Below are 251,498 nucleotides of genomic sequence, written 5' to 3'. Positions count from 1 at the left end.
CTGGAGTGGTGCTCGGGGGCGCTACTGCAACCACTAGGCAGCAGGGATACCTATCCACGGTATCTGTGGCCGCGATTGCTGCTGGGCACCCGGGATCGCTGCCCGCTGAAAGAGAAGGACAGTCAGCTGTTGTAAACACAGCTGACCGTTCTCTCTGGAATGATCAGAGCGCCTGTGATCCTTCTATAAAAGATCCTTCTATGAAAGTTTCTGTGATCATTTCACAAGTCCCTCCCTCCACAGTTAGAAAACACTCCCCTAGGCTCACAATTAACCCTTTGATCACGCCTAGGTTAACCCCTTCCCTGCTAATGTCATTAATACAGTAACAGTTCTTATTTTTAGCACTGATTACTGTAGTAACCTCACTGGTCCCCCCAAAAGTGCCAAAAATGTCAGTTAGGAGACCGATCTGTCTGCCACAATGTCGCAGTCCCACTAAAAATCGTAGATAGCCGCCATTACTAATAAAAAAAAAAAATAATAAAAATGACATAAATCTTTCCCCTAGTTTGTAGATTTTTGCACAAACCAATCAAAATATTCTTATTGCGATTCTTTTTTTTTTACCAAAAATATGTAGCAGAATACAAATTGGCCTAAAAGGATGAAAATCTTTGCTTTTAAAATGCTTTGTTATTCAGAATTGTCGCTCTTTTTTTGTTTATAGCTAAAAAAAAAAACGAAATCGCACAGGTGATCAAAAGAGAGCTCTATTTTTTTTTTCATTACAGCGTTGCACGACCGCGCAATTGTCAGTTAAAATAATGCAGTGCCGAATCGCAAACAATGGCCTGGTCATTAAGGGGACAAATCCTTCCGGTCCAGAACTGGTTAATGACCAGGCCATTTTTTGCTATACAGCACTGCATTACTTTAACTGACAATTGCACGGTCGTGCGACACTGTACCCAAATAAAATTGATGTTCTTTTTTTCCCACAAATAGAGCTTTCTTTTGGGGTGTTTGATCACCTGTGCGATTTTTATTTATTGCACTATAAACAAAAAAATACTGACAATTCTGAAAAAAAATATATATATATATTTTTCACTTTCTGCTCTATACCATTCCCGATAAAATAAATATTAAAAATCAAATTTTTTCATAATTTTAGGCCAATTTGTATTCTGCCACATATTTTTGGTAAAAAAAATCCCAAAAAGCGTATATTGATTGGTTTGCGCATAAGTTATCACATCTACAAACTGGGGGAAAGATTTTTGTCATTTTTTATTCATTTATTTTTTTACTAGTAATGGAGGCGATCAGCGATTTTTAGCAGGACTGCGACATTGCGGCGGGCAGATCGGACACCTAACTGACATTTGTGACACTTTTGGGGGTGGTGCAGTGACATTACTACAGTAATCAGTGCTAAAAATATGCACTGTTACTGTACTAAGGACACTGGCAGGGAAGGGGTTAACACCAGGGGCAATCAAAGGGTTAAATGTGTCCCTAGGGGGTGCTTTATAACTGTGGGGGGGGTAGGCTTTCTGCATGAACACAGAAACCTGTGTTCCGAAATAAGAGGAACACAGTATCCCTGTGTTCATTACTGACAGAACAGCGGTCTGCCATTTGTACAATGGCAGACCACTGTTTTGTCTCCACGGGGAGAGATCGCGGGTGCTGGACCTGCTGCTCGGCTTCCCCCGTGGGGAATGGATGTGTGCGCGCACCCGCTAGCGGTCCCGTGAAGCTATGTACAGTTACGTTGTTTCGCAGGAGGTATGAGCAGACAGCTATGCTAAGAGTCTGCAGGAGCTAGAGTTTGCACCCGTGAACTTATCCTTTACGCTGAGTTGGCCAAAATTTGAGCTGTGGGTGGCAATGTCAGCACCGCATGACTCAATAAACTTTGATTGAAAGTTCGAAGGATCTAGGTGGAAAATTGTCAGGTGACACTGCATCCAATCAGATGATCAGGTATTCAGACAGCTACAAGTACTGTCTGTCTAAAAAGTACTACAAGTACTGGCTGCCTAAATACAATAGCCAGCCGGGGATATCCCTCCATCCATGCGGTTTAGCATGGATGGGGGAACCAATTGATTTCTCTCGTTCAACCTCTAGCAACTAATTAGCGAGCAGTAATTATGTGCTGTAACCTCTAGAAACGAATCAGTGAGCGGTAATGATGTGCTGTTACCTCTAGCAACCAGTCAGGGAGCGGTAATGATGTGCTGTAACCACTAGCAACTAATCAGTGAGCAGTAATTATGTGGTGTAACCTCAAGAAACGAATCAATGAGCGGTAATGATGTGCTGTAACCTCTAGCAACCAGTCAGTGAGTGGTAATGATGTGCTGTTACCTCTAGCAACCAGTCAGGGAGCGGTAATGATGTGCTGTAACCCCTAGCAACTAATCAGTAAGCAGTAATTATGTGGTGTAACCTCAAGAAACTAATCAATGAGCGGTAATGATGTGCTGTAACCTCTAGCAACCAGTCAGTGAGTGGTAATGATGTGCTGTAACCTCTAGCAACCAGTCAGGGAGCGGTAATGATGTGCTGTAACCTCTAGCAACCAGTCAGTGAGCGGTAATAATGTGCTGTAACCTCTAACAACCAGTCAGTGAGTGGTAATGTGCTGTACTTCCTAGTTTCCAGCGACCTAGGCAAATGATGTCATACATCCCAGGAGTCTTCCGGAAGGGGTTTGCTGAGCTAAGCACGTCCTCCTGCTTGTGTCCCATTTCTAAGATTTCCCATCACATCCTTTCCCAGAGCCAAACAGGAAGTGAGAGGAAATCCCTACAAATTAAGGGAATTCCCTGGGGACCCCCATGTCACAAGAACTAGTGTCCCGATTGGAGGAATAGCCCTCTATTACTTTTCTGGGTATAACCCAAAATTTGGGTTTTTCTTTTTCTTTCCCTTTCAGTGATAATGGTAAACAGGACAAATAGAGAGGGGGAATCTCCTCAACAGGGGCAAAGACAACAATAAAAACTGACAGGCGTTCTAACCCCTCAACACTCTATCCAAAACTAAAAGAAAAGTTTTGCCTTTAGTTATACTTTAAAACAAGCTCATGGCTTGTTTTGTTTTTGTGCAACACGCTCATTGCTTTTATGTAAAACTGAAACTTTTTGAAAATAAGCCTACCTAACATGTTGCAGACATTCTCAGCCACGGTTCAGTGGAATCCAGGGCTCCTCCAGAGGTTGCCAGGGGTTCCTTGAGCAATGAGCAGTTTCTACCTCTTAGATAAGTTGCCTGTCTCCCACTGACCACCAATGTAGAGGGAGATTCTTCCCAATGACCCCCAATGTAAGGAACATTTTTCCCACTGACCATCTTGCTAATGTACCATGAGCTGTAGATATAGTAATTTAAAATGGTTCTAAAGGCAGAAGGATTTTTAACCTAATGCATTTGATGCATTAAAGTAGAACTATAGGTCATCTGTGTCCCATTGCAGAGATTTCCCTTCACTTCCTGTCCCATAGCCAAACAGGAAGTGAGAGGAAAATCACTGCAAATTAAGGGAATCCCCAGGTCATCAGAACTAGCGTCCCCATTGGAAGATTTCCCCTCTATTACGTTTGTGGGCACAACCCAAAATTTGGGATTTTCTTTTACTTTTACTTTCAATGATATTGGTAAACAGGACAAAAAAAAAAAAACTTACAAGCATTCCAATCTCTCCCCACTCTAAAAGACTAAAAAAAAAAGAAAGGTTTTGTCTTTAGTAGTATTTTAAAATGATTGCAAAGTCTTGTTTTTTTTTTCTTTTAAATTTACAAACATATACTTACCTGCTCTGTGCAGTTGGTTTTGCACAGGGCAGCCCAGATCTCCTCTTCTCGGGTCCCTGGCTGGAGCTTCTGGCCCCTCCCTCCTGTTGAGTGCCCCCACAGCAAGCAGCTTGCTATGGGGGCACCCTAGCCAAGCCGCAGCTCCGTGTATCCATGCAGACACAGACCTGGCCTTTGGCCCCGCCCCCTCTTTCTCCTCATTGGCTAAGTTTGATTGAAAGCAGCGGGAGCCAATGGCACCACTGCTGAGTCTCAGCCAATCAGGAGGCCGAGGCATTCGTGGACATCGCTGGATGGAGAGGGGGCCCAGGTAAGTATTAGGGGGGCTGAGGGGAGCTGTTGCACACAGAAAGCTTTTTATCCTAATGCATAGAATGCATGAAAATTAAAAGACCTTCTGCCTTTACAACCACTTTAAGATGAAAAACCTTCTCTGTGCAGCTCTCCCTCCCAGCTCCACCTTATACTTATCTAAGCCCCAATCTTGATCCAGTGATGTGCATGTGAGCAGCAGCTCTCCCGGTTGTCTCTCTCCTCATTGATTCACACAGAAGCTCACAGCCAATGAGTCAATGAGGAGCATTTTTTTGGGCATTTTTTTGGGTTCTTTGGAGGCAGGCAAAACATCTGAACTTGTGTATACGGGTATATATACACACATACTTATATGTATATATACACCTAGACATATATAGGTGTGATAGTAGCAGAAATATATGCTTGCGCTAATGAAATCATTTACACTAATATGGCTCCGCTCCTATAACACCTATATATGTCTAAGTGTAAAATACATATAAGTATGTGTGTATATATACCACTATACACAAGTTCGGATGTTTTGCCTGCCTCCAAAAACCCCAAAAAAATGCCCAAAAAAACGCTAGCGCCAAAAAAAACGTCCAGGTGTGTTGTTGCAGGCATTTTTTTGGGCTCTTTGGAGGCAGGCAAAACATCTGAACTTGTGTATAGTGGTATATATACACACATACTTATATGTATTTTACACTTAGACATATATAGGTGTGATAGGAGTGTAACTATATTGGTGTTAATTATTTCATTAGCGCAAGTAGTGTTTTCTGCTCCTTTCACATCTATATATGTGCAGGTGTATATATACATACATGGGTGTGTATATATACCCCCTATACACATGTTCAGATGTCATGCCTGACTCCAAACATGTGCTCAAAAAATCCCTATAGATGCCTGCAGCCAAAAAGCAAGCTGACAGGGGCGAAGCCATATTACTGCAGCGAAAGTGACTTCAGAGAAACTAGCTTAGAAACTATAGCGGTCACCCTGATATGGAAGGGTTTGGTCACCCTGCCATAGCAGTCACTGTCAGTTCACCCTACACTACACTACGGTCACCCTGGCACTTAAAACTTTCCCTACAGAAACTAAATTTTTGCATCTAACTAAAGTGTAAAAGAGCACCCTAACTACACTAGATATCCCTTTCCTCACACTAATAAATGACACTTTGTAGCAGAAGTCACAGAACTGCTTCCACTCTCTTTCATGTCCCTGTATAACAATGCTAGGAATTTGGCGGGGGCTATCTTATATACTGGGGGGCGTATTCACTAATGATTGGCCTATGGAACACCCTAGTCACTCCAATCACATTCCTAGCATTCTCCTGCCCCCTCAATTGGCTTTTGCTAATGGTTCTGGTCCAATCATGGGCTTTTAAAGCCCATTTCCTGTCCCATTGCATTTTGGTCGGTTCTGGTTGCCGAATTCCGAACTTTTTGGGCAAAAAGTTCTAAATTCAGCCGAACCTCGAACAGCCAATGTTCGGGTCGAACCGATGGTCGACCCGAACCGTTCGATCATCCCTACTGTCTACACAAACAAGGTGGATGGAGGAATACCCCCACTGGAGCATTATATTCTGACAGCAGCACCCACCACACTTAAAATCAGAGAATAGGTCCTTCTTCTGAATCACCCCTTGTCTCTGCCTCCTACCCAGCTCCGTGAACTGTCCCTTGGTTCCACCCCTTACCCACCTTCTAGTTCCACCCCTTTTAGAGAATACAGAAACAAGAAATTTGCATGGAGTTTAACACTGATAACAAGAAAAGCAATAAAACAGACGCCCTGTAGCCAACAATAGACCTCTCCCATCAACAATAGCCCCCCTCTCATCAATAATAGACCCCCCAGCAACAATAGATCTGCCGAGGACAAATAGAGCCACCACAAAAAATTCCCCCACTCCAGCAACAATAGGCCCCTCCCTTAAAAGTAGATCCCTCGCAGCTACAATTAACCCCCTTTCAGCAACAACAGATCCTTTTGACAGCAACATTAACTCTCCGGCAACATTAGACCCCCCCCCCTACAACAATAGATCCCCCAGCATCAAAAGACCCTCCAGCACACTCTAGTACCCCTTGCCATTACATACAATCAGAGTTGGAGGTGCCAGAACTGCGTTCCCCCACGTTCCTGCTGAAAAAAAGCCCTGCTCAGAATACACTGGGCAATGGCTGCAGCTGATTGGCTGATTGATGGAAAATTTTCCAACAAGTCCCTTCAACAGAAATTGGTTAAACCATCAACTTCCGTCAAGTGGGGGGCCCACATACTGATCAAAATTCAGCAGAGATTAGTGTATGGTCAGCTTTAAACTGGAACCAAGGCAGGGATTAAAAGATAAAAAAGCGGTATACTCAGTAAGACGAGGTTCACACTAGCCGTGATATGCGTGGGCATGGCAGCCCATTCATTTATATGGGCTGGGGTGCCTACAGCATTTCAGAAATCGCTTCCGCACTGGGTGTTGCACTGCACTTGCAATGGTTGCGGCTGCTAGAAGGTGTGCAGACGTGCAGTGGGAATTAACCGCACAAGTGTTAACCCTAAAGAAGAGTTCCAGCCACCTGTAAAAAAAATAGTTTTTCTAGCTGCTGACTTTTAAAAAACAGTCACTCACCTGTCCCATGATCCAGAGGTACACTCAGCCCAGCCGTCTTCATCCTCTGTCCTCCCTCGGCGGGGGCCCCACTATGGGCCTCCGGCTGTGACAGCTTGTGTCTTCACAGCAGGGTGCCCACTGCGCATGCGTGAGTCGCACTGCGCATCGTGAATGGTGGATGCAGTCTTCTGGGACCTGTCAGAAGACTGCAGGGGTAGAGAGGAAGGAGTGCCATTGCAGAGCGCCGTTGCGGAGCGCCGTTGCGGAGCGCCGCTGCACTGGAAATGGAAGTGGGAGGCACGTACCTCTCAAAATCGGGTACCTGCTCCCCCCCACAACTCCTGAAAAGTGGCAATTGTGCAAGAGGAGCGGGGGACGAGTCCTTAAAGTGGAACTTCCCCTTTGGGTGGAGTTTCGCTTTAAGTGAAGTTCCTTCTGAGCCCTGTGCCGTGAATGGCGGCTCCCGCATACATGCACGTGAGTGACGTCATCACGGCTCCGGCCAGTCACAGAGCCGGCGTCAGCGAACCCGGAAGCAAGATGGGTGAAGATGGAGGCCCCTGCAGAGCTGACTTCTCGGCTTGGTCATTGTTTTTTAGGAAAGCAAGGGGACTAGCAGGATTTCACATAAAGGAGAACAGGAGATTTTCTCACCCAAGCAAATGGTACAACAGGCAAATATCAGGAATATGACATGTTGGGGTAACAAACGCTTTAAGCTTTGACAAAATAAAAAAACTGGAAGCTGATCAGTTTCTCTGCACAGCTGCACCAGACTTTGCACACTTCAGTTTTAGTAAATTAACCTCATAGTGTTGGTTCGCCTGCGGCACTATCATAGTCCCGGTATAAATTGCTGATTGCCGCCATTACTAGTATATAAAAAATAAAACAAAATTCCAGTATATAAACACACTATAGTTTGTAGACGCCTTAACTTTAAGGGAAAACCAATTACCATACACTTATTGGGATTTTTTTTAACCAAAATCATGTAGCAGAATACATTTTGGCCAAATGTTATGAAGACATTTTTTTTTTATTGGATATGTTTTATAGCAGAAATAGATTTGCAATATTTGTTCCGGAAACATGCTTGTAATCCAAGGTGCTTTTATATCAAAGCGAATTTCCCCATTAGAGATAATGGAAACTCAGATGATTCCTTCCACAACCATGTATTCATAAATCCTTCAATTTATAGTCCATATAAAGATTAGAGCAATGTGATAGGTTGTGTAACCATAAAATGTCCATCCACAAGGGGTTTAGAAGCAAAATCCAGCAGGAGCTACAGAGTATAAAAGAGAAGAGAGGCGCCTCTAAGTGTAGCAATATCGTCACATTTAATGAAGGTTTAACATTTAGAAACTCACATGGTTGATGATTTAAAGAGGCACATCTAAGTATGCAGGAATCGGGGGTAAAGCTGTCCACATAGACCATCCTCCACACCGCCGGCTCTGACCGATGTCAGTCTGCAATCGTGACCGGAAAGACTACCCTGCAGTAGAGTGATCTGAAAGCGAGGCTTGAAGCGCTCATGGAGCACAGTGTGGAAAGGATGATGTCGATGGCGGTGCGGAGGATGGTCTATGTGGACAGCTTTACCCCCGATTCCTGCATACTTAGATGTGCCTGTTTTATTATTAACCGTGTGAGTTGCTAAATGTGGTACCTTCATTAACCACTTGTCGACCGCCCAATATACTGCTGCAGGCTGGCTCGCCTGCGCTCCTGGGGAAGCGAGTGTGTTCTCTCCCCATCATGAAGCAGGGATGCCAATTTGCGGGGCCGGCGGCCGCGACTGCAGCCAGGCACCCTCTCCCGCTGAGAGAGAACGACGGTCTGCTGTTGTAAACACAGCTGACCGTTCTCTTTGGACTGGTCTCTGTGTTCATTTCACAAGTCCCTCCCTCATACAGTTAGAAAAAACTCCCCTAGGCTCATACTTAACCCTTTTTAATCACCCCCGGATTAACCCCTTCCCTGCCAATGTCATTATTACAGTAACAGTGCATATTTTTAGCACTGATTACTGTAGTAATGTGACTGATCCACCCAAAAGTGTCAAAAATGTCAGTTAGGGGTCTGATATGTCCACCACAATGTTGCAGTCCCGCTAAAAATCACAGATCGCTGCCATTACTAGTTAAAAACAAAGAAATGACATAAATCTTTTCCCTAGTTTGTAGATGTGATAACTTATGCGCAAACCAATCAAAATACGCTTTTTACCAAAAATAATTCAAATTGGCCTAAAAGAATGGAAAAAAAGTTTATTTATTTCTGATGTTATATAGCAGAAAGTGAAAATATTGTTTTTTGTTTTTTTCAGAATTGTTGCTAATTTTTTTGTTTATAGCGCAAAAATAAAAAGAGGAGATCAAATACCACCAAAAGAAAGCTCTGTTTGTAGGAAAATTTTTTTTTTTTTTTTAGGGTATAGCGTTGCACGACCGTGCAATTGTTCGTTAAAGTAACGCAGTTCCAAATCGCAAAAAATGGTCTGGTCATTCAGGGGCAAATCCTTCCGGTCCAGAACTGGTTAAATGTAACCATATTGCTACATTTAGAAGCACCTCTCTTCTCTTTTAGGCTATGTTCACATGTGGGCGTAGCGGATCGCGGGCAGAATCACCGCGATTCTGCCCGCGACCTGGAAATCATTGCAAATCGCGGGACGCCGTGCGATGCCCGTGATTTGCAATGGCACCCCAAACACTGTGCATGGGTTGCCGCGATTTCCAACTGCCGAATCGCGGTAACATCGCGCAAACAGAATCGCGGGATGCATGACGCACAAAAGAAGCTCTTGTACCTTTTTTGGGCATCATGCATCCCGCGATTCTGTTTGCGCGATGTTACCGCGATTCGGCAGGCGGAAATCGCGGCAACATCGCACAGCATTTGGGGTGCCATTGCAAATCACATCGCACAGGTGTCCCGCGATTTGCATTAATTTCCGGATCATTGCAATTCTGCCCACGATCCGCTACGCCCACACGTGAACATAGTATACTCTGTTGTGTCGTGACGCTACTTGCATATCAAGACCTTGCTTGTTTATCAAGTCAACATTTCTAAAAAAAATTTGCTTGTCTTGCAAGACGCTCTCAAACCAAGCTAGTGCCGGTTCACATTTGTGCGATGCGGGAACGCTGCGAATATGCGGCGTGATCCCGCATTGCATCCGCACCTCTGGCAGTTCACACTGCCATATGCAATACGCAGGGGGTGTCAATTAAAAGTTAACGACACCCTCAGTTGCGATCGCATATCGCAGTGCGATCTGCAAGTTTGCACAGAATCGGATCGCACTAGTGTGAACCACTATGCGATCCGATTCTGCTGCAGATTAAAAAAAAGCCTCGTGTGCGAGTTTATTGCGGATGCGGTGCAAATTCAGCCATATAAAGTGTAAATATATATATATAAATGACTGCACATGAGATCGCATGGAATTTAGGAGCAGTGCGCTCCGAATTACATGTGATCTCCGCAATCGCACTAATGTGAACCGGGGCTTACTCTCCGAAATCGCACAAATGTGAATCGGGGCTTACTCTCAATCCAAGGTTTCAGTCCCCGTTCACACTGGGGCGACCTGTGAGGCGACCTGGTCGCCTCACAGGTCCCCGTAGGTCGCCTTCCATAGGGAAGCTGTGGACCCGTTCTAATAGGAGCAACACAAGTCGATCCGACTTAGAAAAAGGGTCCGGAGCTTCTTTGGGGCGACCAGGAGGCGACCGCCATAGACTTCAATGTTATGAAGTCCGTGGAGGCCGCTCCGAGGTCGCGGCACGCTGCTCGCACCGCGACCTCAGAGGTCGCCTGGGGAAGTCAGATGGCCCCAGTGTGAACGGGGCCTTAGGCTCGGTTCACACTTATGCGATGCGGGAAGGCTGCGAATTTGCAGCCTGTTCCCGCATTGCAAACGCACCCCCGACAGTTCACACTGCCATATGATACGCTGGGGGTGTCAATGTAATCTTAACGACACCCCCAGTTTGATCGCATATCGCAGTGCGATCTTGCAGTTCGCACAGGATCGGATCGCACAAGTGTGAACCGCTGTGCGATCTGATCCTGATGCGGCTGCAAAAAAGGGTCCTGTGCGTGTTTGCTGCGGGTGTGGTGCGAATTTAGACATACAAAGTGTATGGCTAAACTCACACCGCACAGCCAATCGCATGTAATGAAAGAGCAGTGCGCTCCGATATTACATGCGATCGGCGCAGCCGCATCAGTGTGAACCGGGACTCAGGCCCCGTTCACATAGGGGCGACGCTACTTCGCACCGCGACCTCCGAGGTCGCGGTGCAAGCAGCGCGCCGCGACCTCGGAGCGGCCGCCACGGACTTCATAACATTGAAGTCTATGGCGGTCGCCTCCTGGTCGCCCCAAAGGAGAGACTTGTGTTGCTCCTATTAGAACGGGTCCGCAGCTTCCCTATGGGAGGCGACCTGCGGCGACCTGTGAGGCGACCAGGTCGCCCTAGTGTGAACCGGGACTAGTGTAGTTATTTATTTATTTATTTTCAAAATGTACTGCATGTTTTTTTTTTTGTTTATATAATAAAATATAAAAATAAACAAGTGGTGATCAAACACCACCAAAAGAAAGCTGTATTTGTGGGAACAATATAGTATAAATCGTATCTGTGTACACTGCACAATCACCAGTTAAACATGGTCAGGTCCTGAATCTTTTGGAGCCAAAGTGGTTAAAACACAATAAAAACCCAAAAAACAAACTGCAGTTGGTCCTGACTATGAGTTGAACATCAGAGGTTCCTAGAAGGGGGAAGTTATTTCAAGGGATCCTCCATTAGGAAAGGCAGTGGAGGTGGATTGATGAGATTGGAGTCCCCCCCCCAATCACCATCCTCCCTCCATTCACACAGTGTCTCCCTCCAGCTCCTCTCCCCCTCCTCCCTGTCCTGTGCCCCCCTCCCCCTCCTCCTGTAGCCCCTCCCCCTCCTCCTCTGTGCTGTGTCTGGCAGAGTGTGTGTACTCGGCAGGCTGCTCGTCTATGGGGTGTCAGCGCTCCTAGGACCCGGATCGTATGAGCGGCGTGTGCCCATGGATTGTCCGATCTCTGGATTGTAATGTGTGTCTGATGTTGTGGATCCCGAGAGATGGGGAAACTTTACTCCAAGCACGGTGAGCGATGTTCGGAGGGATGGCTGTGTGTGTATGTGCTGATCGGGTGGGGGGGATCGGTTGGTTGGTTGGAGACATCTAATGGTGCTTTTTTGTTCTCTTCTCTCCTCTGATCTTCACCCCGATCTCCGGACTGGCAGCTGCAGTCTGCAAACCCAGAGAAAGCCCTGAAGGTAGGAAATGTCATGTCCTCTCCTTGTCTTCTGGGGGCCCTATAGGTCAATGTATTGATTGGTCTGCTGCTGATCACACCTTGGCCATACATGTAACCATCCTTCACCGATCGGATAATATCCAGAATATGATCAATTCCCAGCTGATCTACTCAATGTGCTTCTGAAGGCAAAATCTGATCGCTGGAAAGTAAAGGCATTCGATATGATCGCTAGTGGTGGCCACACACACTTTGGTTTTATTATTCAATCTGTGTACAATTCCATCAAATCCACAAACCGTTAAATAGCCAGAACTTTTCATCCCATTTGATCAAACCACCGGGGCAGAAAACTATTGATTGTTTTGCGTTAATCACAAATCTGATGCATTTCGATTGAGCAGATTAGGACATTTTATCCCTGAGGGAATATGTGATTTATAAATTATTGAAACTATCGATGAAAACGACTTCCCCGTGTGTGGCTTGTGGATCAAAAGGTTTGTCAGCCATAGACGGATTATTCCTGTCCATCGGAAAAGTAATCAAAGTGTGTATGGCGCAGGAAACGATCTTCCGATTTGTATTTCCAATGTCATTGATCTATTCTCTACACTTGATTTTTAGTCTGGCCCAACTAACGAGCTTGGGTCGAATAAAACCACCACTATTTGTCAGCCATGCCATTTTTGGCTTGATTGATTTTGTCAAATCGGACGTTTATTAGTTTTATCATGGTGCGTACAGCCACTGTTACCTATCAACGCTACATTAGTTCCGTGTATGGCCACCATCACCTATTCTGACCAATCAGCATAGCCATTATAGATCATGCTCTTGCCTATTTATGCCTTATCATGTATTGTTTGATGTATATATTTGATCTATTGCTGGGAAAACAGATCCTTGTTTGGCATTTTATTTGTAAACAGTAAAACTTGGATAAAAGTTAGTAAATAAACTTTCCTTCTCATGGTCACGCTATGTTGTCCCTATGGTTGGACTATTATTTTTTATTTGTATATGTTGGTGATTGTGGTTTATTAGGCTGTTCTCAGATCTATTATTATACATATGAGTTCTTGGGTCCTCCTCTGCTTTTGATGGTGCAGTTAATGAATCCCTGGTTTCAGCCTCTTTCCAGCTCGGGTTTTGGAATGTTCCAGTGTTGTGGAGGTTTCTGCATTACATTCTAAGCTTGTAAAGTTCCTCTTAAGTCGTCCCTCCGAGTCCCGGTCCCATGCAGAGTATGCATTAGCTGCTCCTCTACATTGACTGCTCTTATGTGTGTGATTGAAGACTGGCCAGAAGCCTGTGCCATGTGTTTTCGTGAAGCCCGGGTCACATTATCCTCCTGAGGGTCCCGCCTTTTAAGATCTGATCACATAGCGTCGGGTTGTCACCCCCTGTGCGCTCTAAAGCTCTGCTTACCACTTTTATGTTGTCCTCCATGTGTTAAGTCTTTGTCAAAGTTTGTCACCTTTTTGTTTAGAGAATCTCCGGCCAGACCATCTCATGTGAGCAACAAAGTCTCAATCGCGCATTATCGCTTTTTCCAAACTCTGTTCACATATTCTGTGTGCCGCCATACATTTGCAGGGCCCATAGAGTAGTATTGCCTGGATGTCAACTTTAAAAGCAGATTGTCCTCTAATGTTTAACTGATTTGGCCAGCTGCAAAACATATGGTCTTGGTTAATACCAAGGCAAAGAGTCTTAAAGCTGAACTCCAGGAATGGATATTTTTCCATAGTTCCATTAGTTCAGCTTGGATCAGTGTAAGTATACATATCCCATACCTGGCTGATCACTGTGGAAGCGTAGAAGTATTGTAGTAGCCGCCATTATTACAGCGATACTCGCTGTCTTCTGAATCCTGTGCCTAGCAAGCTGCCCTGCTCCATCTTGAACATAGGGGGTTGTTCGCTCAGCACAGGTGCCGTTCAGAGAACGCTTTGCATTTTAACAAAAAATCGAATTGGATGAGGCAGAGAGGCGGGCGATGATGTCATGATTTCCAGCTCGTCCAATCGGAGAACGCCACATATTCACTGAGAAAAATACAAGACGCTATCTGAATGGTGTCCAAGGCAAGCGAACAATCCCACTATGGTTACTGCAACAGGGCATCCAATCAGCACAGGATCCGGAAGACAGAGAGGAGAACAGTAGTAGCGACAGCCACTATGCTGCTTCCTCACTTCCACAGGGATCGGCTAGATATGGAATTTGTACACTTAGGTCTGGTCTGGTTCACACCTATGTAGGTGGCACTTGCATATTCCAGGTGCTTTTTTCAATACAAGTTTTTGATCCATTGAAGTCTATGGAGCAAAAAACAGAACCTGCTGGTCCCTGGCCCTTTCCGTAAAATGCACAGATGTGAACAAGACCCATAGGAAACCATGTTAAATGGAATATAGTGTGTTTCTGAAAAACTGAAAACTTACTTACAAAATGCATAGGTTAAACCAGGCCTTACCTAGGTCCAAGGTGGATCAGTACTGGTAACTATGCATAAAATGTCCATACATGGAGTTCAGCTTTGAAGTGTACCTAAATTATACCTTTATTTATATGCAACCTCTACTTATTGGCCCTGTAATGTATTATGCATTAAATTCTTCATTGCCATGGTCATCTTCCTCCTTTATAACATCTTCAGTGATATCCCAAACCTTTACTTTTTCCCATCACTTCCATTTGTTTGGAACGGGCAGTGCAAGTTAGTTGTCATGTGTACTGCTCTTTGCATATTACACATCCCGTAGTCCCTAGTCCATCTCGGAGCAGGCAGGAGAGGGTGGCTTTGTTCCCAGTTACTGTGGGACCATTGAACGTGAACGTAGCCACTCTTTAACAGGAAGTCCGATCACAGCAGCTAAACAAGGAGGAATTTGGAGGAGGCTAAGAGCAATAGAAGGTAGAGTCTAGGTTAAAAATACATACTTGGAATAGTATTTCTTTTCTATCAGAATACGGTGTCACCTAAGCCTCAACCCATACAACGAATTATAATTTTGCTTTTGTCCGTTGGCCTAGTTGAAATCGCTAAATGGATGTTTCTTATTGGCTTTTGCTGGCTACTAATCATTTTCAGTCTTGTAAATATATCATTAACCACCAGGGTACTATTGAGTAAGAGATATAGAAATCAAAGAGTTGGCAGGACATCATAAGAAGCCGGAGAACATGAACAAGCAGAGAAACAATTGGAGAACTTTGTCTTAGTCAAGTGTTCATTTGGTAGCTTAGATTTTGTTTGTAGTATGTATGTCATATATATATAATATATCTCTAATGAAACAAATGAGTGCCTTATGAAGACAAAGTTCTGTTCTGTTCTGTTCTGTTCTGTTCTGTTCTGTTCTGTTCTGTTCTGTTCTGTTCTGTTCTGTTCTGTTCTATCTATCTATCTATCTATCTATCTATCTATCTATCTATCTATCTATCTATCTATCTATCTATCTATCTATCTATCTATCTATCTATCTATCTATCTATCTATCTATCTATCTATCTATCTATCTATCTATCTATCTATCTATCTATCTATCTATCTATCTATCTATCTATCTATCTATCTATCTATCTATCTATCTATCTATCTATCTATCTATCTATCTATCTATCTATCTATCGCAGGGCCCTCTAAATCCTCCTGTATTGAATTGTATTGTCTTCCCTTACATTGTAAAGTGCTGCGCAAACTGTCGGCGCGATATAAATCCTGTATAATAATAATATATATGTGATTAGATTCTATTGACTTCATAGTTTCGTGTTGAATCATCCTTTTTTTTTTTTTTTTTGTAAGTTTCTAAAACCAAACTAAGGACCGAAAGTATTTCATTGTTGTAAATATTTTCAATGTGTCTATGTTTGGATGTAGCTGGGCGTTGGTGATTTGACTTTGTTTGGTTTTGCTGATCTGCAAACAAACTGCCATTGGACTGATGATCTGCCTTGTGATTTGGCGTTTGGTTTAATAGATGGGGACCTGATTTACTTTGTTTCTGTAGCAGAGACAGCGCCTGAATGATGGACTTGTGTTTGTGTGAGAGTGTTTGATCTGTGACTCTGTTCCCTGTCTAATCCCTTCATGTGTCAGTGAACCTGTAAGCTGGTTTTTACCATTGCTTATAGCTGATCTTTGAAATGCAAGCATCCTGTGATCTAGTCTAATGCCCTGGAATGTCTTAGATCAGTGATATGGTCAAAGTGTTTCCTTGACTAAAAAGAAATTTGTGATTTTGTTTTAATTGCATTGTGTACAGTAAATTTTTCTTGATGACGTGCGGAGTAGCCCTTAAGCTTCGGTGTAATAAAGTGTTCACTGGGTCATGGTGACTTCAGGAGTGATCCTGGGAGTGGACGGTCTATGGCAGTCTATGCTTTTTATTATTTTTATCTATTATGTTTAAGTTCTTGCCATTGTTTGTAACTGTATATCGATTTCAAACATTGCTTGGTGGTTAGATGGTTACCAAGTATGAGGTCAGTTTGGGAGATTCTCTAGTTTGTATAGAAAAGAAAACCGATCTGTCACTGTGAGCCAAAGAGAAATGTACAATAAGCTGTAGTCGTGGTAGTACCTGCTTGTAGAACCAAGGGAAACTGCTTAAGGCAATCAGGGGAGCCTATGGGTGACTTTCGGTCTTCTCTACAGGCAGAGGAGGCAGTGGCATTTTTGGCAATAGTCCTGCCTTGAGGGGTTTGACACCTGCTGCAGCTTTGTCTTTGATTTATTGGTCATCCCTATTCCTTATGTAGGTACTTGGAGAGTTGTGGTACATTAGGGTGCAGTTGTTGAGGCTTTATGATGGCAATAGCCATGGCCATGGAGCTCAATGCTCCTGAAGTGAGGGGAGCAGGGCTAAAACACCGCCATCTAAGTTTGCGGCATGCATGCACCCCCATGGCAGCACCTGTTTAAGGGATTGTCTTTCACCAGTTTTAAAAATGGCCACATGCATTGGGAGAACCTATTATGTTTTCCAGGTGATTTGAGTCATCCTAAGGCCTCTTGCATACTGCTGCCCTAAAAAAAATCAATGTTTTTAGGTATACAGGCATTTTTTTTACGGTTTTAAATGCAGCCCATTGTTTTCTATGTGCTTGTACACACAGGTGTATACACATGTGCTGTGTATAGATAAGTGGGGGAAAAAAAAAGCAGAAATCTGGGTTGCAGGTCAGTATTTTGCATGCATATGCATGCAAAATATACATACATAAAATGTTAATTTGAAAAGGTAAAAATTCCATTCTGAGAAGTAAAGTTTATTTTACTCTTGTATGCACAAGATAAATGCAAAAAATGTACGCAAACATCAGTACCGTGAGCATGTACGCTGAAGGATTGGTTCACGAAATAGACGTTATTGCCCCAAATTGTCCTCCCAGCTATAACTAATCAAGCAGCTATAGAAAGGCAGACATCTCCACAAAAGCCATCAGGCAGTTGCTTGTTCTTGAACATCTCATGCACCTTTGGGACCATTGCGCTCATCTTCCCGATTAGTTTGATGATGGAGCCAGTGCATGCACAATAAAGGCTTTGTTCCATATACTCTACATAAAACAGGAAGATCATTTATCTGTCTTCGAGAGATTTTCAATATGATTACAATCACTTCTAGTGACTGAAAGCACTCAACACTGCACCTCTATCCAGGGATATTGTAACAAGTGACAGTTCAGTCCGTGGCATTTGGTTTTGCTTTGGTCGGACCATGTGTGGTCAGCCTCAGTGAATGGTTTTGACAAGATATGGTGCTAGATAATGTACACATTATGTCATGAGAAGGAACTAGGACAGAGGGCTGAAGTATTCTTTTTTTTTTTTCCCCTCACCTTTTCCATGAAAGCTCACCGCATTTCTGTCTTCCTGTAGGTGACAGTTTTGCAGTAAATGCTTGCTTGACTCGGAAAAGCATAGAAGATTGGATTGCCAAGCAGAAGACTACCGCAGCTCCCATTCACAAGCCTGGGTGCAAAAGGGTAAGTCATCACCCTTCATATTTATTTATATATCAATCTGTTTATTGGGTGTTTCAAATAAAGCATTTCCATCCAGTTATCAGGTGAACATTGCTCTATCTGCTGAAAGTGAACCTGGAATGACTGTAATGTCATGTGTTTAGATGTCCTGGAAAAATACGGTTTTGCTTTAAAATGTGATCCTGAAACTTTTGCCTGGAATGGTGTAAAAAAATGGCTACGTTGTTTAGATTCTTCTTCTTCTCTTTTTTTTTTTTTTTTTTTTTTTTAATTCAATCTCGCTTAAAGCAGACTTACGAAGATCAAAACCTAAATGGTGGGGCTAAAATAAATAGCTTTCCTGGAGAAAAATGCTACTGCAGACAGTTTTCATTTGCTAGCCATGTGACTCATAGAATAAGCAATTGGTCACATACTTTGTTTTAGGAAGGGTCAGAGGCTGATCCTCCTTTTCAGCAGAGATCACGTGACGAAGTGCCTAGGCTTTTTTCTGTATGTTCCAGTAAGATTGTCAACAGAGATTTCTAAACTTTTTATTTTATTCCAGAGGGACCCTTAAAAAAATGTTTTCAGATCCCAGGGAACCTCTGCTAAAAATGAATACATCCATAGCCTACAGTGCATCATTGGTAGATTGTAGATGTTCTAAATTAAAGAATGTGATATCCCTAGAGTATTTGACACTCAAGACTGAACATTTTTGGGGCTGTCCTTGCATTGTTGCCCAGTTGGAAGAAGAATGCCTCCTTGCGTAGGTGGTCACTTGAAAGACTATCATCCCTAGAGACTTTGAATAAGATCACGTGTTTCAGTTGTTACATATCTGAACGAAACGAGGAGAGGCTCCATTGGTGTCAGGTTACTGGATTTTTCCAGTGACATTGGCCCCAAAACAATGCAGGCACCATCAACCGCATTGCATTGTTGCCCAGTTGGAAGAAGAATGCCTCCTTGCGTAGGTGGTCACTTGGAAGACTATCATCCCTAGAGACTGTGAATAAGATCACGTGTTTCAGTTGTTGCATATCTGAACGAAACGAGGAGAGGCTCCATTGGTGCCAGGTTACTGGGTTTTTCCAGTGACATTGGCCCCAAAACTATGCAGGCACCATCAACCAGTCAATCCTCTGCTGCTTATTCCTCATGGAACCCCTAGCCATTTCTGAAGCTAGTCTTCCATGCAACCCTGGTTGGAAAAAGGTGCTTAAAAATAATTCTAAACCCAAGAACAAAAATGGATGGTACTGCAGCTTCCCACTGCTCATATGTGATGGCTGCATTTGTTGTCTTGGTTCAGTTTTTTACTTTTTTTATCTTGGTAGTGCTACCATTAACACACTTTTTTCCCCTGGGGTGACAACCATACTGAGCAGTCACTCTAAGGTGGGCCATACCATTTTTTTTTTTTTTTTATTCAATTTCCTTTAGATTTACCTTTAACTATGTAGTGCAAGGGTCTGCCTGATTGCATACAAATTGAAAGTGTTTTGTTTTGACCTCGTATTATTATATGGCTTTGGTAAATCTATGGAAAATTGTATAATGTATGGCCAGCCAAAGACAAGAAGTATGTTAGGACTACATAATACAGGGAGTTTTTATTTTTCTTTGTAGTCCAGTGATAGCCAGGAATAATGCTAACTGATAACAGTCCAGAAGCAAAGGGGTCATCAGCTCACAAGAGACCCCCCCCCCCCCCAACAGATATAATAAAAAGCTTTCTTTCAATGGTATATTTAACAGATAAAAAGGGAGTAATTAATAGAAATTTTTTAGTTTTCTTTACATTTAAAATATTATTTAAGCAATGGTCCAGCTTTTTTTTTTTTGTAACGGAGACTGATCTAATATAAAAGGAAAAGAATTCAGTAACTCAAAAGCAACCAAAATCAGATTTTATTTTTCATTTTTTTATAACCTCTGAAACTGTTCTGGTTACTATTGGTTGCTGCTGTTTTTTTTGTTTGAATTATAATGCTATATATAATAAAGACCTATGGATGTAATCATTTTTCTTGCCAGTGATGCGCCTTTCCTCGGGAAGTGATAATATTTTCTATACGTGTTAGTAATATTTGGAGACTAGCGGCCTCACAAGATGTGGGTTTTGGCATTAATTCCAATTTTTTGGCCCCACTCCGCCTTTTGTTAACCCTTCTCAGGCCAGACTGACCTTGGAGTGCAGCGCATACCTGTGTGAGCTAACAGCTTGCACAGATGTGTATCAGGCAAAACTTGGCATCCGTTTTTCTCTCTGTGAAAGATGAAATCCTGTTTTACTACTTTGTATCTGTTCTGAATACAACTATGTGTCAGTCTTGTGCGGGAATGTCACTTCAGCACATAAGCTGCTTCCATTTATCTGTTTGATTAATGACAGCTTTTTAAGCGCTTCAGAAACTGGAGAAAGCAAATAAGTTTATCTGAGGGCTGGAAAATAGATCAACCCCACAACAAAAGATTTCACGAACAGATCATAGAGGTAGAGAACTGTTTGAAAAATACTTGTCTGCTTTGTCTTCTAAAGAAGTAGGGGGGAAAAAAAAGGTGTCAGTTGTTTTATACAGAGATGAGCATGATAGTTTCACTTGGCTTGCGATAAGCACGGAATGTAGCCATTTTGGGAGTTTACAACTTCTTGTACGCATTCTTCTTTCTCCTTTTTTTAATTTTTAATTTTTTTTTCCTAATGTTTTGAAAACCAACCCCTTACCAGTTATGTACACCTGTAAGTAACTGCCAGTATAACTAAAGGTGCCCATAGTCACTAGTTAACTGCTGTCTGATTTTGACCATTTTGGCAGCATCTGGTGTTGACTGTGGTATTTATGACCAATTTTAGACTTTAGCAGACATGCCGAGCTAATACATTGTTGCCCAGGAAACGATCGGCAGGGAGTATCTTCTAAAATTCCCTTCCGATACCTGCTGGTTTTTATAGAATAATGCAGGCACTGGAAATGTTTGTTGATTGTATATGTATACTCATCCTGTGGAAGCTTGCATATTCATGAACTGATCTGAAGGCTGTATTCACACTTGTGTAGTCCGTGAACGCACGCAAAAGATGTGAGCCATGCTTGTGATGCTATTCAGTGTTAACGGTGCCCAAAACGCATCAAAAAATGCAAAGCTCAAGAAGGTGCCTGAGCTTCCTTGTAGTGTGTAGAACAGCATGTTAAAATGAGTAGACTACCCTACGTGTGAAGTACGACAATGTTCCAAAAAAAGTGCATATGCCCAACACTTGACATTGTGTGAATGGGGGCCACTTTTGAAGTCAAATAGATAACCCCACTATATGTTTGTGTTCCCACTCACACAGCCTACCTAAAGATAATTTTAAAAATACTGTATATATTTCCTTTCTAGGTGTTTGGAGCAGGCCTCGGGCAAGTCTGTAAGCTACTCTGAACAATGTGAAATGAGAGGAAATTCTATCTGTCCCCACTGACAAAGAGGGACACACTGAGTTTCCTCTCATTAACATATTATGCAGAAGGCATGTATGTTAGCCGCTCAGGCTGCAAGGATATATAGTCCTGTGCCTGCTGCTGTGAGTGCTGGAAAGGAGCCCACCCACTCTCCAGACAATGATGGATAAGAGCAGAAGATTCCGGGAGCCGCACATCAGAACAAGACCTGCTGTGCATAGACAAGTGACAGCCTCAGCCTGAACCCCCCCCCCAGGCCACGCCCCCAACGTGTTTCTGCCCTATGGAGCTTACTCATGGGGATGGAGTCTCCTGTAGAAGGGGGTTGTTTATATGCATCAACGGCCACTACTAAGTGGGTTATGAAGTGAATAAGTGTCTATGGACAAAGTAACTACAGAAATATAAAATACTTAAGCCCTTAATTTATGTAGAAGAATTTCATTGGGTATCGCTCCCTTTTTTTTACATTTTTTTTTTTTTTTAAGGAATTTGGCTTCAAAAATGGAAATACACTTTAAAGTAATTGGGGGTTGGGGTGTGTTGGTTTGGGGCGCTACCACCTTGCACTACACAATGTGTAAGATAAATAGTGTTTGTGGTCCCAAAAAAGGGCACTGTGCTCGCTTGATAGCGGAAGAGTGCAAGAGTTATATTACAACGTATAAGGTGCTGCGTGCTGTATATAATACTGAAATGTGCAATAAGTGCAAATAGATGGTACTTTCAACAGTGCGCTTTGCTGAGTGGATTGTACCGTCTATGTATCAATCGTCAGATTCAGATCGTGTTGTGACCTTCTGAACACTGTTCAGTGAAAGTGCCAGAGTGCAAATGAGTGAATAAACAATAAATTATAAAACTTTTTATTGTGACATCCCCTTGCGGGGGAACTTACATCCGTGATCACTAAAAACAATCTTAGTAAAATAAATAAAGTGGTGAGTGAGTTGCGCCCATATAGCACGTGCTGGGAGTGAAAGTGCTAATACCGGAGGTAAAGCACTTATCAGAGGCTCTCCCTTACTCCAAAGCCAGCCTGGTTGATCGTTTCTCCCCTTTGATGCCTGCAGGGCTCCTAGGTTGCGTATGATCGTTCACAAATATTGTTGCAAAAGCATCTAGGGAGTCGGTATACAAAAACCAAGAAGGCTTCCATTGCGTAGTATAGTAGTATATCGGGGGAAAGATTAGTATCAACTCACTGTTAGGAAGTTCACCATCAGCTTGTTTGGTGTGTTCCTGGCGTTCGGCCGTGCGGTGCTTCCGCGTTCCACCGGCCAGAACCACCTAACCGGAAGTGACGTATGACGCTGTGTTGCCGCTCTACACTTTAAAGTAAACCTGTGCTAATGTTATAAAATGCAAACGAACGCTGACAGTATATAGCAGGTACAACAAGCTACCTATTTTTACCCTAGCGAAGCCTCACTCCTCTCAATCCACTGTGGGAGGTTACATTCATTTACACTTCCCGCTGCCACCCACAGTGTAGTGCATTGTTTTGGGGTGGCCAGTTGCTAGGTGCAAAGTGTGTGACGTGGGGGTGGGCATAAAATGCTCAAAGTCTGTATTTTTTGGGGGCAACAGCAGGTCAGGGAAGAAGGGGGAAACACTATTGAGGTATGCGTTTTCCAATGTTCCTGCAATACCCTGTCAGTATGAGATTGAATATTATTATTATTAAGGTATATCCAAAACTTTAAAAAATGTTTGGCACATAGATCTAAGAGACATTTTTGCCTCACATTTCATTGCTTTTGGAAACCTGGTTGTACTGCTGCAGTGGAGATCAAGAGTTGGCTGTGCTAGTTGGCAAGGTGCATGGATTACAACATTGGAGGAGAATTGTGTTCAGATTTACTCTATGTATTTTAATATTGTTTAATCTCTTTTTTTTTTTTTTTTTTTTTTTTTTTTTTTAAATTTCAATCTTGTCTAAAGCAGACCTAACTGTCTTATTGGGATTGAAAAAAAAATTAAAATCAGGGCTAATATATGTACTTTTCATGGAGGAAAATGTTGCTGTAGGCTTTTTCTTTTACTGGCCATCTCAGAGACTGGACAATTGGTCACATTCATTCTGTTTTATGGAGAATTAGAGACTACTATTGGTCTAAATTTAGGTGTCTGTTTATGAAACAGAGATGAGCAGCGATCCCGATGATGGCAGCTCATCTCGGATCATTATCGGTTTATGAAACCGAGATGATCGGGGGAGAACACTGATCATCTCCACATACAGAATCTGTCATTGACTGACACAGAAATGGCCAGGTCGCTGGCGATCTGTGCCAGAATTCACACTCCCAGATTCACCAGCCCAGAGGTGGAGAATTGGGGAGAGAAGACAGAATCTCTAGAGAACTAAGGGGGAAGGAGGAAGATTTTTGACTTCCTCCTTCCTCGATCAGACCCCCCCCCCCAAGACAGTAAACGTACCCCTGCCATATTTGTGTGTAAAAAAAATAAAAATAAAGGAACACTTTTTAATTAGAATATAGCATCAGGTCAGTTAAACTCCTGGGGTATTGATCTGGTCCGTTAAGTAGTAGAGGGGGTTGTTAATCAGTTTCAGCTGCTTTGGTGGTCATGAAATTACCAACAGGTGTACTGAATGGGCAACAATGAGACAACCTCCAAAAGAGGAATGGTTTTGCAGGTGGAAGCAACTGACAATTTTTTCCCTACTCCTCTTTTCTGACTGTTTGTTCACTAATTTTGCATTTGGCTAGGGTCAGTGTCTCACTACTGGTAGCATGAGGCAATACATAGACCCTATAGAGGTAGCACTGGCAGTCCAACTCCTCTAGGATGGCACATCAATACGTGCCATTGCCAAAAGGTTTGCTGTGTCTCCTAGCAGTGTCTCAAGAGCATGGAAGAGATTCCAGGAGACAGACAGTTACTCTAGGAGAGCTGGACAGGGCCATAGAAGGTCCTTAATCCATCAGCAGGACTGGTATCTGCTTCTTCGTGTAAGGAGGAACAGGATGATCACTGCCAGAGGCCTACAAAATGACCTCCAGCAGGCCTCTGGTGTGAATGTCTCTGACCAAACAATCAGAAATAGACTTCATGAGGGTGGCCCGAAGGCCTGACATCCTCTAGTGGACCCTGTGCTCGCTGTCAGGCACTGTGGAGTTCGATTGGCATTTGCCATTGAACACCAGAATTTTCAGGTCTTCCATTGGCGCCCTCTGCTTTTCACAGATGAGAGCAGGTTCACTCTGAGCACATGTGACAGATGCTACAGGCAGCATAACGTTCTCCACTGCTTCTCCAGACCCTTTTACATCATTCGGCATGACCCGTTTGGTGGGTCAGTCATGGCCTGGGGAGGCCTATCCATGGAGGGACGCACATATCTCTACAGGCTAGACAATGGCACCCTGACTGCAATTGGGTATCGGGATGAAATCCTTGGACCTATTGTCAGACCCTACGCTGGTGCAGTGGGTCCTGGGTTCCTCTTGGTGCACGATAATGCCGGCCTCATGTGGCGAGAGTATGCAGCCAGTTCCTGGAGGAAGAAGGAATCAATACCATTTAATGGCCTCCACGCTCGTCTGGTTGCACCTCAGTCTGTTCAGAAGCTTAGTGATGCCCTGGTCCACATCTCAGAGGAATAACCCCAAGACACAATCTATCGTCTCATTAGGAGCATGCACCGACGTTGCATACAAGCACATGGGGGCCATACAAAGTACCGAGTACCATTTTGAGTTGCTGCAATGAAATTTCAACAAAATGGACTAGCCTGCTGCATTATTTTTTCACTTTGATTTTCTGGGTGTCTTTGAATTCAGCCCTCTGTAGGTTAATAATTTTACATGGATCTCGGCTGTTTTCAGAGGAAAAACTTCTCCTCCGTTCTCCCTCTGAGAACTGAACTTCTCTGCTTCATAAACAGGGTGCCAGAGGAGTTAATTTTCTGAGAACTGCCGAGAAGTGAACTGAGAAAAAAATTCTCAGATTCATAAACGCACACCTTAGATCTCCGCTTCTTACAGCTCAAGTTCAAACTCTCTAGATAATTGCTATGTGTTTGACCATCATAAAGCTATTTGGCCAATATAGAGTTCTATTCACCTTGAAAAGAACTCTACATAGTTACTGACTGACCAGGTCACCAAGTTCGCCTGCCAAAAAGGAAATATGAAGGTTGCCATTGCTAACCTCTCTTTAATTAATGCCAGTTTCCTGGCTGCCATGGTATGACGGGGCATTAATATTTTTTCAAGTTGCTATCTAAAAATAATCATATAGGGGGAGATTTACTAAAACTGGTGCAGCTATGCATTGCAACTAACCAGCTTCTTCTAGGTTTTATTGTCAAAGCTTAATTAAACAAGCTGAAGTTAGAAGCTGATTGGTTACTATGCACAGCTGCACCGCTGCACCAGATTCCATGTACACTAATTTTAGTAAATCCTGGCTTCTATGGCTTCATTTTAGTTTTAAGTCAGTGACTCGGGAATATTGATATATTTATAGTTGCATTCTCCCTGGTTTCTCACATCACGGCAGTAGGATTTAGTCTTTGTATGAATGGCTGATTTATTTATGTAATTTCGAATAGAATACTATAATTGGTTCAAATCCCAACCAGGACTCTACCTGCATGGAGTTTGCATGTTTTCCCTCTGCTTTTGTGGGTTTCTGGGTACTCCACTTTTCTTCCATACTCCAAAGACATGATGGTAGGTTATTTGGCCCCAGTTTTTGTATGTGACCTAGGGACCTTTAGAATATAAGCTTCTTGAGGAGAGGGACTGATGCAATAGTACGATATGCAAAAGGCTGCCTAAATGTTGGTGCTATATAAGTGCCTAAAAATAAATACAATAAGCCTTATTGCCATGCCTAGCAGAACACTGATATTGCCATCACATGACATCTCCTTTTATGGTGCAGTTGTTACATCTTCGTCTCACGTTTGGGTCAGTGTGAAAGAACAAATTCCTGGCAATTATCTCATCACCAGCTACCGGTATATCATCAATACAACGGGGCCTTTGTTCTTTTTACACTTTTGTCTCAGAAAACACAGAGCACTTAGTGTTTGGAATTTCTGACTGCAGAAGGATTATAATGCTTACATTATATTTGGAGCAACTGCTTTTTTCTGTCTAATGGAAGAAGCGTGTGGACAAGTCTTGCAGCAATTCATCTTTCTTTTGAAGTCCTTGCTTGAAGCATGTTTATATTTTCTAATAAAGGGACTTATTTTTCTTTTTCATTTAGTGAGGAAAATGATTAGTGGTGAAATTGTTCTCCCTATATACTTTAATCAGTGCGGGGGGAAAAAAAAGTTTCTCTAGAACAAAAACTTGCAGTGCTTGCATACTTATTTAAAAGAAAAGAATGGAAAAAAGATGATTTTAATCATGCTTGAGTTATGGGATTCGCAGCCCATGTAGCAACTGAACTACAGATAAAGTCTGCTTCGCGAACTAACATTTTCTAGTTTATGAACTTTGCTTGCTGGAGGATACTGGAAAGCTTTGATTGGAGTTGCTGGTGAGCCTCATTTTTTTTATTTTTTTTTGCTTTTATTGTTGCATTTCTTTGTAGCAGAAAATATAGTTTTGACTGCCTTTTGTTGTACACTGATTTTGTTTTGTCTGGAAGCATATCTTGCCATATGTTTTCTGCAGATTACTTTTTCTAATGCTCATGTGTTAACTCCATAATTCAATACTGCTCAGTCAATATGATTTGCTTTGGACTGGGTTACCTTGGAGAGCCACCAGAGGAACCAATAGTGAGGGACTACCCTTGACCAGGAGTCCAAGTCAAAGCGTGCCCAGCATAGTGACTTAATAGAAATGATTATGAGAACATAGATGTAAATTCATGGGGGTGGCTTAGGTCTTACCAAGCATGATCGAATACATACAGTTTTCGAGAACCCAGTTTTGATCCAAAAGCTTGTTGTTTTGCTTTCAGCTATATTGTGTATGACAATTCCTGAAGTGTACTATTGCTGCTGCGCCAAGAGACTGCTCACAAGACTGTCGGGTTTAGTGATCAATCAGGGATTGCCAACATGTCAGAAGAGATTGTTAATATTGCTTGTGCTGGTATAATTTTTTTATTTATTTTTTTTTTTTTTGGGGGGGGGGGGGGGGAGTTCTCTCTCCTATTACTAACAATCTGCATAGCACCAAGAGTAACTTGCACAGCGTCATTTTATAAAATACTCAACAATCGCACTAGCAATTGGGACACAATTGCATGTGCCCTGTTGGATATTCTGTTTCCTCTAATCAAAATGTCTACTTGTCCCGCAAAACCAATGGCCTACTTCCACTACATAGACATTTTGATTATCTGGACTGCAGTTACAGAGGATCTTTCCCAATTTCATAGGAACTTCAACAGTTTTTACCCCACTATTAAAAAAATCAAAAATTAAAATAAATAAACCTTCTGCACACTACAATATGTATTAAAGGAACAAGCTTGCATCTACAGAAAACTCAGACTGTCCCACATACCTCAGCTATGACCGATTCCATCCCAGACACACAAAAAAATCTGTCATCTTGAGTCGGGCTGCTAGATGCACTACAGACAAAAATGCCAAACAGGAAAACTTCAGGAAGAATATCTTGAAACAAGGATTTATAATCCATTGACAACCAAAGCACAGATAAGGAAAGCAACTAACACCCCCAAAACCAATATTTTACATTGTAAACAGACTGAATGGAATAACTAGGTTCCACTGGTGGTCACCTCAAACCTTATGCCTGACGTTTTAGGAAAAATCGCAGATGAACTTTAGACTCATCTTTACAAGTACAAAGACTTTGAGAGAGATCCCTGGAGCCACCTTTCCTAGCATATTAGCAACCACACAATTTAAAGCAACTTGAGGGAAGTTCTCCTAAATAGCCCAGCATTAGATGGAACAGCTTCCTGCATGCAGAAGAGTGGTGAAACCTCCACAACATCAATAGGGTACCGGTACTAGAATGACCGGTTGAGGACACTTTTAACAGATCCTCAAACTTGGTATAACTGATACCATGTGCAAAAATGCTCTACAGCACTCTGTTGGGGAGACAGGTAAAATCCTGTACCAATGAATGAACCTTCATATAATTAATGGCAAAAAAAACCCTGCTCCCTTCAGTGGCCCGTTTCTGCATCAGAGGCCACAGTATAAACAAGATTATGGTACTGATGGAGAATGTCAATGGCAATGCCAATTTCTACAGAAATTCAAAACTGTCTGTGGTCGAAATAGGGACAAGACTTTTATATGCCATTACAATTTTAGCTGAATTTCTGGCCTCTGACAAAAAAAGCCTGTTTCTCCTCAAGTCTTTGAGCAAGGTTATATGGACATTTTAAAATAACTTTATTCACCCTGACAAAGCACATGTGTCGGGACGTCTTAGTACTTTGTGAATTAGCCCAATAATGCTCTTAAATTCTAATTACTTACAATAACCATTACTATTCAAGGATGTCAAGAAAAAAGTTGTATTTAATGGTTGTATTTCATTGCTTCTCTGGTATAGGGACATTTCTAAAGAACCCTCATTTGAGATGAGGACTGGGCTTATTTCTTGAGTCATTTACCCCAATAACGCTTCCTAATCTCTATCTACATAGGTTTAATCCTTTTCAAAAGCCATTACTAAAGTGTGACTGGAAAAAAATACCTGTACTTTTTTTTTTTTTTTTCTTTCAATGTTTTGTTTCATTACTCATCCTTAGCACAGTAAGGCTTTTTGACCATCACCAGTGCAATGTGTGGAAACCAAAGCTTTTATGGAATAGGGTTTGGGCCCCAACAAGACAATATAAACCATGTGGGTTATGGTGAGAGGGGACTAAGGCCCCTTTCACATTATCTGTCCGTCGGACGGATTCCGTTTTTCTCAGCGGGGGATCGAGCCGCCGATCCCCCGCTGAGCAGCAGGAGGACAGCTGTGTCTCCGCGCTGTGTGCGGAGACACAGCTGTCAGTTCCCCATGCATCTCTATGGGGGAAATCGGATGGGAACGGACCGTCGGTCCATTCTCATCCGATCCCCTCCGCTGGACGGATGGAAAATAGGGTTTCCATCTATCCATATTTGACGGATCGGGTCGGATGTCAGTGGACATGTCTCCGCTGCCATCCGATGCCCCATAGGAATGCATGGGGGGACTGTTCAGATCCGCCAAAAAAACAGACAGGCGGATCTGAACGGTCCGCCTGTGTGAAAGGGGCCTGAAGGATAGAAAAAGCGAACTTTCAACTGAATCAGTGGATAGCACAGCAAAGTCTTAGACCAGAAGGTATTCACATTTCACAACCCATCACATATCTCAAAAATACTAGGATTATTGCTGATTTCAGGGCATTGGATGGGACCATGCAGATCAGTCCTTTAAGGCCCCATCAGCAACATGCACATCGAGAAAAGCTAATGTATAGTGCAGATATGGCCATGTGTTCCAAATTGAGTACTGCTGTTTCAGGCTTTTTGGCCATCATCAGTGCAGTGTATAGAAACCATTGCTCCCGTGAAGTAGGGTTTGAGACCCAGTGAAACAGTGTAACTATACAGGGATATAGTGTGAAGAGACTAAAGGCTCGTACACACGCACCGATTGTTGGCCGTGAATTTTCGGCCAACGTCCGATCGGCCGATTGTCAGCTTGTTAGTATTATGCTTCCGACAACCGACTCCGACTTTTCGGCCGAACAAAATCTGGTGTGCATGCTATAACATTTTTGTTGGCCGTCAACAGAACGGCCGATTGTTCGTCAGTCAGTACAGATTTCGGCAGACAAAAATCAGATGATCAAGACTGGGCATGCTCAGAGAAGAAAAAACACTTCTGAAGTTGGTTGTTGTTAGCCGAAAAAATTTGTGTGCAGTCTAGAGCACATTTCAACCAACACAACAACACTGGACAAAAGATGGCCGATCGGTCGGCCAACAATCGGTGCGTGTGTACGAGGCATTAGGAAGTCGAAACTCAAAAGGCACCCATAATCTAACCCCCGAACCTAGAACCCTTTTTCCTTCTCTCTAACCAAATCCTATGACCTATCAAATGCACAGTTACCTGCCCATAACTTAGCAATCTGACATTCAGAAGATCTCTGCAGGTGAATCTTCCAGGTCCATGTGTTCTAAATGAGTGATTAATTCTCCACCAGCGAATGTTTGGTGAAAATCATATTCATTGCTTTGTAAATGAACCCTTAGGTCAGGTTCACACCACAAAAAAAGACGCATTTCTGAATGCACATTTTTTTTTAAATGTTCTTTTGATGCGTCTCCAGGTGCATTCCAGATGCGTTTTTTTTTTTTTTTTCCTTTGTACTGGGGTCCTGTGCATTTTTGATGCATTCCGGTGCGTTTTTGATGGGTTTTTTTTACCACGTTCCACTGCAGAAAAAATGCAGCATGTTCTATTTTTTTTTCCTGTAACTGGAATGCCTTGGAACTGACCCACTGGTGTAAACTATGCCATTTGAAACCATTCCATACTTTCCATGTGTTTTTGATGCAGAAAAAAACACATTGGACTGCATGTGGTGTGAACTGGCCTTTAAAGTGTATGCAAGGGCAAAAAAACATTTAGTACATCTCTGAATATATGCACCTTTCCCTAGTTTTATCCTTTTAAACACACTGCATGTACAGTAAAGTAATAGTCAAAGGCAGCACTAGAAATATAATGTGCTCCGTTCTTCCTGTTTAGCTGACCACAGGGTGTCTTTTGAGGTCTGAATTCCTAAGTGTGAAGGTGGTGTCCATCCTGCCCACTTCATTTCTAATGAATTGGACATACCAACAGTGGGGAATGCATAATTAAATTATAGACATTTGATATTGGAAAATGATTGGAGGGAGGCAATGGGGATTGGTGGTGACAGTGGAATCAGCATGGGACAACAGGAGACACTGGGGATACCCTAATGTATTTTTTTCCAAACATGCCTTGACCAAATATAAGGAGTTTCACATTGTGGTAATATTTTCTGTGTAGTTGACTACAATCTTTTTGACCTAAGGTTAGCTAAAGATTTTTTTCATTTTTTATTCTCAAACCAAAAAATTGGCTGTATGTAAAACATAAGTAAAAAAATATATCTCTTACTCTAATGTGAATGCAGTTATAGTTTGTATAATATGAAAGAATATTCTAAGTTCTTCTTACAAAATCCTATTATGCTGTAGAGTTTTTGTGATTGCAAACTAAAAATGATAATCCTGAATATTTTGAGCACTATAAAAAAAGTTTAATTATCAAGAGTCTAGCAGGATGTTAATTAAAAAGGTATTTAAATAGAAATGTCAACAGTGTATGCAACAGAAGGCTCACAAAAAGAACCGGACTTGTGTTTCTGAGGACATGGTTCCAAAATAGACTTTGCTACTATTTATTTTCCAGATTAGTATAAAGCAAAGTCCTTGAATTTTTTTTTTTTTTTAAAGTACTACTTGACAGGGAAGGGTATTGAATTTATAGAAATGTCTCCCAGTAGACTGCTATGAAGTCTAAATTAGTACTAAGAATGTGAAAACACTTTGAATAGTTTTGGCATTACTGCTGTCCCAAATATTAGAGGTCAAAGATCACATATTTTGTGAAGGTTAGCGTTGAGTGTAGTACAACCTAGCACACTTAATGTGTTATCCATGCTTTGGCCTGCCTCTTATTTTCAGTTTTATAATATTGGTAGGACTGACGATACAAAGCGCCGTATTCAGCAATGATGTCATGTTTAGAACAAGCGATTGCCTGCAGTGCTTTCGCCATTAACAATAAACCCTTTGAAATGGATCATGTTGACTCTCCCCATTTTCATATGAGAGTTATGGTATAGATTTGTCATTTTAAAAAAAAAAACAAAACATGGAACAAACTGAAATAATTGAAATGCCAGTGATGTTTACTTGAGTTTGTTTCTTGTAGTGCACCCTAGGATCTTAAAAACATGGGATGCTCTATACTACAAATAGCTACAAGCTGCCATAATCACTAGCTCTTACCCAACTCTTCACTGGTAATGGGCATCCCATCACAATGATGGAGTAATAGTGAAGAGAGAACAATGATGGGCACTAGGGTGCAAAGTATTTCCAGTTCTTGGGGACCATAGTCCCTGCATAGTTTTTGCAATTTTTTAAAATTTATAGATGGGTATAAACTTCTGTAAGCCAAACGATTGCTCAAAATTCTGACTGTATAGGTGCTCAATAATAATAATTTGATATTCTGTTAAAAAATAGACATACACTTTAGCAGTTTTTTTGCTGTGTTGTTTTATATTTGCCTGTTTAATGGTCTCCGTGCATCAAGATTGGATAAAATATGTTCTATCTATGGCAAGCCTTACCAAGAAGCCTACTTATTTTTATCTATCTAGCTAGAGCTCACATGTTGATAGGGGAGCTCTTGGGTGCTGTGAATGTTCTTTGCTGCCCGTGAAGTGGTTAAGCATGTCAGTGTTTGCTTACCACTTGGTGGGAATACCCCTTTAAAGCAACTAAATGCTCTTGAGGCATAATGAAGGGATTAACCGCGCTGCCAGCAAAGTAACAACGCTGGATTCCAAAGAGTTTTCCCTGAGTGATACCAGTTGCTTCTATAGGTTCAGTTCAGCTTCACATAGAGAAAGCTTGGGATATGGAGCCCCCTTCTCATAAATTCATTATTTTGGGCAGTGATGTGAAGCAGATGCGTTGGTTGACAGTTTGTTCAGGAACCATCTGGATTTCCAGCTGCTGATGTCCAGCTTCTCAGAGTGCTGCCTACTCTGCAGAAGATTTTTTATTAGCACATACTGTGCACTGTCCACTATAGTATTTATCTCCTTCGTCACACTTCTTTTGTGAATTCCATGGATCCATGTACTTTAAATTCTTGATGTGCAGCACAGTATTCATTAACTTTAACTTTACTTGTAAAACATTTTCTGCATTCTACGGCTGAGATGAGCATTTACATCAGGGCTGTATGAATAATCGTTGCTTGTTTATGGCAATAGTCCATTTAAAGGAGAGTACACCTCCGAAGAAGGTTTTGTGTTAGGCCAATTAGTTATGTAAAGCTGTATACTATATTTCTTGGAGAGCAGAATTTTGGGAATCCAGAAAGGACAGAGATTTGTAAAAAAAAAAAAAAAAAAGATTCAAACAGTTACAGTACTGCAGAATATATTGCCGTAAATTTAGTAAAATGCATACGGTAACTTTTTGGGATGTATTTATACATATGATAATTTCATATATAGACCTAATCAATGGGATCTCTTCCTTTGCACATTGGGCCTATAGGTATCTTTTGTAGTAGGAATTACAGGCGGTCTCTGGGTTACAACCGACTGCTACTTACAAACGGAGGGAGACAACAGGAAGCGAGGAGAAATCTTCCCCCCTAGGAAGGAAAATTCACTTCTGTAGGTTTTCTCATGGGGAAAAAGGTGTCTCCACTGAAGATTCATCACCAATCCTTGTTTCCACAACAACCTAAAATTTTCAAAATCCAATTGTCATAGGGACAGAAAATGGGGTGAAATCTTCTAAACGGGTAGAGACAGCAAAACAAATGGTACAGGGGTGTCAACGCTTCCCTATGCTATCCAAAAAAACTAAAAATTATTCTTTTAGCTGGAGCTACACTTAAAAAAAAAAAAAAAATGTACTTGTTCCGACTTACAAACAAATTTGAGTTAGGAACAAACCTAGAGTCCTTATCTTGTTTGTAACCCAGGGACCGCCTGTAGTAGGAATTGTCTGTATTACTCCATAGCGGTTACTTGGATTCCCACCTGCCCTTGACATTGTAAGTTTGGAAGAAGTCAGAGCTGGCACCATACGTTGACCAGATTGGGACATTGTAACATGAAAGTATAACTAAAGACAAACCTTTTTAAAGTTTTGGATAGAGTGGAGAGGGATTTGAACACCTGTCAGGTTTTTATTGCTGTCTGTGTCCTCATTATGGAGATGCATGCTCTCCATTTTTATCCCATTTTTACTATTATCACTGAGAGTGAAAGTAAATGAAAATCCCAAATTTTGGGTTTTTCCAGAACATGCGATTTTGGTGACAGCCAGGGATTCCCTCACTTTGGAGGATTATCTCCCACTTACTTTTTTGGTTTTGACTATGGACAGGAAGCAAAGAGAAATCTTCCCAATAGGACACTGATGGCAAAAATACTCGACATGGGTTATAACCCTTCGTAACTCTACCCAAAATAAAATAAAAAAATTGGCTTAAGTTCTACTTTCCTGGAAGGGCACTTAGAAAATATCTGTATATAGGGCATGGTTCAGCATTATGTTTAAGTTACAAATGCAGTTAATAACTAGAGAGCATTTTAAAGTAAATCTCTCTAAAGTGCAGCACATCCTGCCCACTGCTGGATCCCGGCTCACTGTGGCATAATGCGGTTGCCCGGGTAAGGCATGGGGCACTAACAGTGAGAAGGGGGAGAAGATTGGGGATATCAAATCCCTGGACCACTGTACCTGCTGTGTGGGCACTGACAGCTCATTACCCACAGAGGTAAGGTAAAGGGTGATTAGAGGGATGAGGGAAGTGTAGGGTGTTCATCTTTTTTCTCTCCTGTTAAAAAGGTGAACCAACCTGTTAGAGGAGCTCTAGTCTGGGGCAAAAAAAAAAAAGTCAGCAGGTTTAAATACTGTAGCTGCTGACTTTTTTAATATAAGGACACATACCGGTCCAGGGATCTCACAATGTTGGCACCCCAAACTGATTCGTCAATCGGCTTCAGGTGCAGGCGCCGGCGTTGTAAGAAAGGAAACCCTACTACGAATGTGCGAGTCGTGCTGCGCTTTCTGAATTGGCCTGTCGTCTCGTGGGACCGGTGTAGGACCCAGAAGGCAGCGGGGAAAGGAAGGGGCCAGAAATGGCATAGATTGGCGATCTTACCTGGGAGTGGGCACCTGTCAAAATCAAATACCTGCTCCTCCCCCTCCAAAAAAAAGTGCTAAATGTGTAAGGGGGAGGGGAGAGCGAATAAGCGGAGCTTTCCCTTTTGGATGGAACTCTGCTTTAAATTACATTCGTGAGAAGTGCACCAAGCAATGACTATACTAATATTATTAGGGATGGGCCCAGGCATGTTCTGATCCTAGTCCCAAACCAGCTGAGCAATCCCACCAGGAAGCAGTCACTGCACACCGCCAATCATGAGCAGCCTAGTAAGGGAGTGTGTATGTGCAGCTTTGGGCTGGGAAATGCTTCACTGCCCTATGATTGGCGGTGTGCAGTGACGATTCCCTGACTGGATTGCTTTAGGGCACAGGTGTCAAACTGGCCCTCCAGGTATTGCAGAACTACAAGTCCCATAAGGCATTGCAAGGCTGACAGCTACAAGCATGACTCCCATAGGCAGAGGCATGATGGGACTTTTAGTTCTGCAACAGCTGGAGGGCCACCAGTTTGATGGGTTGGGACCACGATCTGAACATTTCTTGAGCCTGTCCCTAATAATAATTATTATTATTGTACAGGTTTTATATAGCGACAAAAAATTTGTGATGCGCTTTATAATATAAAGGAGATATCACTGGGATAAGGAGGACCCTGCTCCCGTGAGCTTACAATCTGAAATATAAACTGTTCTGTGAATACGTTTTATTTGTTGTAAGTTTTAAATGTCTCTAGTGGTGCTGCAACAAAATGATTTAAGCACATTTAAAGGCCATTTGCAGTCAATTGCAAAAAAAGCTAAATCTGGCAGCCCAGGGGTTAATTCTGCAGCTGAAACGCATAAACATACAGGGAAGGAAGTAGCTGAATAAATACATACTCCTTGGGTGCTTTGAGGTAGTAGCCAATAAAGACTTGGAGGAGGACTAAAGTGTGGCGGACAATCAGTCGTCTCTTCTAGGCACAGCCTTTCATGTGAGGTTGTTAGCAATTTTGGAGGGGGCCGGGCCTTCACCTCTGTGGTCTCCTTCATGTTAGAAAAATAACATCAGTGGCTCCTGGTGAAGCCTTTGCACTGTAAAAATAAATAGGGCACAATTTTTGTGTGTGTTTTTTAAGGTAATACCTGTCTTTTTTTTTTCTCTGACCCCCTCCTTGAGTTCCATGTTCTTCTTCTACTGAAACATTCTGGGCTGAATCAACATTAATGACGTACGGTGTGGAAACACCACGAACACTGCTGTTCAGGGAGGTGGAGATGTGAATGTGAGGAGAAAAGGATTCTGGGAAACTGGCATAGGATAGCTGTTTAATTCCTGAAAGACTTTGATGAGTTCCACATGTGCTTCAAACGTGGATTGTTGTGGTTCTAGAGAAGAAAATGAACACATCAGTAATAAAGGCTTAGTTCACATTTTAAGAAACAATGAAAAGGGGAATTATCACCCTACAGCACCCCCAGTCCCTGCTTTACTTGCCTCCATGTATATAAGTGGTTGGTGCCCACACAGCCAGAGCAGCAATCTGGGGATTCATAATCCTTGCTTTTCTCCCTCTCTATTCTGCAGCTCTTCTGGGACAGATCGGAGCGATTCTGACTGGCACAGAGCATTGCTGCTCTTCTCCTTTCTGCAGCTCTTCTGGGACAGATCAGAGCGATTCTGACTGGCACAGAACATTGCTGCTCTTCTCCTTTCTGCAGCTCTTCTGGGACAGATCAGAGTGATTCTGACTGGCACAGAGCATTGCTGCTCTTCTCCCTCTCTATTCTGCAGCTCTTCTGGGACAGATCAGAGCGATTCTGACTGGAACAGAGCATTGCTGCTCTTCTCCCTCTCTATTCCGCAGCTCTTCTGGGACAGATCAGAGCGATTCTGACTGGAACAGAGCATTGCTGCTCTTCTCCCTCTCTATTCCGCAGCTCTTCTGGGACAGATCAGAGCGATTCTGACTGGCACAGAGCATTGCTGCTCTTCTCCCTGTCCTTTCTGCAGCTCTTCTGGGACAGACCAGAGTGATCCTGACTGGCACAGAGCATTGTTGCTCTTCTCCCTCTCTATTCTGTAGCTCTTCTGGGACAGATCAGAGCGATTCTGACTGGCACAGAGCATTGCTGCTCTTCTCCCTCTCCTTTCTGCAGCTCTTCTGGGACAGATCAGAGTGATCCTGACTGGCACAGAGCATTGCTGCTCTTCTCCCTCTCTATTCTGTAGCTCTTCTGGGACAGATCAGAGCGATTCTGACTGGCACAGAGCATTGCTGCTCTTCTCCCTGTCCTTTCTGCAGCTCTTCTGGGACAGACCAGAGTGATCCTGACTGGCACAGAGCATTGCTGCTCTTCTCCCTCTCTATTCTGTAGCTCTTCTGGGACAGATCAGAGCGATTCTGACTGGCACAGAGCATTGCTGCTCTTCTCCCTCTCTATTCTGTAGCTCTTCTGGGACAGATCAGAGCGATTCTGACTGGCACAGAGCATTGCTGCTCATCTCCCTGTCCTTTCTGCAGCTCATCTGGGACAGATCAGAGCGATTCTGACTGGCACAGAGCATTGCTGCTCTTCTCCCTCTCTATTCTGCAGCTCTTCTGGGACAGATCAGAGTGATTCTGACTGGCACAGAGCATTGCTGCTCTTCTCCTTGTCCTTTCTGCAGCTCTTCTGGGACAGACCAGAGTGATCCTGACTGGCACAGAGCATTGCTGCTCTTCTCCCTCTCTATTCTGTAGCTCTTCTGGGACAGATCAGAATGATTCTTATTGGACTATGCCGGCACAGAGCATCCCTGCTCTTCTCCCTCCTCTATTCTGCAGCTCTTCTAGGACAGATCAGAGTGATGCTCTGTGCCGATTCTGACCAATCGGAATTGCTCTGATGCATCCCGGATGTCCTGTGGAAAGAAGGAAAGAGCAGGGATTACGAGAATACAAATCATCAGATCTCTGCTCTGCCTGTGTGGGCACTAACCACTTATCACCTATAGAGGTAAGTACAGCGGTGACGGGCCGGGGGGGGGGGGTTTATGCGGCGTGGCTGTAGAGCAGGGATCCTCAAACTATCGTTCTCCAGCTGTTGCGGAACTACACATCCCATGGTGCATTGTAAAACTCTGACATTCACAGACGTGACTAGACATGATGGGAATTGTAGTTCCTGAACAACTGGAGGGCCATAGTTTGAAGACCCCTGCTGTAGGGTGTTAGTTGACCTTTTAGTTTTTTCTTAAAGGTGAACTTGCAACTTAAGCCCCTGTTCATTGAGTGCAGCTTCACCTGAAATTGCACAATTTCAAAGTTGCATCTCATTGCCACTTGCGGCTTCATGCACAGATTTTTCAGCCATATGAGGATGTCATGTGTGACGAAATGCATCAGAATATTCTTTCCTGCTGTAATCATTCCATGCTACATATGCTGTTGACCTGCAGATCTCTGTAAGTGTTCTGTGCTTTCTAAATATTGTGTTTTAAATGTTTGCGACTATTTGGCTTAAACCTCGAGACACAGTTTACCTAAGCGGAGTCCATCTCAATCAGAAGTGTGCTGACATATTTTGGATATCTCGATTGAAGAAGATTCCTGTGCAATTGGGGTCTCTATATCATTGTTGACTATCCCTGCCTGTATGACCCATTTACTATATGGTACCTGGGTCCATAACCTCTGGTAAGCCCAATATCTTCATCCATGGTGGTGGGCTTGTCGCATTGGTGAGTACTGGCATCTGGACATCTTTTTTTCTTTGTTTCCATGTTAGTTTTTTCAGTATCTTCATGTGAGCACTTTGTTGGAATGTGGATTTTCCTGCTGTGATTTCTGTGGACTTTTTTTTTTTTTTTTTAACTTTATTATTTGTCACGAGTTTATATATGATCTGTGTGTGTGTGTGTGTGTGTGTATGTGTATATATATATATATAATATACACTGCACTTTTTTTTAAAGTTTCGATTGTAGTGCTAGCAGCTATTTTTTTAATTTTTTTTTTTTTTTCACACTGGTTCATTGGCGCGGTATTATTATTTTATTATTATAAATGTAAGTTTGGCTTGGTAGTTGGAATGTGATTGGTGAAATGTGGGGAAAGAGAAGCTGGGAGAGAAAAGGTTACAAGAACAGGGTCCCTCTGAGATGCTCTTTGGGTTCTGACCCCTTCACAGACAAGTCAAAATTGGCAGCTTCTGCATTTGTGTCCTAAAACTGAGCAAATTTCCTAACTTTATCACTGTTGCAGTGTTTGGATAGCATTAGTAAACTCAATGACTGCTTTTACTTGTTGCCTAGAATTTTTGTTTAAAGCCCAACTTCGGGAAATGTGAAGTGGGGATTTGTCCATGGTGCAAGCATTAGCGTTCATTTAGGTCTAGGGGAGAGTAAAAGAACTTTTGCTTACCTGATCCTCCGCTCCCTGGCAGATGTTGCTCCCCTGTGCTCCAGTGGCGGGCTGTCTCTTGGCGTTGTCATGTCCAGTGCTGTGGACCCTGCATCAGTCTTTATGATGTCAGGCGCTTAGACTGCTGGAGGATTGGGTAAGTCCAGCTACTTTTCCATACCCGCTAGATCTAAATGAGTAGTTAACTCTGGCAGTGCAGGTGCAGTTTCACTGCAAGAGAGAATTTTTAGGTTTCCTAGAGTTTAGCTTTGAATTTCCATATATATTAATTTTTTTAGATGAATCTTCTAGTGAATATCAGGATTGCATTGAGAACGTTATTGGAAACAGAATTAAAGGTTTAGGGCAGGCATGTCCAACCTGCGGCCCACTGCCCCCTGGCAATTTTTTATTTTTTTTGCTGGGGAGGAAGGAAGTCGAGTCGGGGGCAAGGCCACAGAGGCAGCCTCGGAGGGGATCATCCATTAGTTGTGTTAAACTAGTGCTGGGGGGGGCGCAGCAGCACGGGAAGGGTGCGGCGGTGTTTTATTACTAATATACCTTAACTAATAGTATATATTTTATATGCGGCCCGAGAAAATTTCTCTACACTCAAAGTGGCCCAGAGAAGCCAAAAGTTTGGACACCCATGGTTTAGGGGCTTCCTGTACTTATTTGTGTATGTAGCCTCTGTCAAGTTGAATATCTGGCCCTTGTTAAGCCTCATACACACAATGAAAATATCAGACGAATGTTTTTCCTTTTGCATGCTAGTCTCATATCGAAAATGAAGAGGTTACGAAAATTCAACTTCAGAAGCGATGTGAAGCATTGAATTTTATTATTTTATGAATACTGTGCTGATTAAATTGTTCGTTCTGGTACCATACAGGAAACATTTTCGTGGTTTGTCCCTTCAGATAATTTTACATGAACTGTCGTGATCGACTCTCAAAAGCTGTGTACTGATGATCAGATTATTGTATGATTGCTTCGAAAAGTGAGATTTTTTTTGTCTAATTTTCTGATTGTGTGTACTAGGTGTTACTCCCCGTATTTTATAATCACAAAATATATCTGTTTTTTTTTTTTTTTTATCTTGTACGTGGGTTGAACTCCGGCCAGTTGAGCAGGCCATTCCTTTTTATGAAAAGTCGATCTGTCGGTCATCTCACAAATGGGACTGCTGGAAATTTCAGTTTGATCAGCGCTGCAGACTGAGCCATGCATGGGCAACTTTAGAGTTCCCATTACTGTGAATAGCCATCCTGTAGTTGGAACTTTAGTATATGCACTACTGTATGTTAGCAAGTTATTGATTGCTTTATGAAAATTGATAACTGGGTTGGTATTGCAAAGCCTGTGACAAACAATGGTTCTGTAAACAGGTGTTTTTCTTTAGCACTGGATGGGCTTTGGTAAATAGGAAGTGGGAGTTTGGCTTCATTCACTCGATTGCGATTGTCATGCGACCTTGGACATCAAAGTCCCATGACACATGCACCTCTTTCTTTTTGATGGTACCCGCTCAAATCAGTGCGACTTAGTCACAGTGACTTTGAAAAGGCACCTGCGTGACTTTTGATGCATTGAATGTAAAGTCGGATCAAAGTCACCCTGGAAATTGGGCAACTTTGGAAGCTCACTAGTGTGAATAGAGCCTTTGACTACAGCTGGAAAAAGGGCTGTTTTTCATTTATATTTACACTTTTTTGTAGTCGAATTTGAGAATAAAAAACCCCACAATTTTTATAAATAAAAGTGCATATCCATTTGTCCAGTGAACATGCATCTACATGCATACGAATTCTGTGCAATTTGGGAAAGATCTGATGATGTTTAAGCTATTTTCTATTCGGATCAAATGTTTTTTTTTTTTTTTTTTTTTTTGTTTCCTTTGCTGTAGTGAAATGCTTATTAATAGCCACTAGATGGAGCCGAGGAGCATAGGAAATGCATACAGAGATTCAGTAAAACTTCTAGAGAATTCTACAAGTATTTAGCAAATAAATGTAACCATTATAAACATTAGTTACAATTATCTGCTATTTTCCAGAGTTCTTTAGAGTTGTTGCATAAGAAATACGTAACAAGAGATACAATGTAAGAATTCCAGAGATTGCTAAAGGTAATTAGCAGATAAATGTAACCAATGGTCACATTGGTTAAATTGTTTGGCTAATTTCTTCTAGCATTCTTTATAATTGCTGCATTTCCTTTGGCCCTCAGCTACATTTAGTCACCACAATGAGGTATTTTACTAGTGCAAAGAAAAAAAAAAAAAAAACATTCATTCATAAAAGAAAATTGCTAAAAAAAACTATTTGCCCATTACCATCCAATGTACCACCACTATTGTTAGGACAAAGAGTGTATGGGTCTAGTTTACAATGGATAATGAGTCCTGCCAACTAAGTACAGTCAGGATTACTTATGGGAAACCTAACTTCCCAACCCCCTCCTTAAAATTACATTGAAAGGAAAAGCTAAATAGGATTTTCAAACATGTAAAAAGGTAAGTGGCAACTTTTTAACAAGTAACTATTTTTGTTGAGAGAAAAAAAACAACACCCCCCCCCCCCCCGGGTGATTAATATACATTGCAGGGATTTTAACAAACAAACATTGTTGCAGATTCCAACCTTTTTGTTATTCTAAAGAATTAGCTGTGTGTCCATTTGCAGAGTGTATCTGTATGGGAGTGATTTTATCATTTTTAAGCAGCTGCTGCACCTGCAGGGCTCTAATCTGGAAAGTTACAAGGTCTGTGTCCCTTCTTAGATGTGATTTCTCTTTGAGTATCTCACCAAAAATTAAATTTTTGTTGCAAGGGATGCACAAAATCAGATTTGTAGCTGTGTAGACTTCTGGGAAAATCAGCAAGCCAATTGCACAAGCAGGTAATGACATTTCTGGGGGATGTTCTATATATACACCATTTGTACAGAACACCTCCAGGTAGCCATATTGCTTGCATTTTACAGAAAATTATTGAGCTCCAGATGGAAAAGTAAAGGTAATTTTTAATACCATTTATAATATGACTTGTGTGGCAATTGTATACACTATATTTTTTTATGTGCTAATTTCCCCCCCCCCCCCACAAAAGTGGAGGTACCCTTTAACCGTTTGCTGCCTGCGCTATAGCCTAAATACGGCTACTGTGCAGGCTTCCAATGCTGGGAGGGTGTCCATGGACATCCTACAACGAACGCGCTGCCCCCTTCGCCGCGCCGTGTGATCGCCGAGTCCTTCAGAATCAGCTGATCACAGATCGGGGTAAAGGGCCAACTACAGCGGCCTTTTACCATGTGATCAGCTCTCAGCCAATGACAGCTGTTTACAGGATGTAAACATAAACCTGATTATCAGTGTCATTGTTATCAGTGCATTTCAAACGGTGCCCACTAGTGCTGCCAATCAGTACCCACCAGTGCCACCTCATCCGTAACCATCAGTGCAGCCTATCGGTGCCCATCAGTGTGGCCTCATCAGCACATATTGGTGAAGAGAAAAATTACCTGTTTGCACACTTTTATAACAAACTAATATTTTTGGTCTTTTTTTCATTTTTTTAGGCTACATTCACATAAAGGCGTTTTGGATTGCAGGCAGAATTGCCGCAATTCTGCCTGCGATCCTGAACCATCGTAAGTCGCGGGACGCCCGTGCAATTGGTAATTGCACCCCAAACGCGGTGACAGGCATCCCGTGATTCTGTTTGTACGATTTTACCGGGATTCGTCGGGCGAAAATCGTGGCAAAATCGCGCCACATTTGGGGTGCCATTGCAAGTCAAAGGAATCGCGCGGGCATCCCGTGACTTGCAATGGTTTTTGATCGCATGCAAAATCTCTGCATTTCTGTCTGCGATCCGAAACGCCTATATGTGAATGGAGCCTAAGCAAAAAAAAAAAGAAAAACCCCAGTGTTGATTAAATACCACCAAAAGAAAGCTCTATTTGTGGGAAAAAAACTATAAAAATGTCATATGGGTACAGCGTTGCATGACCGCGCAATTGTTATCCAAAGTGTGACGGCACTGAAAGCTGAAAATTGGCCTGGGCAGGAAGGGGGTAAAAGTGCCCAGTAGGCAAGTGAGAAGTATACATTTTTTTTTAAGTTGGGCCATGTAAATGGAAAATGTAACAAAATATAAAGTAGATGTTACCCCTAATTTGGCTGCAGATGTAGAAATACACTTTTTAAATTAAGGAGTTTCACACTTTGGCTTAAGCTTCAACTTACGATTTGAAGTTTTTGTGAGGATCCCAGGTTCTGGTAAATTACCGTTTTCCTCTAGAATATACAAAAGTACCCCACTGTGTCATCAAAGGTATTTTGAGCTTTCTAAAGCTAACGTGCTGGCTTTCCTCTAGAATGCTGCCAAAAAAAGAAGGTCTTACAAAACTTTGCAAACACGGTAAAACTCTTTTTTACTACTTTTCTTTTTGTTGATGTTGTCCAGGGACAAATTTTGTTCTTCATCAATCTCCTTTTAATATTATTCTCCGTTTCCAATGAAAAAAACAAAAAAACAAATCATTGATCTTAGATGAACTTTGCTGAGAAATGCGAGTCTTGGGGACAAGCACATTTTTGCAGTCTTTTTATAATGTCACGGAGGGTCCAAAAGGATTTGAACTTCTTGTTCCTTAGATCTCTGCTAGAAATGTGGAAAGACTTTTGAAATCCTGGCATCGATCTCTGCCAAATTCTTCTGAGATCCACCGTGAATCCCAGCCATATAAAATACTTGTTTTCTTAGCCCGTCTCATTACGCAGACGTAAAAAAATGCAGAATCCTGGATGGAGATCCTTTTTATTCCCCTAGTTTATATGTGAGAGCTTTTCTTCTTTTTTTTTTTACTTCTTCTAAAAGTTCTCCCTTTGACGTCCATTGTGTTATAGGGAAAACATCCCAGCCACTCTTGCATAGACAAACCGCACCAACAAAGGCTGTTCTGTTAAACATCTTTTAAAGTTCATTTTGATGGAGTTGAGAACTTTTTGGCAGGCAGGCAAAGGAAGAGATCATAAACACAAAGTTATTTTGTAATCACTTAAAAGTGATTGTATCTGCACTGCTTCCTTGACAAGAAGCAAAATATATCTTTTGAGGCTATGTTTAATTATGTTACCATACTGGTTTTATACATTTTTAATGTCCAGGCTGCACATAGACAGACCGGCAGGTTATGAGTAGGTGAGAAAATATCTTGGGTTTCACAGTCTTTTACAGTGGCGTATGTATGACACTCTTCAGGGGCGTAACTACAGGGGTTGCAGGGGTTGCAATTGCAACCGGGCCCCCTCCAGGGGGCCTGTGCGACTCCCCTGTACACCTGTATTGGAGGGGTGGTGGAGACAACATGTAGAGAAATCACTGTCCTCCTTTTGGTTCCTCTGTATGCTGCCCCTGCCACTATTCCTATCCAGTTTACTTGTGTTCTGCTGTCTCTGGGCCCCTGTGTGCGCCCCTGCCCCACTCTGCTCCCTCCACTCTTCTGCCAGCTGCTGCAGGGGATGTGTCCCAATAGAGAACCAGGAAGGGGTCAGTAAATATGTAATTTACCAGCTCCTTCCTCTTCTGAATAGACGGAGTCATAGTCAGTGACATTGTAAAAAAATCAAATGAAAAAAAATAATACAATTAAAATATTTAAAAAAAATAAAAACTACTGACACCAGTGGGTGAATTTCCAGGATCACGAAGGTCACACTTGCGACCGGGCCCTGGCATTCCACCCCTATGGGGAGGCCCCAAAATGGCTGGAAGGGGGCTCACTGCAGAACTTGTGAAAGGGTCCCGATGCGGGACCGTAATAAAAGGCCCTGCAACGAGAGTAAAGGGCCCCAGGATCAGTGGGAAGAGCCCCAGGCTTGAAGGAAAATGCCCGGGCCAGGAGTCCAGGGGAGTCCTTCATGGTTTCTTGCACCAGAGCCCTGAAGGTTCTAGTTATGCCTCTGATACTCTACATCTTCTACATGTAAGAGTGAGTGATGAGGGCCCAAAGTGCCCTGACTGTACTTGCAGTTCAGAAATGATTCAGTCATCATAAGTGAGGTTAGAACAGAGGTTGGTGCTTGTAATTATGTATATTGTCTATGGCCATTATTTTACTGGTGGCATCAATTGAAGCTATTTTAAAGAGTAACTCCACTCTTTTTTTTTTTTTTTTTGAAAAAAATAAAATAACCCCCTCTGGGTAAATAAATGTACATTGCAAGGGTTTTAACAAACCTTGTTGCAGTCTCCTACCTGGTTCTGCTACAAAAGGAATAGTTTTTTCTTAGTTCATGTCTTGTGCTGGACGGATTCTGAATGGAAGTGACTTTTTCATTTTTGATCTGATGAGGAGAGTGGCAGGGTCTGAATTCATTTTAGACATGTTTAACCCCTTGGGAGCATCTTACCGAAACTGAAATTTGTGTTGGCAGGGAATGTCTAAAATCTGTGTTTTTATCTTAGTGCAGAAAATCAGTAAGCCAATTACACAAGCAGGAAATGACATCTGTGGGGGTGTTCGGTACACAAACTGTGTACAGAATGCTTCCAGGTTGCCATTTTAAATTCCTTCAACCATTTAATTTGTCTGCATGGACGAATCTGTTACTCTTTTTTCCTGTCAGCCAGATAGATGAACGAAAAAAAAAAAACTAGCTAGATCCTGCATACCTATTAACTGGAAAAAACAAACACCTCCAACAATAGAATGTTGGATACGTAAAGTAGAAGAAATAAATAAAATGGAAGACTTCGTACTGACAGCTCAACACAAACGAGGAAAATATATAGAAACATGGAATAATTTTCTATTAAGGAATCAGGGAAGAACCTTTCCAGAAGAGGATCTGATAGACCCGTAAATAATAAATTGGTTGGCTCGGCAGGAAAAGGAGGAGACATTCCCACCCCCCTTTTTTTTTTTTTTTCTTTTTTTGGGGTTGATTTTGTTTATAAAGATAGAGTATTAAGGCAAAGATGATGTTAAGGGAATAAGAAGAAAGTAAATCAAGAATAAGATGTGATTATAACAAATGTGGTTTGCTTTCTTGGATGTATGTTATTATTTGAAAAAAACTAATAAAAATATCTATAATTGACAACTTCTAGTGTATGGGCAGCTTAAATTGGTAGAATATTGTTCTGGCAGTCTAAATTGCTGTGGACAGAGTTAAGGTGGAGCTCCAACCAAAAGGGTAAGCTCTGCTTTATGCCTCCTCCTTCCCCCCCCCCTCCACTGCCACTTTTGGCACCTTTTGGCGGGGGGGGGGGGTACCCGGTTGTAACAGGTACCAGCTCACTTACTTCCGGCTGACTTTGCCACGGCAAACTCAGCCAGAAGTTCTGCCCCCTTTCCTCCTCCCCCCCCCCCCCCGCCGCCAGGCACGCACATACAAATTTATAAGCATATACTCATAGGTTTGACCTATTGCCTGGTTATGGAAAATCTAAAGGAAGATTGTATTGTGTATGGCCAGCCTAAGGCATGGCTGTTCACTGATGAGGTTATCAACAGTGCCAGCATCTAAGCAGCTGCATCAAGGGTACTGCAGTAACTTCTGCTTAATGAAGAGCATTGTCACCCCTAATCATTAGTGCCTTTTCAATAGTTCTACCGTCAGGACTAACGGGTATTCGCAAAATGTTTCATTGGGAACTTAGAAAAGAAGTCAGTCTTACTGGTTGGGGAAGACTACATCACATATAGGACTTTATTGTAACCAGTGGTGAGGTCGGTTTTGGTCACTTGGCTTCTTCTTTAGAGTGGGATTGTTGCTCAGGCAGAGCTGCTGATTGGCTTCCTTCTTTGTTAACTTTGCATAGTAGCAAGGTGACGTAAACCTAGCGGCTCCATGGACAGGTGCACAAACACAAGCTGCTAGCAGTTATGGAACTTTGTGCAAGGCATGCTTTGCCAAGGGCTACTCTAGGTTTAGGAGAGAGTTTGGTGCACATCCATGTAAGAGGCATGTACTAAAGATTCAATTAGTAATCTCTAGTTATAGTAAGGCTTGGAGTGTTAGGCATTTATGTGAAATTTGTAGCAACCAGTCGCCAGTTGTACAATTCAATTTTAATTGGGGATATGCGTTTTTAAGCAATGACCATAAGGGGGGGGGGGAATGTAGCAAGCTACTACAAGAAGAGAGAAGGGGCTGCAAGAAGTGGGAATAGAAGATAAAAAAAAAAAAAAAAGAGAAGAACCAAAGCAATCAAAGGGTCAGTAACTGAAAGGGGTACAGTGGACTCGGAAAGAGGAGTGTGAGTGGAAGAGGTGAAAAAGTGAATAAAATAATAAACCTTGACAGGAGTTGGATGAAGAAAGTAAAGCGAAGTTTAAAACACATGAAAAGTGAAATAGTAGTCAAAAGACATCAAAGGCAGGAGAGGGTGCTATTCCAGGTGAGATAGTTGAACACTGGCTGATGCTATACAGCCATAATATCTCCACTCCTACTTTACAAATGTAGACTTCCTTCAGTCAGTATAGTACTGGTTACAATTATACAATTAAAAAAAAATCTAGATATATGGAGATAGCATGCGTTATAGTTTGCTCAAAATAATTGTAGATATTAAACATTATACCTTTGAGGACTGCGGTGAAGACATTTTATCCATGCTGCATTTATGATGGTTGAGGGTAACCCGCGCATATTATTGTATTTAGATGTAGCCAGTCAAAATCCTCCCCCCTGAAGGTTATATGTGTTCAAATACTAATTTTTAGTGATTGGGCAGGATTCAAAAACCATAAGGGAACGATGAACGTTGCCTCTTGTTTTTAATACATTATAGGAATTATGAAGTTGGAAGTACAATAACCACTTACTTAAATGACAGGGCAAAAAATCGTTCAATTGTGTCAGAGGTTTCAGGCCAGTTGAATCAATAACATTGGTCATTAGTAAGTGGATTTTGGAGGCATCCAGAGAACGAGGAGGCTTTGATCGCAACCCTGGAGGCAATTCAGGATTGCCGGTGAGTGGCTTTAGTGGACTTATATAGGACGATAATAAAGGAATGTTAAGAAAGCGGTCCCAAATTTTAAGGGTTGATAGGACGTCTGAAGATCTAAAGTTTACCTGAGGATGTAAAGATGGCAAGATCCACGGTAATGACACGAGAGGGTGAGGCGATGGTGATTCCTCAATTTGTACCCATAGTTTCTTCGAAGGGTTATGGAACCAGTCGAATACTCAAGCTATGTAAACAATTTTTTTTTTCTTCTCCTAGACGCTGAAGCTAAGTAGCCTAAAGCAGTGTGCATGGACATATAGGATAACACTATTTCGTTATTTAGCTTCTAGGAGCAGAAAAAATGCTAATCCCAGCCTAAAGGAGCTTAAAAAATGCTAGTGTACATGGAGCCTTAGTTTTTTTCTAAGCATATTCACTCTAAAATTGCTATATTGACAAGGTTTTAAGCTCATGCATTAGGGCTGCAAAAGCCATGTTGGGGTTAGAGATGTACAGTAGTAGGTCATCAGCATATCTGCTTCATTTTATCTTTCTTTGGCTTATAGCCAGACCTTGAATAGAATGGTTAAATCTATTGGCATTTGCCAGAATATAAAGAGAAGGTAAAAGGGGGCCCCATTTACAAGTTCCGTTATGGATATAAATGGGGTCAGATAAGATGCTGTTGATTTGAACCATAGCCACGGGTGAGTCATATAGGGCCACGATTTTAGTTAGTAAGCTGGGGGGGACACTGACTTGTGCTAGACAGGCAAAATGAAGTCCCAAGATATGTGGTCAAACGCCTTCTTGGGGTCTACCGCTAGGAGGCAATGGGGAGATGTTTTATCCTTGCGTAACCAAGAGGGTAATCGTTTTGATAGGTGTTATCCCTTGCTTCTCTGATAGGGACAAACCCTACTTAATGCAAATAGACCAGAGAGGGGATAAAAGATTTAAGTCTATTGGTTATTATTTTTGTATATATTTTTAAATCGAAGATAATAAGAGAAATTGGTCTATAGCTACTACATGACGCTAGGTCTTTAATAGGCTTTTGTATAACCGTTATGAAAGCTTCTTGTGAATATCTTGGGGAGGGGCAAGTTTGGGAAATAGAGTTGAAGGCTCATTCGTGTAGATAAAAGTATTACCAATATTAAGTGGGAAGTTACCATTACATCAAAAGCATTCTATCACATTAAATGAACATGTGCTAAAGCATCATGGACACTGTTGTAGTAGCCTCCCTTTCACATCTATTGCTCAAATTATTGGACACTTGATTATGTGGCAGATCACCTAACAGAATATTATGGGCCCATGGTTCATTTTATGTACAATGCTCTTGTGTGCTCAGCCCTGATTAAGCACCACTTATTTTGTATTTTTTTTTACCAAATCATATGTCGTATTCAACCTGGCTAAACATGTAGGGTGCCAAAAGACAGGTGAAAATTTTAATGTTTGTGAACTACTTGTAGAAGCATGCCAGATGATGCTTCTCATAGTGATTTGTGCAGGTTAGAAAATTATTTTTAATCACCATTGTTTTCCACTAATAAACAGCACTATAAGGATCTGTAGTGTGCATATCCCTTTTCCCTCCATCTGCTAAATACAAATGGTTGCCCAGTGTGACCTATGTTTAGGGACCTGGTCTGTACATTTGACTGCCCTCTAGTGCCTATGGCCTTCTTTAACTAAATTTTAAAGTGGTCAAACTTGTGAAAGCCATTTCCATATTGGTTGCCCTAAAGTGATTGTTAACGACCACCTTGTAAAACAACCCATACCTTTTTGCCCCCATTTTTTTTTTTAGTGATCACATTACCTCTATCCTCAGCTGCATAGGAGCTGGGGAAAGAAAAGCAGCATTACACTGAGCTTCCCAGTGAATGGCTGTGTAGCGGGGGGCGTGTCAGGACAAGTCTGATCATTAGAGGAGAGTATACTGAGTTCCCAGCATAGCTAGAGAACTGGTGTGCTTTCCTGCTTAGTGTGATCAGTTTTTAATAGGAAAGCAAGGGGACTAGCAGGAACACCAGAGATTTCACATATAGGAAGCAATACCAAAAAAGGATACTTTCTCATACAAGTACATGGTACAGCAGGTACATATCATGAATATGATGTGTTGGGGTAACAAACACTTTTAGGTACTAGTTAAAATGGGTATTAGTAATGAGGAGCCACACCTAATATCTATCTATGCATATGAGGCAGTAGATCATTTTATGTGTTCCTCCCTTCCAAATTCTATTTCAATCTTTTTATTAAGCTTTTAAATAACACAAAAAAAAAAAAAACATTAACTAGTAATTTGGGTACAAAATAGAATGGTCATCATTGTCCATGTACAATAAAATAAATTGGCGACAATAATAGATGAAACTCCCATCCAAATTCAAGCAAAATATGTACAAGGGACTTGCACATCTTCAGTAATTTTCAGTTATAGATCTTCTTAACATTTGTAAAACCTTCACAAGCAAAAGCAACCAGACACTGACCTCGCATTACTCTCTTTCTTTGAAATTTGATAAAAACCTTATGTCCATTCATATATCAGGACTTGTACAGTGTTTTCTTTTGGGACCAAGGAAACTTTAAAGCTTTTAAAATACATGAATTGCAAGCCAGCCAGAAATAATGCATTGAATCTTAATTGTATTTGATGAGATGACATGAAGGTTAGGGCACACATCCACTAGATTTCGTTATTGTCTAGTGTGGTTGATTTCTGTAGTAGGCATAATTCGAACGGCTCATCTAGTTTTTTGCACATGCATCATACTTGGAGATTTTGTGACAGGAGGCAGGTGACAAACTGCTGCAGGTATATTAAATGCTGAAATCTAGATATGTGTGAATATTTCTTAAAGTGGGAGGAAACTCCTATGGACAATTTTTACCTATAGGTAAGCCGGCCTATCTCTAGGTACAGTAAATATCTCCTAAACGTGCTCTGTGAAGCCCCCGGTGACGTCACTGGCACATGTCATAGGCTCTTTACCATGTGACCAGCGGTGTCCAATCACAGCTGGTCACATAGTACACAGGAAGAGCCGTTGATCATCTTTCCTTAGTTTGTGCTTGAGCGGCACGAGTATAGGAGAGCCGATCTGCGGCTCTCCTGACAGGGGGGTCTGCACTGGTAATCAGAGCATTGATTACCAGTGCAGATCATTAGGGGGGTGCCACTAGACCCACCAGGGATGCCCACCCATGACCACCAGGGATGGCAATCAGGGCTCAGGGACCCCGCCAGTGCCCTCCTCATCAGTGCTGCCCGCCAGTGCCCTCCCCATCAGTGCCCCCCACCAGTGCCCATCATTGCCATTTATCAGTGCCCCCCACCAGTGCCCATCAGTGCCGCCTATCAGTGCTCATCAATGCCACTTATCAGTGCCCAGCAGTGCCACCTATCGGTGCCCACCAATGCCGCCTATCAGTGCCACCTATGAGTGCCACCCCATCAGTGACTCTTCATCGGTGCCTGTCAGTGCAGCCTCATCAGTGCAGGAAAAAACGTATCTATTTACAAATTTGTATAACATAAACAAAACTTTTTTTTTTTTTTCAAACTTTTCGGTCATTTTTTATTTGTTTAGCAAAAAAGAAAAAAACTTGCGGTGATCAAAAACCACCAAAAGAAAACTCTATTTGTGGGGAAAAAAAATGACATAAATTTGGTTTAGGTACAGTGTTGCATGACCGTGCAATTGTCATTCAAAATGCAACAGCGCTAAAAGCTGAAAATTGGCCTGGGCAGGAAGGGGGTGAAAGTGCCCTGTATTGAAGTGGTTAATGGCGGTTTACTACCGCATTAAGCAGCCTTCCAAATTTTCCTGTCACAGCCAAATGCTGGCAAAACTCTAGATGTTGGAGCTTGCTGCTATGTCCTTCCACCACATATTCTTATTGGCCCATCAGTATGGTTGGCAGCCCTTATGGCCAATATAATGTTCATATTGTAGTAAGGTTCAAGCATGCTTTAATATTATTAGGAAGTACCAAAGCCAGATCATCCTGGGAACTGCATGTGAAAAACCTGTAAAAGAAATTATAGGTCATGGTTTGGAAGAAACAAAAAGTGTTGTAAACTGCTGTAGTGGCTGCAGCCGAAAAAAACTCAATATTTTGTATGGGACTTCACCATTTGAATACCTACTAGGTTATCAATAGGGACATTTATGCAGAACAGTAAACTATATTGAAGAATGATTTGAGATTTTCCAACATACCCTATTGGCTTCTTGGCTGTGTTTAAATGTATCTTTCGCTGATCTCTGACAAAAAGAATATCACATTTTACAAATACATTAAACTGGCTTATATTAAAGATATCCCCTTCAAGTGCTTTTTTAAGCCTAAAGGAAAAACAAGTATTTTTATATGCTATGCTAGTAAAGTGGCCCGATGAGCTCCTATTTGCACTGGAGTATAGAAATGCATACTGGTATCCCGCTTGGTCTAGTACTTTCAGGCAGCAGATTGGCTGGGCAGATTTTTTAATTTGCATCAGAACCAATGTATCAGTATGTACAAGCTATTTTAGTTGATAGAATAATAAATATTGCAGGGTCGGATCAGCTGTAAGGGGAGAAACCTTGGTGATGAGGCTCTGTTAAGGTCTACTTTTTTCTGAGTGCATCCTCTAGTCATCTGTTTCTAGTTATACAGTGGCAAAGTATGTGAACCCCTTGAAATTAGCTGGTTTTCTGCAGTAGTTAGCCATCCTCACCTTTTAATCACAACAATAGACTAACACAATGTGCTTAAGATGATAAAACATGCATTCAATTAGAATTGTCCTTGTTTATTGAACCCAATAAACATTTATAGTGCTGGGGGAAAAAGTAGGTGAACCCTTGGAGGTAATAGCTGGTCAAACGTTGTTTAGCAGTAGTGACTTCAAGCCAATAATTTTGGTAGATGTAGGTCAGACCTGTAAAATGTTCAGGAGGAATTTTTGACAATTCCTTTTTACAAAACTGCTTTAGCTCGAACACATTTGTAGGATGTCTGGTGTGAATGGCTCTCTTGAGGTCATTCCACAGCATCTCTATGGAGTTGATGTCTGGGCTCTGGCTGGGCTACTCCAAAAGCTACGTTTTTCTTTTTCTAAAACCAGCCTGTGGTGGGTTTACTTTGACGCTTAGGTTCATTATCCGGCTGTATCACCCAACTTTTACAATGTTCTAAGCTTCAGCTGGTGGGCACCATTCCTGGCATAATCCTTTTTTGGATATTTTGGTAAACTTGAAATTCCTTTTCCCCTTGATGATGATGAGTGGTCTAGGCCCTGAGGCAGCGAAGCAAGGCCAAATCATGTTGTTCCCTCCACCAAATGCACAAGCTGTGTCCTTTTTTGTAAAATGCATAGTGCTGAGCATTCTTCCTGAACAATTTTAGGTTTTGTTTCCTCAGTCCACAAAAAAACATTTTCTCAGCAGAGCGGTGGTTTGCCAAGGTGCTCTTTTGGCAATCTTCTGGCATACAACCATTTATTTTTTTTTTTTTTTTTTGGAGAGCAGTGGCTTCCTCTATGGTGTAAGCTCTGCCTGTTAAAAGACTTTTGTATGAAAAGGGATTTTTTCCAGTTCCATTGATGTCTTCAAGCCTTTAGCTGTTACTCGTGGGTTCTTCTTTAACTCACTGAGGATTCTCCATTGTGCCTTGGGAGTCATCTTGGCTGGGCACCAACTTCTAGGAGGAATAGCCACAGCACTAAACTGTCTCCATTTATGGACAATTTGTCTATCTGTAGACTGATGGATGTGTAAAATACTTTGAGATTTCTTTGTATCCATTCATGCCTTTTGCAGATCAACTACTCTTTATTACCTTCATTATGCTTCATTATGGGCATGGTTTACATTAGCTGATGTTTCTTATGAACAGCAGTCTTATAATGTTTGAGTGTCTTGTATCAATCGAAGTGCCTGTGCACTTTTAAAAATCACTCTGAGTTTTATAAATACATACTTTGGTGAAAAAAAAAGATGATAATCAGGATTATGCTTTTGGCTTAGATGGAAAAACAGGTAACTAAAATGTATTTAGCACCCCTAATCGGGAAGAGCTGTCCTTGTAATATCCACACAATTCAACCCAGCTCCGGCTCTTTCTTTTCATTATTACTGTGTATATGTGCACTAAAAATAATTTTATTTTTGCCTATGTTTTCCTTTTTCCGTCTTTTCCTTCCCTCAGAACCGTTGTTTCTATGTACTTGAAAGAGTTTGGCTCATTAGGCAGTAGACTGGGTGTGTCACACAATTGTCACACAATCCGACAATACTCATGGCGTGCAATATGAGACTGGATATTGAAAGCTCTGTTTCAGACACTGGCATGTGATGAAAGAATGTCACTGTTTTTTTTTTTACTTTCTGCCCTAGTATTTTTCTTTCTAAGTTAATGTCTGATGAAATGGGCAAGTTCCATTTTAGGGCATCTCATAAGTTGACCAATTGTTCTTTAGACATGGAAATGCTGCAAGAATCATATGGCATGAAGCCTGTAGTTTTTTTTTCTTTTTTCTCAATAACCCTGGGTGTAGTGCATAGAACTTAATAAAAGTTTGTGTCAACCCAAGCAAAGAGTCATGTCAAATGTCATTCCTCCAGTCCAGGCTAGAAAATGTAATAAAGCATCTCTCTAATTACTATGACCAACGTTTACTGTTTTACAAGAGTGCCTCGTAACTCAATGCTCTCCCTGCCAGCATTGTAGCTGGCTGGTAATGATTTCATTTTCCTGGCTTATCTTTCCTTTTTTCCTGGTAATGGGCCAATGTTGCCCAGTGCATACACATGCAGACCCACTCAACATAAGCACACTTGTTTAGGGGGAAGGTCATGTAGTCCATCAACGAGTCCATCGTCTAATACTTGGAGCCATCTTCTGTCTAGTACTTTGCATTTCTTTGCATAGACTCCTTAAGCTTGTACCCTACAAGGCTGGAAGGCTGGAAAGTATATTTACACTTTTGCAACCAAATTTTAGAAGACCCAACTAAAGCTTTGTTATGTGTTACTAAAATAATTAAAACCTTTCTTACCTATCTCAGTGTTTTTGGAGTACTCAGGCAGGCTACAAGCTACTCTGACCAACTTGATTTGAGAGGAAACTCAACCTGTCCCTGTCATGGCTGACAAATGGGGACACACTGAGCTTCTCCTCATTACATATCATGGAGACGCTCAGCTCTGAGATCTTAATTGGTTTGTTAGGACAGGCAGTGCTCAAGTCTAGTTTATAACTGATAAGATTTGTCAGAACAGTACAGACAGGGTTAATTGTGGTAAATGTTAACTTCTTAACCTCCTCTGCATAGCAGAACATATCAATTTTAGCGTTTTCAGAAAAGAGCAAGTGGAATAAAAGCTGTTATCTGTATAAGGGCATGTAAAAAATACACTAGATGTTATCCTGATTTGACTGCAAAAGTGGAAATGCCCTTTAAAGTTTAACTCCAGGGAAGTAAAAATACTCCCTTCAAGGTGGCTGCCCCAGGACTGTGAAGATTAAATGCTCATTTAAGTTTAAGGGGTCAGGAAAAGCATTTTTACTTATCTGATCCTCTGCTCCAAAAGTCTCGTCTTTGCTGCAGGCCAGGTCCCTGAAGCATCTTCTCCCCTATGCCCTGAATGTCATCAACACCAACACAGGGCCCATAGCACTGCATTGCATGTGAGGACAACGGGAAACAGTCAACTGCCAGATCATAGTGGAGCGCCATCTTCCAGGAGAGCAGAGGACTGGAGGATCAGTTAAGTAAAACTGCTTTGCTTGTCCCCTAGACCTAAACCAGAATTTGAGCTTTGCATTGCAGGGCAGCCCCATTGTAAGGGAGCAATTTTACTTTTCCTGGAGTTGGGTTTTAGGTATTCACCACACATAGGCAAATAAACTAAGTTAGGAGTTGCTTTCCTTTAAACAATCAGCAAAACGGATAAAATCTACCATTCAGGTTTCAGTTTTAATTATGTAACCTACAGTATTTGGAACCCTAACTCTGGCTTCATTGAACTTGCTTGTTTTAAAGTAGTTAAGCCATGACCATTCACAGAATGAAGCCTAGGGCTGTGTGTTTTGTGAATGGTCAGGAGAGGGATATGTGACTGCAGTGCTGAACCTGCAGTGCCTACATCTGAACAAGCACAGGGTTTTCTCAGCGAAGTATACCTTCCTGCATGTCTGAGATAAGGGCTGATGGATTCTAGGAAGTAAATGTTATATAAATGATCGGCCTTTACTCAAGATGGCCAGAAATGCTAGGGGGTGTTTTCAAAGTGATTTCTCATCAAAATAAAGCATGGAGACATGGATAGATGGGGGAGTTTTATTTATTTATTTATTTATTTTATATTAAAAATGTATTAAATAGTGTGTTTTGGTTTGTGGTGCTCACATGCAGTGTAATTCCACAGTCTTTAACACAAGTATGTTCATTTTGCATGGAGAATCTGATTGGTTGCTCCAGGGCACACTTTCTGTACTTTTGAAACTATAGCAGCACTAATGGGAAATTTAAACAAAACCTTTTTAACCAAAAAGTTGATTGCGAAAGCATTATAATTGATTAGATAAACAAAAAAAAAAAAATTGTATTTTTATTTGTGCTATTGTACAAATCTAAAATACTATTTGTCTTTTATATAGAAGCAATAATTGAATTCCTTTGGAGACATGCAAACGCTGTTTATTGGGCTTGTAAGAGCTAAAGATACAGTGTTTGGGATAAAGTTGTGGATGTAGGGATTGATATTTTGTTATACTCGGCTTTTCTGTGATTTATGCATTATAAATGTCTTGTAATGGGAAAGTTCTTAAAATGTAAAACTGGATCACAGATCTAAAGAAATATGTCTGCTTTGTATAGATGTATACCTACAAAGATATATTCTTGTTGTGCTTTAATAGTTTCTTTTTACTTTGATATTTTGTTTTTGGTCTCTTTTTTTTTTTTGTCTTTTAAAAGCAGAGTATTTCCAGCTTATCAAGTTGTCTAAATATACAACAGTTGGAAAAAATCTTTTTATCTTTCACATTAAGTAGATATGTGACCAGGATACTCCATAACAAAATGGTGTCTGTTATCCTAGCTAGACGTGAGTGCCTTTTTTTTTTTTTCTGAACACCTACTTTTTTTGCTGAATGAATGCCGCTATTGTAATGCCTAAATCGTCTTATTTTCCATTGGCAGTTCAACAAAGAATTTAATTATGTAGGATTTTTGCCTTTCATGTTTTCTGCTTGTGGCGTGAGCCCCAGACACTGAACTGACAAATGAGAAAGATGCCGTTTTGTTGGTTTAGGAGGGTTCAGATAGTTGTCTGCTTCATATTTTGCTTTTAACTTTTGACAATGTGATTTTTCTTATACCTTGTTGTACATATTTATAGGCCCCTTTTTTATATTTTCATATTTTCTTTGTCTTATAGCATTAAAAACATGTAAGTATAAAAACTAGGTGAAGATGTTTATACAGAAGTATGAAGCGCTCAGCATTAATTCTTGGTCTTCTACTCTTAAAGCGGAGTTCCGGGCACAAAATCTACCTTTTTTTTTTTTTTTTTGTGCCCATCCGCTTGGTCTTCTTCACCTGAAAAGGAATTGGATAGTTAGGTTTTTTTTTTTTTTTTTTTACTTACCTTGTAATTGTAGAAAGAAATACTCACCTTTCGTCACTTCCTCCCTCTGCGGCCTCGGCCCGCGCCGTCTCTTCCGGCTTGCAATGATTCCTGGGAGCTGAACGTCATCGCTCCCAGGAATCAATGCGACGGCACCGGCTCCGCTCGTCACTTCCGGGGCGACGCCGCATTCCCTGCTAAACAGCTTCTGGGCATGCCCAGAAGCTGTGGAGGAATGCAGCGCCGCACCGGAAGTGACGAGAGGAGTCGGTGAAGGCGCTTTCTGGGAGAAGAAGACGCAGAAGAGGACGCAGAAGAGGATCACGCCAGCTTCAGCTGCCCACAACAGAGATGGCAACGCTGGAGAAGGAATTTTAAAAGTGAGTATTTCTTCTTGCAGTAAGTGCGAACCGGGACAGATCAGAGGCTAGCCATTGTGGAATGTATTAGCCCTGACTGTCCCGGGGTATGTTTATTGAAATTTTGTTTTTGTGCCCGGAATTCCGCTTTAATGCCCTTCTCTTCTCCTAAGCCTTCCCATAAGTATGAGAATCTTTAAGTAGATCTAAACTCTAAAGGGCCGTACACACTTGACGAAAATCGGACGAAATACCCTCCAGATTTTTCTGTCTTCTCTGCGTTCATTACCGTTTTTAGTCGACAGTGCATAAATGTTCACAAAATTTCTCGTCCGATTTTTCTTTTTTTGGCACATTTGTTCCTAGACTTCCGGGTTGTCAGCAACTTCAGATTTTTCACGGATGTTCTGCATACACATTAAACGAAAATCGGTCGTCTGGGGACGGACGGAAAAAAATTTTGGTGTTTGTCCCTCTGTTTTTTTTTTCGTTGAAAATGTCGGCATCGGCTGTTGAAAGTTGTGTACACACTAGGCAAAAATCGGACAATTTCACATCGGGCGGGAATTTTCAGCAGATTTTCTACTAGTGTATACCCCACTTAACTTAATGGCTGATAAATGTAGTTTCAGCTAGCGGCACTTATGACAGGGTGATGACACGGGTCACAGTGAGGTGAAGTTGTCATCCTATAACCGGAAGTACCTGAATTAGAACTTTCATGGCAGGAACGTCCCGTATTGTTTTATAGAAACTTGCAGATTTAAAGTGGTATTCAACTCAAAAACAAACCTATATTCTATCACATCTTAGCAATTCTTAGATCTGATAGCTTCATTAGTTTTCTTTTTTACACTTTATTTTCACCTGGAGATCTGGCCAGTAAGTCTGTTTTTCAAAAGAACAAGTAATGTATCTGTTTACAAAGATGAGACCATTTAGCACTGACAGGGGGTGCTTACAAAGATTATCTATCTATCTAAAACCTTTATCCTAAAAGGGGGGGAAAAAAACAGTTTGCTATAACTGATTATAAAATATGAGCTGGAGTTTCTCTTTGATTTTGTTAGTGTATTTAAATCTGCTAGTGCCAACTCACACATTCCTGTAGAGCTGGTGGTGTGTATAAGTGGCTGCTGAAGTGACAGCTGGCTGGAGCCATGAATAATCCAAGTGGGGACACGCTAATGCAGGCAGTGACTAGGTGAAAACAGAGGGGAGGGGGGGGGGAAGCATAAAAAACGAATACAGCTACCATATCTGATGATTGGTAAGCTGTAATATATTTCATGGTTAGTTCTGTGTTTAATAACACTTAAATGTGATTGAAAACTTTACAGACATAACTACAGTCATACGTTACAATTTGAGATTTTAGTGATTGGGTTAATATCTGCATTGGCCTGATGCTCGCTTTGCTACACAATTTGACCAGCATTGCTTGTAGAATCTGACAGGCTTTGATGCTGCAGCACCTGTTCCTGTCAATGGCTTCCCCAGGAGGTCGCCCCAACTAGAGAAATGGGTAAGAGAGATAAGGTCGCAGCTGGCAGAAAAGGTTCAGAACAGGTGCAATGTGCATCTGGTGCTCAGCTGTACTCCTACATGGGTCATGATGTCAACGTGGACCTGACCTGTTCATTTAAGATTTACAGATTTTCACATGACAAAGGACAGTTCTGAACTTGTAAATGAACTGTACAGGTTAAAAAAATAAAAGTGTAATCAAGCAATATACTGTATATTGCAAACTGTTAGCGCTATATAAATCCTGTATAATAATAATAGCAGTTTAAGGAACCAGCCTTGATATGTCTTGAAGGTGTTGTCATTTTTGGAAACCGTTTTTACGTATAAAACGCCGTTACCAGAATGTGGTTCCACCACTTCAGACATAGTCATGGTAAGTGTGGGAAAAGGAGGGCAATCTAGACAAGACAGCCCAATGGTAGAAGACTACATTAGATGGTCATATAGGATAATCTTCAAGACCACATAAACAAACTCTTGTCTTCCAAGTGCTTTTGTGTTCCAGTATAGGGAATAGTTTGGTGATGATGGAATAGATTGACACCATTGACAAAATTTTGTGAAGATGAAAAAGTTCTCAAAAAGTAAGTATAAGGCCTTATGCACATTGAACGTTTTTGGCCTCAGACATTTTTTTTGCAGCCAATAAACTCCCCAACAATGTGTCCATGCACACATGGGCTGTTATCAGCAGTTTTTGGCAGGGGCGTTTTCTGTCTGGAAACCCAGTACTAGTGGGTTTTAAGAGAGGTTTTTCAGCTGTAAAAATGCTCTCTAATAAAAGCTTAAAAACGCACGTTTTCGGTATTAGTGTATTTGAGCCATAAAATTTTGTGAGAGTATAGTTATGCTTAAAAAAAGTTAAAAAAGATACAGTTGATAAAAAGGCTACTGCAAAAATGCTGAAGAACTTCTACAGCTTTCTACTGCGTTTGATAACATCCAGTGTGCATGAGGCCTAACCTTTAAGTGTTTAATTCCAGGACCTCCTATATCCCATTTCAGAAATACTAATAAGGCCACAAGCTCAGCCAGTAAAACAAATGATTTTTGTTAGGTAATTAATGCACAACTCCAGCCAAACAAATTGTAAAACTATAATATAACATAAGCTTTTGCTGCTTTTATTCTACTTCAATGCAGATATTTCCCCTGCCGTCCTTGAGTGACAGCAGAAAAAAAAGACAGTGTTCCATTCCACTTTTTTGCACTTTTGTATGTGTTTTTGTTTTTCCCTAAACTTTTTGTCTGAGTGTAGCTCTGTTTGTCCCAAGCATGTTTCAATCTACTTACTGTTCACTGACTCGCTACCTCTTCTGGGAGTCTATTCCAGGCATCAATTTCTGAATTTCTGCCATTGGATGTCCTTAGTCTAATGACCAGCATTATTTTAACCTATTTGCTCTGAGCCCAGGCTGCCCTGAAAGGAGAAGCGGCACAGGTCACCTATGTCACTCTGCTCTCGCCCCTCCTATCAGCATGCTTCTTGTCAGCACATGAGCACCTTGTATCGCCACACTCCAGCTCTGCTATATAAAAAGGGCTGATAACAGGTCAGGTTCAAGTATTGACACTGCTAAAATTTAAAAACACATTTATTGATTTATTCGTGATTTAAAAGTTGAAATATTTATGCCTTATATCTGCCTAGATTTTAGTTTTAAGTGGCTGAGAAGCAGGTGCAGGAAGGACGTGATGGAATTTTTGGAGAACTAGGTTCCCTTAGTTGACTTGCATAGTTACATAGTTAAGCCTCATACACACGATCAGATTATCGGACGAATTTTCTTTAGTTTTTTGTTGCATGCTAGTCTCATATGGAAAGTGAAAAGGTTACTTTCATACGAAAATTCTCATACGGCAGAATTCAACTTCAGTGATCTCATGTGTTGAATTGTTTTGTATGTATTCTTTAGTATCCGAGCATGCCTAGTCATGTCTAGAAGAAAACTGTAATTATTAAACTAAAATCGGACGTTGTGTTCACATACAAAAAAATATTTTATAGCCTGCACATCCAGTTTTTGTCGTCTGAAAATTCGTAATTGGCTGTCGAATGCACCATACTAACAATCCGAAAATCGTTTGCCGGACAAAATTTTACTAACAATTTTCTTATCGTGTGTATGGGCCTTTAGTCTGGTTGAAAAAAGACAAGTCCATTTAGTTCAACCAATAGAAAAAAAAATACACACAAATAGAAAACCTCCATATACACAATTCTGTACCCACAGATGATCCAGAGGAAGACAAAAAAAAAAACCCAATTTGCTCCAATTGGGGAAAAAAACCCTTCCTGATTTCCCATAAAGCAATCTGGTTTTCTCTGGATCAACTACCCCTGGTGTTAATACCTATAAATATTATCCAGTTATATTTTGTGCATTGAGGAAAAAATCTAGGTTTTTTTTTTTTTTTTTAAACAATGTTTTAAGCTGGTCAGAATTTTATTCTGCATCTTCACATCTCCTACTGTAAAGTGTTTGTGAAAAGTGTTCCAGCGCCCAGCACTGGGATATAGATTAGGTCAGCGGGACCCCTGGATTTAGGTCCAAACACAAAATCTGGATGGTTGTGTGTATGCTAAGAGATTAAAGGTACAGACAATGCGTTAAAGTGACCCTGTCACTACACAGTCATTTTTAGCTCAAATCATCACCTATAAAAGGAGATGCGATACAATTTCCTTTACAGTGGTCCATGTATTGAAATGTTGCCACTTCTCCAATCACTGTGAGTTTTCAACTACTGGATGCAATGAATACTTGTTCAAAAAATGCTGTTTTACAGACCCAGAAGCCGAAAACCCACAAAGCAAAGATTGCTGATAATAATAATAAATTGCACACAACACCTAAAAGAAAATGAATATCTCATAAATTTAAAGTTAAAAAAACTCTTGATAGTAAAACCTCTTTAAATGATACAGGAAATGCTGTAAAATTGATATATTTTAATTTTGCAAAAACATTATGTATTATATAATAGGTTTATGCAGATGTTGAGGATGGAATGGAAGAATGTATATATGGTATGACTGAAGAATTGGTAATGGACATAAGAGAAATGGAAAGTATGGATATAAAACTGCAATATTTGCTGCTGGAAGCAAAGTTATGAGTCTTCATTTTTTGTAGATTTGCTCAGCAGTTTCCAATCAAAATTATGTGATGAATTTATATTTAAGTTCCTTAATGCAGAAATTTCCTTTTTCCACATGGAACCTCATTTGCTTTGTGATTTTCCCTTTTTCCCAAATGCCCTGAAGAGGCCCTAATCATCCTTGTTTATGTGTCTGTGAATAAACATCTGTATATACTTTTTTTATTTTTTTGTGTTTTTCTGCAACTTCCATCAGTTGTGGTGTGTTTCCAGTGTATTTTGCACAACTTTAATTTTAAACCCTTCAACACATAAACATAAATTTTCTTGAGACACCGGGATCCCAATGCCGATAAAATTTCTGTGATACTTTTCTGTTCTCTCCTCGTCAGTTATAAATACATATGTTTTGGTTGGAGCTCTTTTGGAAACTTGTGTGTCATTAAAGAAAATATAAGCATTTATGATGATGGTGGTGGTGATGGTTATTCAGTGCTGTTTATAATCGGCACTGGATAAAGTAACATCATGTGGCTGTTCTGTCTGTTAATGCTGATAAACAAATATATGCTTGGATGGCTCTATTCACAGGCACTGTGTGCAGAACTTATCTGTGTAACTCTATACCTCCAGATTACTGTGATTGGTCATAGAGAAACCAATCCTAGCAATCGCATGGTGTAAACAGTGTTTGTTTACATCTAAGAGCCCTCCCCTACCTCTTACGAAGCATGAAATGGTAACTAATGAATGACTCATTTATTAGTTCCTGATCACAGTAGGAATCATGCAAATTTGAGTTTAAGAAAGGATGCTGAGCAACGGGAAGAGGCTTTCCAGACAGTAGTTACTTGCTCATTAAATTGAGCCAACTATACATAATAATGAGGGTATATTACACTCCCCATAGACTACATTTGATGGGGCCTCAAGTTGACCCTGTTTGAACGAGATGGCGGAGGGATCATGGAGACCTAATTCACTTACTCTGAAGATGCCTGAAGCTACATCCCTATTGGGCAGGAGTGGTACAGACAATTAATGCAGTGCTCCAGGTGACTTTAGGACTAACTCCGGCAGAAGCCTGCTGGGGGTGCTGGGAGAGTACGACTGGGATGTGTATACGAAGGAGGCTGTTCATAGACCCTTGTTTCAGGCAAGAAGGTTGATTATGGTACTCTGGAAATCAGAAAAGATCCTCCAACAATAAAAGAATGGATAAATACAGTGGGCAGTGTAATCAGAGTGGAGAAAGTCCTATACCAGCATAGTGGTAATGCATCGAAATTCGAAAAAACTTTGGGCATCATGGTTGGATACCCCGGGGCTTGCCTTGTGGATACAACGATGAATAGGCTACTTGGCCTCAATGCCTAAGTGTAACTGCAGGTTCCAATATGTAACATGTAATACAATTCTTAAAATTTGTGCAGGTTGATTATGAAGATGTGTATTGAAAGATTACTTTTCTTTTATCTGTATATGTGACAAGATATTGTGATGTAACATTTTTTGTTTGGATAAAAAAAAAAAAAAAAGTTTTAAGCTTTTTACCCCCACCTCTCCTACACACTGTTTCTATAACTTCTCCCTTATCCTGGACATCTTTATATTAGCCCCTTTATCTCCATTCTCTCTTTGTATGTGAATTGGTACATGAACTACTTTTATCTCCTCCTCCCTCTGTGTATAACCTGTATGCACTATACCCAATGCACTATTGCTAACCTCCATGTTTTAATTTCTTCAATACCAGCATGTTTCTTTATTGACAAAAAATAACTAGATCGCTTTAGGTTGTCAACTATCTAAAAATGGGTAATTTTGGGGGTTTTTGCACTATCATGGCATTTTTATTTTAACAGAAAGTAAGGGAAACAGTTTTTTTTTTTTTTTGGTCTTTAAATCCAAACCAGTTTTATTAAGGATAAACAGTGAATACAAAATCAGTGTTATAAACCTCCTATAGCCAGAGAATGATATGTCTGATAAGCAGCCGGCGTTCACCCCTTTAACATAAATGGTAATTTAAAACAGTCTCTTAACATTGTTCTGTGTTATCTTTCATTGCAGATGTTAACTCTATGCATTCTTGTGTATTTTTTTTTGCACATAAAATTAATAAAAAATGTATTGAAACCTAAAACAGTCTCTTAAAACAGTCTATGCAAAAAATAATAATTGTGGGGAAAGAAAGGGGGAGAGGGTGTAATTGATACACAGGGCTGACAGCTTCGCATCCCAGGAATGAGTAAGTATGCATTGTTGCCTGCAAAGGGGGCTACTGCAATAGGGCAATTTAAAATATTACTTTTACTCTGGCCAATGTCATCCTCCTATTAACAAAGAAATCCCTGGATATGAAAAACTCCCAGATTAGGGGATAAAAAAAATGGAGGGAGGGTCAAGTAGGGGCAAAGGTAGAGTATTGGCTAGAAAGGGAAATGGAGTAAAGATGGGAAACCCGTGCCAAGGGACTTAAGAGAGGGTAGTGGGAAAAACATCTCCACCGCTTCCTTCCCTGTACCTCCAATGTGTCTTAAGCATGGAAGCGGTATCTAATTTCTACAGTAATCTAAAGAACGAGCTATAGAAAACAAACAAAAACAAAATAAAAAAAGTGCAGTCTAAGATTCGCTCTCACACCAAGATTGTGGGAAAGGGTGGGTCTCAGTCATGTACTTGCATTTCCGGTAGTTGCCTGTGAGTGAGAGAGCATCCAATATTCAGCGGCATGGGTCTGTTGTTTGAAAATACATCCAACAGGCCCATGTTTTGTTATATTTGCCCAGGGATTCCTTAGCTTTTTGGTCTTTTTTATATAGTAAACAAAACGCAGTGGTATTAAATACCACCAAAAGAAAGTCTTTAAAAATGTTATAAAATTAAGTACAGTGTTGCATGACAGAGTAATGGTCGTTTAAGGTATCCCAGCACTCAAAACCACACAAATGGCCAGGTAATAAAAGGGTATTACAGGCTGGTACTTAAATTGTTCAATGAGGCATACCTTTGCTTTATTACTACTTATTTCTCCTCATTACTAGTGCTACTTTTTTTTTTTTTAAACAAAGAAACATGGGAAGCAATACTTAGTGTGCGAAAATTAGGCTATGGCAAGCTTGCCCTTCCACTACTACAGTTAAGAGGAAAACTCTGGATGTTATTGTAGGCATTACATACATTATCGCTAGAGCATTTAATCCTTAATCAAGATATATACAGCCTGCACAGTTTTTTCCTGATATAGACTACACAATATTAACAATACATAGGGACAGGGCAACATTATAGTCCTTCCTCACCTGGCAGAATTCACATGGAATTGTGTTTCATCAAGGTGATGAAGATCAAAAAGGGGTAGAACATTTGGAAAGGGCATGACTTGTGCAGTGAACTGAGAAGGACTGCAAGCACAGCTGTTCTCAATTCATTGCCCCAGGCCTCTTCAGTGGAAAAGGTTCAAAGAAAGGCATATTTCCTGTATGTATGACAGCTCTGATTTTTTTTGCCTGTGCAGTAACTGACCACAGTGGAATTTTATATTTGTATTAGTATATTAAAGGGGGGAAAACACATTGTGCACTTGGATTGATGATTTGATCTGCAGAAACAGATCTAATGCCTATTTTGATGGACTTTTGTATATGCCATTTGGCTTCAGGGATAGCAAAATGAAAATATATCAGGCTATGCATGAATAGGTTGATCTTTCACTTGGATATAGTTTCACTGCAAACTATGTGGTGGTCTTTTTTTGTGCTGCCATGTTCATTACAAAGACAATTTTTTTTATTTTGTACAGTGTGGGGAAAGGGTTATTATTATTATTATTTCAGTTACTTGTATAGCGCTCTCAATTTACGCAGCGCTTTACATATACATTACACATTCACATCCGTCCCTGCCCTCAAGGAGCGTACAATCTAAGGTTCCTAACTCACATTCATACATACATAGTAGGGCCAATTTTTTTTTTTTTTTATACAGGATCCAATTAACCTACCAGCATGTCTTTGGAGTGTGGGAGGAAACCGGAGTACCCGGAGGAAACCCACGCATGCACAGGGAGAACATGCAAACTCCAGGCAGGTAGTGTCGTGGTTGGGATTAGAACCAGCAACCCTCTTGCTGCTAGGTGAAAGTGTTTATTTATAAACCATTTTACATCCATCCTGTCAAACTGCATGTACATTATTCTGGGAGAATGGGGATAAAATCAAATATTAAGCTATAATAATAGTAGTAATTAGGGTGTAGACCCTCCCAGTCAAATGTTATTAATTTATACTGAATAGTGTATCAGAAAAATACTGCGTAATGGCCGCTCAATGAAGCTGTTATAAAAATATATGATGAACATAATGATAAAAATATATACTTATTAGTAGTTCATGTCAAAGGGTCTCTGAATGTCTTGTCAGATTACCTAAGCAAAGTAAGTTCAGCATGTAGAATCAGAGCTGAACCCAGATATATTCGAAAAGATCATGGACAGATGGGGGTTTCCTAATGTTGACCTCTTTGCCTCCAGCGGTAACAAGAAAGTGGAGAAGTAATTCTCTCTAACTCAAGAGACAAAACAAAACTGTAGTCTGGGGTATACCTTTCCCCTATTTTATGTTTCCGTTGGTGGTTAGGAAGGTTCTTCAATACAGATCATTCTAGTGGCATCAAGGTGGAATTGGTTTCAACTACAATTTATTGTTTTGTTTTATCCAAACCCTCAACTCTTCCTCCTGGAAGCTGAAAGTTGAATTCTTAGAAATGAGAGAAGTTCTAATGCGATAGACACATCTCTCTTGTCATAAGATGACTACCAGAAAAATATATGCTAAGGTATGGAAGATCTTTTTACATGGCATAAGAAATTAAACAAAGTTAGCTATTCTGTACCTAAAGTCCTGGACGTCCTTCAGGCTGAGGCTGAGAAAGGATTATCACCCAGCACCCTTGAGGTACAGCTAGCATCTTTGCCAATATTACTGAAGACTAGATTAGCAGAAGATCCCATAGCCAAGTGTTGCTACTGTTCCCTGGGACCTAACAATTGTAATGGACGCCCTTTGCAAGGTACAGTTGAGCCTGTTGGTAACCACTCTCCAAAATTCTAGACATCCTAGATGGTTTTCTTACTAGCTATTACTTCTGCTATAAGGTTTGAAGTCTTTCAAACCCTTTCCTGTAAGCACCCTTTTTAATCATTTTAAAGGATGGGATTGTTGAAAAGCCAGGCACTCTGTATCTTCCCAAAGTATCTTTTATAGACACTATATATATATATATATATATATATATATATATATATATATATATATATATATATATATATATATATATATATCTTTATAGATATACCTTTCATAGATTCAAAAGAAGTAATTTTCCTAACTTTCTTCAATGCCATAAAAATCTACTTTTACTTTTTTAGATGTCAAAAGCTGTTTTTTTTAAATATTTAAAAAGGATTTTGGAAGTTTGGTTGATCTCTACAGATAATCTCTGAAAGAGCTGTTGCCACTGACAACCTGCCTTTGTATTATACGGGCTCAGTGACTGCAGCTGTTTACGCATATCTGTCAATTCCAGCTGCAGAAATGGTCAGATTCCTGCCACTGAAAAGTGCAGTGTGTTGAATAGCCTGTGCAAATGGAGCCCGACGGTATTTCCAAGAATTTTTGAGGAGCGGTCTATGAAATAATTGACTCTGCCTTCAACAGGAAACACCAACCTAAAAAAATGGTTAAAAGCCTCTGCCACCAGTTGTAAAAGTAAAATGTGAACAAGGAGAGACTGTGATACCTAAAAATCGCAATAAAAAAAGAAGAAACAATAGATCTGAATTTAGCCACTGTCCTGGATAATTCTTGGAAATACCAATACCTGTTACCTACCAACTGCTTTCTTATATTCTTCTTCCAGGACAGCTACCTGAGAGGATAAACATGGCCCTTATCATACCCTAGGTTTTACAGGCTATTGTCCCTCCCTTTCTTCACATCTTGGCAGGATGAAAGCTCTGCTCCACTGTAGCCTTAAGCCTCGTACACACGCACTGATTGTTGGCCGTGAATTTTCGGCTAACGTCAGATTGGCCGATTGTCGGCTTGTTAGTATGATGCTTCCGACAACCGACTGCGACTTTTCGGCCGAACAAAATATGGTGTGCATACTATAAAATTTTTGTTGGCCGTCACCAGAACGGCCGATTTGTTCTAAAGTCAGTACAGATTTCGGCAGACAAAAATGTGATGAGCACGAATGGGCATGCTCGGAGAAGAAAAAACACACGAAAAGTAAACCAGAACATGACATCACTTCTGCAGTTGGTTGTTGTTGGCCGACAAAATTTGTGTGCAGTCTAGAGCACATTTCAACCAACACAACAACACTGGACAAAAGACGGCCGATCGGTCGGCCAACAATCGGTGCGTGTGTACGAGGCTTTAGATTTATTCCCACGAAGCTCCTGACCTTTCTGCCCACAACATTGCTACTGGTCTTGTAGAATGTGCTTTTACCTTTCCAGCTCAAAAAAACTCATTATAAAATGGGTGCCAGCTAGGCAATACAGACAACAATAAATGAATGGGTATGACACCGGAGGAAAAAAAAATAAAAAGCCCTTATATGGCAGAGTTGTTACCTTTTCTGTGGAGAAAGGAGATGATCGACTTGTTTAAATTTGAGATTTTCCAATTTGCCAAGTTGATCATAGACAACATACAAAGGACAGTTGCATACAGTATACCATATGTTGTCTGTAGCTCAGCTGTGAGAGCTGGCAGCCTCCCATTGCTTTCAGTAGGGTTGTTTACTTGCAGATAATAGCAAGAGGGTCTCGCAGTTTAATCACTGGAAGGGTGCATTCACAAGAGTGATTGTACTCTAATTCAATTTTTCTTTATTGTATTATAAAGCGGTTACTGGATGAGTATATATATATATATATATATATATATATATATATATATATATGTGTGTGTATGTGTTTTTTCTCTGGGTGGCACATTAAAGCTCCAATTTTTCCTCACCCTGCTTTGTATTGGTGGTAGAGGTATCGTGGTTTAAAAAAAAAAAAACCAAAGTTGGCGACTGTTTAATGTCTCTTTTATTTCAAAGGGCCGTCCACAAAATTTCTTGTAATTCTTGAAAATCCTATTAAGTCAATTGTTAGAATCTGGAATTAATATGAGTGAAATATGCCTTCTTGCAGGGTCCCTGGTGTCTGTGTGGAATGTGACACAAACAGGGAACACCCAGGTTTCCACTTCCTCTTTAACTTTATTACAAAAAGTTTTTCTTTGCTTTTCTCCAGCTGTTCCCTTTCAAGCTAGATATTCCTTTCAGTGTTAACTCTTCTATAGCTTTGATTTTGAAATTGGTCGTGGCTTTTTGATGTCAGGCAACACACATTTAAAGAGAAGGACTGGATCTGAATTTCTGGATGTCCTCTATTTTTTATGGGCAGCCTTATTGAAGAAGACAAAGGGCAATATACATGGTAAAGAAACCCACAGTAACCTATTGAAATTCATCTTTCATTGTTCTGGCCTTTTTTTTGGGTTACGTGATCATTGCTCTTTGCCCTGCCTTCCTGAGTATGCCTAATGACAAAAGAGGGAAAGAGGTGCAAGTATTTCATCACAGGTGTCTGAAGATGATGATGATCATGCTTTCAACACTTCCTCATGTAAACACAGGATTTAAATCGGGAAAAAAGAGATGAGATGTTTTTAAAATGTATATCCATATTGTAAAGCGAATCTATCAGATAAAATTGGAGATCAACTTGTTTGAAGAGCAAACTAAGATGCTGTAGATTTTTTTTTTTTGTAGACTGAGGAAGTGTTAAAAATAAAAATCTGACAATAGTTTTATCTATAACCCTATTGGGAAGACCTTTTGTGCACTTCCTAAGTGCTCACTGGTACAGGAAGTAAGGGTAAGGCACATATAAAGCAGTTACAGCTCCCTTTTTGTAAGGAATGCATAGTTAGAACTTCTTCCAATTTTTGTATTGCTGCCTGTGTCCTGATTGGGCGATTCCCCATACCTTATGGTTACAGAAACAGGAAATGAAGGGAATTTATCCAACAAAGCACCCTGTCCTACTCTTGATGAGGACAAGGGCTTCTTCTCCACAACCCTGGTCTGGTGGCTATGAGGATCTGCGGGGATACACAGGAAAAAAAGAAAAACAAATCTCTAGCACTTGTAGTACACTGAATGGTAGCTAAATAGGGAGTTCTGAATGCTAAGCGGGCAAGAGAAGACTGTGATTATTGCTAGTGGCTATACCAGCTTCTAGCGATAATGGCAAATGAATCCAACAGGCTGGTTGTACCCAAGTTGATTGATCGATCAACTTGGTACATTCAGCCTGCGCCCACACGGTTCAAATCTCAGCCATTTCCTGCTGAACTGTCTATAGCCAGCCTAAAGCCTTTTACACACTGTTAGGTTTTTTCATTTAACCTAGAGGGCTGAATGAAAAAAAAAACGGAGGCACTTGGAAGGAGTCGCTGTACTAACTATGCAATGTTAGTACAGTGACCTCCCTTGCTGAGCTGTTGTATTCTGATAGAGGGACAGCCCCCCCCCCCCATGCCAGAACATACCGGTTAGCCATTGGATGAGCGTGCAGAACTGCTGCCTTTTTCGATCATGCCCCTTCCAACAGGTGGACTGGCTGCCTTACACACTGGTCGAATGTTCAATAGAAACCGGCCGATGCGTGTGTATGGCCCTTAAGGCTGCTTATCGCAGTTGTTGGTCAATAGGGAGAGTCAGGAGGGGGTTATTAGCCATTGGAGCTCTGGTTGAAATGTAAAGTGGAACTTCACTCTCCCAATCAACATTGAATATTTTTAATCCTCATGCTGCTACCATTAGTAAATAGATAGGAAAGTGTATCCTATTTTCTTTTTTTCTTTTTTTAGTTACTTTCTGGTTTCATGCCTACACAAATGATGTCCTACATCCCAGGAGTCTTCAGGAGGGGAGGAGGAGTTTTTACACACTCCTGCATGCATACTTGAGCTAAGGGCAGGAAGTAAATGCTACATAAATCATTTGCCCTTACTCAAGATGGCCATGTCCAGAAATGCTAGGGGTGTTTTTCAAAGTAATTTCTTACCAAAATAAAGCGTAGAGAAATGGATGGATGGGGGAGTTGGTTTGCTTTGAATATTAAAAATGAATTAAATAGGGTTTTTTGGTTTGTGGTGCTCAGATGCAGTGGAAATCCACTTTAAATAATAGTGCACCCCATATGTGGGGTAATGGCTAATTTGGAAAACAACTATTTTTCAAGAACCTGGTGGCATATGCAATTGGTTCCAGGGGCCAGTTTACTAAAATTTACAATGACAATGGTTTGTTTTAGTCCTAACAGTGAAAACCTGCAAAAAAAAATAATTAAATTATGTAATTAGTCTACTGCTTTTGTTGAAATACTTTTTTGCTGGCGACAGATTCCCTTTAATAAAAACTTGCATATCCTGTAATCCTATGCAAATGACTAAACGTATTGTAAAAGCAGGGGAAAAAAAAGAAAAGTTGTTAAAAGAAAGCTCTTTGGTAATGCCAATATTTACTCTTGCCATTGTAGTGAGACTAGTTATTTTTCCCTAACGTGTACAATCTCCTGTTTCCATTTGCTTCCTTTCGTCCCATAATGATGTCACTTTCACTGTACCGGTAATGCTAACTCCTAGTAATTCAAACCCTGCATTGTTCTACATAATGCTGAATATTTACATATGTTTATGTAAACAGGGATAAATATGTAAATATGGCACAACTTCAGAGGCTTGCCAATGCATTTACATTGTTATGCACCTGAATACATGATATTGTTCTTTTATCAGAATTCCACACTGAGAGGCGCTTGATGTGTACGCCTTTTTTAAAGCTTTTAGGAAAAACTTCAAAAAGCTCTAAAATATAAATCCGCCTGCTGTTTCCACTAATATTATTAAATTATAAAATATAACAGTGAAAACTATATGCCGCAATATACGTCTTAAGGAATACAGCGTGATGAAAATGTATCTATTTGAGTGCTGAACATACAATGTTATTTTATCAGCACAACTGATGGGGAGTAAGCAGGATATAGGTTCCAACAATCCTACCTATCTTACAGGGGGAAAAAGGAAAATTCGTAAACCCATCCATTTTATTCTGGATGGCGATGATAAATCCAAAGTCAACCCAAAAATATCTTACTGAAGTAAAACCTAATGGAAAAAAGTAAAAAATAATATAGTGATGGTGAAAACTCAGTGTCCCTAAATATTAATAAGCCCGTGTATATAAAGGAAAAATATTCTCAAGAAATCATGATACTATAAATGACTAGTACGAATGGAATCTTTGGAAAAGACCTGGATGTCTCCAAGACTTCTAAAAATATACTTAAAGAACATCAGCTCTAAAGCTTTCCTCCAGCCACCCAATATATTCTTTTTCCCAGGAGTAAACTTAATTTTCTTTTTAGATAAGCACCTTCATGAGTATATTTTCACATTTGCATACCAAAAGGCTGGCCCTTTTCACCTTTTAGTGAAATGTCCCACATGGAAGAAAAATATATTTAATATATATACATTTTTTATTTTTCCCAAATATATTGGAAATATATTTGAAATGCTACAATTTTGGCCATATTCAATATATTTCTATTTTTTTTTTCCTAAATATATTGGAAATATATTTTTCTTCCATATGGGGTATATCGGGCTTTAGATATCATTTGGTCTTAAAAGCAGGCGTAAACTAGAAGCAACCACTAGCAAAAAAAAAACAAAAACTAAAAAAAACATTTCAGAAGTTCTCCAGATGTTTTGGAACACATGATTACAGCAATATTATCTCTACCTTATGAGCATGATAATACTGTCTGCACGACCTTTAATCCTATTGAAGCCAGTGCCTTCTTGAATATTGCCTGGCACCTATTTCCCCCATACCACCTTCCACCTTTCACTGATGCCGGCAACAAATACCGCTCAAATATCACAAGCGCATAGCCTGCCATTAGAGGCTGAGGTCATCCCAGCAACGCTCCCTGCAGGTCCTGGCACAACAAGGATCCTGAGAATGAAGGAGACACTGGGAAAGTGCAGGTAAATATCACCTGCTGTGAATGATGTTGAAAATCACAAACAGAATGCTGTTGAGGACTTTATCATGGATGACTTAAGTGTATGTTGCACTTTAAATAGGGGGAAGTTGCCATGGAGAGTTTGGTTATGCTTTAAAGCTAAAGTTCATGCAAACTTAGAGTTCCATTCTGAAGTGGAACTTTTGCTTTAAGCACTCCTCACCCTCTGACATGCCACATTTGGCGCATTTTTTTGGGGGGGGGGGGGGAGCGAGTACCTGGTTTTGACAGGTACCCAGCTCCCACTTCTGCTCAGGCCACCTAGGCAATTCGAGCTGAACTTCTCCTCTTCCTCTCCCTCCCTGCAATGTTCTGGGACACGTCACAGGCCCCAGAAGATTGCCCAGCCACTCAGGAGGTGTTCAAAGCATTTAGGTCACAATTTGGCTGAGAATTGTACCCCTCTTTCTCGTAAACTATAATATAGAAGAAATTATAGGGAGCTAAAACCTAATCACATGGGTGTGTTTATATATATATATATATATATATATATATATATATATATATATAATATTATATTATATATATATTTTTTTTTTTTAACCTGAAGTTCAGTTTTAAAGAGAATCTGACCCAAAGCAAAATACTTGTAAAGCCACAGCTGGATCATCGCATTCTCAGACTCTTATTCTGATTACATTCTGGATCACATACTTCACAATGAAGGAGAATATATTAAGCTTCTCACACAGGTATTTTTTATTCTTTAGAAAAGAATGAAAAAAAGCTTGTAGCTCAGGCAGTAAACTTACTGCTGGTTTACTACTAAGACCCCATTCACACTGGGGCGATCCTACTTGCCGGGGCGACCTCACAGGTCGCGGTGCGCAGCTCGCACCGCGACCTCGGAGCGGCCGGCACGGACTTCATAACATTGAAGTCAATGCAGGTCGCTCCAGGTCGCCCCAAAGAAGCTCCGGACCCTTTTTCTAAGTCGGAGCGACTTGTGTCGCTCCTATTAGAACGGGTCCACAGCTTCTCTATGGCAGGCGACCTGTCAGGCGACCAGGTCGCCCCAGTGTGAACGGGGTCTAAGTGTTTCCAGTTTTATTTGTTTTCTTCTTTTCTGCATATCTAGGAGGAGCATTTTAGAAGTGGCTTCAGATCAAAGTACTACAAATCTCAGAATCTATGCACTAATGGACTGGGTTAATTTTGATCCATGTTTGGGTAGGCTTATTGTACCCATGTCGATCCATCGATCGACTTGGGTACATCCTGCCTGTTGGATTTTTTTACATAAGGTTACTGCCTGCGCCCATAGCCGCTAGCAGTAATCATTGCATTCTGCCAGCCAGGAAGGCCCCCGCTCACAGAATACAATAGCGCTGCGGTAGGCATTCCCCCATCAACACATAAAGAGGTGTCAAAGTCCTAATTGTTAATTGTACCTAGAGGTAAGCCTATAATAAGGCTTTCCTGTAGGTACTGTGAATATCTCCTAAACTAGCACAGTTTAGGAGATATTCAGAGTGCATGCAGCTGATGACGTCATTGGCACATGCGCTCTGAAGGTCCAGCTTACTGTGCTGGACCTTCAGAGCCCGTGTCGTAAACGCCGGCTCCTGCGTGGTGTCATCGCAGCTTCAGCCACTCACATTGCTGGAGCCTGCGAACCCAGAAGAAACACCGGGAAAGATGTCCGCTGTCTCAGCGGTGTTGTGGGTGTCGCTGAAGGGCTTCATTCTAAGATTAGTATTTTTTATAATGAGGTAGTATGCAATGAGCTAGTATGCATTCATGGTTTCCTCAATGAATTGTAACTCCCCAGTGCCGGCAGCACTCATGCAGCCCCAGACCATGACACTCCCAACCACCATGCTTGACTGTAGGCAGGACACACTTGTCTTTGTATTCCTCACCTGGTTGCCGCCACACACGCTTGACACCATTTGAACCAAATAAGTTTATCTTGGTTCCATCAGACCACAGGACACTGTTCCTTTAATCCATGTCCTTGGTCTGCTTGTCTTCAGCAAACTGTATGGGGGGCTTTCTTGTGCATCATCTTTAGAAAAGGCTTTCTTCTGGGACAAAAGCCATGCAGACTAATCGGGTGCAGTGTGCGGTGTATGGTCTGAGCACTGACAGGCTGACCTCCCACCCGTTCAACCTCTGCAGCAATGCTGGCAGCACTCATACGTCTATTTCCCAAAGACAACCTCTGGATATGACGCTGAGCGCGTGCACTCAACTTCTTTGGTCGACCATGGCAAGGCCTGTTTTGAGTGGAACCTGTGCTGTTAAACCGCTGTATGGTCTTGGCCACCATGCCGCAGCTCAGTTTCAGGGTCTTGCCAATCTTCTTATAGCCTAGGCCAGTGAAGGGGAACCTTGGCACCCCAGATGTTTTGGAACTACATTTCCCATGATGCTCATCTACACTGCAGAGAGCATAGGCATCATGGGAAATGTAGTTCCAAAACATCTGGGGTGCCAAGGTTCCCCATCACTGGCCTAGGCCATCTTTATGTGGACATTTTCACTTAGAGGTGTACTCTTGTTGCCAGCGGTTTAGACATTTATTGGCCGTGTGTTGAGTTGTGTAAAGTGCTGGGTAAATTGCCAGTGCTATAGAAGTACCTGTAATAAATTAAAAAATAAATAGGAAAAAAGTGCTTCTGACTTCTTTCTTGCTTGCCCCTATAAGCAGTGATGGATACTCACTCCAGCGCTGCGTAGTGCAGTATATGGACCCCTACACTGGTAGCACAAGGCACTACGGCTGCGATTTGGAGGGGTGGCCAGGATGATTGGCGTTAGCTTATCTTTCCATTTTTGTGAAAAATTAATCTTGCCCTTTAAAGCTGAACATTGGGCAAATGGCTAAATACTGTACATAGATGGGATACATAAAGTATATGAGAGCAGCAAATACTTGTATTTCTGTCTAGAACCTTTTGGGATTTAAACAGCCCTACCAGGCAGCTACCACCACTGTCCCTGTTGCAGTTTTAGACTTTACAAGGAATTCAGTGGTGTCCTCTCTTCACCCTCAGCCTGCTGATTGGACAGTGAAAGAGCAGCAGCAGACTGACCAATTCATCCCACTGTTCACAATGCACTTGTCTTCTATCTGCATTTTCCTTGGCAGCACATTTCCATTCAACACCCCTCATTGGCTTCTTGAGTGCTAATATATATAGGAGATTGCAAAAAAAGAGGATACCTACATATAACTTTATTGTGGGTAAACAGCAGTTATTTTTTTCTTTCTGGACTCTTTGAAGCATACGTTACATTTGAACTCTTTAGTTAGGGAGCATCTCAGGTCATACAAATGTAATATTGGGATCTTCAAACTATGCTCCATTTTTGGAATGCTTCCACTGCTTTGCCCAGGGAAAATATTAAGAAGTCAGACTGAGTAAAATTCCTGGTATTACAACCATCTGTAGTGTTCTAGGCATAATCTCAAATAAACAATCTGGAGTTTTGGAAGTCATTTACGCTGCTTCATTTTAGAAGTCCACATTGCGATCAGATGTATCATTGTGCTTGCCAGCTTTTTTTTTTTCTTTTTTTTGGACAATGAAGAGATCACCAATTCCCCTCTTTGCTGTACACTTAAGGAAAAGATTTAAATGCTGATGACAGGCTGATACCAGAGAAGTGTGAAATGGCAATACATTTTATTGGAATACTCTCAAAATGGTATATATGTTGTAGCTGGTATTTATCTATAATGGTCCTCATATACAATATATGTTTACAAGGTCTCCACTTGCGTTGACAGCTGAGGCTCATTGGGAGGAGGATAGATAACCAACGCAAAAGTTTTAATGTTTTTCAATCACTATTGGCCCCCTTCCCATAAACTGGCACTGGAGATGTCTGCAGTTTGCCATCCCTGGACTGCTTTGTAAGCTAAACATGAACGACCCCCCAGTGTTTAGGATCCTGCCAGAGAATGCAGATGTCTAAGAGCAGTTGGATTGTGCATGTGTGTGCAACCACACTGTCTATGGTGCTACCTAGGAAAAGGAAAAGTTTGCTTTAATCCCCCTCCCTACTTGGCATATTAACTTTTTTTTTTTATTCCCTGCCTGTCTGCATTATACCTTTTACCTGTCAGAAATGACTCCCATGTAAGATTTTTGCAAGACATGTATGATTTTTACCTATAGGTAAGCCTATCAGTACAGTAAATGTCTCCTAAATGTGCATTATTTAGGAGCGATTTTTTTTTTTTTTTTTTTTTTAAGAGGCAGTTGGTGATGTCACCGGCGCATGTGCTTAGGAATGCATGACCTACCCATTCCGTTCCTTCAGAGCTGTGCCGTAAACAGCGACATCATCCCGGCTCGGCCATTCATATCGCCGAAGCCTGCGAACCTGGAAAGAAGACCAGGTGAAGATGGAAGCGCCTTCCGTGCTGCTGGAGGGTTTCGTTTTCACGCAAGTCTGTCATAATGTGCTAGTATGCATGGTATTAAAGTATTAAAAACAAAGTTAAAACAGCACTAGCATATATGCAAATCTTAAACATTGATATTTTTAATGTGCAAATAGTGATATAAATATATGCAAGTGTGTGAATCAATATAAATTAAATAAAGTCCTTTCATTAAAGTGATCAATAAAATCCAAAGTGCCCCAGTGCAAAAATTTAAATATATGGTGACCCCTCTCGATTCCCCACTCACCAGAACTGCAGATATAAATGGCCTGAGATCAATGGGAAATTGCACAAGGAGTTCTCCTGTAGGATGTCGTGTAGTACCAGATGTTTCTTTATATAGAGCTGGTCCTAATCACCTCCATGTAACCCAAATTAAAAAAGAAGGGCTGCATATAGTGAAGTATGTTTTAGATGATTTATTAGAATGCTCCAAGTGGAGAAAACATACTTACAAACAGGGTTAAAAAACGGCGGCAGTAGATAAGATAGAAATTCTTGTGGACACCACTGTTCGCGTGTGTTCTACGGCCGATCCAGGAAGTGTACCGGAAATGACGATGCGTCAGAGCCGTACCGGAAGTGTGTCGACGCGTTTCGCCCGCCTATTGGGCGTTTTCAAAAATCTTTCACTGTTGTTCTCTTTAGCAAACAAACTCGTTTACAACACCAATTCTCCCATTTTGTTGGGGACGAGGAGAGAGGAAGGTGTTCTGTAGTTTTAAAGAAAAAGGCTACTGAGCAGGGCAGACGCCATCACTTATGATTTCATTCTGGCAAAGACCTCCTGTTTTCTGCCCACAACAAAAAATTAAGAGTGATGTGCTTTTCTTGCAGACGAACCGGTCATGACCCAGCCCCAGCATCCCTTTAACAGGGTATTTGCACCCAGGGATGTAGGGGTGGTCAGATTACGTGACCACTATGATTGGCTGTCACAGTGGCCACATGATCAGGAGGCGGTCTCGCTGGCTCCCAATCATTAGTAGAGACCAAGATCTGTCTTTGACAGCGCAGTCACTCTGCTGACAGTGCGCAGTGAGCATGCGCATGACACAGAAACCTATGCTGCTCATGGATGCGTATGGAGTTAAAGCCTACCCTCATTGCCACTGCACATGTGCGTTTTGTGTGGGGCAGGAGGCTAAAGGGATAAAACGGGGAAATGTGCATATGTTACAGAGACTTACTACATGTTTTCTTTTTTTTTAATTTTCCTGGCTTCTGTCAGTATCGTAGGTGTAAAATTATTTTGGGCAGAGAAATTCAGAAGTGTTTCTGGAACAATATTTCCTGCACACGGTCATTTGCCTGGGGACAAGCATTGCAAGCAATGTCTTATGTCTATGGGTAGCCTAAGGCTGATTATACATGAGTGCTGGATGCTGTGCGGTGGTGATGGAAAGGGAATGACCACTGAGGAGAACATAGGATTCAGGCTCAGCATGGATCGGCACTGCTGTCTGTATTCAGTTTAGCCTACATAACAGTTAGAACTTGCTGAGCATTAGCTTGTGTGGGTCCATTACTCTGCGTCAAGCTTACTGACTAAACATTCCCTTTTGGTTCTCTTTGCTTCAGATCCCCTCAGTCAGTGACCTGCAAAAGTCCTCGACTGCTTTTATATGCACTTTATCTCTGTATTTAAAGCTGAACTCTAGACCAATTTTAAAATATACACATTAATGCAGTTCTGTAATCATTAATACATCAAAGTGTATTTCCTTTTTTTCAGCCAAATTGGGATAACACCTACTATATTACATGTCCCCATTCACATAGCAAAAAAAAAACTGCTGCTTACCCTTTTAAGTGCTTTTTACTCAAAACTGTATTATACCCAAAAGCAAACATTTATTATATTGCATCTTACCAATAGGGATGGGCTCAGGCGTGTTTGGATCGTAGCCCTTACCCACCTGAGCAATCTCGCCAGGAAGCCGTCACTGCACACCACCAATCACCATTGGCTGAGAGCCCTGATCGGGAACCGGCTGGCTGCTGGTTTTCCAACATGCATGTCCGACAGAAGCCGGCTTCTGCTGGATCAGCTGCTATACACATGGGCCGAATGTGAGCTGAGATCACTGACCGACGGCCAGCCAGCTTGGTCTTGCCTTGTCTTAACAGAAGCCGGCTGAGGTACACATGGGCTGAATGCCCCACGCCATTCCGCCCTTGGGTACAGACAAAGGCACTGTGATACGGTCCGAAGATTCTTAGAATAAGATAAAATTTTTGTAAGAAATTTTTAGGTATGCTGTGTGAATTGGAACACATAACAAACCTAGAGTGTAGTTTTCTCCAATTTGATTGCAAAAGTGGAAATACACTTTAAATTTATTTTTTAAATGCACACAGTTTAAGTAGCTTAATTTGACCTGGTAAATCTTTTGCAGTCCCTCTACAACAGGATTGGCATGTATGACAAAGTAGCAGTATAAGGAGCCATTTAGTTCAAATAGTTTGCTGATCTGAAGAGAAAGCACAGTGACAGATAAGTGAGATATGAGCTTATCACTATGCTGCTGCTTTCATGGTCTAGTAACAGGCTGGGGTGGGTACAGAATGACCTGGGCAAATGGGTTAATGATGCTGGCTGCCAAATTGAGGACATCTAGCGGTAGAAAAAAAGTACTGTATGAAAATGTTTATAGATGGACTGTGACTATTGCAGCAAAACAGTTTTTGTTATTTTTATCTTTTAATGGAATTTTATTAAATGTATGGCTAGATTTCTGCTTTAAAGGCTCCCCTGCATTTGTGTTAAATATTATCATACAGGATTTATATAGCATTGACAGTTTACGCAGTGCTTTACAACATGAGAGTAGACAGTATTATTACAATTTTTAATACAGTGGTGGGTGGTGATAAACTTTTTGGGGGTGGGGCAGCAAACAACCCCCCCCCCCCCCCAATTTCGCACTCAGCCCTCCACGGTCCCTTTCCCCCCCCCCCGCACTCAGCCCTCCACTGTCCCCTTCCCCTGCACTCAGCCCTCCCCCCCTCCTGCACTCAGCCCTTCATGACCCCCCCCGCACTCAGCCCTCCACGGTCGCCCCCCCCCCCGCTCAGCCCTGCATGGTCCCCGCCCATGCACTCAGCCCCACGCAGCCTTCTGGGCTTTTCCTCCCGGTCAATCTAATCCACCTCCTGTCATGATTGTCCAGGAGGAGAAGCTGGAAGACGATGGCGAATATTGATTCGCTAGTTTCACAAGTGGGTGAGCCCAACCTATTTCAAGCCAATTTGTGGCTTGAAAAAAAAAAACTCATGGAAACCTATGAGTCCGGCGCCCCGCATGCTTCTCCGCTTGCAAATTGGGGGCACCCTGCACCCCTTATGGACCGGCCACTCCTGGGGAGAATATACTACATTGAACCAACACGAGCACAGTGTAGCTGGTTTTATTTTTTTACCTAGGTAAGAACTAGACTCATTTACATACAAATATTATTAAAATTTCACTATAAGCTGACCAGCACATGAATAAGGCACAGCATTGTGTTTCTAAGAAATGTGATGACTCTTGAAACATTTCACAGCATGCACTTCAGACTCCTAAACGGCTTTCAATTTTACATTCAGTTTTAACTTTCTGTTCAGTAACATGCAGCGGAAACTTTTAGAACTAAACAGTGAAATAAATATTTCATTTTTTTTTTTTTTGCAATAATGACCCGCAGGCAAAAGAAAACGGCAAGTTAAAAGAAATAGTAAGAACACCATAAAAGATCCAAAATATTCATTGTTCACCGCACATGCTTCATCTGATAGAAGGAAGACATTTTAGCAGTCAGTCATAATATGAAGATATTAGCTGTCCCACAGATACACACCTGCCGTTCTAGCATGGCCTCACACGAGTTGGACACTGAACACACATTTGTAGAGTTTTGATAGCTGTCCAGAGTCTGATACTGAAATAGCCTCTGGGACGGAGGCCAGTAATTGTTGGCTGGGGATCAATGAGATCTGTCGTTGTGTTTGTGGATTGCTGGTATGCGGAGCTAGATCTTCATACCATGTCCCATAACTGACACCCAGATTTAGAGATTAGTGCTTTATCAATATGTCATCAGCTCTTTTTTTTCACCTTGTTTTTAGAACTAGTTAGTGCGATTTTTGTTGGTGTTTTGAAAAATGAAAAACTGAGAGCATTCATACAATAAAATTACAGCAACATTAGCAAACAAACTTGTTTACAATGAGCATAGGCTTGTGTTTTATTGGAGCTACACATAATTGATTTAATTGATAAAACATTCTAATGGGATTGTATGGTTGGGTTTTCTTTACTGTTTTTGTTTTTTATTGGTTAAGCCAGATGGACTTTTTTCAACTTGACTAACTATGTAACTATATGGAATTACGGTTTTCCATAGAGGACAATGGTAATGGTTTTCTAGAATGGGTTGAAACCTTACAGAGGTTCTAGACATTCTTCACGGAAATGAGCTAAATGTCTCGAGAATGGATACAGACATCGGTAACAATCGCCATACATTCTCCGTCCAAAACAAAAATAGAGTTGGCTTTTCAAGCAGAGATGTACTGTAGAAGTATTTTGCATCCAAATTTATTCACATAGTATACTATAAAAATAAAAAAAATCTCTTTTCTGAAAACTCCAAAATTGAAGTTTCACCCTGCTATGCTAGGGTGGGCTAGGGTGTTAATATTTACCGTAATTAACACCCTGTCTGTAGTGTGCGGGCAGATCTCATTTTCAGTTGTAAACTAGAATGTCAATTTTGCCTTACCCTATGGTTTAAGGTCTAGAAGTTGGGCTTTTTCATTGTATGTTAATGAGCTGGGAGCTCAACGGGTCTCACTTTGTAAGATGTGACAGAATGAGATTCTTCTCATTTCAAATTGCTCAGAGTAGCTTGCAGTTTTCTGGGGCTTGCTCCAAACCTACACCTAGAAAGGTAAGCCATATTTTTATTTTTATTTTACATTGAGGTATGCTATGTGAATAGGAACACTTATTCACCAGGACAGTTAATTTGACTGCAAAAGTTGAAATACACTTTAAAGTATAGTTTCTAATACTTGAATATATTGATTTTCTATTGACTGCATCGGAGTCGGCAGTTGGGTTATATGTAGATCATATGGACATATAGTAGGCCTAGTGGAAAAAAAAAAACATCCGGTATAGTGCTTATGTGTGCAAGTTAAGCTGTCTATAGACAATAAAGAATCTCTTCTTAATAACTGAGTGTGTAATGAGGTAATGGGGCTCGCCAGGATTCTCACTGATTGCATTGGAGGTACAGCCAAATTCTTGCAATTGGAATCCTTGCTTTTTGAGCCATATATGGCCACCATTATGCCAAATAATCTGCAGTATAAACAAACATTTACATACTCACGTAGTGAGATTCACTAATATTTTTTTCGTTCACCATGCATTGGATTTCTGCTCAACTTGGGTGATTTTACAGGTTAGCTCACACCAGTAATTAAAGTCTGCATGATGTATATGACTGTTCACATGTAGATTGTTACTCCTAGCAGGAACCCGTGTGTATAGGTGTTTACTATAGTTAAGAACATATTCTCTCTTGTGTAGGTTTCTGTTATCAAACATTAAGCATATGGCTCGCAATATCCCAATAGCGATTTCAAATTTTTATGCCTACCGTATATGCTGGTGTTTAAGACGACTTTTTCACCTTAAAACACCCCCCAAAAATCCGGGGGGAATTTGGGTCCTCTTATACGCAGAGTATAAAATGTGAGCCATGTTTATTACTACCAAGCTGGCCCAAAACAAACGTTCCTAATCTGTCAGCCTGCTGGATGTGCGGTAATACTGTATGTACCGTAGCTTCGGCTACATACAGTATACCACGCTGAGCCAATTATGGCGAGCGATGCATTCTATTAATAAATACAAAGCCAGCTTGGATTGGCTGAGTCAAGAGGTTGTAATATTATCAGTCCCGCCTCTCTGACTCCGCCAATCTGAGCAGGCTTTGTATTCATTGATAGAATACATCACTCACTGTGATTGGCTCAGCACAGTATACTGTATGTAGCCGAAGCTACGGTACATACAGTATTACCGCACATCCAGCGGGCTGACATATTAGGAATGTTCATTTTGGGCCAGCTTGGTAGTCCTAAACCTGGAGTACTCTTCCTCTTCAGATTAACATTTTATACTCCTGTCTGATTAGTGGGTGTAAATTGCTGCTAGACAAGACCCCATCATGGGGTAGGGGGGATAGTCTTATACGGCAAGTATAGCCCAAAACTATGTTTTAACTGGAAAATTAGGGGGTCGTCTTATACGCCGGCATACACGGTATATGAGATCAGATGTTTTTATCTTTAAAATGTTACTGCTGAATATTTCTTCAGGTTTTTGGTTTATAAATGTTATTACATCCTTGAAAAAGAAATAAACATCAAAGTACTAAATGTTATTCAAAGTTCTAAAAAAATATCGAAATTTCTACTTCTTTAACAGCTAATGCCATTAATTAGTCATTCTTTCCCTTTAATTACAGTTTGAAACCTTCAATATTCGTCATGGCTTGGCATGTTTGTAGATACCCCCCTGATGGATCACACAGTTTTCCAATCTAAAAAATGTTCTAGTTACTGTACTAGTATCAGTCAGAGTGCATAAATCTGCTATATATCTGTCCCTCTGTAGACCAGGTTCGTGGACATCATTTGTATCCAACGACTAAACTTTTAGATTTTGATAAGAGTGGGTAAAATTTAGAACCTCTGTTAAATTTTACTGCTGATTGATTGAGTCCCCTTTGGTGAGTTTCACCCTTTGTACTGATCACCATAGTCACTAGGACTGGCAGGAAAATCCAAAATTTTGAGTTGTCACTGGAACCAAAAAAGGGGGAATTTTTTTTTTTTTTTTTTTTTTAATGAAAATGGTTTAAGAGTTTCTCTTATCTTTTTAAACAGATTTTGGCCTCATTTCCTGTAGCTGTAGGACAGGAAGTGAAGGTGTCTCTCTCTAAAAGCAACATAGATGTAATTTCGGGAGTAATATGTATAGGTCAGCCATTCTCAACCAAGGTTCTATGGAACCCTAAGGATCTTCAGAGTATTTTAGGGGTTCCTTGAGCTGTGACTAATTGACCTCCAATCTGATGGCGCCAGCATAGTTGGGGGACCAGTGCCACTTGGCAGAGCCAGTAGCATTATACCAATGATGTTTTAAAGTGTCTGTAAGGGGCATTCTGACCAACACTGTAAGGGGGCATTCTTTCTGCTGACCATCAATGTAAGGACATCCCCTCTAACCGCCTATGAATAGGTTTTAGCTAGGGTTCCCTGAGGTGTGAATAATACGACTTCCTCTGGTTAAAAAGGTTGAGAGGCTGGTCTTGGTTACACACAACATAGATACTTTGATCAAACTGGCCATAATATCCCAAGAGTAAGCATTGTAAAGCTTCTGTTTCACTTCAAAGTACTTTTCCAGATACTAATATTAGTTTTTTGTGTATTTGAAGTGGGCCATACAATTTTTCTTATTTGAAGTGGGCCATACAATTTTCTTTAATCCATTCTAATGTTATGCCTTTTATAGTGTGGGTGGGCACAGTCTCTGCACAGTGAAGTTAGATGACAACTTTAGGCTTGTTTTGATGAAAGGATCTGACGAAGCAGACCATTTCTACTTCTGAATCATTGTAAGTTTTGTAGTACTGTATTACTTTACATTAATTTACTGTCAAATATGTTTTCAAATCTAAACAAAAATCTGAGCTAATTAGATCAAAGCAATTGCGCCATGTGTGGGGGATATTGGGAGCCAAGATCTTCCATTCTTATTTGAAAGAAGCCAAATAATCTAATCAAAATTGCCCAGACTGCGTGTAATTTGATCAATTGAGTTTTATTGATCTTGACAGTAATCACATTATATGGGTTGAGAAGTTTTTGTTTGTGGATTACTCTTTTTTTATTGCTTTCAAAGCACGTTTAGTTTCAACCTTTAAGATGACTAAATTCAAACCAACTGTTTTACGTTTCTAAGTATTGTGAATATTTGTGTATTTCTAACGCCTATTACAGTCTACAAATCAGTTATTTAATACATGTGTCTGTGGCCCACGACCTATAAGTTATGTCAAAGTTATGTCATTTGCTTGATGTGACTTGAATGACAGGTGAGGTGTAGTTTGCAGGCATTCAAGGACAACATAAAGAAAAAAAACGTGCTATGTTCCCCTGTCTGCAGATGCGGCACTGAAGCTGTGTTTATGTGTGGGGATCACTTAATGGGGCCTTATTAAGGGAAATACAAAGCAAACAGCAGTGGCTTCTTCCTTTGATCAGTGGAGTGGTCCCGTCCAGGAAGCTTGGAAGCCTGAGACAATTCTTTCTTTCATCTGCTTGGCTAACTGCTGCCCTGCTGATTACAGACACAGATGCCAGGATAGAGGATGATGGGATAGGGAGAGAGTGGGAGGACAAAGGAATGTGGAATAGGGGGGGAGGAATTCAAGGACTGGATATAATGTATATTGTAAAGGTGCAGTTCACGTTGTCTGTCATGTTTAGTCACGGATGGAAAGTTAACATTGCGCTAAAAGCATTAAAAGGCTTATTGTAAATATTACTGCTAATCATTATGGCACGTGGAGTGGGTTGAATTGTCTTTTTTTTTTTTTTTTTTTCAATCTGGATAAATACTATAATTTTTAAATCTGTGCTTTTTTTTTTTTTTTTTTTTTACTTGTGTTGTGTCTGACTTGAATAGGACTGTGCGGGGGAATACACCAAAAATGCAGTACGCAGCACTTTTTTCCCAATGCAAAGCAGTGGGAACAGACTTCATAGAAAACTATAGAATATCATGTGTCCATTTATTTTGCTTGCTTTTCAGAATGCATGGCAATATGCCAGAGTGAGTGAGCAGTATAACTGCAATGTAAGGAGTGTGGATTCTGTTGAACAGTCTTTCTGACCACAAGTAGATGGAAACCCCAACTGAATGGCATTAAAGATGGGCATACACTAGTAGAATGTTGAATGAGAACTCCCAGAATATTTGCATGTCATTCGAATGCAGTTCAATATTTAATTTGTTTTTATCCTTCGGTTTTCCGGTTAATGAACGTTACCAAATGAAAATCGCATACAATGTTAGAAATTCGTAACATCGAGGAAAAAAAAAATTCCATCCTGCACCTTCGAACTTCCTTGTCACTGCATTTGAAAATGAACATCATTTTGACCCCACTAGTGATTAGAAAAATGGGCAAAGTTTCCTACAACATTGTTAAAATGAAACTTCTACTAGTGTATACCTAGTTTTAGTTTTGCTAAAGGATTACAGTTGCCATTTTTTTCTCAAGTAAATTATTTATCCTAACTTTTATTCTACGTTTTGATGCATCTGGGTGCTTCTCTTGAATGGTGGACGTTGCAAGCACAGTATATGTTGAAATTGACACTGTCGGCCTCTATTGGAAGGCCATATGACAAGGTGACAATACAGAAGCAGATATGGAAGATTGGGACACCCAATAACAGGAAGTGCCTGAACAAGGGCCTTCATAGCAAGACACCTGGTATTGTGTAAAGAGGAAGTTCAACCCCCCCCCCCCCCGCCCCGTTTTTTTTTTTCCCATCCATTTCTTACATGTATATATGAGGCTCGCATGTCTGCTGCGTGGCTCCCAAATATTTCATTTTTGTAATGGGATCTATCTTTAATATTAGAACCGTTCAGGCCTATTTGAAGATCTGCGGTGTGCTGGCGAAATATTTACACAGGGTCCCTGCTCCTGGAGCCTCCTGGGATATGTGATAGGGATATCATAGGAGGCCGCAGGAGCAAGACATGTCATTCATGTCTAGACAAGAAAAAGGGGCAGAGATGGACAAGATTTTAAAAAAGGCTTCTGTATATTGCGGAGGGCATGGGGGATTGGAAGGAGGAAAACTTAGCTGTGGGATCTAAGGTTCTTTTTTTAGCACTTCTCATGGTGGACAATAATAAAGAAACCTCTGTTACATGCTGTTACCCAAGGACCATTACAAAAAAAAAAAATAGTATCCATAAATAAGTTGAAGTGACAAATGTCTCAAAGTACAAGTTTTAAAGTCAGTCAATGAGGAGTCATTTTTGGTACATAAAAAAAAAAAAAAAAAAAAAAAACATTAAAAGCATCAACAAACTCCCAAGCTTTATAAGAACAGAGTGAAGGAACCCATGCACCCACAGGTACCAGAGTATCTCTGAGTACCTCAGAGTATTACTTGGACTTGCTTTATAGCATACCATCTTCACACTCTATTTGGGCATGGTGACAAACATATTATCCCGGCTTCCACCCTACTGTCTATCCTACATATAGCCCCCTGATCCTTCCATGGACCACTACCTAGAGACCTGAGAACTGATCCTTAAAGGGATACACTCTAGGCTTTAACGATATCAATCCCCACTATATCCCTCCGCACTGTGTGTTACTAGTGTCAAATAAGTGGTTGGCATGAGTGGCTGCTTGTATGTACGTGTATTGCGTGCGCAGCTGCTTATCCCCTTATTGACGTTTTCACTATTTTAATTGTCATTTTGGTGTGGTGAAGACTTATACACTACTGTTGTTTTTTTTTTAATTAATATTTTTTCCTAATAAAGCTGTTTTCCATTATAACTGAAGTGTCCCAATATATGACTGACTTGGCGAAACTTGTTCCTCCTTTATTTATGATGTGTTGAAGGTAGGCTTGCAAAAAAGCCTTCTGCATATCCATTGAAAGCAATAGTAATGGCTGTTTAGAAGCCAGAGCCGCAGAAGCGAGATTAAGAGCTTGAGTGGTATTGTCCCAAGCCTCACTTGAAGGCACAACGCCAGCCTGGTCTGTGTGAAGGAGGGTCTGCAGACCAGTGAAGTAGTTAATTCACCAGATTTTTGGAAAAAATGTTCAAATTTGGATTGAGTATTTCAATATACCTATACCTGCCGCATTGGAATGGTTTTTTACCCTCTTTGTGAATTAGGGAAACCTAAGGTCTTAGAGTATAGCTTGGAATAGAGCCATCTTGTAAAAGAGAGTTATGTATAAAAAATGTTGAAGGATGATGGGCAGAAAAGGTCTTCTAATGAGCCTGAGAAAGACCATCAGGGCCAGGGGCCCTTCTTAGTTTGGTCTATGGCCAATTCTGAACTCCTCTGTCGTGATCGGGGACTCTGGTTACATCTAGACTGAATCGGGAATCATTGGCATGCCTTAGAACTGGATGTGGGCTAATGCCACACCCGGTTTACTGTCTGTGTCTTGGGAGTCAGAGTCTGGGTGCAGATTGTACAGGCCTCGGTAGAATTTATGTAATTCCAAAGCCATTCCAGGAGAGTTGGTCACGTTTACCCTGTGTGTGGACATTACCTGGGGAAAGTAGTTTTCTTAGGACCATGCAAAGCTATGGCTAGAAAAGAGCCAGGCTTGTGGGAGTACTCATACATGGCCTGCTTTATCCAAGGTAGTCTTTGCTTAGTCTTTTTAAATAGAAGGTTGCTCAATTCCTCCCTTGATTAGTTCTGAATAAGTGGAAAGAGCTATATTTTGTTTGTGGGCTGTTTCAAACTGTGTCAGTAAGTTGTCCTATCAGTTAAGATTGGCACCCAACAGAAAATGGTGAAATCACAATTGAAGTTCAACAAAGTATGCATTTATGTGCCTCCCAGATTAGCATGGCACTGGGAGGAGGGATCTGCTTTTTCAGGGGAAAAAAAGTATTGGAGTACTACTTTGACAACGTTGGATCTGACCTCAGGATTCTGAAGTAAAGATTTGTTGAGTCGCCACGTTGGTGGCCAGGGGGTGGATTCTAGATCCAGAGATAAGTGTACTGGGGCATGGTCAGACAGGGAAATGTCAGTTTGGAGTTGCAAGAGAAAATAATCAAGCCTAGATTAGATTGAATGTGCCAAGGAATAGTATGTATAATATCTCTCTTTGGGATGCATTAAATGCCAGGGTTCTACGTAAATTCCATCTTTAATTTTTTGATATATGCGTAGCAGAGATGGGATTAGTCTTTGGAAACCTCCATAACTGGATCTAGTGGAAAGATGAAATCTCCACCTAAAATTTAGAAAACCTCTGTAAATTCCAGAAGGGTAGCTAAAGGTGTTTTGAATTGGGAAGGTAGATATTTCCGGGAATAATTGTAGTGGATTGTAGTGGATTGGAGTGGATTGTAGCCTTGACATAGAGGAAATGGCTCTGGGGATCTATCATCATATCCATTATAGTCCAGGGAATTGGCTTTGAGAGGGAAGATAACATTGGTAAGCTAAAGGAAAAAATTGTTTTAGTGAGTTATGGGATTTTGTCATATTTGAAATTAGTTTCTTATAGAAACCCTCTTTGTGTATCTAGTGTTTGTTTTTTGTTTTTATTTAAATCAGACCTAAGTCTGGAGCATTTCTCAGATTTTAGGCCCCTGACATTCAGGGATGTAACATTAAAGTGGGACTTTAGTCAGAAAACTAAGTCCTGCTAGATCAGTTCAGTCTGGCCCCTTTTTGCAGGTACAGCTATGTAAAACATTAAAAATACCTGCCTAGCCTTTATAGCCAAGGAAGCTGCAACTGCCATGGTGCTGCACATCTGATCAGTTAGGACACCAGCCATTTGATGGTTTAACAGTTTGGTTGAGGACACCATCAAATGTAATAGTTTGTATTGCCAGCATTCTAGAAATTTAACTTTTTTTTAAACTGGTAAATCAATGGGTTTAGTTCTGCTATATGATTTACTGCTGGGGCATTAGGCTTCAGCAAAATGGCAGCCTCCAGCAAGAAGAAGAAGTAGCAATGCTGGAGTCAATTTACAGCACACACCCACATTTTCGAGGCATAAATAATGTGGAATGTGTGTTCCTTGGTAAAGAACATTATTTTTTTTAATCAAATTGTCATGGGTAACATTCTGCTTTATTCCGATCCCTGGTCACAAGAGGAGAAGGGTAAGAGGAGCTAGAGATGGACCCCTAGGGAGTGAATAGCTGGGAAAGAACCAGAGAGATTAGTTTATTTAGAAGCAAGGTCGTCTTTCGACACCAGACTATAGAAAAAGAGCTGGACTCAGCCAGGTGAGACAGCTGAAACTGCACAGGAGATGAGGAGGAGCTAGAATAAAAGCCTGGTACACACAGTGTTTTTTTTTTTTTTCTTTTTTTCGTACAACCCAGTGGGTTGAATGAAAAAAAACCCTCTCCTGTTGGAGCTGCTGTACTAACTATGCAAAGTTAGTATAGTGGTCTCGCCTGCTGAGCTGTTGTGTTCTGACAGGGGGACAGCCCCCCCACCAGAACACTCCGATCAGCGCTCTCTCCGCCATTGGCGAGAGTGCTGATCAGGAGTTGGTTGGCTGCTGGTTTTCTAGCATACCCGTCCGACAGTCAGAGGGTGGCATACACACAGGCCGAATGTCTGGCTTTTCTTTTTTTAACCGGCCAATGTCTTCCCACATTCAGCCCGTGTAAGGGGCTTAAGGGAAGGAGACAACCATAATTATAAACTCGTTTATTAAAGCTAGAATTTGGTAGAGTGCAGAGCTAAAAAAAGCTGCCTACTAGTGGGTAGTGAGAGGCTATTTAGACAATGTGGAGGTGGTGTGCAGTCGGGTGACTTTTTTTGAAGTACTGATACCACAGCTGCATTCCTGGGTAAAGTTAAGAGGGAGCCAGTTATTACAAGAGAAAGGTGTCAGACTCAGAATTTTCCCACCCCTATCATATTCTATTAGGGTGGCAAAAACACACATCATGAAGAAACTACCGCATATAAACACCCAAAGCAACGGAAATACAAACTCCCATCACCTCCGACCGAGGGTATGCTTCTAATACATTCAGTGTGAAATTGCAATATCAATTTTAAAGGAGTATATTCTCTTAGATTGTAAGCTCTAACGAGCAGGGCCCTCTGATTCCTACTGTATTAAAGCGTATTGTATTTGTACTGTCTACCCTCAAGCTGTAAAGCGCTGCGTAAACTGTCTGCGCTATATAAATCCTGTATAATAATATATATTGGAATGAGACTCCTGTGGGGCTCAAAGAGCCAAATACTGGGCCTACTGAAAGCATTAGTGGGAAGCATTGAGATCATAATGCAAGATCAGTGTACTAGTTCAGATCTCAGTACAGTATTATGACATCAAAATCACAAACCTCACTAGGCTAAATGCGTGAACATGCCAGTTTTCCAGGTACTCCATCACATTAATTGGATTACAATATTGTTGGTATCACCAGAGTCACCCTGTGTATTGGAGAGCAAAGTTTCTAAAAGATTAACCAAAGTGGTTCAGTACCTGGAGGAAGCTTGGTGATTGCTCTCTACCATATACCTTCAAACACCCACATAGAGACCAAAGGGAGCATAAAGAACTAAGTTCATTGTAAAGATCTGGGACTCCACCTGAAACCTATCGCTTGTTGGTAGTCCGAGACTGGAACAAGATCCCAAAAGAGACACAGAGGAGCAAAACAGCACTGGCTGCTTATGATCAGCCTGGCAGAATTGCTCAGGAGAGTTTGAACTAAAGCCTCGTACACACGCAACGATTGTTGGCCGACCGATCGGCCGTCTTTTGTCCAGTGTTGTTGTGTTGGTTGAACTGTGCTCTAGACTGCACACAAATTTTATCGGCCAACAAAAACCAACTTCAGAAGTGATTTTCCGTGTGTTTTTTCTTCTCTGAGCATGCCCAGTCTTGCTCATCTGATTTTTATCTGCCGAAATTTGTACTGACTGAGGAACAATCGGCTGTTCTTTTGACGGCCAACAAAAATTTTATAGCATGCACACCAGATTTTGTTCGGCCGAAAAGTCGCAGTCGGTTGTCGGAAGCATCATACTAACAAGCCGACAATCGGCCAATCAGACGTTGGCCGAAAATTCACGGCCAACAATCGTTGCGTGTGTACGAGGCTTAAGATCCGAACACCCCTGAGCTCATCACTTTTCATAAAGCCAAATCTACTCAGCTCTGTTGATTGCTGCCCTGAACTAGCACTGTGTCAGACAAACCGCGTTGTAGGGCCCTTCCTGACATCGGTTCCAGCAATTTCAGATTTTATTTTTATGTTAGTATACTTAATGTCTTATATGTGCAAAAGTTTTGGGAGACGCACACATTGCATTCAGTTTTTATGTCTGCGTTGTCTGTTGAATGAATAGAAGCAGCGTGCTGCACATAACACTTATGCTTTACCATGGTAAAATGAGTATACTGAGCAGATTTCTGTGCTAAGACTTCCTATGGAGAATAAAAGCAGTCCTGTTACAAATAAAATCCCTAGGAGTCACTTCATTTGGCTGAAAGGGAAGAAAAACAAAAGCGGGTTTTCTGCTGAAAGGCATTGAAGTGTTGTGTTATGAGTTCCTATTGAATTATTTTCCCAATCACTGGAGAGTTTAAAGGGCCTGTGGTCCCTTTAATGTTTATTTTAATGGGTAAGGTTGAGCAGATTAACGAACGTAGAGATTTCACACCTGACTTTTTAATGTGATTGCTGCAGATGTTTGAAATGACATCAGTCCTGGGCAGATGATCAGTGTTTGAGAATTTAATTAGTTACAGATTACTAATTGGTTACTAAACACAAAATACTTTAATCTTCAAGAATGTTTCATTATAGCAAAGGGGATAACATCTTTTTTTTTTTTTTTGCAGGCATGCTGTGCATATAAACATCCTTTGTCTAACTCTTAACATCTTGTTAGTAATTAAACCCATTCTCCTACAATAATTAAACTCCTATTCCAATGCAATATTTATGTTCCATTTATGAAACGTACAATCTGTTGGAGAGGGTTTACAAAGGCCTGTTAGGCCTCATGCACACAGTCATGGCGACGTACACCTGCAGACAGCATACAGGCTTATGACCGGAGCGCAGACTTTCTCCCTTCACGACATCCATACTCTGTAAACAAGTTATTGCAAGTACAGCATATACTTATGTACAACCGTTTATGTCTATGGGCCACTGTATGCAGCAACTGGGCTTCCTGGAGGAAGAAAAAAAAACAGAATATTAAGTTGTATGCCACTATTGAACTCGTTTGCTTGAAGCAGTTGAAAATTCACAGTACTCAAATTACAAATATTAAAAAAAAAAACATTTACCAGTTTATCAGTTTATTGTATGTGAAATATTTGCAAATTTATAAGTTTTGATATTGTTCAGATTTGGTTTGTACTATAGTAGGGTGCTTTCATACACGCCACTGACTTCCTGCTGTCAATGATCCTACTAACACATGCTGCAGTAGTTTTTTTTTACAAGCTTGAAGATTGTATCTCCCTGGAACAACGGCCGCTGGTGCCGTTCCTTCAGAGCCCCGTGCCGTGACCGTTGGCTCGCGCGCGCATGCACGGGAATGACATAATCGCGGCTCCAGCCAATCAGATGGCCGGATGCCGCAAACCTGGAAGGGCGACAGAACATGTCGCCCATGGGAGAGGTGAGTGGTCGGCACTTCGGGGCTTCGTTTTAAGGTAAGTATTTCATAATGAGCTAGTATGCAATGCATACTAGCTCATTATGTTTTGTCTTTCAGGTTTTTTTTTTTAAGAGGTTTACAACCTCTTTAAGACCCATTCTTCGTGAACGCTTGGTGCCTCTTGGGCCTTCATCATAATCAGACGTCAGTGATGCAGGTTTGCAAGGCGGCCACTTGGTCGTCTGTGCACGATTCCACAAATTTTTACAAAGTAGATGTGTTGGCATCTGCGGATGCTGCTTTTGGCCGCAAAGTTTTGCAGGCCGCTTTTTGAGAGGACCTGGTCATGTTTGAGGGTGTATTGTTTTCAGGTGAGCTCCAGTTGTTCCTGGTTGAGCTTCATGTTACCTGGTTGGCTAGGTTTAGCCTTTGGGAATTGTTTCTGCTGTGTTTTTTCCCCACTCCTCCTCCTGTTTGACACTGCTTTGGGATATTCCAATGGTCAAGAAGATCTGGAGCTGTGTCCGTCAATAAACAAAAGAGAAAATTGGATTTTTTTGTCTTACCGCAAAATCCTTTTCTCTGATGCTCATTGATGGACACAGCACCCACCCCTCTATTGAGTTGGGTTATTTTTCTTCTGACGCTATTTGCAACAAAACTGAATGCCTATAGCAGAAAGCGGGAGCATACCCCCTGGGACTGCCCCATGGGCGTGGTAAATATTTTTTCTGCCTAGTGTTCTGCTCATGAGGGGGGCAGCATAACCCCAATGGTCAAGATTATTCTGGAGCTGTGTCCGTCACTGAACATTAGAGAAAAGGATTTTACGGTAAGACGAAAATCCAATTTTTTCAGATCCTCAGAGAGCTCTTTGTTGTGAGGTGCCATGTTGAACTTCCAGTGACCAGTATGAGAGAGTAAGATGGATAACACCAAATTTTAACACACCTGCTCCCCATACACCTGAGACCTTGTAAAATTAACGAGTCATGTGACACTGGGGAGGGAAAATAGCTAATTGGGCAAAATTTGGACATTTTCACTTAGGGATGTACTCACTTTTTGTTGCCTGCGGTTTAGACATTAATGGCTGTCTGTTGATTTATTTTGAGGGGACAGCAAATTTATACGGTTATCCAAGTTGTACACTCACTACTTTACATTGTAGCAAAGTTTAATTTCTTCAATTTTGTCACATGAAAAGATATAATAAAATATTTACAAAAATGTGAAGGATGTACTTACTTTTGTGAGATACTGTCAGGGCTCGAGTCCTGCAGGAACACATTGGAATGGTGTTCCTGTACTTTTTCCACAGCAGGAACACTGTACCCATTAGCAGCCGCATCCTGCAGGACTGACTGTCACTGGCCTTTGTATATTAGCTGTCTGTGGCATCTGTGTGTGAGAAGAACAGAGCCACTCAGCCGGCACTAGAGAAAGCAGAGCCGATGGCTTCCTGTATAGCGCCAACTCCTGTCATAGGCGGAGTGATACCAAATGTACTCCCCCCTGTGACAGGAGAGATACAGGAAGTATCGGCTCTGTTCTCTACTGCAGCCACATGCTTCCTCTAGCGCCGGCTCCTGTCATATTTACACTGATGCTCGGGGTTGGACGGTGGGTCGAGAACCATCCAGCAGTACCAGCCAGTAAATCCAGCCAGCAGTTCCGGCCAGCAGTACCAGCCATCATTACTAGCCAGCCTTACCAGCCAGTAGTATAGTTTTCTTCTCGAAGGCTTCCAGTAAAAAATCACATACCGAGTCTGCAAGTTGCTCATCTCGGTGTGAGCCTCTGCTTCAGCAGGATGAACAAGTGTCCTCTGCATGAACTACACCAGTTAGTAACTCAGCTGTAGTTGACTTAGTTACTGAAGATACAGTTGCTGATGTTAGAGAATTCTTCTACCAGAATGTTGGGACCAGAATCTGTGGCTAGAATTAAAAAAATAAATAAATACCGTTGGCTGATTGTAGAAAATGGCCTTTTAGGATGCTATGTGTGTTGACCTCACTGCTTAAAAAAATCCATATCCAAAGGATTTCAGAAGCACATGTAAAGGCAGGAGCTATTCAAGCTGTATTTAGAAAGGAGATTTTGCAATCAAAAATTGCAGAACAAAAGCATACGTTTGTGTCCACCACTAAAGTATTTTGCACTGCCTACTTTTGTGCAAAACAAAATTGCCCTTTCACAGACTTCCGAGATCTTATCAGCTTGCAAGTTGCAAATGGTCCAGACTTGGGATGTATTCTCCATAGTGAGTATACAGCTGCACAAATAATAGATTACGTTGCCAGTGAAATGAGAAAAAAAGCTTTGCAAGACAATTGTTGAACAGGCTCCAAAATTTCTGTATATATATTGATGAATCTACTACAGTTTCTTCATTCAGTGTTAATTGTGTATATTCGTGCCTCTGTTAACGGAAAATACCCAGTTACTTTCTTTCTCGATTTGCTTGATTTGCCTAAGAGTCGGTTCACACTGGGGCGACACGACTCCTTACTACTTCGGGGGCGACTTGTGCATTACATTGCACCACGACTTTGGAGCGACTTGCAGGGACTTCACATAATGGAAGTCTATGCAAGTCGCTCCGAGGTTGCCCCAAAATAGTACAGGACCCTTTTTATAAGTCGGAGCGACTTGTGTTGCTCCTATTAGAACAGGTCCTGTAGCGGTCAATGGACCGTGAGGGAGCGTGACTTGTCAGGCTGACAAGTCCCCTGACAAGTCGCGCTAATGTGAACCGGCTCTCAAGCAGATGCACAGTCTATTGAAGTCACTCTTCTAGCTTGTTTTCTAAACGTGTTCAGTAATGACTTTCTTGCTTAAAACGTGATTGGGGTTTGTAGTGATGGTGCAAGTATAATGCTTGGAAAAAAATGGTGTTCTGGATTGACTTGGTGAAAGAAAAAACAAAGCGTGTCATAGGCTTGAATTGTGCATTTCAGATACAATTGATTGTATTCCTGATCTTCATCATGTAGCATCATTTTTTGAGAAGTTGTATGCTGTGTATCATCAGTCACCAAAAAACTTGTCGGACCTCTCTGAATGAACAAATTCTTAAAATTGGAAAAGTCATATCCTGCACTGCACAGTCATTTCATGAAAGCAAGCTTAAATTCAGCTCATACCAGTAAGCAGAAATCTCTGTTTAGTGGCCTTGACGTCAGAAAATTATTTGTTAAACCTTGCTGGGGTTGCAGGTGCTGTTCATGAAATGAGACTTATCTGAAGCTCTTCAAAGAGATGACATCACACTTCCATGAGCCTACCAGCTGATTAATCGGTCAGTTCCTGCAATTGAGAAAATGAAAGACATGCCTGGCAAACATCTAAAAGAAGTAATGAAATCTCTGGATAAAGGTAATGTCAAAGGTGTGGCCATCAATCCAGAGATTACAAAAAGCCAAGTGAGGATAAATCTCCCTCAATTGTATCAATGTTTGGTGGATAATTTACCAGGCTTTATGCTTTAACTGCGAGCAACAGACCTGCAGCTTCATCATACTCAGGTGAATTTGAAATTTTTGTCTCTGAAATTTACTTGAATTCCCAACGCTGGCCAATCAATGTGTACAGTCCTTGGTTTGAAGGTGAGATGAAGCTGGATCAGCTGTGCAAGAGATTTTCTCAACAATCCATCCATGATCTGTGAATGTTTCAGAGATTTCATTGATAAAGGTGGTGCAGAGGTTCCTGAAAATCTGAAACCATTTGTGACAGCAGTTAAGTCTTCCATTGACATCTGGTGATTGAGAGGGGCTTCAGTACAATGGATTTGGTGATGTCACCCATTAGGAGTGGGCTTGGCATTGAACGGCTGTCTTCTCTTTTGTTTGTCTCATTAGCCCTCCTGTGCATTTATGGGATCCTTTACCATATGTCTCAAAATGGCTAACCACACATTGCAGTGCAAATGATAAAAAAAAATCAGAAAGTTGATCATCTTGAACAGCAAGGGAAATGTTATTCCTGTTTGTGGGATATTTTTTTAACGGACTGTTACTTTATTTTATTTTTATTTTTTTATATATACACGGTTTTAGAAATTTCCTGCGAGGGAACCATTATCACACATTGTGGTATTTTTAGTACAGCATACAGGTTGTTAAATCTGTTCTATATTTTTTTTGTTTAATGCATGTAAATTGCCAGTGTCCTGGTAAACTGGCACCCTACAATAAATGTTGCACTTTATTTGTTAAAAAAGGAGTACTTATTTTTTATATAAATATACATATACACACATACTTTTTTATTTTTCAGGTGGGGGAGGGGGGTCTAGGGTGAGTTCCCAAGACCCCAAGACTTTTTTTGTGTGTGTGTATATATGTATATTATTATTTATTATCATTATGTGTGTGTGTGTGTATGTATGTGTATATGTATATATATATATGTATATATATATATATATATATATATATATATATATATATATATATATATATATATATATATATATATATATATATATATATATATATATATATATATATATATATATATATATATATATATATATATATATATATGTGCATGTGGATAGATAGATGGCTGTGTGTGTGTGTGTGTGTGTGTGTGTATATATATAATATGTGTGTGTGTGTATGTGTGTGTGTGTGTATGTATGTGTGTATATATATATATATATATATATATATATATATATATATATATATACATAATGTGTGTGTATGTATATATATATGTGTGTGTATATATGTATGTATATATATATATATATATATATCTATATATATATATATATATATATATCTTTTTTTTTTTTTTTCTTATTCCAAAATATGTTGGGACGCCTGCCTTTACACGCACATGAGCTTTAAAGCTGGTTCACACTGGTCCGACATACTCTCCGACTTCGAGAGCACAAGTCTCATGACATGTCAAATTGAATGGTTCTCTATGAGAGCCTCCTTAACTGGTCCGATTTGCGCACTACTTGGGTCTGACTTGGGCATGACTTCAGCCTATTGATTTGAATGTAAGTCACATCCAAATCCGATCATCATCTTAGTCAAACCGACTTGTGGCATGCGACTTGTTCTCTGTGTATCTCGGAGGAGAACCCCATGCCAAATTTTAAAAAGAAAACTGCATGAGGTTCCCGCCCCCAAGACCATTTCGGTCTGGTAGGAATTTTGAGGGGAAACCGTACACCAATAAAAAAACAGCGTGGGCCCCCTAAGACTATACCAGACCCTTCAGTCTGGTATGGATTTTAAAGTGGAAGCCGCATGCCAAAAAAACAACCGTGAGTTCCCCCCCCCCCCAAGTCCATGACAAGAGCCTCTTCCCAACAACCCTGGGCAATGGTTGTGGGGGTATGAGGGCAGGGAGCTTATCAGCCCCCAGATCCAGGCCCCCTCTATGTGAGTATGGGGACCCCATTACCCCAAAAAAGCAGTGTAGTGTAAAAAAACAATACAAGAAATGGTTTTTAACAAAGTACGGTATTAAAAAATGAAAAATGTCCTCTGTGGTAGCACCAACGCATCTTCTTGGGCATCCGGGGGGGCCGCCAACGATGTGTTCTTCCTCATGTCTTCTCCCTCCACTGCGGTCTTATCCCTCCGGTGATTAGTTCTTCTTCTGGTCTTCTTCCTCCGCTGCTGTCTTCTCTGCCGCTGACCCAGTCCTCCCGTCGTTGTAATATCTTTGATGCCCGGCAGTTATTACATAGCCATGGGGCATGGCCATCCAGTGACATCAGCAGGAGACTCCGACCCTTGTGACTTTTAGTGATGGGTTGAGGTCAGGACTCTGTGCAGGCCAGTCAAGTTCCTCCACCCCAAACTTGCTTATCCATGTCTTTATGGACTTTGCTTTGTGTGCTGGTGCGCAGTCTTGTTGGAACAGGAACAGCCATCGCCAAACTGTTCCCACAAAGTTGGGAGCACGAAATTGTCCTAAATATTTCGGTATGCTGACACCTTAAGAAATTATTTTCACTGGAACTAAGGGGCCAAGCCCAACCCCTGAAAAACAACCCCACACCAAACCCCCCTCCCCCCCCCCCGTCCTTTCCACTATATTATTTGGACCAGTGCACAAAGCAATGTCCATAAAGATATGGGTGAGCGAGTTTGGGGTGGAGGAACTTGATTTTACCTTTTGACCTTAACCCGATAGAACGCCTTTGAAATAAATTAGAGTGCAGACTAAGAGCCAGGCCTTCTCTTCAACATCAGTGTCTGACCTCACAAACACGCTTCTGGAAGAATGGACATTCCCATAGAAACATTCCTAAACCTTTTGGACAGCCTTCCCTTCAGAGGTGAAGCTGCTATACTGGCAAAAGGTTGGGCCAACTGAATATTGAACCCCCACGGACTAAAGTGGGGTACACACTAATAGAAAATCTGCCGAAAATTCCTGTCCGAGGTAAAATCGTACAATTTTCGGCTAGTGTGTACACAACTTTCGGTAGCCGATGCCGACATTTTCAACGAAAAAAAATGGAGGGACAAACACCAAAATTTTTATCGTCCATCCCCAGACAACCAATTTTCATTTAATGTTTGCAGTACATCCATGAAAAATCGGATACGAAAGACCACGCATGATCTGAAGTGGCTGACAACTCGGAAGTCTGGAAACAAATGTCCCCAAAAAAAAAAAAAAAAATCGGACGAGAAATTTCGTGAACATTTATACACTGTCAACTATAAATGGTAATGAACACTGAGCAAGAGAGAGAAAAATCGGAGGATATTTCGTCTGATTTCCGTCAAGTGTGTACGGGCCTTAAGACTGGGATGCCATTAAAGTTCAAGTGCCTGTATAGGCAGATGTCCCAATACTTCTAGAAATATATAGTGTATGTGATACAGGCCTCTGCCAGATTCTAAAGACCTGTGGCACATCTGCCCATGCATGGAACCTTGCGACGTGTTTGCGACCAGCAGCAATTTGTAGACAGCCAAGGAACCTTTTTGTATAAACCCTTCATATAGAGAGGGAAATACACCAAGTTATTTGGGAGAAGGGGAGGAATGAGGAAAGCTAAAAATGCATTTATGGATAAAGTCCTGCTTTAAGTTTTCACTGCTCACGAGGCTTTTGAAAGTCAGAACTAAGTTATAGTTGGCATTTACTAGATATTGCATCTGCTAGATTTCAGTCTCCCTCCCCCACACCTCCTTCTAAACCAATTAAGAAATTCTTTTAGAGTCAGGAAGTGTGTTTATGAGTTTAGACTTGAAGACCAGAGTGCCAGAACAGGGGAAAGAAAGCAGTACACAGCAGTGCTGCTTTTGGTATCGGGGCAGATAAAAATACTTAGAAAGAATCTAAAGAATGTTAATTTCTGCTAAAATGTATACTGATGTATGTAGGAAGAGGCACTTGAGACCGAGACCCCTGACTGGTCAGTACCGCAGTGCGTACTGCATATTTGCCCGAATGCAAGGAGTTAAACAGAGAAGGAAAGGATTTTTACAATAACTTGACATAATAAAAACCAGGTTTGTGCTGCACCACGTATATGAATGAAAATAAGTTCCTTACCTTTTGAGTGGGGGAGGTGGACTTCTTATGTGGGAGCCTTTTCCTGGTGTACACCCTTGGCGATGTCTCAGATGTCCCACTGTTACAGATATTAACTTCTACTAGGTAATGAAAATAAGGAGGAGATGCTTGTTTGAGCTGTTTAAAACAGTCTTTGCTGGAAAGGAATGACCATTTTTAATGTGGCTAATGTTTGCCACGGGGATATACAGAATCAACCATGAACTATTAGAGGGCTTGAAGCAAAATACAGGAATTAACATCTTTGACACACTTTAAGAAATGATAAAAATATAAAAGGATGCGCTGGCCTACAATTAATGAAGACTGCTGCACCTGAAACTCCCGGAATACCAGCAGATAAAGTGAAACAATATATATATATGAAGGGCGCTGTAATAAAATATATAAATGTATATTGCAAAAAAAAAAAAATCATAACTCCTATAATCATGTGCACCAAAATGACATCAAATTAAATGTGTAACAACATACTATAACCAAAATGCAAATAAAACTTGATGCACAAAATGCAATGGAAAAAGTCCCAAAAAGTGTCTAAAATCCAACACAGTCCAGATAATGTGATTATATATTATATATATATGTCCTTTTACTTCAAAGTGCTGCATGCATGCATCACCACCTTGGTCTAGTAATGAAATTGCTGCTTACAAGACCCAATAGGATCAATGAGCATATAAGCTGTTCTCAGCTAGGGAATTATTCCGTGATGCTACGAACGGACACCATCTACGGGATCACAGATGAATATATGCAACAAAGGAGGACGAATAGTGCATTATCGCTGAAACCGATGTTTATTAAAAAAAGAAATACACTTACAAACAATTGTGGAAAAAACAATAGGGAATCAATCCAATCCCAGTTGGCGCCTTCGGAGGGGAAACGCGTCGGGGGGAGACAGCCATGACATCAGCAAGCACGGACTGCACAGCAGGCAGCCATGCCACTACGAGAATCAGTGCCTTATCTCCACGATTGTGAGTGGTAATTAAGTACTGGTCAAAGCTTGCAATACCTATGCGATACTATGGCAATAGTCAGACCCCTAGTGATTGGTTTAAAAAAGGCTTTTATGCAAGTTATTGGCCATTAAGGGGTAAGGGGGCCCGGGTACTGCCCTGGGGGACACGTATCAAACGTTTTCATGCGGTATGTAAGGCATACTTCGGAATCACGCATGCAAATTTTTAAGGAGAGTTTTTTTTTCATGAATTGCACAGGTTTTGTTTTTCAGACCATTGTATGGTATTTTACTGCATATTTGGATCCGGTAATATATCGCTTAGTGAACCCCCCAACTACAGCTGGGCAATGGAATCTGTGGCCAGCCACAGGAATTCCAAAAATGGCACAGGCTAACTGATACTTTCAAGGCATCCTTAAGTGGACGTATATGATTCATTTTTTTTTCCTTCAACCAGCAGGTCGAAGAAAAAATTAGCTGATTCCCTCTTCCACACATTCCGCTGTGCTATTGAATTCTGATCGCGGGGAACCTTCCCTGTCATCAGAATACAATGATCAGTGCTGCCAGCTATAGCCAGTGGCACTGATCATTCAGCAAAAACCCAACAGGCTGGTTGTGCACAAGTCAATCGATAGATCGACTTGCATATATCTAGCCTGCCCATATATGGATCGAAGTTCGGCCAGATCCTGCTTAACTAGACAAATTTCGATCCATGCATGGCTGGCTTTATTTTCAGGAATCAACTTCTTTGCAGTTAGAAATGCATTGTATAAAGCAATTGTCCTATCCAGTGTATTTAGCACTTTTAACAGACAAACTCTCAGCTCTCAACTAAACCAAGGGATTATTTTTCATCCAGGGAGAAATAGAATAATCTATTGTACTTGTTAAATTAACTTCTTTTCGCTAGTCATTACTAAACTCTATATAGGTCTTTCTGTACACTGACCGAAGAATAGTCCATTAAGGCTGAACGTTTCATTATGTTTTAAACGGGTGCCTTGTTGCTTTTTTGCACTTTAATGGCATTTTCCTGCCAGGTGTCCAATTTACCATTTAGAATGCACATGGTTGCAAGTGAAACAAACCATGGTTTGGGGTTTTATGCCATGTCTGTTTATGGTGTGATTTGGAATCAAATGTTGTCCTAACTGCAAGTTGGCATGTGCTTCCTAAAAAACGTTCTAAATGTTAAACTACATCAGACTCTTTCCTGGCTGAATAAAGTTTAAAACACTCACTTAGGCCTCACGCACACCTGAGCTCAAAAACACTTGTTTTACAGGTGTTTGATGTTTTTTTTTTTTTTTTCCCCTGCCTCTAAATGCCTCTCTGTTAGACTATGTGTCTATGCACAGGTAAGCTTTTACAGGAATTTAGAGGCAGAAAAAAATAAATCACTTGTGCATTTAAGAGAAGTGTATTTTGGCAGAAAAAAAACTTCAAAATGCGCCTAAGTGCTAGACCTATACAGCGCTTGAGCGGTTTTTATTTTAGTGGGCAGGATAAATTAATATTTGGGGTAACGAAATAAGCACCTAAGCTCTTGATGCGTCGAAACATGGTTTAGAAGCATTTTTTACAAAAGTGCATGAGGCCTTGTAATTGTGAGATATGAATTGGATAGCAATGGTTTATGTGAAACACATTTTTTGGATGGAGTAGGGAATGGTAAAAGCTCTGGCAGTTGTGTCCCATTAGGGAAATTTCACTTCCTGTCAAGCAGACTCAAAAGATCTTTGCAAAGTGAGAAAATCCCCTCATAAAATGGGCATACATGGTTAGTTTTGTTTTCTTCTTCTTTTTTTTTTTATTTTTTATTTAGCCAGCAGGCTGAACTGAAAAAAAAGATTCATCCATCCACACAAACGAGGTGGTTGGGGGTATGTTCAAACGAGGTGGTTGGGGGTATGTCCCCCTTGCATGGGCAGCTCCGCTTATAGTGCCGCCTTGATCCCTGTTTGTCAGGGGAATTTTATCTCCTGCAGATGTGATGTCATCCTGCGTGTGTGCTGGCCAATGAAGCCCAAAACCAGCACACAGAAAAAGATGCTGGCACGTAGACCATTGAAGGAAAGGGGAGTATAGCTCCAGTTCAGTCTTAAGTTTTAGTCCTGGTGACAGTTGTCACCAGAGAGATTCTAATGCTTTACCACTTTATCGAGGAAAAAAAAACATTTTTGCCTATACACTTTAATATTGTTTTTCCAAATGTTCATTACCCAAAAGGGTTCAAATTGCATTGGCACTTCTCAAATTCAGTTATGAAGTCAGCATACTGTATATTCCAGAGAAGTGCTCTGATTATAGCAAAACAGCAGATGCTTGCACCCCATATGAAGTTAAGCCATGCCATCGGCATCTCCCTATAGTCACACTATTCATGAGGGAATCTCTTTATTAGTAGTAGGGTCTTGGTGCTTCCATAAATTGATATATTTTGAGATTGCTTAAACCTGTGAGAACCTATCAATGAAGAAAGTTGGTCACTGTTCCTGAAAACTCCATATTGAAGTTCTTCCAAACTATTGATATATACTAATATTACGTTTGTAGGAAACAGATTTTTCACTTGGATCCATCTTGGCATTCTGTACATAAACAAGAGTTTATTTGGTTCTTGATAAAGAGTTGACATTTAGACCTCAAGCACACTGGACGTTCTTAAAGCTGCTCCTAAGGGGGCGTCAAGTGTTTTTTTTTTTTTTTTTTTTTTACAGCTTAAAAACGCCTTTCCGTGTTATTCTATGTGTCCATGCACACATAGGCTTTTAGTAACTGTAAGTGGCATAGGCGGCCATGGCCAGTGCTTTCTGGAGCATCAGTGTTACTGCTGTAAAAACGCCTAACGCGGCTAAACGTGCGTTAACCCTGTAAACAGAGTTAAGCTGTGTCAGATGTTTTTAAGCTGTAGTAATTGGATTTGGGAGTGGAAAATGGAAGAGGGCAGAGAAACGCTGCTAAATGCGAACGCAGCAAAACCTGCTTTAACGCCAGTGCAAAACTCTTCTAAAAGCGTGTTTTTACTGCTGCTTTCTCCTGGCGTTGGGACTGGCTTTGCAGACCGCTTTTTAAAAAGCCCTGTGTGCACGAGGCCTAAGATATTTAATTTGGTGGATACACAAGTTGTACAACAACTAAACCAATATGGGTTATCACAATGTCAGTTACCACAGTGTATTAATAGCTGGAGGATGTGCAGGTGACTCTGTGCTCCACTACATAGCAGCAGGTAAAAACCACAGCTCTCAGGGCAGCCTCACGCCACAATGCGTGCATCGGTGCGTATCCATTGACGATCACCTACAGCAGGGATCCTCAAACTATGGACCTCCAGCTGTTGTGGAACTACACATCCAATGAGGCATTGTAAAATGCTGATACTCACAGACCTGACTAGGCATGATGGGGATTGTAGTTCCTGAACAACTGGAGGGCCATAGTTTGAAGACCCCTGACCTTGCAGTGTGCATGTGCTGTAATGCAAATTTATACACATGCAACTTTGAGGGCTTTTTCACACCACAGGTCCATGTAACCTAAACCACTTCTTTTGTAGGATAAAACATTTTATTCTACTTTTCCATTGTTGTTCAAGTTTACCAGTTGTGTATACTGGTCTGGGTAAAAGTTTTTAATCTTTTATGGAAATATTCTGTTTGCAGCCTTTAAAAGCCATCTCACAAATTTTCTAGTTTTCTGACTTGATAATTCATTCAGGTTAATTCATGGTAAAAATAAAAAAGTAATTAAAATACTTTGAAGCAAGATGTTTTAAACCTTAATCACTTTTCAATCTATTTCTAAATGGGCCCCTAAGAGCCCAATAACCTTTTAATGTTGCTGTAATGTGCGGTAAAATGCGTTTATTGTGTTGCAGTGACATTCATTTTAAATGGTATCTGAGGACACTAGTACAGTAGTGGACAAAGCACCCATACCACACTGTATATTCAGAGAAGTGTTCAGATGTTGCTATGATTATAGCAAAACAGCATACCACAGTGCTCAACAACACACATGCAGTTGTGATATGCTGAAAAAAGGTCACTTTCGATCTTCTATGCATCGAGGTGTGATGTCAGCTCATTGAGAAGGAAGAGACCAACGTAAAGTGGTTCTAAAGGCTAGACCTTTGTTTTTTTTTATTTTTTTTACCTTTTACCTTAATGCTCCTTCTGCATTAGGGTAAAAAAAAGCTCCCCCCCCCCAGGCTCTGAGACAACCATTGGCTCCTGCTGCTGTCAGTCAAATCTTTTAAAGAGGGGGCAGGGTTGAGCTATAATGTTTGTGTATGTGTGTGTCAGTGGATGCAAACAGCTTGGCTCGGGAGTGAGCCCACAGCTGTGCCCCCATAGGAAGCAGCTTACTATGGTAGAGAAGAGGAGGAGCTTGGAATGTTGGCAGGGGATCCCGGAATAGGAGATTCCGAACTGCCTTGTGCAATACCATGTCATGTTTATTATTTTAATTTAAAAAAAATACCCCTAGGGGTCCTTTCTCACGAGCGATCAGATCAGATCCGCCTGTCAGTTTTTTAGGTGGATCTGATCAGGTGGTCCGCTCTCATTCGATTCCCCCATAGAGATGCATGGGGCTCTGATACCTCCCTCTCCGCACACAGAGCGGAGAGGGAGCTGTTACCTGCCTGCTTAGCGGGGATCTGTGTATCGATTTCCCCCGTTGAGCAGCACGGATCCACCTACGGAGGCGGATCGTGTGAAAGAAGCCTTACAACTGCTTTAACACAGCTTACCCTAATAAGGAATACCAAATGCAAGAATAGTATTAGTATGAGTGATGAATAGAGCCAGAGTCTTGATACAAGATAAAGTATAAAATTCAGCAGCACCATTTTTGACCACAACAGACCTTTCAGTAAAATGTTCCCCTATTTAATCATAATCTGCTTGCATGAATTTCTGTTTCAAGAAAAGTACAAAGATCATTTTTAATCCAATCGTAAATTATTCTTTTGACAGGACCCATCAGGGAATATTTGTAAGGAAGCTATTGGAGAAGAACATTTTCACCTAGAAGGTAAGAAAATCCGTTAAATTAGACTATATTTTAAAATTGCTTACCTTTCTCCTTTTTTCTTGATTACTTTTTGTGGAAGCCGAAAGTTATTGGATTGATTTTGGAGCTTGGCTAGTAACTAGTAAATAGTAGTGATTTCTTGTAATAAATATGCTTATAATATTATTATTATCAATACAATATTCACTGATTATTTTAACCCATCAGTCAAAAAACATAAAGGCTAAACCTGGCTCCAGTAGTTCCCCTGTTTTATGAGCTTTAAATTGCCCTTGTTATTACAAAACTATTTAGAAACTTCAAGTTGCTTTATGAATACCATATGTTGAGTGTTTTTTTTTTCCGTATTTGATTTTAAACACAAGGCTTGCTTATTGAAAGCAAAAATGGCTTAAAGTGCACCTGTGTTCAGACTATGAACATTAAAGTAGTCCTAAAGGTAGCTCCCAATCTCTTCTCTCCCCCCTCCATACTTACAGTACCTGAGGCCGATCTTGATTCAGCACAGTGCCCGAGAGCAGCGGCTTTGTCAGCTCTCTCTCCTCTCACTCGGAAGTGAGCCCGTGTGTGTGCCCCCATACCAAGCAGCTTGCTATGGGGGCACTCAGAAGGGAAGAGGAGCCAGGAGCGCCAGCAGAGAACACCAAAAGAGGAGGATCAGGGTCGCTCTTTGCATTACCATTGCACAGACAAGGTAAGTATGACATGTTGATTTTTAAACTTTATTTTTTTAGGCCCCATTTAGACAGGGCGGACCCTGTCAGGTGGACCTGCCTGCTCAGCGGGGGATCTGTCCGCTGATGCCCGCTGACTGTCATCTGATCCGCCAGACAAATTGGGAATCCCCATCCGACTGTTTTTAGTGGACAGGATTGGATGCCAGCGGGTGTCGGCAGTACTATGGAGCGTGTGATCAGGTCCGCCTGATAAACAGACATGGCAGACCCGATCGGTCTACTCATGTGAAAGGAGCCTGCTAATCACTTTAAACTATTTTCATATCCTAACAACATTTTAAAACAAGCCATTCCTAACCTCATCTAGCATCGTTTGATGTGAAATTATTCACATCACAACAAAGACCCTCAAGGGTTGGGTTTCTAACAACATGGAATAGAGCAGTGGTCCTCAACTCCGGTCCTCGGCCCACTAACAGGGCAGGTTTGCAAGATAACTAAATTACATCACAGGTGATCTCATTTGCTTCTCAGTGATTGCAGTATTCTAGTCTGCATCTCCCCAAGGTAATACTTAAAATCTGGCCTGTTAGTGGGCCCCGAGGACCGGAGTTGAGGACCACTGGTTTAGAGGGCTGGCAGGCTGCTTTCATGGAAAAGCACAGTTCCTGCATTGTGAACTTTTAAAATTACATTTCTTCACAGTGCTTATAGAGCCAGAGATGAATGAGTGCTTGTTTTACATCTGAAATCCAGGAATTATTTTTTTGCATGCTTGGCTAGCTTAGAACAATTTAAGTATGTATATCTAGGGGGAAGCTGGAAATCACTGTAGTAGCCAGCACTACTACAGTGATAGCCTCCATCTTCTATGTCCTGCTCAGCTTCCATGCAGGAAGGTGCCCTGCTGGAGATCATGTAGTCACTGCCTCTCGTCTCACCTTGTATCTGTTGAAAATAATACAAGGCATCCTATGAATGGTGGTGGTGCGGTGTGACCGACCCCCTATGGTCAATGTGAAGAGGAGCAGCCACTAACAGACAACATGAGCAGAACTCAGAAGATCATGGCTATCATTGTAATAGTGTCAGATATTATAGTGCTTTCCAGTTTCCTCAACAGCCCATAAGGTACGAGATATGCATACTTGTGCCATCCTGGATCATTGTAAATATGCAATACAAATAATTCCTGGAAGTCAATTTTAAAGTCCTTTTACGGTTTGCTCAGAATATATTAATGCTTAAGTGTACGTGATCTTGGCACGGGTTCAATTTAAAGGAACTTTATACCACAATGTGTTTGGCAATGTGTGCCCTAACTGTGTTACACAGGCACTCATTACCATTCTAAAAGCAAAAATGTAGTGCAGTGCAGCAGTGTTATGATATAAATGTGCTCTGTGGATAACCAAGGATTTTCATTGGTCTATGTGTTCTGTCCATGTTGTAAAATGCATGACTGATGTCATCATGTCTGATGATTTTTTACATTCATGTTCTGTTTATATGCTAAAACAAGAAGCTGGGTTTTACAAATTGTCGTTGACTTGGTTTCTTCTCATAAGTTGTATCATTAGATAAGGACTGACGTAGTAATTATACAAATTAGGATACCTGTCTTTCCTCACTGCATATAAACACTACACATGGTATGCACATAATGAACATCTTAGTGCTGTGAACTAACAGATCATAGAAGAGAAGAAACACGCATGCTCCATCCTAACATTCCTGCACAGTTAGATGTCTGGGCCACACACAGTGTATAGTAGCAGAAGTTTTGCATGTTTGAACTTACAAATCATTGTGCTGATCTCATGAGTCTGTGCACAGTGATAAGCAGGCAACTTTCTGAATCCTCAGATCCTGTGAACCAGTTACTGTGTTTGAACTAACATCAGGGAGATACTGTTATCAGTTTCTTTGTCTTCTTTGGCAAAAGTGACCAACAAAGTGGGACAAGAACTATAAAGGTGATCAAGGACACAAGAGTGGATAGATGCGCTGCGCATGCAAGGTCCTGATACTACATAAGGCAAAGGGTTTCCCAGCAGGGGCTTGAACACAAATGGTTGCAAAGTGGAGTGGGTTGCACATTGCAGACTCCTCCAGTACTAGCTTATCAAAGGAAATATAGCAGCATTTGGATCTGGTTTCCTAACTTGGAGGTCTGACATACCTTCTGCTGAGTCATTATGCAATGTTTTTTCCTTCAACCACAGTTTGAAGGAAAGAAAATTGCTTGATTAACCCATCAACACAATCCGTGTTTATGGAGGAATCATTCTATTGTATTCTGAGAGCAGGAGGTTTCCCAACCGTCTGAATGCAATGATCACTGCTGGTGGCTATAGCTGCCTGCAGTGATCAGATAAGAAAAACCTTACAGGCTGTTTGTACTGAAGTTGATTGATAGATCGACTTCAGTACTACCGGCTGCCCATAGTCGATCGAAATTTGGCCAGTTCTTGCTGAACCAGACAAATTTTGATCCATCTATGGGCAGCTTCAGAGCTAGAGCTCTGCAATTGGTAAAGTTCACACTACTTGCCAACTGGTGAGTTCTAGCTTGGACACAAAGAACAGCAGACTAGTAAGGCTCGGCTTTTCACCCAGGTTTTGGCTGCTTTCTAAAGAAAACAAACTGTTGCGTTTGTTAGTGTGTCAAATCCCAGTGTTCCTGGAAGGCACTGGTGCAGCATTCAGCTGCACTGCCAGCAGCCTACTAAAATCTATAACAGGCTGGGATACATGGTGGCATGATGCAGTATGAAGTGGTACTCACATTTTTGGTCGTATGCGTTGAGGGATGTGTACCTTGAATACAGAATGACTGTGTTATGTGCATATGTACCTGAATACATATAACCATAAAAATGGGTATCACTTGGTACAGCATCCAGCCTCCATGAATTGAAGGCTGTTGCAAGCGGGACTGGACGTTGCACCTGTGCCTCTCTGAAAATACTAGAATTTGATACATATAGGCTTAAGGTCAAGTGTGCAGGATACCGAACACTTTGAATGTCTTTTTGTTTTGATAGTTTTGGAATATATTTGGCGGGCTTAAACTAAAGTTTCAGTTGGGTGTTAGATTATATTGTTTCTTTAAAAAACGTTTGTCCAGTCACTGTTGTTTGGCCCTAATAACCCAGTACCAGGAAATGCCTGTTTGCTTCTCATCTCTGTATAGGCCTGACATGTACTAAAACAAGCCTATTTAGTGCCTTGAGCTGCCTTTCTCAATCTATTGAACACGGAGGAACCCTTGAAATTACTGTCTCCGGGAACCCCTTGTAATAATTAACACACACGTCCATAAATATTGGGACATCGACACAGTTCTAATCTTTTTGGCTCTATACACCACCACAATGGATTTGAAATGAAACAAACAAGATGTGCTTGAAATACAGACTTTTAGCTTTAATTTGAGGGTATTTACATCCAAATCAGGTGAATGGTGTAGGAATTACAACAGTTTGTATATGTGCCTCCCACTTTTTAAGGGACCAAAAGTAATGGGACAGATTACCAATCCTAAATCAAACTTTCACTTTTTAATACTTGGTTGCAAATCCTTTGCAGTCAATTACAGCCTGAAGTCTGGAATGCATAGACATCACCAGACGCTGGGTTTCATCCCTGGTGATGCTCTGCCAGGCCTCTACTGCAACGGTCTTCAGTTCCTGCTTGTTCTTGGGGCATTTTACCTTCAATTTTGTCTTCAGCAAGTGAAATGCATGCTCGATCAGATTCAGGTCAGGTGATTGACTTGACTTGGCCATTGCATAACATTCCACTTCTTTCCCTTAAACTCTTTGGTTGCTTTCGCAGTATGCTTCAGGTCATTGTCCATCTGCACTGTGAAGCGCCGTCCAATGAGTTCTGAAGCATTTGGCTGAATATAAGCAGATAATATTGCCCGAACACTTTAGCAATCACATCATCATCAATAAATACAAGGGAACCAGTTCCATTGGCAGCCATACATGCCCACACCATGACACTACCACCACCATGCTTCACTGATGAGGTGGTATGCTTTGGATCATGAGCAGTTCCTTTCTTTCTCCGTACTCTTCTCTTCCCATCACTCTGGTACAAGTTGATCTTGGTCTCATCTGTCCATAGGATGTTGTTCCAGAGCTGTGAAGGCTTTTTTAGCTGTTGTTTGGCAAACTCTAATCTGGCCTTCCTGTTTTGGAGGCTCACCAATGGTTTACATCTTGTGGTGAACCCACTGTATTCACTCTGGTGAAGTCTTCTCTTGATTGTTGACTTTGACACACATACACCTACCTCCTGGAGAGTGTTCTTGATCTGGCCAACTGTTGTGAAGGGTGTTTTCTTCACCAGGGAAAGAATTCTGCGGTCATCCCCCACAGTTGTTTTCCGTGGTTTTCCGAGTCTTTTGGTGTTGCTGAGCTCATCGGTGCATTCTTTCTTTTTAAGGATGCTCCAAACAGTTGATTTGGCCACACCTAATGTTTTCACTATCTCTCTGATGGGTTTGTTTTGGTTTTTTTTCAGCCTAATGATGGCTTGCTTTCCTGATAAGTGACAGCTCTTTGGATCTCATATTAAGAGTTGACAGCAACAGATTCCAAATGCAAATAGCACACTTGAAATGAACTTTGGACCTTTTATCTGCTCCTTGCAAAAATGTTCCTTACCATTCGTGGTCTTAGGAGAAAATCCCCCCACCACCATTTACTGATAGCTACAAAATATCATTGTGGTCAGTGGTTACTTATATGAGAGACTCTAATTGCTCAAGGAATGCCTAGCAACCTCTTGTGCAGCCTTTTTAGCAGAGGAACCCTTAAAATAATTGTCTAGTCTTGGAGAACCCCTGTTAATAATTACTGTATCTGCAGCTCACTGTAAATTTAGTGTGATGATCTGTGGGAATAATGCTCCTTACATTTGTGGCTAATGGGAAAATTCCCACTCTTACAGATAGTTAAAACCTCATTTGTGTCAATGGGAGCTTTTCTGAGTGGCAGAAACAGCTACTGGGTCAAAGAACCCCTATTAACCACTGGAGAAACCCTAGGGTTCCACGTAAACCTCCATTGAGCATGACTGCTCTAGAGATACCCCAGTTGAGAATGACTGCTCTAGTGGAATCTTGGTTGAGACCGAAAGTCTGTCCTTAATCAGTGATATCAGAGCCAAATGTGGTCATTGGCCACTTACTTTAGAACAGTCTCTCCAGAAAAAATCTTCATTGTCTTATCAGCCATTCTAAGATCATATTCTTTGTCTGCCTTTGTACTATTATATTTATATATGACTAATTCTAAATTGGTGAGCTGGCAAACCAAAGTGGTATAAGCAGAACATGCTGAATGATTAGTGTCCCAGCAGCTGAGTTTATCTAAGGTCAGCTATCTATGAATCAGAAATAGTTCTCATGATTATGAAGCTTGTTGACCTTTATCATTGTGCCTCAGCTATTATATTTGGAAGTGCATCTTTACTGTTCTACTGGTTGAACCGAATAAGTGTTGCGTGAATATTTCAGTTCTGTATAAATGCTGGTATCCACAACCAACTTGTTATATCCTCCTCCAGGGATTTAAAACCAGATGGTGGGGTCACAGCTGTGGTCCCAGCACATACATTTATTGTGCACCTCTGTACTAGTTACACATCTGCATGTCAAAAAATTAAATACATCAAACATTTACTACAATAGTACAATGAAATAAAAATATAGATTTAAAGAAGATAGCCAGGTGTTCCCTCTGCAAATATTAGATGTTTTTGTTTCAAGCTAGGAAGTAATTTGCAATAAAATATGCAGCGTTGGTAGATTCCTCTATTTCTCTAAAATTTTCACATCCTCACTGATCAAAAGCGAATCTTGCTGCTATTTGTACATAGAATCCAGTCTAAAGCTGATAAGATCCCACATCTTTTTATAGTTGGTGAAGGAGAAAGTGCTTTGATGTTTTCAGGGAGGAATAGAGGGGGTAAGATTTTCCATATGGGTGTTTGGCTAACACAACAAACACTGTTTAAAAATGTAACTTTGCCTAATTAATTAGCGATTCTGTTTAATACCCGTCTGATCTCTGTCCAACAAGGTATTTTGAGCCTTGAGAAAAAAGAACTTCAAAGTGCTGGTTAAGATGGTCTGAACAGGGGTGTTAACCTCTTTAGTGCTGGATGTGTGCCAGTATCTCTACCAGGCAAACAATTAGATAATAACTTCCTTGGGCATAAGCTTATAGCACCCCACAAGCTTACCAGTGTATCTACTCAGATATTTGAAAGCAAACCTTTTAGAATGTTCTTTCAAGGGGTTTTGTCTTTTAAAGTGTAAAGTCTTAAAGTGAAACTCCAGCTGAATAAAAAAAAAAAAAAAAACATCCAGGTTTGCTACATACATTTTTAGGTCTAGTACACACAGGGCTTAGAAACACCTCTTTAAAAGACGTTTGACTTTTTTTTTTTTTTAAATCGTGTAAAAGCACCTCTATGTTGGCCTATGTGTCCATGCACACATAGGTGTTTACAGGCTGATTAAAAAAAAATCACCAGCACGTTCAGGAGAGGAGCTTTAGAGCAGAAAATATACTTGACACGCATAAACACGTCTAAACTCTAGATGCGTTTGGTTGAAAAGAATAAATTAATATTCTGACCAGTGGAATCCACAGATGCTGAAACACTCGGTGCGCCTAAATGCGCATGCAGTGTTTTTTCAAGCTGCTTTTTGTCAGGAGTAAAAGGCGTTCAGAAGAGGCCTACATGCTAAAAAAGATAAAATCTTGTCAGTTTATGTCCAGCTTAAAGTCGAACTCTGTTTTGTGTTCCTTTTAAATAGTTTAAATATAAAAATATAAAGGGTATTGGCGCTACTTCTGGTATGTTGGTATAGTAGATATTATTAAGATGGCATACATATATAAACCACTCTATGACATATACATAAAAAGTACAATAAAGGTGCTCACGTGTTAGATGCTAAAAGTAAATAATAAATAACCTATAAAATGGTGATCTCCTATATGGAGTGAGGAATATATAAATCTATAAATAAATAAAGTGCTATATTTGGTGTGGTGAAGCAGTGAGTCTCTACTAATTATTAAGTGCAAAATATGCTGTAGATAATAATTAATCAAAATAAAGATATTAATAAATGGTGACATTACTATCAATAAATAGATGCTAAAAGTATATAATAAATAATATTACAGCATATTTATTGCTAGTAATGTCACCATTTATTAATATCTTTATTTTGATTAATTATTATCTACAGCATATTTTGCACTTAATAATTAGTAGATACTCACTGCTTCACCACACCAAATATAGCACTTTATTTATAGATTTATATATTCCTCACTCCATATAGGAGATCACCATTTTATATGTTATTTATTATTTACTTTTAGCATCTAACACGTGAGCACCTTTTATTGTACTTTTTATGTATATGTCATAGAGTGGTTTATATATGTATGCCATCTTAATAATATCTACTATACCAACATACCAGAAGTAGCCCCAATACCCTTTATATTTTTATATTTATCTCAGACTTCTCACTCTCAGTGAGTAGTATTTTAGGGAGGCTGCAACTTATAGACCTTAACACACATGCGCAGGAATATACACCTTTTATCTTTTAAATAGTTTGTTTGGGCCAAGTTTAGCCAAACAAACTATTTCAATTTCTAAGAAATGTGGCAGCTGTTGGCCCTGGTTCACACTGCCGCAAACTGATTGTCATGTGCCCCATTAACGTCAATGGAACCGTCTAATCGTTGTGACTCATTTCTTGCACCACTTTGAGGCAACTTCAACATGACTTGCATTGACTTCTGTTTAAAAAAAAAAAAAAATTGCATGCAAGCCGTGATGAAGTCATGCTGGTGTGAACCAGGGCTTAGAAAAGGTTCATGCACTACTTTGGCCTGACTTTGATACGACTTCAATGTCCGAGTGTAAAGTCACATCAAAGTTGGACTCCAAAATTGCACTGAAAGTTGCGTGACTTTGAAATTGGATTAGTGTGAACCAAGCCGTAGCGCTATAAAAAAACTGTATGTAGTGTACGCTAAATACGGTTTATAGAGCGGTGTTCCCACAGTGGTACTGGGACTTCGTGTCCTGTTCCTTGAACAAAGTCAAATCGAGTTGGGTGCTGTTCAGCTATTCACAGCAAGCCTTGCATTTTTATAAACACCTTTCTCTGATTGGCTGTGGTGGGCGGATGACATTATGATCACCACCTCAGCTTAAGAGGAAGCCTTGTATTCAATGATAAATAGGATTCCTTTGGCTGAGTAGCACTTAGCCTGGCACGATTTTGTCCTGGGAATGGGGCGGGATGACCCAGTACCACTGCCAGAACTGACAGCGCTCCCAGCGGCGCACCTATTAGTGAGGGAAATAGTTTGTTTGGGCCAGCTTGGTCTGAACAAACTTATTTGAAGCTGATCTCCATGTTTCAGTGAACTTTAAATAGTTGATTTGAAACAAACTGGTCAGAAGGAACTATTTCCTTTGCTAAGAGAACCTCGGCTTCCTCGGCATGGCTAAGGCCTCATGCACACAGGATATTTTACAGCTGCTGTTAGGGGTGTCTGACTTTTTTTCTTTTTTTTTTTTGCTGCCTCTAAATGCCCCTTCAAGTTAGGCTATGTGTTCATGCACACACAAACTTTTGGAGGCGTTTGGAGGCTAACAGCACATTTTTAACCCTGATTTTACCTGGCAAAGGACCTGTGTGCATGAGGCCCTAAGCATTGATCAGCCTGACTCAGCTTTGTCCTGGGAGTGGAATGAGAATTTTCTGCCCTGCTGCCGGAACACAGCCCTGTGTACTGTATGTAATGCAGGCTGCATGCATTTTATACAGCGCTCACCGCTGCTGCGTCTGTTAGTGAAGGAAATCTTTTGTTTTCACCTGTTGGTTCCAAACAAACTATTTAAAGTTCATTGAAACATGCACCCTGGACGCTAGAAGGCCTCATGCACCCTGGACGCTAGAAGGCCTCATGCACCCTGGACGCTAGAAGGCCTCATGCACCCTGGACGCTAGAAGGCCTCATGCACCCTGGGCGCTAGAAGGCCTCATGCACCCTGGGCGCTAGAAGGCCTCATGCACCCTGGGCGCTAGAAGGCCTCATGCACCCTGGACGCTAGAAGGCCTCATGCACCCTGGACGCTAGAAGGCCTCATGCACCCTGGACGCTAGAAGGCCTCATGCACCCTGGACGCTAGAAGGCCTCATGCACCCTGGACGCTAGAAGGCCTCATGCACCCTGGACGCTAGAAGGCCTCATGCACCCTGGACGCTAGAAGGCCTCATGCACCCTGGACGCTAGAAGGCCTCATGCACCCTGGACGCTAGAAGGCCTCATGCACCCTGGACGCTAGAAGGCCTCATGCACCCTGGACGCTAGAAGGCCTCATGCACCCTGGACGCTAGAAGGCCTCATGCACCCTGGACGCTAGAAGGCCTCATGCACCCTGGACGCTAGAAGGGCTCATGCTCCCTGGACGCTAGAAGTTTTTCTAGCTTTTTTTTTTTTTATTCTGCCAATAAAATGCTGATAAAAGCCCATATATGCATGGACACATGGCATAACATGCTGGGGAGTTTACTGGTTGCAAACAAAAATGCCTGAAGCCAAAAAACAGCAGCTGTAAAAATGACCAGTGTGCATTAGGCCTAGGAGTCAGAGCATGGATACTTCCATCCGAAACTGAGAACACAGGTGTTTGGTTTCCAGTCAAATTTTCCTTATTTTCAACATAACAACTAACAAATAAAAGGAAATGACAATGAAAGCCGTGACTGTGATGTTCCCAGAACATCACAGTCTTGGCTTTCAATGTCATTTCCTTTTATTTGTTAGTTGTGGTTGTTATATTGACATAATACAGATCAGGATACTGAATGGTGTATATGAATTGTTTTTTATATGATTTCTTTATGTCCTAGTTGCTCTCCCCGCTGAGAAGAGTGAGGGACTTTTCACCTGTGAAGAGAAAAAAACGGGAGAAAAGGATACAGATGGATGTGCGAAGAAACAGCTGAAATTTGAGGTATGCTTTTTTTTTTTTTCATGGTTTCCTTTTATTTCTTTTTGTTTTTTTATATGTAGGTTTTCTTCAGTTTTACCTCCCTAATGAACCATGGCCATATTTTACAGTATGGCCATGGTTAAAGAATAAGTTCACCTTTTTAAAAAAAAAAAAAAAATTCCCATCTTTTAGCAGGTAAAAAAAATGTGTGTTTATTATCATTTTTTTTATTTGGGAGCCTGGAAAGCATTGCACCCACAATCTGCTGATCATGGGTGCAATGCAGGACTCTTGCAGGCTCTGTGTGTAACCTGTTTGGCCGTACATCCTACAGCGCCTGTGACATCAGGGGGCTGGTAGATTTGTAACATGTTACATGTTACACCCTGAATATGGATGTAACATGTTACAAAAGGTGAATGCATCCTTTTAAGGCACTCACTTGTGCTGACAAATCTCATTAACAATTCGGTCATACACAATAACATTTAAGTCACATTAAGCTGTGGTTTTCAAAAGAAAAAAAAATACCTTCTTAACTTACAGTTCCTTCTATTTCTCTCTGTTTCCTTCAAATCTCCAAATTCCCTTTTTGTTGCTGTGAATCAATTTCCTGTTAGAAGGTGGCTACAATAATTTCTCTTTCGTTCATTGACGGACATAGCTCCTGATCTTCCTAACCATTGGGGTATACTGCCCCCTACAGGAGTAGGACACTAGGCAGAAAAAAAGTCTGGCTACGCTTATGGACAGTCCCACAGGGCAAACGCCCTCTCTAATCTAGTTCTAGTGATCACCCCAGTCTGGCCAGCGAGTGCTTGCAGACCTCAGCTCTGCGCTAGTTTGGCCACGACATACCCCACTGGACGGGGGCTTGCCTGCGAGTTTAACGCCTCGCGAAGTCGCATTCGACCGGGGTCCTTGCCTGAGTTGCAGCGTTTCTCCTGGCCAACAGCCCTCCTTTTTGATGGCGAGAGGTTCTGTCTGGAGCAGTGCCCATCCTGGTTCTTGGTATGGTGAGGAGCTGTCCCCCCCTCTCCCCCTGGAGGGTTTTGGGGTGGACGTGGGCCCCTGGGATAGTCGGAGCCCCAGGTTCCCCTCCTTCCTGTTAGGCACTCCCCTTCATCTGTCCCCCCATCCTACCCACTTATGCTTGGGCTGTGTTGGTGGTCTGATCCACCTCCTGGGGTGAGGGCAGGAGCTATGATGATGAGGGGGCGGGGGATTTCGCCACCAGTGACCGGACGATTGGCTCTGCGGGGGGTTAAACCTGGTGGGGGCTCCTGCCAGCCCCCCCCCCATCCTACCTGGGCCTGTCCTTGAGGCCTGGGATCCCTCCTGGGTCCCTGGGAGCCTCGTGGTGCCACACGGGGCCGCCATTTCCTCGTAGCCTGTATGCTCAATGCACAGTGGTCATGTTTGTGTAGTCTGGCGGCCATTTTGTGGTGGTTTGCCATTGAAAATAGTGGCGGCCATGACCGTGCCGATTTCAGCGGTGGGAGCCCCTGCTCATCCCCTGGTGCTGACTCCTGGATCCTTTAATTTCCTGATCGCAGCTCGTGCAGTGCAGATTCTCCTGGTGGCTGCAGTGCCTGGTTTCTGTTGGGTGGTCTGATGGGGGTCCTGTCCCCCTCTGCTGAGGATAGAGTGGTGCTCTGTGACTCCTGACTGGGTGGTGCTGCCAGAGTGGTGGGGGTTGTCCCCACTTGATCCCCTCTCTGGTGCTGGGGGGCCCTCTGGTTCCCACCCATCAATCAATGCACTGGCGGCAGTCCTGGAGTCCCTTGTGACCCGGGTGGAGGTGGCTTTGGGAACGGGCAGGCATATAGCGCCCCCCCCCTCGCTTTCCCCTGCCTCAGCTGTCTCAGATCCTGAATCTGATTTGGCCGCCGCGGAAGTCAGTCACCCTGCAACCACAGGCCCTAAATTCTAAGTTAGTGAGGATAATTCCTCCGCTTTTGCAACCGCACATGAAAAGGTGCTGGTGGACGCACTGATTGTATCTGTGCATGAGACCTAAAGTTGGAGGACACAGGTGCAGGGTCCCTTTGACATTCACAAGCCATCCAGAGCGGCAAAGGAGTTCTCTTTCTCCTCCTATTTTGACAGAATTGTCACTGAAGAGTGGGGACGAACAAAGCAAGTTGCTAGGCGATACTTTTATGAGGACTCCCTTCTTAGGAAGTGGACTGTTCCAACGGTGGTGGATCCTCTGGTTTCCAGATTAAACAATCAACCATGATTCCGGTTGAAGAGTCCCTGGCCTTTAGGGACCCGGCTGACAGGGAGGCAGAGGCTGTGACCTGAAATTTGTAAACACTGGCTGGTTCGGCACTGAGGCCGATTTTCACTATTTCCCTGGTGTCGCAGACTCTGACCGAGTGGGCTAGACTTTTACGCTGTGACCTAGAGGGGGAGCAGCCCCCCCCCCCTGCCTTTGCTGAGCTGGCAGACCAGCTGGTCCAAGGGCTGCAGTTTATCTGTAATGCCTCTTTGGAAGCAGCTCCCCTAGTGGCTCGGCTTTCTGTTTTGGCAGTTGTCCTTCGGCGTGTCTTTTGGCTCAAATGCTGGTCTGCAGACCTGACTTCTAAAAAGGCCTTAACTGATCTTTTAAGGTGATTGTCTATTTGGTGCTACCCTGGATGACATCATTAAAGGTCTCAGAGGGGGGAAGAGTACATTTATTCCGCAGGCTACTAAAGGCAAGGACCCTCGTCCTAGTCGTGGTCCCTCCTTCTTGGTTTATAAGAAGTTGTTGTCCCTTAGGGTCCTCTGGAGGATCCAAGTGAACTTTGTCTGGCAAGTCAAGTGCAGGCTTCTGCAGACTTGCGGACAAGGGGAGTCCATGAGGTCATTCGGTCTAGCTACAAGATTGAGTTTCATTCCTGCCCTCCCGTAAGGTTCTTCCTTCCGACGTGCAACTGTCCCCGGTCCGCCTATAGGCTCTTTTTGGGGAGGTGCAAGACCTTTTACTTTAGGAGAGATGGTCCAGGTTCCAACTTTGGAATAATGTCAGGGGTTTTTCTCAAACCTGTTTACAGTCCCCAGGAAGGAAGACAAGGACCTCAATGCACTGAACTGCTTTGTGTGGGTGCAGAAGTTTAGAATGGAGTCTGTTCACATAGTGATGGCTTCCCTGCATCTGGGATTTTCTTGCCTCCATCTACATCAAAGACGCTTATCTTCACATTCCACAGCATTTCCTTTGCTGTGGTGTGGGAGAGGAGCAATATCAGTTTGTGGCATTACCTTTTGGTCTCGCAAAAGTGTTAGCCCCGGTGCTAGCATTGTTATGCCAATGGGGGATCGTGATACTGGGCTACTTGGATGTCCTCCTGCGAACGGAGTCTCCTACTGCTCTGCTGGAAAACCTGGAAATCACCATACGAGCTTGAGGGAGTTTGCCTGAATTCAGAATTTTGAGAAGTCTGCTCTGGTTCTGTCCACAAGCTGGACTATCTGGGTCTGACTCTGGACTCAGCCTTAGCAGAGTGCTCCTTCCACTGGACAAACTCCAGAAACGACAGGCTGAAATTTGTCCCCTGCTGTCCAGCAGATGGTCATCCCTCCGGACTTGCATGCGGGTGCTGGGCCTGATGGTGTCTACCTTCAAGGCGGTTCCATTTGCACAGTTCCATATGAGCTCCCTGCAGGGAGATTCTGGCCAAATGGGACAAGAATCAGCAGTCTCTGGACAATCAGACCCCGCTAAGCTGGGGAACGATAGTCCCGGATATGGCGGCTTCATTCTTTGGCGCTTTAGGTGGACAAATCCTTCCTCCCCTTATATTGGCAAATATTCTGCTCAGGGGCTCTGGACACTGGGAGAGTTCAAACTACTAATCAATGTCTTTGAACTCCGAGCGATCAGACTGTGCCTGGAACAGTGGACCATTCGTCTTCAGGGATGTCCAGTGTGTATTCAATCGGAAAATGCCATGGCCACGGCTTATGCCAGTCACCAGGGGGGCACAAGAAGTGTCCTGGTGGCTCTGGAGGTAGCTGGCATTCTAAGGTGGGCAGAACGTTTCCAGCCCTCTCTGTCATACGCATTCCTGGGGGGGAAAAACTGTCAGGCGGATTACCTCAGTCAGCAGGCTTTGGATCCAGGGGAGTTTTACCTTCATCCGGAGTTGTTTCATCAGTTGTGTCTCTGGTGGGGCATCCCCGGGTTATGATCTTTTGGCTTCCCGGCTCAACAGAAAGGTGCAGAGGTTTGTGGCTCGGTCACGGGATCCTCTGGCGGACCCCACAGATGCGCTGGTGGTCCCATGGGGTCAGTATAGTCTAAATTACGCCTTTCCCTCCTCTTTTTGCCAAGACTTCAAGGCAGAAGCGATTCCGGTCATCTTAGTGGTGCCAGACTGACCTCACCAGCTTGGTATGCTGATCTGGTGCAGCTGGTCGCCAGGGGGAATCTGCTGTCCCAAGGACCAATCTTCCATCCTGCTTTTACAGTCGTGAGTTGGTGTTTCCAACGCGGTTAAAAGCTAGGAAACCTACTTCTAGGAAGATCTATCGTCGTATGTGGAGGACGTACATTCCATGGTGCGAGTCTCATGGGGTCATCCTGGTACCTGTTTTTCAAGGGACCCTTCCCCACTTCCTGGAGACAGCGCCGCGGGCACAATCCCTCGGAAGTTCAGCCCCACTTCTCCTTCCCCCGCCACCAAGCTAATTAGAATGTGCAGCGCGTTTCACGCATGCACAGTAGGGAGCAGGCTGTGAAGCCGAAAGGCTTCACTGCCGGTTTCCCTTAGAATATATCGCGGCGGCAGCACCCAGCAGTCGATCCGAAAATAGATTGGGGTGCTGACATCATGGGCTATTTGGACAGGTAAGTGTCCCATGTTAGGTGAGTGTATATATTAAAAGTCAGCAGCTGAGTATTTGTACTTTTACGTATTCAGACCCTTTGCTCAGTACTTTGTGGAACCACTCATAATAATTTTTATGTAATGCTGGGCACTTTTCAATCTTAAAAAAATAAAAACTCCTTCCATTCTCTGTATGCGAACTTGTAATTTTCTTTGCACAGTGCCTTGGACTGTGCATTTGTAGAGAAGGATATGAATATATAGTGATAGTACCGTTACAGAGGGTAGCATTGATTGGAGCACATGCGTTTTGTTATTACTTGTGGTGTTCCCTTGCTTCTTTAAGATACTTTTTATCTCTGATCCAGACCTCCTTCTTTTGCTCCTGTTTTAGCTTCTCCTAGAAAATTAGCCTAGTAGCAAGTACCATGTAATGTGAGACTGGTACCGTTTGCAATATCTCAGGCTGGCTTATTACAGTCAGGAGGCTTTGAACTCAGTAGGGGATACAGACTCTTTAGAACTGCCAGAGGGAATGGATTTCAGTCAGCAAATCTAGCAGGTAACTGGGCTGCACACAACCTGGGCTATTTTCAGCAGTTTACTTTGCTGGTTCAACATGATGTATTTTAAGCAGCTTTTTACTTGCATTTTATGACTGAGAACAATATAAGGAAGGAGTTAACAGGTCATTGGTTACACAATGTATTAAAGGCAAAAATGCTTGCAGGAAAAGATAGGATAGGTGTTTCTGTGATTATACATAATGTTTTACAAAGAGCTTCTCAGCCTTAAAAACAACTTTCTAATGTATATAAGGTGTTTAAAGTGTAAGTTCCTTTTTATCAAAAAGCACACTGTGCCCTCTATAGGTATAGGATGGCATACTGTGCCTAAGCATACTAAGCGGAAGTTCAACCTTCCTAATCCTCCGTGTAGGGCCCGCATAGCTCGTCCTGTGATCAGCAAGTCCATGAGACTCTGCTGATCAGCCAATGACATCTGATCACGTGATTTAAACTGAGCCGGTAACCAGCTTTTTTTCCTCATGCTGATGACAGCGTGAAGAGAAAAAAAAAAGCCTGACCGCTGGCTGCTGTCAGAGGGAAATTGTTCCTGAAGAGGAAGAGCCACTGCTGCTGCATGTGTGCCCACCAGTGCCCCCTACCATTACCTACCAGTGCAGGTCAGTTCCCCATCAGTGCTGCCTATCAGTGTCACCTATCAGTGCCCATCAGTACCACCTATTAGTGCCCACCAGTGCCGCCTTATCAGTGCAGTCTTTTTGTGCCTATCAGTGCCGCCTCATCACCGCTCATCAATGAAGGTGAAAAATTACCTGTTTGCAAAATTTAATAACAAACTATGAAAACTTGTTTTTTTTTTTTGTTTTTTTTTTAATTTTCGGTAATTTTTTGTTTGTTCAGCAAAAAAATAAAAACCCCAGTGCTAAATAAATGCCACCAAAAGCAAGCTCTATTTGAAAAAAATGATAAAAATGTAATTTGGGTACAGCGTTGCATGACCGCGCAATTGTCATTCAAAGTGCGACAGCGCTGAAAGCTGAAAATTGGCCTGGGCAGGAAGGGGGTTTAAGTGCCCAGTAGGCAAGTGGTTAAAGTGATTGTAAAGTCTCGTGTGTTTTTTTTTTTTTTTTTTTTTTAAATAACATGTTATACTTACCTCCTCTGTGCAATTGGTTTTGCACAGGGCAGCCAGGATCCTCCTCTTCTTGGGTCCCTCTTTGTTGCTCCTGGCCCCTTCCTCTTCTCGAGGGCCCCCACAGCAAGCAACTTGCTATGGGGGCACCCAAGCTGAGCTGTAGCTCTGTGTGTCCATTCAAACACGGAGTTGCCATTTGGCCCCACCCCCTCTCTCTCCTGATTGGCTAACTGACTTTGGCAGCAGCGGGAGCCAATGGCGCCACTGCTGTGGCTCAGCCAATCAGGAGGAAGAGTCCCGGACAGCTGAGAAACTCATGAACATCGCTGGATAGAGATGGGCTCAGGTTAGTATTAGGGGAGCTGAGGGGGGCTGATACACACAGAAGGCTTTTTATCTTAATGCAGATGTAGCACCCTCCTAGGTAGGTGCTAGGAAAACGCATTTGGTGGCTCTGTTCTGCTTATCAAGAGAGCCAGATCTGTTAGTTTAGCCTGTCACGTGTTTTCAGGTGTGATTTATTGGGTCTAAGGGAGTCTCCAATAAGGGAGCTTGTTGGACAGTGGAGGAAACCTAACCAGTAGCACCCCAGAGTTTGTGACTGTCTCAGTGGGTGGGCATTGCTGCAATGCATCCTTGGATTGGCTATAAATCCAGGGGGAGCATGTGAAAGGGCATCTTTTGGTGGGAGCAAAGTCCCAGGAGGAGGTGGATGGGTGTCTCTCCTCCTGCTGATGTGAGGAAGGTGGTTCGGGCAGTCGGCCTGTTGAACCAGGAGTGGAGCTTGGCTGCAGAGGATCCAGCGTGCTGACCAGTGGAGCTGTTGGGCAGAAGACTTTGGGAAAAACAGTATCGTGAGTACTGAGGGATCTGCTCAAGGGTCTGCCTAGGAGAGGAGACCACTCCAGAGAAGTCAGGGGATCAAGGAGCCAGCTCACCTAGAGTGTTACACGAACGGGGGTGCCAAGTAGTTAACCCTGAAGATTAGGGACAAAGGGGGTGCCAGGAAGGGCCCTGAAGTTGTTCAGCAGTACAGACTACCTCAGAGTACAGCTTACCTCAGGAAGCTCTATTACTTCACAGCTGAGGGCAAAGTGAAGCAGCGGCCTAGCCGTGACTAGCTCTGTTCAGCATTTCTCAGCGTTACACAGCGCTATTCAGCTCTATTCAAGTTGTTCCAGCCTATTGTGCATAGTTCTTTAAGTTGGAGTATCCCACTCATTCCCTTCTCCTATCCAAGTTCTGAATAAAACCTAAAAGCCAAAGGTACTGGACTGCTTCTTGTAAAACACTTGGAAAAATGCAAGACTGTTCTGTTGTTGCTAATGGTAAGCTAGGGGAGCCCACACACAGCAGCTCCCATGGTAGTAGCGCTACACATAGAATGCATTAGGAAAAAAAAAAACCTGCCTTTACAACTCCGTTAAACTTATATCATGGATACATTAAACTGAGTACTTTTTTATTGACATGTTTAGGAACTTCAGTGTGATGTTTCCGTGGAAGAGGACAACCGACAGGAATGGACCTTCACGTTATATGATTTTGACAACAGTGGAAGAGTTACACGAGAGGTAAGGTTTTTGTTCCTAAGTTTTGTGAAGTTGGAAAAATGTAAAGGCATTGTGCCAAGTGTAGTTCCTATCCTACACTACACTACAATGGCAGCTCAGTGAAGGTGCCTGCAGACAATTAAAAATGTTCACAGAGTCCAGCAGCCTACGCTTAGATCAGGAAATGTTATGTTTAAAGGCATCTCCAAGACCCAGGCCAAGCCTAATTCCTTGTATGGTATTTGGTTAGAAAAAGATTTTCCCAAATGACTGTTGCTTTCCTCAAGTATGTCTTCTGTTAGCAGTGCTCTCCCTCATCAGTTGGTACACACATGCAAGTTTGCCAAGGGCAATGTTTGTACAAAGATTTTCTGTTAGTAACATAGTTTGGTGGTCATACGTTACAGATAACCATAACGTTAGCCTTAATGTTTGTAGGCAGCTTACCTTTCTACTCTTTTCCTGTCTCTAAGTCTGTTGAAATGGTCAGTATACTTGTGAAATGTTGAGATGTATGGAGAATTTTCTTCATGGAGTTTATGCGAAGGTTGTGGGAATTACAGGGTCTTTCCATCTTGGATATGACTGCCCATAAATGGATTATAAAATAAAGGGATGCCTAAAATTACATAACTTGTAATTTTTGGACTATTTATGACATTTTAAGTGGGTAGTAATAGCAACTAGCACAGATAAATCAAAGTATTCTGAAATATGATCAAGATTAATATAACACAGGCAGCTAATTACATGTATGCAACAATCAGCCAAAACTTTATGGCCACTGACATGTTAAAAGAATAACACTGATTATCTCAATTCAATGGCATATTAAAGTCAGTGGGATATATTAGGCAGCAAGTAAACATGTCCCTGAAGTTGATGTGTTGCAAGCAGAAAAAAGGGCACACCAAAAAGCACCTACAATGGACATGTGAGCATTAGAACTACACTACAGAGCAATGGAAAAATGTGGCTTGGTCTGATGAATCACATTTTCTTTTACATCATGTGGATGGCCTGGTGCATTTGTGTTGCTTACCTGGGGCAGAGATGGCACCAGGATGCAGTATGGGAAGAAGACAAGCCAATGTTGGGCAATGTTCTGCTGGGAAACCTTGGGTCCTACCATCCATGTGGGTAATACTTGACATGTACCACCTACCTAAACATTGTTGCTGACACAGTACACCCCTTCATGGCATCGTGGCAAAGGTATTCCTTGATGGTAGTGGCCTCTTCCAGAAGAATAATGCACATTGCAACACTGCAAAAATGGCTCAAGAATGGTTGAGTTTGAGGTGTTGACTTCACCTCCAAATTCTCCAGATGTCAATCCAATCAACTATCTGTGGGGTGTGTTGGAAAAACGAGACCAATTCATGGAGGCCCCACCTCACAACTTGCATGACTTAAAGGATCTGCTGTTGACGGGTGGGTGTTCATAAAGTTTTGGCAATCAGTGTAAAACACATGTAAGGAGCTATTTTAGCTGCCAAAGGATTTGTATTTCTGCCCATTCAGTTCTGAGATTTTTTTTACAGTGGTGGACTGAATGAATACAGTCTTGTCCTCTCTCTCCATCCCCAGCACACTGAATAGATAATGAAGAGTAGCAGCAAACTGACAAGGTCCTCACTATGCTTATCCAGGCCATACACTAAGCAAATTTCTTTCCTGCGACCACAGATTGTATTCTCCCAGTTGGAGGGCAGGGGAAGCCATCACTGCTGGAAGAAGACAGTGATTATAGCTAGCGGCTATACCAGCTATACCAGCCATTAGCCGTAATCACATGTAAAATCCAGCAGGCTGGTTGTACCCAGGTTGATTGATCGATCAACTTGGTACATTCAGCCTTCTCATGCATGGTTTGAATCTCGGATGGTTTCCATTGAACAGGCTGAGATTCAAACTGTCTATGGCTAGCCTCACTCAGCTTTTTCCTCCAGTAAGCATATTTCTTGTTAGTACATTTGTATGCAGTATACCAGATTGACTCCTAATCTGACCGCTGCTTTATAGTGGATTGCAAGAGGCAAATATCAAATCATATTCAGGTACTTTAGGTTGCCATATTTTAAAAATAAACCTAAAGATTTATTTTTTACCCGGCTGCATTAATTGATATATTTTATTGGTGCCCATTGTTCAGATATAAAAATATCAATATTATACTGAAAATCAAAGTAGTTATGACACATTTCATTGCCTAGAAGTCTGGATTGAAAACAGTGAGAAGACCTTGTTGCATCTGTCAGATGAGCCAAATTTTCGGTGAATATCCCTCTGTTATCTTCAGTAGTTGTTTGTTTTTTTTAAAAGAGATTTTCAAGTAATAAGGGTACTTTGGTTATGAAACATTTTAGAATATACTAGTTCAAACTCGCATTTTCTTTCATATGCAGCGGTGATTTTTAAAGAATCACAAAAAAAAAAGATTAAAAGACTATATTTTACAGTTGGTGATCCTTTTGTTTTGTGCTTAGTTGAGTCATAATGGACATATGTTAGTTACTCAGTGGACTGTTCATGGTGCAAAGACTGGTGGTAGAACTGTAGTTGCATTTAAAAAGAAAAAAAGTTAAATATTTGGCCTGCATTTTCTGAGCACCCTTTTCAGTTTGAAAACCTTTAGATTTTGGGTTGACAGAGCTAATTCTCATCTTCCGTTGTAAAGGTGGATGAAGGGAATGAATAGATAGGATCTTAATTTGGATTGTTCTAATTTACAGATCTCCTAGTTGTAAGTTGATTTTTAAAAGTATGCCCTTTCTATATGTCAATGTGCAAAAGTCATTAGTTAACGTTATTAGTATAAAAATACCCCATTTGAAAGATTTAATTGAAAAAAATAAATCCTAGCAGTACTGAATACCTTTTCACTAGCAGGATTCCATTCTTGTCTTAGAGCTGACCTTAAAGCAGGAGCTTTAATGTTTGTACTTCTGATCGGTACATTATTCTCTTTGCCAATCTTCTGCATATGAACTGTCTCATTACCAGGATGACACGTTCCGTGACTCTCTTGCCAAGTGAGTGTAGAAAACACCCTGCTTCTAATGGCTTTGATGAGCCTTTCAGTGCCGTCTTTGTGAGCGTGTTAAGATAACGGCATAGCTTTAATACTCCTGTTGAAAAGAATTAGCTAATAGAGTACTTTCTTCAATTGACAGTCCAATTTATTTTGCTCTTGAGGTCTTTTTCTACAATTGACAGGCTGCCCTGTAATTATCTTTGTAAGGAAAAATGGGTAATCGGGCTCTGATAATTGAACTAATGTTTTGTGATCCGTAAAATGTTATGAACGTGTTTGAGCTATAAAAGAACAAGATCACTCATTTTGCGGCTCTCGTCCATTAACTCTTTCAGTCATTGCTGTGTTTTTCTTGGCTTTTTATCCTTACAGGGTTCTTCTACCTTATAATTGCCATCAGTTTTTGAAAATGATAAAAAAGTATTCAGTTAACAGTTAGAATTTCTGCAGAGTTCACTACCTACTACAGTTATAAGGGGGAATTACTCTTCCTGTTGGGTTTATAATTATTTTTTTTATTATGGAGAAGACAACCCAATGAGTGGGAACACTTCCATTTTTTTTTTAAGGGCAGTAAGTTTCCAGTGTGGGCTGAAACCGAGCCAGAAACTCTGAGCTCCCAAGACAGTTTTTTTTTTCATGGCTCCTGTCTGTTCTTTTTTGGTGCCCGACCACTTCTCCTGAAATGTCTCCCTATTCAAACAATAATAAAGGCAGGACTAGGAGTCCCTCGTATCCCTTCCTGCACTTTGATTTCCCAGATCCTGACAATATTAGTAGGATGTGAGGATTTTTCTGCATTTCCTGTTTAGAATGCTATTTTTATCTGTCCCATAGAGTTTACTACCTAAGAAAAACTGCTCACATACCATTGGCTCTGCCTATAGAATTTTACACTTAGCCTAAGTTATTCTTGTTCCTGTTCAACCCTTTGGTAAATCTAGTACACTTAAGTAGGACAAAAAAAAAAATATACCCTTGTGATGATAAAGATGATAGACAGTGTATCTGGTTTATTTATATTTTTCTTTGCTCTAGATGTGTGTGTGTATATGTATATATATATATATATATATATATGTATATATATATATATATATATATATATATATATATATATATATATATATATATATATATATATATATATATATATATATATATATATATATCTATCATCTAGATCCAGATCCTCATCTGTATTTTTCCACCATTAGGGACTATCAAGACTTTACTCCTTGCTTAGATGTTGCACCCATCCTCATCTGTATTTTTCCACCATTAGGGACTATCAAGACTTTACTCCTTGCTTAGATATTGCACCCACATTGTGAAAACATTGTCCCCCTTTCTGTCTATGTTAAAATTATTTGCATGCAATAATGAGAAATTCTGACACTTATGTTATCAAGCTGTAGGGAAGACGTACTGTATACCCCCCAGTGCCTGTAAGATATTTTGCTCATTGGTTGCCATGTTGAAGAATATTTGATTTCATATAGCCAATCTTAGTATCCTGAGAGATTTTACAAAATGATTTCAGAGACCCCGCTAACACTTTGCTGCAAGAACATTGAAACATTTGCCACTGCGCACAGTAGATTCTTCAAAGTTTTTACAAAGGTCAGACACCAAGATGGGTAATAATTAGTTTGCACAGTAATGTAAGAGTTTTAATTTAGGTATATATATTTGAATTAGAATCCAAGAATGATTTTCTGTTCATATTCATTTATATTCCTAATATTGAATTTCTCTAGGACATTACAGGTTTGCTTCATACTATATATGAAGTCTTTGATGCATCCGTGAATCACTCTAGTAGCTCCAGTAAAACCCTGAGGGTCAAGCTGTCAGTGGCTCCAGATGCCACCCTGAAGAAGAGAGCCACCCTGCTCAACCATGCAGGTAATACAAATGGTCTCCTTTGGTGGTCCCCTTATGAGAATTTTACTTTGCTTATTTTTGTGTAATAAAAGATATTCAATCCACAAAGTGTCTTTGCTAGTTTGTAGAGATATACATTAGCTGCCACTTTCAACAGTAAGCACACCAAATATGATTTTGGCTTCATGTAAAATCGTATCAGCTATTTAAAAGAATAGTAATACAACCCCAATTACAAAAAAGTTTGGACGCTGTTTTAAATCAACATAAAAACCGAGTTCAATGACTTTCAAATCTCATAAACCCATATTTTATTCACAATATAAAATAGAAATCATATCAAGTGTTTAAACTGAGAACATGTACCGTTTTTGGAATAAATAAAGTAATTTTGAAATTGAGGGCAGCATCACATAAAAGTTGGGGCAGGGCCATGTTTACTACGGTGTAGCATTCCTCTTCTTTTAACAAAACATTGGGAACTGAAACCAGTTGCTGGAGTTTTGGGAGAGGAATGTTGCCCCATTCTTGCCAGATCTAGGATTCTAACTGCTCAACAGTCCTGTGTCGTCTTTGTTAAAAAATTTAAAATTCAAGATGCTCCAAATATTTTCAATTTGTGAAAGGTCTGGACTGCAGACAGGCCAATGAAGCAGCTGCACTCTTCTACAAAGCCATGCTGTTGTTTATAGATGAAGTATGCGGTTTAGGGGTGTTCGCCTGAAATATCCAAGACCTTCCCTGAAAAAGATATTGTCTGGATGGGGGCATATTCTGCTCTAAAAACTGGATATACTGTATCTTTTAGCATTGATGGTGTCATTCCAGATTGCATTTTCAGCTGCTCATTCCATACGCACTAATGCACCCCCTTACCATCAGAGATGCAGGCTTTTGAACTGAGCACTGATAACAAGTAGGAAGGTCCCTCTTCTATGTAGTTCAGAGGACACAGAACCCCTAGTTCCCAAAAAGAATATCAAATTTGTCTTTGTCTGAACACAGAACAGTTTTCCACTTTTTAAAAGAGCATTTTAAATTAGCTTTAGCCAAGAGAAGACGGTGTTGTTTCGGAATAATGTTCAAATATGTCTATCAGAGAATCATACCTGTTTTTAATTCAGGGCCCGAAGATCCACAGGCACAGAGATTTCTCTAGATTATCTGAATCTTTTGATGATATTGTGTACTAAAGATAATATATAAAGTCTTTGCAATTTTCCATTGAGTAACATTATTCTAAAATTGGTCAACATTTTTTAGACGCAGCTTTTTACAATTTGGCGAACCTCTGCCAATCTTCTGAGACATTTTCTATTGTGCCAATTAACCTAATTTATTGCAAAATACTCATCCAGCTCTTCCTTGTTAGTACCACTTACTTTGCCAGCTTTTTGTTGCCCTGTTCCAACTTTTTTGAGATGTGTTTCTGCCATCAGTTTCAAAATGGTGCACATTAGATTTATGTGAGTATTTTGATAATCTGATTCACCTCCTCCTATTTCATCATAATGTTTTTTTCCAGATTTAACATCTTCATATTATTCAACTTTATGCAATAAGAACAATGGTTATCTCTCTCTATCCACGCAGCTTTTATTGGGGTTTGGATATGTGATCCAGATTTCAATTGCTAAAAAAATGTGGTATTGCAATTGTTCCGATCATGTAATTTGTCTGGACAAAGTTAAAAAAAAAAAAAAAACGCATTCAATATATTTCTTCAATACATGCACACTTCCCCATGTATTGTCTTTTAAAAATCCCTCCCTAAATTTGACACTTCCTTATCCTTATTATTGCCCCCAAAAGATGTAAAATAAGCACAAGCCTGATAATTCCTTAACCAATCCCCAAATTTTATTCAGCAGGTCATAATTGGAGCTCCACCCAGAGTATAGAAAGTACCGTTCTCTAACACCTCTAAAAGGTTTGCCGGTTGATCCTTATATCCCAGTCTGCAAAATGTTGTACCTTTTTGACAATTTATATCCATGGATTGGGGCTAACTATACCTCACTTATTAGTTCATACTGTAGCGCTACTATACAGATTCTTGGTTTGGTTTTTTCATTCTCTCTATATAAAAGAAAAAAAAACTATTAAAGTATGTTGGGTAATAGAGTGCAAACAGAGCTACCCAAAAAGTGATTTTCAGTTGGTTTATTAGCAACCAGATGGATATTCACTCAGTATATGACCAACTTTGTCAATCATGTGATTATCTGTTTTTATTTTTTGCAGAGGTGCAAAATGGGAGACACAGAAGTGACAGCAAGGTCAATGAAGACTTACGAAACTCTGAAAAAAGGCGTGGATTAGGAAGGTAAATATTCTTAGACTGTAACTGAGAAAGTTTAGACTTTCTATGAAGTTTTTTTTTTTTTTTCAAGTTGTGCCAAGAACAAGAGGGGAGAGGAAATCTTCTGATGGGGTCACCTGTTCCGAGAAAAATTGTCTAAAAGGGGAATTACTCTAACTTTTGGAGATTTCCACCAACCTCTTGTAGCATCTTTGGGAGGAGACATTTCCTCAACTGTACAAAGAAGGCAAAAAAAGAACCTGGCAAAGTATTTAACTTTTGCAGGAGAAATAAAAAAAATAATAGTTATGTACAGTATATACTTTTAAAGTCTCATTTATAGAATAAGTTAATTGTTAAATGTGTGCATTTCCCGTGAGGTGATCCCCCTCATGTATGGTTTCCTTATACATTCTGTAGGCAACATATACAGAAACTGTATCTTTTATTAAAAAAAAGAGACTATTAAATTTGCAATGGTGAATTAACAAGAAAAGGCTGAAGGTCCCATGTCCCTGCAGGATTATTTATGTTGGCAGCAGCTGATCTAATTTCTCCCCCAATGCTTCGTTGTTTCACATTCCAAGCATGGCTGTAGCTCTTATGTCTGTAATGGGTCTCTCTGCATAGAGACCTTTTGGCGCTAATTTAGTCCATTCTTTGTGATAAAAAGTATTCTGAGGGCCCCAGAAGCTAGACTGCTTACGGTCCTGGGATTTACAGAATTTAGAATTTGGAAGGTAGAGACAGACAAAGGAAAAGATAAAAGGGAGTGTTATGTCTCAAGGGTGGAAATATTATGCCTAGATAAAGAGAAGCAACAGGGACAGTTCTAGGAAGACATATAAACATTCCCTGAGAAATACAAAGTTGAATAATAGTTATGAAGTATTTTTTTTTTTTTTAGAACTAACCACCAAACTCACTCAGTGGTATAGGACTAGATTGTGTCTGCCATTATTTAACAGGCAAAATGCTGTAGAAGACAGGGTATACAAATTCCATAAAAATATTAACTCCATGCAAAGCCATATACTCAATGATTTTAGTTGAGACTGCATTTTTACATGCCAAAGGATTTGTATTTCTGTCTATGCATTCCTGAGATTTTCACACCCCTGCCAGATAATGAAGCCAGGTTTTTTTTCTGACTTGGGAAAGCACCGCAAGGTTATTTTCCCACCCAAAGCCCATGATTGAATAGTGAAGGAGCAGCAACAGAAAACTGGTACATGTAATCCACTGCACTCTCCCCGTCAGCAAGGTCTTTGTCGGAACACGTACATCCAGCTCACCTATTAGGTTTTAGCACTCTCCCAGTCTTAGCGCTCCTTCACAAAGGATTACCAAAGGCCAATATCAATTCCTTTTCAGGTATTTGCACTAATGATGTTTAAAAATACATTTTGGTTTTCGCAGAATACATAATTACATTAGTTGGTGTCTTCTACATCTGCATGGAGTTCAGCATTAGTCTGTGCACGTTATAGTGTTAGTGGTTAGGTTATTGGAGAGTTGAGTATCACAAAGTCTGTATGATCCGAGTTGTTTTGGTGCGTTTTCTGAAAACTCGTCAAAGCCTCTCGATCTAATAGAAGTCTACTATCTACCAGGCCAGTGGTCCTCAACTCCGGTCCTCGGGGCCCACTAACAGGCCAGATTTTAAGTATTACCTTGTGGAGATGCAGACTAGAATACTGCAATCACTGAGCAGCAAATGAGATCACCTGTGATGTAATTTAGTTATCTTGCAAACCTGGCCTGTTAGTGGGCCCCGAGAACTGGAGTTGAGGACCACTGTACTAGGTAACCCACATGAAAACCACAGGTATACTGCCCTGAGAGAAAACCGCAACACATCAGTGTGAAACGCCCCAAGAGTACTGAAGGGAGTTTTATTTTTAGATTAGCAGCTGTACCTGTTGAACCTAATTCTCATTCATCCTTACCTCTCAAGACTGTTATGGCAACATGCACACAGAATTGATGCAGGCCTTGAATTGGAACTCCAAGCAGAGAGTAAAGCGCACATTTGAAATACATTTATTGTATAATTGTGGTTTTTCAGACAAAAAAATTCAAATTTTGTTCAAATTGACTTAAAGTAACCAAACGAAAAATTCTACTTAAACAAATAACATCATGTAAAAACAAGTTTTATAAGGTACCTTCATGTAACTCAACGTATTTTGAAATCCTCTTCTCTCTGTGGTTTAGTTTCCCAACATTGCCCTGCCTCCAATCATACATTTTAGACCTGAAAACATACTTCTTAAATGAAACAGTAGCTTTTTTTTTTTTTTTCCCAATCCATTTCATTTGGGTATATCTCTCTTGCCTCTTTTGGGTAAAGGGCCAAACAAATGCTAATCAGTTAGTCTGGTAAGGTTAGGAGTTCACTTCACTGCATGTTGTGATATTCGGTTGCAGACTCTGGTCTTACTAGACACAACGAAAAAAAAAAGTCATCATTGTGCACAGGGTATGTGTAGTACGTCAAGTCCTTTTGCCCTGCTGATGGGAATCCCCCCGTCCCAGTACGCAGCAATTCAGCTCTGTTTAATCACAGCTGCATTGCCAAGTACACAGACTGTCCCGAAGCAGGAGCTGTCAAAAATAAAAAGCTATCTGGCAATGTTTATCAACAACATTGCTCAGCATACAGAAAGCTGCAAAGAAATTTTTCATTTTGTAATTTTCTGTTTCTTCTTCTGCAGATCAAAGTGATGAACTTCGATCTGCAAATAGTCAGTTTAAGCAACCTGACATGTAAAATAAAATAAATACACTTTTTTTGTTTTTGTTAATTAATTTTTCCTCTGTTGAACCCCTTATAAAAACCCTTAGTTTACTCTAATTAGCCCTACTTATTTCCTTATTCTCCTTCCCTATTCAACTATAATTTTCCTGATGATTTGTTTGTGTTTTTTTGTTTGCTTTGTTCATTTATATTTTTACACCTTTTACATAGATTTACGGGTTTTACACTGAAAAAAAGCGCAAAAAATTAAAAAAACTACTTCATTTGTAAATAGCTTTGCAATGCTTTATACCAAAATCATAATTTTAGTGTTCTTTTAAACAGGACAAATTACAGAATAAAATACACACTTTTCATGTACAGTAACACTATTTTTAAACTTAACACTGCTCAACAAAAGAAAAAGTGACTTTTGTTAAGTTATGTTTAATTGTCTGATTGCGAAAAAAATCATTGTTGCTGGACAATATTCACAAAAAGAAAGCTTTGTCATTAAAAAAGCAATAGATGTATTACATTGTTGTCGTAAAACGGAGTTCCACCCAAATGTGGAACGTCTGCTAATTTGCCTCCTCCCCCCTCTCTGGTGCCACGTTTGGTACCATTAAACAACGCTGTGGCGAAGTTAGGTATCCTCCTCCTACCCCCCGCCGCCGAGCCAATCCGAATGCGCAGCGTGCTTCGCGCATGCACAGTAGGGACCCGCCCGTGAAGCCACAAGGCTTCACTACCGGGTTCCCTTACCAGCAATGGCGGCGGCAGCACCCAACAGCCGATGGAAACAGCTGTGTAGCTGTTTCCATCGGTATGGGTAGCTGCTGACATTTCATTTTTGGAGGGGGGGTGGGGGGGGGGGCAGAACTCCACTTTAAGTAATGACAACATTATCGATGAATAAACAGGCTCATGTCAAAATTGTTTTGGTCCATAAGGGGTAAACAGGTGTAAGAGCCGAAGTGGTTATGGGAGCCTAACATATAAGGTTCTGGAAGAGAATTCTAAATAAAATGATTAATATGTTCCATTTTAAAAATACTAATCCAAGAGACTGCCAATTATACTGTAGTCAGCATGGCTTTAAGTGTGTTTATTTGGAGCAGTGTAACTTAATTATTTTGAAAATTATATTTACAGTTGGTTGCATTCTATAAAGATTTGTTTAGGTTTCAAAATGTCAGCCTTAGGCATAAGTGGATGACAGGTACATTTTAAAGGTCAACTAAACTGCCACACCAAATGAAAAATGTTTGGCCCCTGGAGCTTTATGACATAATGTGCTAATAGGCACATCATAACGAGTCAGATTTACCCAGCAAAGCGATCTCCTCCAGCGTTGCAATCTCAGCACTTCCCTCTATCACTGGTATTTCCAATTTCAGAATCTTCTGCCTTTTTATTTGCTTGGACTGGAAAATGTAGCTCTTGCGCACGCATACATATGTTACTTTTGTCCTGGAACATGTTGACACTACACTGAGCTGCGCATGCACAGCTAAATATACAGAGTGCTGGCAGGGAGCCTCAACTTTGACAAAAGACATACACAGTCTTTGCTGTCCTAAAAAGCCTACCTGTCAGCACTTTTTACCACTTTTAGTTCCACTTTAAATGCAAGCTAAGACAGGGTGATAAAAGTAAAAGGAGAAGAAAATTCTTCCAGATTGTAATAAAAAAAAAATAAACCAAAAAAGTTGATGCAAATTCTTTTATCTGTTCATAGATGTTATGAGAGTGGTTCCCAGACGTATCCTGTTCTTTGTTATCTCTCATAGACATAACCCAGCTGAAAATGAAACAGAACAGACTGAATGTCTGAGGCAATGTGTGGATGAAAACATTGAAAGGAGAAACCACTATTTGGATCTTGCAGGAATAGAGAACTACACTTCAAGGTTTGGACCAGGTGTGTATTGCTGACAGTTGGGGCATAAAGTTAGTTGTGTTCATTTGGAAACTGCTTCTGCATTTTAGATATAACTAGAGATTCCGTACACATTTAATGCATAAGCATGATGTGTATAAATTAGCTGCCAGTAACACCTGTATAAGATATTATGTATTGATTTTGTGTAATATCTGTATAATCAAATGGCACACAGAATCCATACATGCTTAGGCAGGCAATTTGGTCAGTGATTCATTATTCTGCTGCCTGATTGGAATCAGACTTTGGGGGTCCAAAGTACCTTTTTATTTCTGCTTCGATACTGCTGTATTTAGTCTTTAATAATATGCTGTAATGACAGCTGAATTATAGAGGGGATCTCAAAAACGGCCAACTGTTATTACAATGCTGTTCGCAGCTGTTAGCGATGGTGATTGCCTATAAATGTGCCAGTACAGTACATTTTTAGCAACTAAATACGGAAGTATAAATATCAACCAGCGTGTCTGTAAAAAGATACTTTAGAAAGTGCAATGTAATAACCAAGGTTCTTTTTGCTGCTCACACTAACCGTAACACTGATGTTTGTTAAACCGTATCTAAACACCAAAACGTAAAATGCATGTATTGTAGCCTATTAGTCTTTAGATGTGCTGGCTGCATTAGTGTTCACTCTCAGAGCCAAGAATATTTTTACGAAATGCAAAAATTCTTATTGATCTTGCCGGAAACACAATATCCTTATTTACCTTGAACATAAAAGAAGGCACAAGGAACCTCATCTATATGGTAAAAGTTACTACCGTAGTTCAATCAATTTACCATCTAATGGAGATGAATAAGGGCAGACAGAGTCTTAAGCTGCCCAAACCACGGGGTTCAGGAAAGAAATTTGCTTGATTCCCCCATCAACACAGACAGTGTTGCTGCGGGAGTCCCCCTGCTGGGCCAACGTCTTCTACCTGTGGGGGAAGCCATTCCCGCTGGGAGAAGACAATACTTGCTAGTGGCTATAGCAGGGGCAGACTGGCAACTTTTGGCCCCGGGGGCAAGTACAAACCAGAGGCCCATGGTGCAGTGAATTAGCCCCACTCTCCCTCTTTCCGTCCTCCTTCAGACCCCCATTCCAGGCTGAAGCCCTGCTCCAGGTACTCTGTACTCACCGGCTGAATCCGGGTTCCCAACCTGGCCTACAGGGGGTGGTCGGGGGAGCTTGGACATCATGGTTGGGGCTGGCCAGGGGAGGAGGGTCTCCAGTGGGGCATGGAACCGGCCTCCACTCAGACACAGTTTACACCATCAATGCTGGGGAGGAAGGCCTGCGCTCTGTCCTTGTCTTCAACCTGCACTCAATAGGTCAGTGGTGGGAACTTTTTACTTCTCTTCACCAGGAATCCTTTAGGCATGTCTGTGGCAGAAGCGGTGCAGCCTTTTTACAAGACATCAGAGCGGCCCAGGGGGCAATTGCCTCCCTGCACCCTGGCCCAGTCCTCCCCTGGGCTATAGCAACTGCTAGTGATCATCGCAGGTAAAATCTGGCATGCTGGTTGTACCCAAGTTGATCAATTTAACCAACTTGGTACATTCAGCTTGCCTATACACGATATGAGCCATGTATTTCCTGCCTAATTTTGAAATCTTCAGAATTTTGCAAATTTCTATTCAGGGCAATGGAATGCCGATCCACAGCATGAAAGCGGACATAGGAGGTGTAGGGTTTTAGAAGGTTGGATTAGTTGGGGAATCGGTGCAGTAAACCAGGCGTGCACTTTCAGATTCTGTAGCTTTCAGTTATCAGATTATATATACATTCCTATCTTTTTGCTCAGATCTCACAGAAGCCAGATGAATAGTACTGAACATACTCAGAAATCCTGTGGTGAAAAAAGGAGTTGTAGTAGATTGAACTCTGATGTGGTCTTCTGCCAAACAAGAGCATCCAACAACAAAGCACACATCTAGGCAGACATTTATATGGCTTATATGTTGCTATTCTGCCTTACATTCTCAAATTTGTTAGGGCTTGTGTTGAAGGCTATTGGGCTTTCGTCAATGAACAAGTGCACTGTGCTTCTGGTGTATTCAGCTTGCACTTGACATCAATTTGAGATTATTCAAGAATTCATTAACAGGTGCATTTGAACTGAACGTTGACTACCTTCTGACCTGCATTTGCCCCCTCTCTGCTGGAGAAATCTGCTTCAAGTTGCTTTTTCATTCCAGTTGGCTTGTATGGGAGGAAAAGCAACTCTGACATGAAGAAAAGCCAGCCAAAACAGATTATTTTGAAGGTAGAAATGTTAAAGAAGATCATTTTCTATTTACACATATTATACATTCATACACAAACTATAAAAGTATGGGGGGGGGGGTTTAAAAAAATACTTGGTATAACAAGTCAGAAAAAGAAAATCTGTAACGGGGACATGGACAGAAGTAAAAATTCAACAGGAGTTTTAGCCTTCCACTACACTACAAAAGAAATAATTTATCTCTATCTGTGTTGCTGTTGGAGAGTTACCTTGACTTGCTGTCTAAAAGGAAGTAAAGGGAAATCTTTATACCAGATGCCTGTATAGCCTCAAAAACGTGACAGAAGTCCTAACCCCTCCCCACTCTATACAAATCTAAGGAAAAAAATATGTTTGCTGGACACATCTGTCAACCTCATCATAGGTTGCTTGCCAAGTGTGTCTGACATCAGCAGTTTACGTGAATTATGAAAAATTGCTGACATCTTGCAATGTGTTCTGCCTGGACTTCTGCAAGACTAATATTTTACCTATATAGAATAGCTGAATACCTGGCAACAGGTGAATTATGGTAAGGACTTGCACACATGCGCAATTTCTCCAACACCTTTAATTGCCAATGTGACATCAGAAAAACAAAGTCTTCTGAGAATAGGCAAAATCATGAAGCAGTCACTAGGCCGTCATCCGTAATCAAATTAAGAAAAAGAAGGGGGGGAGGACTATGTCAGACTTTCCAGGCCAGAAAGGAGTACACACAAACAGAAGAATATAAAATAATTTTACAGTTTATTTAGACATATAAAATATTTAGATGCCACCATGCATCTCTTTTAAACATAATACCAATATAATAAAAGCACGGGTCGTGGTTCTTACGCACTGGAATAGAGGTTCCTCAAAAGCCAATGTGTTTTGCTACGTGGTTCCTCAGGGCTTAGGGAAACCAAAACAGTACTCATCTCAAGATACACCACATATAATTTGTAGGTTCACTCCCAGCGAGTGCTAGGGCATATAGGGAAAGGGTTAACCGTAGAGATCTTGTTTGGGGACTGGGTGTACTCAGATCCTCCTATGAGTTAAAATTAAGAGTTTAGGGTCGCCTAGGCATCCTATGTATTGCAGGTGGATAAGTTCATAAAGTTCCTTAACACATGCAGGCAGAGTAGATACAGTGGGATAGATATTCTTTAGTCCCCCCCCCCCCCAATAATAGCCAACCTAGTGCAGTTATATATGTATACAGTGTCCAGTTGCCTGTTGTCCAAAGCCTAGGCCAAATGATTGAATGCTGTATCTTCTGGTATCTTTATTCTGTCTGGTCACCGGAGACACAGCTTTTAATCTTGAGATGAGTACTGTTTTGGTTTCCCTAAGTCCTGAGGAAGCACGTAACGAAACACCTTGGCTTTTGAGTAACCTCTATTACAGTGCTTGTTAGAGAACCACGACCCGTGCTTTTATTATATTGGTATTATGATGTTTACAAGATATGCATGTTGGCATCTATATATTTGATATATGTCTAAATTAACTGTAAAATGCTTTATATACTTATGTTTGTGTGTACTCTTTTCTGGCCTGGAAAGTCTGACATAGTTCGGGATTAGGGTAACAAAACTGGGATTAGGGTAACAAAGTTTGGAGTTGACACCAGACAAATGGATAAGGTGCTGTGGTGGATTTATATCCTTAGGATGTTTACTAAATGGATGTTTTTCTTTTTATTGTGAAGGAATTTTTGAATTAGTGACCTCATGCTAGATTCTCTTGAATGTGTATGTATAGCCAGTTTTTATTTTGTTTTGTTTTGGATAGAGCAAGGAAATGTTTTTTTGCAGTTACTGTTTAGTTGAGAAGGTTTTCTTCACTTCCTGCCTTAGACATGCAACAGGAAGTGAGCAGAAATGTTTTCAAAAGTGTGGGTAAATACCCTCTCGAACAGTTACAACTGAAAGATTTACTTTCACCTTTTGATGTACAGTACATACAGTTTATTTTATACGTGATGGTATTTTCATGCTATTTTTTCCCTAAAATTGATTCTTTTGTTTGTGAATTTTCTCGATTGGTGGGATAACTGGGTTAGTTACGTTTAAAGCCTAATTCCAGATTTACTTTGACCTAAATAGTTCATTTGGGTCAAGCTCGTCCAAACAAACAATTTTCTTTACCAATTGGGGCAGCTGTCAGTGCTGCATAGACTGAATGTAGCATCAGCTGCATACGGTATGCAGTGCTGTGTTCTTAGAGTAAAACAGTGACTTCTGTCTACTGCCGTAACAAAATCAATTAGGGCTTAAAGTGGAGTTCCACCTATTTTTGGAACTTTAGATCTATGTAATCCCCTTTAAAATGGCTTTTACCAATGGAAACTTTTTTTTTGCTAGTAAATACCTTAATTTCGGCTTTATTCCTCCTCTCCTCACCTTCTGGTCCAATCGGCGATGACGTCATTCGGCGATCCGCAGTGTCTGCTGGGATGTATTCTATTCCAGAAATCTCGCAGTAGCTGTATCTGTACTGAGCCGTGCCTGCCCCGCCTCCGCCCCGCCTCCTCTCATTGAGTTGCATTGTATGAATGTATTAAGGCCGTTCTCTGCCCCGCCTCCGCCCCGCCTCCTCTCATTGAGTTGTATTGCAATACAACTCAATGAGAGGAGGCGGGGCGGAGGCGGGGCAGAGAACAGCCTTAATACATTCATACAATGCAACTCAATGAGAGGGGGCGGAGGCGGGGCAGAGAACAGCCTTAATACATTCTAAAATGCAACTCAATGAGAGGAGGCGTGGCGGAGGCGGGGCAGGCACGTCTCAGTACAGATACAGCGAGATTTCTGGAATAGAATACATCCCAGCAGACACTGCGGATCGCCGAATGACGTCATCGCCGATCGGACCAGGAAGTGAGGAGAGGAGGAATAAAGCCGAAATTAAGGTATTTACTAGCAAAAAAAAAAGAAAAAAAGTTTCCATTGGTAAAAGCCGTTTTAAAGGGGATTACATACAGCTATGTATTCCAACCTATTAAAAATGGGTGGAACTCCGCTTTAATGCTGCTCAGCCATTCACAGGAAGCCTTGCATGTTTAACGTAAATACAAGGCTTCCTTTAATTAGCTGACATGGAGAGGCATGCAAATGTTGTCATGATTTTTTCCTCAGCCAATCAAAGGAAGCCTTGTATATATTTATAGACTACAAGGCTTCCTGTAAATAGCTAAACAATTCTGAGTTTAAAAAAAAAGTGGAAAAACCCTTCTATCCTGTTATAGCGGTCCTCTGTTTTTCCCCTACTCGCTCTACTGCCTTGTAGGTCACTGGTTTTTCTTGCTTTTTGTGTAGAAGTGTTACCTCACCATTTCCATGGCAATAAAAGTGAGTACACCCCTAAGTGGAAATGTCCAAACTGGGCCCAATATGTCAATATTTTGTGTGGCCACCATTTTTTTCCAGCACTGCCTTAACCCTCTTGAGCATGGAGTTCACCTGAGCTTCACAGGTTGCCACTGAAGTCCTCTTCCACTCCTCGATGACGACATCACGGAGCTGGTGGATGTTAGAGACCTTGCGCTCCTCCACCTTTCGTTTGAGGATGCCCCACAAATGCTCAAATAGGGTCTAGGTCTGGAAACATGCTTGGCCAGTCCATCGCCTTTACCCTCTGCTTCTTTAGCAAGGCAGTGGTCGTCTTGGAGGTGTTTGGGGTCGTTATCATGTTGGAATACTGCCCTGCGGCCCAGTCTCTGAAGGGAGGGGATCATGCTCTGCTTCAGTATGTTACAGTACATGTTGGCATTCAAGGTTCCCTCAATGAACTGTAGCTCTCTGGTGCCGGCAGCACTCATGCAGCCCCAGACCATGACACTCCCACCACCATGCCTGACTGTAGGCAAGACACACTTGTCTTTGTACTCCTCACCTAGTTGCTGCCACACGCTTGGCACCATCTGAACCAAATAAATGTATCTTGGTCTCATCAGACCACAGGACATGGTTCCAGTAATATCCCTAGATTGCTTGTCTTCAGCAAACTGTTTGCATGCTTTCTTGTGCATCATTTATAGAAGAGGCTTCCTTCTGGGACAACAACCATGCAGACCAATTTGATGCAGTGCACGACATATGGTCTGAGCACTGACAGGCCGAGCCCCCACCCCTTCAACCTTAAACCTCTGAAGCAATGTGGGCAGCACTCATACGTCTGTTTCCCAAAGACAACCTCTGGATATGACGCTGAGCACGTGCACTCAATTCCTTGGTCTACCATGACCAGACCTGTTCTGAGTGGAACATGTCCTGTTAAACCACTGTATGGTCTTGGCCACCGTGCTGCAGCTCAGTTTCAGGGTCTTGACAATCTTCTTATAGCCTAGGCCATCTTTATGTAGAGCAACAATTCATTTTTTTTTGATCCTCAGAGAGTTCTTTGCCATGAGGTGCCACGTTGAACTTCCACTGACCAGTATGAGAGCGATCAACCCAAATTTAAAAAACCTGCTCCCTATTCACACCTGAGACCTTGTAACACTAACGAGTCACATGAAACAGGGGAGGGAAAATGGCTAATTGGGCCAATTTTGGACATTTTCACTTAGAGGTTTACTCCCTTTATTTGCCAGCAGTTTAGACATTAATGGCTGCATTTTTTTTTTTAGTTATTTTGGGAGGACAACAGATTTACACGGTTATACAAGCTGTACACTCACTACTTTATATTGTAGCAAAGTGTCATTTCTTCAGTGTTGTCACATGAAAAGGTATAATGAAATATTTACAAAAATGTTAAGGGGGTACTCACTACACATACTGTGTATGTGTGTGTGTATGTATGTGTGTATATATATATATATATATATATATATATATATATATATATATATATATATATATATATATATATATATATATATATATATATATATATATATATGTGTGTATGTGTGTATATATATATATAATATATTATTGTGCTCAATTTGAATCCAAAAAATATGTATAATATTTTTTCTCCTTTTCATCAAGTCAAGTATCAAGTAATTGTTTTTTTGACTAATTTGAATTCTGTGTTGCCAATAAAAATGTTATGTTTCTTAGGTTCTCCAACCACAGGTGAAAAGACCGATTCCCATGCAAGACCTTCTAATCAGATGAGATCTCGGTCCCATGAACCAGAAACTCTGTACATCCACCAGCGGAGGTCCCAGGCACTGGATCCTGGGCATTTCAGTCTTCTAGACCCTTCTCATCCAAAGATGGTAGAAGTTCAACAAAGGCAAAGAGGCCAGGAGTCCAACAAACATTCTGTAAGAAGCCCCAAAGCTTCAGCTAAAAATGTTACTGCATCGATTAGCCAACCAGGAAGGACACCAAGAAGCAAACCTAACCATGCTATGTCAATTCCTGTGACTTCTCCAGCTGCTCTTATGGGACAGGGTTATCCATACCATCCTTTACCACCTCAGCAGCCACACAGAAAGAGCAAACAGAAAGCTAAGGAAAGTCACCAGATGTGCAAAGCCTTCCAGTCTCCTGTAAATGTTGTGGAGAATGAGCATGTGAGGGATCTACCGAGCATGTTACTTTATGAAGGTCATACTGGACATTTGGTACAAAGACACGAGCACCATCATCACCATGAGCATCACCACCACTATCATCATTTCTACCAAACATAAAGAATCGTCCATTCCAAGGAGAACAGTCCACTATTTTGAAATCTTTTCTTATGAAGAGAATTGCATTATCAGTAAGAAAATAATTTGCCTGACTTTTAAGGTACATTTATTGACAGGCTGTGTGGCATCACAGTGGACTTTGGATACAGTTTATAAAGATCATCAAGCACTTCGTTTACATTGGACCTATGGATGGATATTTGCATTAAATGGTGTTTCTATACAGTCAGACTTGTTGCACAGAAGCCTTTAGCAGAAATAAACAATCTGAACAGTTTCTTACATCAAAAAATATCACTAACAAAAAACCCACAAACAGCAGACTACCTCTAGTATTTTTCGTACTTCGTGTTAGTTCATGATTTTCATTATGAAACGGGTAGACTTACCTTACATGCAAACTCACGTATGTATGTATGTGTGTGTGTGTGCACTTGTGTAAATGCATATGTGTGACCTTTTTGTGTGTATGCATGTAAGTTGTTTACCTATTTTGTATGTTTATAAAGGAGAAAAATGCCAACACATTTACTTAGTAAAATCTTCCTATTCTTCTGTAATATTTTTATTTTAGATATTTTAAAGTGTTTTTTTAAGATTAGGAAAGAAAATAAATCTACAGTGTGGTCTAAACTTAAATTATAATGCAATTACACATGCCATTCATGAGAAATGAAGAAAAAATCTGTATCTCCTTACCTTGTATTAAATGGCAAGAGCTGATACAGTACACTGTATGTAGCTATCAACAGTCAAATGTTGGTCTTTGACGTATGTTGAGGGGGTTTATCCAATCATAGTGGCTTTTAGAAATAGGTGAATTTCGCCTGCTGGAAACCTAATGCACAAGAGAAGGTAATTATAAATTGAACTAATCGGCTGTAACACAAAATCAGTGTAACCATTTTATTCACATTTACGGTTTAACCAGCTGTTGAAGTAATGTCTGCTTTAAATTGTCACATATTCCATAAAAACAATAGCTATTTAAAGTTTCTGTAGATCGAACTAGTCTTTATGGCAGGGGGAATTTCTATGTGTTACACTGTGGAGGAATTGTGACCTACCACAACAGAGCAGTAAGTTCCTAACAAACTGATAGTTTATAATTAATGGTACTTTTTATAGAAATCATCTTCTACTTGGTATAGGTGATAGTTAAATATATGCAGGCTATTTAAACATGGCAGTTCCATGACTATTTAGAAAGCACAGAATCCAACAGCAATACGCTGAGTTTGATAAATCAGATCACGATTAGTGCTTTGTAATGCTTAAAATCCATTTCATATCTTTAAGAACATGGTTCAAACAGCTAACTACATTTTATTAGACTCAGAGTACTATTCCTGATCTATATTGTATCCGAGTGCCATTTCTTGGAAACCCAAAAAACAAAGTGAACCTCGTGAGAATATATGGCACTATGTGGTAATAATTTTGGGTTCCTATATTTAACTGTTTGATCAAGTCTTACATTATGCATATGGGTGTTTTCACTCTCAGCCATTTGAGATGGCACATCAACCCACCTTTTGTGACATAGCTCCTGAAAGTGATCCAAAGTTGTATATTCACACTGCTTTTTTCTTTTCTGTATAACAAGGGTTTCCAAACTTCTTAATGAAAGGGCCACATTGTATATTTTACAAATACTCAGGGGCTGGAAACTTAGTTTTATACATGAATGGATACGTTTTAAGTGGAGCTTTTTTGTAATTCGAATGATATGATTCAGAACAACAGAGAAAGAACTTAAGTAAAACAAAGCAAAGTCATTCCAAATAAAACTGAGCCTATCAGAACCTTCATGGTTGTCCCCACCTGAGTCCACCTTTACACACTTACAGCATGACTGTGATCCATCCCCCTGTGAATGCTGGGACAAACACGTGACTTGTTCTTGGGACACTCACGGTCCTAGCAACCAACGACGGTACAATGACATCAGATCCGGGTACACAGTGCCTGGAGACCAGGGAGTGGGGTGGAAGCTGGGGAGAAATGGAGACCATGTTCTGACCTGTGAGAGGCCACTGACCCTAGGTATGGGCTGCATAATATCTTGCAGCTGGCTTTACTTGCTCAACGGGCTGCAGTTTGGAGACCTCTGCTATACAAGATAGAATTTATCCTCTGCATAGTGTGATCAGCAAGTGGCTCAAGAGAGAGGAGGATAGTTCCCTCTTTCTTTGTAGTTAGGCAGGATCAGTTTGGAGACCATGTTATAGCTGTTCTGAACCTGTAATAAGACAGCACTGGGGAAGGTGGTAGGTATTGGGATTCATGGGGAAATATAGGATATTTGTTGCTACCACCTGTGAAAAGCGGTTGCTTGAAATAGGAGTTTCTAAATCTCTTATAAAACTTTAAGCCATTTCAACTGTGTAACTGAGAGTATCTGAGCCCCAAAGGCATTAGAAAAAGTGTCTGGGCTTCAGATAGGAGAGGTTGACCGTACAGCTCCCTTTAAGTCTGTACCCATTCCAATGTATAAGGGCTGAGAAAAATGCAGTATTATCAGAACACTGCACTTTAGTGTAGTCTCCAGAAGAAGCTTTAATTAATTTGTTGTGGTAGAAGCTCAGCCAACAGGCCTAAGTTGGATATTTTAAATCTAAGACATGGCAGCCAATCAGAGAGTAGGACACTGCAATGTAAATTAATATAAGCAATTGGCTGTTATGAATTTACAGTGCACTCATATGGTTTGCACTATTATTTAAAAATTACAAACTAGATGTGTAATTCCTTCAAAATGTACTCTGTTATTCTTTATACATCTTGTATGGTTTCCCAGATTACAAAAAGGCAACACCTCAATGCATCTCCCATTTTTTTTCTCCTTAGTTGCGCTTTTTTAAACAAAAGTGGTTTTGTTTTTTTTTGTCTTTTTTTTTTTTTTTACTTAAAGTTGGCAAGTATATAGTATAAATATATATAAATATTATAGTATATTATCTATACACTCAGGTACATTTCTTTTGCATTAAAACATCTGTGGTTTGATTATTTGTAGCGTTCTGTTCTCTTTCTCTTTTAAGTATTATTCTAATTATTTTATTTCAAAGAATGTCTATGTATTGTAATAGAATCTTTTGTTTTAAGCCTTGCTGTTTTTCTGGGCATATTCCCATTTTAGGAAGAAAAACTGAATTTTGAAGGAGTGTATTTAATTTTATGTTCAGCATAATAGAAATAATTGCCAGATATTAGGGTAATCCTTGGTAAACAGGTTATCGGCATACACACACAGAACAGCTCGATATGAATTTTGTAGACAGAAGCAGTGGACTTATCAAAATGACCTGAATAGGAACTGTACGTGTTGTAACCAATCATGGTCTGCCTTTCAATTTTTAAAACCCGAGAAAGCTAATTGGTTAGTGTGGGGCAACATAGACAGTTCTTCTGTTGGACACTTTGGATATGCAACTTCCAGTGTTCCTGGGAGAACAGCTTTAAATTGGCTTACTAGTGGTTGTAAATTATATCCATAGCCTACCCAATCTCCTCAATTTAGGCAGGATCAGTAAAGGATTGGGGATGTGTCTATAGTCTCTGCTGAAACTCTTGTTCAGTGCATTTCAGACTCCCTGGCTGGGATTATTTGTTTTATAGTAAGCTGCTGTTACCGAAAGTTAAGCACAACTTTAATATTGACCTCCCAGCGCTGTCTAGCGTCTATTGCAGGTCTATAGAACGACGACAAGGTATTGACAAAAATATAACAAATGTCCTTTCAACTTTTAGGATTTTTAGGAATATTATATACACAGTATATTATATACTCAAACCCATGCATAAACTGTTTAAAGGAGCTTAGATTGTGCACAGCAACCAAACAGAGTTTACCCTTTTATCCTCTAAGCTATTCTAGAAACATGAAAGGGAGAATCTAATTGTTGCTTCATGAACATCGACATTTTCATTTCAGAACTTTTTTATATGCAAGTCATATTGTGTAACTATTGCAAACAGAACTACTTGTGCCATTCTCTGTAAATTCTTAAGGTGAGGGGTTTTCCAAACAGTGGGTTCAACCAGGGAATGGTTTTGTTGAGAAGGACAAAGTAAAATATAAGTGTAGTACAAGAATGAAAATAGCAAAATAAACTTGGAATTGTGCCAGTTTGTAGTATTTAAAGGGTTGATATTGGCTAACATATCAGAAATCTAAAAGGTATGTTATTTGCAGTGGATATTAAGTTAGGATATCAAATATTGAGAAAGAAGGCACCACAGAACCAAATATATAAAAACGAATTAGATGAATCTGATTCCTGTATGGGTATGATGAGGGTTGCGGGACCAATCTGGCATTGAATGCTGGTATATCAGTGTAATGGTCGGATTGAACAAAGTGGATAGGAAGCTTGTACAGCAGTGCATGGTAGGAATCTATATGTGCTAGGTGGAATTGTTAAATGACTTGATTTTTAGAAAGGGTGCTGCATGATCACATGAAGGTTATAATCTAGAAGTAAGTAAGATCCACAGCCTTGTAGGGGGTGGAGGAATAACCAGGCTGTCATATCTATATGAATGGGACAAGAGAGGTCACAAACTGGCAATATAGAGTGACTGGGCTAAAAAGTATATTAAGGGCACAATAACTGCTACACAATTGTGTACTAAGGTTTTCACTTGAGAACATAGCAGCATATTGGGTCACATAGTCTGATTTTATAGTGTGGAAAAAGAAGCACATGATGTGATATGAGCAGTAAGGCTAAAAAAGACGTGTAATGTAGGGTATTTAGGTCCTTGGCACCAAGTAGAAAATAAACAGAAAGTCCTTGCGCCTGATGCATTAATTCATTTTTTTTTTTTTTTTAAACCAAACCATCCTATGATTGAGCTTCTATCGTATCTACAAAAACATTCATACCATATGTAATGGTCAATTTTGTGGCTTCTTTTTGGAGTATTAAGTTGCTTTTTAACAGAGAAAATGTAAAGAGAAAATGTCAGACTACAATCATTACAAAGGCCTCTATTGAGAAGCCATCAGTAATTTACTTGCTCCTACTCTTCTGCAAATAGATTTTATACAGCGTTACACCACCAGCCTCACTGTCCTTTGTACAACGTGCTCAGTTTGTTCTCCGGTGAAAAATGCATTTGTTTCACCTGCTTTCTGCTTTATTCACGTATATCCACATGCAGCTGGAGCAGTAACTTCCGATCTCCCACTGGATTTTATGAGATAAGCTAATAACTATGTTAAAGGAATAATGGTTGAGAAAAGGGAAAGTGTAAATGTTGCCCAGGGCAACCAATGAAAAGCTAGCTGTCACACCTCTAGTGCACGTCAAAAATAAAATCAAGCATCTAAATGATAGCAGTGTATTAAAAATCCCACACTTCCTTACCTCCAATAGATGAAACCCAGTGTACGTTTGTCTACATGTTTCTTTAATTTAAAAGCTTGTTGTGTTGTATTATTGTTAAATGAACTATGTAATACTTTCCCAAAACATATGGAAACATTGTCGGTCAAGCAATTATTACGTTATTTATGAGTTATTGTGAACTAATATTTTATATGTTAAAGATGATCTGCCATTTGATTTTTAATAGTAGTTCTGCCTTCTGTATCTGCCATAGCCACTCCATTATTACAAACATAATAGGACTCAATAAAACTTGTTATGAATTCCAATATTTTATGAAGAAATAAGGCTTCTGTAACAGTAGCTTTGAGGATATGGAACAAGCTCTACCTATTAAATTTGCGGTGCCTCACTGGGGCCCTGACTGAGAGAATCCCATTATTTGTGGACCACTAGTATTGGTATGTTCCAGAACCCCAAACTGAGAAGCTTACATCTATGAAAAGAAACATAATCCAAAAGCTTAGATATATTTTCCATTCCTAACCCACGGGCTTTACTTTTCCATAGTAACAAAAAAGAAATCAAAGAAGTTGCCAAATAATTCTGATCATTTTCTGCAGTAACATAAAGGGGTCCTTAATTTTACAGCAACTTTGCATTGTTCCCCATATTGTTGCTGTGAATTTCTTTGCAGAATAAGATCTTTCTATATGGACAAATACTGCCGAGAACAGCTGGTAACCTTTGATACTCTGCAGGTAAACCAGAGCGCTAAGGGGAAGTGGGTTGTGGGCTTCCAAGTTTCAATATGTGAGGATCCCAAAAATCTAGGATGCCGTTTTATTGCCCCCTTTGATGTTTTTTTAAGTACGTTTCTGTTTCTTCATCTATATTTGACATAGAGGGAAACCGATAAGGTGCTAAAAGACTTTTCATACAAAACAGGTGTAAAAGAATGAATTGGTCGCTCAGCAGTCTTCAAAAGTTACCACCTTTCTAATTTTGTTTTCTCCGAGCTAACCAATTGTGTAAACCAACCAGCATAGAGCCCTTTCCTTTATGTCTAATATTTTATATCACATTTAATGTAATGTACATTATTTATACAGTATTAAAATCTAAATATTTGTATATACGTTTCCTGCTGTAGGTGCATCTTTTTGGGCAATAGAAAATATTTGTTTTTAAGGTTTAAGCAAGTTGAGTACTAAATGAGTCTTTATGTATTGGGTTTATATACGTTTGTTTATGACATCTGGAAGAAACCTATGGCTGAAAATGTCTGATGGAACACTAGAAAAATGTAATGACTGTATACACATGAACTGACAATGGAGAGATATTCATTCAAAATAAAGTTGACCTACAGAGTCTATGTAAAGATGTCACAATCCTAATGTTAGCAATGTTGTCACAATTTTCTGATTCTATCTGCTGGTTCTTAAAAAAAAACCCCAGCTGAATAAAAATTCAAGGTTCAGTGTGATGTGACGTGACACAGTCCCCAACTATGCACTGAGCTGTCAGGGTCAGTATACTTCATCAGATCTTGTGTTTGGAGGACATGTGCCAGCATCTCCTGTCAAACACCCCCTTCAAATGCCTATTTGATCAGGGTCTAAACCAAAGTGTTTCCTGTCTTCTGTAGGTACCCAGTTTCCCTGATCTAAGCAATGATGTTATATTTTACCTACAACACTACTTGTTGGAGAAATCCGCTATTGTGGCAGTGTTCATGCCAATTACACTGCCATACTGACAGCAGAAAAACTGCTTTGATTTGGAGTAATGGGAAAGGAAGATACAGTGCTCAGCATAAATCAGTGCACCCCTTTTGAAAAATAAGGTTTTAATCATCATCTCAATGAATACAAGAACAATTTCCAAAATTTTGACCAAACTGAGTTTTATAGAACATTTGTTTAGCTCATTACATGGAAATAAGGTAAAAAATAAAACTTAGATTACAAAATCTTCACTTTTTACTAAAATGAGTGGATCCAAAAATGAATACACCCCGCAACAAAAACTATTCTATCTAGTATTTTGTATGACCTCCATGATTTATAAGGACGGCACCGAGTCTTCTAGGTATGGAATGAACAAGTTGGCGACAAATTGCAACATCTTTCTTTTTCTATTCTTCAAGAGTGACCTCTTTTAGAGCCTGGATGCTGGATGGAGAGTGATGCTCAACTTGTCTGTTCAGACTGTCACATAGATGTTCAGATTAGGGGACATATTTGCCACTGAATCAATTTCACCCTGTTGTTCTTCAGAAATGCAACAGTGCCCTTCGATATGTGTTTTGGACCATTTTTAGGTTAGAAAAGTGCACCGAGGGCAAGGAGTGATGGTAGCATTTTCACTTTTAATATGGAGCAGTACATTTGTGAATTCACGATACCATCAATGAAATGTGACGCTAGCAGCCCCACAGAAGGACACAGCCACCACCATGTTTCACTATAGGAACCATGCATTTTTCTTTGTACCCCTCACCTTTGCGACGCCCTACCCGTTCCAAAAACATTTATCTTGGTCTCATCACTTCAGAGTATAGAATGCCAGTAATCTTTTTCAGCATGGGCACTGGCAAATTCTAGTCAGGCTTTTTTGTGCATGGCAGAGGCGTAACTAGAACCTTCAGGGCCCCGGTGCAAGAAACCATGAAGGGCCCCCGGGACCTCTGGCCGGGGCTCTTCCCACTGATCCTGGGGCCCTTTACTCTCGTTGTGGGGCCCTTTATTACAGACCCGCAGCAGGACCCTTTCACAAGTTCTGCTGTGGGCCGCCTTCCTGCCATCTTGGGGCCTCCCCACGGTGGTGGAATGCCAGGGCCCGGTTGCAAGTGTGACCTTTGCAATCCTGGAAGTTCACCCACTGGTGGCAGTAGTTTTTATTTTTTGGTATTTTAATTGTATTATTTATAATTTTTTTTTTTTTTTATAATGTCACTGGCATTCCACCACCGTCTGTCCATTCAGAAAAGGAAGGAGCTGGTAAATTATATATTTACTGACCCCTTCCTGCTTCTCTATTGGAACACATCCCCTGCAGCAGCCGGCAGGAGAGGGGAGGGAGCACACAGGGACCCAGAGATAGCAGAACACAAGTGAACTGGATAGGAGGAGTGGCGGGGGTAGCATGCAGAGGAACCAATCTCCTCCATTTTCCTGCTGCAGCTACAGGAGGAAAAAGGAGGACCGTGATTTCTCTACATGCTGCCCCTCCTATTCAGGGTACAGGGGAGTCACACAGGCCCCCTGGAGCATGGGGCCCTGTTGAAAATGCAACCCCTGTAGTTACACCCCTGGTGCATGGGTTTTAGGAGAGGCTTCCTTTGTGGTCGGCATGATGCATTCCATTCCTCTGCAGTGTATGCTGTTTTGTGTCACTGAAAAACAATTACCCCGTTTGCCTTTAAACTTCTTTAGCTAGCTGCAGTGAACTTGTATAACGATTTTCTTCAAACCTTCCTCATCAGAAGACGCTCCTGTCGAGGTGTTAACTTCCATGGACGTCCTTGCGATGGTTGCAGTTCCATCTTGTTAAATTTTTGTATCACTTTTGCTACAGTATTCTGACTAATAAGTACAGCTTTGCTTATCTTCTTGCAGCCTTCACCTTTCTAGTGTTAGAGTCCATTCACACTAGCGCGACTTGTCAGGCGACCAAGTCGCCTGACAAGTCGCGGTGGGTCGCTCGCCATTGAGTAGTACAGAACCCGTTCTAATAGGAGCGACGCAAGTCGCTCTGACTTTGAAAAAGAGTCCTGTACTACTTTGGGGCGACCTGGAGGCGACTTGCATTGACTTCGATTATATGAAGTCCGTGCAAGTCTCGCCGAAGTCTTGAATGAAGTTGTTAGGAAAAAAAAATGCTTTTTTTTTGTGTGTGCAAATTAACAAATGGTCTTGAATGAAGTTGTTAGGAAAAATACTTTTTTTGTGTGCAAATTAACAAATCTTGGTTGCAATCAATGGCCGCATTTGTGGGAGTATTTTGTAGTATAGTGTCCCATAGAAAATATTGATTCTGAAAGGAAAGTAAAGGTTTTCAGACAAATCTGTTGGGGTGTACTAATTTATGCTGAGCAATAGGGAGCTATACTGAAGTGGGTGGGTGGGTGATTGATTTATACTGTAATACATTGACCTTTTTTAGTGGAAGATCTTGAATCAGTGGCGACAAACTAAAAAGATATTTATTTTATTGGTTCATTTATATACTGTACCACCAAGAAAGAATGCAGCCCTTTCTAGTGTTTGTACAATAACCTACATTAGATTCTGGGTCTGATTCAGTCAATAGAAAAACTAACTAGCTTGTGCATTAGCAGTAATCACCTACTCCACAGAGAGTTTATGTAAAAGCCATTGCAAAGCCTCACTTTGGTTGGAGGGGAACCCACAGAAACACAAAGATAACTGGTGATGTTACTGGTGGGATTCTAACCAATAAACCACTATAGTGTGAAAACACACAGCTGAAAAAAACCTATTATCCATCTTTCAATGGCTGAATTCTTGCACGGCCATATGCTCCATTATTTTCGGTGTACACAGAAAAGTAGTTAAAGGGTATCTAAACCTAATATATTGCAGGTTACCAGTCCTTAGAGATGGCGACTGATTCACTGTATTGTACCTATGAGGCAGCCATGATGCAAAGATGACATTTCTGGCAAGTTCAACAGGCGTTTGCTGTACTTGCTGGCTAAAAAAGTTCACATCCATATCTAACAACATATCTAAGCAGCAATATTTTACAATTTGTTCTGCGGTTTAGATAGTCTTTAATGTTAATAGACTGGTTATGTATTTAGTTTTAAAGTATAGAAAATACAAAAAATAAAGAAAACTGTATAACACAAAGTGTTGCAGATAGCATGTTAGTAACGACTGCTGAATACAAAATACCTATAAGAAAAAAAAATACATATTCGGCATCAGATAACTAGTGAAAAGCAGGAAAAGATAGAGAAGTAAAAAATCAAAGTTTAAATGCAACTTTAAACAAGCTACAGCCATACATGTTATTGCTTTTTCTTAACATGTAAATAAGCAATAAAGCACAATTCCATATTTGTACACTTTTAAACAAGCTCTTTCTGACTTCTAGCAACAAGACCAATATCTAAAAAAAGTGAAATAGTGAAATAAGCTGCTGCCTCCCCTAAAAACAACCCCCAAAGAGGTGTTTGATAGTAATAATGTATAGTGGGTGTGGCGCTGCTTTGCAGGTTTATGGGTATCAGTAAGTGACGATAAATAAATGAAAATTCATTTTCGGATATACGTGTTTTTTTAAATCTGGAAAATGTTTAATAAAATAAACAGGTAACAGAGCAGTCCAACACCATACAGTAAAATAGGTGCTTCCATTTACATGTCCAAGAGTATTGATGACAGAGACAATAACAACAATAAATATCCATATCCTCGCAGCTATATGACAGAATATTCCAGCACAGTCCAACCATGTCACCAGCCCACCAGAGCTATAGTTATTTACAAACAGCTGGTTGAAGTCACCATTAAGAGCCGGTTCACATTAGCGCGACTTGTCAGGCGACTTGTCAGCCTGACAAGTCGCGCTCCCTCGTGATCCATTGACCGCTACAGGACCCGTTCTAATAGGAGCGACACAAGTCGCTCTGACTTAGAAAAAGGGTCCTGTACTATTTTGGGGCGACCTCGGAGCGACTTGCATAGATTTCCATTATGTGAAGTTCCTGCAAGTCGCTCCAAAGTCGTGGTGCAATGTAATGCACAAGTCGCCCCCCAAAGTAGTGAGGAGTCGTGTCTCGCTAATGTGAACCGGCTCTTAATCTTTATGGTCTATTTGGGCACATAAACAATCTCTGGTATACAAGATCCCGGGGGCTGAGTCCAGGGGTATGTAACCACAAGCCCCACAGCTTTTCAAATTTATCAGGGCAACCACATCTTGTAAAGATATGGCGTTCCAGAAGTAACACATTTCCCACGGCTGACACCCAAGACTAATGTGAGGGGGGGATCTTGGGATTTCCACATTAGTAGGTATAGACCATGGGCATTGAACAGGGCTCTCCCTATTTCTGTCCTAGAATGTTCTTCCTCAATGACTTCTAGAACATTCAGAAGACAGCATTTAGGGTCCAGTGGAATTTTTAACTTAAACACCATGTTTAATGTGTCTATAACCTGTCTCCAACAGAGGTGTCGTTTGGGTGTATCGCCATAGTAGATGGATTAAGTCACCATGGTCTCTTTTAGGCAGTGTGGTTCTGTGCCGTAGTCCATCTTAAAAATCTTCAGCGAGGTGTAATGAGATTGTAGAAGAATATAGAGTTGAGACAGCTTCTGGGCCGCATTGAAAGAACAGGTTACAACAGCCTGATATGCTTTCCCCCATTGGTCACCCAACATCGGCCTCAGATCTCTTTCCCAGGTCTAAGTCTCCTAGCTAGGGTGGCCTCTATGAAATTAAGACAGCAACATGTTATAACATTATGAAATAAAGCTTTTAAAACCCTCAGCCATTTGTATGAGATTGAAAATAGGGGTGGGAGATGAATGTCATTCCTGAGAGTCCCCCTGTGCCCTGACTGTATACTTTAATTGCAGATAGTAAAACTGCATATGAACAGGTAACAAGTATTCGGCCTGCAGGGAGGCACAAGGCAACTGGACCCCATCCTTAACAATCTGGGACATATGTTCAATCCCATACACATTCCACCAAATACCATGCATCAATTTGGCTAGCTCCGGGTAATTATTATTACTCCAGATGGGGCTATACTTCGTATACCCAGTGACCCAGGCACTAGGGGCCTTACACGTAGGAAAGGAACTGGCCACCCTCTGTAGTTCCGCCAAAGTGATAGGAGCATCCAGTCTAGCCTTTTACGCTGTTGTGATAGTAGGGAGGGAAATCCTCTAAATATTAGAAGACCAGTCCCCTAAGGTGGTTAAAGGGAAGAGTAAAAATCATCTGTTAATTCCTTCACAATTCAGGTTTATTAACAATCTTACTAGAGTTATTCTGTATAGCTCCTATGGCCGCGGAGGCTAGTTGTGACTGGACGATCCTTGCCAGGAGATGACCAGTCTTCTCCTCCTCCTCCTCAAAAAAAAATGCTACTTTATTAAAGGACCGTTTACGTTCTGCTGCAGAGACCCGCAGATGATCCAGAGAGTCCTGGGCTGACACCCAGGCCTCCCGAGCGAAATCAGTCAGTGTAACTATATAGGCTAATTCGAACTGTTTAACCTGATCTTCCACATGGGAAAGACAGTCAGAAGATCTCTTTTTTATTGCCTGAAACTTGGCTTTAAATGTCCTCCTAAGTACCGCCTTAAATGTCTCCCATTTCGGAGAGGGTTCTCATATGAGTCACGATCTTGAAAAAATTACGCAATCTGGCGTTTAATACGACCATGGGAGGGGAACAACTGTAGCCAGTAGGCATTAGATTTCCAGGGCACCCTGGGGGAGCCTGTCTGAGAATGGACCGCAAGCTTTGCAACAAGTGGAGAATGGTCTGATACTCCCCGAGTATAGTATACAATATTAGAGACATGACAGAGCATAAGACCATTACCCACACAAAGATCTATCCAAGATAAAGAGGAGTGTGAGTAGAGAAGCATGAGAATAAATTAGTGGTAGGAAATTTATAGCATCACAGGTCCAGCAGACCAACCTTCACCATAAACCTACCCAGAACTGTGCCCCAATGCCCCCCACCATGGGACAGTGGGGGATAGCGGTCCAGGAGAGGGTCGAGATAACAGTTGAAATCCCCCATGATCAGTAACGCGGGATCAGGCTTGTATACAAAATAAGTCATTAGAATTTGTAAAACAGCTCTTGAAATGGGGGGTGGGATATATACAAACGCTAGCACCAAATTCACATTGTACAATTTACAATAAAGGAACACATAACGACCCTCTGAATCCAACATTGAGTCCAATTCCTGGAACATCAGGGATCTAGGTGGAATCATATACTTTAGATGCTCAAGAGTATTGCAGGGATTGTGTCCTTTCCACAGTCAGGTGGGTTTCTTGCACACCAGCTATGGCTGGGTGAAATTACCCGAGACACTTGGAGATCATAGTGCATTTTAAGGTATTGTTCACACCCCTAACATTCCATGATACTATGGGTATCGACATTGGACAGCATTATGGAATACATTAAAGGAGTGGACCAACAAGGGATCATAAAGTTGTGACCTATCTGATTAGCCACTGTCAAATGGATAGGTCCAATAGACTCATTGGAGGACACTGAGGTAGGTGGAGTGCATGTGGACCGCGAAACCAGACAAAGGACTGCAAGCATAAAATACTTATGAGTATAGGTTCCTTGAGAGTCAGAACAAAAGTTACCAATTGAAAAGCGCAACTGCGCCATAGGCACTGAGTGCAGTACCACCCTAGTGGTGTAATAGGCAAAAAGAACAGATTGTAAAGCCATCCTTGGCTATTTCAAATGAGGTACGCATCAGTGTAAGAAACAGAAACAAAAAAGAAAAAAAAAAAAACAATCTGCAACAGCAGGTTATAAAGTTAACTTGATGAGAACACAGTGTAGGTAGCAGTAAGATAGATTTGTCGTCGTAAGCCTCTCGCTGTTCAGCATTGTATGTAATGGCTCCCCAGCCTGTTCAATTAGGAGTATTCGAAAATGTAGACTCCGGCAATTGTTGGGATATAGACTCTGAGATCCCCTTAAAAGGGTCAGTCCTCATCTCCAGCCACTTGTTAGTGGAGCAGCCTGTTGCCATTGCATTCCAGCCAAATGGGCGTCTCAGTCGCTGATTCAAAGAAATGAGATTGGCCAGCTGCCGTAATCCTGAGTGTTACGGCAGATAAGTGTAAACAGTGCAGTCGCACCTTGACATCATAGAACTTTATTGCCAAGGGGCAATACATGCGGCTCAAGAGAAACTGCACCCATCATGAGGACTTTGTGCGTCATGCTCAGGTCCTCACCGACCGCTTTCTTGATAAGGGCTACGATAGGCCTTTCCTGACTGATGCCCTTAAGAAAGTTGAAGCCATGGACAGGTCCAGTATGCTCTCTAGTACCACCCGGCCGGTCAATGTCCAGTCTTCTTATACTGCCCCTTTTGTAACTACATTCTCCATGCAACATAGAAATATTAAGAACATCATAGAACATCATTGGCACATTCTGAAAAATGACCGGACCTTGAGAAAGGTACTGCCTGAAAAACCTAAAGTCATTTTCAGAGGTGCCACTACGTTGCGGGATAAGCTGGCTCCAAATATTTTAGATCCTCTGAGCCGAAGCCAACCTTCTTTAACCAGCTTAAAGGTTATTAAAAATTCAACCGCTGTCAGACCTGTTCCTATAATGCATGTAAACAGAGGAACACTAGAGAAATTCTGTCTACTAGTTTGGGCATCAAATTCCCTATTAAGCTTTTCATCTCTTGTTCAACAACAGGTGTTGTATATTTGTTGCAGTGTCCGTGTGGCCTGCAACACATTGGCAGGACCAAGAGAGCGTTTTTCATCCACTGCAACGAACACATAGCAAATATCAAGAAAGGCTTTAGGAAACATTCTGTTTCCAACCATTATCGTATCAAGCATAATAAAGATCCCCGAGGTACAATTTTTGTTGGAATTGATAAGTTTTCTCCCCACTGGAGAGGGGAGCCTTTTGTGAGAGGGCTTTCGAAGTTGGAGATGTCCTGGATCTACAAGATCAGAACTTTCACCCCTTTTGGTCTCAACATTGACACGGACGTGAATGCATTTATAGATAACTCATGAATGCTTCCCGTTCGTGTCTCTGTTTTGTAGGGATCCAGTGCATAGCCTTATTGTTATTTCTGGCTGATAAGATATTCCCATTATGAGATGGCCAGCATTTAGCTTCTTCCTTTTTACTACTTTAATAATATCTTTTATCTTTTAATATTATTTTTATTCAAAGTAGTATGCATATTCACATTTATGAATTTATGCTAATTGAGCTGATATGCATTATTTTTAATAACAGGTATTGTTTTATCTATGATGCTGTATTTTGGCTAGGGCCTATTGGCCTCACAATAGACTGATTGGCTGTTTGAAGTAGGGTTTTTCTCCCATTGTGCACAGTGTGTGATATGCCTGTGTGCTTATTTATAATTATCCTTTGTTTACCACAAACTGGTTATCACTAGTATGGTCCGGGGTGCATATTTATTTATATTTTTATTTATTTCATTTATTTAATTAGCGCCTTGGTATGATCCACATACGAGGCTTTTTATTTTAATTTAAGCGGCATTCCAGCTATCGATATGTCATTTGGCGAATTTATCCTTAGTGGTATTTTGCATATCAGATTATTTGTTGAATCCAGGCATGATTTTTAATATGGCTCTAAATTGAGTTTTCCATAACTCAAGATGGCGTAGCTGGCTTCCGGGATCTTAGCGTGTTACCCATATACGCGGTTAGCCTGTATCTAAGTACCTCGTCTGCTATTATGTAATCTTTTATGCAGCATCATGGGTAATCTGGTACTTGTTTTTTAATATGCCTCTGGTTTTGTTGATTTTTAGTATTTGGGTCTATACTGGAAGTGGGTCGGCCTCTTCCGGTGTCTCCCGCTCTGAGATTTGGCTGCTTTGAACTTTCAGCCATGACCTATCTGGTTTGCCTGTTGGAGCTCCCGATGGTCTGGCAGTTCCCTTAGTCAAGATGGCGGCACTCGCTTCGGGTGACACCGAGGGAGGCGGCCTTCCTGCTGAGCTGTTTACTATTTAAGTGGTGCATCAGCGCACCGCCCGCATCCCCAGGAAGACGTGAGGTATCACGAAACGCGTAGGGAAGGCGTGCTGACGTCACCACGACACAACCCGGAAGTCGGGCGGCAGCGGGTTATTTGTTACAAGCGCTTGTTTTCCTGCATTCATGTAATTGCTTTTAACCGTTATATAAATAAACTGCCTATACGTACTACGCTATTGTGCTCCCCTTTCCTTCACTGGGTTCGTGGATCGCTGTGAGGTGATTACATCTACTTGGAGTGCTTTGTATCGTGGTATATAGAGGCAGCGGTATTGTGAGGCTTCCCTGCTACGCTGATTAGGTCCCTTTGTTACCGGCCAGTTTACACAGCGGACGGATTGTATGACATGCTCATTACCTATTGAGCTCTGGTAAGCCTGGTGTGAGACCTATGCATGCGGCACGGATTGTGGATTTATGCACATATTAGCGGTGAAGGACTCCTTTTTCCACACTGGACACCTTCTTTGCTTATCCACTCCTCTTTATTTGGACTTTTATTAATTGATGGACTTTTGTGCTTATTTATTATTGCATTAGGCCCAATCTTATGAATATCATCGATTTTGATTGATTTGCTATATACTGGTTTACTCTAGTCTATGGTTTTTGTTTATCCTGATTACTTATCAGGTACATCAGTTTAGCGCAGCTCTCCCCTTACATATTTGATTTTAGTGACTTCACTACAGCTGCTGCTTGTATTCCTAGGCTTAGCGCAGTTACTATTTTTACATATAGAACTTGAAACGTTTGCACCAAACTTTCTCAGAGAAGTCCGGGTATAGTGATATTTTTAGGAGAAATAACCGCGCTAAGGTAAACAAGAAAAATCAAAAAGCAGCGACTTCAAGTGCGACCACACCCTTAAATAGCATATAGAAAAAATAAGTCGCGCTGCGTGATGTGGGTAAACAAATAAATGTCCAAAAAAATGAGTGTCCCAAATATCAACTTGAGTGACGTTGAAAACAGTGAATAACTCCACGGTCTCTTTAGGAAATGCGCTTACCAAATAGCCACTAAAAATCAGCAAGATTCATGAGCCAAGATGTAGTCACAGATCTGGGAGATTGGAGTGATCAGAGTCCTCAACGAATGGTGTTAATGGTGTACATAAAAGAAAAAAAAAAAAAAAAACCTTGCATAGTGTGATACCGTACAAATAATGATCAAAATTCCACCACCAAAGGAAATCCCTTATCAATTGTGCAGCAGCTCACCAGATAGATGAAATTATGGTCAGTGAATATCCCAGTGTCAGGGAACAAGATATAGAAAAGGAACCACCACCGATTGCAAAGCCTCTTACCAAAAGTATTTAAATAAGTATTTAAATAAGCCCTTGTCTGCTTATTTAAATACTTTTGGTAAGAGGCTTTGCAATCGGTGGTGGTTCCTTTTCTATATCTTATATATTTGTACGGTATCACACTATGCAAGTTTTTTTTTTTTTTTTTTCTTTATGTACACCATTAACACCATTCGTTGAGGACTCTGATCACTCCAATCTCCCAGATCTGTGACTACATCTTGGCTCATGAATCTTGCTGATTTTTAGTGGCTATTTGGTAAGCGCATTTCCTAAAGAGACCATGGAGTTATTCACTGTTTTCAACGTCACTCAAGTTGATATTTGGGACACTCATTTGTTTGGACATTTATTTGTTTACCCACATCACGCAGCTTGACTTATTTTTTCTATATTCTATAGTGATATTTTTTCTCCGTTTTATCGGATATCAGCCTTCTCCCTGGTCAGTCGCAGGATAATTTCTAGATCTTTGAAATTGAGAAGGCGTGTTAGCTTAGGTCTGGTCGGGGAACCCTGTAGTAACGGGCAAAGAGGAGTGTGGTGGTCCCTTTCCACTGCAAACAGCAGGGTAAAGGCTTCTTTCCCGAAGGTCTCCAGTAGCCAGCATTCCATAAAATCAGTAAGATCTCTACCCTCAGTTTTCTACGGCAGTGTTAAAGACTTGCTGTTCAGGGTTTTCTAATTCTGTGGCCTGTGAGGGAGCCGAATCTGCTGAGGCAGCTGGACAGCCTGACAGATTCTGGGCACAGAACAGCTTGTCCCTCGGTTGCTCTCTCCCCACTGCTTTAGTGGATTACTTACTTGCAGGGTCTTTGGATTTGTCCCTCAAACTGCGCTGTGGCATAGGAGTCTGGGCGCCATCTTGTCCATCTGCGGCCTCTTCCCCGTTTCTGCTCCGGACCATTGCTGCAATCAGTGTGGTATAATGCTGCTAAGGCTCTGGCGTGTCAGCTGGCGATGTGTGGCAGTATTAAACCCTACATAGTGCAACACTGTATAACTTCTTTATTGTAAACATATCCAAAATACACTTGCATCAACCGGCATTCAACTTAAACAGCATGAAAAACAAAGGGTCGTGATGTGTTCAAGAGACTTTAACCGGAAGTGACGCAATGACACTGGTAGCGCTTTCCTACACGTTTTGTCAGTACGTCTCCTGATGATGTACTAATGAAACATGTAGGGTGGAGCTACCAGCATCATTACGTCACTGCCGGTTAGAGCCTGTGAAATGCATCACGACCCGGCTTCCTTTTGTTTTTCATGCTGTTTAAACACTGCTTTGATGTAGGTGTATTTCGGATCTGTTTACAATGAAGTTATACAGTGTTGCATTATGGGGGCTTACCTTTATTATCTCCACATGTAAAACGATGGAACAAGAAAGCTAAAGGGAAGAGGAACTTTACAATCGGCTGTGGATCGGAGGTCTGCTGTTTCAACCACTGTGTGCTGTGAATGCTGGCTACCCCCTAGAGGGTAGAACCCTCTGGTTAGACAGGTACTAAAGGGGGAGCACCAGCATCAAGCACTAATTTTAAAAAGGTTGAAGCACCTATAAAGAGCACCTGTCACTCCATAAGCTATTGGTGAACTTTTCAATGAGTCAGTTTTGAGTTTTTATTCTGTTGAAATTTTTATATTTTCATGCACGAGTTTGAAGCACCTAAGAGCACCAATCAATTTATCAGTGTATAATGGTTTTTAGATAGGCATTTTTGTTGCATGTGAATAGTGATTTTATGCTTATGAAATCTACTAGATATGAATTGTATGGTTTGAAGCATTTTTAATAGGCACCAGTCACTTCTATATTTTATCTTTTTCCTATGGTTGCTTCAGCAATCAATTAGCACCGGTTTCATTTATTTTGCGTGTATTTATATATTGGTCATGGTCACATATTACCACTTTATGGTCTATAGCACTGAGCACTTTGAGTTGCACTTTAGTATAATCTAGGAACTCACTGTATTATTGATAAACATGTATATCAGAACATTCATTTTATTTTTCTATCGTTACTTACTGATACACAGAAACCTGTAAAGCACTGTAGGTTGGCACAGTTTGTTGGCACAACAAACTCAACTTGAGAAAGTGGACACAATTGTAAACCTTGGAGGCACTTGTTTTTTTTGTTTGGGGAATATTCCCTGGAGCTGCGTACTGTTTTTTTTTTTTTGTTTTTTTTACTCCGTTCTCATTATGTTCAATTTATCTATCAGTGAATGAGAACATTTTGACATGTGGTATCATGTCTAAGCTCATTAGTCAGTTGGAGACAGACCTCTAGTAGGGGCAGCAGAGCATTCTTTATACCATAAATTACTTCTCTTTATAACAACACATTTCTGAACTTGGTGCATTTTACCTTTGTTGATTTTACCAACTGCAGCCACAGTGGAGCAATTTATCCTTGACTCTTCCTCGTGGCTCTTTAACTGGGTCTTAATGCCAGGAGTCTGGACAGACTTCCCGATCAGAAGATCATAGTAATTGGCTGTCACAGTGGTCAAATGATTGGGACCATGTCCCACTGATCATAAGCCAAATTGGGAGCTGTCTGTGACAGTTCAGTAACTGTAAGCAGATTCTTAGCACAAAAACCAAAGCTACCATGGATGCATATGTGCAGGAGGACGTAAAGACGATTCTTTCTGTCACCACACACATGCATTATGTGGTCAGCAAGAGGTTAAAACGTGTAAACCCACCAAAATATGATGATGATGAATTGCTACAAAGTACCGAAAACTACAGAGGTTAGTGAGGGCTTGTTTTGAAGTCTTTTTTTTTCTGCTTGTTAGGAATGTTTAAATACTTTGTATATAGCCTGACCACAGTTTTGCCATAAAATGACTGGCAAAATTCTAGCTAGAGATCGACCGATTATCGGCAACACCGATATATCGGGAGCCGATATGCACTTTCCCCAATATATCGCAATCGGCCCCTGAGGTTGCCGATATTTAGGGAAAGTGCATGTCCTGGGGTGATGCCTGCAGCTAGAGGCATCACCCCGGTACCGGTGTCCATAGCCAACGGTCGGCTGACTTTTAATGACAACCTATGTGGCTGAGAAGCCGCTCAGCTGTCATTACAAGGAGCGGGAGGGGACACCCCCCCCCCCCTCCTGGCGCCTTCCACGCCTATGGCTCTTAAGAATGATGGATGGGAAACATTTGCCTGTTCTCTGTAACATTATGACCTTGTGGTGTTCATGCAACTTCTTCAACTAATAGAAGTGGCCCACATGCATTTAACACTATTCCTCCATCTTCTTATTGAGTGAATAGCTAGGCTGTATGCTCTATATAAAAAAAAAAAAAAAAAAAAAAAAGTTCCAGAAGTTAGAAGTGCTTGTTCTTTTATCCTTTGGTTAAAATGAAGAGGCTGTACCTTTGCCCAGTTTTCACGCTAGGATATTCAATTCGGGGCAGCGACAGGCTGTTTTTGGCCCGTCCAACTTATTTTGATCTGATTAAGTGACTCATGTCTCTAGGTAGCAGTGGCGTAGCGTGGGTTGTCAGCACCTGGGGCAAGGCAAGTAATTTGCGCCCCCTAACCCGCGGGATTTTAGCACTCGAGTCTCTTCCACTAGATTAGTTAAAGAAACCCTTACCCCCTAAGCACATGTATTGTTTGTTATGAAAATACTGATGTCATTAAAGTAAAATGCATCTAAATACAAGTTTGAATGGCCAGCGTGCCCCCTTTCAATGCAGAATGACCAGCGTGTCCCCTTTCAATGCAGAGAGACCAGCGTGCCCCCTTTCAATGCAGAATGACCAGCGTGTCCCCTTTCAATGCAGAGAGACCAGCGTGTCCCCTTTCAATGCAGAGAGACCAGCGTGTCCCCTTTCAATGCAGAGAGACCAGCGTGTCCCCTTTCAATGCAGAGAGACCAGCGTGCCCCCTTTCAATGCAGAGAGACCAGCGTGCTCCCTTTCAATGCAGAGAGACCAGCGTGCTCCCTTTCAATGCAGAGAGACCAGCGTGCCCCCTTTCAATGCAGAGAGACCAGCGTGCCCCCTTCAATGCAGAGAGACTTACCTGCAGCGGCGGCTTCTCCTCAGTTCCCCGCGTCTTCTTGAGTCCTCCCGCCTCCTCGGCCAATGTCATGCGTTCTCCTTTCGGCCAATCAGGAAGCGGGTCTCGGACCCGCTTCCTGATTGGCCAGGAGGAGGATCCGTGTGACAATAGCAAATTTACATTCGCTATTGTCACACAATGGGTGGGCTGGGGGCGCACTGCTCTGCGCCCCGGGTCCAACCTTTTTTGAAGCCTCTGGCTCTAATCAGGTGATTAAAAAAAAAAACCCCACTCCGTGACAGCGCCAGGCTGCTGACTCGCTCGCTGCTAAATTGACTGAGCAGTGAGGAGAGGCGGCATAGGCGGGGCTTGGCTTGCAACGCCACCCCACCCTTCACCAATGGACAGGTGAGGCACAGTCCAGCCCTGACCCGCCATTTTCAGCCATGGGGCAGCCATGCTGGACATCTCCCAGCCTAAAGATGGAGGCAGCCGCAGACAGTGTATGAACTGTGTATGTCAGAGTCAGACAGACAGAGTGACACTGCAGATGCGCCCCCCCCAGATGTTGCACCCGGTGCGGCCAGCCCCCCCTGCACCCCCCACGCTACGCCACTGCTGGGTAGTGACAGACATCTCAGGGACAAAACCCTCAGTGGAATAGTGACTAAAGCCGCCCATACACTGTTCGAACTTTGGCCAGTCCTGGATGAATCAGCTAACGTTAAAATAGTGAGTGGACAGGTCACCACCCTCCTGCACAACATCCTTGGAATGAAAAATTGAAGAAGCCAAGGGGGACATTGTCAGCCAAGCAGTGGCTACATCCAGTCAGATACAGATGCTGTTCGAGTATTTTAACAGCCAGCAATCAAAAAACAATAGCTGCAGCAGGAGATTCGTCCATCCATGCTGTATAGCATGGATGGTGGAATCTGCCAGCCAGAAGGCTGAAAAAAAAACTCTATGCGTTTATGGACAGCTTTATTTCCTGAATTATTTCTGTTGTAACTACCATGACAAGTTGCTGACTAGGTGTCTGGCAGCAGTTCTTCAGAGGCCAGAGGAGATGATGTAGGATCAGTAGAGTTGAGGATGGGCGACACAGAATCAGATTTTAGTAGAGGAGTAAAGGTCTGGGCACACAGCATGCTATCAGCAATCAACAGAGGTATCCAAAGGTCAGGGGTAAATGATAGAGGATCAGAGGTCAGCTGTGGCCCAGTATGACTTCTGCCCCCCAAGATGTACGAGCTGCAACACAGCATAGGAGGTTTTAACTGAGGCCGATGAAAAGGAATGGGTACAGATGACTGCTCTGCCACTGTCAGACATGTGGTGGCACCACCAGTTCCAACAATATACCCTATTCTTTATTCAAGCAAAGGGTCCTTTTATTTCCTATATTTTTCACATAAATGATAGCACTCTACCTATGATTCGATTTTTCAATAGTATATTTTTTTCCATCCAACAGCCACCGAATAAGTACTCAAAACCTACAGTAAATGGATACAGTGCCTTGAAAAAGTATTCATACCCCTTGAGATTTTCCACATTTTGACAAGTTACAACCAAAAACGTAAATGTATTTTATTGGAATTTTATGTGATAGACCAACACAAAGTGGCAAATTATTGTGAAGTGGAAGGAAAATGATAAATGGTTTTCAAAACTATTTACAAATAAACATCTGAAAAGTGTGGTGTGCATTTGTATTCAGCCCCCTTTACTCTGATACCCCTAACTAAAATCTAGTGGAACCAATTGCCTTCAGAAGTCACCTAATTGGTAAATAGAGTCCACCTGTGTGTACTTTAATCTCAGTATTATTACAGATGTTCTGTGAAGCAGGGTTAGGCTATAAAAAAAAAAATCCCAAGGTTTAAACATCTGACAGAGGCTGAGATATTTTGCAAAGAAGAATGGGCAAAATATTTCACTCTCCAGGTGTGCAAAGTTGGTAGAGACATACCCAAAAAGACTTGCAGGTATAATTGCAGCCAAAGGTGGTTCTACAAAGTATTGACTCGAAGGGGGTTGAATACAAATGCATGCCACACTTTTCAGATATTTATTTGTAAAAAAGTTTGAAAACCATTTATCATTTTCCTTCCACTTTACAATAATTTGCCACTTTGTGTTGGTCTATCACATAAAGTCCCAATAAAATACATTTACGTTTTTGGTTGTAACATGTAAATGTGGAAAATTTCAAGGGGTATGAATACTTTTTTAAGGCACTGTATCAGTTTAGGTTTTGAGTACATATCCAGTGGCTGTTGGATGGGAAAGAAATATACTATTAAAAATGGCACTGTATGTCAAACTTTCTCTGCCAACAAATGACTAGGGATGATGGAACGGTTCGGGTCGACCATCGGTTCGACCCGAATATTGACTGTTCGAAATTCGGCCGAATTTCGAACTTTTTGCTGAAAATGTTCGGAATTTGGCAACCAGAACTGACCAAAATGCAATGGGACAGGAACTGGGTTTTAAAAGCCTGTGATTGGACCAGAACCATCAGTAAAAGCCAATTGAGGGGGCAGGAGGATGCTAGGAATGTGATTGGAGTGACTAGAGGGTCCAGAGCAGTGGTGTATTTAGGTTTTGTGCTGCCCTAGGCCTGAAAAACTTGGGCACCCCCTAATTTAAATATGATCTACCCCTTCCTGTAAAGGCCAAACCCTTTCCTATTTATGACCTGCCCTGTCATCTGTAAACCACAGACCACAACCACAGTCTATCAGTGCCCAACAGTGCAGCCTCATCAGTTCCTATATGTTCAGCTTCATCAGTGCCCATCAGTGCAGCCTTATCAGTGCAGCCTCATTGCTGCCTATCAGTGCATCATATCAGTGCCGCCTCATCAGTGGCCATCACTGCAGCCTATTAGTGCCCATAAGTGCAACTTATCAGTGCCTATCAGGGCAGCATATCAGTGCAGCCCCATCAGTAAAGCTTATCAGTGCTGCCTCATGCCCATTAGTGCAGCCTAATCAGTGTCCATCAGTGGAGCATATCAGTGCTGCCTTATCAGTGCAGCCTCATTAGTGCCCATCCGTGCAGTATATCAGTACCCACCATTGCGCATCCTCAGTGACCATCAGAGCAGCAAATTAGTGCCCATCAGTGCAGCCTATTAGGACCCATCAGTGCAGTATATCAGTGCCCATCAGTGCAGCATATTAGTGCCGATCAGTGAAGCATATCAGTGCTGCCTTATCAGTGCCACCTCATCAGTGGCCATCAGTGCAGCCTTATTAGTGCCCATTAGTACAGCCTTATGTCACTGGATTAGTAAGATTACTCCTTTCTTTTAGGATATTTGGACTTGTGTTTGCTGCCACTGATTGTAACCATAGGATTATTTCACTTATTTGTATAATAAATAGGAAGTCCAGAGTCATTATACAAATAAGCAGAGATGTATAGTAACTAAGTAGAACTACTTCACTACTGTACTTAAGTACCAAAAGGCGGTATCTGTACTTTCCTAGAGTAGAATTTTTTTCTCCTACTTCCACTTTTACTTCACTACATTTTTTCAATGATTTCAATACTTCTACTCCGATATTTTTTTTTTGTGCTGCATAGTTACTCGTTACTATTATAAAAATTACCACTGCTAGAACAGTAGATGGCAGGTTTCATGAAGCTCAAAACATGTGTATTATCAGCGCATACGAAAAGAAAAGCTACTGTATGTATAAATAAAAGCTGCATTTGAAATAATAAAAAACAATATGATGTTCAAACTTTTGACTTCTTTCTTTAATAACTACATAACACAGTACTTGTACTTTTACTTTCAGTACTTTAGTAGCAATTTTTTTTCAAAACTACTGGTACTTTTACTTTCAGTACTTGAGTAGCAAAATTTTTAAAAAAACTACTTGCAATACTTAAGTACAAAACATTTTGAATACTTTAGTACTTCTACTCAAGTCACTTTTTGATCGAGCACTACCACTTCTAGTCAAGTCACTTTTTGATCGAGCCCTTGTACTTTTACTCAAGTATGGGTTTCGAGTACTTTATACAACTCTGCAAATAAGTGAAATAATCAGTGGCAGCAAACACAAGTCCAAACATCCTAAAAGAAAGGAGTAATCTCACTAATCCAGTGACATATTGTGATCGCACATATGAGGTGAGCAGGTCCAAAATATTATTGCCATTATATACAATTAAAAGTCCTAATTGTAAATGATGCAATTCAATATGCTCGCTCAAGGACAAGGATGTTTAAAGAAATTAAATTATATTATTGACATGATGCCTGCCATACCTGGGGAACGGAGGAGGGTGGGCAGAGTATTAGGCTGCAGTGCCACACCTATTAGCATTGGCGGCTGTCAGGCCAGTTGTATTAAATGTGGTCGGCGGCCTGCGGTCTGTCCGAATGTCCTCACCGGCCGGTATTATCATACCGGCAGGTAGCAGTGTGACGGCTTTATGGGGCTGCCAGACTGATTTGCCTCCTGGACCCTGCTCTCTGGCCCAATTCGCCCCATAAGACTGGCACTATACTAAAAGTGTAGCGCAAGCCAGCGGGGACACTTTCAGTGCAGGAGCCAGGAGGAGGCTGTTTTTTCTTTCGTGCGGGGTGCAGCTTTTTTTGCTGCCCCCCTGCAAAGTGCCGCCCTAGGCCTGGGCCTTGTTGGCCTAGGCCAAGATACAGCACTGGCCAGAGGCCAATCAGTAGTGAATACGCCCCCCAGTATATAAGATAGCCCCGCCAAATCTCTAGCACTTTAATACAGGGCTGTGGAAGAGAGTGGAAGCCGTTCTGTTACTCCTGCTTCAAAGTGTCATTTAGCAATTATTAGTGTGAGGAAAGGGATATCTAGTGTAGTTAGGGTACTATTTTCCACTATAGTTAGATTTAATAATCTAGTTTCTGTAGGGAAAGTGTTAAGTGTCAGGGGACTGTAGTGTAGTGTAGGGTTAACTGACTCTGACTGCTATGGCAGGGTGACCAAACCCTTCCATTTCAGGGTAACCGCCATAGAAAAAAGATTGTTTCTATTATAATTGCAGTAGAGCAGGATAGTAGCTTCGCTCCTTTCACACCTGGCCGTTTTTGTTGCAGGCGTTTTATTGGGCTTTTTTGTGGACGTGTTTGGAGGCAGGCATGACATCTGAACTTCTGTGTGGGGGTATATATACACACACACACACACATGTATGTATATATACACATACACATATATAGGTGTGAAAGTAGCAGAACCCTATGGCTGCGTTAATGAAATTATTAACAGGCATAGGACTTTGCTCCTTTCACACCTATATGTGTGTATGTGTATAAATACATATAAGTGTGTGTGTATATATACCCCTATACACAAGTTCAGATGTTATGCCTGCCTCTAAAGACGCCCAAAAAATGCCCCAAAAAATGCCTGCAACAACACACCTGGGCGTTTTTGTTGCAGACATTTTTTTGGGCATTTTTTGGGCATCTTTGGAGGCAGGCATAACATCTGAACTTGTGTATAGGGGTATATATACACACACACACACACACACTTATATGTATTTATACACATACACACATATAGGTGCGAAAGGAGCGAAGTCCTATGCCTGTTAATAATTTCATTAGAGCAGCCATAGGGTTCTGCTACTTTCACAACTATATATGTGTATGTGTATATATACATACATGTGTGTGTGCCTATATATATATATATATATATATATATATATATATATACCCCTACACAGAAGTTCAGCTGTCATGCCTGCCTCCAAACACGTCCACAAAAAAGCCCTATAAACGCCTGCAACAAAAAGCCGGGTGTGAAAATAGCGAAGCCACTATCCTGCTCTACTGCAATTCTAATACAAACAAACTTTTTTTTCTGGTTCTGGACATGCTACAGAGCTGATACTTCACATGTACACTTTTTAGACCCCACAGACACTAAATCCAAAGAAATCTCATTTTTTTTTTTTCAATAATTTCTTCAATAATTGGCTCTCTATCAAAAATGACAATTTTTAAGAACTTTTTTTGTGTGATTAATAGTCCCTGGGGCATGACCTAGAACCCTAGGCACTTTTTAGGGGCATTTATTGGGTTTTAGGGCTTCAAAATGGTGGTTTTTGATTACCGAAGTTCGGGTCCTATTGATTTCAATGGGGTTCTGAAATCCGGGCCGAACTTTCGGGAAGTTCGGCTGTTCTGGTCGAACCAAACTTTTTGAAAGTTCGATCATCCCTACAAATGACTACTCCATCTTTGGCGTGGCAGAACATGTCATACTTACTTGCTCTGTCCAATGGTATTGCCCAGAACAGCCCCAAACCTTTTTCATCAGGATCAATACATGACCCAGGTAAGTATAAAGGGTTGAGGGCAACATTTTTTATATTTATTTTTTACCTAAATACATTGCATGCGTTCAGGTAAAAAATCTTATGACTTTAAAAACACTTTAATCATTAAGAGCCCTTTCATACTGAGGCACTTGAAAACTGCCCATAAAACTCTGCTTTTGCAACGCTTTTTAGGCGTTAGCAGTGAGGACATGTGACTCAAAAACTGCTTCAAGAACCATTTTGGGCGCTTTTGATGCGCTTTCTATCTATTTCAATGGAGAGGGGCGTTTTTGAGGCACTTTTTTTTAGCACCTCAAAGATGCTGCTTACAGGATTTTTTTACCGCCCCAATGTGAAAGCATTCATTGATTGTAATGCAAATCGTTTTGTTAGCTTTTCAGGAATTTTTTTAGCACCTTCTGGGAAGTATGAGGGAATATATTGATGAGATTCATGTTCATAAAACACCACATAGCTCAGAACAACAAATCTTAGCCCATCTCTAAAAGGCTGTGCGATATTTGACTATATATATATATATAAATAAATTAAAGGTAATTATAATTTGAAATGATAATTGGTGTCTATTAGTATAAACAAGTCTTCACTTTGTCTAGACTACACTTTGTCATTTGATATGGAAGAGACAAAACCAATAGGTAGATTATGTACAACACAAGCCATAAGAGGTCTTGAACACTTGTATTTGTTATGTCTGAAATAGATTTGCAGCTGTTGCTGAGGCCAAGAGGAGAGGAGCCACGTCAAACCGAGAGCAGTCTAGGTACGGCTCTGGTTACGACTTGATTCTGTATTAAATGTAGCTGGGAAGATGGATGATGCGGATTTTATTTTAGGTTACAGGCTGACAACCAATAAATGGCCCAAGGTTTATAAATAAAAAAAAATCATGCACTGTATGAACTTGAGTTAAAAAAAAAAAAAAATCTTTTTAATGTAATTTTTCTGTAATCGTCTTCCAGGGCAGCATCTGAGAGATAGGCTCCTTCCACCTGAAACCGGAAACACAATAGTCCACCATTATAAAAATGTCAGTCACACCTGTGTGTGTGAACTAAAATTAAACCCTGCGCTATAAGTGTATTAAATCATGCAAAAAATGTACAATAAATATATAAATAAACAATGAATAAACATATGTATACACAATTCTTAAAAGAATAAATATATATATATATGTATAAAACCTGTACACGTGTAAAATGCAGCTGCTGTGACTCTAAGAAATCTTAGGAGAAAATATACAACCAAAATTAAAACAGCGCTAGCATATAACCATCAAACTATTCCATGTGAAATTATCAACATAATAATGTGAAATAAATTACTAAATAAATAGTCCTTTTAAAATTGGTGAAATATCCAAATAAAGTGCTCCAGTGCAGAATATTATATATAAAGGTGCTCCACGGTGCTCCAAGGTGATGGTGACCCCTTATGGTTCCCCACTCACCGCAATGTCTGATTAAACCAGCTTGAATATATAAGTTGCACAGAGCCTCCTTTCATGGACTATCACTCGGTAATTCTGAGTCTCCTTAGGTAGAAGTAGGTGAAGTCTTCCTCCATAAGGCACCAGTTAAAAGATAGAAGGACCGCACATAGTGAAGTATGTATTCATAAAATTTATTGCCAAAAAAGTATCAAAACATACTCACAAACGAAGCAAATTAGTATCGCAATTGATATAAGTGATAGTGGACGCCGCATCTGGCGTGCGTTCCACTATACAACCAGGAAGTGCTTGCCGGAAGTGACGATGCGTCTAGTCCGTACCGGAAATTACATCAACGTGTTTCGCCCTCCTCCAGGGCATTTTCAAAGGTCTTTCAGGCGATACCTGTAACTCCAGTGGCATGGCTTTTAGTAAAAGTGTATTTGGTGAAGATGGAAGGCTGATAGAAATGAGAGACAAGCTGACAGGAACTAACCCTCTACCCCCTCCCACCCCGCCCAGCACCAAAGGCAGCTGGGCAGAGGGGAGAGTGATGGGCAGAGGGCAGCTCTACTGTGGGGGAGATGTCTTTGCCATGTAAAACGTGCCCTACTGACCGTGGAGGGCAGGTAAACAGGTAAGACCTATGGACCCTTTAAAGGGAGACTATGGATGGAAAAGAAAACCAGAATCGCAAGTAGTAGTACTGGGGTGAGCTTATAGTAAGATGCTTAGATCCGGTAACGTATGAGAGGGCTCGGCCCCTTGATCTTAAAAGGAGGTTACTTCTAGTTGAGGGAATGAGTAAACCAAAGGAGCTACGTCATGGAGGGGGCAGCCATTATTACTGGATGTAGAGAGGTGGCTGCAGAAAAAAAGTTACTTGTGGGGGTAGTGTTGATAAAAGGTAGCCATTTGTGAAAAAATCAGGGGGATGAAGGAAAGTTCAGCATCCAGTTTTTCTCTGCGCAGAAGGTTTAAGAGATCTTGTTTAACCTCTAGGATGTTTGGAGGAACTGTGGATGACCAGTTTTTGAGAATAGCACGTCTGGCTATCATAAAGCAGGTTAACAGCCAAGCCTTGTTTCGATGGCTGATGGAGTGTTGAAATTTTGAGATATTGGAGTTGACTGAAGCCAGATCACCAAATACCAATGGCAAGATGTCCTTTGTCGGGGGTCTGCCTGTGACTAAATCAGCAATGTTTTCCACTTGGTCCCAGAAGGATGCGATGCGATGGCATGACCAGAGCCTGTGGAGGAGATTAGGTTTGTCCTCCCTATAAAGGGGGCATAGGCGTTTGTGAGGTTGTTGGGGTGATGATAGGAATGGTATGTAGGCCCGGTGCAGGATTTTGAATTGTTTTTCGCATCAGAATTAATTGACAATCAGGTTACAGGTAGAGTTGAAGCCAGCTAGGATACAGTCGAGGGCTTCTGGGGTTTGAGAACTTTGTTCCAGGATGTGGCTGATGTGGCTTGAATGGGTTTACTGAGGTGTGTGTTCAGCAGACTTTAGATATCCGATATTTTGTATTGTTGATTCTCCATTAGAGTGTCTAAAAAGAAGTGTAGGAATCTTTGTGACTTATTAGGGGCACAGGCTTGAGATGAGCTGTACTGCTTGGTGAATATATAGGAAATGGTAGTGCTGTAGCTTAAAATGAAGCAGTGCCTGATGAATTGGAAGTCCAGAACCCGTGGACGGGTCAAAGAGTTGCACGAAGTGTGAGAGCTTCTGGGAAGCCCACACAGTGTAACCTGCATGCTATTTGGCGTTCTGGAAAGAAGGGTTCTCATGGATGGGAAGATATCGGGAGACCCATGGTGATAGTTTTAGTTTTTGTCTGGTCTTCCTCCAGGCAACCAATGTGTCCCGTTTCAGCAGGTTTGGCTGGAACCATATAGTTTTAAGTTTAATTCCTGTGTGCCCATTAAAGCTTTAAGAAAGATATACCCGTGATGTTGGTGAGTTTAAGTTCCAATGTCAATGGAAGGACTAGGTCAATCATTCAAAAATGCTCATTCTGTGTGAAGCTGGAAATATTTTTAGATACAAGTGGCACCCATTATTTTGTACTAATGACACCAGATAAAATCTAGATGTTAAAAAATGAACACAATTGTTGAGTTGAGGGTTACGTTTAACACTACCTTTTTTCTAACCATAACCCTAAAATTAACACCTTAACTATAAAGTTAACCATTCCTGAAACCCCTAATCTCTTTCCCAAGTCAAACATATCTCTGAAAACAAACTTATCGTCTGAACTTACCACCAGGCACTTTGTATCAAAAGTATTGGCACCCAGAGGTAATAGTCTGTGCTAAGAAATAATATTACCCAGATAGTGGTACTAAAAAAATATGATCAAGGGCAATATATTTGAACCTAAGGCAGAAAGGTAAGTGAAAGATGCACCAAACCTAAAAAAGTATGCTTTCAAGGTTAGAGCTCAGAAAGAAGAAAGAACTTGTTGGTTTAACTCTTTCAGCGCAACAGGGTTGTTCCCTTGAGAACTGTGAAGTTAAAAGTCAGTTCAAAGCAATCCAGACTGTATTTAAACATGCTTTAACTTTGATCTCCACCCCATTAAGATCTGAAATTTTTGCTCTGCATAATCTGTGTGAATATTTGGACAGATATAAACTCCAAGACAACCCACTTAATAAATTATTGACAGAAACTCTGTATCTTTGTATATAAAACACAAAGATAGCTTTCATGTAGTATGTTTATTTGTTCAGCATGTAATGTGCCATGAACTACTTTTAAATTCCTTATCTTTATCTTGTGGTCATAAGGCAAGACAAAAGCCTGCTACACACGATTAAATTATCAGACGAATAATCGTCCGTTTTTGTTTTTGCATGCTAGTCTCATATCAAAAATGAAGAGGTTATTCAATTTACGAAAATTCTCGTATGGCAGAATACAGCTTCAGAAGTGATGTCATGTGTTGAATTGTTTTGTAATATATTCTTTTGTTTCTGAACATGTATAGTGTTGCTCTTATGATTTTTTTTCAGGCGAATACTGTACTAATTAAACAAAAATCAAACATTGTGTTCACTTACGATAAAACAATTGTAGCCTGCACTTTCAGGTTTTGTCAAAGTGGGAAACAGCTGTCGAAAGCACTATACTAATCAGATAATCGGCCGATCCTCTGTCGTACTAAAATTTTCTGCTGATCTTATCTTGTGTACAGGCCTTTATGATTGCAAGTGGGGGTGAGCAAATCAGCCTGAGTTCAATTTGTTTATAATAGGCAAAATCTGAACTTATCATCAGTCCCACTGAAGTCAGCACAGTGGCTAAGTGGTTAGCCCTTCTACCTAGCAGCACTAGGGTCACTGGTTCAAATACCAACCAGGGCACTGCCTGCATGGAGTTTGCATGTTCTCCCTGTGCCTACGAGGAATTCCTCCCACATTTCAAAGACATGCTAGTGTAGGTTATTTGGCTCCTGTCCAAATTAGCTTAGTATATTAATGTGAGTTAGGGACCTTAGATTGTACGCTCCTTGAGGGCAGGGACTAATGTGAATGTGCGATGTATATTATTATTATTATACAGGATTTATATAGCGCCAACAGTTTGCGCAGGGCTTTACAATGTGAATATATGTGTAAATTTATGGTCCCATATAAGTACCCTTAATAAATAAAGTCGAGGGAGAATAATCCTAATTCTGCCCATTTTCAAGGATAATAGGCAAGCTATTGTTAAAAAGATCATGGGAAGCTGGGCACAGTCATGGAGGACAAAGCAAAAAACATAAAGAATTAAAAAAGTACCAGAGAGGGAGAGAGTCCTTTAATGTGACTTTGAGGGTGACATGGAAAAAAAAAAAATGCTTTAAACTACGTGATTGGGAGATGCCTTTTGCTGCCAGAGCATTTTTTTGCAAGTTTTTTTCACATGTTCAAAAAATTATTTTAGGACTGAAGTTAAAGCTTCAAACATTATATATTTTCTGAAAAGTAGAGACACTGGAAAATAAAAACCGGCCACGGAACTCCACACAGTCTCCCGCTTCATGATTTTTTTTCCTTCTTGTGGCTTCTGTCAGGCAAGGGGCACGGCTGGGGCAGCCAGCCGCTTACTAGCTGATGGCGCTGATGCATTCTGGGAGTTGTAGTCCACGGCCATGCTCAATCTCCCGGTGGGTGGAGACTTGAGAGCAGCGCAGCCAGCCAGGAAACTACAACTTACAAATTTTAGAGGCAGGCAGAGGCAGGGCGCACTAGGGAGTCAGGACACATGTGACTTGATTGAGGCTGCGGAGCTGAGCACTGGCAATTTTAATTGACCCCAGGACAGGAGCATCAGGACTGGAGGAGGCCGTGCAGGGACCCGCTGAGCTGGCAGCTGCCAGGTGAGACCCTGACACCCCCAGCTGACCCCCACATCCCATCTATATAACCCACATTTATCCTGCCCCAGTGCCCACCCAGTGACCTCAAAATAGCCTTCAACACTGTGGGTCCTGCTGGGTCCTGCTGCCATGGCCTGTGGATCCTGTTGGCCGCGGCCTGTGCGTCCTGCTGACCACGGCCTGTGGGTCCTGCTGGGAGCTGGCCATGGCCTGTGGCCCACAGGTTATGGCCATCTCCCAGCAGAACCTACAGGCCAGCAGGACCCAAAGGCCATGGCCAGCACCCAGCAGAACCTACAGGCCAATGGCCAGCAGGACCCACAAGCCATGGCCACCTCCCAGCAGAACCTACAGGCTACGGGCCAGCAGGACCCACAGTGATGGGCACTGCTGCGGCTGCATTGATGGGCACTGGTACTGCTGCATTGATGGTGACCGGCTCTCTACTGCAGCCGCTGCTTCCTTCAGTACCCGAAATCATGACCAGCAGTACCCGCATGACCAGTTTTACCCACCAGCAGTGCCAGCATTACCCACCAGCAGTACCCGCCAGCATTACCCCCCAGCATTACCCGCAAGCAGTAATCACCAGCAGTAATCACCAGCATTACCCACCAGCAGTAACCGCCAGCAGTCTGCAAAATAAGTAGAAAAGGTATGTGCATTAGCGTGTGTAAATTGCTGCAATATGTTTTTTATTAACTAGTTTTGTTTTGTCATAATATGTTATGTCCTTGTTCATACATGTATGAATAAGAACATGACATTTTCTGGCTGCCTAAGTCACATGTGCTAGGGGTGCAACTAGCTCCCAGCACATAACTGTAAATATCCCAGCATGTGCAGTGTTTCTGACTCCTACCACTGTGACCACTTCAAATCATTGAAGTGGTCATGGCGGTTAAGAGTGTTCCCATTAATATCTCTCAGAAGAAGTAAACCTCTGTATACTGATTCCATTTCATCTGATCATCCTCTAGTTGTGTAAATTAGTGCAAGGGGGGGGGGGGGGCGGGGCGGGGCGCTTTGTTACTTATATACCTTAAATATAGTATATATTTTATATGCAGCCCGAGAAAATTTCTCTACACTCAATGTGACCCAGAGAAGCCAAAAGGTTGGACACCCATGGTTTATCACATGCAAGTTTTCTGTAAAAAATTCACTAAAGTTGTTTTTGCACTAAAGAATCACAATATATTACACACTTTTTTCAAAAGTATAAAGGGTGGGGTTGTGCTGAATTAATAGATGTTAAATATGTCATGTCTAAAATTGCACGCACCCCTGAAATAACAAACTTTGGTACCCTAAATTTTTTTATAGGGGGGCAATTTAAAAGCCCCTATAGGACATCAGTTTAGCATTAACAGTGAATGGCCCCAGCATAATTGCTCACACCGACATGTGTGGCGTTATATATAGCATGTGTAGTGCAATAACCATTTTCAAACATAGATGTCCCCATGCCCCCTATATGTTATATATATATATATATATATATATACATATCTCAGCATATGGGTGGGACATATGCTGATATATATATATATATATATATATATATATATATATAACATGTATATGTTTTTTTATAATTTTTTGCTAATTGCTGGGGTCCCCACAGCATTAGAGTAGTTTCCTGCTTCTTCCAGATCCAGGAGATATCTAAAATGGCCAAAAGCATGCAAATAGTTCCCATGGAAGAGGTGGGTGAGTCTATTTAATGGCTTTTGGTGTGTCAGCTGCCCACCTATTGAAGAAGCCCAATGACAGGGCTTAACCTGTATAGGAGGGAGGGGCCTAGTCTGTGACATCATCCCACGGCCATCTTGGAAATGTGTGTGGTTAGCCGCAATCATTGCAGATACTTAAAGTTTTGATGGTTTTAAATTTTGTACGTTTTTTATAATCTTTTTGGGGCTAATAAAGTAGAAATAGAGAGCACTATGGTTCTGCTTTCTTGTTTTATGCTATCCATATTCTATCATGTCTGAGCACTGTGGAAGTGAGAGCTCAGTGCGAAGCTGGACAAAGAGGAGAAGCGATGAAGAAGTTATCGTATACAATTGAAAAAGGTTTCACACATACCACGGGCTTTAAAAAAAGATTATATTGCCACAAACAATTGACGTTTTGAAGCCACTAAGTACATCTTTCTAAGGTACCAATAAAGGTTCCTGCCCCTCTTCCTGGAACCCACTTTTCAAGCCATCTTCCTACAGTGTCTCCAGGCAGTGTTTATTCTAAGGATTTTTAACCATCTACAGTCTCTGAAAAACAGCAGCAGCAACAGGATTACATCAGTTGCAATGGTAAAGGAATGGGTCACATGGCCTAGGGGATTCTCCGCACACCCCAGAATAGGTACAGCTCCACATGATTCCCACAGAAAAGTCCTTCCTGGTGATAAAAAACACATAGCCCTCTCTATAGCAGCACCAACAGCCAGACAATCTTCATCTCCTGAGACCTCTACCCAGGCCTCAGACAGCCATCTTTTACTATTAGGTTCTGCTGCAATCTTGCATCTCTGCACACATGCACCTCTTCCAGCTGTAGGTTAGAGAAAGACCTCTGCTCCATACTAGGGATGTCCCAAACAGACATCAAACAACAAAGAAGGTTTAAATGCAGCAGGTTAATAAAAGACTCTTACCATCAACAGTTGGTCCTTAATCCTTGGTGGTCCCATGAAGACCAGCGAAAGGTTTTTTCCCCTTTCCCAGGCCCACTTCTGAAGACCGTTGCTTGCAGTGTCTCCAGGCAAGCTTCACTTTATAGATTCTGAAACAGCAACAGGATCAGGTATCAGCAGGTGCCTAAAATTTGTCTTGTTGTATTATGTGTCTGTAGCAGTTTTTCCAGGCCTTGTGCCTGATGTGGGTCTGCCATTGTTACCGGTGACACCTCCAACACTTTGGAGTTGTGAACCCAGGTGTGAGAACTGAGACAATGACCATTCAAGCATCTTTGGTTTGTTTTATTGTATTTAGGGGATGGGAGAAGGAAATGAGTGGGATACTCCTCTGGCTCAACTATGTACACTTTGGGACACTTGAAGAAAAATACCTGTTGGCACTGTCTTTATGCCAGCTGAATGCCGACCAGCGCTTCCTGACGCCTATAGATACTGTAGTACTAAAACTGTTCTGGAACCTTGACTTTAACTCAGAAGATCCAGGACTGTAGAACACTTGAATCCTGACACTGCTTTAGCTCAAAAGTCACTGAACAGCTCCCTCCAGCCCGGCACTGGAGGTAGTTCTGTGTAGATACTTGGGCTGCTGCAACTCTTAACCTTGTACACTTTCCACTGTATACTGACACTTCAGTGCCCAAACTACAGACTCCCCCTTTAACACTTCAGGGTCCTCTGACCAGGCACCTCCTTTAACCGCTAGCTGACTCCTGGATCCCTAGAACCTTCTCCGGAGTGGTCCCCTCTGACTCTAGGCAGGCCCCCAGGGGCAGTCCACAGTACTCAGGACCTTTGTAGGCTTTCCTGGAACTGGACCCCTCTCTCTCTCCGCTGGTTCTTGGCACACCGGATCCCCTCTGCAGCTCAGCTTCACACTCTTTGGATTCCCAGGCCACCACCCGGGACACACGCTTCCTCTGACAGGAGGAGAGACAGCTGTACTCTGCTTCCTGGGACTCTGCTTCCCGCCAAAGGCGCTGCGTCATGCATTCCCTCTAAACTTATATCCACTCCCAGAATCCTCTGCGGCAGAATCTGCCTTCTGTCGTAGATACAAGCCTGACTGAGCCACTGATTGGGTTTCCTCCACTTCCCTATGAGAATCCTCTCACAGAGCCAGTGAGGAGACTCCCCTCTCAGTAACCTCACCTGGGAGACATGACAGTCCAGCTGAAATCATGGCCCTGCTGTTAAGCAGCCAAGGCCCACTATACTTTACCTAGAACCTACCTGCGCTATATATTTTTTATGCTTTGTTTTGCATTGACTTCCATACTGTGTCTTAACAGGTGCCTCCAGGATAGAAGGGGTAAAGTATGCTGCCTAGTTTCCCATGTGTACATGGTGTTGCCCCCTAGTGGTGGCAGGTAAATAAAAGGAAAGAGCAGCTTTGAAGTTCCATTGCCATTGACAACTGTCTGAAGAAACTAAGTGTATAAATTAACTGTTATTCATGATATTTATTTAAGGAAAGGAGAAAGCCACACCACAATTAAATTAATTAAACGTCAGCTCAGGAAAAGTGCCACTCATAACGGAAAGTGCCACCTTACCATCATACCTGTGTTTAGGTATATATCCCTGTCAGCCTGCAAAGGCATGAGTGCTCCACCTCTCCAGGTCCCCACGTGAGCCCTGCCCACACACTGCCTGGAGGATTCTCAACACTCTCACCCCAGAATAAACACAATACCACATAGTCCTAGCAGCAAAGTCCTGCATGGTGATAAGCACCACATTGACTTGGAGTCTCTCTACATCAGCCCCAGCAGTCAGGCACTCTTCGGGCCCTATACCCTTGCCCTGGGCTCCAGGCATCATCTTACACCAAAAGGTTCCATCACTATCTTGTCTCTGCACACAAGCACCTCTTCCGACCATGTGTCCAAGCTCACTGGTCACACTTGCAGAAATTAGTCTCTTACCAAAACAGGTACTGAAAAACTGGATCCCACTGAAACAACTGGAGCACTCTGGATGCTCTGGAACAGTGGTCCTCAACTCTGGTCCTCAGGGCCCACTAACAGGCCAGATTTTAAGTATTACCTTGGAGAGATGCAGACTAGAGTACTGCAATCACTGAGCAGAAAATGATATCACCTGGGATGTATATCAGTTATCTTGCAAACCTGGCCTGTTAGTGGGCCCTGAGGGCCAGGGTTGAGGACCACTGCTCTGGAACACTCATCAGCACTAGCTCCCTGTTTCACATGGTTCTGACAAGTGCTTCTACCACCCTGGTAGCAGCAAGTCTGCCTCAGTGCATAGAAATGAACTAAATGTAATTTAGATATTTCAATAACGTTGAAAGATATTAAAAAAGTACAGTGTGATGCACTTAGATGTGTGCCGCACTGTCCCTTGCCAGACCTCGCATTGACAGGTGCTGGCACAGTAAGATGCTGCATTTTACAGAGCAAGCCAATGTGAACTGGCCCTTATTAACAGCTATGTAGTACAGAGGCCTACCTACAGTATATGATCCAAAATAACAGGCTAGGAAAAATTGTTATTTCTCTACAGCCACCACCAGGTAGATTAAAACCTGCCCTGGAAAATGACAGCTGGAATCTATGAATGTAAAGCGGAATTCTGGTTAGCATTTATAGATTGCTATCTAGTTGCCCCATCTCTCTGCACAGCAAGAGTTAACTGCTCCTTCCAGGAGTTAAAATCAGCTTCACTCTTGGATATTTTCTGTGTAAAGTGCCAACTGTTATTAATACAGATAATTGGACACAAGGCAGAACTTTGGCTACAGAACTATTCACAGTGCTACAATGTGCTTAGCAGCACTCTTCGGGACATTTTCTAGATAGTGAAATGAACAATATTCTTCAAAGAAAACTTTTAAGGCCCTGAAACTACACTTGGAAATAAAAGCCAAACCACAGTATTGGGCCCTTGCAATGTGTAGATGGGAGCTTAGAAGTTTTTTTTACTGGGGTAAAAACACTATGCTCAGGCACTGGAGTACATCAACACTATGATCTATTTACATGTTTGCAGCTTCACTTCAAGCTTACCCACAAGTGCAGGCATCTATGTTCTGCCAAAGTGGTTCTAAAGCCTTTCCGATCCTGTCCGCCTGTCAGTTTTTCAGGCAGACCTGATCGGATGCTCCATGCACCTTTATGGAGCAGCGGATGTCAGCAGTGACATGTCCACTGACACCCTCTACTATCCAATCCGATCCTGTCCGTGAAATCCAGACGGATGGAAACCCTATTTTCCATCTGTCTGAAGGATCAGATAAAAACGGACAGGCGGTCCGTTTTCATCTGATCTCCTATGAAGGAGAGCGGGGATCTGACAGGTCTGACTCTGCAAGGTAAGTGGAGACGGACCTGTCATCTGCCTGATCGGCGGATCGATCCCCGCTGAGCAAAACAGAGTCCGCCAGGCGGAAAGCCCGTGTGGAAGGACCTTTACAGTTTTTTACTTTAATGCATTCCCTGCCCAAAGGTAACATTTTTTTAGGTAGCAGTATTGCCCTTAACCCCTGGCGAGTCCTCACACGACCCAGCACTGTGCTCATCTGTAGCAGCCCCCTCTTCTCTCCCTGCTCTCACAGGCTTTGCAAGGCAGCGAGAGGCATAGGCTCCTGCTGCTGTCAGTCAAATGCTGTCCTGTAATGAGGGAGCTGGGAGTGCAGACAGCGCAGCTCAGGATAGAGCCAGCACAAGTGCACCCATACCAAGCAGCTTACTATGGGGACACTCGTAGAAGAGGAAGAGCCAGGAGCGCAGACTGGGGACCCGAGAAAACTAGGTTCAGTGTCATATCAATTGCACAAAGCTGGTAAGTATAACATGTTTGCTATTTAAAAAAATCACTTTAAGTAAGGGCTATTCACGACAACTGTTCATATACAGTCAGTGCTCATATACAAAGATCAATACTTATAAAGATTATACAAAAAAGTATTCAATGACACATAGCGCTTTGCAAGGTTACCCAGTCAAATCGGTTAGCTGTAGGTTACAAAAAAAATCAGTCTTTGCTCTGCCTCATTGAATAACTATAAAGTGTTAATAAGTATTGGTTATCTTTGCTGCACTTTCCTCATGTCCTATTTCCTTAGGCACAATCGCACTGAGCCTAGAGGTAATGTTGGCCTTGTGTCTTAGATCTCATATCAATTATAAAATGTGACTGAAATGCAGATTAGATAACTTATATGACTTGCACATCATTACTTTTAAATATAAACAGAAACATTGGAATGGAAAAGGTCATTTCTAGAATGTCTGATGTTCTTTTACTTTGAAAATTGCCCTCATGGTGTTTAATTTGCAGTTTTTCTTTAATGTGGTGCTTTAATTGCATAACTGCAGACAGTATATTTCCATTGAAACAGATCTTAAAAAATTGATCTATAACATTTAACTATGTCAATTATGTAATGCCCATTGGAAATATAACTACCGGTAGTTCTAGTTCATGTCTAGACCATATTTAGCCAATATGTTGTCACTGGCGTGGCCTAATTTTGTTTAATCTGTAAAAGATTATTGGTTTTTATTATGAAAAATGACAGAATAGTTTAGTCACTAATTAATCTATACATAGAAACATTTAAATTGAAGGAATCTGACTGGTTTGTGCAGAACATATTACAATCTGTACAATCACATGGCAATCAACACTCATTATAAGGCCATTCATTCAATTTATGCACAGTAAGTAAAAACCCTTGTACTATAGTTAGTGGTTAAAGTGATTTTCAAGGCAAAAGTTTTTTTCTTTTTTTACCTTAATGCATTCTATGCATTAAGATAAAAAAAACTGTGTGCAGAAGCCCCTCCAGCCCCATTAATACTTACCCGAGGTCCCTCTAGATCCAGCAATGTTGCAGGAGTGTCTCACCTGCCCGGAACTCCCCTCCTCATTGGCTGAGACAGCAGCGGGGCGCTATTAGCTCCCGCTGCTGTCAATCATAGTCAGTCAGCCAATACAGGAGAGAAAGGGGGCTGCTTGCTGTTCGGGCACTCAACGGAAGGGAGGGGCCAGAAGCACTGAAGAGGGACCTGAGAAGAGTAGGATTTGGGCTGCTCTGTGCAAAACCACTACACAGAGCTGGAAAGTATAACATGTTTGTTATTTTTACCTAAAAAAAAAACAGACTTTACAATCACTTTAAAGCTGAACTCCAGGTATGGATGTTTTGCATAGTTACTGTACATTGATCTAGCTTATAGCAACGTAAGTATACATATTCCATACCTGGCAGATACTGTGGAGGTGAAGCACTGTAGTAGCTCCTGCTACTACAATAATCCTCACTGGCTTCCGGGTTCAGTGCCGACCGGCTGCCCTGCTACATAGTACCCACAGGTGGTTGCTTACTCCACATGGGTGCTATGCAGAGAATGCCTTGTATTATTCTCAATGAATGCAAAGTGTTCTATGATTGCAGGAGGTGGAAATTATGACATCACCTACCCGCCTCCCCACCATCCAATCAGAGAACTCTTAGAGAGAATGCAAGGCGTTCTGTGAATGGTGCCTTTGCCAAGTAAGTGACCCTCTGTGGTTACTATACAGCAGGGCAGCCACTCAGCATAGGACCCAGAAGGTAGTGAGGATCACTGTATTAGCAGTGTAGATTCTCCGCTAACACAGGAATCAGGCAGGTGTGGAACAGAGTTGTATAAAGTACTCGAAACCCATACTTGAGTAAAAGTACAAGTGCTCGATCAAAAAGTGACTTGAGTAGAAGTGGAAGTGCTCGATCAAAAAGTGACTTGAGTAGAAGTACTAAAGTATTCAACATTTTTTGTACTTAAGTATTGCAAGTAGTTTTAAAAAAATTTTTGCTACTCAAGTACTGAAAGTAAAAGTACCAGTAGTTTTGAAAAAAAAATTGCTACTCAAGTACTGAAAGTAAAGTACAAGTACTGTGTTATGTAGTTATTAAAGAAAGAAGTCAAAAGTTTGAACATCATTTTGTTTTTTATTATTTCAAATGCAGCTTTTATTTATACATACAGTAGCATTTATTTTCGTATGCGCTGATAATACACATGTTTTGAGCTTCATGAAACCTGCCACCTACTGTTCTGGCAGTGGTAATTTTTATAATAGTAACGAGTAACTATGCAGCACAAAAAATAAATATCGGAGTAGAAGTATAGAAATCATCGAAAAAATGTAGTGACGTAAAAGTGGAAGTAGGAGAAAAAATTCTACTCCAGGAAAGTACAGATACCGCCTTTCGGTACTTAAGTACAGTAGTGAAGTAGTTCTACTTAGTTACTATACATCTCTGGTGTGGAATATGTTATAGTTACCTTGATTGAAGCTGAAGTAATGTACTCTATGCAAAAAATATACCAGGAATTGAGCTTTAATTGCTGATTGTACGATCAGTTTTCACCATGTGTAGATATATTACCACTTTTTTTGTTCTAGGCAGCATAATAATTTATAATTGGTAAATACTTTATGCAGAAGTTATTATTACAGTAATCTGTTAAATGCTACAAAGCATTCATTATCTTTATCAGAGATGCCAGCCTAACTAGCAGATAACAGATGGCACATGTCTATTCAGTTTAATTTTTCAGGACTGATATTGTGGCTGATGTAACTGCAAAATGTAAGTTTTGCATACTATTTTTATTCAAATAATTGAATTTCAATTACAAATGTCATATAACACAAAACACAGTATTGGATATACAGTAAATTTCAATAGACCATATACATTCTATCACACTATTTGTACCTGACAATTTTATAAAATTTGACTTTGTAACACATAAAAACATAAGCAAATGTGTTTTTTTGCTTTCCTTACATTTCTTCATTGTGCCTAAAAAATGGTACAACCTAGAAACCGAATGAAAAACAATTATTATCAAATGTCATTAGAAATGCCTTTGGTGTAATACCGGGATAGCAAGGATAACTTGCCACACATTTGTGGCAGTGTTGAATTGTAAGTCTGTTAACTTGCTGCACATTTTCACTGGCAAGTTGTACACTTGCAGAGCACTTGAAGCACAAGTTCTAGTTGGCACTTTTTCAATTTGTAGCAAATTTGCATTGCGGGTCTCTAGCAAGAGCAGAGTTGCAGTTGTGAGTCTACAGCAAGAGCTCTGCAAGTCACAGTGACCCCTGTGGTTGGATGACTATTGCACAACATAACTAAACCAGAACTCGCAGCAGATTTGCAAAAAACATTGATCTGGAGTCATGCACTACGGACTTGCTGAAATTGTACAACAAACTTGTGAAGCCTGGCAAGTCTAGCAATAACTTAGCAAGTAGGGATGGACTCTGCGTTCAAGTTGAAAGTAAGTTTGATTTGAACATCAGCTGTTTGTGTGTTCTCAGAACACACAAACAAGTCGGACACTTGGTGGGAAGTTTGCCCGCCGCTGAGCACCCCATAATGCACTGCGCTGTTGCAGTGCATTGATTGGTGATGATTAGCCAAAGCATGCATCTGACCTGTATGCTTTGGCCAATCACAGCACAATGTCCTGTCAGAGCCAAGATTGGCCAAAGGCAGGGTGCCTTTAGCCAATCATGGCTCAGGAGATAAGTCCATGCCCCACACTATTTAAGGCTGCCGCTTATACAGCAGCCGTGTATAGTGTGTTACAATAGAGATTAGACAGGTCGTTTGTGGATAGTGTGTTGAGTTAGTTTTGTGCAGTCAATGAAGTGTAAAGGCATACTCCACGTTTAAAATGTATGGATATGTTGTAGTCCTGGGTCCCCTCCCATTGCTCCCCAAGTTTTGTGTCCCTGTCACTTATAGTTCGAGAGCAGTGCCATGCCAAGTTGACCAATATTTCCCATGGGCGCCAATTTTTAAGACAGGGAGCAGTGCCATGCCAAGCTGTCCAATATTTCCCATAGACGCCAATGTTAAAGATGAGGAGCAGTGCCATGTCAAGCTGATCAATATTTTCCATAGATGCCAATGTTAAAGAGATGGAGCAGTGCCATGTCAAGCTGACCAATATTTCCCATAGATACCAATGTTAAAGATGGGGAGCATTGCCATGTCAAGCTAACCAATATTTCCCATAGATGACAATGTTGAAGACAGGGAGCAGTGTCATGTCAAGCTGACCAATATTTCCCATAGACACCAATGTTAAAGACGGGGAGCAGTGCCATGTCAAGCTGACTAATATTTCCCATAATCGCCACTGAGCACTGAAATCTGACAATTGGTCTAGGCAGGAAGGGGGTGAAAGTGCCCTGTATTTAAGTGGTTAAGGGAAACCCTATAACAGAATTAAAAAGAAAAACTGCATGGGATCCCCCCTCCCCCAAATCTATACCAGGCCCTTTTGAGTCTGGCACAGATTTTAAGAGGAACTCCATGCCAATATTAAATAAAAAAACTGTGTGTGGGGGCCCCCCCAAAATCCATACCAGACCCTTATCCGAGCATGCAGCCTGGCAGGCCAGGAAAAGGGGGAGGCGGAGCGAGCGCCCCCCTTCCTGAACCATACCAAGTGATGTCAGATGGGGGCAGCACCACCGGGTTACGTAACAGGGTGTCCCCTCCCCTTGCCTGTAAAAGAGCTATCAAAGGTAAAAAGTGGGCATACGGCAGGTAGCCTTGGTAGAGGCAAAGCTTTTTTTAATTTTTTTCTATTTTTCAGGTCCGGCGGGCGTCGTGACTGACGATGGATTTACATTAAGGGACACTATTTTTTTTTTCTTTTTAATAAAGGACTTGTCACAAACTATGTTCTGTGGTTTTAACTTTTTTTTACACTTTCTTGGTGAATAAGTAGGGGTGCGATGTACCCAATACCCATTCACATATGGGGGGGGCCAGGATCTGGGGGCCCTCTTGGTAAAGGGGGCTTCCATATTCCGATAAGCCCCCCACCCACAGGCCCCGACAATCACAGCCCAGGGTTGTCGGGAAGAGGCCCTTGTCCCCATCAACATAGGGACAAGATGCTTTGGGATGGGGGGGGGGGCATGTGGCCTGGTATGGTTCAGGGAAGGTGCTAATCCCCTCCCCTTTCCTGACCTGCCAGGCTGCATGCTCGGATAAGGCTCTGGTATTGATTTAACCACTTAAGCCCCGGAGGATTTGGCTGCTAAACGACCAGAGGGCATTTTGCGATTCGGCACTGCGTGACTTTAACGGACAATTGCGCGGTCGTGCGACGCTGTACCGAAACGAATTTGGCGTCCTTTTTTTCCCACAAACAGAGCTTTCTTTTGGTGGTATTTGATCACCTGTGCGATTTTTTGATCACGCGCTATAAACAAAAAAAGAGCGTAAATTTTGCAAAAATAGCAATATTTTTCCCTTTTTTTTATATGAAATTCCCCCAAAAAAAAATGTAAAAATCAAAATTTTTTAATATTTTCGGCCAATTTGTTTTATGCTACCTATGTTTGGTAAAAAAAATCGCAAAAAGCGTATTTTGATTGGTTTGCGCAAAAGTTATTGCGTTTACTAACAAAGGGAAAGATTTTTGTCATTTTTGTTGTTTTTTTTTTTAACGCGTAATGGCGGCGATCTGCGATTTTTTTTGCGGTACTGCGACATTGCGGCGGACAGATCGGACCCTTGACTGACATTTTTGACACTTTTGGGGTTACCAGTGACATTTCTACAGTAATCAGTGCTATACATATGCACTGTTACTGTAAAAATGCACTGGTAGTGAAGGGGTTAACTTTATTTGAGAGGGAGGGGCTGTGTGTGTCCCTAGGGGCGTGATTCTAACTGTGATTGGCTGTGGCTTCAACTGTATGCAGAGTGATCAATGGATCTACATAGTAGATCCATGTGATCAGCTCTCATACAGAGAGGAGAATGACAGGCAGCTTGTTTACACAAGCTGCCTGACTATCTCCCTCTCCCCCGCCGATCGCAGAGTGGCCGGCGGCGATCGGGTCCGCCGGTCACGCGCGCGGGGGGGTCCGTGACCACGCGGGAGCGGGAGCGCGCCTCCGGCGGCGCGCGCTCGCTCCCTAAACCCTCACAGGCGAGCGACGTAGACCTACGTCACTTTGCCTGTGAGGGGCTGACCGCCCACGTAGATAGTCGTGCGGCGGTCGGCAAGTGGTTAACAGGGACCCATGCCGTTTTTTGTTTTTTTTTAATTTTTAATTTTTTTTAACTGTATTGCTGTGAGCCGACAATACATTACAGCCACAAGCAAGTTTAAATTACATTTTTTCCTTTAGAAATGTCATGCTGCAGAAGGCTCCATACCTTGCATATTAAGGGGACCCCCCCCAGGCACGATATTCAAAGGAATTTTTCATTTTTATTGTTTCACTTTAAGCATCATTAAAATCACTCCTCCTTTAAAAAAAATTAGCATTGATACATGTCCCCCAGGGCAGTACCCAGACCCCCACACACTTTTTATGGCAATAACTTGCATATAAGCCTTTAAAATGAGGACTTTTGATTTTTCATGTTCGTGTCCCATAGATTTTAATAGAGTTTGCATGTTTGTATATGTTTGTTTGCTCTTCCATCATCACCAATAAAAAGTGAGATTAGTACTGGATACTCTCAGATTAGTACCCTTGGACCCTTACTACAAGAGCAAATTGAAGGAAGTTTTGGAGGCTTCTGAAAGGTACATTTACAGTGAAACGCTATTAAGCTGTGCTCTGTATTCCGCTCAACTACATTTTCCCTGAAAAGAATGGTTGTATGTAGTGCTCATTGAGACTGCTGTATATTATCTTCCATACCCTATATGCCTGGACTTGGCCAATTAAAAACTGTTCTATATGATGCAATTGTATAAACAAGATTGAGTCAAGGATACACATGTAGATAGCTAGCAGGATTTGATCCCTCTCAACTACCACCTCCCTACCTGAGGTCAATCAGCTGCTGAGGGTTTCTCACAAGTGGTACTTGCATAGCAGGCTGGACCCAAAGGGATGGATTAGGAGCTGATTGAGAGATAAAATAATTCGAACATTGCATGTTGACACACTTTCAGTAGGAGAACATTTCTCTATCTACTGTCTTAGTGACCAGGTACTTGAATCATCAAGATATCTACTTTGAATCATTTATGATACATGCAGATGGTCAGTTGATTATAGATCTCTCACGAGCACCATCTTCCAGCAGAGGTCTATCAACTGCTAAGTGTCATGTGGACACCAGCTTTCAGTGCATAGCAAACTGGACCTGAGTAGAGGTGCCACCTCATCTCTTTAAACCAGGACACACATTAATTACACAGGTTCTGTGACTGAATAAGGTGGTAATTAAAATCACTTGGTGCATTATCTGCACTATATTAGCCTCAGAACTTGTGTGATTAATATGTGTCCTGGATTAAAGGGATGAGGTGGCAACCCTAGATGGGAGTCAACAGGAGCAGTATGTGAATTCAGTTTGTATCAAACTAAAGACTAGCATGTCATGACAGGTTTCTCAGCAGTATAAGGGTGTCTATGGGGGACATACAATTCCCCCCCCTTTTAACTGTAACCTGCTATGTTACATGTTTATGCATTCACATCCTGGTCATCACCTACACTGGTCTATAGTCCTGCCTATATCACATCTGGCGCATGCCGCTGCTACAATGTAGCTTTTCCAATGCTCTTTTTTGTCAGTACAAACATTGATATATACAACAGAGTAAATTGGATACATTTAACTCCACAGGCAGCTTCATAAAGTGAACTAGCAGGCAGACTTTACAAGTATCATAGGGTCTAAGCCTACCAACCACCACAAGATTATCAACACATAGATCACTGACACCCAATTGACCATTGAACCATCGAGGGGGGGGGGGGCTCAAGTTTTTAATGTAGTTGGTCACAGGGGGAGGGAGGCTCTGGGCAAAGTGGGACTGCTCTGAGGCGACCAGAGTGGGGTGGGAGAGAGGGAGCAGAGAGGAGTGTCGGAGGAGGTTGATGGGGTGTCCCCCAGGTGTGTTTTTTCTGTGAGAAGGGGTTTCTCACCCTTGCCAATGATTTTTGCCATTCATATGTCCAATAAATATATTTTGTATTGAAATCGGTAGCCCTTGTAAGTGTATATTTCTTTTGTGGTTGTTTTTTGTATGTAATAATTTGGAAACACCTCCCCCACTGTATAGGGTATGGTCATCTCTTCAAAGCGATCCCAGGATTCATACACTGATTGGGGCTGCCCTGATCATCAGGACACTGATGATCAGTGCCCTTATTATCAGTGTAAACAGTGTGCTGACAGGCTTGCTGGTTATAGGCACTCCTTTCCTCACACAGACACAGCGCGGAAGGAAAGGACTTCCGATAGCCAGCAAGTCTATTTATATCTAATCAGTTGTGATTGGACACAACTGATCACATGTTAAAGGGCCACTGTGATTGGCCCTTTACCCTGATCTGTGATCAGCTATGTCTGAAGGACACAGTGGTCACAGAGCATGCCCGATGTGCACCACAGGAGACGCGCAGGGGGCAGAGATTCTGGTAGGACATCCATGGCCACCCTCCCAAAAATATAGTACCTCGCTGTAGCCATCTTCTGGCTATAGTGTGGTATTAAAGATGTTAAACAGGAGAGTGGGATGAGTGTGCAGGATACTTAAAAACCGCAGACAGGTGTTAGGGGACAGGTTTCCAAGTACAAATCCTTTATTTGTTGGAGTTAAGTTGGATAGCCAGCTAATCTGAGACTCTGTATAAGCAGCCCAAGTCGTTACAGCAACTTCTGGCAATAAGCGCCAAAGCACATGCACACCTGGAGTCCTAGATCACAATCCCACTCATAATGTCCAAGGAAAGCTGTCATCTACCCTGTTTAAATGCAACACTCTTCTGTGAGGGAAAAGAGACCAGATTCCACAGGTGATGTGCTCCAACAAATACCTTTCAGACAAGTTCTCCCAGGCCCCTCAGCCAATCACATTCTGAAGCCTAACAAGAGCTTTTCAGTATACAGCCTACCCCCAGGGGCAGCAGCCCAAAGAGAATGACACTGCTGAAAAAGGCCTCCCATATATTTAGCTTCTCCTCAGCCACCTTCTGGGCGCCCCACCCACGGAATGGCTGAGGTCAGATAACTTTTCAGAACTCAGTGGCTAACCCTTCCACTCTATTCTGGAAACGTCTTCCAGAGGCAGACAGGAGCAATCAACCACCAGGCATAAGTAAACCTGGTCAGACCTAGAAAATAGATTGCTGCTTTACTAAATACAGCAGAGCCAAAACCTAAATTTACCCTTTCTATGGCAGGGTGCTACATGTAGAAACTACAAGCAACAGATGAGGGCCTCAGGAATCTTCTTTAGAAAATGATTGCAGCTTATCTAGATTGCTCCATGGACACTAAAAAGTATATTATTGTATGGATGATTGGGTATGCAGAGTGAATCAGCAGCCTGAAATAGCCCAACTTGTTATTCAGATGCTCTCCAATGCACCCTTGCACATCATTTATGAGAGAGTACTTAGGGTAGAAGGTGGCATTGATTAGTATTAAAAATTGATCACACTGACACCGAAAGCAGCGAGAGCAAGAACTGGATAAAACATGGCTTTCTGCCCCTATTCCTGTTTCCAAAGAACATATATACATTATCTCACAAAAGTGAGTACACCCTTCACATTTTTGTAAATATTTTATTATATCTTTTCATGTGACAACACTGAAGAAATGACACTTTGCTACAATGTAAAGTAGTGAGTGAACAACTTGTATAACAGTGTACATTTTCTGTCCCTTCAAAATAATTTAACAAACAGCTATTAACGTCAAACCCGTTTAGGTGCGTTCGAACATTGTTAGATGCACTTAGGCATTATTCTGGCCAATCACGCGTCTCTCCTGAACGTGCAAGTGATGTTTTTTTCCCAGCCTTTATCCTCTCCTCTTCCGCTTGTAAATGCCTTTGTGTGCATGCCACGTAGGCTAGGAGGTGCGTTTGGAGGCTGAAAAAAGAAAAGTCAAACACCTGCAAAAGCGGAGTTTTTTTTTTGTCCTGTGAGCATAAAGTCTTAAAGTGAAAGAGACCCAATTGTCCATAGCCATGACCACATCCTGTAGTTGCCTAGCTATTGCCACAATATACATAGTTCTATGCTGTTGATGTGCTCCCTAAATGCTGCTTGCACTAACATCCTCTACTGCAACAAACTCCTCGAACAGATAGGAGGACAAACATTGTTTAGCTGTGTTTTTGTTGGGTATAAAGAGTAGAAATCCAGAGGGAAAAGACAGACGTTTGGTCTCAGAGCTAGCATTAGGAATAGGTGCATCTGCCGGGGTTTTATTTGCTAACGGTTGGGCAAATCCGGTTTGATTTTCTGAAGTCTATTGGGGCAAATCATGTTAGTAGAATTTCACCATAATTAGGGAAAATAGGCAAACTAGTATCAAAATGGTGTGGGAAGTTGGGCATTGTTATCATTGGGGACATATGTTGGGGACATAAAAGGGATATCAAGGAACTGGAGAAAGTGTAGGGAAGGGCAACCAAACTGATGAGAGGCATGGAGGAGCTCAGCTATAAGAAAAGATTAAAGGAACAGAATTAATTTTCTCTTGAGAAGAGAATATGATCAACATACATAAGGGGTCCATATAACACTTGGTGTTGAGTTATTCACTTTAAAGTGGAGTTCCACCCTGAATTTATACTTACCTCCATCTTCTCTCTCCCTGGGTCACCTGAAAAACAAATGGATAATTTTGTTTGTTACCGCGTATAGAAGAAAATATACTCACCTTACTTCCTTCTTCCTCCCCTCGGCGGCCACGGCGATTCGTCACTTCCTGGGTTTGCAATGATTCCTGGGAGCTGAACGTCATCGCTCCCAGGAATCAATGCGCCTGCACCAGCCCCGCCGTCACTTCCGGGGCGCGCGTGTCATTCCCTTCTAAACAGCTTCTGGGTATGCCCAGAAGCTGTGGAGGGATGACACGCGCGCACCGGAAGTGACGCGGGGCAGGTGCAGTGCATCGTGGGACCGAAGAAGACGGAAGAGGACGCAGAAGAGGATCGCGCTGGCTTCAAGCTGCCCACACCTGAAATGGCAGTGCTGGACAATACTTTTTAAAGGTAAGTATTTCTCCTAAAAGGTAAGTGCAACCCGGGACAGATCAGAGGCTAGCCATTGTGGAATGTACTAGCCCTGACTGTCCCGGGGGTATTTTTATTAAAAAATGTATTCCCAGGGTGGAACTCCGCTTTAAGGTCATTACAGAAGACAAGAGGGCACTCTTTATGTCTAGAGGAAAAGAGATTTAATCTCCGAATACAGAAAGGTTTCTTAACAGTAAGAGCTGTGAAAATGTGGAATAGACTCCCTCCAGAGGTGGTTCTGGCCAGCTCAGTAGATTGCTTTAAAAAAGGCCAGGATTCTTTCCTAAATGTATATAATATAACTGGGTAATAACATTTATAGGTAAAGTTTATCCAGGGAAAATCAGATTGCCTCTCTGGGATCAGAAAGGATTTTTTCCCATGCTGGAGCAAATTGATCCATTCTTTGCTGGGTCTTGTCGCCTCCCTCTGGATCAACCATGGGTAAAGGATTGTGTATATGGGATTGTATGATTTATTTATTTATTTTTTTATTTTTATTTACATACAGTAGCAGTTACATAAATAATTGCTCATGTTGTATATGTCCCCACGGTGCCACATCCCAAAAAATGACTACAAAACCAAAAAGGGAATTCCCCTAGGGGTGGGACTTTTTAGGCACCAAAATGATATGAGAAACAACCAATTATATATAAAAAAAGATCAATTCTTTATTAATTCATACAAAAAAGATAAAAGCATAGAGGCAAGCTGTAAAATACTTCACATCTGACAGTCGAACTTAAAAACACACGACCCCTGGGTTGTTACCCGACGCGTTTTGGAGTCTATTTGAACTTCTTCCTCAGGGGTACCCTTGGAGGGTGGTCTGTGGGTAATCAATACATAACAAATTAGTTTCAACATTTTACATATATGATTATCCAGTACATTGCAAAAAGTGTTTAACAACAACTTACATAGTTCACTATGGTGATAAGTATGAGTAGCCTGCCTGGCGATTAAAAACAAATGGTCAGCATATCGATGTTGTCCATCAGGGGTGCCGTTTTCAGGATGTTAAGGTCTAAGCCAGAGTCCTAGATAGTAAGGTGTTCAGAATTTGTGTGCTGGCCAGTCTCAATTAAAGGCTGGGTGGGAGCAGCTGAAACCTCATGTGACAGCAAATCTGCTGAATAAGAATCGCATAATTACTGCAGAGTCTGGACAGGAGACCAAGCATGTACAAAGTGCCAAAAGGGGGATAACCTCCAGCCCCATATATTCTTTATGTAACGTAAAAAATGAAAATGAAAATAAAAATAAAAATAAATAATAAAAAAATAAAAAGTAAAAAATATATATGTGTGTAAAGCCAGATAATATAACAATGGCCAAGAAAAAAATCCCATTTAATTATGGTAAAGGCTGGAGGGTTCCATTAGGCACCATGCACATGACCGGTATTCAAAGGGCTGATGGAAGTAGATCAGCAATGTTTAAATTAGGGTAATTGAAAAAGATTTTCCTTTCTTACCTTGGAAACGGCAATAAGTTGTTCACAGAGGGCAGAAAGCCTCAAAAGACCTGTGTGTCCGGCAAGAGAGCAAGCAGCTCTGATGTCAGGCACACAGGGCTTAAATAGAGTGGTAATCAGCTGAAAGGAGCATCAGCTGGATTACACGCATTCAGCTGATAGGCGTCTAGGTTCCCTGGAACGTAGGAGCCGGACACGCCCCCAACCGGACATCCGGCGGAAGCGTGAGCGGCCGGTGCATTCCACCAACACGGAAACACCACTTGTCTGCGTGAAACGAAAACAAGTGTGTTAGGCATGCACCGCCGACCTCTGAAAGAGGTCGGGATAGATTGGTGGATGCCTATGTATGCGGGCGCCACAAGGTGGCATCCGCCTTACCGTGCCGGGCTACTCCTACACGCACATCCAGAGACAGTGATTGTCTCGGGCATTCAAAGACTGGACACTATTGGGAAGAATCTACTAATCCAGTATCAAGCTGAAACAGAAAAACTAAAGTATTTAAAGCAGAACCAGACAATTCGTCCTTTCAAATAAATACGAATTGCTTGGAAATCTATAATACTTATGATTGGGTAAAGGTTTACTGGTGTGTAGATGAATGAAGAACGGACTTAACTCCTGATTGGGCTATGCTAGAACATTTGTGTACAACAGTGCTAAGGTATGGGAGCAGAGTATTTACACAAGACACATAAGCAAAACAACCTATTGTATGAAGAAGATTGCAAAAACATAAATAAGGAATAATGACAGTAGAGTGGAAGGAAAAAGAAAAAGGGGAAGGGGGAGAAAAAAAAAATATATATGATAATGATAATACAGTAAAAATAACATATCAGAAAAGAAGATATAGGGGGATATAGTAATACCAGATGTCCAATTTAGTTGGTTTGACATGAATCATCAGCCTGCCAGCAAAGCACATCCAGAGAGCCGCCAAAATACAAATGTCCCTCTGTGCTCGCGTCTGGGGCATGGTTTACCTTTCCATGCCTCCAGACGTGAAGCCTTCGAGGAACGGTCTGAATAATATGAGGTCATTCAGTCCTGGTGGCTCAGTGGCCTTTAATCGGTAGATCCAACGTAACTCCATTTGGAGGAGGGTCTTATTCCAGTCCCTTCCTCTGGGGTTTGGATGGATTCTATCCAGTATCAAAAATTTAATTTTGGGAAATTTATCTGGGTGGACCAAGGCAGCATGGCGTCCCAGTGGGAGGTCTGGGTTGCGTGTTTGTTTGCTTTTAATATGTCTACATGCACGTTTCGTGAATTCGAGTTTGGTTTTACCAACATAAAAGCAGCCGCACCGACAGAGGAGTAGGTATACCACCCCGTGGGTGCGGCAGTTGGCAAAGTGTTGCGGCTTAAACGTCTGGCCATTGGGTAATATTGGGTTTTTGCTCGTGTGCATGTATCTGCAGTATCTGCATGTACCGCACATATAAGTTCCTTTCACCTTACAGTGGTCTTTCCCTTTTTGGGCCACAAATTCACTTTGTACTAATTGGTCCCTCAGTGCGGGGACCTTTTTGTAAGTGAATTGAGGGTACGCTGTGACATGTTTACCCAGGATGGGGTCAAGGGAGAGCATGTGCCAGTATCTCGTTACGATCTTTCTGATTTCGGGATGTTGTTCCGAATATTTTGTTATGATTCTGAGATTGTTCTCAGCGGGTTTAGGAGTTTTTGGTGCCAACAATAGTGCTCTGTCACTGATCAGAGCTTTTTTGTATGCTTTTTTTAGGGTAGATTTTGTATACCCTCTATCGAGGAGTCTCTGTTGCAGATCATCAGCAGCCTTTTGGAACTGCACCAAATCGGTACAGTTCCTCCTGGCCCTGAGATATTGGCTGTATGGGATTGACCGGACCAGATTTTGAGGGTGAAAGCTTGAGGCATGTAGTATGGTGTTTCCAGCAGTGGGCTTCCGGAAAAGCCCACTGTGGAGAACACCATCATCGCCTTTGTGGATTTCCACATCAAGGAAGGTTACTTGTTGTAAGTCACAATTCATCGTAAAGTTTAAACCAAACTCGTTTTTGTTCATCCTGTCCATCCATTTGTCCAAAAGGTCCCGTGGTCCATGCCAAAGCATAAAAATATCATCGATGTATCGGACCCACATGATAATGTGGTCCGTATACATCGAGGTTTCATCGCCGTCAAGGAGGGCGTGTTCCCACTCCCCCAGGTACAGATTGGCGTAGGATGGGGCACAGCAAGTGCCCATCGCTACGCCCTGCACCTGGAGGTAGTGGGAACCGTTGAATGTAAAAACGTTATGAAACAGAATGAACTGGAGGATGGACAGGATGAACTCCCCATATGCGTCAAAGGTGGATCCCCGCGTTAGTACGCGTCTAACCGCCGCAAGTCCTCGATCGTGCGGGATAGAACTGTATAGCGCCTCAACGTCTATTGTGACTAATAGGCAATTTTCTGGAACAGTAACATCTTTAATTTTTTGCAGAAAGTGTATTGTATCCTGCACGAAAGAGGGTAAGGCAGTTACAAAGGGTTTCAAAAAGGCGTCTACCAATTTGCTTGCATTGTCCGTTATTGAACCTATCCCTGAGATAATTGGACGCCCTGGTGGATTCGTGGCGTCTTTATGTATCTTGGGGAGGGCGTAGAAAGTTGGGGTGACTGGGAAGGCCGTGCGAACGTATTCCCAGGTATGTTTGGGGATCACTGTATTGAGGTATGCTGAGTCGACCAGGCTATAGAATTCCAGCTGATATTTAGTGACAATATCAGCCGGGATTCTCCTATACCAATTAAGATTTCTAAGAATCCTCAAACACATTGCATCGTAGTCATCATTGTTCATGATGACGACGTTGCCGCCTTTATCTAAAGGATTTCGGTGAGAAAGAATATGCTGAGGCAGATTTATCTGCACTATTCTTTCAACTATCAAAAACTTTAGAAAAAAAGTCCGCCTATTTCTGGCATATTAAGTCATTCCAAGACTACATTAAAAAAGAAATAAATCCCATCGGCCTTAGAGTGCAGGTGTTTCCACTCTTGGAAGACCTAAGCCCAAAGTTTAAAACCGACTGGGAAAACACCCTAAATCAATGTTCAGCAACTTTAATGACATTACTCATCGAAGAATACACTACCCGCACATCCAAATTTGATGTTGAGATCAATGTTCTTTGCGAAAAGATGCAAAAATATAAATCTCACAAATTATTTCCAACTAAGGAGAAACAATTGAAAGAACACCTTGATGTATATAACCGTAACATCTTAATCTAAAAACAACAAAAGTTTGGACGCGATACCACTGCTTTCGCCCATAAAAAGGCATACAGATGGAACGCAGCCAAACCCACAACCTTTTTTCCAATTAACAAAGATCAACGTTCACTCCCCCCTCCACCCCACCCAAAAGGGGCACCCCCCACCAATTCTCAAAATTTGAATAAACAAAAAGCTATAACAAGAACTAAACGCACCTATCAAGAAGACAATAGTCTAAGCCAATCCACCAAAAAAACTAATGTACAACATAATTCTGGCTCAAATCTCTCTCTTTTCAAACCCATCACACCTCTACCTGAACCAGACTCAAACTCACTCTCAAACACCACACATCCCCACACACAGACCCCTCCCCCAAATCCCAATTCAGCACCATCCTCACTAGCTTCCACTCTCAACCTACAAGACACCACTTTTTTAGAATTGATTCATCTGAGAGCCCCCACGTTCACCCCCACTCCCTCCACTTAAATCACACCACACCTACACCTTTGTTCCCACACCCAGAAAAATCTGATTCGGCCTCCTCTGATCTTTCCATTATAAATCTTTCAAATTACAAGTTATCTCCTGAAGAAACGTAGGTCCTTTCTAAAGGCCTGAGTTTCTGCCCAAGTATGAAACTAGACCGCTTTGATTTTATAAAAGATTTGCATCTCTTAGCTCGAAAGATGAATTTCAAAATCCTCTTTGACAATGACAAAATTTCTGAGACCTCGCAATCCAAAAAAGATCCGATCTTGGACACGTTAATTTCACTACTCGAGGAAAATGAGGATCTCATTGACCGAGTAGATTTGCCCTACCTATTGGCGGGCGTGGACTTACAAAAACCTGGGCCCACCAATCAGGGCCTATCTCTTAAGAAAAAGTCGGACAAGTTTCCCCAAACCCTCAACCCCCACGTTGCCGCTTTCGTTAAACTTGTAACTAAAGAAGTCGAAAAATTGTATATCAAAAAACCAACTAATACAAATATTACATTCAAGCAAAGGCTCGCAATTAAAAAACTCAAGCAAAATCCATCTATCACGATTAAACAGGCTGACAAAGGCGGCAACGTCGTCATCATGAACAATGATGACTACGTTGCAATGTGTTTGAGGATTCTTAGAAATCTTAATTGGTATAGGAGGATCCCGGCTGATATTGTCACTAAATATCAGCTGGAATTCTATAGCCTGGTCGACTCAGCATACCTCAATACAGTGATCCCCAAACATACCTGGGAATACGTTCGCACGGCCTTCCCAGTCACCTCAACTTTCTACGCCCTCCCCAAGATACATAAAGACGCCACGAATCCACCAGGGCATCCAATTATCTCGGGGATAGGTTCAATAACGGACAATGCAAGCAAATTGGTAGACGCCTTTTTGAAACCCTTTGTAACTACCTTACCCTCTTTCGTGCGGGATACAATACACTTCCTGCAAAAAATTCAAGATGTAACTGTTCCAAAAAATTGCCTATTAGTCACAATAGACGTTGAGGCGCTATACAGTTTTATCCCGCACGATCCAGGACTTGCGGCGGTTAGACGCGTACTAACGCGGGGATCCACCTTTGACGCATATGGGGAGTTCATCCTGTCCATCCTCCAGTTCATTCTGTTTCACAACGTTTTTACATTCAACGGTTCCCACTACCTCCAGGTGCAGGGCGTAGCGATGGGCACTTGCTGTGCCCCATCCTATGCCAATCTGTACCTGGGGGAGTGGGAACACGCCCTCCTTGACGGCGATGAAACCTCGATGTATACGGACCACATTATCATGTGGGTCCGATACATCGATGATATTTTTATGCTTTGGCATGGACCACGGGACCTTTTGGACAAATGGATGAACAGGATGAACAAAAACGAGTTTGGTTTAAACTTTACGATGAATTGTGACTTACAACAAGTAACCTTCCTTGATGTGGAAATCCACAAAGGCGATGATGGTGTTCTCCACAGTGGGCTTTTCCGGAAGCCCACTGCTGGAAACACCATACTACATGCCTCAAGCTTTCACCCTCAAAATCTGGTCCGGTCAATCCCATACAGCCAATATCTCAGGGCCAGGAGGAACTGTACCGATTTGGTGCAGTTCCAAAAGGCTGCTGATGATCTGCAACAGAGACTCCTCGATAGAGGGTATACAAAATCTACCCTAAAAAAAGCATACAAAAAAGCTCTGATCAGTGACAGAGCACTATTGTTGGCACCAAAAACTCCTAAACCCGCTGAGAACAATCTCAGAATCATAACAAAATATTCGGAACAACATCCCGAAATCAGAAAGATCGTAACGAGATACTGGCACATGCTCTCCCTTGACCCCCATCCTGGGTAAACATGTCACAGCATACCCTCAATTCACTTACAAAAAGGTCCCCGCACTGAGGGACCAATTAGTACAAAGTGAATTTGTGGCCCAAAAAGGGAAAGACCACTGTAAGGTGAAAGGAACTTATATGTGCGGTACATGCAGATACTGCAGATACATGCACACGAGCAAAAACCCAATATTACCCAATGGCCAGACGTTTAAGCCGCAACACTTTGCCAACTGCCGCACCCACGGGGTGGTATACCTACTCCTCTGTGGGTGCGGCTGCTTTTATGTTGGTAAAACCAAACTAGAATTCACGAAACGTGCATGTAGACATATTTAAAGCATACAAACACGCAACCCAGACCTCCACTGGGACGCCATGCTGCCTTGGTCCACCCAGATAAATTTCCCAAAATTAAATTTTTGATACTGGATAGAATCCATCCAAACCCCAGAGGAGGGGACTGGAATAAGACCCTCCTCCAAATGGAGTTACGTTGGATCTACCGATTAAAGGCCACTGAGCCACCAGGACTGAATGACCTCATATCATTCAGACCGTTCCTCGAAGGCTTCACGTCTGGAGGCATGGAAAGATAAACCATGCCCCAGACGTGAGCACAGAGGGACATTTGTATTTTGGCGGCTCTCTGGATGTGCTTTGCAACTAAATTGGACATCTGGTATTACTATATCCCCCTATATCCTCTTTTCTGATATGTTATTTTTACTGTATCATCATTATCATATATTTTTTTTTTCCCCTTCCCCTTTTTCTTTTTCCTTCCACTCTACTGTCATTATTCCTTATTTATGTTTTTGCAATCTTCTTCATACAATAGGTTGCTTTGCTTATGTGTCTTGTGTAAATACTCTGCTCCCATACCTTAGCACTGTTGTACACAAATGTTCTAGCATATTTTCGAGTTGCCCAATCAGGAGTTAAGTCCGTTCTTCATTCATCTACACACCAGTAAACCTTTACCCAATCATAAGTATTATAGATTTCCAAGCAATTCGTATTTATTTGAAAGGACAAATTGTCTGGTTCTGCTTTAAATACTTTAGTTTTCCTGTTTCAGCTTGATACTGGATTAGTAGATTCTTCCCAATAGTGTCCAGTCTTTGAATGCCCGAGACAATCACTGTCTCTGGATGTGCGTGTAGGAGTAGCCCGGCACGGTAAGGCGGACGCCACCTTGTGGCGCCCGCATACATAGGCATCCACCAATCTATCCCGACCTCTTTCAGAGGTCGGCGGTGCATGCCTAACACACTTGTTTGCGTTTCACGCAGACAAGTGGTGTTTCCGTGTCGGTGGAACGCACCGGCCACTCACGCTTCCGCCGGATGTCCGGTTGGGGGCGTGTCTGGCTCCTACGTTCCAGGGAACCTAGACGGCTATCAGCTGAATGCGTGTAATCCAGCTGATGCTCCTTTCAGCTGATTACCATGCTATTTAAGTCCTGTGTGCCTGACATCAGAGCTGCTTGCTCTCTTGTCGGACACACAGGTCTTTTGAGGCTTTCTGCCCTCTGTGAACAACTTATTGCCGTTTCCAAGGTAAGAAAGGAAAATCTTTTTCAATTACCCTAATTTAAACATTGCTGATCTACTTCCATCAGCCCTTTGAATACCGGTCATGTGCACGGTGCCTAATGGAACCCTCCAGCCTTTACCATAATTAAATGGGATTATTTTCTTGGCCATTGTTATATTATCTGGCTTTACACACATATATATTTTTTACTTTTTATTTTTTTATTGTTTATTTTTATTTTTATTTTCATTTTCATTTTTTACGTTACATAAAGAATATATGGGGCTGGAGGTTATCCCCCTTTTGGCACTTTGTACATGCTTGGTCTCCTGTCCAGACTCTGCAGTAATTATGCGTTTCTTATTCAGCAGATTTGCTGTCACATGAGGTTTCAGCTGCTCCCACCTAGCCTCTAATTGAGACTGGCCAGCACACAAATTCTGAACACCTTACTATCTAGGACTCTGGCTTAGACCTTAACATCCTGAAAACGGCACCCCTGATGGACAACATCGATATGCTGACCATTTGTTTTTAATCGCCAGGCAGGCTACTTATACTTATCACCACAGTGAACTATGTAAGTTGTTGTTAAACACTTTTTGCAATGTACTGGATAATCATATATGTAAAATGTTGAAACTAATTTGTTATGCATTGATTACCCACAGACCACCCTCCAAGGGTACCCCTGAGGAAGGAGTTCAAATAGACTCCAAAACGCGTCGGGTAACAACCCAGGGGTCGTGTGGTCTTAAGTTCGACTGTCAGATGTGAAGTATTTTACAGCTTGCCTCTATGCTTTTATCTTTTTTGTATGAATTAATAAAGAATTGATCTTTTTTATATATATATTAAAAAAGAATAGCGCGCAAATGCAAAAGAAATAACTACCAAATCTGAAGAGAGTCCATAAATAAAAATGGGGGTTTGGTCCCACCATATGGCCATATCGTGCTCAAGCCCACTACTGCGTCAAAGTACCCCATTATCAGTGGGTCCTACACTATCCATGAAAAAGAGATGAATCCAGCCCTTCTAACCCTTGGAGATAACACTCCTTGCTGGGGAAGATGTGCAAATGCACTACAGGGGACTCCTCCCATATCCACTAGATGGTGGACACTGATTGAGTACAGGTGTGTGTGGGGGGTGGGGAGGGCTGCTCAACCTCGATAGTCTGGTCAGACCGAATACATAATAAACAGGCAAAAAATTTGGGGGAGCATACCCATGTATTTCCAAAGCTGCTGCAGCTATGAACCAAGAGACATGTATATTAAAAAAGAATAGCGCGCAAATGCAAAAGAAATAACTACCAAATCTGAAGAGAGTCCATAAATAAAAATGGGGGTTTGGTCCCACCATATGGCCATATCGTGCTCAAGCCCACTACTGCGTCAAAGTACCCCATTATCAGTGGGTCCTACACTATCCATGAAAAAGAGATGAATCCAGCCCTTCTAACCCTTGGAGATAACACTCCTTGCTGGGGAAGATGTGCAAATGCACTACAGGGGACTCCTCCCATATCCACCAGATGGTGGACACTGATTGAGTACAGGTGTGTGTGGGGGGTGGGGAGGGCTGCTCAACCCCGATAGTCTGGTCAGACCGAATACATAATAAACAGGCAAAAAATTTGGGGGAGCATACCCATGTATTTCCAAAGCTGCTGCAGCTATGAACCAAGAGACATGTATATTAAAAAAGAATAGCGCGCAAATGCAAAAGAAATAACTACCAAATCTGAAGAGAGTCCATAAATAAAAATGGGGGTTTGGTCCCACCATATGGCCATATCGTGCTCAAGCCCACTACTGCGTCAAAGTACCCCATTATCAGTGGGTCCTACACTATCCATGAAAAAGAGATGAATCCAGCCCTTCTAACCCTTGGAGATAACACTCCTTGCTGGGGAAGATGTGCAAATGCACTACAGGGGACTCCTCCCATATCCACTAGATGGTGGACACTGATTGAGTACAGGTGTGTGTGGGGGGTGGGGCGGGCTGCTCAACCTCGATAGTCTGGTCAGACCGAATACATAATAAACAGGCAAAAAATTTGGGGGAGCATACCCATGTATTTCCAAAGCTGCTGCAGCTATGAACCAAGAGACATGTATATTAAAAAAGAATAGCGCGCAAATGCAAAAGAAATAACTACCAAATCTGAAGAGAGTCCATAAATAAAAATGGGGGTTTGGTCCCACCATATGGCCATATCGTGCTCAAGCCCACTACTGCGTCAAAGTACCCCATTATCAGTGGGTCCTACACTATCCATGAAAAAGAGATGAATCCAGCCCTTCTAACCCTTGGAGATAACACTCCTTGCTGGGGAAGATGTGCAAATGCACTACAGGGGACTCCTCACATATCCACTAGATGGTGGACACTGATTGAGTACAGGTGTGTGTGGGGGGTGGGGAGGGCTGCTCAACCTCGATAGTCTGGTCAGACCGAATACATAATAAACAGGCAAAAAATTTGGGGGAGCATACCCATGTATTTCCAAAGCTGCTGCAGCTATGAACCAAGAGACATGTATATTAAAAAAGAATAGCGCGCAAATGCAAAAGAAATAACTACCAAATCTGAAGAGAGTCCATAAATAAAAATGGGGGTTTGGTCCCACCATATGGCCATATCGTGCTCAAGCCCACTACTGCGTCAAAGTACCCCATTATCAGTGGGTCCTACACTATCCATGAAAAAGAGATGAATCCAGCCCTTCTAACCCTTGGAGATAACACTCCTTGCTGGGGAAGATGTGCAAATGCACTACAGGGGACTCCTCCCATATCCACTAGATGGTGGACACTGATTGAGTACAGGTGTGTGTGGGGGGTGGGGAGGGCTGCTCAACCTCGATAGTCTGGTCAGACCGAATACATAATAAACAGGCAAAAAATTTGGGGGAGCATACCCATGTATTTCCAAAGCTGCTGCAGCTATGAACCAAGAGACATGTATATTAAAAAAGAATAGCGCGCAAATGCAAAAGAAATAACTACCAAATCTGAAGAGAGTCCATAAATAAAAATGGGGGTTTGGTCCCACCATATGGCCATATCGTGCTCAAGCCCACTACTGCGTCAAAGTACCCCATTATCAGTGGGTCCTACACTATCCATGAAAAAGAGATGAATCCAGCCCTTCTAACCCTTGGAGATAACACTCCTTGCTGGGGAAGATGTGCAAATGCACTACAGGGGACTCCTCCCATATCCACTAGATGGTGGACACTGATTGAGTACAGGTGTGTGTGGGGGGTGGGGAGGGCTGCTCAACCTCGATAGTCTGGTCAGACCGAATACATAATAAACAGGCAAAAAATTTGGGGGAGCATACCCATGTATTTCCAAAGCTGCTGCAGCTATGAACCAAGAGACATGTATATTAAAAAAGAATAGCGCGCAAATGCAAAAGAAATAACTACCAAATCTGAAGAGAGTCCATAAATAAAAATGGGGGTTTGGTCCCACCATATGGCCATATCGTGCTCAAGCCCACTACTGCGTCAAAGTACCCCATTATCAGTGGGTCCTACACTATCCATGAAAAAGAGATGAATCCAGCCCTTCTAACCCTTGGAGATAACACTCCTTGCTGGGGAAGATGTGCAAATGCACTACAGGGGACTCCTCCCATATCCACTAGATGGTGGACACTGATTGAGTACAGGTGTGTGTGGGGGGTGGGGAGGGCTGCTCAACCTCGATAGTCTGGTCAGACCGAATACATACTAAACAGGCAAAAAATTTCGAGGTTGAGCAGCCCTCCCCACCCCCCACACACACCTGTACTCAATCAGTGTCCACCATCTAGTGGATATGGGAGGAGTCCCCTGTAGTGCATTTGCACATCTTCCCCAGCAAGGAGTGTTATCTCCAAGGGTTAGAAGGGCTGGATTCATCTCTTTTTCATGGATAGTGTAGGACCCACTGATAATGGGGTACTTTGACGCAGTAGTGGGCTTGAGCACGATATGGCCATATGGTGGGACCAAACCCCCATTTTTATTTATGGACTCTCTTCAGATTTGGTAGTTATTTCTTTTGCATTTGCGCGCTATTCTTTTTTAATATACATGTCTCTTGGTTCATAGCTGCAGCAGCTTTGGAAATACATGGGTATGCTCCCCCAAATTTTTTGCCTCTTTTTTATATATAATTGGTTGTTTCTCATATCATTTTGGTGCCTAAAAAGTCCCACCCCTAGGGGAATTCCCTTTTTGGTTTTGTAGTTACATACAGTAGCAGCACTCCAATATGATTCATTGCAATTTGAAAAAAAAAGAAGGCTTTTTTCTCAGGTAGTTTTTGCAGCGACACATGTTTTCATCAAACAGTTCTAGGCCTGCTTTGATAGGCGGATATAAATTGAGAAGTTTATTGAGGCTGTCCCTGCTCTTGCTAATGCAATGATACAGCAGTAAAATTAGCCAGCAGCAGGACATTTTTAATGAGGGATAATTGGATGAAATGCACTAAGGAAAAGGGCACAGGTAGGTGTTTTGCAACAAGAATTACTAAATATAAAAGCTCTCAGATGGCGCAGCAGCACAAAAATGGCCAGCAGTAGGAAGGAGGCCAGTGTTCGATCCAAATGTAAGTCCTAACTAAACACAAACTGGATGACGTCACCCGACCCATTCACTTACAATTCCTAACATGTAGGCTAGGTTACATCATTGCCTGATTCTAAAGGCATTTTTTTTTTTAATTAACAAACATATTTTACATTACTGCTATGGGGACACTCGTTCATGCTTTCTTCTGAGCTTGCTTCCATCTCTAAGATACACAGAGCATGGCTAGGCTCCGCCCCCTGTTTCCTCCAAATTGTTTGGGATCAACAGCAGCTCAGACACATTGGTTCCCACTGATGTGTCTAAGCCAATGAGGAGAGAGAGCCAAGAGAGCATCTGCTGGATAAAGATCAGGTTCAGGTAACTACAGTGCCTTGTGAAAGTATTCGGCCCCCTTGAACTTTGCGACCTTTTGCCACATTTCAGGCTTCAAACATAAAGATATAAAACTGTAATTTTTGGTGAAGAATCAACAACAAGTGGGACACAATCATGAAGTGGAACGAAATGTATTGGATATTTCAAACTTTGTTAACAAATAAAAAACTGAAAAATTGGGCGTGCAAAATTATTCAGCCCCTTTACTTTCAGTGCAACAAACTCTCTCCAGAAGTTCAGTGAGGATCTCTGAATGATCCAATGTTGACCTAAATGACTAATGATGATAAATAGAATCCACCTGTGTGTAATCAAGTCTCTGTATAAATGCACCTGCACTGTGATAGTCTCAGAGGTCCGTTTAAAGCGCAGAGAGCATCATGAAGAACAAGGAACACACCAGGCAGGTCCGAAATACTGTTGTGGAGAAGTTTTAAGCTGGATTTGGATACAAAAAGATTTCCCAAGCTTTAAACATCCCAAGGAGCACTGTGCAAGCGATAATATTGAAATGGAAGGAGTATCAGACCACTGCAAATCTACGAAGACCTGGCCGTCCCTTTAAACTTTCTCCTTTAAACTTTCAGTCCCTTTAACCACTTAAGCCCCGGAAGATTTTACCCCCTTCCTGACCAGGACCTATTTTGCGATTCGGCACTGCGTGACTTTAACGGACAATTGCGTGGTCGTGCTACGCTGTACCTAAACGAATTTGACGTCCTTTTTTTCCCACAAACAGAGCTTTCTTTTGGTGGTATTTGATCACCTGTTCGATTTTTTGATCATGCGCTATAAACAAAAAAAGAGCGTCAATTTTGCAAAAATAACAATATTTTTCACATTTTTTTTTATGAAATTCCCCCCAAAAAAATGTAAAAATCAAAATTTTTTAACATTTTTGGCCAATTTGTTTTATGCTACATATGTTTGGTAAAAAAAATCGCAAAAAGCTTATTTTGATTGGTTTGCGCAAAAGTTATCGCGTTTACTAACAAAGGGAAAGATTTTTGTAATTTTTGTTGTTTTTTTTTTTAACGCGTAATGGCGGCGATCTGCAATTTTTTTTTGCGGTACTGCGAAATTGCGGCGGACAGATCGGACCCTTGACTGACATTTTTGACACTTTTTGGGTTACCAGTGACATTACTACAGTAATCAGTGCTATAAATATGCACTGTTACTGTAAAATTTCACTGGCAGTGAAGGGGTTAACTTTTTTTGAGAGGGAGGGGCTATGTGTGTCCCTAGGGGCGTGATTCTAACTGTGATTGGCTGTGGCTTGAGGTGTAGGAACAGTGATCAACGGTCCTACATAGTAGAACCGTATGATCACTATTTCTACACAGGGGAGAATGACAGGCGGCTTGTTTACATTAGCCACCTGCCTTTCTCCCTCTCCACCGACGACCGCGAGTGCCCGGCGGACGATCGGGTCCGCCGGTCACACACACGGGGGGGGTCCGTGACCGCGCGGAAGCGGGAGTGTGCCTCCGGCGGCACGCTCACTCCTGAGACCCTCACAGGCTAGCGACGTAGTACTACGTCGCTTTGCCTGTGAGGAGCTGACCGCCGCAGTAAATAGTCGTGCGGCGGTTGGCAAGCGGTTAAACTTTCAGCTCATACAAGGAGAAGACTGATCAGAGATGCAGCCAAGAGGCCCATGATCACTCTGGATGAACTGCAGAGATCTACAGCTGAGGTGGGAGACTCTGTCCATAGGACAACAATCAATATACTGCACAAATCTGGCCTTTATGGAAGAGTGGCAAGAAGAAAGCCATTTCTTTAAGATATCCATAAAAAGTGTAGTTTAAAAGCAACACAGCTCATCACCCTGAACACACCATCCCCACTGTCAAACAGTGGTGGCAGCATCATGGTTGAACTGCAGAGATCTACGGGAATATATTTTGCAGTGAGTTCGCATAAAGTCTTTTTGAAGAATTTCCATGTCTGTTCTCTGTTCATCAATGCCAATATTCTAAGACTAAGACTTGGAGAGCAGCCCCCATTCTTGGAAATATTTTTTCTTTTAAAGTTGTGTTTTTATCTTTCCAGTCTGTGCTTGTTGTTTACAGCTAAAAATAAATGAACTCATGTTATGGTCACTGCTACCCAGATGTTCTTTTATATGAACATTAGTAATAAGCCCTGCATGGTTTTAGGTTACCAGGTCAATCAAAGCATCATTCCTAGTCATGACTTCTATGAACTGTACCATAACATTGTCTTGTAATAGGTTTATACATGTTTGTCCTTTAACTGTTCCAGTAGTGCCATTACTCCAGTCAATTGCTGGGTAGTTAATATCCCCCCATTATTATCACTGTACCAGCCCTTGCAGCCCTTTCTATGTCTGCAGGGAGCTAAGTCTCCATCTCCTCACTAACACTGGGTGGCCTATAACAAACTCCAATGATTTCCTTTGTAGTACACACACACACACATGTGCAGTTCCACCCATAATGCTTCAGCCTCATCACATTCTCCATCAACTAGGTCCTCTTTCACACTCGCTTTGAGATTACTTCTCACATAGAGATAGACATCCACACCTTTCCTTTTTACCCTGTCTCTCCAAAAGAGAATATAGCCAGGAATAATAATAGTTATGTCTTCCAGTCATGTGAAGAATGAAGCTAAGATTCAGCAATACCAATTAAATCACAATCCTCTTTGTGCACCAAAGCTTCCAACTCACCGGTTTTGCTTGGTAGACTTCTGGCATCAGTGAACAAACACTTTAATTCATTGTCACATTTTGCACACGGATTGTGCATGTTTTTTTATTTTAGTACAAATAGTACCATTTACAATTACTTTTTGTAACATGAGAAACTTTGTATCACCTGCCATAGCCCTCCCCCCATCTTTCGCCATTCCACCCACCAATAGGGACTGACCCCTGTCCGACCCATCTGCCCCATTATATTCTAATTCTCTATTCCCCTCAATCCAAGTTTAAATAGTCCTCCAGCCTTCCCATAAAACCCTCCTCCAGCACAGCAACCCCCCTTTCCATTTAGGTGCAAACCATATTTAGCATATAGGTTGTACCCCAATGAAAAGTCAACTCAGTGTTCTAAAAACCCAAATCCTTCCCTCCTTCACCAGGTCTTTAGCCATGTATTCAGTTCTCTAATCTCCCACTGTCTTTCCTTTGTTGTTCATACTTTAGAGAATATCAACTTGGAGGTCCCTCTCTTCAACTTGTAGTCTAGTTCTTTAACCACTTTACCACCGGAGGATTTTGCTGTCTTACGTCCAGGCCACTTTTTGCGATTCGGCACTGTGCGAATTTAACTGACAATTGCGCGGTCATGCAACGCCGTACCCAAACGAAATTTACGTACTTTTTTTCCCACAAACAGAGCTTTCTTTTGGTGGTATTTGATCACCTCTGCGCTTTTTATTTTTTGCGATATTAATAAAAAAATTAGAAAATTTTGAAAAAACAACAATATTTTTCTACTTTGACAGTTAAAAATATCCAATATATTCAATTTTTGTCATATATTTAGGCCAAAATGTATTTAGCTACATGTCTTTGACAAAAAAAATTCTCAATGAGCGTATTTTTAACCGCGTTAAGACCGGAAGATTTTACCCCATTCCTGACCAGGCCATATTTTGCGATTCGGCACTGCGTTATTTTATTGGACAATTGCACAGTCGTGCGATGTTGTACTCAAATTAAATGTATGTTCTTTTTTTCCCCACAAATAGAGCTTTCTTTTGGTGGTATTTGATCACCTGTGCGATTTTAACTTTTTGAGCTATAAACAGAAAAAGAGCGACAATTTTGAAAAAATTACAATATTTTTAACATTTTTTTATATGAAATTCCCCCCCAAAAAAAGTAAAAATCTAAATTTTTTAACATCTTAGGCCAATTTGTTTACTGCTACATATTTTTGGTAATAAAAATCGCAATAAGCGTATTTTGGTTGGTTTTCACAAAAGTTATCGCAGCTACTAACTACGGGAAATTTATGTCATTTTTATTGTTTTTTTTAACTAGTAATGGCGGCGATCTGGCGGTGATCTGCGATTTTATTTGCAGGACTGCGACATTGCGGCGGACAGATTGGACCCTTGACTGACATTTTTGACACTTTTGGGGGTACCAGTGACATGACTACAGTAATCAGTGCTATACATATGCACTGTTACTGTAAAAATGGCACTGGCAGGGAAGGGGTTAACTTTTATTGGTGATCAAGGGGTTAATGTATGCCTGGTGCTTACTAACATGTGTGGGGGGAGGGGAATGAGTGACACAGGCACAGATCGCAGATTCAGCTATGCTGAATCCTGTAATCTGTCCCTGCCTGTCACTTAGGAGATCCGCCCGCTTTGTTTACACAAGCGGGCGGATTTCCACACTCGATCCCCGATGATCGGGGAAGAGCAATGGTGATCACCGCCTCTCTTCCCCTGGCCCGACTCCCGCTGTGACTGAATACAGCAGTAGCGAGCCTCCGGCGGCGCGCGTGCGCCACCCACAAGGGGAGGAGTCGCTGGACGATAACGAGCCACTTTGCCGCAGTACGGTCAACGTGACCGGTTGGCAAGTGGTTAAATTCATTCTTAAGGAGCCTCCACCTTTCATGTATTCTGTCGTTGGTTCCAACATGGACCAAGACAGATGGGTCATGTCCAGCCCCTTCCAGTAATTTATCAACCTGGTCCACCACATGCTGAACCAGGGAGACAGCAAGCCATCCTGCTGAGGTGATCCTTGAGATAAATTATTCTATCAGTCCTATTACCACCAAATGTTGTGCACTACCCTCACTACCCCTACTTGATGGGCTGCTCTCCCGGCTGTTAGGGGTAGCAGTGACATCTAGGGCTGCCATCCCTGAGCTTGCGAGATCTCCCTGTGTAATCTGTAGGACTGAGCTGTCAGTTTAATAATATTTTTTTCTAATTCACTGTAATTTTTTTTTAAAACTCCTAATTAGGTAACCACTTCAGCTCCAGGCCTTTTTCTGACACTTTTTTTACGTGTAAAAATCAACGTTTTTTGTTACAAAATTAGATAGAAACACATTTTATACATCTATAACGAATATAATATTATATAATATTATATATATAACATATATAAAAGAAACATTATAATATGTTTTTCTTTTTTTAAAGCAGAGGCCCTAGAGAATAAAGTGGTGTGTTTTGGAATTTTTTATGCCACACTTTATTTGTGCAGCAGTTTTTCAAATTCAATTTTTTGGGAAAAAATACACTTGGAATAGCAAACAAACATGCCATGCATTAAAATTGAGCATGCCATGCAATGACGACAAACATCGTAAATTTTACTATCCATAGGCGATGCTTTAAAAGTCTATACAGGTTACTACTTTAGATTTACAGAGGAGCTCTAGTGCTAGAATTACTGCTCATGATCTGACGTTTGTGGCGATACCTCAGATGTGTGGGATGATCGATGTTTGCATGCGTGCATGACCAACGAGCACATTCGTCTTTGAGCGCAAGCTTTGGAGGATGGGAGCACCTATTTATTTATTTTTTAAACCGTTCCTTTAAAAAAATGTATGGATCACTTTTATTGCTGTCACAAGGAATGTAAACATCCTTGTGATAGCAATAGGCATGTTACATGTACTCTTTATCTGTATCCCTTCACTGCCCTTTAAAGCTTTAAAAACACCAATTTTGAATGCTTTATATTTTTTTTAAATGGTGAAACCAAAAGTGATGTCAGATCATAGCTTCCGGGTTACTATAGCGGAATGCCCATCAAAGCAAATCCTGGCCGGCTGGTCACTCGGGCTCCTGGCGTAAGGGGGAAGCCCAAGATAGCCACAGGAGGGGGGTGACATCCCCTCCCACTACTTGTAAAAACAATCCAGTGGCTAGTTAGATGGTACCTGGATGATGCCTGCAGCTGTGGGCATTATCCTGGTATAACTGCTTGAATTTGCTGGGTGGCAAGTGGGTAAAGACTATTTCACCAATTCAGCCGGAAGGGTAGCAAGTTACTTACTCTTCATGGGAAGAGGCAAATTCCACATAACAACCTCTTTTTTATACTGTATATACAATGTATATATATTTTAATAAAGTTTTCTTAGTAAAAGCACAAGTAAAATAGCTGCAACAACTACAACAAGGAAGCAAAGCATCATCATGTCTCTGCAGAAAAAAATAATAGAACTCTAAGTAGCCTTATTATGACGTATGACAATTGGGTTGAAAAAAACACAGAAACAAAGAAACCAAATATAGACTAAAGGCCCATACTTCAGGTCAATGAAAGAAAGACAATGCCACTCTATAACGAAGCATAGATGGAAAAAGAGGCCCTTGAGTCCATATCCCATTGGGACAGAGCTTATGGAGGACAAAGGACATCGCCCACTAACGTAAAAGAAACAAGTAAGCTAACCACATCCTCTTTTAAGATATCAGATACACCAGTCAGCATCAATTTTAAGAATTTCTTTTTTGGGTTACCATTTTGAGGCCATATGGGCTGATGCTTGCATAGCAGCTTTCCAGCACAACAAGAAATGGTAATAAGTACGTTTCCAGCTGCCATGCATTCAGAAAATAGTTAACTGCTGTAATGCATACACATACATGGTTTAGGTATGATAAAGCCCTTGTGATCTGTCTTGGGAAATGGTGAGAAGGTATCATGGGGAGTGAGAGCTCAGCATAGGAAGCCCATTAAATACCAAAATTAAATAAATAAACATGGTGTGAAACAATTAACAATATCCAAACTAAAAATGTCATCACAAGCGTTAAACACATAGCAACTAAGAGCCGTCTTCTAGGTTTCTTTCACACAAAGGGTATAACATGAGTATTGTGACCATTTTGGATATAATAATAATGGGAACCCTTTTCATTTTTGGATAGAATAACTAATCATTTTTTAAGGTTCATTGAAATCATTGTAATTCTGTTAAATTCAGTGCTGGACAGATCTGGGCACATTGCAAATTTCCTCTAAGTGCAACCCGCAGATTAAAGTAGAAGACTCTGTATTTCTATCGAAAAGGGATCATAAAAGAGAAAAAAAGCAATATATAACACCAAAGAATGGAATTTTATTGCTTTGTAATGTGCACTCCTTTGTCCTCTATTATCTGCAGTTATCTCTGAAGTTTTGTCTTTGATGTAGTCTAGTGTGTGGGACGCCAGCCAAGGCTGGACATTCAAAGCTGTGTAATATTTATATGTGTACTTACATCTTTGACCTAATAAACATGCCATTGTCCTTTGAAAGCTTCATCTTAGGTACCAGATAGCTTTTAGGTCTACTCATATTCTGGCACAGAAGCAGTATGTTTCTTTGTACAAATGTGCTTGCCAATATTTAAATGTCAAAGATACTGTATCCACAAACTACAAAGCAACCAGAAGGAAAAAAAAGAGTAATCTGACTTGCAGCGCCTGGTGCGGGTAAAATGCTGCAATCAAGGAGATTCAGTACAAAAGTAATGCATTACTGACAGCTAACATGGACATAGCCATTTAAATAAACACAGTCAGAGCGCATGCGCAGGCGGCCGGATTGGATGGAAGCCTTAACTGCTCCACACACTCCCTCCAAAAATAGCCTACAATAGCGGCCTTCTCTCCCTGCTTGCTCCGGTGCAGTGGTGGGGCAGCGGGTGGACAACACTGAGTCCCGATCCATGTCAGCGGGGAAGACCCAAACAAACCCCCACTACCCACCTTATGCACCTGGGAAGGGACCCAAGATGGTGTCCGGCGCCAGCACACATGCAGGAAGGGGGCAGCTGCAGCCACAGCCTCAGAGAGATAAAATGAAACCCCCTGGCTCAGAGGCATGCTACAAGGATCCCCCCAAGGTCCATCCATCCTCAGGTGAGCCAGCGGACTTTCCCTACATCGCTTCTAGCCTTGCTAGATCCCTCTCACAAGCATCTGTGCAATCTCCAGGCCCTGCCTCCCACACCTCCTCGTCTCTAGATAGGGACATGGCAGACATTTTCCTCAGCCAAACTAGTGGACAGGATGCAGATGCTGATAGCTCTGAGGGGTCTCCAGCTCCTCTACCTGCACCATTACCATACTCCCCTGAAACTATTCTTCTTGCCCGATTTGCTGATATGCTGCAGAGGAAATTGGAGAAAGCTACCACTAAATTAGCCTCTGATTTAAAACAAGACTTCCAAGCTTTGGGATGTTGCCTGGACAGCATTGAATCTAAAGTTGCTGATACTGTCCACAGAGTGGTGTAAAATTCCTCTTTGATTGCTGAACTTCAAGATCACTTAGAAGAAGCTAAAACTAAAATTGATGATCTTGAGAATCGTGCCAGGTGGTATAATTTCCGTATACAGGGATTGCCAGAAACGGTTAAAGACCTTACTTCTATCCCTTATTCCTTGATGCAATCTGCTGTACCTATATTGATGAAACCCTTATGGAGATTGACCACATACACAGGGCCTTAGCTCCCCTAAAACCCGACGGGCCCCCTAGAGACGCGATTGTGAAATCCCATTTCTTCAAAGACAAGGAAGCAATCATGTTGTACGCTAGGGAGCATCCCGATCTGGAAATTGAAGGCAACAAAATCCAGATTTTCTTAGAGATCTCACAAGCTACTATTTAAAAAAGGAGAATGTTCAAACCCTTACTTTCTTTACTGGTTTAATGAGACTATCCTTTCCGGCTGCAATTCACTTATAACTAGGGTTGAGCGAACACCTAGATGTCCGTGTTCGACGGGTTCGGCCGAACTTTAAAAAAAAGTCCGGGTCCGTGTCCCGGACTTTTACCGAACTTTTCCCGGACACCGAACCCCATTGAAGTCAATGGGGACCCGAACTTTAAGGCACTAAAATGGCTCTAAAACACCAAAGGAAAGGGCTAGAGTGCTGCAAATGGCAGCAAAACGTAATTAAGAGCATGGCAAGTGCTCTGCAAACAAATGTGGATAGGGAAATAACTTAAAACAACAAAAAAAAAAACAGAAAAATAAAACAATGTTCTTCTTCATCTCTGAAGGACGAGGCCCATATGGAGTAGGAGGGAGGTTGAGGTGGTGGTGGATGTGGCGGTGACATAGGCGTGCGCACAGGGTGTGCTGGGTGTGCCTGGGCACACCCTAATCACCTAGGGCACATAGCATTGCCAGTGAGGAGATGGGAAAGATCTCCCTGGGACCTGCTCTGCTCTATTTCTCCTTGCCTACAGGTACATGGCCCCGATACATTACTCTCCCTGCTGGCAAACACATGCATGTGTATTTCAACTTTGGGGTGCACACCTTAATGCAATAGGCTGCGCACACCTATGGGCGGTGTAGGTGGAAGCGGCGGTGGAGGAGGACCAGGGCCGGATTAACAGCATCATGGGCTTGGTGCTGAGGATTTTGAAGGGCCTTAAGGGCCGTGCCTTGCCATGCACCCAGAGGAGGAAGGGTGCAGCCATGCATGCCTAATTCAACATGGGATGCTGTCTCTGAAGCCCATAAACACATCCATGCATCGCCAACTGTCCCTCCTTGTCCGGCCTTCACGCTGTGTGGGGAGGTTCTGAGGGTGCTGCCTGGGGAAGCGAGCATAGAAGCCAGACTTCTGTGTTTACAAGTGACAGAAGAGCGGTAACAGTGAATATGGGCAACCCGGGGCCTATATAAAAGGTAGGGGCCTGGAGCTGCAGCTCCAATAGCCCCTACATTAATCTGGCCCTGAGGAGGAGGACGAGGTAGCCAACACTGCTTCTTTTCAAAAATTTTAAATGAGGGTACACCCCAAAAGAGTGAGAAAGAGCAAAAATGGAACAATGGGTGGGTAAGGTCGGTATCCATTGCTATTCTGCATAAGGTACGGAAAAGTCCCGTGGGATCCATGCCTGGTTCATTTTAATGAACGTGAGCTTGTCCACATTGTCTCTGGACAGGCGGCTGCGCTTGTCTGTTATAACGCCCCCAGCCGTGCTAAATACCCGTTCAGATAATACACTGGCTGCAGGGCACGCCAGCACCTCCAAGGCGTAAAGGGCAAGCTCAAGCCATGTGCCCAATTTGGAGACCCAGAAGTTGAAGGGGGCAGACCCGTCATTCACTACATGTAGGCGTGTGCACACATACTGCTCCACCATGTTGGTAAAATGCTGCCTCCTGCTAAGACGTTCCATCTGAGCTGCTGGTGCTGCTGTTTGTTGTGGCGTGCTGACAAAGCTTTTCCACATTTCGGCCATGCTAACCCTGCCTTCTGAGGTGCTGGCGGTGCCCTGGTTGCGTTGGCGACCTCCTCCTCCTCCTCCTCTGCCTTGTGCTTCCACTGTGGCCCCGCTGTCAGATGGGAATGCCAGCAGCATGGCGTCTACCAGCGTGCGCTTGTACTCGCGCATCTTGCGATCGCGCTCCAGTGAGTGAATTAAGGACGGTACGTTGTCCTTGTAACGGGGATCCAGCAGCGTGGCCACCCAGTAATCAGCACAAGTTAGAATGTGGGCAACTCGGCGGTCGTTGTGGAGACACTGCAGCATGTAATCGCTCATGTGTGCCAGGCTGCCCAGAGGCAACGAAAGGCTGTCCTCTGTGGGAGGTGTATCGTCCGTGTCCTCTGTATCCCCCCAGCCACGCACCAGTGATGGCCATGAGCTGGCCTGGGTGCCACCCTGCTGTGAACATGGTTCCATCTCCTCCTCCAGCTCCTCCTCCTCCTCATCCTCCTCATCCTCCAGAACTGTGCCCCTGCTGGACAATTGCGTCCCTGGCGTTTGCGTGTGCAGGAACCCACCCTCGGAGCCCCTTGCGAATGACTGCCCTGAAAGCCTTGGAAATGTTACCTCTTCATCCTCCTCCTCCTCCTCATCCTGTGCCACATCCTCTTCCATCATCGCCCGAATTGTTTTTTCAAGGAGGCATAGAAGTGGGATAGTTAAGCTGAGAACGGCGTCATTGCCACTGGCCATGTTGGTGGAGTACTCAAAACAGCGCAACAAGGCACACAGGTCTCGCATGGAGGCCCAGTTAAATTAAATAGTGGAATAGAAAATATGATCCAAAAAAAGTGTATGTATATCACACGTACACAACCACACTGGGCCCCAATTACTATTGTTTGTACCCCTAAAAGGCTAGATGAGGAGTAGGGGGAGTATGGAACAGGCAGCACCCTCAAACCTTCAGAAGTATGAGATGAACCCCAACAACTTGGAAAGGTGGATCTCTCTCACACGTACCGACACAGACTATCCCGCAATTCAATTGATCCTCAAAGGTTTTTATTGAATAGCGGAATAGGAAATATGATCAAAAAAAGTGTATGTATCTCGCACGTACACAACCACACTAGGCCCCAATTACTATTGTTTGTACCCCTAAAAGGCTAGATGAGGAGTAGGGGGGGTATGGAACAGGCAGCACCCTCAAACCTTCAGAAGTATGAGATGAACCCCAACAACTTGGAAAGGTGGATCTCTCTCACACGTACCGACACAGACTATCCCCCAATTTAACTGATCCCCAAAGGTTTTTGATTAAATAGCGGAATAGAAAATATGATCCAAAAAAAGTGTATGTATATCACACGTACACAACCACACTAGGCCCCAATTACTATTGTTTGTACCCCTAAAAGGCTAGGAGTAGGGGGAGTATGGAACAGGCAGCACCCTCAAACCTTCAGAAGTATGAGATGAACCCCAACAACTTGGAAAGGTGGATCTCTCTCACACGTACCAACACAGACTATCCCCCAATTTAACTGATCCCCAAAGGTTTTTGATTAAATAGCGGAATAGAAAATATGATCCAAAAAAAGTGTATGTATATCACACGTACACAACCACACTAGGCCACAATTACTATTGTTTGTACCCCTAAAAGGCTAGGAGTAGGGGGAGTATGGAACAGGCAGCACCCTCAAACCTTCAGAAGTATGAGATGAACCCCAACAACTTGGAAAGGTGGATCTCTCTCACACGTACCAACACAGACTATCCCCCAATTTAACTGATCCCCAAAGGTTTTTGATTAAATAGCGGAATAGAAAATATGATCCCAAAAAAGTGTATGTATATCACACGTACACAACCACACTAGGCCCCAATTACTATTGTTTGTACCCCTAAAAGGCTAGGAGTAGGGGGAGTATGGAACAGGCAGCACCCTCAAACCTTCAGAAGTATGAGATGAACCCCAACAACTTGGAAAGGTGGATCTCTCTCACACGTACCAACACAGACTATCCCCCAATTTAACTGATCCCCAAAGGTTTTTGATTAAATAGCGGAATAGAAAATATGATCCCAAAAAAGTGTATGTATATCACACGTACACAACCACACTAGGCCCCAATTACTATTGTTTGTACCCCTAAAAGGCTAGGAGTAGGGGGAGTATGGAACAGGCAGCACCCTCAAACCTTCAGAAGTATGAGATGAACCCCAACAACTTGGAAAGGTGGATCTCTCTCACACGTACCAACACAGACTATCCCCCAATTTAACTGATCCCCAAAGGTTTTTGATTAAATAGCGGAATAGAAAATATGATCCCAAAAAAGTGTATGTATATCACACGTACACAACCACACTAGGCCCCAATTACTATTGTTTGTACCCCTAAAAGGCTAGGAGTAGGGGGAGTATGGAACAGGCAGCACCCTCAAACCTTCAGAAGTATGAGATGAACCCCAACAACTTGGAAAGGTGGATCTCTCTCACACGTACCAACACAGACTATCCCCCAATTTAACTGATCCCCAAAGGTTTTTGATTAAATAGCGGAATAGAAAATATGATCCCAAAAAAGTGTATGTATATCACACGTACACAACCACACTAGGCCCCAATTACTATTGTTTGTACCCCTAAAAGGCTAGGAGTAGGGGGAGTATGGAACAGGCAGCACCCTCAAACCTTCAGAAGTATGAGATGAACCCCAACAACTTGGAAAGGTGGATCTCTCTCACACGTACCAACACAGACTATCCCCCAATTTAACTGATCCCCAAAGGTTTTTGATTAAATAGCGGAATAGAAAATATGATCCCAAAAAAGTGTATGTATATCACACGTACACAACCACACTAGGCCCCAATTACTATTGTTTGTACCCCTAAAAGGCTAGATGAGGAGTAGGGGGAGTATGGAACAGGCAGCACCCTCAAACCTTCAGAAGTATGAGATTGTGTTCACTGTACCCCACAAAGATTGAGTTCACTGCACCCCACAATGATTGTGTTCACTGCACCCCACAAAGATTGTGTTCACTGCACCTCACAAAGATTGTGTTCACTGTACCCCCCAAAGATTGTGTTCACTGCACCCCACAAAGATTCTGTTCACTGTACCCCACAAAGATTGTGTTCACTGCACCCCAAAAAGATTGTGTTCACTGCACCCCAAAAAGGATGTTGTTCACTGCACCCCAAAAAGGATGTTGTTCACTCCACCCCAAAAAGATTGTGTTCACTGCACCCCACAAAGATTGTGTTCACTGCACCCCAAAAAGATTGTGTTCACTGCACCCCAAAAATGATTTTGTTCACTGCACCCCAAAAAGGATTTTGTTCACTGCACCCCAAAAAGGATGTTGTTCACTCCACCCCAAAAAGATTGTGTTCACTGCACCCCAAAAAGATTGTGTTCACTGCACCCCACAAAGGATTTTGTTCACTGCACCCCAAAAAGGATGTTGTTCACTGCACCCCAAAAAGGATTTTGTTCACTGCACCCCAAAAAGATTGTGTTCACTGCACCCCACAAAGGATTTTGTTCACTGCACCCCACAAAGATTGTGTTCACTGCACACCAAAAAGGATTGTGTTCACTGCACCCCAAAAAGATTTTGTTCACTGCACCCCAAAAAGATTGTGTTCACTGCAGCCCAAAAAGATTGTGTTCACTGCAGCCCAAAAAGATTGTGTTCACTGCAGCCCAAAAAGATTGTGTTCACTGCAGCCCAAAAAGATTGTGTTCACTGCAGCTCACACACAGAAAAATGGATGTGGATCACTGACACCTGCCTATCTCCAATCCCACACCACACAGCAATATCGATTGTAGTTTGTAGAACACAGTTTCCCTAAAATTCAGCAGACTCTGTCCCTAACAGGATTGAGAAGAGATCGTAGATCAGGATTGAGTGCAGATTCACCCCACCCCCCACACAGCAATATCGATTGTAGTTTGTAGAAGACACTGACCCTATAATTCAGCAGACTCTATCCCTAAAATGCCTACAACTCGCCCTGCCTAAACACTCCGACCTGTCCCTCAATTCTATCCGGACACAAATGGTTTTTTCCTGCCTATCTTTCCCTAATCAGCAGCCAGCACGTTGATGTGTGCTCTGTCCCTGAATCTAAGCAGCATAATGACGCCGCTGCGGCTGCCTCGAACTTATAAAGACTTGGTCACATGCTTCAGACGGCCAATCACAGCTACTGAGACATTTGCAGGCATGGCTGGGATGGCTTAAGGCACACCAGTTAAACGATTGTTGATTGGCTGTTGAAAGCCCGCCATGAAAAGAGCGCCAAAGCATGCAAAACCCGGAAATAAAACGACCGAACACGGATTTTTACCCGAACATACAGTAAAGTGTCCGTGTCCGTGTTCGGGTACAAAAAATCCAATTATTCGGTACGAACACGAATAATACAGTCCGTGTTCGCTCAACACTACTTATAACAGCAGATTTTATTCCTTCTCTACTTTCGCTGATGGTAAAAAATTTTTGCTAAAGTTGGGATTCATCACTCACAGTCCATCATCTCGGAATCAACCTAGATCCAGCAATCTCCCTCCTCCACTTTCACCTCTTTGGTCCTCCCCATCATCAAAGAAAATTGCAAATCCATGCCACTTACCTGAGAATTTCCTGAGCAATGCCAGCCGACTCTTCTATGGTGGTGACTTTTCTGTGGTCCTTTTATGGGACATTAGCCACTGCCCTGTTTAGTTACCATCCTTTATGTGCCTTAAACCTGGTGTTTTTATTCCCTAGGTGTCCTCTGACCTTTTGGTTTACAGATTCACGTTCTTAGTTCTACACCATGCATTTAATAATTGTTGACTTATAGTCACTGTTTTACTTTTTTGTTTCCTTAGGCTGCTTAAGGGCTCCTGAGAGGGCCTTTATTTCCTTTACTAGTTAAAACTTACAGTATGTCTGTAGGAGGCTATGCACTCTCCCAATTTGTTGGACTCTTCCCATTCCCACATCCCCAGAATCATTATGCTACACCCTTTGATACGGGGTATCCTTAGGCCCATGTATGTCTTACCTTTTGTTCTTCTCTCTTATTTTTCTGGCACTAATCCTTTTTCCTTTTTCTTCCTGATGGTCAGTTGGAACTTCTCTTAGATTGAATGCAAATATTGGTGGGTGAGTCTACTTGTCTACAGCTATCTTTATCCTTTACCACGTCCAAGTTAAATAACTCCACTGAAATCATGCGCCTGCTTTCCTATAATGTTCAGGAGCTGGGCTCACCCTCTTAGTGCATTAAAGAATTCAATTACTATAGATCACTAGGAGGTGATATTGTAGCCATTCAGGAAATGCACTTCCCTACTTCTTTCACTCCCCGCTATATACATAAAGATTATGCAGTTTATCAGTTTGTCATGACGGCTCTCCTTTACAGAAATGAAAATACTGAAAGATCAGGAAGGGTGCCTGTTGCCTGACTTGTTGATGAAGGGACACCTGGGAGAGAATCTAGTATAATTTTTGGTTTACTATGCCCCCAATACGAACAAGGGGGCCTTTTTCCACTCCTTACTTCAATCTTTAGCTCCCAAGTTCGAGGCAGAGGTTATTCTAGCAGGTGACTCTAACTTGGTGCCGGATCCATTTCTAGACAAATCCCATACATCTCAGCTACAATTCCCTCCTAAACAGAGTCACAAATTTGCTCAACTGTTACACCACCATGATCTTATTGAAGCTTGGAAGGAGGCCAATCCTATCGCTCGGGACTACTCTCATTTTTCTAGAGCACAAAACCGCTATTCCCGTATTGACCATATATTTCTTTTTTCTGGAATGTTACCTAGACAACTTTCAGCTAAGATAGTTTCAACACTCTGGTCTGACCATGACCCTGTTGTTTTACTACTCTCTAATTTAATTTAGTGACAGGTTGCTGAGAGGGTGCTGAGTGCTAAGAGTGACGCTAAGAGGGAGACGGGGTGCTGTGAGTGACGCTAAGTGAGACACGAGGTGTTGAGAGTGACGCTGAGTGGGATGCGGATTGTTGAGAGTGACGCAGCTGGCTGAGAGTGATGCTGAGTAGGACGTGGGGTGCTCAGAGTGGCATGGAGGGTAACGCAGTGAGTGATGTGGGCTGCTGTGAGTGATGCAGGGTGCTGAGAGTGACGCAGGGTGCTGAGAGTGACATGGAGTGCTGAGAGTGACTGTGAAGTAATTGGAATAGGTATAGTATCAAGGGAGCTTGGAGTAGTGTAGGTAACAAATACCAGGTCGTTATCCTTAATATCCCCATTAGAATAGAAGGTAATAATGTTCAACAGGATTGAAGATGCACATCTTGCTCCATGTATGCATTCCTTGATGAACCAATCGAGGGCGAATACTGCTGTGTTAGATGTCAGCGACTTGCTTCTCTGGAAGCTCTCTGGAAGGATCTAGAAAACAAGATGGCAACACTGCACAACATCAACAACCTGGAAAGGAGCTTGGACATTACCCAGCAGTCATTGGGCAGTGGAGGAATCCCAGCCAATGGCACACCCAGGCTTGTATCTACCCCAGAAAGGCAGATTCTGCCGCACAGCATTCTGGGAGTGGGTATAGGTTTGAGGGGAGCACATGACACAGCATCTTTGGCGGAAGCAGAGTCCCAGGAGGAAGAGTGCGGCTGTCTCTCCTCCTGTCAAGAGGAATCGGGTGTCCTGAGGGGACAGAGGGCTGAGCTGAGCTACAGAGAGGATCCGGTGTACTGAGTACCAGCGCACCTGAGAGGGGACGAGTTTTAGGAAAGCATTTCCAGTAGCGAGTACTGCAAACTGCCCCTGGGGGTCTGCCTAGTGAGAGGGGACCACTCCAGAGAAGGTCAGAGGGATCCGGGAGCTAGCTAGCCAGTATAGGAGCAAAGTAAAAGGGGGTGCCAGTGTTGACCCTGAAGAGTAAAGGGGGTGTCAGTGGTTGGGCCTTGAAGTATTCAGTGTACAGTGGACGTGTACAGCGTGCAGTGTACAGTGTACAGTGTTGAGAGCTGCAGCAGCAGCAGTGTTACTAAAGGCTACCTCAGTCAGGAAGGACTGGAGGGAGCAGTGTCAAGGACTTTTGAGCTAAGTGTCAGAAGTCAGTCTTCAGTACAGTCAAGGACTTTTGAGCTAACCAGAGTGTCAGAAGTCAGTCTTCAGTACAGTACCGCAAGTCAGTGATCTCAAGCGCCAGCAAGCTTTGTTCGGCATTTAACAGCGATGTCAAGTCAGCGCTGAAAGGCATTTTTTTCTCAAGTGTCCCAGTTTGCACCTAGTTGAGCCAGAGGAGTATCCCACTCATTCCCTTCTCCCATCCCCATATAAAATAAACAAAACAAACCAAAGATGCCGGACTGTTCTTTGACTCAGATCTCACACTTGGGCAATCAGCTTAAATGCTCTGTTGGTGTTTCCGGTGACCATGGCAGACCCACATCAGGCCCAATGCCTGGAAATCCTGCTATATATATATATATATATATATATATATATATAAGTAGATAATCTATAAAAGACAAATGTATATACACTGGACCCCTAAAAAGGTATATAATGATAGGTATATGGGATTCAAAAACAACAAATAAAAGTACATGCAGAAAATATATATATATGGCCAAAAATATATGGAAATACATATATATATATATATATAAAAAATAAATAAACAGTGACAATAAATATATATCAATGTACAAAACGAATACGTATGGAGAAATAATATGCCAAACAGATGTGTGTATCCTAGGGCACTGCATAAGGGTATAAATATGGGTAAGGACGGTTATACTGAGCTATCTATAATATGGGTAAGAGGAGGAAAGAAACATGGAAGAGAAGTGCTAATCTGGTAAAAATGTAGGAGATACAAAAAAGATGGTTATGTTGTTACAAAACTAAAAACAAATTTTGGGACAGAGAAAGACGGGGCTTTACGGGCCTGTGGGAGTGGAAGGATCAGAAAATAGAACCAGTAGTAAAATCAAAATTACATTTTATTAATTTATCAAAGTATATAAAAAACAAGCATGGATGACCATGCGTGTATATTAACGAACAATTACAACATACAATGATTAAAATATAATGTCACTGTGATTATAGAAACATATCCCATAAGGGTTTAGAGGCAAAAAACAAAGCCTGTATAGGTGGAGGGTAGGTCTCAAGCTGGATTCGGTCACGATAGGTCCCCAGCAAGCCGACGCGTTTCGCTTAAGGCTTCCTCAGGGCCTGAGAGACCCTAACAGACTGATGTTTCCTTTTCAATAGTGACTTGTGTGGGCGGCAGGGCTGTGGCAGTACATATAATGTTCGGAAGATAATATCTCCATATTTACCATACAGAATTTATATAGGTGTCACGTAAAACACTTTTGTATATATATCCAATGTGTTGAATTGTAGTTGTATCATCAAGGTCAAGGCTGCCATAAATAACTCCAATCTTAGCAGATAGTTGTCCTCTTCCTGGATTGTTTATCCATATATGCAATGACCCTCAGGTACATTCCATTTGGTGTCACTATTGCACTCGTTTGAGCCAGGTTTTTAGAGACCTCTATGCAGTTTGTAGGGAAAATATCCCCAATCTACTTGTCCTAGGTGGCAGTAGGGTTGACCTCTCCTCAAACTAAAGGGTGCTCCAGGCAGGGAAATATGGCCTATATAAACATATATTTCAGTTAAATGGACCCAGGGTCCTGGGCTGTCCACGCCCTCTGTATCACCGTACGTGTTACCACCTGCCTTGTTACAAAACTAGTTCTATGCCAGATGCTGGCTACTAATAAGAAAGGAGTTGGGATGAGAAGAGAATGTCGGGATTATTGGGTGATTGATTTAAATAATAATAGGTTAAATAAAAATGATTTTAAAAGCCATGTATTTCATATCATGCATAAGAGATTCTGAATGGCATGACTTCCATCTTGTTTTTAAGGTCAAAGAAAGTTCATTATGTACTTGTTAAACAAAATGTCTCTCACAGGCTTACAAAGGGTCTATGGTTTCAACAGAGATCTTTGTATTTCTTTTAAAATCATAAATAAGGTAATACATTGACATCTCTATCAGATAAGACTTAGTCAGTCTGACCAGATGTTAAGGGGATGGTAGTGCCAGTCTGTCTATAAGTATTTAACAATGGACAATACCCCGGTATATTCTAGTTGTATTTTAAAATGAGCTAAATATAAATGTTAAAGATACATTATTATATGTCAGAAGATATTAGCCATAATTATGTCATTATATTATGTAAGGCATATACATATATATTTAGGAATGTTATATCACATTTTGGGTTTATATTCTTATAGTAGTAATCTTACTTAGACTTAAGACCAGAGTGAATACCAATTACTTCATTTTAAGGTATGTGGTAGGAGTGTTTATATAAGCGTTGCTTTAGAATAGACTAAGTAATAAATTCTACCAACCTAGACTATGTCTGACAGCCCTATGGCATGGTCAAATAATTAATGGGTCTTCACTAGCCAGAGGTCAATAAGGTCACTTGCAAATAGTAGGCCATTGTATGTTGTGACGTATGTTAAATACAAAATCTAATGAACAGTGCAATACTGCCTCCTGTAGACGAAATAGCAGGTGCAGTCTTGAGATAATTCTGATATTTCCCATAAAGAAATATTATATTGTATTAAAATATAATTTTGAAATGGCATTACTTGCCAAGGTGAATGATGGAGATACAGATGGACATTTATGTATGTACTGGGAGTCTGGACAAAGTTTTATATGTGTTTTATGATTACTCTTACGTATAGAGAAATCATCCTTTAATTTTATTATACCAAGTATTGGGTTAATTATCAAAAGAGGTGTGTCTCTGACCTCACCAGTTTAGGTATAGAATATCCCGACCAATTGGGATAATGTTTCATCCCTCTGGGTTTAACTTATGGTAATTTTTATAGCTCTTTGTTCTTACCATATAAAAGACCAACCCAGATGAGAGAGAGGACACATTACATTGCCCAACATACAATATACTTACATCACACACACGCTATTACATTCCTCGATAGACTCATCCAGACATACTCCCTGGTCCATCATTCATCTGAAACTTGAAGGGAAGCCATCATCTTAAGAAAGGCGTCCATCTTAGGACTCTGGTAACGCCCATTTGAAGCTAGCGGCCATCTTAAGTGTGGTAAATATACCTTGCTATGTTATTTGATTTTATTCAACAATTGTTTATTCCTTCCTTATATGTTTTATATTGCATATTTAAGGGTAATGAGATTACAATCCCAGCCGTATAAGCCATGGTAGATTTTTCTCTAAAAAGCTGATTTTTGTTTTTATACCTTTTTATTAATATCAAATTTAGTGCATTATTTGCAATTTTAAGTCTTCCGTTTTGCATGGCTTATTCTCACTCATCTGCAGTGAAGTGACTTTCGGTTATGCATTGCGCAGACCATTGTAGTCTGTTTATATAAAACATTTATTTATGGCTTATGCTATACCTGTGAAGAAAAGGTAATCTTGCTTTCGTTTTGGATTCACTTTCACTTTGTTTTACTTTCACTTTCATTATTGAGCTAACTTTCATGGATAAACGTCTGCTTAGTCGTAACCAGGTCATGTCATGGTCAAGTCATGGTTACGACTAAGCGGACATTTATCCGTGAAACGCGTCAACTACTATGCGTTCATCTCTTGTCTGACTGTATTATGGATACACTTTGAATTGATTTTATCTTTTGGATACGAATAAAACAGATTTTATATTTTTCACCTTCAAGTTGGAGTGCGGCTATTTCTCTCTATACATTACAGTTGCCTGGACTGCGGATCCTTGCTGCACCTTATTTTGATGGTTGGGATTACCTTATCACTGGAGCGGTTCTTTTGCCCTTTCTGCTGATCTGTGACTATATATATCATTATCATTTATTATATATATCATAGTCATACTCCACCCCCTATGTGATAACCCACTACATAGGCACTTATGAGGGTGGAAACTAAATCAATGAAAAAGAAAAGAGAAATATTAATGATGAAGTATGATGTATAGATATGAACACAGCTGCAGCAGTGGTTATCTAAAGGCTAAATGACTGTGGCCAACGCAATGCTTTCATTGAGCCCTCCAGGCAAGAGAGTGTCTAGACTGTATATCCAGAATGTTTCTCCGGCACACAACTTTTTCAATCTCTCAGCCTCAGGAAAGGGCTTTTGGCATTTGTTCAATGACCCAGACTCTAAGTCCCTCAGTGGATTTCTGATGAAATTCAAGGAAATGTCTCGGGACACTATGCTTGTCCTTACCCTCCTCAATAAATCGTCTGTGTTGGCCAAAACGCTGCCTTAGGGTGCGTATGGTCTGGCCAACATAGACAAGACCACAGGGGCATGTAAGGCCATAGTCAACAAAATCAGAGGAGACATTATAGAAGTCGTTTAGATGAATGGTTTTTCCATTGGCACAAAATGTTTTTTGGCCATATTGGACAAATGGACATGTTTTGCAAAGACTTTTTCGACACTGATACATACCTAATAGGGGTATCAGTGTGAGTGTATGGATGGATGGGGCATTTTGTTGAAGTTTGCTGTGGCAATATCTAGGTAGCAAGAGGTCTGTATCGGCAGACATGTTCTCGCTTTGAAGAAGGAGCTCAGCTGCATTTGTCATCTTAGCCAGCAAGCTCGGAAACCCGTTGCGCATTAGTGACGTCATCCTACCTCCCAGCACAGTTCCCTGCACCTCACGTCTCTCCTTAGGCTTCTCCACCAGCCAGTGTCAAGTCGGGTTTCCTGTTGCACCATATAGCCGGGTGATTCCACCAAAGTGACAGACCCCCCTGACAGTGCCTGCCTCTCCAGGAGGAATTTGGATGACTCACCCAGGAACTCTTGCCTACAGGTATTTAACCTTTTATTTCTTGTGTACCACTTGCTTTTAATAAATCACTTAACTTATTGCACTTAGAGGCGCCTCCTGTCCTTTTATTTGTCTCATAATTTAAGTCTTCCTCGGTCTCAGGACAAAAGCCCCACAGCTTAAGCAACATCCCAGGCAAAATGCTGCCATGGTTTAGCCTGGGGTAAATGAGTCAGCCCAGGCTGAGAAGTGGCATATCCCTTGCAGACTAAAACTGGCAAGGTCATGTGAGATAATGACACAAATCTACGGTCAGCCATGTGTGGGTATGGAGAGTTTGGAGATTTTCCACCTAAGGAGTGGCTGCCCATCAAAGATATGTGTACTGTTTTGGCCCCCTTTGAAGGAGCTAGTCAAAAAGTAAGCTGTGATCAGGTAGAAATAAGCAACACTGTCTGTTTAGTGTTTATCCTTGAGCATATGTCCTGTGGCCTGAGACTCTGCATTGAAGGCACAGCAGCCAGATGAAGGTGAGAACCTGATGGTATTTTGGGGCCACCAAGAAACTCTCTACACTGCTTTCATCCCATTGATGCAGAGGCAGCAGAAGACGCCAAAGGAAGAGGTTTGGGAGGCTGCATGGGTGAAAGAAGAATGCAGACAGGCTTTTTACCCTACCCAAGCCCAGGGCATTATACACAGGTGGAGTGAGCAGTTGGGAGACAACGTTGTCCTCAGTGAGAATGAAGACTCAGGGTCCTCAGACACTGGGATTTGAGACATATGGGGTCCTTAATGCTCCATCCCTATATATGGATTCAAGCATTTGGGTGATAAAGGAGAGGGACCACTATTGGGCGTCCACCCCATTAGATCCCCAGTACAAGACCAAAAGGGCTGATCTCCTGCCACCATTTCAAAGGAAGTACAAAATGCACTAGTTTGAAGAAGTGCTTCTACAGAGCCTCTTTTAACATATACTGATAAATTCAGACTAATCTAGATAGAATACAGAGCTAAAACTTCCTAAGTAATACTTATCACAAAATGTATCTCTAAACAGATATAGATAAATAAAAAATAAATATTAGAACCGATTAACAAGCATGTGAATCTCCAACCCTGTGAAGTGCAAAAGCATCAAGTCCAAAACTTGCAGCTCTTTTTTTATCAATTTGTTCAGTGAAAAGTCAAATGTCCTTTTTCTGCAAAATGTGTAGAAAGCACCAAGTGTAGCCCACCAATGCTCCTATGGACATACACTCGCCAATTTTTATTGCCAAATTATCTCAAGTGTGCTAAATCTTGATAGGAACAAGCTTAGCCCCGTAGCTGTTCTGCTCCTCAAAAAGTGTCCATATGAATGCACACATAGTGAAATACCATAAAACCAGATGATTTATTAAGGCAACTTACTTACAAAAAACAGAATAAGAACAACATTCCACAGTAGCCCAGTAAGGTGTCCCTCTGTATCTCGCAGTGCTTTAGCTCCAGTCTCTCACACAGGCAGCTATGCTGTGTGTGAGAACTGCTATTAAATCATCTGCTCACTGGTTCTTTCATACATGTCTGGCTCCTACTGACACATTTCGTCATCATAGCAACTTCTTCTAGACCAGGGGTGTCAAACTCCTTTTCCATCGCGGGCCGCATCAGCATTATGGTTTCCCTCAAAGGGCCGGTTATATCTGTAAGATTAGATGTCCAGAGCACCCCAGGTGGTGTTGCGGCTGCACAGAGAGGTGCAGGATCTGTAGGAGGAGTTCTGCCCTCCTCTCTGATGCGGACTGCTGAGGAGGAGGAGGGGCAAAGACGAGCCTTTCTGCAGCTGCACAGAGTACTGCAGGATCTGGCAAAGGAGTTCTGTCCTCTCTGCTACCGACTACAGAGAATAAGTGGGGGCAGAGACAAGGGTGCTGCCACAGCTGCATGAGAGGTGCGAGGGCCACATGAAATGGTCTGGGGGTCCGCATTCGGCCCGCGGGCCTTGTGTTTGACACCTGTGTTCTAGACCATAAGAAGTCACTATGATGACAAAACAATCAGTATATGTTCTAAGGGGATTTTAAATACAGCTGCTCATTACTGGTATTTTTACAAGTAACATTGCTGTCAGTGTTTTTAGTTGAACATTTGTTTTTTAGGGCTTCTAAGAAATTGGGAAGGTGTACACTAAGTGTAGAGCGAGTGAAATAGTATAGAGCTTCTTTGCTATATTTCTCAGTGGGGCAGGGATTCTTCTGCTGACTAACATTCCTCCTCTGCTGACACCCTCTTCGAGATCAACAAGAGGAACAATCTCAGCTTTGCATAGATTTTTTTAAACCCCAGTGGCAAGACCCAGCTGGCACCATGATGTCAAAATGCTAAAGAGTGAGGAGAACTCCTCTTACTACTGGGTGTCTAGGATGGACTATTGAGCAGATCTTTCCCAATATGTTTGTATGTATGGCCTGCCCTGCTGAAAGTTTGAAGTCTGGGAGGGCCCTTAGTGCAGCAGGAGGAATTGTCACAGATAAGCGTTTCCACTTGTCCCCAGACAATACTGACTGGTTAACATTTATTAAATTAAATCAAGCTTGGATTACAGAAGACTTCGAAATACCCACTGAAGATTCTGTAAACATTTTTTATTAATTATAATGTTACTTAAATTTCAGTTCAGTTGCTGCCAGCGTGACCACTTCCTGGCACCTCTCTTTTTTCTACTTTTGTTTGCAAGAAAACCCTTGCCTTGTGTCTCTGAATTTTAGGACTATTCAGGTAAAAGTGTGGTGTCCTCTAACTGGTCATTATTTTAGTATCCGTGTCTCAGAACCAAAGCTATGAATTCTACTGTAGGAAAACCCTTGCAATGTGTATCTTAGCCTGTTATTTTTTAAGGCTTTAAATAATTACGTGTAGTGTTTGCCCCCAAAAGAAGTTGCTTATGTTTGGGGCTCTCAGTTCCGGATGTCAACGACCTTTCACACCCTCTGATACACCATGGCTATAAGGCTGGGAGGGAATATTTATTGTAACAATACACACACATTCAAAGACCAAAATAATAGAAAGCAGAAATAAATATCTCAACAAAGATGTGAGCGGAGCCCACTTCACCCTGCACACAGGGGTACCTTTCACATGGAGCGCGCTCAACAATGCCCGGGACAAGACAGAGACTGCGGTCATGTGACAAATCTAACATTAAAGTATAACTAAAGGAAAAACTTTTTTTATAGGTTTGGATAAAGTAGAGATAGATAAGAACACCTGCCAGTTTTTTTTTTTGCTGTCTGTGCTCCCGATAAGGAGATTTCACCTCTCTAATTGTCCTGTTTACCATTATCATTGAAAGTGAAAGTAAAAGAAAACCCCAAATTTTGGGTTGTTCTCAGAAAAGTCATAGAGGGGATATGTTCCAACTGGGAAACTAGTGACCTGAGGGTCCCCAAGGAATTCCCTTAATTTTCAGGGATTTCCTCTCACTCCCTGGTAGTCTGTGGGACAGAAAGTGAAGAAAAATCTCTGCAATGGGACACAGATGGCAAAAAAAACCCTGACAAGGGTTATTACCCTCCCTTGCTCTATTCAAATGAAAAAAAACAATGCCTATAATTCTACTTCAAGGCAACTTAGAGATGAGCCTGTACTGTGTGCAGTAAAAAATTGCAGAGTTCCTCTGAAAGCGACTTGTCCCATGTCACTACACACTATAACTTGTATGTTACATTAGGAGGGACGTGCTGAGCCACGTGTCCACTCCACCAGTCCAGCACACCTCTGTTACCTCACTCCCAGTAACAGAATGGTCTGCTGCCATGCACCTAGCGTGGACCTCATGTGTGCACTTATTAACTCTTTCACTTCCCGTACCACATGACCAGGCCATAGATCTCCATAATGTGGGTTTGGACCCAGTTGCTATTGGATACTACCGCTAGGGAGCGAGTCAGAGAATGACCCCCTCACTTCCGGAGGACCTGTTACCTTACCAGGTACCACGCCTAATGACTGGTTGATTGTAGCTTGTTCCTTCACTGGGTTATCCATAGCAACTACACTCTTCTTCTTGTGTTGCTGAGTCAACCCCTTTTGTAGTGGTATTACTTCATATCCCTTTGTGCTTTACAGACCCTGGTTCTTTAGATATGCCAGAGCCAGCATGCACCCCTTTGAATAACTTCAGACCAAGCTTAGAACGATTAATATAACTTCAATAAACAAGTGTGGCATTATATTTCAATATGAGTGTAGCACCCTCCTAGGTGGGTGCTAGGAAAAGCATATAGATGGCCCTGTCTGCTTATTAGGGGGGGGGGGGCCTTAATTGTTCAGCTAGGCTGTCATGTGTTCTCAGGTGTGCCTGTTGAGCTTAGGGTGTATCCCCACTGTGTTCAATGAGGGCTCTCATTGGACAGTGGAGGAAACCTGACCAATAGCACACCAGGGCTTGTATCTATCCCAGAGGGCAGAATATGTCCCAGAAGGAGGGTGACGGCTTTCTCTCCTCCTGTTGGTGTGAGGAAAGGTGTCCTTGGTGGTCGGCCTAGAGGACAGAAGGTCGAGCTGAACTGCAGAGAGGGATCCAGTGTGCTGAGGACCCTGCGGAGCTGTTGGGGTCAGAGTTTCCAGGAAAGCAGAGTTATGAGTACTGTAAACTGCCCCGGGGTCTGCCTAGGATAGGAGACCACTCCAGGAGGTCAGAGGGATCCAGGAGCCAGGTTAGAAGCTTAGAAAGGGAGTGCCTGTGCGGGCCCTGAAGTGTTAAGAGTTGCAGCAGTGTTTACAAGTAGCTACCTCAGCCAAGAAGGCTAAAGGGAGCAGTACAAAGGACTTTTGAGTCACAAGGAAGTGTCAGAAGTCAGTTCAAGTCCACAGACAGCAAGACAGCGTTCACTCGTGCCAACGGGCATTGACTGGCATTCAGCCAGCGTTAAGTCAGCGTCAAGAGGCATTTTTCTCAGAGTCCCAATCTATTGTGTATAGTTGAGCCAGAGGAGTATCCCACTCATTCCCTTCTACCATCCAAGTTCCAAAAATAAATACAAAAACCAAAGGTGCCGGACTGTTTCTTGTCTCAGTGCTCACACTTGGAGAATATACTTAAATGTGCTTTTGTTACTAGGGGTAACCCTGGCAGACCCACATACAGCACAATGGAAGGGAATTCTGCTACATGAGCAACGTCCTTCCCCTAACCCTAACTATAGTAGTGTGGCTGTCCAGGCCTACATTTGGGAAGTGAGAGTCCATTATGGCATTATCCATGGCTTAGATATCCCTGAAAGTCCTGGTGTCTTCAGCGGACAGCAAGGTACAGGTGTCCAGATACACGAGCAGAACAGAACCAACCAGATCAGCTAGGAGGAGCCCTGGACCTCAGCCTCCCCCCTTTTTTTATAGCACAGGTGGGATGGCTAGAACCAAAAAGCCCAGATATGTAGCTTACATCAGTTAACCCTTTCCTCAGCCTGAGCCAACCATTAACTCGGTAGAACTAAACACATTTTCAACCTGCCTAAAAGTATTTTGGAAACAACTGCAAAATAATGTATGGACCTAGTAATTACCAAGCAGACCAATAACTAATCCCTATTATAAGGAGAGCCTGACTAAGGGGAAAAGCAAAAAAGTGGTCCAATAGTCTCTGGAAAATCCTCTCCCACGGGCCAAGGCAGTGGGGCCCAAATCCGGCGTTGGAGCACTGAAATGGTAATGCCAGAAATCTCTCACCAACACAAAGAATGTCAACGTATCTCCTATCACTGTCCATCTTGGAGCTCTGTGATGCCAGCTTCTGTGTTGTCCTTCCCATGAACAGGCAGCAACACCAGACTTGACAGTGGAGTTACCAATGGCCAGAAGATGTCAGTGACTTTGCCTCTCTGTATCTTAATTGTAGGCTCAAAGCCACATCAAAAGGACCCCCCCTTTGCCATACGTTCATTTTTTTTTTTTTTAAATGTTGTCATTAGTTAATGTCTGCCATGGCAGTGACTGGCTTCAGATGCCCCATTTTAGAAAATATAACTGTAAATGGGAGTTGAGAAAAAAATCTGATTTTCTAAAATATGAGAATGTTTTAAATATGTCGACATATATGGACATATCCAATATAATGTTACTGTATATTGGTTAATAAAAAATGGGTAAATAAGATAGTTCAACTGTTACTGAAATACAAGACCAAGTTAATGGCATGATCTGAAACACGCAGTCCAATAACATCTGCAGAGAGGCAGCCAGAGAATTTAGAAAAGAGTGTTAATATTCACTTTTCTTAGAACAACATACATAGCACTGCCTGCCAGTATGGGGCTTCTGATAGGGTCTCAGAAAAAGAAAACAGAACAGACAGATCTTTTGATTTAACAAGTGTTTGGAGCAGAGTTTGCATATAAGAGTGTATGCTAAGAAGCGCAGGACTGGCAATCTAGAGAAAATGCATGCGCTCATATGAGCTGTTAAGATCATTGCTATTTTTTTTAGCCCTGCACTCTTTTTTCCAGAACTCTCTGGCTTTCTCGGTTTTTCTGCTTCCTTTCCTCAGCAGCTAAGAGAAGCCAATCCTGTTGAGGAAGAGGTAGCTGGGCAAGTGATCTGCAGCTGCTCATTACCCATCCTATCACAGCCCATTTTTGATATGCTGAAATATAATCTCATATACAGTAACCTTAAAAGCTGTTCTCCATGTTTCATTTATTTTAAATAGTTTGTTTGGACCAGGCTAGTCCAAACAAACTATTTTCTTCATTAACAGTTGTAGCGGCTGTGTGCTCTGTATAAAATGTATGTAACCTCAGGTACATACAGTATACAGTGCTATGTTTTGGATGTAGGATGAGAACTTCCCATCCCACTCTCAGAACAAAATTGAGTCAGGCTGAGTGCTGCTCAGCCATTCACAGAAGGCTTTGTATTCTATGAATGAATGCAAAGTTTCCTCTGATTGGATAAGATGGAGAGGTGGGCTGATGATGTCATAAACTCTGACTCATTCATAAAATACAAAGCTCCCTGTGAAAAGCTGAGCAGCGCTTAGCCTGACTAAATTTTGTTCTGAAAGTGGAATGAGAAATTCTTGTCCTACATCCAGAACATGGCACTGTATACTGTATGCAGCTGAGGCTGCAAACACTTTATACAGCGCACACAGCTGCTGCAACTGTTAATGCATATAGTGCAGTAAATAGTTCCAAGCTTGGTTCAAATGAACTATTTAAAGTTAAATAAAACATGGAGATCAGCTTTAAAACATTAACATGATTCCAAAAATAATTCTCAATACTTTCACGTCTCTAACATTCGCTAAATTAATAAATTAAGAAAGCCCATGTGCAGGCACTTTATTTAGTGTGATAACATTCCGTTCCTAACTTCCTGTTTTCCTGTGTTGTCATCTTGTCACATACTCTTCCAATAGAGACCAGGCATACTGTATACCACTGTTATTCTGTCCAGTTCTGGTCGCCAGTCCTCAGGAGGGATGTGTTGGAGCTGGAGAAAGTCCAGAGAAGGGCAACTAAACTGATTAGGGGGTTGGAGGACCTTACCTATGAAGAGCGGCTGCAATCGCTCGATTTATTTTCCCTGGAGAAAAGACGTCTGAGAGGGGACATGATAGCAATTTATAAATATCTTAATGGGGATCTCAGCTTAGAAGAAAAGCTGTTCATTCGAAGGAATTGCATGAGGACTCGAGGACATACAATGCGATTAGAGGAGAAGCGTTTTAACCTCAGGCAACGTGGGGGGTTCTTTACTGTTAGGGCTACAAGATTGTGGAATTGTCTACCACAAGAGGTGGTTTCTGCGGGTAGTATGGTGACTTTCAAAAGACTCTTAGACTTACATCTCAAGGATCAGGAGATTGAGGGCTATGTTAGATGATTACAGTCACACACACCTACACAGGTTGAACTGGATGGACTATTGTCTTTATTCAACCTCACCAACTATGTAACTATGTAACTATGTTATCACCTGCTTTGAGAAATGACATGCAGACATCTCTGTAGTACATGAAGGTAAACACAAAGTGGTTGCAACTCGGCTGCAGGAGATCAACAGTGTTTATATGCAAAAAGGATGAAACATGCTTCAAGAACTGAAATGTTTTAATTTAGTTAGGATTTCTATTCACTTGGGGCTTACATGTACTTTAAAGCTCAACTCCTAGCCCCCCTTCCCCTATTGAGCCCTTACTCTCTAGCCTCATTCCATTGGTTTTTTATAATTTTTTCCTATGGTTACCTTTTTAGAAGTATTTAGTCTTGTCTCCTGTCACACAGAGTTCTTTTTCTCTTCAGATCTTCTCCTGTAAGTGAGTGGTCCATGATGATGCAGAGCGGGGCTGACATGATAATATCAGTGCTACTCTCTGCATCATTACAGTGTGAATGAAGTGTGTTATGGTGACACCTCCTCAGGGGACAAGTCTATGATGCCCTACACTCACCGTATGTCCTTATTCTTTCAGGTTGAATGGCACTGGGCATTATTCAACTCAGAAGACTGAGGACATCTTGTGGTGAGAGAGAGAATTACTGTAGAAACAGCACCAGAGAAGAGGTGAGTATTGCAGTCTAAGCTGCTTTTTTATTTTACCAAGGCATGGGCTAAATTTTTTTTTTTAAACCTGGGCTTTAAATAATACTTGTACCATCCTCTGTCCCTGTGCAAATTCTGTATTTTCTGCACTCAACTGTAATACCAGAATATACAGTTTGCTGTTCTATTGAACCTAATGTAGTTTGATCATAAACTGAAATAGGAGCTAATTTGTATATTAACAATACTCCCGCGCATAAGTGAAATGACCCCATAGTGACTGTACCACCATTATAGATATGGATCATTTTTTTGAAGCCTTGCTGCTCTGTTGGACTGGGGTTGTCTTCAAAGCAAGGCAAAATGGATAAAAAAAGACAGTGCTATGTGCAATATCCAACAAAGATTTATTAAAAGTGAATGAATAAACAATAACTACATGCGGCTCTTATGGCGGGGAGCAAATTGCTGATAAGAGGAACATATACCTACAGATATTTAGGTGATATCACATTTGTTCCATCTGGCAATTGCAACCTGCTAATAAGCAGCCTTACCTTGATGAACGGCTTTTAAGAGGATATAACCTTTTTCATTTTGGACATATTGATATTGGAGAATGGCCGTTTAGGAATGTTCAAATTCAATACTGGTTAATACTACCCATTATAAGAAACAAAATAGTGCAGCGCTATCAAACATGTAGTGTGAACCATGCAAATGTAAAACAAATGTAAAACATTTGCATGGTTCACACTACATGTTTGATAGCGCTGCACTATTTTGTGTCTTATATTGTTTTGATTTACTATAATCAAGTGTTTTCAGCTGCTTTCACCAATTCCTCATTTATATCATTCATTTAGTCACTTAATTTTTAGTGCAGGATCTTTTTTGATTTTATTTAATACTACCCATTCACTGCTGGTGTGGATAAGAAGCAGGAGTACTCTCATGTCTTTCCCCCCCAAAAAATGTAACAATCAAATTTTTTTTAAATTTTTGGCCAATTTGTCTTCTGCTACCTATGTTTGGTAAAAAAAAATCACAATAAGCGTATTTTGATTGGTTTGCGCAAAAGTTATTGCGTTTACTAACTAAGGGAAAGATTTCTGTCATTTTGGTGGTTTTTTTTTTTAACGAGTAATGGCGGCGATCTGCGATTTTTTTTGCGGGACTGCGACATTGCGGCGGACAGATCGGACCCTTGACTGACATTTTTGACACTTTTGGGGGTACCAGTGACATTACTGCAGTAATCAGTGCTATAAATATGCACTGTTACTGTAAAAATGACACTGGCAGGGAAGGGGTTAATTTTATTGGAGAGGGAGGGGTTAATGTATGCCTGGTGCTTACTGACGTGTGGGGGGGGGGGGGGTGACTGAGTGAGTCAGCTATGCTGAACACTCCGATCTGTCACTCCCTGTCACTTAGGAGATCCGCCCGCTCTGTTTACACAGGCGGGCGGATCTCCAAACTAGATTCCCCGACGATTCCCTGGCCCGACTCCTGCTGTGAATGAAAACAGCAGGAGCGCGCCTCCGGCGGTGCGCGAGCGCCGCCTACAGGGGGAGAAGTCCAGCGACGTAGGTCTATGTCGCTGGACGATAACGAGCCACTGTGCCGCAGTAGAGGCACAGTGAACGGAGTTAAAGCGGAGTTCCGGGCAGAGAATCGTTTTTTTTTTGAACATACCCCCGGGACAGTCAGGGCTAGCACATTCCACAATGGCTAGCCTCTGATCTGTCCCGGTTCGCACTTACCTTTTAGAAGAAATACTTACTTAGAAGTTTTCTTCCACAGCGTTTCCATCTCGGTTGTGGGCAGCTGAAGCCGGCGCGGTCCTCTTCTCCATCTTCTTCCGCGTCTTCGTGTCCCAGAATGCGCTGCACCGGCCCCTCTCGTCACTTCCGGTGCGGCGCCGCATTCCTAAACAGCTTCTGGGCATGCCCAGAAGCTGTTTAGCAGGGGAATGCGGCGTCGCCCGGAAATGACGAGCGGGGCCGGTGCGGCGCATTGATTCCTGGGAGCTATGACGTTTAGCTCCCAGGAATCATCGCGAGGCAGGAAGTGACGGGGTGAGCCGCGGCGCTGGAGGAGGAAGCTGTCATAGGTGAGTATTTACGATCGTCAATAAAAAGGTGAGTAAACAAAAAAAAAAAAAATAACTATCCAATTCCTTTTCAGGTGCGGCATACCTAGCGGAGGGGCACAAAAAAAAAAAAATCTTTTTTGTGCCCGGAACTCCGCTTTAAAGTGGTTAATAAATCTTTGTAAGATAATGCACTAGACCAGTGCGTCCTCTTTTCTTTTATCCATTTTTGAGGATCTAATTTGTGGTATTGCCAGTGTACGGCACTAATAGAATTCTCTAGTATTTGCAGCATATAAAAGCAGCAGATGATAGCATAAGGAGATGTGACAACTGGGAAAACGAATGAGACACTTGCCCTGGGCCCACCAATGTCTTTAAAACAGCCCTGAGGAAAACTTTCTCTTAAATATGAAGTATATCTAAAGCCCAAGCTTTTTTTTTTTAATTTTAGACGGAGTAGGGAAGGGTTTAAGCCACTGCCAGATTTTGTTTTGCCATCTGTGTCTCATTAGGGAAATTGCCCTGCAGACTCAACAGGAAGTGAGAGGATATCTTTCCAATGTGAGGGAATCCCTGTTAGACAGTTGTTGTGAAACTAAGCACCTCTATTGGAGTATATACCCTCTATTCATGTACCTGCAACTCAACATTTTCAATTTACTCTCACTTTTATTCCAAGTGACATTGATAATCAGGACAATTACAGAGACAAATCTTCTTAAAAAAAACTGACAGAGGTTATAACCCCACACCACTCTATCTAAATGGGAAAAAAATGCCTTTAGTCATACTTAACAAAATGCTACAGAACTAAATGGCTTTACCAGTAAATATTTGGTGCCCATGACACTTCTTTTTTTTAATCTAGGCTCTTTAAATAAAACAGTTGCTTAACTGACATTAGATATAGACACTGGGTTTAGGGTAGGAGGAGATAAACCTTTTTATGTCTGTTTCTCTTTGCTGAAGAAGAAAAGAAATGATATTGACTTAAATGTGGGAAATTTAAAAAGGGCCATATGTTCTCACTTTGTGCTTTGTTTCTAATAGATAGGCAGAAATCTTTGAAGTGTGGATTGGCACAGCAGGCTAAATCTTTCAGTAAAGAGAAGATTGTAAAAAAAGGAGGGGGGTGAATAGGGATAGGATACAATATTACCCATGCAGCCCAAAAGACACAAGAAAATCCTATGATAATGTACATCTGTTTCAGGGAATTATAAGCTTTGAACATTTTTATGTGCTGATAAGTGGATCCTTCTCTTGCCATAACTTAGAACTTCAAAGCAGATTTTGTGGATAATGCAAATTGCTGAAATATAAGATTTTTCTACAAAGAGGTTCTGAAAAAAAGAGGAATTAGTCCTAATTGATGCAACAGCCTTTAATGTGCCGTGCAAAAGAATGTTACAAAAATTGATTTTTTTTTTTATTTATAATGAAACGTGGTCTCGTATTCTTTCCCTGCAAGAACTTGGTTGGTCTGGGATGTTCATCAAATGATGTATGTATCTCTATTTTCAGCAAATTCTGTTTCAAATTAAAACTTCAGTCAGTGTTGTAATGAATCAGTACTAGTCTGTCACAGAGTGGATGACATGTAAGATAGGTTTTTTTTTTGTGCTGTAACAGGGAAAAGGAATGTAAGTGCCTAGACACGAAGATGTCAGATCTTTAATTAGAAAAATGATCTGAGAAGTGAGTGTGACTTATGCATAGGAGGCAGGAGCAGAGAACTTCTTTGGACCATCACTTCTCTTGGTTCAGCTTCTCTTTCTGGTCTGCTATGACCTGCTAAGTTGCGGTGTCCTTTAACACTTCTATCTGTACCTTTTTATTTCTAGAAAGGTTGTTTGGATTTGCAGTGGTCCTAATTATATACAAGTCATAAGGAAGTCATAAAGAAGAGGTAATAAATGTTGTTCAACTGAAAGCTAACACATTGGGTTCAATTCAGAAAGCTTCAAAGCTGATCTCTCATAAGAGTAAAAGTCTTTCTGTGTGCAGCCCCACTGCAAGGGTTAACTACTTGTTTGAGTCTGGGAGCCTGGGTATTACTTATCTAATCCTCCTATTCTGCAGGCTCCTCTGCACTGCAAGACTGGTCCCTGTAGTCCCTTATGTCATTAAGACCAATGCATAGTCCTGCACTGGACATGAGGTTGCTGAGGGGCAAGTCATTGCCAGACCTTAGGGGGCCCCATTTGTCGGGAGAGCAGAGGATCAGTAAGTAAAATAGTTTTTACGGTCCCTTAGAAATAAATAAGCTGTTAAAGAGTTATTGAAGGCTCATTTTTTGAAAATAACAAACATGTTATACTTACCTGCTCTGTGCAATGGTTTTGCACAGAGAAGCCCCGATCCTCCTCTCATCAGGTCCCTCGCTCTGGGCCCCCCTCCCCCCGGCAAGTGCCCCCTGGCAGGTGCTTACATTTAAAAATACATATAATGATTTATTAATAATAATTTGTGTTTTTCATATATGTCTGGGATTCAGCTTTAAGGAAGTAAAAGAGTTGTTGCAGAATTTTGCATGTGACCAGCTTCTATGTTGCAGATCCTTCTATGACCGGATAGACACAACCAATCTCTTCTCTCTGTAGCAGCCTTTCTCAATGTTTTAATCACAGAGGAACCCTTAAAATAACTTTTTGGTCTCAGGGAACCCCTGCTAAAAATTACAATATGTACAATTCATGAATGATACATTAGTGTGATGGTCAGTGGGAAGAATGCTCCTTACACATGTGGTCATTTGAAAGAATTATCCCCTTATAGATAGCTACAATTATCAATGGTGTCAGTGGGAACTTATTTGTGAGGCAGAAATTGCTCATTGGTCAAGGAACCCCTAGCAACCTCTGGAGGAACCCTAGGGTTCCATTAAACCCTGCTTAACCCTCCTCTTGTGTTACGGTCAGAACCAACCCGTTTTCAGGTTTTTTTTTCTTTTCTTTTTTTTTTAATTCAACCATTTTATTGATTTCAATACATTACATATTATACATTTATATACATCAATTACAATCACATCCCTCACAACCCCCCTCCTCATTATTGTGATCCTTAAACCATGCATCAATTCAAAAACCTAAAAAAAAAAAAAAAAAAAAAAAAAAAAAAAAAGAACACCAAACCAACACTGTGCTTATTCTAAATCCAATAACCACACAATTGTGTACCCTTGATATCCCTTTACTTACTCAACATATTGCATCATACAGCAAACTTTTATATATATGGGAAGGAGGATTCCCTTGCTAAATTCAACACCACATCCCAAAAGAAAAAAAAAAAAAAAGAAAGGGGGGTGGGGAAAACCTCCCACAATCTCAGTGTTTATCATAGTTCCCATCCCCACCTATTGCAACCCCTTCACACCCCTTATTTATGCATCCTATTAATTCATACAACCAACATTATATATAGTGTACTCTGACCTTCCTCCCAATATGGGAGGAAGGATTAACTTGCTAAATTTAGCACCACCCACCAGAGAAAAAAAAAAAAAAAAGAAAAAGGGGGGGGGGGTGGGGCAATATGCCCACCCATTACAACAAATACCCCATTACCTCACAATACACACTCACAGACAAACGAGATATTGCACGAGCGCTCTCCTATTCTTCAGAGCCTACCCTCCGTTGTTTCCTCCACTGCCACACCGCTGGAGAGAGGGTCCGAGGGCTTTACAAAAAAAAAAAAAAAGAAGAAAAAATTAAGGGGAGGGGGGGGAAAGGGAAGAAAAGAGTGGGGGGAGAAAGGAAAAAGACAGGAAGAAAAATTCCCCCCTCCACCCCCCCTCCCTCTAGTCCTCCCCCCCCCTCGATCCCCCCCCACCATCCCCCATCGCCACCTAACTCACCTCCTGTAAATATTCTTCAGAACATGTGAAATTCGTCCATGTTTGCCATCTCAACCTATGTCTTTCTTCCATATTTAATTGTGCTGCTGTCAATGCCTCCATCCTATGGATTTCCCTAATCTTAGCATACCATAGTCTTAGTGTTGGTGGTTGGGTTAGTCTCCACGTAGCGGGTATACATGCTTTAGCCGCGTTCAATAGATGTATCAAAATCGAATTTCTATATCGCTTAATTGAATTGCTCGTGCAATGTAATAAACATAAAGCCGGGTCTTCTCTCACCTTATTCAATGTCAACTTTTCAACTATCCGGGCCACCTCATTCCAAAAGTCCCCAATAGCGGGACATGACCAGAATATATGGACCAATGTTCCTCCTACTTCCCCACACCTCCAGAATTTATCCGGATGTTTTTGATCCATTTTGTGAAGGGTCCATGGCACCCTGTACCATCTGGTTAATATTTTGTAACCAACCTCTTGGTATCTACTGGCTAATGAGGCCTTGTGCGCTAGTTTTAGAATTTTATTTACTTGCTGTTGGTTAAATGAGACCGCTAGGTCCTGTTCCCACCTCCGCACAAAGCTCGGGGGGTCTGGCACGTGTATTCCCCCTAAGATCGAGTACAGATAAGAGAGTACACGCGAGATTCTCTCTTCTCCCTTGCAAAGGGCCTCAAATACTGATAACGGGCGTGGTAAATAGCCCTGATTCTGTAACTGCTTACAGTAGTGTCTAAGTTGGAACGCACTGAACAAATCTAGCTTTACTTCGGCCCATGATACCATCTCCTCCACAGTGGGAGGATCTTTTTGAGTCCACACGTCACATAATCTTGCTCTACCCTCTTTGGCCAAATCTATAATTCTCGCATTAGTATTCCCAGGGGTAAAGAGTGAATTCCCCACCAAGGGCGTCAATGGAGAGATCGACGGAGCCACTGTTTTATCATTTTGTATTTTTGATGCTACATGTAACGTTGCCCCAATTGTCGGATGCCCCCAAATCATCTCCGATTTTGCAATAGGAGTCCATGGGGCCACTGGTAAGGGGGAGTTCATAATTCCCCTTTCCATCTGCACCCACTGTTTATGAGAATAATTGCAGTGCCAATCATAAATTCTCATGAGGTGGGCTGCCCTGTAGTACCGAAGCAAATCAGGTAAGCCCATCCCTCCTTTTGCCTTTGGAAGGGTCAGAGTCTGAATGCCTATACGCAGAGATTTCTTCGCCCAGATGAAGGATCGAAACAATGCCTTCGCCTGTTCAAAGAATACCATCGGTAATGCTATTGGCACAGCCTGTATAACATACAGCAAACGAGGCAGTACATTCATTTTCAAAGCACTGCAACGGCCAAACCATGACAGGGCCAATGTCTGCCATTTTCGTACATCGCCCCTAAGTGTCCTCAGAAGTGGGGAGAAATTTTCCTCGTATAAATCCACCGGATTTGGAGTGATATGTATTCCTAAATATACTATTGATTGATTATTCCACTGCAGGGGGAGTAATGTCCGTATATCTCTCCATTTTCCCATAGGTATGGACACATTTAATGCTATTGACTTTGAAATATTCATTCTGAAAAAAGACACCTTCCCATACTCTTTGATAGCATTCAAAATTTGTGGTAGTGATTTGTCAGGTTCTGTCACAAAGAATAACAGGTCATCTGCATAGGCTGCTACCTTCTGTTGCCCTTTCAACATCTCAGGTCCTGCTATTTCGGGGTTTTGGCGAATCTTACAAAGTAGAGGCTCCAGAGCCAGAATAAAAATCAGTGGCGAAAGTGGGCATCCCTGGCGAGTACCGTTTTTAATCTGAAAGAATTTGGAATTCCATCCATTGACCCTTACCGCCGCTGTGGGGCTAGAGTATAATGACATAATATACGTCATCATTCTTCCTCCTAGGCTAATATGTGACAGGGTGGCTCTGATGAAATTCCAGGCCACCCTGTCAAAAGCCTTTTCGGCATCAATGGACAGAAGCATCATTGGTATTTTTTGTCGTCGCATATGAAAGACCAGGTCGATTGCCCGGGTAGTATTATCCCTCGCCTCTCTTGTGGGGACAAATCCAACTTGATCAAGATGGATTAAATTCGGGACATAAGGCAAAATCCGGTTCGCTATCACCCTTGCGAATAATTTAGTGTTGAGGTTTAGCAATGAAATTGGGCGGTAACTTCCACATATCGTGGAATCTTTCCCTTCTTTATGGATCAGGGTGATATAGGCCCTTAAAGAATCTACTGGCATGTCCCCCCCGTCCCCAATATGATTTAAATGTGCCAGTAGCGGCATTTTTAGGACTTTGAAAAACTGTTGATAATATGTTAATGAAAAGCCATCCGGGCC

At 41.6% G+C, this 251,498-nt stretch overlaps 1 protein-coding gene across 1 annotated transcript; it reads left to right on the top strand.

The window, feature by feature from the left end:
- Nucleotides 1-11,743: 11,743 nt before the first annotated feature.
- Nucleotides 11,744-148,064, top strand: NKD1 (NKD inhibitor of WNT signaling pathway 1). The gene is made up of 10 exons (XM_082270564.1): nt 11,744-11,864; nt 12,005-12,037; nt 17,915-18,021; nt 108,917-108,974; nt 119,628-119,731; nt 127,668-127,763; nt 132,540-132,687; nt 134,911-134,992; nt 139,502-139,632; nt 146,966-148,064. Exons 1-10 carry the CDS (start codon nt 11,840-11,842, stop codon nt 147,544-147,546), a joined length of 1,365 nt encoding a protein of 454 aa, XP_082126690.1. The 5' UTR covers nt 11,744-11,839; the 3' UTR covers nt 147,547-148,064.
- Nucleotides 148,065-251,498: the final 103,434 nt, after the last annotated feature.

This window comes from Pelophylax lessonae (genome assembly GCF_965119305.1).
Source record: "Pelophylax lessonae genome assembly, chromosome: 10".
NCBI classification, from domain to species: Eukaryota; Metazoa; Chordata; class Amphibia; order Anura; family Ranidae; genus Pelophylax; species Pelophylax lessonae.
This window is presented reverse-complemented; position numbering and strand designations above follow the sequence as displayed.

Excerpts from the sequence above, each read along its gene's own strand:
- NKD1 (XM_082270564.1), top strand. The coding sequence starts at position 11,840 with ATGGGGAAACTTTACTCCAAGCACG. Across the intron at positions 18,022-108,916 it reads ACAAGCCTGGGTGCAAAAGG|GACCCATCAGGGAATATTTG; the intron begins GTAAGTCATCAC and ends TTCTTTTGACAG. Across the intron at positions 127,764-132,539 it reads GTGGAAGAGTTACACGAGAG|GACATTACAGGTTTGCTTCA; the intron begins GTAAGGTTTTTG and ends GAATTTCTCTAG.